Source organism: Mytilus edulis, chromosome 14 (assembly GCF_963676685.1).
Source record: "Mytilus edulis chromosome 14, xbMytEdul2.2, whole genome shotgun sequence".
NCBI lineage: Eukaryota > Metazoa > Mollusca > Bivalvia > Mytilida > Mytilidae > Mytilus > Mytilus edulis.
Genome location: NC_092357.1, coordinates 55,738,457 through 56,017,671, shown reverse-complemented (window position 1 = coordinate 56,017,671; position 279,215 = coordinate 55,738,457). Strand labels below are relative to the sequence as shown.

Genomic DNA, 279,215 nt, shown 5'->3' with positions numbered 1-279,215 from the left:
TTTGTAAGGATTTTTGTTCAGCTTCGGTAGCCAGTACATAGTTGAAACTTTCATTGCATTTGGTTCTGATTGTAAAAAGGTATTTAAAAGTTTGTTTGTTACAGAATGATGTAATTTTCCGAAAAAAAAGGGAGTCAGATGGAATGTTGGTGAATTCATGATTTCGGTTTGCAGAACCTCAATGTAAAATTTACGTATATCAACTGTGTTTATTATTGAATCGATCAAAAAAGAATCGAATGATTTCTTATCAGCATTTGCTCGTTTTATCCATTTAGAACTGTAAGACTTTGATACAGAGTTAATTGTGGAAGATGTTACGACATGCCAATTCGTAATTGACAAGGGTTTATATTTAGGTCCCTTATTGAGGAAGAATTCCAACTCTCGTTTACGAACGATTTTAAATGTATTAATATTGCTACACTTTCATGACGTAAGTGTATTTTCACTAATATTTACTTCTTTACCCCCTTTGCTGTAAACACGTATTCTCTGTAGACTAGTAAACATAACATATAAAATAGAGTTCAATATAAACAAATATACAGGAATTTGTTCGTCAAAATTTGAAGGATTTCATAATTAAGACTGAATAAGGAATTGTGTTACAATCCTCTAATTTATTTTACAGGTATAAAACAGAGCTTGAATAACAGATAATATCTGCCATTGTTTTTTTTCAATAGAAATTAGATCTTTGATACTTGTGTTGTTGGTTCGAAATTTTCTTGGATTGCGATTTATTTTTCGCCCATGAGAACTGTTTTAACGCACACATTTAGAAACTATGTCCAAAATGTTTACATAATCGTTACTTGCTTTATAACCAATTCCAATGCTATTATTAGTATGAACTAGAGGATAGACTGTCTATATTTTGTTTAATCCAATACAAATACAAATAATTTTATTTTGCAATGAGCTACCCAAAGAAGCAGGAATATTTTCCGTGATCGACTTCGAGTTAGATTCCACAGGCTGCTTTTTACATACTTCTAAAGGCTGAACTGCTAAGTATTTAATCTGAAGGTGTTGGTAAATGACACGTTTGTCACAGGGGCGTAGCTAGGCAATTTTAATGTGTACGCAATGCCGGAGAAGGTAGTCATACGGCCGGGGGTCTGGGGGCTGCTTAAGGCCCCCCTAAGCTCTGGGGGTAAATAGTGCAAAATCCTGCATTCTCGCAATTTCCGAGGACCTCACAGAAATCTTACTTTCAGGAGAAACAAGTCAACTTTGGAAATAAATAATCAGAGAAAACAAAGAAACCCGTACTGTTGGGCTTAACAATTTGTTTTTTCTTGTCTTATGTGTAGTGGGTTAAAATGGCTTGATTAGGTATATTTTAGTTGTTACCTAATCATGCTGAACCCACTTTACATTAGAAAATAAACTAATTTCTAAGCCAACACTGTGCAACTTAAATGGTATTTTTCTTATTGAGATAATATATAATTAAAAATTCGAATCAGACACATATCTTTATGTTTTATTTTATGAGTGAACAAGCAGTGTTTTTCAGCTTTTTTTTTTCTCTCAAAGTTAATTCTGAAAAATCAATGTCCATTTCCTTTCTTTTTTCTACTGATGATGTCCAAAACCGTGTCTGTTTTAATTTTTTTTTCTTAGTATATGTTCAAAAGACCGAGTCCAGATAAACGATTCGTTTTCATTGTATATCTCAACTAGGTCTTCACTCTTCTCATGGTACTAAAGAACCGTTCTGCCCGCGTTGCCGTCGAGACCGGCATACATGCAAATACATTAAGTATCTGAAAGATTCCCGGGTATCCTTGGTTTATAACATTTAATGTTTCCTGCAGCTTGTTTGGAATGTTATCAAAATATCCAGTCCATTTTGTTAACCATCTCCGAATTTCGATCTTGAAATTCGTCTTTTGTAACATGGGCATCATCTGCATTTCATTAAAGATTATGTCCCCAACAGCTAAAGTAAGTTGGTCAATGTTTTTTGGGATTAACTTTTGTGCGACATAACGTGACTCTGCTGTCAGAAGTCTTGTATTCAACTCTGCTATCAAATGATCGACGAAAGGAAGATACATGTTCAGTTTCAGTTTCATAAGAATGAATTGATGTCAATGGTCTCTTAAGAATGTCATATTTTATTTCATCAGTTATTTGGAATCTTCAGAAAAGATGTCAGGGTAAGGAGGCATAGAAGACGTGACAATTGCGTTTTGACACCCGGAGGACTCAGCCATTTTAAATTGTGTGTACCAGCAACAGAATCACGATTCTGATTTCGTAAATGAAAAGGGAAGACTAGTTTTCGGAACGGAATATAGCTACAAAGTGATCATTAACATATTTGGGGTTTTTTTTTGTTTTTTTTTATTAACTTCATTACTTTAGTTAAATTCTTACTAGATTTACCATATTTTTATTTTTGTGAGATTTTCGATGTGTACGCAACTGCGTTTTTGCGTACGGGTTGCTACGCGCCTGTTTGAATTAATAGGGCCTTTTAAACGTTAAAGTTTTTTGCGTGGTTTTAGATTATTATCGTCCAAAGTCCCTTACGTACTGCATACGCATCCCAGTTTGTTAATTGTGAGTTAATATATAATACTGTCAATTTTTCAGTTTATAATAGTTTAAATGATATAAGGCAAATATGCGACCATTAAACGTGGACCTTACCGTTGTGTTGGTTGAAAGACGGACATGTTAGTAATTTTTTCGGCATGAAAATGATAGATAAAGGGTAATCATTATTGAAGATGTTAGCGATTGTAGTATTTTTAGATCAGCGACTTTGAAGATTGACACGTGTAAATACATTTACAAGAGTTTAATTTTCCATTATTCGTGACTCGATTTTGTTATCCGTATTTCCAATTGCAAGGAGGAAAGAATGGCATCCAGAATATGAACCAGCACACAGTAATAGAATAGTTAAAATTATAAAACTGTTCAGCGAGAGGCGTCAAATGCTATCCGTCATCAAAAATCCGCCAAATTATTTTAAATAAAAAATGATGTTTGACTAAATAGTGGAAAGCATGCATGAAATCCACTTGTATTTTTGTCCATTTGATGAATTAAGCCTTTTTCAACTGATTTTTATAGTTCGTTCTTATGTAGTACTGTTATACCACTGTCCCAGGTTAGGGGAGGGTTGGGATCCCGCTAACATGTTCAACCCCGCCACATTATTAATAAATGTGCATGTTCCAAGTCAGGAGCCTGTAATTCAGTGGTTGTCGTTTGTTTATATGTTATATATTTGTTTTTCGTTCATTTTTCTATATAAATAAGGCCGTTAGTTTTCTCGTTTGAATTGTTTTACATTGTCTTATCGGGGCCTTTTATAGCTGACTATGCGGTTTGGGCTTTGCTCCTTTGTTGACGGCCGTACGGTGACCTATAGTTGTTAATGTCTGTGTCATTTTGTTCTCTTGTAGACAGTTGTCTCAATGGCAATCATACCACATCTTCTTTTTTATATGATATTTCTGTAATCATTTAGCCTTATTAGGCGTCTATATGTAATATTTAATCTTTGTTTCAAATGATTCATTGGCGAAGTAAGTACTCCCTAGAAATAATTTACTTTTTGGCTACTACTAAAAAAACCTCACACGCATTTTATTGACTATATGGGTGAGTAGCTTTCAAATGTTTGGCTTTTAGCGTTCCTTATGAAGGTAAATCTGGAAAAGCGCTTAGGACGCAAGAAATTATTAAACGTGTTGTTTTCAATTTTTTACATCACTTGGTCGATACCTCTGCTGGTGGACTATTAGTTCCCGAGGGTATCATCAGCTAACTAGTCAGTATTTCGGTAATTACATGATTTAACAAACTTTACTTAAATTGTCCGTTTATAAATTTTGAAATTATTAAGAAACTAAGGTTTCATCTCCCTCAGGCAAAGTTGGCTTTAGATGAATTTGGCTATTTATTTTAGGTATTTTTGACATATAGCTCTTCAACGGTTTCGGCACTTATACATCTTCGGATTTCAAATGTTTGGCTTTGAGCGTTCCTGATGAAGGTAAATCTAGAAAAAGCGCTTCGGACGCAAGAAATTATTAAACGTGTTGTTTTCAATTGTTCATATTTTTAGCAAGCTAAAAAGTAACATTTTAGATAGCATGATATTTTATCATGAATAAAAATCGTCTCTCGGCAAATTTTACTCCAAATGGCATAACAAGACGGTTAAGGTATAAGTCCACCTGCGTGAATCTTACAACCAATGACATTCATATAAGGCTTTCAAGCATTATTTAAATGACGTACGACATTTATATAACATTTTTTGTCTACCTAACTATAAATAAAGGTTACTTTTTTACAGGTGTTCTTCAATGTTTATGTCTAGTAATATTTTAAAACAACACCCATTCCTCTATTTATAGCACGAAATCAAACGTCATTTGAATGAGTTAAATGTTCGAGTCTTATATTATATTGAAATACCAATTTAGCTATTTACATCCTTGACATTAGACTATCAACGTCATTTTGGTATCTGATAAAGAGTTGTCTCATTGGTATTCATACCATACTCTTGTTGGTTACGTTTTATGTTTTCTTAACTGCATTACTGCATTATTGTGTTATGAGCATCGCCAAATATGGCGACTTTCTTTACCTTTCAGATTGAGTCTCCTTTACAAAAAAGCATCGTAATGACAGATTGACTGATACATGTAGTTCAAAATGTAAAAATAGCAACAACAAAACATTAAACCTAATGTATCAGTAAAGGAATATCATACCATTCACCATTGGTGGCTGTTTTTTGTTTATTTGGGAAGACTTTTTATCACTTTTTTTGCCATCCACTGTGCAGAGCAAAATGTCATTGCATATATTAAAGGCATGAATGTATTCTTGAATGAATCAAGTGAGGCAAATAATATAATAAATTACTTCATTACGTACAAAATCTTACTAACTTAAAACCTTCTATTGTAAACATTTCTACCAATTTGTGTAGGTAAATGAAAGTTATCTAATATTCAATTAAGGTTGCACTTTGTAAATACAGCTGTGTCTCAAGCACGCAACTTATTGGGGAGATATTTAATATTCATAGATAATTTGATTTGCTGACATACTGGTTCCCATTTTAGGTTATAATTTTTCACGAAACTTCATAGTAAACTTCATAGTAAAAGTGTCACAGTTTAATTATCACAGGGAATTCATACGGAAATTTAATTGTGGATATTTACAGAAATTCAACCTATAATATACTGTGTAAACATTAAACAATATGTGGATTGATATTGCACAAACCCGTCCTCAAAAATATTAAATAATTGTGGACGTTAGACGACGTCAGTAGTTATATATGTTATATTGACTGAGGACGTAGTCCAAGTGTCAATATAATCTTACAGGTCCATATATGACGTATTAACTGAGTGAAAGTCCTGCATCTATATATTACTTTATGTAAATAATGTATTAAGACGGTCAACGTTTGGTTTTGTATATTCAAGTTGTAAAATTTGCAAGATTTTTAACATGTTATTTATCATATAAACCAATTTCAACTTCATATTTTGTTACATTAGCTTTCTTTTTTCTTAGAATCTGCATTTAACATACAATTCTAGAAATATCCTAATAATCTTGTCATTTTGTCTCCTGCGTCGCAACCTCTATGGTAGTTATGTGTGACTTCATGACGTCATTAATCAAAATTTAGCAAGATTTTTGTTTATATTCACCACTTATATACATATATATATATGAAACATAGCATCAATAAATAAAATCAAGGCTACGTATTCGTATAAACTTTTGAAACACGTGATCGTTATATTTAATTAGAATAGTAGAATGCTACACTCACTATATGTTATGTATATTTATATTCATATACTTTGCTCTATGTAGAGCTTGTCGCTTTGTTTTTTCTTCGAAAATATAATAAAAAGCTTTGATACATTGTAACAGAGCATTTTTTCAAGCTACAAATTATGCTTTCAAGCTGTCAGTTAACTGCGAGTACTCTCAGATCTGTACCTAGTGTATTGTTGTTTTTTGGGATGTAAAAGTGCCCAGTTACGTCCACTTGTATTGTTGTCTATCTGATGAGTAAAGCCTTTCAATTGATTTTTATGGTGAACTGTTACAACACTGTTCCAGGTTCGGGGGAGGGTTGGGATCCCGCTAACATATTTAACCCCGCCACATTCTCTATGTATGTGCCTGTCCGAAGTCAGGAGCCTGTAGTTCAGTTGTTGTCGTTTGTTTATGCGTTACATATTTAGTTTTCTACATAAATTAGGTCGTTAGTTTTCTCGTTTGAATTGTTTTACATTGTCATTTCGGACCTTTTATAGTTGACTCTGTGGTATGGATTTTGCTCAGTGTTGAAGGCCGTATGGTGACATATAGTAGTTAATTTCTGTGTCATATTGGTCTCTTTTGGATAGTTGTCTCATTGGCAATCATACCACATTCTCTTTTTTTTATAAGTTTGCATTAATTTCTCAAGTCAAAATTCGATTTTCTGAATGTAAAGAAATCTTTGTGATAAAACTTTCAAATAAAATATTAGAATACAGATTTATATATATACTTTAAGGAAATAAAATAAGAAATTAGATCGCAATACATGTACTTGTTTCCTTGCTACAAGTATGAATAATACAATATTCATTAACATTTTTCATAACTGTTTTACTATAAATGTTATCTTCCTTTGAAAGAGCGACGAAAGATACCAGAGGGAAATTCAAACTTATAAATCGAACATAAAATAAAAAGTCATGGCTAGAAAAAGAAGAAAACTAAGAGAAAAACAGACAAACAATAGTACACAAAGCACAACATAGAATCAAACACTAAGCAAGACGAAACGCACAAAAAATGGATGTGAGCGCAGGTTTGTCGAAAGTAGGAGCTGATCATGTGCAACATGTTGCACTCATCGTTTTTATTTTGTTAAATTGATTCCAACATAACAAAAATTCTCTTACATGTTTTAGATTTTAACGACAGAAATTTGTTTTTTTGATTTTCGTTCATTTATTTGTACATAATTTATTCAGTTTGTTTTCACGTTTGAATCTTTTTACATTTTCATGTTCGGGCCTTTTGTGAGTTTGACTGTCCCTGTTGTATCTTTCGTTCCTCTTTTATAGATGACTTTGCGTTATCGGCTTTGCTCATTGTTGAACGCCGTACGGTGACCTATAGTTGGTTAATTTCTGTGTCGTTTTGGTCTCTTATGGAGAGTTGTCTAATTAGCAATCAAATCACTTCTACATTTTATAAACAATACAATGATGAATGCAAAAAAAAACCCAAGATAGCGGAAGAATGCTAATCTACCGTAATATCGATTTCAATAAACACTATTGTGAAAAAAAATGATATAATCCATTGTCGTAGTTGAAACAATTACTGACCTCTGCTCCCCACTGTTAGACTATATTTACTTGTTTTATCAGTAGTAATCTTACCTATAGTTGGACAAATTATCAATTGTTGTAAGTGCACATATAACATTACACAAAATACCTCCAGTACTTTAACATGATATAATGGCATGCTCATCCAAATCAAACAGCTAACAATGAAAGAATAAAAAAAACTACTTCCGTCTATTGAGGGAAGAGTTTTAAAATATATGTCTGTTCATAACTTTTTCTGATATTTATATTAACATATTTGTAATACACAGGCAAATTTCACTCACATCAATTTCACGTGAATTTAAATTCATGTGAATCTCACGTGAAATTCACATCAATTTCACCTCAAACGAGCTTATACGTGAAACTCACGTGAAAACAATTTTTGTGAGTTTCGTGTGATTCTTGTGTGAAACTCATGTGATTTTCACATGAAAATCACGTAAAATTTTTCATGTGAAAATGACATGAATTTTTAAAATAGAGTAATTCAAATAACATCTAAATTTTTAAATGTAATTAAAATCATGAAAAATTTCAATTTTTTTTGTTGTAAATTTCACGTGAAATTCATGTAAAAAATTTCACATCAGATTCATGTGAATCTCAATTCACGTGAAATTCACATGAAAATTTTCACATGAGTTTCATGTATAAGCTCGATTGAGGTGAATCTTACGTGAAATTTTTCATGTGAATTTTACGTGAGATTGATGTGAAATTCATGTGAGCAAATTTTGCCTGTGTAGTACTCGTACGAATCTGGTAAATAATTCATGTTTCAGTAATTATAGTTACTACAGGTTTAAATTTAAATGGAATACGCTATTATCATACCTCGTTGATTTTTTAGCTTAATAAGGTGATATATTTATAGAAATTTTTAAAATTCAGAGTTCACTGACGTCAATGGATATTTGAGTTAATGGATTGCTATTTTTAAAGAGCCACATCATTCAAAATTTCCAAAATTTTTATTTCTCATTTCCCTCATGATCCTTCATTTTTAAAACGATTGCAAAAAGTCCGAGGAGAAAATTTACAATAATAACAAAGTTATTAACACAGGTGTGTTTTCGTCGATTTAAATCACCTGGATAAATTTCTCGGTCGGTAAGTTCCGTAAGCTCTCGGCAAAAATACGTCACATCGAGAACAGATAGATACTTCCGGTTATTGAAATCACTTTGTTTACACTGAATCTACGTACAAATATCAAATATATATAAGTTTTTGTATTATTATAATGCCGAGGGGATAATCATTTTTGTAAGTAAATCCACATTTAAATATCTTACATTTAATGATAACTTAAAACTATTTATCATTCTTAACACAGTGAAAGAAGTTAATAAAATAAAGTAACAACTAGTTTTAATTCTGCATTGTAAAACATCCATAGCAACACTACAAATGGCGTCGTCCGTTTTAATATCGAAATGCAGTAAACAAAATATTACATTATTGACCATTAGCATATTTGTTTATAACTTGTGACATTATTTTTTTAGGTTCGTTATGCTCCAAACACAATTTCACCATCTAAATTTTTATCATTTTGATTTTTGTTTGTTTTAAATATTGTCAAAACATTTTATTTGTTAGTCATGACTTAGTGTCCGAATTACTTGATAGTTTAAACCGAGACATATTCATTTCGCAAAAACCGGAAATTTGGTTAATTATTTCCGTAATAGACATTGATACATATCAACTATTGTTTGCAAAATGTCATCCTAGTTTGAAAAGAGTAATCCAGCTCTGATTTATAAAGAGTCGTATTAGTTTATTTGCAAATGTGACTGTAGAAAAATACAAACTTTCATTTTATTATTTATAAACATTTCCTTTTTTAACGGTGAAGGTTATTGTCATGAATATTCAGAAATTATGTTGATTGATATATTTAGATCATGAATTCAATTCCAGCTTGATTGTATGCATTTTTAAAATATGAGGTATAAAAACGTGTAAACAGTTTAGGTTTTAACTCATGTGCACACCGTTATAACGCCAGGTTTGGATGTCGCAAGTCAAACTTAACCACATTTTGAAGTGCAATCATTATATTTAAATGTTTGTATGACCGACACTAGTTTAAAGAATTTATAATAATTAAAACCCAAAACTCTATAGACGCAGTTAAAGCGTGACGAGACCTATCACGAAAAAAAATCTATCGTATATTATTGAACGAGCTTAACGTATCTATCGAGATATGTATACGCAGATATGCGGGTATGTGATTAATGAGATTTATATGCCTATGGAGTTATTTTCTTTCAAAACGATAAGTCATTCTTTCGAAGAATCAACCCATGCGATACTATGTTTCAATTAAATATGCTCCAAGGCATAACATAATTACCATTATTTTCCCTGACAAAAAGTGCACACTATGATTAATTTTTAAAATTAAATTCCTCTAATAGTTTTTCATGCCGATTTGAGAATATTTTTTTTTTAAATTCAATCTATGATAGGTGTGAAAAATCGTTATTGCCCACATTTCTATTTTTAGAAATAAATAACGTAAAGTTTTGTTAATTTATCGCTACAATACTTAACTTGATGGTCTTACGTGTTTAAGGAATGATTTAAAAACATATTATTCTTTTTCATTTTGTATTTCTTTAATTTTGATAATAACGTGTATTCATTTGATATGATAGATTCATTAATCATAGTTTGAAATAGGTCATGCATGAGTAATTTAAAGATAAAAGTTGTAAGTCTGGTAAAATATCCCAGCGACTTATTCAAAGACAGATATAGCGATCCAGCGATCCAATATTATGTCGTTGGCGTCGCAGTCGGCGGCGGCGGCGTCTACAAATATTCATTCTGTGGGATTTGTTTTTGAAATTATATAACTTTCTCAAATTATCCTTGACTTCTACTAAACTTTGACAGAAGCTTTTTGATGATTTTAAGATAGTATCCAGGAGTAAATATTGTAAAATATATTTCCTGTTCATCCGTATTTTTGTATACATTGACTAATACTGTTTGTTAACATAACGTTCGATCTGTTGTTAAAATCTTAAAATTTCAATTATTTTCTTAAACTATCCATTGAACAGACACTTGTTTATGAACAAAACCTAGTATCTTGAAGGAATGTTTGTAAAAATTGATTTCCTGGGTTTTTTTCGTATATGACTTATAAACGGACTTAGTTCTTCTATCAGGTAACATTACAGTCTGCAGTTAAAGTGTTTAAAACATTTATCAGATTCATAAACCATCCTTGATTTTTACTTAACTTCAACAGAAGCTTCTTATCATCAATACTTTTTTAATTTTACATTTTTTCCCCATTTTATTTAGCCTACGACTAACTGAAAAAGTAGGCGCCCACTGGGTTCCATAGAACCTTAACGATTTTTTAAAATCTTAATGTTGGATTGTACGTAGAAAACTGACATTATGAATATTAAACATTATAATATTGGATGCAATGAATAACATTAATTTCTCTAATTTTTGTGCTATTTTCACATTTCCTGACCGGTGTGAGAAGAATATTTCTCTTCAATAGTAAAAAATATGTTCTCGGCAAATGATTGGTTGAAATTTCATTGTGACGTTAAATTTTTTTGTTTTCTTCTGAATTTTCTTATTGTGACGTCATGAAAAAAGGCGACCATGTCTGATGACGTCACATCAAAAGTACACAACTTTCCTCAAATCTTTGAAAAGGAAGGATAAAAAAAATATAAGAGAAACAGATTCCACCACTGTAACTCGTGTATTACGATATTTCTCCAACAGTAAATTTTAATTATTTAAAAAGCTCGGCAAGCCTCGCGCTTTAAATATTCAAATTTAACTGTCTCGAGTGGAGATGAATCGTAATACACTTGTTGCAGTTATGGAATCTATATTTAAATTAAAAGATAATTTCACATGTGAAATAAACGTGGTTATTTCACTCTCTGACGTCATACAACAATACGCGTTGTCAAGACGTCGTTAACGACGGATCAAAACAAATTGTGAATGCGTAGATAAAAGATATAGTTCTATGTTTTACATTTATCTCTTTAAAAAAAGCCATTTACAAAGCAAGCGTAATAAAAAGAATAACGAATTAAAGAATTCAAATATCGAAAAATATTCAACTCGTGACCGAACAACACTGATATTCAGCTCATGCGCTACGCGCATTAGTGAATTAATGTGTTGTTCGGTCATTCGTTGAATATTTTTCTCTATTTGAATTCTTCGATTAGTTATTCTATAATGGTTCTGTGAAATGATTTTCAATGAGTCTTCCAGAGACAAAATAAAGTAGAATCTAGGTATAAATTGTTATAGTGCTTTCAACAATGACTAAACTGTAAAGCAAGTTATTAAAGGCCTAGACAGAACAACATTAGATTCAGGTGACATGAAACAAACGACCAAACGCCATATTCTGCATTGTTCAATACTTATTTCTAACCTTTTTCGGTGGCTTTAAATGGGATAGTCACGAATGATATAAAAAAGTCTTTTTCCTTGCGTCCTTTTTGTTTATGACATCCTAGTATACAACAGATGAAGTAAGAAAAAAAAATAACAATCTGTTTCAAATTTTGTTTATCATGTGCATTTGTTTTTTCTCCTTATCTGTTTATGTTTGCCTATGTTGTTAACCGAATTTTACTTCTTCGAGATGATTGGTGCGTCCGGTTTGTGAACCTTCCATTTCTATTGATCAACAGGAATTTTCCAGTTGATACATTATGCAATATATATTTTTACTTTTCCTTTTACCTTGGTGTTGTCAGGTAATTGTTGACTTATGTGTTTAATTTTGCCCTAAAGTATCTTTCATTTCTCCTTTATTTTATACCACAAATGGAAGTTTTTAACGACATTGACTGGCTATACAGCCCTTGCACAGTCTGTTTATCTTATATATATATATATATATATATAGAGTCTATACGAATCTACCAACCAGTAAACTTAATAGGTATTGGATCATCAAAATTGACAATACTACACAAACAGGAAAAATTATATGAGTCTGAAAGATTGTGTAACAATACCGATAAATAGATGGAAAACAAAACACTAAAAAGTGTTGAATATCATTGTACAAAGATGGAAAAACTGAACAGATGATATAAATTATACAATAATTGCAAATATTTCGGCTCAACAAATGGCCTTCTTCGGTGACAAAAGTTTTAACAATAATGAGATATAATGTATAAGGTGTAAACATAGATCACTAATAATACAGGTAAGTTTTGGTCGATTGATTTTAATCCAAAATCCTGAATATAATAATATAAACACTAGACTGTAAATTTAATTATTTCTTTCTATTTATTCCATCTGGATGGAGGACACCCAGTGTTTTTATCCAAAACCTCTCCCGATTTTCTCTTTGCCTATGTTGCCATGTACAATCCTGTTCGATCACAAGGATCTTCATGTGATCAAAATCTTTCAGATTGTGATCTGGTAACCTGAAATGTTGGCTGACAGGAATATACGGTTTTTTTGTGAGGTCACTCCTGTGGCCATTGAGGCGTTTGTGAAATGGCTGCATAGATTCACCAACATATTGGAGACCACATCTAGGACACTCAAGAACGTAAATCACGTTTGAGCTTTTGCAGTTGACATTGCAGAAGATCTTGTATGTCTTTTCTGTGGTCTTACTGTGAAATGTTGATGAATGCTGCAATTGGTTGCAACATTTGCAGCGCTTATCCCCACAAGGCTGACAATTACCTACAGTATGGTTAGGTTTGGAAAGGTCAGCCTTGTCCGTGCTGACCTTTCCAAACCTAACCATACTGTAGGTAATTGTCAGCCTTGTGGGGATAAGCGCTGCAAATGTTGCAACCAATTGCAGCATTCATCAACATTTCACAGTAAGACCACAGAAAAGACATACAAGATCTTCTGCAATGTCAACTGCAAAAGCTCAAACGTGATTTACGTTCTTGAGTGTCCTAGATGTGGTCTCCAATATGTTGGTGAATCTATGCAGCCATTTCACAAACGCCTCAATGGCCACAGGAGTGACCTCACAAAAAAACCGTATATTCCTGTCAGCCAACATTTCAGGTTACCAGATCACAATCTGAAAGATTTTGATCACATGAAGATCCTTGTGATCGAACAGGATTGTACATGGCAACATAGGCAAAGAGAAAATCGGGAGAGGTTTTGGATAAAAACACTGGGTGTCCTCCATCCAGATGGAATAAATAGAAAGAAATAATTAAATTTACAGTCTAGTGTTTATATTATTATATTCAGGATTTTGGATTAAAATCAATCGACCAAAACTTACCTGTATTATTAGTGATCTATGTTTACACCTTATACATTATATCTCATTATTGTTAAAACTTTTGTCACCGAAGAAGGCCATTTGTTGAGCCGAAATATTTGCAATTATTGTATAATTTATATCATCTGTTCAGTTTTTCCATCTTTGTACAATGATATTCAACACTTTTTAGTGTTTTGTTTTCCATCTATTTATCGGTATTGTTACACAATCTTTCAGACTCATATATATATATATATATATATACGTCTGAGTCAGTGACAACCCTACAACAGATGTATCCATCGGATCGCCATCAATGATGGTGATACATGGCTGTGTACATAATGTATATACAACTCGTCTAAACATCAACCCAACAATGTTAGATCTGTAAATTTGCTTTCGCAAATTTTTGGTTCTTCCCTCGCCGGGAGTCTGTGACTGTATCTTACATTAATTTGTAGGATCCTTTACTATAGATAATTTAGCTGATCTGTAACAATAACATCTTCATGCCTTATATATCATGTACTGTAGTACGCCGCTAGATTAAAACTGACGTGGAAAGGTAACACATGCCCACCGAAAGCTCTTATTTTGAGAGCCCAGGTGGTCGTGTGGTCTAGCGGGACGGCTGCAGTGCAGGCGATTTGGTGTCACGATATCACAGTAGCATGGGTTCGAATCCCGGCGAGGGAAGAACCAAAAATTTGCGAAAGCAAATTTACAGATCTAACATTGTTGGGTTGATGTTTAGACGAGTTGTATATATATATATATATATATATATATATATATAGCAACCAACGACTTAGAGCATCAGATGCTCCTAACTTTGGATACTGACTGGATTCAAAATATAGCGAACCAATGAACTGTAACTATGGTAAAACTGTTAAACAGGCTATTATTACAAATGAATAACGCTGTGAAAGGGTTAGGGTTCGATCTAAAAGATCAAGCAGGTTCAAAAGATAAAGGAACAAAAAAATAAGTTTCTTTCCCAAACTATAATATTACAAAAACAAAACATAATCAAGTGTCAAAACAAAATTGAGAATGGAAAGAATATGTAAAAGAGAAAACAACTCAACCAAAGAATAATAAAAAGCTCGATGCAATCAATTGGTCTTTAACACAGCCAGAAAATTCCGCACTCGAAAGCGGGCTTCCTTTCCCTAAACAGAAAACAGTATTTTTCAGTAAAAGTTGAACGTCATACTGATCTACAAAACATATAAATGAACTAAAATTAAAAATCATACAGAACTAGCTTATCTTGAATAATCTAAACAAGGATAAATTAGAGAAATATTGGTAGCAAAGTATTTACACAATACAACTGATAAGATTTACTTTCCTTCAAATAGTATGCCTCTTTTGTAGTTTAATTAAGCAGACAATGCCATATACCAAACAACAGCAAAACTACTGGCGACTATTGACATTGATTTGTATACATGGAACAGATATATTTCGTCAGTTATTTAAGGAGTGTATAGATTCAACATTTGAGGACTTTATAAACGAACATCAGCATGAAATATACCATTTATTTTCCACAGATCGCTGTTGTCAATGTGACGAGAAAGCGATGCCTAAAAAACGTATAATAGATAAAACACAAATGCTTATTATTTTCAACATAGCTTCCAATCGCCTTGAAAAACATAAAATAAAAAAAAATAGAGAACTTTGTTGTTTGAAGGCAAACAAAAACGTCGATCTAGCAGCATTAGATCTCTCATTTGTTCGATTTTTTCTTTTTAATTTGTGTACCAAATTAGTTTGGAAAATTTATTTACCGGATTGCGAAAAGAGCTTCGAATCATTTATGAATGAAAATGTACACAAGGTTTACCACTTAGCGCACACAAATGTATGCTGTTGTAAGTGTAATTCTGACAGAGATATCCCTAAACAACGAATTACTGAAGATGAGTTTGGAATACTTTTTGAAATAGTGGATACAGCTTGTCAGTCTGAATGTTCATGCCAGTATAAGATAAAAAAAGATATCACATTTTCTTCACTGGTAGATCGACACAATACGTTGTTCACTGAATTAACATGGTGTTTGTGTCTAAATCATCCGCAAAGCATCAGTCATATTCGCAATGCAATTATACATAAATCAGATTTAAGCATCAACGATGATAAATTTAAGGAATTTTGGGATATAACAGAAAACAACATACTTGGCATAGCAAAAGCTTTAGATTTGCATGACGATTATGCTAAGCAACTTCAAGAATTCAAGAAAGAATGCAACAATACCTATTGTGAGACAGCATTAGTAGAATGGTTGAAAAAAAATGAACACGTACGTACAGAATCATATTTTAAAATGTTGTTAATTACTAAGACAATATGTATAACATGATTTGACATGTAGACCAATACCATCCTGACGAATTTAAATAAATATTTTTTTTTCGCACATACATTTTTACGTTTAATATCGATTTCAGAATGACATAGTCTAAGGCATTGAGTCAGCTCAATAGGGACACAAAAGAGCAGAAAACAAATAGTTTTAACTTTCAAAAAGATAGCAAAACCTTATACATTGTTATAAAGAGTCACTGGTGAGTCGTTTGAACAATGAGTCGCGCGTCTAGCGTACACAATTATGAATCTTGTTTTACGTTTCTTTGATGAGGGTTTTTATACATTCTTATGTGTCAACTTTAGTCATTGGTCATTTAACATAAACGTTCCTTGACAATATGGCCAGATCCTTTCTGTGTAAATCTTCTACAGGTTATGGTAATAGTTATGACAGTATTGAATAGAACACTTTCGTTTGTATAGGGTTTTATTTCAGGACTGCAATTTTTCTAAAACATCCTGTAATATGAACTTTTAGGTAACTGAAGATATGCTGCAAACAATTTACAATTCAAAAGGGGAACACAAGATTGGGGCCATTATTGAATGTCTAAACCAATTAACAAGTAGAGGTAATTACGTAGTATCTAATACATACTTTTTTAACACAGGTATATTTAATAATGAATAAGTCTTTCCTCACTGTAAAGAAGAAAAGAACATAACAATTGTCATTACATGATTAGATACTATATTCTTGTTCAATCAAAGTAAATCAAATATAATCTTTTAAACAAAATATTACTTTTATACTATAGTACTGTTCCTTGTTCTTGTTATTTAAATTTCAAGGCTGTGTTGATGACATTGACATTGAAGATAAGTTCCCAGAAATTACCAAAGCTGTACTCAAGAAATATACACCAGAAATCTCATATGAACATCTCAGTGACCAGACATGGGGTAATGGAAATTTGTAATTGTAATTATTGGTAATGCATTACATTTTTCTAAGTTATTGCATGTAATGAGTAATGAATCAATTTTTGCATTACATGTAGTTGTAATCTATTGCATTAATTCAGACAAAAGTTGTATGATTTCATGCGTTACTTTGCATAATTTCGCATTACTTTATTCACATACTATATATCTTTCCCAGATTGTTGATGTTTTAGCTTAAGCAGAATTTAAGATTTCTGGATTAATTAAGAACATAATGATTTGGATTGTGTTCATCTTAATTGAAAAAGCATTACTGTGAAAGTGTTTCATTGTTGTCAAAACATCAATGATAACATTGTCTTGATTAATAAACAGAAAAATGACCATTGTCATATATCACTAATTAGTTTGTTTTACAAACAATGTTTTTACCATTTCAACATTTGGTCACAATCTAAGCTCTATGTTCATTTTTGATAATAAAAGAAATTCTCAGTTAATATTTTTGATTAGAATAAATAAAGCAAATGTATATTTTTAAAAGTGAAGTTGACAGTAGTTAAAATACATACATGTATTAAACTTCATCTCTGTAATTTTTTATAGAGAAAACAGAGTGATGTTTACCTTGAAACCATTATGATTTTAAAAAGTAATAGTTGTATTGAATAAACGTTTTACTCGATACAGTACTTAAATTTAATGTATACGTATCAGTTATTACATATGCCAAATCTTTTGTGAAATGTAAAAACACAAAAATATTGAACTCCGAGGAATATTCAAAAAGTAAAGTCCAAAATCAAAAGGCAAAATCAAAAGTCCAAACGCATCAAACGAATGGATAACATCTGTCATATTCCTGACTTGGTACAGGCATTTTCTAATGTAGAACATTGTGGATTGAACCTGGTTTTAAAGCTAGCTAAACCTCTCACTTGTATGACAGTCGCATCAAATTATTAACACGTTATTAATATGATACCCAACGTCAGTACGCAAAATCTATACTTCAGGACCATTTTGTATTATTTGTGAGGTTGATACGGAATATTTATCAACAAGTTCTTGGTATCTTCCGATGAACTTTTTTTAGAAAAAGGACGAGACGTTCTTTGGCATACCCCTGGTTCATCAACTTTCTGCTCAGACACTGGTGACGTTTTTCAAAGTCTGAATAGTAGCTGCAAGCTCTTGAATATTGTTTTTAAAAATGTTTTTTTTTCTTTTAAAAATAATAACATATACCAATGTAGTGCGTAACTAAATGCATTACCTTGCAAAAAAATGTAATGTAATGCATTACTTTGGGAAATGTATGTAATTGTAATTTAATGCATGTTTTTGTCAAAGTAAATGTGATATAATGCAATACATTGCTATGTAAATACGTATACATCTTTGGCTGTATTGTTGATATCATTTTCTCTTTTTAAAGTATCAATACATATTATGAGTGGTATTTTTAAAAGTTTCTTATTCACAGTACTTGATATAATATAAGATTTAATAAATATGTCATCATTCAAAATCAAGAAAATCCTATTTTGTAACATCTTTTGGGTCGTTGTTGCAGAAATTTATCTAGATATATGATTGCTTACTTTGTAACTTTTGATTTTGGACGTTTCTGGTTAAGGTGGACCCTGAGGTGTATCTCGGATTCCGGTACCTCCTCGCCTTTTGATGATTCGGCTTTGTCCCTTCTTGATTAATGTACATCAGGAAAGCATGTCTTAATGAAATTAATCACGTGTTGTTTTCGTTTGGGCACTTTACCACTTAACCAGCAAACTGGGCATACAATGCTGTTTTTACAGGCATGTCTCTTCTTTTACCCTGCAACATCTTCTCTGTGTTTTGGTTAATTGTGTTTCTTTTTGAATGTCGATTGTTTAAACAAATATGGTGACATAATTCTCATCTTATCTAATTTTCAGAAATACGTTTTATGATACCAATCCCAGTAACAAATACATTGAGAGATTTATGCATTACAGGTATGAAAGAAAAAGAAATATTATGAAAACAAATCTGTATTTGGTTACTTTTTTTAAAGCGGCAAAATGATAAAATTCCCACTATTTTTTTCTCAAAAAACAAAAAAAAATGATTCGATACTGATTTCGTTTAAAATTAAATTAAGTAGTCAAAGCATATACTTCAATAAAGTTTGCATTCATTATACATGCTGGAGGGATATATAAGGATTGTTTCACCAAAGTACATTCACATTTCCTGAGGGGATCGCCTTCCATAGAGAAAAAAACTTCAAATTTCAAACGGCAGAAGGGGATTTATATTTGTATTCCCCAATCTATACTATTATTTACTTTCTGAACATAAAACAATAGTTTCAATATTTTCTTTTGCTTGCCTGTATAATCAAACACAACATACACATTGATAGCAATAACTAAATGAAACGATCTTGAACCCGATATGTATGTTTACAAATTGTTTGTTAAATGAACTTGTATCACTATTTTCGTCCAAAAATTAAATTATTATTTATCTTGTTTTCTATTATGAGCCAGGAATCAATTTATACTGAGGGTGGGAACATTAAGCTTTGTACAGTGTCACATATAGGACATTCCCAGACCAATGAAATTGTTACGCTATCAATATTAACATACAGTACAATTAAATAAATAAAGCATTCAATTTATTGTAGACAGTGTGGACAACGGTTCTAACGAAGGTAAATATGTTAATTAAATATGAGGAAACAAATTGAAAAAAGGAATGAATCAACGGGTTAACAATATCAATGGTATAAATTTAAGTTTGTATATGAGCTACCTTTCAATTGTTAATCGAAGGGGAAAACATCACGTGCAACTTTCTTCAGGAAGACTATCCGTTGATGTAAATAAAAGTTATTTAAAATTTAAAAAAAAACCAATATAAGCAATAACCGTTTAATATGACAAAGTCCTGTTTCAACTGTAAATGAACGAAGGACGAGTTGTGGTAAGTGTTAAATTGCGCACTTGGTTGATATATAACATTACGCGTATTGTGCGATTATTCCACAATCAATACTATTATTTACTTTCTGAACATAAAACACTAGTTTCAATATTTTCTTTTGCTTGCCTGTATAATCAAACACTACATACACATTGATAGCAATAACTAAATGAATTGATCTTGAACCCGATATGTATGTTTACAAATTGTTTGTTAAATGAACTTGTATCACTATTTTCGTCCAAAAATTAAATTATTATTTATCTTGTTTTCTATTATGAGCCAGGAATCATTTAATACTGAGGGTAGGAACATTAGGCTTTGTACAGTGTCACATATAGGACATTCCCAGACCAATGAAATTGTTACGCTATCAATATTAACATACAGTACAATTAAATAAATAAAGCATTCAATTTATTGTAGACAGTGTGGACAACGGTTCTAACGAAGGTAAATATGTTAATTAAATATGAGGAAACAAATTGAAAAGAGGAATGAATCAACGGGTTAACAATATCAATGGTATAAATTTAAGTTTGTATATGAGCTACCTTTCAATTGTTAATCGAAGGGGAAAACATCACGTGCAACTTTCTTCAGAAAGACTTTCGTTGATGTAAATAAAAGTTATTAAAAATATTTAAAAAAAAAACAATATAAGCAATAACCGTTTAATATGACAAAGTCCTGTTTCAACTGTAAATGAACGAAGGACGAGTTGTGGTAAGTGTTAAATTGCCCACTTGGTTGATATATAACATTACGCGTATTGTGCGATATCGTGTTTTTTGGCTTTTTCTGTCTTATAGTTTATATTATCGGTAGTTTCAATATTTTCCTTTTCGCTTAATATTTTTAATGTTTTCATCACTGAAGAGAAATGTATTGTCGAAATCCGGATCTGGTGTACTAAAAAATATTGACACCGTATGTTTGTGGCATAACATCGTGGCCACAAGTTATTTTTTATCTTTTTAGTATTAAATTTATATTAAGATCCATTTTGTTACATCTTGTGATCAATTTTATTTGGCAATCGCCAATGGCAGTCAGCAGGATTAAAGAACATGCATCAGTTGTTCGACCTGTTAGTCAAATGCGTTTTGTTTAAATATACTTTTTCACTTTTGGAAAATGTTGTTTGTGCTATTTTTAAACCCTTCTACAACGAAATTTGTTTAACATGCACACGTATAAAAATTGCGGTTTTTATCCAACGCAATCATAGGTTTGAACGTAGTTTTCAATTTAGACTCGTTTATATTTTTTCGTTTTGGCTTGTATCATATTCTCCCTTCGGTTTATATTATCGGTTCATTCTATATTGACTCTTAAAATTCAAGAGTTTATCTAAAAATGAGGGTACTTTTTCTGATAATGAGAGTTTTTTTTATATGGCCTTGCAAATACCGTTTCGATCTCTAACACCACTGAAGAGACATTTATTGTCGAAATCCGGATCTGGTGTACTAAAAAAATATTGACACCGTATGTTTGTGGCATAACATCGTGGCCACAAGTTAAAAAAAAAAATCTGTTTAGTATTAAATTTATATTAAGATCCATTTTGTTACATCGTGTGATCAATTTTATTTGGCAATCGCCAATGGCAATCAGCAGGGTTAAAGAACATCAGTTGTTTGACTGTTAGTCAAATGCGTTTTGTTTAAATATACTTTTTCACTTTTTTGGTCTTTTGGAAAATGTTGTTTGTGCTATTTTTAGACCCTTCTACAACGAAATTTGTTTTACATACACACGTATAAAAATTGCGGTTTTTATCCAACGTAATCATAGGTTTGAACGTCACAGTAGTTTTCAATTTAGACTCGTTTATATATATATATATAGTCACCCCTTGTAGTCGTTCTACCAATCATATCCCCATAAACCATCTCAATACGTTTAACAATAACTTGTGGGTTTTTTTTTTCAGACGAACCACACGATGAGTTTACATGTGGAAAATGTAAAACGATATTCACTAAATTGGATGAGTATCTTAAACATAGACATGATAAAAAGAAATGTTCTATTATGGTAATTACTACTACAAAATTACAGCCTCAAGTTACTTGAATAATATTTTGGTTGAACAAAGATATGCAATACATTCAAAATGTTAAAAATAAACTGTACAATCGGGTTATGTTTTATACGTGAACTATTTTTAAATCATAGCGTTATTTGTCAATATTAACAGTTTTTACGGGAATAATTGAAATGCAAAACAATCGTTAGCAATTTAAAATATAAAAATTTTGATTTATCCTATTTTGTCTACGACAATAGGGTAAGCGGCAATTGATTGGTTTTTTTTCTTTAATTAAAAAAAACTAAAATGTATGTCAAAATACTATAAATCGATGAAACAAGTGAAAAACAAAATTTATATTCCTGACTTGATACAGACATTTTCCGATAATAAATTTAAGTTTCAGAGAAAGAGCAAAATTTACATTGCTTGTTTCGTTATATTTTTTTATAGAGAGAGAAGAAGGTGACAGAACGCAATCCAAGGAAAAGTAAGATAATTATGAATACTTGTTGTTAAACATGCACATGATGAACATTATAAAGGTGTTGTTCTATATAATGTCATGTTAATTTACCTAACCATTATTTTTGCCATAAATTATTAAATGAAATTTGATGCATACCAAATCGTCAAAAAAATGGAACTATAGGATTATGCCGTTATATGTGTACAGTTTTGTCTTATATGCATGCTTTTCCCGTCTATTTCGAGAATGCTGCGATATTCTGTTTATCGGTATTTTAAAAATCAAATTAATACTGAATAGTTTGAAAAGCTACTGAAAAGTATTAGACTGACCACATGCAAAATGTTTGAACGGTACTAAATATATCACAATGATTTTAGATCCATATTTGATGACGGTTAGATCATATTAGCCAGGAATACGATGGTGCATGTTCTCTTGCCAATGAATAAATACCGATACTTGATGTGAATGGCTTTCTAATATGTTGTTTTAAAGCTACAGAAAACTTATCATTTCAAGTATATTTTGCAGTTACAATTTATGTACGGATAATAAATTTGATTTTTGTATCAGACTGCTTTTGTTGTATTTCAGGACGTTTCTGCCAAATAAAAGTCACTAACGTTGGTAATAAGTGGACAACAGAAGTAAAGAAAAAATTTAAAAGGGAGCCAGACCTGTTCGATACTGAAGATACATGTGTCGATCATATGGAAACAAGTTGTTTGATTGTATGGGCTGAATCTTCTCAATCTGAAGAGGAGATTACAGATAAAGCAGAGAGGTGCATCAAGTTTACAGAAAACATGTTTAAAAAATGTCCTTTAGATTCTTTGGAAATAACCAAAGTAGATGTCACAGTCACGTTTTCTGAATTATTCGAAGGTACCAAACACATCAAAATTTATTTCAGTTCATATTGAGTATGTGTTTTTAAGATTTGTATTATGTTCATAATCAAATGCTAGCTCTTTCAACAACATTACTTAATTAATACTAACATTAGTACTTTTGTAGATTATCATGAAATAATAATTGTAATTTCATCTGTTAAATATTATTTTAGAAAGTTTTAAATATATATTTTTGTGAAAAAAATAATGTTATTCTTAGATATGGACGTATAATTGAAGCTCTTTAATTCTGTCAAGTTGATTGTTTGATTGTCGGTTGCTTAACCTCGACTGGTGTCAAGTTTAAATTGAAATGTGTGAAATAAATATCAAGTTTTTAGGTCGTATTTTCAACTTTTAAATAAGTGATATGAATGAAAAATGTCTTATTTCTAGTTCGAAACGTCAAATTCGAAATACAAAACAAGATCGCAACCAGTCTTTCGTACAATGAAATTCAACTAAGGTTAAGATTTTATATAAAGTGTGTCTTTTTCGGATACGCACCAAATATTTTTACTATAAAGGAACAATAAAGAATAAATAAAAACAGTTGCATGTATATAACCAAATATGAACTCATCAGTCCGTCATGTATCTCAACATGAAGATGGCATTTGTTTTCTATTTGTTCTATTGGTTGATATTGTTGAGCGTTTCATTTTTACGTCACGTTTTTATTTACATAACCTTCATTAATACTATTTCACCTGAACAATTAAATTTAGAATGAAAATGGGAAACGTGTCAGAGAGATACCAACCCAAACAAAGAGCAGAGAACAACCGTAACTACCAATGGGTCTTCAATACAGTGAGAACATTCCGCACCGGAGTCGTGTTTCAGCTGGCCCATAAATATATATATATATGTATGAACTTTGGTTGTGTTTTTTTAATCCTTTACAAAAAAAAAGTTCATGTTCAAGATAAGATTTTTTTTTTAAATGAGAGAGTAATTTGAAAACAAAATCACCTTTTTCATTTTTCAAAAGAATCAGAAAGTGACAACGACGACATTTTAGAATGTGGAGTATGTGGACACAAATGTCACGCTATCAACTCTTTCCTCGTTCATAAAAAGGAATGTGTACGAAATCGAAAAAGACGACGAGAACATGAACAAGACGAGTCAAAGGTATGCATTTCAAATAAATTGTTCAGCAGCTTTCATTCTTTGAAAGATATATACGTACGATTAATGTTTGGTGTTTATTCGCTATCGGATATGATAGTTAATCTTAAACTTTAGGATTTATCTTATATCTTGTTGTTTAAACCATACGTTTCCTGTCGTTTTTGTTAAAACAAAAAAAATTATCGTTGATAACTGTAAACTTTTTGTGCTTGCAAAATTTTACTTGATGATTTAAAGTCCGATGAAAGAAAACATGTGTGTAGCCGTAAATATTTTTTTACTGTAGCAAGTGTCTTGATCTTTCAGTTTTTGGTTTCGTAAAACCGTTGCACTTTAATCAGCAATTGATATCATTAATGTTGTAACGATATTCCATGGTTTGCGTTCCTTCTGTTCATTATTTCTGTGAGAGAGGTCTGTTGCTAACAAGAAAAGTATTGAAGTTGTGAAGTTGATACCATCGATTATTTTACGGACGACTTCGTGATAAAAAAAAAAAGAAGATTAGTATAATTGCCAATTATAGGTCACCGTACGGCCTTGAACAATGAACAAAGCCCATACCGCATTGTAAGCTATATCATCCCGAAATGCCAAAAGTAAAACAATTAAGACGAGAAAAAAATTAATGATTGACCGTCACAAATGACGACGAATATGTCCCAAAAGAGGGACGAAAGATACCAAAGGGACAGTCAAACTCATAAATCTAAAACAAACTGACAATGCCATGGCTCAAAATGAAAAAGACAAACAGAAAAACAATAGTACACATGACACAACATAGAAAACTAAAGAATAAACAACACGAACCCCACCAAATACTAGGGGTGATCTCAGGTGATCCGGAATGGTAAGCAGATCCTGCTCCACATGTGGCACCCGTCGTGTTGCTTATGTGATTACAAATCCGGTAAATAGTCTAATTCGGTAGGTCACATTCATGAAAGGGAAGGGGATTGTAGTTACGACGTAAGGAACATATCCGATATCATTTGTGAAACGGTTATTCCATAACGGTCAACCAACTCGTGATGGCGTCCGTAAAATTTACGAAGGGATGATTTCAACTTCACCATTTGGAAATCTTGGTTTAATAGCTTCCTTGTGAGCAGTAACCCTCTATCAAGAAAATCATGATAGGAAATGCAAGCACGGGAATATCGTATCAATTGGGAGATATATACCCCGTATGCAGGTGCTGCAGGAATGTTGCTACTTAGAAATGGAAAGTTCACAATTGGAAAGCCGAAAATCATCTCTTTTGTCGTAAAGTTTTGTTTTCAACCGACCCTCTTTGTCAATTTCTAGGTGTAAGTCAAGATATGAAACCGACTTAACTGTATCTGTAGTATCATTTATCTCCAATTCGATGGGATAGATGCGTTCCACATAGTCACTATCTTTCTTCCTAAGAAGTTCCTGCATAAAGTCAGCCTCATAATAATAAAGAATCGTCGTTACCCCGATCCATTTCTCGTTTTTCACCGAATATGACCCATCGATAAGACTTGTTTCTGGTTTTGTACCTAGTAGACATGATTTCCTTGTTGGGTGCTACATACGTTTTCAATAATTGATTTACTTATCAGTCGCATTAGTTGGAATGTCCTCTTTGGTACAGTGTACTTCCTTTTTATCCAATGTATCTGTTGAAGATGAATTGCTCGATGAAGAACTATGAATTAACGCAAAATTGAATAAAGTTAACTATAAACACTTACAGGGAGACGACAAATTAGTTCAAAAGAGTAAAAAATTAAAGATTGATGGAATATCACAAGAAGAAGAGAACTTTTTACGAATTGCAGTTTTAATAACAAGGGTTGCAACAGATGCAGTTAGAATTGTATTTGATAGAGAATTTCAAGGGGGTGCATTGAAAGGAACACTAATTGAGGATCCTGAAGCCTTGGATGACTTGAGACGAAAAAGAATCATCCTTCCATTTCAATGGCAAATGATATTTCCTGAATCAGGTAATGTACGAATTATGTTAAAAGGAAAATACTAAGAAGCAAGAGACGAACGAAAGTTTTTTGTAATCATTTAGCACGCAAAGCATCCATATTCATTCACCAATCGTTATGGTGAAAATACACAGGTAGAAGTTTAGTTTCGCATTATGGCCATGGTGAACCTTTTTAATATGAAAGTTTTTGTACAAGAAATTGATTTTTAGGTGGTTGAAAATTGATAGAGCCTTCAGTGGGATAATATGAACATTTACATTGTTTCTAACATGTTTTATAGGCCAGTCTTCTGTTTGACAGTCCATACCGATCAGCACCGCCCATAGGTTCAGAAATTATTGTAGTGTTTTTCAACAAAGATTTGACACTCAATCTTTTAAATTCAATTTTATGGAAAAAAGTGCAAAATTGCATATTTTTTTTTTTTTTACCTCTTGATAGATTAATGTCAATGGTTTTAGGAAATGAAACACTCTAATTGATTGCAATTTTCCTTCGGAGCCAGTTTTGTAGACCTTTTTTAACATTTTCACCCCACCTACCCTTTTGCATTTTTTTGTTTCAAATAAATACAAATTGTTGTCATGAATATGGCGACACAAAAAAGAGATTATTTAACCATTATAAAATTGAGAATGGAAATGGGGAATGTGTCAAAAAGACAACAACCCGACCAAAGAAAAAAACAACAGCAGAAGGTCACCAACAGGTCTTCAATGTACCGAGAAATTCCCGCACCCGGAGGCGTCCTTCAGCTGGCCCCTAAACAAATATATACTAGTTCAGTGATAATGAACGCCATACTAATTTCCAAATTGTACATAAGAAACCAAAATCAAAATAATACAAGACTAACAAAGGTCAGAGGCTCCTGACTTGGGACAGGCGCAAAAATACGGCGGGGTTAAACATGTTTGTGAAATCTCAACCCTCCCCCTATTCCTCTAGCCAATGTAGAAAAGTAAACGCATAACAATACGCACATTAAAATTCAGTTCAAGAGAAGTCTGAGTCTGATGTTAGAAGATGTAACCAAAGAAAATAAACAAAATGACAATAATACATAAATAACAACAGACTACTAGCAGTTAACTGACATGCCAGCTCCAGACTTCAATAAAACTGACTGAAAGATTTCATCATATGAACATCAGGCACAATCCTTCCCGTTAGGGGTTTAGTATCATACCATTATAACATATATGAGAGGAACATAACCCGTGTCATGCCAACAACTGTTTTTTGAATAAATGTGTTTAGTTCCGATGCAAAGACCCTATAAGTGAATCAATATTAACGCCAAAATATGCAATCTGTAATGACCTGACAACAGTATCGTAACTATATCCCTTCTTAATAATTCTATTCAAAGGTTTTGTTAATTTTTGAGGTGAATACTGACACCTTTGTGCTTTATAAAGAATATTTCCATAAAAAATTGGATGTGAAATACCTGAACGTATATGAAGTTTGCATGTTGAGCTATATTTACGAATGATGTCTTTATACCGATGATAAAATTTAGTAAATGTTTTGACTAGTTTGTGATATCGAAAACCCTGGTGTAATAGTTTTTCAGTAATACATAAATTTCTCTCGTTAAAATCTAAAATATTGTTACATACACGAGCGAATCGTACAATCGAAATCAAATCTATAGAAAATTTTCTTTCCCATGAATATACACATGCATACCACAAATATTCGGCCTTAAATGTTAGAAAAGAAGGAAAAAAGGATGTTTAAACATTATGAGTGTCTATTTTAAGTTTTTTTCCTTAACTGTTTATTGCTACCTTATGACATTTGACCAAGCACAGAATTGCTTATTTTTAGCCAATTCATACCACAGATCTGTTGATGTTTAGATTAATGATGCAGTTCTGAGGGAGAAACATATCTTAGTATGATAATATATGTTAGTTTCGTTGTGTATTGTCCTTAGCAACCAATATAGACATTTTGACATAAAGACTTGAATTAATACTTTATTGGCTACCCCTTGGAAAAAATAAACTTTATGAAGAAACATTAATAGGGAACACTTTATTTTTTTTCATGAGAAATAAATCAAATGTATTATTTTAGAAGGTGTAAAGCAATAATTTAGCATAAATTGAGTCTAAATGTGTTCCCGCTGTTATAAATATATTAAGTATTAGCAAAATTTTAACCAAGGCTTTTGTATGCTAATGAACAACCAAATTGGCATTCTATAGCTTTAAAATAGCTTGAATGAGTAAAATTGGCTACCGTAAAGTTTTAAACAAGAAAAGACAAGCATAGACGGTATTGTCTTAGAAATTTGACTGACTTGGCATGGCAAGTTTCATCAAATCTCTTTTTGTTGCATTTATTCCTTAACCAATTAAAAATCTTGAGTAACCAAATAGTGTATATTGTTGATGAATTAACCAATAGGTAAATTTTCATTACAGGTCAGGCATCTTCATATTCCTTGAATTTAAAGATAATGGCTTGCTTGATACAATTCCTACTTACAAGATATATAGATTATTTGTTGCCAACAAATCCAAAAGATGTCAGTATCGAAGCAGATTTGTCCAGAGTTTTATATTATAGAAGAGTGATAGCAGGGTCTACAGACACAAAATTGACAAAAGAAGAAATGGATGAGTATTGGATGGTTATTTCTGGGGTAAAATATGCATGTTTTATACATTTATGAAATTATTTGTATAGAGATTTAAAATGAGAATTTCTACCCAGCTGTATTAATCACCTGATAAAACTAAGTTTCGGAAAGTGTTGAATAACAAAGAAGTAAACCAAGTAAGGCTGATGAATATACTTTAATCGTATATACTTATTAACATTAAACAAATAAGTCAGGAAAATAACAATCATTCAAAGTCATCTTTTATATAAGCTTTTGGATTTCAAATATTTTGGCCACGAGCATCACAGAAGAGAAATATATTGTCGAAATGCGCATCTGGTGCAGGAAAATTGGTACCGTTTATGTTATTAATGTAATTCTGCTTTAATTTCAAGTCCTTTTGATAATTTAAACAAAGGAGTAGGTCCGGTAAAGGCCGATTTTGGCCTCAATATACAAGTTCATGAAATCAAATATTGTAGACACTTTTTAAACACTTAAGTGTCTGTTTCAATTGATTCAATTAGTTTATGTGACAGATTTTAACTGATTAAGTCTTTAAAAACGCTCCTATTCAAGCTTAGATACGAAAAATCTATCAAATATGCCAAACATCGTCACTTTTCAAATTATTTGGCCGCATCCGTGTTCATCCTCAAGTACCCGATATGTGAGCATTGTATTGTCAAAAACAGCCCATATTTATGTAGCAGAATCATTCTACTTTCCAATAAATAGCTCAATGATTACATTTTCACAATTATGTAAAACTGCTATATTTTGGGGTCAAAAAGGAGTCTTACTGAACCAACTCCTTTGGAATAAAACTGCTGATGGTTCGAAGTAAAAACATTCAGTTTTGATTTTTAAGAAGTTTATTTAGAACAAATGTTTATGAAAACCTGGAACCGAAACTTTGTATAAAGGATGTACTTAGGTGAAATCAAATAAATCAAGAACTTTAAATATTTGATATTAGACGGAAGAGCGTGAGTAAAGGATCAAAATAAGCAAAAGATAATGATAGGTCATTGAGCTCATTTTTGAGATATTTGATTATTAAAATATGGAAAGGCTGACCCGTAATTTTACATTAGTTTGATCTTTACTTGGACAAAGACTTGCATTATTTCCTGCAAATTTTGGAAGACATGAAAACGTTTAAAGTTTCATGACGAGTTTAATGTATTTAATGCAGTAATACTTTTATTTTTGCATTTGTACTATTTGGGTCAAAAATCTAAAGAAAATAAATCAAGAATCTGTTTAAATTTAAGGAAATGACCTATTATGAGCTATTAAGTCTTATATGAAAAAGATAAAAGTGAGTTATTAGGCATAATATTTTTACCTTGTATAGTTTGGAAAAACACCAAGGAGTCCGAACATCTAACACACATTTCAAAATCTCACCTAAAAGTTGTTTTGCCTTCATATTTTGATATATACTGCTGTGCTAATGTATACACTTTGAACAAAACAGTGTAATCCACAATCAAATAAAGTATACTGATGCTATAGAGCTAATGGCAATTATTTCTTTTTTACAGGCTATCGTACGGCTAGGAGGTAAAGAATTTCGGCATAAGTGTAACGAGTTGAAAGTCAGCAAATTTAATGATAATTACATTGAAATGTTGACAGAGATAAAAGAAATTGCTAAAAAAGATAGTTCATATCCACAAGGCTTTAAAAGTAAGTGAATGTACATCTTCAGCCAAATGCTATCAAATTTTTGTATTTATTGCAAAAAAAGGATATATACAATTTGCTAACCTCCAATATAATTGAGGCAATCAAATTTATGAATATCAATGATGAAGAAAGTTGAATAGAAGAGCCTTCAATTTAATCTTTTTCTTAGTTCATCAGGTTTTAAATATAGGTAGCAAGGTCGTATTTGTAATCCTTAATTTAAGTTGCTCTTTTGTATACCGTACTTAAGTCAATGTATATGAACAGTGTGATTAATAGAAAAAAACAAACTGTGTATTAATAAAAACAAGTATGTCCCTCAGCGTAAATGTAATCGCATAAAAAACTTACTGATCTTTTTTTTTCCCTTTCTATTGAGTTCAACCTTTAATTATACATGTTACTTAACATGTATGCCATCATAATTTTGTACTTTAACAATATCTGACTGTATTTGTTTACCTCAACTATTTTATCAGTATCCATATTCTATGTTTCTCGCTAAACTGTAGTTTTTAGAGAATAAAGTATCTATCTATTGGACAAAAATCAGTATCAAAAAAATATATTTTCCCAAATTAAGGAATTAATCAGCTGGGGAAAAATATTAAATATTTAATAAGAAATATTTAATATAAAAACAAAATTAAAAGTGAAAATGATTTTCTGAAAAAAAATCGTATTCACTGCATAATAAAAGACCAATAAGCATGTGTGGCCGTAGGTTTTTAACTTAAAAAATATGTTTTATGAAATGGCCACATTGAATTTTTTTTTTTATTTCTTTATCCTAAATATCTCATGTTTGATATAATATAGAATTTTGTAAAAGTGTGCTTTTGTAAAACATAATGAAGCATAGAATTTGATCACGAGTGCTAAAAATTTATATTTATTATAACATTTTTGTACCCTGAATATATGAAATTTGATGCTGTTTGTCCATTTTAATATTTTTATAAAATCTTTAGATTATGTTGCTGTTTCTTAACTTTTCTCAGCATATCTTTAAATAAATAGAATACCGATATCTCCATAATGTATTAAATTAACATAATTAAGTTTCTTAATAATCCTACACGGTGGACGTTAAAAATCATGGCTGAAAAATAAATTTATAGTAAACTTTATAAAAAGAAGAATTGCGTTGATGTTTTTTTTTTAACAACCATCTATCTGATAACAATTACAATATATGTTGATGTCGTAGTACTCTGCATAGTTAAAGATAAAGTAACGCATCATCTTGCGCCTGTACGGTCTACATCCCAATTTTAAAAATAAGACAGAGTCAATTATTATTGTTATACGATGATGACTGATGTACCCATGTGTTGAATATTTTGTTTAACGAATCAATGTAAATAAACGGAGTTTGATGAGACTGTCATTAAAGTGAGAGGGTTAGCGCTATAGAACCAGGGTTAATCCACCATTTTCTACATTTGAAAATGCCTGTACCAAGTCAGGAATATGACAGTTCTCGTCCATTCGTTTTTGATGCGTTTTGTTATTTGATTTTGCCATGTGATTATGGACTTTCCGAATTGATTTTCCTCTAAGTTCAGTATTTTTGTGATTTTACTTTTTAAACAGTAAATGGCTTTATAATTGCTAATCTATTTGTTCATCGTATGCATCCTTCAAGGAATGGATAATGATTTAACATAAATACACATTGTAATTGGATACTTTCCAGTTAATAAGTTTGAAGATCTACGTGTGACTGACGAGTCTTTTTAAATGAAGACAGAGCAATATTACATTTATTTCTACTCTTAAAGAAGAACTAGCTGTCTAATTCATGTTCACTGATTTGAGTCGAATTCTAATATTTGATTTAAAACAATGTAAAATATTAATCCAAATTATAAAAGTCTAAGATGAACGTTTTACAGGGCTCTGGGCTCCATGAAATGCAGCATTGATACGTTCGTATTCTAGTCTAGACACCATCTAATTAACTGTCAAGTTGACTCCCAAAAACCTTCGATGGTCATGTAAGCGATATACACATAGTTATAAATATGATAGAATTCGAAATCGTGCAATTTTTCTAGGTCTGTTCATTTTTTATATATAAATTAAGAATACATCGTTTTTACCTGTATAAGAATGATTTCTTATAAATCGAATCAGTCATTCAAATGATTTACCTGTGTTTCACTTTCAATTTTTACATTCTTTATCTACACCAATGTTTTTTTTCAGCTTATTCTGACAAAATTGACACACACTGGCTACTAAAAGCGAATCATTATTTCCCTATTTTACTTTCATTAATAATTGACCAAAGAAATCATATTTTAGTTTTAAATATATATATCACGTACCAAGTGGCCATTTTTAAATACTTTTTTTTCTTTTTTATAGGACTTCTTGATTATATGTAAGTATATTGTAACTAATTCTTTCCTTTTAGCCAATCTCCAAAAAATAAATTTTTGGTCTGTTTTTAGTTCATTAAAAAAATGGCATTTTATTGTCACTCTTATCTCATGACAAGATAACGTTTTTTCCTACGAAATTAATAAGATTGCTGTGAAACATCATGCTCGAATTTACACATTTCACAGAACAGAATTTTTGGAAATTGGCAGAAAGCAGACCTTTTCACATTATGATTATCAAAAATGGTAATGTTTATGGCCAAAAATATTGAAGAGCAGGTTTTTCTTTTTTTTTAATATCATTAGCATGTAATTTGTTGACAGTTTGATAGCTTCTATATATGTCTAGACAGTTCTATAATTGAGAATACATGTTATATATGATGTCAGCATTTAATTTGATTCGATGGGGTGAACTGAAATGTCTCTAGCATTTCTTATCACATATAGTGAGTCGTCTGTCGATCGTTGGAACCTTTACAAAAATCTAACCGCTAGCTATATATTAGGCAAAATTTATCAAAATATGGACACAATCATTATTGTGGTATTTTATTTTTAAAATGGGTCTGATAAGCAATTCTACGAGCCAAGATGACGAATAAGGCTAGTTATCGGTCGTCTCACTGTCTATATCACTCTGTCCAGCTCTTAATATTATTCCGTATCATGTCTTTGTGACGTCAAATACGTTGACCCGGCCTTAATAACTTTGACCCGGACACATCAGCGACGTCATAATGTTTGAACCGACGTTAATAACTCTGACCCGAACTTATCAAGTCATCTTTTGTGTGCTGGTGAAACAAAGAAAACACTTCTGAAACACGAAAATATAGCCCGATAAATCGATTATCCGATTATCTGCATATTGATATTGTAAAATATTAGCTGCTTGACATTATATGAAGGCTTTTTGATCTCGTTCGCTACGCTCACTCGACAAAAAGCTTCATATTATGTCTCGCAGTTGATATTTTACGATATCAACATGCAGATAACCTGATAATCGGTACAAATAGAACATAGGAGTCATGTACAAGTTGTGTCAACTATTTTAAAAACCGCTATAGATAGAGAAATCTAACAGAACAGTAATGGTCAGATTGTTGAGCTCTATCTACGTGAAACGTGTGTGTTAAACGAATGGTTATATCTATTTCAGCCCTAATAAGACGATTTTTACATCTATTTTATCTCTTTCTGTCTGTTATCTTGAAATCATAGAAGATATTAGAGTCAATCAAAACAGCAACAACTTAAGAAAGACAAAACCTACTAATGGAATAACTATGATTCAATGAGATGAGAGTTATCATCCTTTAATGCCCATTTTACCATTTGTTTGTGTTTTTACCCATTATCTTGACAATTATAAAAGATAGATAGAACTTTTAGATAGCAAAGGATATTAGCAAGATAAGATCTACTGATAAGTTAACTACTAGTATCCGAATTAGTCAGACGACTCCTTGTTGTCTTTTAATGGCAAATTTTACTATTTTGAAGAAACTTTGAGAAAGATAGAAACTTAAAAAGCAAAATATTATTAGCAAAACAGATCTAGAAATAAGTCAGCATTTCCGAAACCGTGTATATGTAAGTATCAACTGTTGCCTAATATGAGTAAGCGCAATGAATAAGGATAAATGTGATACTGTGGTTTAATGAGCCAACATTTGTGATACCTTGAACGATATCAATGTTAATTTACCAGATATGAATTTGTAAATTATTGTTTGGTGATGCTAGTCTTAATGTTTGGTAATCAAAGATAGTGTGCAAATTTTGAAAATCATATCAAACCCCATACATAAGGCATAATCAAACCCTCAAAAGGAATCGGAGCTTTGCACGTATTATATTCCTTAATTTCAAATACTTTCAAATTGTTCATAACAGCGAAATTTATTAAAACAATATTAATTTTCATCACAGTACTAGAAGTACTGGCTACTGGGCTGATGCATGACAGTCTTCCAGCAGAGGTGTCGATCCAGTGGCAGTATTACCATAAATGTCAACAATTCCTATGCTCCAAATGCGCATTTTGACTATTACATAATCTTTCACATTGATAATTGAGGCCGCGATATTTGAATAATCAAAATCAATTACATATGATATGACTCCTCACATAAACGAAGTGTTGACCTTTGTTGCATGTTTTTTTTTATATAATACTACAATTTGTTTTGTACACATTCTTGCAAAATTATCGACATTATCAACATACCTAATATTTGTCAACCTTAATTCAGTGTGGTCTTGGATGATCGAGTTAATTAAGATAAGGGAGTTTTTTTAAGCAATTAAATATTTTACATATTTATATTCCAATCAACATTAATACTATTTTTATACAAGGTTCTACATTGGGCCGAACGAAGCTTCACCAAGAACTGCAACTTTTATTAGCCAGGAAGAAGCAAATTTTTTACTGATTGCACACTTGTTACTGAAAATTGCACCGCATGCTATTAGAATTATATTCGACGAAGAGTTTCATCCTGATGTATTGCAAAGCGAACTAAGGAAGAGATATAACGAATTGAATAAGTTGAGGAGTAACGGATGGTTAAATCCAGCTCAGTGGGACAAACTATTTCCAAAAAGAGGTATATTTAGTAACATTTTACAAACAAACTTTCAAATTGACATTATCTCAAGTAGATATCTTAAATGCCAATTAAAACATGAAATATATCAACTTGATGTTGAGCATTTTATCTGTGAAATTTTTTTTTAACTTAAGATACATTTTTCAGAAAGTATTTCAAAGTTTTTTTAGTGAAAAATATTTTTATTAGCGACTATGGAAGTGATGCACTAATAAGAACTTGCAATTTGGTAATATCTTTGATGTGATATTCCATTTTTTGAAATCATCAAAATGTACACCAAGCTAAATACAATATATTAAATCTGCAAAGGACCAAATAACTGATGAAAATGATTTGGGGAACGAAAATATATATCCTCGCTCACCCTACGGTAAAGAACAGAGTATTCCTTCAAATGACTGTATTGTACACTAAATACTATGTTATATTTCTGGGTGAAGTACTCTACGAAACTTCTTACATCTGTAAGAGGTTTCGTAGAATAATAACATCATTCTTTCTTAATAAGCTGCATAAGACGTTGACATAAACTAAAATGGTCTTTACTTTATTTCATGTCTTAGGTAAACCTAAATCAACTGCTTTTGATTTATCACTGATGATCTTCTTGATTAGAAAATACACAGATATTAAAGTTTCAAACCAATTACCAGTAGCAAAAAAACGTAAAGGTACCGACATATCAACGGTTATGTACTACTGGAAAGAAATAGCCGGAGAACAAGATTGTGTCTTGTCAAATCAAACATTTGAGGAGTACTGGACAGCTATTACTGACGTAAGATTCTTACTTGCATTTTCAAAACAATACTTATATGTTCATCTGTTAATTAAATTAAACTCTTGTTAACAATCTTTTGTTGATCCGTTTAATAATATTATATCTATTTCACATTGGTGATTCCGTACATTGACCTTCAATGGTTTACTTTTTTTTTAAATTGTTATTTGGATGGACAGTTGTCTCATTGGCACTCACACCACATCTTCCTATATCTATAAAGTATATATTATAGATATATTATAACTAAATTCTCTTAATTCATTAGTATCAGTATGATAACAAACAATTATGAACGTAGAAATCCTGGAAATTTTCAGTAATGAAATACAATTAAAGACTAGTCCTTTTGATATAACGAAGATTGTTTTTATTTTCGTCAAAGTGTATAAATATCAACAATTTTGAAGCAATAAGATCATGCTTAAGTCTCAATCAATAATTATCATTACGTCGACCAATGATGTTTGTATATGTTTCTCATCAACTTCTGAATTTGTATTATAACTATAAACGACTGTCATTTATAAAGGCAACAGTAGTATATAGCGTTGTTCGAAATTCATAAATCGATTGGGGAAAAACAAATCCGGGTTACAAACTTAAAATGAGGAAACACATCAAATATAAAAGGAGAACAATGAAACAACTAAAACGCAACACACACAAAAACACTCTATCAGAAAACAACAGTGAAGGTTGAGATAGCAATATTAATTAAAAGTTTGACCCACTATTACTATAGCAGTACCTGCAGCTAATATCAGCGTTTGATTAGGTTTAATGGATTTCCCACTTTTTGAATTTTGTTCGAGTTTGTTATTTTTCATGTTTTTGTTTATATATGATTATTCTCTGTTAAAAGAAATGAGAATCCACCACATTCGTAATTAAATGTTTCCCATATAATTTTTCCTTGATTTAACCATCAATAGCAATCAAAAGCGATATGATGAAATAAAACAATTATCTTCTTTAAATGCCAACATTATTGTGTCGAATGTGGTCTGTAGTGTATGTTACTGACATATTTACTATCTTATTAAATCGCGACAGGCATTGAATAATGTTGGGGTTTTTTTTTCAATACGATCATAAGGAAGCCATTTTTTTGTATATTCTTCTTAAAAAGATTTCTTTTTTATTTGGAAAAAATATAACGACAACATTAGGAATTGTCTGCTATTTGTTTCAGGCTATTGAAAGAATAGGAGGTACAGATTTTGAGAAAAGATGTATAGAATTGAAAAACCAGACACTGAGGCAAAATAACATGGAAATATCAAACGCAGTTGAATATATGTGCACATCACATGTTCCTGCTCTAACAGGAAATAACGTAAGTAAAACAATATTAAATTTTTGGTGAATTTATTTAGCATTGTTTTCTGGAAGAGATTTATCGTGTAAGGACAACTATCTCTAATGTAGTGGCTTACTGGTATATACTTATCATAATTTCTCTGTTGATAATTTAGAAACTGTCAAGAAATTTAGATTGCAACTTCAAGCAAACTTAATCTTGTCAAGGAGTTCTCTTTTAAACCACGTATATTGTATTTTTTTTCTGTTTTTAATTAAATACAATTTTTCTTTCTATAAAGTAGTTAGGGTTTTTTTGACTAATCAATGCCTAATTATTCCGTTTTTTTTCAAATATCTTCATAGTTTTTTTACTTAATGTGTAGAATTATCCCGTTTTTAACTTTCAATGTTACTCTTAACGATAATGAGTAAGAAAACAAAACGATTCTATGTTAACGGAAGTAATAGGCATAATTGACATACGTGTATGCATTCTGCTTGTTTTTTACGACTTTTACAAATGTTTAAAAACACATCAAATCAGAGGAACTTAGTTCTGATAAGACGCACAATTATTTTAAGAAGAAAATAATGTTGTTCGATTTAACAAATGATGATCAGTCTGATTTACTTGCATATAATTCAATTACAACACGAAAATGTAGATCAGACTTTTAAACAAATTAATATATTACATACTCTTACAAATTTGAATATTTTCTTTCTTTGAACTAAATGTACGATATCATCATAACTATTTAGACGCATATGTTGGTATAAAAATGTGTTATGAGTTCCAATGATAGATTTCTCCATTCAAGTCAAAATGTGTAAAAACAAACTATTATAGGTGGACGTACGGTCTTCTACACGGAGCCTTGATTCAAATCGGTCAACAAGATATAAATGGTCCCAAAATTGACTAGTATAAAACAATTTAAAGAGGAAAGCCAACGGTATAATCTATATTAAAAACAGAAAACGAGAAACGAGAAACACTTATGACTGAATAAACAGACGGCAACCACTGAACATCGGTTTCTGAATTAGGGTAGGTGCAAACAAAAGAAGCGGATTCAAACTTTTTAATATTGGCATATCTGCTTTATTTTCTTTTTCAGTAATCCAGGAAGAACCGATATCCATATCGGGGAGATATGATAGACAGATCAAATAGTAATGAACGAAGCGATATAGTGTTGTGTAAAATAGATTTGGTTGGATAACAGACAGTTTGAAAGCTATTGAATTATTGTTATGACTATGACATTTTCTGTTTAAACACAAACATGAACCCGAAAACTTGCAAATGTGTGTGTTATATCTAATGTATATTTGGTAGGCCTACTTTAGTTTACAGCCTGAGTTATATATTTTTTCGACTTCAGCAGGTGATTCGATACTACAATGAAGTATGCAACACACCTTATGTAGAGATATCTTCATCTTGTTATCAAAGAATTATATATTTTAATTTTTAAACCCTTTTTATTAATAAATTTAGTGCTGCTGGCGTGCTTTCCTTTTTTTTATCATCAGTAGGGACTCACAACGAATAATAAAAGTAATAGTTTTGATAACTTGTTCAATACGTAGCCTTCAAGGTTCGACACTACATGTAACTCAATATGATAGAAATACAAACGACATGGAGTATCCATCCATGACATAAAATCAGTAAATGTACAAGAAATAACAACTCATACACAAAACTTTTATTGTTGTTACTCACCTCAATGTGAGGCTTTCAACACGGAGCAAAACAACCTTTCACCTAACTGCAAGTTTAAACGTCTCTAAGCACCAACTTAAAGACAAATCCTTCTATACAGATCTACCAATAATATCTTCTTTATATTTTATTTTTACTTTAGGCTAGGTAAAAGCTTTAAAATAAGCAAATAAAAAAATGGGGTCACCGACCTCGTTTTCGATTTAAAACGCCATCTTTTTCACGGAATTTGGAAATTGGGACTTCTAGACAATAGCAGTGTAATATTTTTTTTAAGTCCGTATCCAATAAAAACTTGTCTGTTTTGTCAACCTAGTTGTTAATACAAACTATTTTAATAATATCACCCTTTACTGAATGGAAAATAATAATGATAAGTCGCTATAATAGTTTTCCCGCCTTTTTTTATTGTGAAATACCTATAAAAAAATAAGTTTAAAAGAAATTGACCAATAATTTCTCCATGAGTCTTCAATAGAATATGCGTTGTTTATATCTAAACAAAATAAGGAAATAAAAAGATGGGGTCACCGTAATGGAAAAAGAGATATTTCAAAAAGGGGTTAACAATTTGAATTGGCGGGAACACATTGCGCCAATTCTAAAAACAACGTCGAAAGACGTTCGGCCGTTTTAGGCTATATTCTCACAAATTAGAGACAACCCAGTTCTCGTTATTTGCTGTTTTGTTGTTTGTTTGTTTTAAACTACGATAAATTCACAGTAATCTACACATGATAGTACTTAGTTTTCAGTCAGTATCACAGACACGTAATATAAATGCGGTGGTTGAAAAACAATGTTGTTCCTTTTTATTTTGATGATAATTACTTAAAATCATTAGAATTCTAAGACTCCGTTTCCAATAACAATAAAGATCGATCATTTTTGAGATCGCCGATCTTTAGTATTGCAAAAATGAGAAAGATCGATCTTCAATCGGACGTAAACATTCCATCCCCAGACGTAGTTTTAAAAGAACGATTTTTTTATGAACCGATTTTTCTTTAAGTGAAAACGCTTTAGATACATCGCGATCGACTTTTCAATCAATCAATCGATATAAAATTCCACGTGTTTTATGTAGATATGAAAATAAATCTGCGCATGGTCAGTTTAAAAATGTTTTCAGTGTTTATTCTCAAATGATTTGACAAAACGTGCCATGGACATAATAAAAATCAAATTAATATATTCGACGTTTTTTGCGTCATTCTTCTGAAAATATATTAATAAAAAAAGAAAATGTGGTATGATTGCAAATAACAAAATGCTCCACAAATGACCAATTGACACTGGAAATTATTAACTATGGGTCACTGTACTGCCTACAACAATGAGCAAATCCCATACCGCATACACAACTATAAAAGGTCCCGAAAGGACAAATGTAACACAATTCAAACTAGAAAATAATAAAAAAAAAAAAAATAATTAATGAAAAACAAATGTGTGACTCTTTTGCAAACAACAACCACTTTAAATTAAATACTCCTGAGTTGAGACAGGACCCGTTACAGCGCTCGACTGATACCGTTACTTATTCGTTCCTTATACGTTGAAACACATTGCACCTATTACGAAACAAATCTTTTAAATTGTTTTCTTGTCTCTGGTGTTAGCTATAGGTTCTTAAAAGTGAAATATACCTATTAGCGCGTGTGTTCCAGTTTTAGCGTTAGACCGATGACCTGCTACTTATTCGCTTACAATATGCTTGTTATAGGTCGCACCTTTTTTGTTCTTGTCTCTGATGCTATAGATTGGTTCTAAGAAATAAAATAACCCTACTCTAAGACGTAAATACTCGTTTCAGTGCTCGACTGATGCCCTGTTACTTACATGTATTCGTTCCATATTCTCTTACTATACGTGTGATATTCGGTGCACCTTTTTAAAACAATATCTTTCCAATTGTATTCATTCAGTATTTTTTTTTTCTGTAGATTACTCATCTTCAAACGAAATGAGCGTTATAAGTAATTTTTTTCTGACAATTCTTTTTTTTTAATTTCTTATGACATGTTAAGCAAATATAATATTAATAAATGCAGAAGCATATGATTATCTAATGAACCAAATATTTCCTTATTCAATTTTTTACGATTTTTTGTCAACGAAATGGTTAGGCTGATTATTTTAGATATGCAATGTATACTAAATATAAACGCACAAGTTCTTTTAAAAAGATCGAAAACGCGAGATGCTCTTCAGAGATCGATTTTATTTCAATTCCGTGCAAGTGTTAACGGGGTCTAATTAACACCATTTCTGTTTTGATCACTCATCCTTAGGCATCTATGAATATCGAAATATTCCGTAATGTTGCTAGAAACTCAGTCTAAGTATACTCATACAGCTGTCATACCGTGAGTATGAATAAAACCTAGTCCGACCTCTTTTCTCAAATCTCCTAATTATTATTTTTTTCCCATATGCATTCCTCTGTAATTCTTCATTCCGACATTTTAACACAGACACGATTATGTTTTTTTAAACAAAAAATGCGCACCTTATACATAAATATCAAACAATCGGGACAAACTCGGAATGGTCATATAAAAAAACCTACAATGTTAGAAGATTATATGTTAACTTCTCTAGATGTACTTTGTTTTACATGTATGCGTCAATAGGTTACTGTTTTGTTGGTGTTTATTTGAAATCTAATTATCATATTCATGTAAAAATGTAAGTGCAGTACACATTCAAAATACGTCAATGCAATTTGCCATATCCATACCTATTGCTAAAGATACAGTGAATTTTGAGGACATGATCAGAAAGATTGATGATTTTCGTACTTTCTTAATGATTTGTAAAATATCGATGTAATTAACAACCTACAAAAGTCTATACATGTAGAAAATTAAGGAAAAAAGTATTATATTATAATTTGATTGGCTCATCTTGTTGTCGAGTATAAAGATTCTATTTCGTTTCTTTACGGTCATTTTTGTGTATTTTTTGTTGTTAGATTGCTGTATAGTTGACTCTCTTTTCATTCTCATATTTTATCCAATTCTGGAACATGTCTATTATTTAAAAACAAAATTCATTTTTTTCTCGGCAAATTAACCTATCAAAACGATTGTCACTCTCTCCATCGGCTCAAAGAGGAATAACTCTAATAAACGTTTCCAGTTCGCGGAAACCGCGACGTCATAAACCACTGACGGCATAGTACTGTTGCGCTTGTATATGCGCATAAACAATAGAGGGATTTGTCTTTAAGCGGAATGCTTTGCAAAAATAATTTAGACAGACTTAGTAAGATGTAACACCAACTTAGTTGACCCTGTCAGAAAGAACATACTGGAATGTAGTACATAAATAAAAACAATATAGTTCCTACGCATAAAGGGCAAATCTTTAACACTATGTAGCCTTTTTTTGGGGTAAATAAAATGTCAGTTAAAGGCGAAAAACTGGTGATCCTTTTAGAACACACAATTCACTTCTAATTTTGAATATAACAACAATATATGAGTGAATTCTAAAATTGGGACTCAAATATAGCCTGTGTCTCAGATATAAAGTTCCTGGTTTGGAGTATCCCAAAATATCGGTTAACATTGTAGTACAGTCTGATGTTTAAATACAGATGATTTTATCCTTATTCCGTAAAACGTTTTGAAGAGAAACATTTAACATGAGTGGAATTGAGGTTCAAGATTGGATGGTGTGCGTCTTATTAAAATATTAGTATACAAACTGGCCTAATCATACGAAAATGATGTCGCACAAATTAGAGAAGTTATCAAAAGAATAAATACACATAACTTTCAGAGTTTATAAGAGTTTTATTATTATTAAAGACTAATATTTACATGTTCTTATATTTATATTTTACTCAAAAAGAAAGTATAATGTACATAAGAATCGCCTTTGTTGTCAGCCTGTCAATACCATCATCTATTTCGTCATTACCATAACACAAATTTGAAAAATCTACTAGAGTGCAATCAGTAAAACTACAAATTAAATATATGGTAATTCAATAAAATTTCCAAAAAAAGACGAGAGATACCAAAAGTGGTAGAAGTAAGGGTCCAACTAAATACTCGTTTGAGTTGCACTATACCTTTCTTCAAACATAGAAAAACAGAAAAAAAAATATGATATCCCCATAAACCTGACATCACATATACATGATATAGACTTGAAAATGTTTATTTAACTACTTTTAAAACAAACAAGTTATGTCTATCTTTCAAAAGGGAAAAGACGGCCACAAATTCGAATTTTGAGCAAATATACAAAGTTTCGACCTCATTTAACTCAAAAAGTAGCACATGAAGGTATATATTTTATTACATATTTTATCTAATCAGGTAAAAAATAGTCTATATGGAAATTTTTATCGAAATGTAAATACGGGATCAAAACTGTATCGCATGCCCTTTATCAACATAAAAAGTAAGCAAATTCATATGTAAGCCTACAAGTAAGTTGGCATGAAAATGGTTGTAAACTGTTACACTGGACGACAATAAATGACTATTGTTTAATGAAAATGTTATATAAAACTGTTAAGTTATGCACAACCTTTCGCGGTATTTTACATAATCTAAATAACCAGATAACTCAATATTCAGTAAAAACAACTGCCTTCAAAATTTCAAACTTTACTGCATGTCGTTCAATTGTACAAAAAAAATGAAATCAAAGGATGAGGATATAGATGAAGTGTAGAAAAATGGAAAAAAGAAAGTATGGAAATATCAATGCAGCATAAAGAATATGTAGGTGCTCAATTATGAAAAGTAGAAAATAAAGATCAAAATATATATAGATAAGGAAAGTCAATCGTAGTAACCCACAGTTCAAAAGTCATGAATAGATAGATAATAATGTTCAAAATAAAGGAAAAAAATACCTGAATAATTGAAGCATTTAAACAAAATAAGGACATCAAACATTGATTGGAGTGTTAATGTTCAATAAGCATATACTAATTCATTCAAATATGTCTGATTATTCGAGGTCAATGATTACAAAGAAAAGGACTGACGTAATTATAATCTTCAAACAAATTCAACTAGTGTCTCAGATTTTATCAAAGATCTGTGTTAAATCAAAATAAGGATATGTTGTATGATTGCCAATGGAAAAAAACCTGGTGACTAAATAATTGGGATGTAAGGAAGCTTTATGTCACTGTATGAAGTGAGTTGAACTTTGTCTGAATCAGTTTTTTATTATGAATTATTCAAAACGCAATTTAGATAGTTTTAGTCGTTTTGAACAATTATTCTAAAATTCGTCTTTCTGATTTAAAACATACGAACAATTTCACATTAAATTTGTAGATGCATCCTTCGTCCATTCATTAGGAAAGTGTGATGATAAATGATAAAACAAGATGGGTCGCTTCTTTGAATAAAAAAGAGAAGAACGTTAAATTTAAGTAAGACTCAGGCCGTTTGCAAGTTTAATTAGATATATTCATCAACCTTGTATTCATTACCAATAAAAAAATATGGAGTAACAATACTGTATTTAAAGCTTTGCAGCTGTCAGTTGGGGTTGACAATTTTTTCCGCCAGCGGATTGAGTTAAACGGATACTTGCGAGAGTCGAATTCAAAAAGAAACATTTTAATTCGTGGTTCACGTTTACCTCCGACATCCACAATGATTGGAATCAAACGGAGAATAATCAATCTACAGTAATCATAAAAGTAATCGGAGTTCGGTATTTTTGTGATGTTACTTTCTTTTTTTAATATGAACTTTTCAAATAATGTATTGCTCATTGTGATTCATTTGAATTTATTATTTCAGAGCGTACATAGGAAAAACAGTGGTTAATAGGGGTAACAATAATAAAAAAAAAGTCAACAGTAATTAATAAAGGCAATAGTAGTTAAAAAGGGAACAGTCGTAAATAAAGGCAATCTTAGTCAAATCAACCAACGTTCTAGCTATGGTATTGGTAGAAAATGATTCAAATGAAACCCTATATGTAAGGGCTACCCGAGATAGGGCGCTGGCGGTAAATAAAAGGATTGCCATTGAAGTTCAAGGGTGTTTTATAGGAAGATGTGTTGCTGCCATCAGGGAAACTGATTGGCAATGTGCAGAAGTTGGAGATTTTATTGCAATGGCATCTAAAGATGTATTAGAGATTATACCGATAGTTGGCAACAAAACATTCTATGTAACAATCAAATCACACAAACCAATTACGTGTGATGCCCTTCCTATTCGAACAAACCGCAATGACATTGTTGACGAAATGTTATTTATTCAAAATGCCCCAAAGGAAAACAAATTGATATATAGAGTCATTATTAAACTTGAATCTGGAAGGAAAGTTGACAATAGTGTGAAAGTTAAGGACTATCCCATTGAAAGGAAAAATAACTATCCTCAAACAGAAATCTGTCCACAATATTCAAGAAAAGGGAATCTTAAACAACAAAATCAATTGCTGGAAAATGTGTACGGTATCATGCAAAAAATGAACCGAAATCAAAAGCGAAAGAATAAAAACTGACAAAGATTACAAAACCTGTCATTAGGTGGGAATCTGAATGAACGAATAAGTGAACATGGTTTATTGTAGTGTTTTTGTCCGAGCGTTATCGATACGGCTTATGTTGACGAATGCCAGATTTTTAAGTCTGGTATCTCTACATGCTCTATTGATCTTCTTTTCTTTCACATGTCTTTGGCATACTAATAATTTTGTTTACAACTCTTCGATGGAATTTCGATAGGTTTTTGTTTCCAAAACTTGTTTGCTGCTTCCACTTTTGCTTTCAATTTAACTGGTTTGATTTCTGCTTTATGATAAATTATTCACGGTTTTCCAATAAAATGTTGACCTTATACTTTATTTATATTAAATTCAAATAAAAATTATCTATGTTGTCAACAGTATTGTTATTTTTGGGCGGAGTATATTATTTACAGAACTGAGGAGGGATCAATCGAATGAAAAAGTGTCATAACTAGTATTCCTGATTTTTACATTTTTGATTTGTTTTATGACAAAGGAGAAGCTTTATAAAAGTACCAGGATTATAATTTAGTACGCCAGACGCGTGTTTCGTCTGCATAAGACTCATCAGTGACGCTCATATCAAAATAGTTATAAAATATAATCCTTGCTTTACGAAAGCTGATGATTTAGTTCTCATTTAATCTGCTAGTTTATATGAAAATAAGAAAATGTAGTATGATTGCTTATGAGACAAATCTCACAATAGACCAAATGACACAAAAATTAACAACTATAAGCAACGTTATGGCCTTCAACAATGAGTGAAAGCCATATTGGTAAGTCAGTTAAAAGAGGCCTCAAATGATAACATTAATTTAAACAAGAAAATTGAGAAAACTAAAGGCCTGATATGAGTGCAAAACATTAAATGAAAAACAAATAAAATGCACAGCAACAAACGACAACCACTGAATTATAGATAATGGCTTGGTAGAGAGACATACCGAATGGGGCGGGGTTAAACTAGCACTAACCTAGAAAAGTTGTGAAGCAGTATAAACTAAGGACAAACTTTAAAAATCAGTTGAAATTTTTTTTAATCATTTGTCGATGCAAATATACGTCTAACCAAAAAACAAAGTGGACGTGGCAGGGTACTTAAACATTTTCATAACAATATTATTAAACACTTAATGATAGCTAGTTTAAAGCAAATAACAAATAATAAAACAATCACGCATCCAAAACTAGTACTTTATAATGGAGATATTTTAGATATCAATCATTTCGAGCCTCTCTCTTGGACTGTTTTGTGTTTCGTGCTTTTTCTTTTGTTCAGTCAAAATTTAACCAAGGGAAATTGAAAACAATCCGTATATTAACGGATCAGGCGACCATACTGGTATCTCAAAAGAGGGACGAAAGGTACCAAAGGGACAGTCATGCAAGTGTAGAGATACCGGTACGTTGTATCGTTGTATCGTTTTTTGTTTCTTCTTATAGTTGATATGTTTTCCTCGGTTTTAGTTTGAGACCCGTTTTTTTTTAACAATCGATTATATTTTGTTCTCTAATATTTGTATTTATTCATTTAACTTTTTTTTATATAAAATGTTAAATATTTATCTATATTATTATGTATGCATGTTTTGCATTATTATGTAACCGTTGTACTTGCATGGTTTTATGAGAAATACACTATCTATTTGTGACTTTGAAACAATGGAATACTACTGTTGCTTTTATTTATCAGCCAACTCGTGATTGTAAACATAACAAAAACAAATGAGGTAGAGTGTGTGAACTTCACTCATTCTTCAAAATAACTATGTTTGAGCAATATTATTGTTAGTGGTGGCACCTGTCAACAAAGTCCGTGTAGTTTTAAAGAGAGACGGAGTACACCTAAGAGCTTTTCAAGCTCATACGTCAGTGCAAATTTTATAACCCCCCCCCCTCCCCTTTCAAAAGAAAGGTATACAAATGACATAAAACACTAAAGACTTAGCAACAGAACACTAGTAAAAACTGGAGAGATCTCAGTTGGTCCGGAATGGAAAACAGGTCCACATCTTACAACAGCATTGTTGTTTGGGTAAACTTACGTACAGACTTGGTAAAAAATTTGATTCGGTGAGTTAACAATCGGCTTGATTACAATTTCAACATATCCATCGTCATCTGTGAAATTGATATTTCACAACACACAAAACATTCGTGATGGTATCCGTAGAATATCTCACTATTCACAACTATAAACCCTTCAGTAAGTTCATTTGGTAGCAAATCTGTCGAATAGAAAGCATGACAGGAAATATAAAGTTTCAAATATCGTATCAAGTATCTCTATGGTACCTTGATATTGCTAAACAGATATAGAAAGTTAAATTTGAGAAGCTGAAATCATGTATTTTGTCTTAAACTTTTCCCCAATCAACACTATTGTCAATTTCAAAATGCATATGAAGGTATGAGGCCTAAATTACTGTATCTGTTGTATCCTTTATTTCAAGTAAGTTCTGATATCAGAGGTCTACATTGTCACCAAACTTGGCATACATACCGAATAACGGGTTATTTTGGATTATTTTCATGGATAGAACAATATCGCCAAAATAAATTCGGCCAAAAAATTAAAAGTGTACGTGCAAAGTAAATGATAAAAGTTTTCCATCCGGCAAAATAATAACCGCCAACATATTTCGTATATCTGATTCAATGAAAATCACGAAATTTTACACCTTTGCCGCTTTACTGTATATGAGAGAACATCATCTGTATAGCGGAACGTGATTTTAAACTGGAGTGCTAGCTTCTTTTAATTTTCTCTTAGAATGTCACCATGAAGTCTTCATAATATGATTAAAAGAAAAAAGTCGGTATATGTAGGAGTGCATTTGGTATAAAGGTAAATGCCGATCGCGTTTCAAAACGAATTCTAACCGTAACAATTATATCATAAATCAAGAAATGTAGCACGAGCGTTACGTATTAACTGAGATATGCAAACGCTATACGATGAAGCGAATGATATGTTACTGCTAAGAAACGGAAAATTAACAATTAGTAAGTTTAAATCATTTTATTTAGCATAGAGATGAGTTTGTTGATGTCCATACGTGTCAATACTTTAATCTCAAGGTTACTAGGATATATGAGAAAAAAGTCAAACAACAAAAAAGTGGAACCTCAAGAAAAATTCAAAACGGAAAGTACCATATCAAGTAGATCAAACGAATGGAAAAGCTGTCATATTCCTGACTGGGTATGCATATATAGAATAAACATGGCTTAAACCTGGTCGACTTTGTGACGTCGACTACGTTGACCCTGCTTTAGAAACTATGACCCATACATATCACTGACGACATAATAAATGAACTGACGTTGGTAAGTTCGACTCGAACCATCTTCCGGTTTACTTGTATTACAAAGAAAACACATGATCCTATCATGTACCCATTGTACTTCATAGCGCTTAGATAATATCAATATCAAACTAATAATTTATATATTTATTTGGCAGCAATACATAAATATGAAGTACACTTTATATAAAAGTTTGAAAAAAGAAATATTGTAACGACCTTTGAAATAAATTGCATGTCGTCAATTTACCAAGAAAAGATCAATAACTTTGATTGCAATGAGAATTTAATAATTGCTATATATTGATTAGTTCAGTCAAACAATTAAACAAGTTAGGTTTGATTATACCGTGTCAAATTGAAATAAGAAAATGATTTTAAATAATACAATCAGAGCAATTATTACATTTGTGTTGAAGATATTATCTAACACATGGTAATAATTTGAAATAAGGAGACATAATATCCACCTGCTAAGTTTAAGCAAAGTATTGGTAAGTTTGATCGAGTATTCATCATCAATGATATTTTATGTTGAATTATTCTAAACATTAAGCTTTTTAAGTTGTGTTTTTTAGACTGCTTCAGACTTGGCCAGGTTCAATATGTTTTCGATTTAATATGTTCGACTATTCAATTTTATTATTTTGTTTAATTTTGGTAAACTATGAATTTTGTTAACTAGTCCAGAAGATATTTTTGTGTGAAGATGTCTTGTTATTACAACTGAGAATTTAGAAATTTCTCATCCGTCTATTTTGAAAAAGTTTAATAACGGTTCAATGATAACTCGAGTGTTCACGCGAACCATGATTGTCTTCGATTGCTTTCTGCAATAGTTCTTTCTTTTTTTTTAATAACGTGATAGAATTTAGTTTGTTGTATCTCCCTTCTGAATTATTTCATATTATGACTTGCCGTGGCACGTACACCTTGATTGTTTTGTTCATTGTTAAAGGAACAATGGTTGAACACATCTTCATTGTGTCTCATCTTATTGTTGTTCATTGGAAATAAACTTACTCCGCTCAGTTGAAACCCTTTTCTCATTAAAAACGTTGGTTTAACACAAGTTATATACTGATGACGGCTTACATATAATTCCTTCATATATTTGAATATCCCTTTCTGGTCAATTGCAAAACCTACGATATACCGTTCAAAAATCGAGGCTTTTATTCTCGCTTTTGTTTTTAAGAATATGAAATGGATGTCATGATTATTCTGAAATGTTACGATACGTAAATTTATTATTTACGTAAGTTATTAATTGAGTATGTTTCAAAATCCTTATACTTATTTTCAGATATACAGCTTGTGATTTGTCATTTAAACAAAAGTCATTATTTCAGTGAGTAAAACTTACCGCCAGATACAGCTATGGTTTTTATTCTAAATCAATCGAAGGAAATTGTGTATGTCAAGGGCATAGGAAATAAGGAACTGACCGTAGGTAAACGTATTGGAATCAAACATGGAGATTGTAGTGCAAGCGAAGGTGTACCTACCGCAAACGAAAATGAATGGCAATGGGCAAAAGATAATGGCTTTACCCAAATTTTGCCCAAGGAAAAAGTAAAGCTTAGACCAGCGTTTGACAAAAAACCACTTCATATAACAATGATAACTAAAACACAAACAATTTGCAATGCCTTTCCTATTCGGGAAAAAGAGCAAGTCATCGTGAAGGACGAAGATGAACTTTTGTGTATTGAAATTGTCAAAGAGAAAGAAAAAGTTTTAGGGAGATACACAATTGAAGTAGAATCAAAAAGGGAATTTGGCAATAGTTCAAAAACTAGAGATGATCAGCTTTACAGAGAAAGACAAATTCAACCGGAGAGAGGACAAAATACCAAACTGCGGCCAAACTATTGGGACGCCAAACGAATGTACCAATTTACCATAGAAACTTGCAACCCTCAAGAACGACAGAAAAAATGGAAATTACATGATTGTAGGAAGAAAAAATCCGATAAGGTCAGGCCAGTTACTAACAATGAGGAATATAATGGTTGTAAGAAGAAAATATTCTATAGGGTCATGCCAGTTACTGGGCATAACGAAACCATTTCACGCATTGGCGTAATTGCAATCAGCGAGCAAAATTCTACAGACTTTATGAGATCCCTGATATCTGAATTAGAGCAAAATCCAGGTATAAATGTGAGGTATTGCGAAATACATCAAGATGATTATAATGAAGAATTCAATTATCATGTTTACACAATTCAACTTAACATCAGAAATTTCGATGTACATCAACGAACATTACGTTGGCCAATAGAAGTTGCCGAATATTATACAATGGATTAACGAAATTATTAAAAACAGCCTTTCAGTTAACAATTTCTAAGTAATGCTTTAACTATATGAAACAAATCATGTTTCCATTAAATACGTTGTACAATAATCAGGATTTTTTTTTCGTATACAGACATACGACACAAAAGCATAAGCCGATAAAGTGCTTTTTTAAACGTCAAAAAAGCGGGGTAACTTGCAAAAGGAAATACAATGCTCAAAAAATAAGTCGAGACCTAGGCCTTTTGTTGACATATTTACCTCAAACGATATTTTTGATTAATTATCAATAAGTGTTTACCTCTTTCGATATTTATTCGACTGTTTTACAAGTGAGAGATTTAGCTAGCTAAGAAAAGGTTTGACTCACCACATATTACATAAGAAAATACCTGTACCAAGTCAGGAATATGACAGATGACAACCATTCGTTTGATGTGTTTGAGCTTTTGAGTTTGACAAATCTGTCTTTCGAAATGTCTAATCTTCACTTTCGACATAAGTATGTTATATTTATGTTTCATCTATCTTGATGCTTATACTGTTATTGGTCCTTCTCCTATATGCAGCTTAGATTTTTTTTTAATATGTACAAAATAGAACGATTATAGTTGTTTTTTTTGGGACTTGTCTTGGCACTTTTGTTTTTAGACATGAAACGGTTCACATATTTGACAAATGTTTGAATTTTCAATTACAAAATCTATTCTAGGATGTCAATGATAACGACTACAACTCAAAACCTCCTGATTGAATATGTGCTATATCTACATTTGTATTAATATAAAAAAAAAAAAGATGTGGTATGATTGCCAATGAGACAACTATCAACAAAAGACAAAAATGACACAGACATTAACAACTATATGTCACCGTACGTCCTGCAAAAATGAGCAAAGCCCATACCGCATAGTCAGCTATAAAAGACCCCAATAAGAAAATGTAAAGCAATTCAAACGAGAAAACTAACGGTTCGCCAAGTTAGTACTGGCGACGTTAACATTGTGAATAACCTTTCTCTGCGAAAGGCCCGAGATATACGTACTATAAAAACAATCGCATAGGCGATTTTTTTTAATGAACGCTTATCCATTGTGACTCTAACTTAATCTATGTTTCTATTGTTCAAAATTAAAGCATTTACTTAATAAAACGGTTATTAAGTAGTCTATATTTTCATGTTGTCATGTTCAACGATGCAATAACAAAGTTCAATATTAACCAGTTAAAAAGTACAAATATAACATAAAATGAAATAAATAGGTGCACATCTTCATAACCTAGAATAAATATTTTTGTAGTATATGTGGTAAGCTCACAATAGTATCAGTACTGCAACTTGTTAAGAGTTGCCGTGAGAAATGTTATGAATTATTGCTCTTCACCTTTAATACACCTTATCGCTATTTGTCCGCCATTGCTGGAAATCACACAGGTTCCCGTAAAATTTTGACGTCATAAAACAAAATGTCTGACGCAACAATGGAAAAGTGATTGTTGTTGACGTCAAAAGTTCAAGCGGACGGGTCAGCCGGGAATAGCGATAAGGTGTATATAAGCTTTGGATTTCAAATATTTTAGCCACGAGCATCACTGAAAAAGACATATATTATCGAAATGCGCATCTGGTGCAGGAAAATTGGTACCATTAATGTTATTTCTACCACTGGTTCGATGCCTCTGCTGATGGACTGTTAGTCCCCGAGGTTATCACCAGATCAGTAGCCAGCACTTTGGTACTGGCATGAAAATACGGATTTTTTTGTGTTATTAAGATTTGCTGTATCAAAATGTTAGAAATTATTATAAATTAAGGAATTTATCTCCCTCATGCAAAGCTCTGATTCCTCTCATGGATTTGGCTATACTTTTTGGATCTTTTGGATTATAGCTCTTCATCTTTTATATAAGCTTTGGGTGTGAAATATTTTGGCCACGAGCATCACTGAAGAGACATGTATTGTCGAAATGTGCATGTGGTGCAGGAAAATCAGTACTGTTAATGTTATCATGCCTTCATCAATTATCTTTTGAATTTAAATATTTTTTTAGAACATTTACATAGTATGCTACCTCCTGGAGAGTTCAACAAAATCGAAATTACAGGATAATTGATTTAAAGTACAAGTATCTACATTTAAATACCTTCAAAATAGATCGTCAAATTACAAACACAAGAGATTTATAACTTTGATTACAGTTAAGTATTAATTATTGATTCATGAAGGTTTCTAAAATGCAAAGGTTGATTCGCGCCAATTATCAATAAGAAAAGAATTTAAATAATTAAAACTTTTATAAATATATACGTTAAGTCTATGCTATTATAATGCATGTTAAAAATTAAAATAAGGAGTGTATTTGGAATAACGACAACTATTCAACTAAGATCAAATTACGTGGATTTTTGTCAACGTATGCAGTAAGTAATTTTGTACTTAATTTTTTATCATAAAATTTAATTTTGAATTTGTAAAAAAATTATATAATTACGGATTTTCAACACCAGGTAAAATGCATTACAAAAATGTAAATTAGCCGGAACAATTGTGAAAATTTTACTTTATCAATGTTAATATAAAACAATGTTGACAACTTACACATGTGGAGCAGTATCTGGTTTCCTTTTTGGAGCACCTGAGATCGTCCCCAATTTATAGTGGAGTTTGTGTTGCTTAATCTTCAGATTTCTAAATTGTGTCTTGTTAACTATTTGTCTGTTTGTCTTTTTCTTTTTAGTAATGGCGTTGTCAGTTTGTTTTCGATCTTTTGAGGTTGGGTGTCCTTCTGGTATATTTCGCCCCTCTTTACTGTCTTGAATCACAGTTAATTCATCCGGTTTATTTTTAAGTGTTTAAATTAATTTCAGTGTAACCTGGCTAATCCGAAACACAGCGCACCAGAAAAAAATGACGGATTAAGCAATGTGTCCAATACTCAGCTTTTTTCCGAATGATAGGCATACTTTGGGACTAGGATAATGTGACGGTTAAAGCAGGAAGTTGGATTACTCAGGTGTTGGAGTAGGCAGGTTACACTGAATTTGTTTTGTTACTTTATTATCGATGTTTTAATGTTGTATTATGAATTCCTATTTCTTAATTTTAGATTTAAATGAATTAACTTGGTTTCAAATTTAAATAGGCCATTCTTTTGTACAGTTGCTAAATTTCACCTACGATACTTTTTAGATTGATCGCATTTGGGTCATTTTTCTATAAATGTCCAGAAACAATAATGGAAAATGGCACTTGTTATCAAATAGTTTGTTTCTATGTATATTAGAGAGTTTTCCTGATGTTTTTTGTTTTCCTCTTATATTTGATGTGTTCCCTCGGATTTTGTTTGTAACCCGGATTTGTTTTCTCTCAATCGATTTATGACCTTTGAACATAGATTAACTGTTGTTGCCTTTATTTACCTTTGACTTTGTATTAATAAAGAGAAAGCAAGGATATAAGTCAGTGAAGTACCAAAAAATCTTTTTATATATACCAGGTTAAATTTTGATTTACGCCAGACTCGCGTTTCGTCTACATAAGACTCATCAGTGACGCTAGAATCCCAAAATGCTATAAAGGCCAAATGTAATACAAAGTTGAAGAGTATTGAAGACCAAAATTCCTAAAAGTTTATCCAAATACAGCGAAGGTAATCTATTCCTGAAGTAGGAAAGCCTTAATATTTCAACTTTTCTCAAGTATGTATCTATTGAATTTCTAATAATATTTTTCTCAAACTTGAGATTCAAGACTACTGCGCGCTTGAATCATCGGTGTAAAAAAAAGGAATTTGATGCCACTGTCATAAAAGTGAGAGGTTTAGCGCTATAAAACCAAGTTCAATCCACCATTTTCTACATTTGAAAATACCTGTACCAAGTCGGAATATGACAGTTGTTGTCTATTCGTTTGATGTGTTTTATTCTTTGATTTTTCCATTTGATTAGGGACTTTTTGAATTTTCCTAGGAGTTCAGTACTTTTGTAATTTTACTTTTTTTGTATAAGTCGGGTAAAGTACGATAAATTATCCGGTATTTTCTAACTATTGAATTTCATCTCATCTGATTGAGAGTTATCTCAGTGACAAATATATCTCATCTTTTTATTTTTACACAAAGCATGCAAATCGTATCATTGGAAACTAGTATAACGTTTGTCAGACTATTTCTCCGGTTATGTGTATTGATGGGAAAAGTGAGTGGTTTCAAAAGACTATAAAATACGAATACACTATATTACCTTTCACCTTTCAACAAATAAAAAATATGCTGCACGGTCCTTCAGGATGTTCGCTACTCTGTTTCAAAATAACAAGCTTAGTGAAGACCATTATAATTTTATTTAGAAATAAAGGAACTAAAAAAAGCAGACACAATTAAGTGTCCGTGTACTTGTTTTGGAGATATTAGCAATTGAAAACTTTGCGGGAAATGATTCTCTCTAGACTTTTCATACATTTAGCATATGGCACAATTTTTCTTTCAAAAACACTACAAAACTAACAAGGATTTCATAAGATTTTCAAATACGGCTTTTTAAACTATCTGTGATATAATTATAGAAAGAAAAGTATGGGTTAGTTAGCAAAGGTTTCTAATGGCACTATATGGATAAAACTAGAGGATTCCGAATATCTGGCGAAAATTCAAAAACAAGAGAGCGAACATCCTCAATATAAACTTTATGATATATTCTTATGTCTTGTAATTTGTACAATATATTTCAGATCATACAACTAGCCGACTGTTATAGCTATGGTATTGGTACAAAATGATTCAAATGGAATCTTATATGTAAAAGCTACTCGACATCAGGACTTGGCAGTTCAAAAACGGGTTGGATTTGAAGTGCACGCGTATGGTGAGGAAAGAGGTGCACATGCAGATAAGGAAACTAAATGGCATTGTGTACCAAATAATGGCTATACCCAAATTGCACCTAAGAGCGAATTACAGTTCAGCCCAGTAGACAATAAAACTATCTATATAACAATAAAAGCGCAAAAACAAGTGATTTGTGATAGCCTTCCTCTTCGGAACAAAAGCGATGTCGTTGTAAAAATTAAAGGTGAATTAGTGTTTGGTCAGAATACCAAAAGGAAGAAAAAAATGATATATAGATACGACATAAAACCAGAATGTAAAACAGAAGCTGACAATGATCTAAAGGTAAAAATTGAAGACATTGAGTGGGAATATAAGAAAATGCAAGCGGAAACCGCACAAATTAGAGAAAAGAGGACAAACAATTGGGAAACAAATCGCATATACGAGTTAATTTTTAAAACTCGCAACTTTCAAAACCGATATGATAATAGGGTATATAATGGTTGTAGTGAGCAAATATGCCATAAGGTGAGGCCAGCTTCCTATTGTAAAGAGAAAACAACACGCATTGGAATAATTGCCATAAGCGACAGAAATTCTGAAGATTTTGTCAGGTCATTGATATTTTTATTAGAACACACTCGTGATATAAATGTTAGATATTTCAAAGTTGAATAGAGATGATTATATCAACAGATTCAAGCTTCATGTTTACGAAATTCAACTCGACATTGGACACTTCGATGTGCTGAAACCTACGAAAATTACATTGGCCAGAGGAAGTTGCTGAATATTATCAGTGGGATTGAAATGACATTCATAACAGTAAAATATCAAGTTCTTTTTCATATTTGAAATTATAGTTAAAAAAAGTACATTTGATGCATTATACAATACATAATATGTTTGTTTTAACCCGCAACATTATTGATGGGCCTGTCCAAAGTCAGGAGCCTGTAGTATAAGGGTTGTCGATTGTTTCTATACATCATATCAGGTTGTCGTCAATTGTGTTGTACATAAGCTTTAAACATAAGTTTAACACCAATTCTTTTTGAAAATTATAGTACCGGGTCAAGAATTTATGATTTTTTACTCGTTCCGGACATTGATAGCGTTTGATTTTGTCAGAATTGTTTTGGGAATTCCCTCTTTTTTAAATAGCTATGGAATTCGGTAGTATTGTTATACTTTTTCCAAACCGTTGTTTTTCTTTCATGAATTGTTTTACATTTATCATTTCATGGCCTTTTGAAGAGGAGAAGCGAAAGATACCAAAGTAGAAAATAAACAGACAACACCATGTTTAAAAACGGGAAAAAGACCAACAGATAATCAGACAAACAACAGTACACAACACATTAAATAACACAGAAAACTAATGACTTAGCAGCACGAACCTAGTCAAAAACAGGGATTATCACAGGTGCTCCGGAAATGTAAGCAGATCCTGCTACACATGCGTTATTACAAACCCGGAAAATATCAGGTATTTTATATTTGGGAAAACGGGACAGAATTGTAATTACATATCAGCGGACATCTGTGAAACAGACATTCCATATCAGTCAGCTAACGTATTTTCTGGTTGTTACGTCGGTAAAATTTACGAAGAGTGATGATTTCAACTTTACCACTTGGAACTCTTCGTGTAATAGCTTCCTAGTGATCAGCAACCCTCTATCAAGAAAATCATGAACGGAAAAACAAACCCAGGAATGTCATATCAAATATAAGATATACAATTCATAGGCAGACGCTGTTGAAATGTTGCAACATAGAATTCGAAGGTTCACAATTGGGATAAAAAAAAAATATCAATATAGTCGTAGCGATTGGTTTTCTATCTCTGAGCTTGTATCTTTCGCTTTCTTCTTCTATTCTATAACTTTAATTCAATGGGTTAATTTCAATAAAGTCACCAAAATTTCTTGGAATAAAATTATCTATTCAGCGTAAATTACGGTAAAAAAAATACTGCTCAATATTTTCTTTTTTTTCCTACGAAGGTCCTTATACAGTAAGACTCATACGATTAAAGTAACAAATCCTTCAGAAGAAAATCATAGTTGGTTTGTAAGGGAATAGCTATTATTTGTTGAAAAAAACATTCTTCAAACGGTACAAATATGTTGTCAATCAAAAAATTAAGCATCTAGATAATGTCAATTTCCGAAGATCTTTAGTAAGCATCAGAATGATACTTTTTAACATAGTACGTGTTATCCCGTCCTAAGACAAGATACTTGCATATGCGTTGGTCTTTCCTTTCTAAAAAACAAAGCAGGACCAACATTTTCTATTTGTCGTTTAATTGGAACCGGCAATACTTGTGTAAAGTGTAGACATTTCAAATTGTTTATATTATTTCAAACAATTATATTATTTCCTGCTAAAGTAGGATCCGACAACACTGATGCTGAATATGTGATGGGCAGGCATGGTTGCGGGGTGAAAAATGAGAATGGTGAACGTGCTATCGATCTCTGTCTTTGTAATAAACTGGTGATAGGAGGGACCATCTTTCCACATAAAAACATCCATAAACTAACATGGAAATCACCTGATGGAAGAACAGTTAACCAGATTGACCACATATTGGTGAACAACAAGTGGCGTAGATCATTAAGAGATGTACGAGTACTCAGGGGTGCAGATGTAAACAGCGATCACTACCTACTGAAAGCTACCATCAAACTAAAACTAAGAAAGGCACATGTTGAAAACCAGAACAGAAAGAGACTAGACACAGCAAGGTTGAAGTCATCAAACGTCAAGAAAGCTTTTTGCTTAGAATTGAAAAATCGGTTTAGTGTGCTAGATAACTCTGATGATGGAGAAGATAGTGTACAAGAAAAATGGGATAACATCAAAGATATTTATGTAAAGACGGCAGAAAAGACAGTTGGTCATAAGACAAAAAAGAACAAAGATTGGTTAACATCGGAAACATGGCAAAACATTGAAGAAAGAAAGATTATAAAACTAAAATCAGTAAATGCAAAATCCAAAAGGTTACAAGATCAACTGCAAGTAACATACAGAGCAAAGGACAAAGAGGTCAAAAGAAGTGCGAGAAAAGATAAAAGACAATATTTGGAGGACCTTGCAAAAGAAGCAGAAAAGGCAGCCATTCTTGGAGAGTTAAGTACAGTTTACAAAATCACCAAACAACTCTGTGGAACATCAAATGCACAGACAGCACATGTAAACGACAAAAATGGCAAAGCATTGAAAACAGAAAGGGAACAAGCAGAAAGGTGGGTCCAACATTTCAAAGAGGTATTAAACTGCCCTGAGCCTGATTTCATAGCTACCCCTGAACCATCAGAAGACGATTTAAACATCAACACAGAACCACCAACTATAGATGAAGTAAGAAATGCCATTAAATCATTGAAGACGGGGAAGGCACCAGGCATCGATTCCATTCACGCAGAGATGTTAAAGGCAGACTTAGAAACATCATCCAAAGTACTCCACAATCTTTTCCTTGTCATCTGGGAAGAAGGGAACATTCCATCAGACTGGAGCAAAGGCCTGATTGTAAAATTACCAAAGAAAGGCAATCTACGCAACTGTGACAACTGGAGAGGGATTACATTACTTTCTGTCCCTAGTAAGGTCTTTTGCAAAATTCTTCTAAAAAGAATTGATAAAATTGTAGATGAAAAGCTTAGAGAAGAACAAGCAGGCTTTAGACGAGGCAGAGGATGCATTGACCAAATTTTCACTCTGAGGAACATCATCGAGCAATGCATTGAAAGGAACACACCACTTTTCATTAATTTCATTGACTTCAAAAAGGCCTTTGACAGTATCCATAGAGAAACTCTTTGGAAAATTGTAAGATCATATGGAATTCCACCTTAGATATTGATGCTAATAAAAGCCTTCTACAACAGCTTTGAATGCAGTGTCATCCTTGATAGCTCTATCTCAGACTCATTTGAAGTAAAATCTGGTGTAAGACAAGGATGTATTATGTCACCAATCTTATTTTTATTGGCCATTGACTGGATACAAAGAAATACAACATCAGATAAGAAAAGGGGTATCCAGTGGACCTTGTTTAACCAGCTAGAAGACCTTGATTTTGCTGATGACATTGCCATATTATCAACAACAAGTGAACACCTCCAAGAGAAGACCAACATACTTACCAACTATGCAAAGCAAACTGGTCTGAATGTCAATACCAAGAAGACCAAGGCAATGTCAATAAACAATAGAAATACAACACCAATAACAATCAATGATCTGCCAGTGGACAGTGTTGACGATTTCACCTACCTATGAAGCATCATAAGCAAAGATAATGGAACAGGGAAGGATATAAAGGCAAGACTATCTAAGGCACGCGCAACATTTGCTAGACTTCATACAATCTGGAAGTCTAACCAGTACAGTTTAAGGACCAAACTGCTAATTTACAACAGCAATGTAAAATCTGTCCTACTGTATGGTTCGGAAACATGGCGTGTTTTAGTGAGTGACCTTCAAAAAGTAGATGCTTTCCATACTAGCTGCCTTAGAAAAATCAACAAAATATTCTGGCCAAATAAGATCAGCAACAAGAGCCTTTTGAAGAAATGCAATGCTAAGAGCATAACAGAAGAAATTAAACAACGAAGATTTAGATGGTTAGGTCATGTACTGAGAATGCCACAACACCGCACACCTAAAACAGCTCTATATTGGACACCACCAGGAAAAAGGCAACCAGGGAGGCCTAGAATCACCTGGCGAAGAACTGTAACAGCAGAATTAGAAGCAATGGGATACACCTGGGGCCAAGCCAAGTACATAGCTAAGGACAGAGAGAAGTGGAGGCAGTTTGTTGTGGCCTTATGTCCCACTTGGGATGAAGAGGATAAGCTAAGCTAAGCTAATATTATTTCAAGACGAAAGAGTCTTAAATTGTATGAACTCTAAAAGATCTTTGGATTTTTTTTAGTCTTCACATCTGATTCACGCCATATAAATGACAGTTTAACAATAACTTTGTTGTTCGGCTATGCTTGCTGATAAACATTATGTAGCTTGTTATGAGATATGGGTTTTACTCAGTGATAAAGGCTGTTCAACGTCATTTTGTGTCTGTTGGAGTGTTGACAAAGGCGATCATATTATATCTTTTCATTTTTATATTTATTTTAATACATACATACGGTAGAGAAGCAAGGCCTGGTATGGTCATGGTTTACAGAACAGACCTATCTTTGTCACATTACGTATTAACAAAATTTACACAAAGATTAAATGTTGCCCTGTGAAACTATTTATCAAATGAATGAAAGTGTTAAAACGGTTCGAATTGTATTAGAATCATATTCAAAACAGTGTAGCTGTGGCCATTGATTGACAACCTTAAATTATCCCATTGACTGGGGCAGATTAGATGAACGTGTGTCTGTAACGACAACTGCTCACTACTTACTTATTATAGAATTTAAACTGTGGGGTCACCAAAGGTTCTTAACGCCTTTAATATTAAAATAGTTCGAAAAATTAATCAGGAATAACTTTATGTTTTGATTTATATTATTGATATAAATCAAAACATCGTGTTATTCCTGATTAGTTTTTCTAATTTCTTTATTTAGGTGTTGAGAACCTTTTGTGACCCTACAGTTTAAGTGCCTTTAACAAGTACATAGTGAGCAGCGGTTGTTACAGACAAATGTTCGCCTAATCTGCCCCAGTCAATGGGATAATTTAAGGTTGTCAATCAATGGCCACAGCTACACTGTTTTGAATATGATTCTATTCATTTATCAAAAGTTATTGGTATACAATTGGTTCGACGTTTAAAAAAAAAAGATGAAAGAGTTACACCGCTTTGTGCGGGATAACATTCTATTCCATACTTGAGATCGAAAATACAAATCGGCAGATAATTTTACTGTATCGAAATTTGCTAATTCGATGGTCTACAGATAGGGACTCAATGGGATTTTTTTCATAAGCAATAAATACAAATAAAGTATATATTATTTGATTGTACCCTGAAGTAGAAATTTAATAAGGCATATTTTTTTTATATTCTTATTTGACCTTTGACCTTATGCATCTGTATGATTTTCATGTAATTGCATTTTTTTCCTGCCATATAACAACCGTAGTCTAATTGAAGATACTTTTTGTACACATAGTCTTGCTGAATTGATGAAAAAAAAATGATATATTTAAAAGAAATATTGACTTTCTAAAAACGCGAAAAGGACGTTGAAATCAGGCATTTGCATATAATTGGACATGTTTATGATAATAAACAGCATTGCTTGAATATATATTAGTCCATGTTTAAGACATGTTTTATGTGTATATATTGTTTATATAGCTGTCTTCAAACAAGAAATTGGATATATCTATACCAATATCCTCTTCACGACATTCGATTATAAAACTAATGACGACCTTCCTTACATGGTACGATCATACAAAATACACATGTTTTTGTCGTTGTTTTTTGTATTCTAAAACTATCCACAGCATTGCTTGAATATATATTAGTCCATGTTTAAGACATGTTTTATGTGTATATATTAAACATAGACGACTTGAAATGTGCATAACTTTCACCAAAATCAAATCTTTAATTAGAAGTAACTCTTTTCATTTTTATTGCATAAATAGTCCATGAATGTTGTGTCGTCATTCTCTTATATTTAATGAGTTTCCCTCGGTTTTGGTTTGTGACCCGGATTTGTTTTTTTTTCTATCGATTTATGAGTTTTGAACATCGATATACTACTGTTGCCTTTAATTTTACCGTTGATTGCTGTTTGTCCTTAGTGTTTTTCGTTTATATCTGTTGCATAAATTAGGTCGTTTTTGTTATTTTTTTTACATTTTGACCATTTCCGCGCATTACACGGCTTTCTTACGGAATGGGTTTGGCACATTTTAAAATGACTTACATAAAACTGCCATTTTTATTGTAAATGATTTTATATACAAAAATGTATCATTGTAGATCATATGGCTTCTTCTTATTTCTATATCAATTCAATATTCAATGCGGAATGAAAAACGTATTATGTGATTGTTTTCTCTTTAACGTGGAATGTGTCTTTCCTAGATTATTCCTTGTTGTAGGGATATTCTCATAAAATCGTATTACGTTAAGAAATAAAACAGAAAAGCTGTTAAAATATTATCCACTTCTTCAATACGACACACAGAAAACAGCGATATCGCAGCAGAATATACTAATTTTGTATATTGTGTTATACCTAATTTACAAATCCAACAATTAACAGATGTTTAAGTCAAACTCTTAATCGTCGTCTATAGAAAATGTATCAGCAAAATAATAGCATGAAACGCATTTATATATATATTAATATTTGCACAAACACATCACCAAAAATGATTTTGAAAGAACAGTTGATTCTATTTAGGTTAACTTTGCTTAAGTTAATTGAAACATATGTTTATATAGCTGTCTTCAAACAAGAAATTGGATATATCTATACCAATATCCTCTTCACGACATTCGATTATAAAACTAATGACGACCTTCCTTACATGGTACAATCATACAAAATACACATGTTTTTTGTTGTTGTTTTTTGTATTCTAAAACTATCCACTTAAAATTTGTCTTTTTGTTTTATTGTTTGTCTTCTAAAACTATCCACTTTAAATCTTGAATCGGGGAAGTATTAAAATAAACCTACTTCAGTGCTCAATCAAACTCCGAAATAAACACTTGAAGCTATATAATATCGATATATTTATTAATGGTTTTCATATCCTACCTATTTATCATATATCAGGAAGACTTAAGCAGATACAGTAAAGGTTAGATTACGAAATATTTTCTGATCACTCCAAATCTGTTCATTTCAAATGATAAATGAAATGAAACATGCAAACATTAAAACATGATTTGATTATAAATAATTACATTACATTTATTTTTCATTAGAATCAGTAATTTTGAATACCTGACATCAATCACGAGGCACTCCAATATCAAATATAATTTCCGTATAAAATAAAACAGCTATGACTGCATATGCTATCAGTGACAATACTAAATAAATCCATTTATAACACCGATAAAAAGCTTTATATAAATCTTAAGTTGATTGTTGTAGCATAGAAATGTGATGAAACAAATTAAATGCCCCTATTTATTTTGTAAAAGCGTTCATCGTGCGCACATTTTTAACAGGAAGCGCAAGATGTGCTTCTGTCATCGCATTTTATACACCAATACAATTATAAAAAGGACGGTAAAAGATAAAGGCATGGCAATTTTGTATAATTAAAACATGCATTTAATAATAACCGTTCAAAACTAATAAAGGTCGTTGATGGATGTCCATTTCAGAGTTTGGATGATTCATGCTGTAGGTTCAATACAAATCTACTAACATCAAGGCACCAGTGTAATTAAGGAGAGGAATGCAACTGTACCTGACTAGAAAAAATACAAAATCTACCAAGCAATTAGGCAATGAATTTGTAATATAGGAATATGAATGTCAGCGCTCAAAAATTATTTCTAATCCGACATCTATCGGAAAGTGTACAAAGCCATGTCATGACAAAACCTCAGATAACTAAAAGAAGAAAACAGCTGTAGGTTTATGTTTCAAAAATGAACCAGTTAAATAATTGACAACTGTTAAATGTATAACTGGATTCTGAATTGTAATAGGCAAATACACAAACGGTGTGTGACAGATGTAAAAAGGTTTGGAGAACGCATACCTACTTCTAATATGATACAATTGTGTAGCAGCACATCATTAGAACCAGCTGTGAATTACAATTGAAAAAGGCTTGATCTACCAGTACGTACACAATCAAACGAGCGCAGTTCGGCAATGAACCCTTTATTAACCGTAATTTGATTACCACAATTCAACATTTCACTTTTTCTGTTTTACAGTTAGACATGTTGAAGTTTTTGTTCAGGCTAAGGGTGACAAAGAAACGAACAAAAATCGGGGTTCAGCGCTAAACTAATGTTCATTTTCAAATTGTATACTCTATGTATAAATAATAAAGCATACAGATAATATGAGTACAACATATGTATTAAAACAAACAATATTACATCAATATGTTTCCCATAGAAAAAAGGGGAACGCAGACTATCTACATGTAATAAGAGGAAAGTATTGATATTACGGTTTCTTTTTTGTTAATACATATCTTTTTGTTAATCCTTATTAATTGTCTAACTATAAAATACAATCGAATGTTTTAGGCATGTAGGAATTACTAGATGAGTCATTTCTTTATTTCAACAATGAATAGTTTGCCTTTAAAAAAGTGGCACTAACTTTTTTTTCAGATAGTTAGTATTGATTCTTGAACTCCAAATACAGATTTTGGATTTATAAGGCCGAATTTTTCATGTATGGCTCAATCATTCTCGGTCTTGGCATTTGTGCTATTTTGACAATGTGGTTGGTGATCTGCATCTTCAATATGAAACGACACCTTTGTCCAAAAAAGCCAATACAAAGGTGTAAATGGTGTAATCGTCTCCAAAACGAACCAGTAAAGCGCCGATCACCTGTAAAAATTCGACAAAACTTCCCATTGAAAGTGGCTTTTAACCTGCCACAACAAGAGAACGCAATAGACAAAAAACAATATTGTGAACCATGGGAAGCAACAAGTAGCGTGTGAATTTCAGAAAATGAAATTGACGATGACTAATCATCACTGTAGTGTAAAATGATGAAACATACGGAATAGTAATGTATGAGCAACACAAGAAGAATTATCTCATAACACATGTCTAAAAATGTAACCGTAAATAACAATTTTTATTCTTTTCCAGTTTTCTGTAATTCTCTTAAATCCACATATTTCACCCAAAATCACCTTTTCCTCAATTATATTAAATGTAGATTTTTAATATGTTGTTAGTACAAGCCTATATTCTAATTTTCACTTTAAAACCCTTGCGTTGCCATAAGTTGCAGGTTGAGTGATTTTAGAGCTAAATTGACTAAGCTATATTACAAGTATCTATATATGTAAAAATTGTCAATAGAATATGATATAACCAACAGGAACCACAAAGATTAGACAAATCAACTATAGGTCAACCTTACCTGATTAATTTATAACCTCAGTCTCTATAACTTTCAGACCGTTGTACATCAACACAATCTTAAATGTATCAACTAATTTGTCATCTAAACTAACATTCCCTACACGATGCAAACAGAAATATGCAGGGTTAACTATGAATAAATAAACGCATCAAATTTTGTATTTACGCCAGACGCACGTTTCGTCTACAAAAGACTCATCAGTAACGCTCGAATCCAAAAAAATCAAAAAGGCCAAATAAAGTACGAAGTTGAAGAGCATTGAGGACCAAAGTTCCTAAAATATTGCCAAATACAGCTAAGGTAATCTATTCCTGAGGTAGAAAAGCCTTAGTATTTCAAAAATTTAAAAGTTTTGTAAACAGTAAATTTAAAAATATGACCGTATCAATGATAATTCATGTCAGCATAGAAGTGCTGACTACTGGACTGGTGATACCCTCGGGGAATTAAAACTCTATGAGTGTTTAAACTCATCATAGATTAAAATGTGTACGCCAAACGCGAGTTTCGTCAACAAAAGACGCATTAGTGACGCTCGAATAAAAAAAGTTAAACAGTTAAAACAAAGTCCGAAGTTGAAGAGAATTGAGAACCCAAAAGCGATACTTCCTGACAAGGTATAGTCACAACGAACACAAATTCAGCCTATTGAAGTGTAGGGCTAATGAAACTTGACTGGTGATTGGTTTAAGGATCCAGCTATCCTTTTGGATATTACGGAGTATCGTACATATTGTTACACATTTGGATATGCTTGTCTTTTAGCTTTAATTTTGCTCCGACTGCGATGCTGTTGCTGGTACAGAGAGTTTGGTAGTTCTGACATTATGAAACTCTGTAGATGGTCATGACTGATATTTCAAGCTAATCATACATTTATGATATGCCGATTATGTATAAAGCAAGTCGATTTAATCGATTTGATACAGTTATTAACATGAGCAGTATTAACATATGAAGTATTTTCATAACCCCTCCCCCTTTCCAACCCACCCATTGGTCTCTTTTTTATTTCAGTCTGTGCTTTTTCTGTTAATAAGGTGTAGATGTTTTTTTCTTTATTCAAATTCCTTTCTAAAGAAACAGTTTAATGAATATGTGTTATAGTAGTCTCAGATATATGCGACTCTTGAAAATATGATTGAATCTGAATATTTTATAGATTAATCTTTAACCTTACATAATGTTGTATTGACAATTGAAATTTTACAATTGGTAAAACATGTCCGTTATATGCAAATATTTTACCTGTGAATAGTTATCAAAGGTATCATCAGTGACGCTCATATCAAAATATTTAGAAAGACAGGTAATTTCAAAAAACATGGGATACGAATTTTAATTTCACAGCTGGGTGACGAATATACACGAATGCTCAGATTATTGTAGTAAATCATTAATAGGGTGCATATGGGGGTTTACAAAATAGAGATCAATTGGCAAAAACTATATAAAGAATAGAGAAAATGAACCAACAAAATAACGAATAGAGAATAATGAGGTGCTAAAATGTAAAGAATACAGAATAATTTGAATAAATGGTGCAAAATCCTGCATTCTGACCCTTTTCTGACACTGAAATTTCGCTCCTGAAAATTCCATTTTTTAAGTTATAAATTTCAAAATATAAAAAAAAAACAAAAAAAATTCAACCGTGCATGATATATGTGTCAAAAAAGTTAACAATCCAACTGGATAGGAAAAACGGAATATGTAAGCTTAAACTGATACTTTCAATTTGTGTTGGACACCTTGCTAGGACAGAAGGGGTCTTGGCATGCTGCTTTGAAATTATAAAAAATGTACAAATAACTTAGAATTGAGTCTCGTGATGTCCTCCTCTAAACATAGAACAAACGACGTTAGAACATTTTCGTTCATCATCATTTCTAAAGACAGTGTTTATAGGGTTAAAAAATACATTCACATAAAGTTCAGCTGCACAAACATATTGTAAATAGCAGGCTAATGTTTCATTATCTGTATAAAAAATAAGAAAGTAAAATAATGATTAACAATTGGACAACGGTATTTTTTTTATTAAATATAAAACCCAATTTCAGGGGGGAAAGTTGGTTTTGGGAAAGAAATGCAGAGTTGGATTTATTTATATGGAAATCCTAGAGGCATTATGTTTTTGGTTTGTGTGTCTGGTCGTCTGTCCCGCTTCAAGTTAAAGGTTTTGTCAATTTAGGTAGTTTTTAATTAAGTTGAAGTCAAATCAACTTGAAACTGATCATATGTTCCCTTTGATATGATATTTTTAATCATAATGAGATTGTGAAATTGATATTTCATAACATTCTACATAAAGATGATGGTATCCATAAAATGTCTACTATATTAACATTAACGGTACCAATTTTTCTGCACCAGATGCGTATTTCGACAAATAATGTCTCTTCAGTGATGCTCGTGGCCAAAATATGTAAAATCCAAAGCTTATATAAAAGATGTAGAGCTATAATCCAAAAGCTCTAAAAAAGTATAGCCAAATCCGTGAAAGGAATCAACGCTTTGCATGAGGGAGATACATTCCTTAATTTATAATATTTTTTAACATTTTGTAACAGCAAATTTAATAACACAAAAAAATCCGTATTTTCATGCCAGTACCGGAGTACTGGCTACTGGGCTGGTGATACCCTCGGGGACTAACAGTCCACCAGCAGAGGCATCGACCCAGTGGTAGTAGTAACATTAACGGTACCAATTTTTCTGCACCAGATGCGCATTTCGACAAATAATGTCTCTTCAGTGATGCTCGTGGCCAAAATATGTAAAATCCAAAGCTTATATAAAAGATGTAGAGCTATAATCCAAAAGTTCCAAAAAAGTATAGCCAAATCCGTGAAAGGAATCAGAGATTTGCATAAGGGAGATACATTCCTTAATTTATAATATTTTTTAACATTTTGTAACAGCAAATTTAATAACACAAAAAAATCCGTATTTTCATGCCAGTACCAGAGTACTGGCTACTGGGCTGGTGATATCCTCGGGGACTAACAGTTCACCAGCAGAGGCATCGACCCAGTGGTAGTAATAACATTAACGGTACCAATTTTTCTGCACCAGATGCGCATTTCGACAAATAATGTCTCTTCAGTGATGCTCGTGGCCAAAATATGTAAAATCCAAAGCTTATATAAAAGATGTAGAGCTGTAATCCAAAAGTTCCAAAAAAGTATAGCCAAATCCGTGAAAGGAATCAGAGCTTTGCATGAGGGAGATACATTTCTTAATTTATAATAGTTTTTAAAATTTTGTAACAGCAAATTTAATAACACAAAAAAATCCGTATTTTCATGCCAGTACCGGAGTACTGGCTACTGGGCTGGTGTTACCCTCGGGGACTAACAGTCCACCAGCAGAGGCATTGACCCAGTGGTAGTAATAACATTAACGGTACCAATTTTTCTGCACCAGATGCGCATTTCAACAAATAATGTCTCTTCAGTGACCTTGTGTCAGTAATAACATTTGGTAGCAATTCTCTTTAAAGTAAATCATGACAGGAAGTACAGACTATCCTAACAAGTATCTCTAAAATACCTTGATATTACTAAAAAGATGCAGAAAATTAAAATTCAGAAGCTGAAATCATTTCTTTTGTCGTTCGTTTTGTTCCCAGTCAAACCGTAGTGTCAATTTCAAAATCAAAGAAGGTAGCAGGTCAAACTTACTGTATCTGTTGTATACTTTATTTCAAGTTAGTTGGGATAAAAGAAATAAAGGTATGTGACTGCTGGGAAACGAGAAATTGACAACTGGAATGTTGAAATAATTTCATTTGTCATTTAATTGGGTTTGGTGATATCCATACTTGACAATATTAAGGAACATTCAAGATATAAGCCAACATCTAATTTTCTGGTTATACTTTAATCCAACGTTGACTACGATATATGAGAAAAAAAATCAAATAACAAAAATACCGAACTCCAAGAAAAATTCAAAGCGGAAAGTCCCATAGAAAAAAGCACAATCAATAGTTCAATAGCACTGTTCGAAATTCATAAATCGATTGAGACGCAAATAAACAATGTACTATAGTACATCACGACAACAGAAACACTGAAGTGAACGAAAACCAAAACAACAATGCAACACACACAGAAACAAACTATACAATAACAATTGCCATTTTCCTGACTTGGTAATGGACATTTTAGACAAAAATCGTGGGTTGAACCTGGTTTTGCGACTAGCTAAACCTCGCGCTTTTACGGAAATGTTTAAAATAACATTACAATGAAAACATTACATGACAAGACTAAAGTAAAAATAAATGCAAGAACATTCAGGACAACGAAACTCACAAATACACATTACAATAGGACATTTCGACATGCTAATAGTTATCAAAGGTACCAGGCTCACAATGTAATACACCATGCGTACTTTCGTCTACACAAGGCTCGCCAGTTACGCTCAGATACAAAAAAATAAAGAAAGCCAAACAATTACACACTTGAAGATGATAGGTGATCCAAAATTCTACAAAGTGGAGCCAAATACGGCTAAGATTATCTTTGTCTGTGATGAGAAAATCCTTATTATTTAAAATAATTCATACTTTTGCAAACAGTAAATTCATAAAAATGACCATATAATTGATGTTTATGTCAACACCGAAATGGTGACTTACTACAAATAAAAAAAAAAACGTAAAATAAAAAACGAAAGCGCATAAAACAGTACAAAATAACCTTGCATTGTCACCTACAGAATAACACTACGCCACAAAATCACGTCACAGGTAAAAGTGACGTCACAATAATTTTCGAAAAGTTTGATATAGTTCAAAATCAGGTTTGTAATTATGGCATTTAATGTTTAATACAACAATTACAATTTAATTAATATAGAATTGTGTTAGCAACCATATAATTAATCGTATTATCTAGCGATGTATGTATTAAAATTTTATAAATAAAACGATAAAGCAAATAAATCGTATAGCTTAAGTTGCCCCAAACTAAAATCTTATAAATGAACTGGCTAATTAATTATCTTTACTTTTACATACGAATAATATATTAAAAAATAAGAACCACACCTACAAATAACAACACATTTAACAATATCCGATCAGAATTAAAAATACAACATCATAACTAAATACATTAATTTTGATAAAGCAAAGTACCCTAACACGTCTTATAGTAATGCGAAATCACACTCGACAAAACATTCAAATTCGGGAATAGGTCACGTTCGGTACTTAAAGGAAAAGACGACGTTAATTGTTAACAACAATCTAAGACCTTGTAAAAATGTCCTTAAATGAAGGCAACAGTAGTATACCGCTGTTCAAAATTCATAAATCGATAGAGAAAAAAAAATCAGGGTTACAAACTAAAGCTGAGAGAAACGGATCAAATATAAGAGAACTACGACACAAAAGAGACACAACACCGAAATGTAACACACACAGAAACGAACTATAATGTAACAAAGGCCGTTTTACTGACTTGGTACAGGGTATTTTATGAAAAAAATGGTGGGTTGAACCTGGTTTTGTGGCATGCCAAACCTCCCGCTTTAATGGCAGTGTTAATAATAACATTAAAATGACAACATTACACGACAGGGTTACAATAAATAAACAGATAAATGGGATAAAATGTAGGACAGAGAAACAAAAGAATAATATCCATCTAAAGGTAACAGGTTAAAAAATATTTTATACGCCAGACGCGCGCTACGTCCACACAAAACTATGCTCAGATGTAAAAAAACGCCATAACAACTACAAAGTTGAAGATTGCCGAGGACCAAAAGTTCAAAAAAGTTGTGAGGCCAGGGTTATCCGCCTAGGAAAACAAATATTTATTATTAAGAATAATACATAGTTTTGCAAACAGTAAATTTTATAAAATGATATACTGTTCGTGATTTGTCATTTATACAAAGTCATTATTTCAGTGGGTAAAACCGCCAGATACAGCTATGGTATTCATTCCCAATGAATTGAAGGAAATTGTATATGTCAAGGTCTTAGGAAATAAGGAGCTGACCGTAGGTAAACGTATTGGAATCACACATGAAGTGTACCTACCGAAAACGAAAATGAATGGCAATGGGCAAAAGATAATGGCTTTACCCAAAAACTAAAGCTTAGACCAGCGGTTGACAAAAAACCAATTCATGTAACCTTGATAACTAAAACACAAACAATTTGCAATGCCTTTCCTATTCGGGAAAAAGAGCAAGTCATAGTGAAGTCTGAAGATGAACTATTGTGTGTTGAAATTGTCGAAGAGAAAGAAAAAGTTTCAGGGAGATACACAATCGGAGTAGAATCAAAAAGGGAAGTTGGCAGCAGTTAAAAAACTAGAGATGATTACCTTTACAGGGAAAGAAAAATTCAACCGGAGAGAGGACAAAATACCAAACTGCGGCTAAATTATTGGGACTACAAACGAATGTACCAATTTACTATAGAAACTTGCAACCCTCAAGAACGATATGCTAACGGGAAATTACATGGTTGTAGGAAGAAAAAATCCGATAAGATCAGGCCAGTTACTGACAATGGGGAATATAATGGTTGTAGGAAGAAAATATTCTATAGGGTCAGGCTAGTTACTGCAGATAACGAAACCATTTCACGCATTGGCATAATTGCAATCAGCGAGCAAAATTCTAAAGACTTTCTGAGATCCCTGATATCTGAATTAGAGCAAAATCACGGTATAAATGTATTTTAAGTTTCTTGTGTACAATTTGGAAATTAGTATGGCGTTCATTATCACTGGACAAGTATATAATTGTTTAGGGGCCAGCTGAAGGACGCCTCCGGGTGCGGGAATTTCTCGCTACATTGAAGACCTGTTGGTGTTGTTTTTTATTTGGTCGGGTTGTTGTCTCTTTGACACATTCCCCATTTCCATTCTCAATTTTAAGGTATTGCGAAATGCATCAAGATGATTATAATGAAGAATTCAATTATCATGTTTACCAAATTCAACTCAACATCAGAAATTTCGATGTGCAGAAACAACGGATATGACATTGGCCAATAGAAGTTGCCGAATATTATACAATGGATTAACAAAAATATTTATAACAACCTTTCAGTTAACTCAATTCTTCATGATGTTTTAACTTTTTTTTTCTTAAATTGCATTCAATAGATTAAAGAATAAAGTGGGTATTTCTTTCGTTTATAGACATACGACACAAATCAGGAATAGGACAGATGATAACCATTCGTTTGATGTGTTTGAGCTTTTGAGTTTGACAAATCTGTCTTTCGAAATGTCTAATCTTCACTTTCGACATAAGTATATTATATTTATGTTACATCTATCTAGATGCTTATACTGTTATTCGTCCTTCTCCTATATACAGCTTAGGTTTTTTTAATATGTACAAAATGGAACGATTATAGTTGTTTTTAGGACTTGTGTAGGCACTTTTGTTTTTAGACATGAAACGGTTCACATATTTGACAAATGTTTAAATTTTCAATAACAAAATCTATTCTAGGATGTCAATACTAACAACTACAACTCAAACCTCCTGATTGCATCTGTGCTATATTTACATTTATATCCATGTAAGTACTGGCGACGTTAACATTGTGAATAACATTTCTCTGCGGAAGGCCCAAGATATATGTATTATAAAAACAATGCATAGGCGATTTTTGAATGAACGCTTATCCTTTGTGACTCTAACTTAATCTATGTTTCTATTGTTCAAAACTAAAGCATTTGCTAAATAGAAAGGTGATTTAAAAGTCTATATATCTTTATGTTGTCATGTTGATCGATGCAATAACATATCAAAGTTCAATATTAATCTGTTCAAAAATACAAATATAACATAAAATGAAACAAAAAGGTGCACATCTTCATAACCTAAAATATATATATAGACTATACTGTAGCATATTGGGTAAGCTTACATAGGTATCAGTACAACACTTGTTTAGGGTTGACGTGAGAAATGGTATGCCTTCATCAATTATCTTTTGAATTTTAATGTTTTATAGAATATTTACATAATATACTACTTTATGAAGCGTTCAATAAAATCCAAATTACAGGCTAATGGATTAAAAAGTACAAATATCTGCATTTAAAGACCTTTCAAATAGATCGCATGTCGTCAAATTACAAAAACAAGAGACTGATAACAGTCAAGTATTATACATTGATTCATGAAGGTTTACAAATACGAAGGTTGATTCGCGACAATTATTAATAAGAAAAGAATTTTAAATAATTAAAACTTTTATAAATATGTACGTTATGTCTATGCTATTATAATGCATGTTAAAAATTAAAATAAGGAGTGTAATTAAAATTACGACAACTACTCAACTAAGATCAAATTACGTGGATTTTAGCCACTTTATGTCAACGTATGCAATAAGTTCGATTTTGTCATTAATCTTTTATCATAGAATTTGATTTTGAATTATTAGAAAAATTACGAATTTTCAACACCAGATAAAATAAGCAATAAATGCAATACAAAAATCTAAATTAGCCGGAACAATTGTAACAATTTCACTTTATCAATATGAATATAAAACAATGTTAACAACTTACGCATGTGTAGCAGGATCTGCTCACCCTTCTGGAGCACCTGCGATTACCCCCAGTTTATAGTGGAGTTTGTGTGGCGTTGGCAGTTTGTTTTCGATCTTTTGAGGTCGGGTGTCCTTCTGGTATATTTCGCCCCTCTTTTACTGTCTTGAATCACAGTTAATTTATCCGGTTTATTTTTAAGTTTTTAAATTAGTTGCAGTGTAACCTGGCTAATCCGACACACAGCGCACCAGAAAAAAAATGACGGATTAGGCAATGTGTCGAATACTCAGCTTTTTTCCGAACGATAGGTATACTTTGGGACTAGGGTAATGTGACAGTTAAAGCAGGAAGTTGGAATACTCAGGTGTTGGAGTAGGCAGGTTACACTGAAATTGTTTTGTTACTTTATTATCGATGTTTCAATCTTGTATGATGGATTCCTATTTCTTAATTTTAGATTTAATTGAATTAAATTGATTTCAACTTTAAATAAGCCATTCTTTTGTACAGTTGCTAAATTTCACCTTCGATACTTTTTAGATTTATCGCATTTGGGCATTTTTCTATAAATGTCCAGAAACAATAATCGAAAATGGTACTTGTTATCAAATAGTTCGTTTCCATGTATATTAGAGGGTTTTCCTGATGTTTGTTGTTTTCCTCTTATATTTGATGTGCTCCCTCGGATTTTGTTTGTAACCCGGATTTGTTTTCTCTCAATCTATTTATGACCTTTGAATATAGGTTTACTATTGTTGCCTTTATTTACCTTTGACTTTGTATTAGTAAAGAGAAAGCAAGGATATAAGTCAGTGAAGTACCAAAATATCACATTATATATACCAGGTTAAATTTTGATTTACCTTTAACTTTGTATTAGTAAAGAGAAAGCAAGGATATAAGTCAGTGAAGTACCAAAATATCACATTATATATACCAGGTTAAATTTTGATTTACCTTTAACTTTGTATTAGTAAAGAGAAAGCAAGGATATAAGTCAGTGAAGTACCAAAAAATCTCATTATATATACCAGGTTAAATTTTGATTTACCTTTAACTTTGTATTAGTAAAGAGAAAGCAAGGATATAAGTCAGTGAAGTACCAAAATATCACATTATATATACCAGGTTAAATTTTGATTTACCTTTAACTTTGTATTAGTAAAGAGAAAGCAAGGATATAAGTCAGTGAAGTACCAAAAAAATCTCATTATATATACCAGGTTAAATTTTGATTTACCTTTAACTTTGTATTAGTAAAGAGAAAGCAATGATATAAGTCAGTGAAGTACCAAAAAATCTCATTATATATACCAGGTTAAATTTTGATTTACCTTTAACTTTGTATTAGTAAAGAGAAAGCAAGGATATAAGTCAGTGAAGTACCAAAATATCACATTATATATACCAGGTTAAATTTTGATTTACCTTTAACTTTGTATTAGTAAAGAGAAAGCAAGGATATAAGTCAGTGAAGTACCAAAATATCACATTATATATACCAGGTTAAATTTTGATTTACCTTTAACTTTGTATTAGTAAAGAGAAAGCAAGGATATAAGTCAGTGAAGTACCAAAATATCACATTATAAATACCAGGTTATATTTTGATTTACCTTTAACTTTGTATTAGTAAAGAGAAAGCAAGGATATAAGTCAGTGAAGTACCAAAAAATCTCATTATATATACCAGGTTAAATTTTGATTTACCTTTAACTTTGTATTAGTAAAGAGAAAGCAAGGATATAAGTCAGTGAAGTACCAAAATATCACATTATATATACCAGGTTAAATTTTGATTTACCTTTAACTTTGTATTAGTAAAGAGAAAGCAAGGATATAAGTCAGTGAAGTACCAAAATATCACATTATATATACCAGGTTAAATTTTGATTTACCTTTAACTTTGTATTAGTAAAGAGAAAGCAAGGATATAAGTCAGTGAAGTACCAAAATATCACATTATATATACCAGGTTATATTTTGATTTACCTTTAACTTTGTATTAGTGAAGAGAAAGCAAGGATATAAGTCAGTGAAGTACCAAAAAATCTCATTATATATACCAGGTTAAATTTTGATTTACCTTTAACTTTGTATTAGAAAAGAGAAAGCAAGGATATAAGTCAGTGAAGTATCAAAAAATCTCATTATATATACCAGGTTAAATTTTGATTTACCTTTAACTTTGTATTAGTAAAGAGAAAGCAAGGATATAAGTCAGTGAAGTACCAAAATATCACATTATATATACCAGGTTAAATTTTGATTTACCTTTAACTTTGTATTAGTAAAGAGAAAGCAAGGATATAAGTCAGTGAAGTACCAAAATATCACACTATATATACCAGGTTAAATTTTGATTTACCTTTAACTTTGTATTAGTAAAGAGAAAGCAAGGATATAAGTCAGTGAAGTACCAAAATATCATATTATATATACCAGGTTAAATTTTGATTTACCTTTAACTTTGTATTAGTAAAGAGAAAGCAAGGATATAAGTCAGTGAAGTACCAAAAAATCTCATTATATATACCAGGTTAAATTTTGATTTACCTTTAACTTTGTATTAGTAAAGAAAAAGCAAGGATATAAGTCAGTGAAGTACCAAAATATCACATTATATATACCAGGTTAAATTTTGATTTACCTTTAACTTTGTATTAGTAAAGAGAAAGCAAGGATATAAGTCAGTGAAGTACCAAAATATCACATTATATATACCAGGTTATATTTTGATTTACCTTTAACTTTGTATTAGTAAAGAGAAAGCAAGGATATAAGTCAGTGAAGTACCAAAATATCACATTATATATACCAGGTTAAATTTTGATTTACCTTTAACTTTGTATTAGTAAAGAGAAAGCAAGGATATAAGTCAGTGAAGTACCAAAATATCACATTATATATACCAGGTTAAATTTTGATTTACCTTTAACTTTGTATTAGTAAAGAGAAAGCAAGGATATAAGTCAGTGAAGTACCAAAATATCACATTATATATACCAGGTTATATTTTGATTTACCTTTAACTTTGTATTAGTAAAGAGAAAGCAAGGATATAAGTCAGTGAAGTACCAAAAAATCTCATTATATATACCAGGTTAAATTTTGATTTACCTTTAACTTTGTATTAGTAAAGAGAAAGCAAGGATATAAGTCAGTGAAGTACCAAAATATCACATTATATATACCAGGTTAAATTTTGATTTACCTTTAACTTTGTATTAGTAAAGAGAAAGCAAGGATATAAGTCAGTGAAGTACCAAAATATCACATTATATATACCAGGTTAAATTTTGATTTACCTTTAACTTTGTATTAGTAAAGAGAAAGCAAGGATATAAGTCAGTGAAGTACCAAAATATCACATTATATATACCAGGTTATATTTTGATTTACCTTTAACTTTGTATTAGTGAAGAGAAAGCAAGGATATAAGTCAGTGAAGTACCAAAAAATCTCATTATATATACCAGGTTAAATTTTGATTTACCTTTAACTTTGTATTAGAAAAGAGAAAGCAAGGATATAAGTCAGTGAAGTATCAAAAAATCTCAATATATATACCAGGTTAAATTTTGATTTACCTTTAACTTTGTATTAGTAAAGAGAAAGCAAGGATATAAGTCAGTGAAGTACCAAAATATCACATTATATATACCAGGTTAAATTTTGATTTATCTTTAACTTTGTATTAGTAAAGAGAAAGCAAGGATATAAGTCAGTGAAGTACCAAAATATCACACTATATATACCAGGTTAAATTTTGATTTACCTTTAACTTTGTATTAGTAAAGAGAAAGCAAGGATATAAGTCAGTGAAGTACCAAAATATCATATTATATATACCAGGTTAAATTTTGATTTACCTTTAACTTTGTATTAGTAAAGAGAAAGCAAGGATATAAGTCAGTGAAGTACCAAAAAATCTCATTATATATACCAGGTTAAATTTTGATTTACCTTTAACTTTGTATTAGTAAAGAGAAAGCAAGGATATAAGTCAGTGAAGTACCAAAATATCACATTATATATACCAGGTTAAATTTTGATTTACCTTTAACTTTGTATTAGTAAAGAGAAAGCAAGGATATAAGTCAGTGAAGTACCAAAATATCACATTATATATACCAGGTTATATTTTGATTTACCTTTAACTTTGTATTAGTAAAGAGAAAGCAAGGATATAAGTCAGTGAAGTACCAAAATATCACATTATATATACCAGGTTAAATTTTGATTTACCTTTAACTTTGTATTAGTAAAGAGAAAGCAAGGATATAAGTCAGTGAAGTACCAAAAAATCTCATTATATATACCAGGTTAAATTTTGATTTACCTTTAACTTTGTATTAATAAAGAGAAAGCAAGGATATAAGTCAGTGAAGTACCAAAAAATCTCATTATATATACCAGGTTAAATTTTGATTTACCTTTAACTTTGTACTAGTAAAGAGAAAGCAAGGATATAAGTCAGTGAAGTACCAAAATATCACATTATATATACCAGGTTAAATTTTGATTTACCTTTAACTTTGTATTAGTAAAGAGAAAGCAAGGATATAAGTCAGTGAAGTACCAAAAAATCTCATTATATATACCAGGTTAAATTTTGATTTACCTTTAACTTTGTATTAGTAAAGAGAAAGCAAGGATATAAGTCAGTGAAGTACCAAAATATCACATTATATATACCAGGTTAAATTTTGATTTACCTTTAACTTTGTATTAGTAAAGAGAAAGCAAGGATATAAGTCAGTGAAGTACCAAAAAATCTCATTATATATACCAGGTTAAATTTTGATTTACCTTTAACTTTGTATTAGTAAAGAGAAAGCAAGGATATAAGTCAGTGAAGTACCAAAAAATCTCATTATATATACCAGGTTAAATTTTGATTTACCTTTAACTTTGTACTAGTAAAGAGAAAGCAAGGATATAAGTCAGTGAAGTACCAAAATATCACATTATATATACCAGGTTAAATTTTGATTTACCTTTAACTTTGTATTAGTAAAGAGAAAGCAAGGATATAAGTCAGTGAAGTACCAAAAAATCTCATTATATATACCAGGTTAAATTTTGATTTACGCCAGACGCGCGTTTAGTCTACATAAGACTCATCAGTGACGCTAGAATCCCAAAATGCTATAAAGGCCAAATGTAATATAAAGTTGAAGAGCATTTAAGACCCAAATTCCTAAAAGTTAATCGAAATACAGCGAAGGTAATTTATTCCTGAAGTAGGAAAGCCTTAATATTTCAACTTTTCTCAAGTATGTATCTATTGAATTTCTAATAATATTTTTCTCAAACTTGAGATTCAAGACTACTGAGCGCTTGAATCATCGGTGTAGAAAAAAACGGAATTTGATGCCACTGTCATAAAAGTGAGAGGATTAGCGCTATAAAACCAAGTTCAATTAACCATTTTCTACATTTGAAAATACCTGTACCAAGTCGGAATATGACAGTTGTTGTCCATTCGTTTGATTATTTTATTCTTTGATTTTTCCATTTGATTAGGAACTTTTTGAATTTTCCTCGGAGGTCAGTACTTTTGTAATTTTACTTTTGTTGTATAGGTGGGGTAAAGTACGATAAATTATCCGGTATTTTCTAACTGTTGAAGAGTTACCTCAGTGACAAATATATCTCATCTTTTTATTTTTACACAAAGCATGCAAATCGTATCATTGGAAACTAGTATAACGTTTGTCAGACTATTTCTCCGGTTATGTGTATTGATGGGAAAAGTGTGTGGTTTCAAAAGATTAAATACGAATACACTATATTACCTTTCACCTTTCAACAAATAAATAATTTGCTGCACAGTCCTTCAGGATGTTCGCTACTCTGTTTCAAAATAACAAGCTTTAGTAAAGACCATTATAATTTTATTTAGAAATAAAGGAACTAAAAAAAGCAGACAAAATTAAGTGTCCGTGTACTTGTTTTGGAGATATTAGCCATTGAAAATTTTGCGGGAAATGATTCTCTCTAGACTTTTCATACATTTAACATATGGCACAACTTTTCTTTCAAAAACACTACAAAACTAACACGGATTTCATAAGATTTTCAAATACGGCTTTTTAAACTATCTGTGAAATAATTATAGAAAGAAAAGTATGGGTCAGTTGGCAAAGGTTTCTAGTGGCACAATATGGATAAAACCAGAGGATTCCGAATATCTGGCGAAAATTCAAAAACCAGGTGAGCGAACATTCTCAATATAAACTTTTATGATATATTCTTATGTCTTGTAATTTATACAATGTATTTCAGATCATACAACTAGCCGACAGTTATAGCTATGGTATTGGTACAAAATGATTCAAATGAAATCTTATATGTAAAGGCTACTCGACATCAGGACTTGGCAGTTCAAAAACGGGTTGGATTTGAAGTGCACGCATATGGTGAGGGAAGAGGTGCACATGCAAATATGGAAACTAAATGGCATTGTGTACCAAATAATGGCTATACCCAAATTGCACCTAAGAGCGAATTGCAGTTCAACCCAGTAGACAATACAACTATCTATATAACAATAAAAGCGCAAAAACAAGTAATTTGTGATAGCCTTCCTCTTCGGAACAAACGCGATGTCGTTGTAAAAGTTATAGGTGAATTAGTGTTTGGTCAGAAAATCAAAAAGAAGAAACAAATGATATATAGATACAACAAAAAACCAGAAAGTAAAAGGGAAGGTGATGATAGTATACAGGCTAAAATTGAAGACATTGAGTGGGAATAAAAGAAAATACAAGTGGAAACCGCAAAAAATGCCGAAAAGAGGCATAAATATAATGGTTGTAGGGAGCAAATATGCCATTAGGTCAGTCAAGCTTCCGAATGTAAAGAGAAAACAACCCGCTTTGGAATAATTGCCATAAGTGAGAGAAATTCTGAAGATTTTGTCAGATCATTGGTATTTGAATTAGAACACAATCGTGATATAAATGTTAGATATTTCAAAGTTGATAGAGATGATTTTATCAACAAATTCAAGCTCCATGTTTACGAAATTTAACTGGATATTTGACATTTTGATGTACAGAACTTAAGAAAATTACATTGCCCAGAAGAAGTTGCTGCATATAATCAGTGGGGATTAAGAAAAATATTCATTACAGTCTATAAGTAAATCAAATATGTATTCATTTCTTAAATTTAAATATGCTTGTTTAAACCTGCAACATCATATTTGCCTGTCTCCAGGGTGATGTCTGGTGCTCCAGTAAAGTAAGCAGATCCTTCAGATCCTGCACAAACATTTGGTACCCCTCACTTTTTTCATTTAAGTACAAACCCGGTTATAAGTTTAATTCGGTAGGTCATATTCGGGGAAAGCATTATAATAACGACGATATTAACAGCTTTCGTCTGTGAAAAGGCTATTCCATAACGGTCAATATGATTTTATAATCTATATAGTGGAAAGTTAATACTGTTAATACTGCTTTTTTTATTCTCTTTTTTCCTAAATTTTTGTATGAAATCTGCTTAATATGAATAAAGGAAAAAATCAACAAAGAGAAGAGAGCACTGGTGGTTCCGACAGTAGTGTCGATTGTTGGTTGAAATACGCAATTGTATGTACTTTAAATGATCTTTGAAATATATTAGTAACCACAGGTGATTCACGGCACTTGTTGAATATGCAGATTTATAATTTACTTTGAAGCCCAAGGTTGTTGTAGCTTGTAAGTTGGTATTGGTTTTGCTCAGTGTTGAAGGCTGTTTGCTGACATACTGTTATGACCTGCAAAACGGTTTCGGTTGGCGAGTTGTCTAATTGGCAATCATACCTTATCTACTAATTTTTGTATTTATTCTACTACAGGCAATCGGTACAGAAGGAATGATTGATATGGTCATGGTTTTATTCAATATATTTAATAGATTATTATTACTGTTCTCTTAATGTCTTCCTTTCTTATTTTAAACAAGAATTTAATTACAAATAAAGGAAACAGTAGTATACCGCTGTTGAATAGTCATATAGCGATGAACAAAACGAGGGTCAGTTAACAATCAAAAAACAAAAAGGAAACACTACAACTGTACGAAGAAAACAACGGCACAACAGCAAAGACTGAACAAAAGCAAACGCCAACATACTTAGAAACGGAATGTCTGATAACATGAGCTTTATTCCTGAACATGACATTGTAAGAAAAATTGGTGGTTTCAATCTAGTTTAATGGCTGGTAAAACCTCCCTTGTATGTATATATCACAATGTTTTCCTAGTTCAATGTTTTTTTATCACTGTGTCATCTTTTGTTTTACATTGTTTTCCGGTTAAAGGTCGTATTTATTTTAAGAGCTACTGTAAATATATAAGCACTTCAACGCAAAGCTAGATGCATGATAAATGTTAGTTTTACGCCGTATTTTATTTTTCTCAAGAAACCATTTTTTTTCATCTTTCTCAAGTAAAACCAAACTTTGAGTTTATTTGTTTTTTTTATCCTGAATGACAATCTTTCGGAAAAGTTTGGTAAAGATCTAATTACAATTTGTGTTGCATTCTAATGCAATAATAAATCATTGCGCATTTCCTTTCTACTGTATTGAAGATAATTTTCATACAACGGAAACTTAAGTGAGTATGGTCTAGTAATGATTAAGATAATTGTACTTCTTTTAGGACAAAGATATCTTTTAAGTTTTGAGTTCTAGTCCTGTTAATATTCTGTACGAGTTTTTTGCCGATTCCCGCCGTGCCCTTTCCTTTGAGGAAAGAAACCGCCCTTTCCAGACGGCCATTATGACGTCGTTGAAACACCGTGAAATTACGGGGAACAATAGACGACGGTAACGTTTGTTATTACCTCCCCTGAAACTGTTCGATATGCCCTTAAGTACTCAAACATCTTTTGAATTACTAATTTATGGCCGCAAATACATGTTTATTCACAATTAAAGAGCTTATTTCCAACATTTACAAAGACCGTGATATTGTTTTTTACAGTCAATGTACAAGCTCCTAATTTTTATAATAAGATGAAGTGGCCTGTCAAAAGGGTTCCCATGGATTATATTTTTCCCTTCACCATTCATAAGCGTCTGGACTAGTAAGCATTGGAACCAATATAAAGCGTGTTACTCATTCACACCCGCCATGGTATAATGCACGTTTTACATGCTGACACATCTTAAAACGCCATCCATGTCACCAACGCAGTTCCTTTTCCAGCAAACGTGTAATCTCCCAATGCCTAGTGCATTTGATAGGTCATGGATAGATATATATCTAAAGTTTTTCCCACTTCCAAATGCAAGCCAAAGTTCGTCTGTCCCTATGTCACGAAATAGCGAAACAGCAATGACAGCAACATCAGTATCGACTGTTCGAGTCATGACTCAGTTAAGACTGTGTTTCACTGCATCAGACACATGCATCTAGATTCTAGTCTCAGCCTCTTCTGAAAATGGTGCTAAACTTGAAACATCATCATGTGCTGGATAACACAGAACAGCCTCAGCATTTGTTACTACAACTATATTTTCCTCAAGATCTATTGAGCAATCTGCTGTGAATGAAAACTAAAAAGTTCTTTCTTATTGTCGTCATCTCTAAAAAAAATACTTCGCCAATTTTGAGGAATTTGTTTTGACCCTGGATTCGCCTGTGTTTTCACTTTCCCCTAAATGTAGCTCTTGTTTCATGTAGCAGCCTGTAAACTACCGGTATTGTCTATGTACGCATTAGAGACTTCATCCACTGTTGTTACCGTTTCAAGGTGTTTCATAACGAGTATGCTAATATGGTATTATGTCCTTACCTTAACAAATACCTTAAAACTGTTAAGGGAGTGGATGAAGACTTGGATGCGTATTGTAGTTGTAGCAACAAATGCTCATGGTATTCTATCTTAGGATTTCAAGTTTAGCACCATGTTCTCATTAAGAGGGTGTCACTAGAATCATGGTGCATGTGTCTGATGCAGTGAGACACGAACTCAAACGAGCCATGATTCGAACAATTGTTACTGATGATGCTGTCATTACTTTTCGCTATTCCGTGACATAGGGTTAGACGAACTATTGATTGTGTTTGGCAGTGCAAAAAGCTTTGAATAAATATCTTTCAATGACCTTTCAAATGCACTAGGCAATGAGTGATCACACAGACTTATTGTGACCCATGTCTTAACCGGTTGTGATACGGTTCTATGTTCGCTTGAAAAGAAAAAAAGACTGCTTGGGAGACATTGGTGGCATTTGAAGATATGACTTCAACATAAGGAATGCTGATTGATCACCCTAAATCACCGGGGTTTAATTGTAAGATCGCACAAACTTATCAGATTAGGTTACACATGGTTAACGAAGCAAGAAAATAACTATTTGCGCAAAAGGAATGGCTAATTGAGGCCATTCCCTGTACTTGGTCTAGTCTTTTCCAGCATGTTAAACGTGCAATATACTAAGGCAGGTATAAGGGGGACAAGCATGGAATTGGCTCTTATGCTACCCAGTCCAGGCGCTTATGGATGGCGAAGAGACAAAGAGGATCACTTTTAAAAAACTATTTCTGAGGCCTCATCATTGTGTCATAAGATTGTACATTATGAATGTAAGAAAGGATGCCGTGATCGTTATTTATGTGCATGTGATGGTGACTGTGAATAAACATCTACAAAACATTACATCGAAGATATGGATTGTGGACTCATCTTTGATATTTTTTACCGGACGTAAGTTTGTATTTAAACATTTACAACAGAATATAATTAATGGTTTTGAGGATAACTTAAAGCCAAAAGTTTAAGGACCAGCACAAAAAAACAAACATTTCTTTACATTTTGAAAAAAGTAGAATTTTTAAGTAAAAATTGTACGCCATTTTACAGGAAGTAAGGGTTTTAAAGACATATGTCTTATACATTGTATCCATTAGAAGCACCAAAGAAAGGTTCCTGTACAATGTAATGATAGTAGCATTACGTTAAAACAAATTTCAATTACCCTCCCTAAAAAGTAAGCTTATTTTAGTACAACATCCGCCATGTTGGATTTTACCGGAAGTAGGGTTTTTGAAGACATCTAATCTATATATTATATCCAAAAGTAGTATAAACAAAGGTTTATACCAAATATTATGATAGTAGCATGATGAGAACACCTTTTCACATACTAGCCATTGATTTTGGGCTGATTTAGGTATGTCCGTCATTTTGGATTTTACCGGAAGTGAGACATTTTTTTTTCAAATACATCCCGATCTGAAAGAAAAAAGTAATAGTTGAGGAAGGTCTTGGCAAATTTTATGCTTGTAGCAGGATGTAAACAATTCGTCTGAAATCTACTTGTAGCCGCTGCACTAATATGTCAATGTTAAAAAAAAATACCGCTAAAATGACAACACTACGTGCCGGAATACAGTACAAACAAACGCAAGATCATATAGCACAGAAAAATACATAAATAACAAATATATTATGGATTCTTTTATTTTCGTAACTCCAATTTTTCGAAGTTATATTTCCTTGGATATTCGATTCCAATGTTATATAGAAATCTGCATACAAACCTGGCCACAGACCACAATTAATTCTATCAGTTCTTTATAACGTTTTGCATCATTAAAAAAATGCACCATGCACTTTTGTCAAATATTTTTTGTGTAATGTATAGTCCTAGTCCAAATATATATCCAAAATTCAGAAAGATTGAACCAATCACTTTTACAAATTTAGCCAATACACATCCATACCCCTATTGAAAAGTCAAGAGATGTTCCGAAAACTGTAAATATAACCTTTTTGCACTTGGCCTTATCACTCATTCCATATCAAAAGCAGTTTAAATACAACATCCAAAAATTTATTTCACCTCTCTTCTTTCATTTGCACCCAAAAAAATCTAAGATATGAGTGAGGAAGGGAAAGAAAAAAAATTAAGGAAAAATATACTCTAATTAAAAGGAACTATATTCGTGGACAACAAAAAGCGGGGTCATTAATTGTGGTCTTGGGCCACCTATAGAAATGTGTCCTTTGTTGAACATTTAATTTCGAATTTCACCAAAACCCATTAAATCAACAAATTTGTTCTAATCCACTATAATAGTAAATCACAACATTACAACAGACACAGTTTAGCTCATCATTTTCTACATAAGAAAATGCCCGACTTAAGTCAGGTACTCATTCGTTTCATGTGTTTGATACTATGCTTTTTCCATTTGATTACGTACTTTCCGTTTGGAATTTTCCTCGGAGCTCGGTAGTTTTGTTATTTTACCATGTTTACTATTTATGCAATTGTGTTGTACGTGTCCTCAAAATCAACAGATTACACATTCGGGAGAAATCCGCGCATATTTGAAATTTTTTCTGTAAAAAGCTTATTATTTTCACAATTTAAATTACAATGAACAAATGTATGATTTTAAAAACAATATATTGTTAACGATTAAGAATTATTAATTTACCTTTATGAGTAATGGAAAATTAAAAAAAATACTAAACTTCAAGGAACGTTCAAATCGACAAGTCCGTTATCAAATTGCAAAATTAAAAGCTCAAACTCTAACTAATGGAAACATCTGTCAAATTTCAAAAAATCCCTCTTAAGTCCAATATGAACTCCAATATAAAAAAAAACCATCTAATCATGAATCTTAGTGTAAAACGTTTCAAATCGTAAAATTCATTTATAATCAAAAAAAAGAAAGAATGCCAGTCCGACATCACAAAAAGATGAAAGAGTTGCGCCGCTTTGTGCAGGAAAACATTTTATTTCTTATTTTATTTTAATATACACAAAATAAAAAAATAATGTGTTAATGTGATTCATGCACTATGACGAGGTCTAACATTCAAAGCATCACTGAACTATACTACTGAAGGTGTCATTATTCGCAATAATACAAATGTGTGGTTGAATAAAACTACCCAAATTGATTTTAAGAAGCGTTTGCAATTGCATTATTTGTATATTGGATTGATAAATGAATTAAAAAAAAAACATAACGAGGAAACATAAAATTGAATTCATGGTTTACCTTCCCTTTAAAAGAAACAATATTATAAAATATGAAGTCACATCATATAGTTTTATCAAAAGTGGCTCAATATAGAGAAATGTTAACATTAACATAGAAAATGAAAATGCTTGATAAAATTTTACAGCATCTACACTGTCACAAAATTGAGCACCTAGTAATAAACATATTTGTATGTATTTCCGTTGAATGTTTACTGGCCAAATCTCAAAAGAAGAAATATAATTTCCCCTATAAGATTCGACTTGACTGTGGATGTTGGTGCGCGTGGTGATGGTTTCTTTTTCCAAAAAAACCTTGACATCTACATTCGATGTTGGCATTACAAACAATACAAAGTGGCCTCCACAAAAAAAGCCCAAAAGTGGTGCTTGTTAGAAGTTGCGTTAAAGCACAGAAAATCAAATACAATCATAATGTAATCAGTCGTATTGTAGGGCGCGGAGTCATGGTCATAGTTATTGTTTTAAGCATGTGCTAAATCCATTTAAGCGTATGTTAAAACTGGTTTAAGCCTAAGCTAAATAAATTTTACCATTAACTAAATTCATTTGTGCATAAGCTTAATTTATTTTAGCATCACCTGAATTAATTTTAGCAAAAGCGAAATTCATTTTACCATTAGCTAAATTCATTTTAGCATAAGCTTAATTCATTTAAGCATAAGCCTAATTCATATAAGCATAAGCTTAACTCATTTAAGTATAAGCTAAAATCAATTAAGCAAATGCTGAAATGTTGACGCGGAATCATGGTCATAAATATTATTAAGAAAAAATGAACCTTTCAAGGGAGGAGAGGAATTTGCTACATCATTTGCAACATATCCATAATCCTTTGTGAGTTAGATATACAACGACTGACAAATAAATGACGATTGACTGTGCCAAGGGAATATAACACTAAATATTTGGTTCATGCGATTAGGATAAGGTTTTCTTAATTATCATTCATGAGTAACGTATTAAACAAAAGACAAAAACAATTGAAGAACACATAAGTATTTCAGGGGCTAAAAGATCGAAGCTCTATAAAAAAAATTAGCTGAAATCCTCTAATGTCGACCGTAACTTGGTTGGTCGAATGAATCACCAGGAAATTAAACTTTCAACAATATCAAAACAAATACTGATACCAAAATGATTATACAAAATTTTATTTCTTTACCACATATAAGTGTAATGATCTGTGCTTTTGCAATCTGATTCTTACCGATTTGATTTTGAATTCAGTCTTCAAATTCAATTATATATTGCACCTTTTTTTAGCGTAACAGAGTTTGTATTTAAAAAAAAAATTGTAATCGAATATTAGAGACAGTTGAACGTACAAAGAGCAACATTACATATGTAGGATAATGAAATCACAAGAAGCAAAGCAAAGAACACGCTAAACAAAAAAAAATACATATTGTAGTACCAATAATATTTTACATATTAGACAAATGAAATGCTTATAAATTATAATGGACAAATTGTAAAGCCAAATAATAAAACTAACGGAACGATGATGTCCCCTTTTTGATTTGGTACTGGCATTTTCCGAGAGAAAAAATGATGAGTTAAACTCGGTTTTATAGCTAGCTATGCCCCCCATATATGCTTATCTGAAACTTTAAAAGTTACCAATACACTTCTGGACCAAGTTGATCATCTCTCGGATAAATAATACCCAGGGTTATATATAACACAGGATTATCTTTTTTTTTAACTGAGGGTTACATTACAAAGGGTTAGGATTCCGTTGTTCAACTTACTTTTGACCCTTAAATTTTCATTGATGTTTATCAAAATAAAAATTATGGACACTTTTTCTGGTTTTAAATAACACGTTTGGTCAATAAATATGATTTTCTTATTAAAAACAATACACTAATAAGAATAAAACGCCGACGTGATAGAAAACCCTTTTTTGTTTGAACAGACGCATTAATCGTAAATTATTTGAATATTTTGATAAATTCATTATCTTACTAAAAAATAATTAATTTTGCTGAATACGTTTGCTTATAGACATAGGAGATGACAGGATAAAAAAAGGTCGATTTTAAAATGCATGATTGGTAGACGTAAACCTCGTTGCAAAATGGGGGAAGTACTCTAAAACGCAATTAATCATTTTTGATCAGTTTTTTTATAACTTATGGTCTTACAAAAAGAGGAATATGTTGTATTAAACATTAAGTGACCTTCCCAATCTAGTACTGAATAGAGAATCGTACTTTCAGACAAAATCATTCCTTGGTTTAAATCTTAACAGAGGTCCGAAGCATAGTTAAATCTGAATTATTTCACTAAGGATTTAACAAAGGGTCAAATTTAACCAAGAGATAAACAACCGGGTCCTGATTGTTAAATCTTATCATATCGTTTTAAGAGCATGTAAATAATTAACTGATATGCATTTTTCCTGCATGAACTGGGACAATTAAAATGTTACTATTAATGATTCCAACGGTGATTACATCCCAGCTCCCTTGTTCTAACAGGGGTGATCTGAGCCGGATAACCCCTACCAGATCACCCCAGTTTGAGTTCCTTTGTTATGCTAGCTTTCCTTTGTTCTGTAAGATTTCGGCGGGCATGTCAAATCCACTATAAAACTTATAATTAATTATACGGAAAAGACTATTTATCAAAATTCACGTAGAAAAAATCAAGTGTATATGCTTGGATTCGAACTCAAGACCTTTAGCATATCAAACCACCACACATACCACTACACAAGGACGACTGGATACGAACTATCAGTAATTTAACATACTTAAAGAAAGCAAGATCGTTTTATAAGTGGGGCGAGTTGACATACCTTTATTCAGTGGGGTTTAAACCTTTTTCGTTAATAAGTGAGTTGTCCGACTGATTGTTCATTTTGATTTTAAACTTTTTCAAAAGTGGGGCGAGTCGGAAAACAAGAGTGGGGAGAGTTGACATTGTTTGATATCTTCTCATCGTGTTCGGGAGTCATAAAGGGTTTACATCATATAGGAATATATGAAGTATATTATAATGGTTGTGTGGAGTTCTAAACTAGATTTTATTAATTGTAAATGGTTTTTCATCTAATCTAAAACAGCTGGGATGTAAAATAGTTATCCCACTCATACTTGGTGTGTCAGTGTTAGATCACCCACTGGACTCCGGCCAACGGGTTGATCTTACACTGACACACCGCGTCCTTGTGGGATAACTATTAAATGCATTACCCATGTTTGCATTGTAATCACTTATTATGGTTTTGAATCATTGCAACATAAAAAAAGAATTAAGATGATTTAACGAGTTCAAACGAGTCGTTTACTTATAAAAACTGTCGGTTTATAAAAACAAATACTTAGTTTCCATACCACTCTAATCGATTTATTATAATATGAAATATTTATAATCTAATGATATGTTGGCGATACAAAGTTCTATCAACGTATAGCAAAGACAAAGTGTTCCTGACAAATTCTGAGAATAAATAATATATATCTACCTTTCGTGTTTAAAAATATCTATTTATTTAATCCACATTCGATTAACGCCATAGATAAACATGAATTGTGACAAACTAGGGTAAAGCATATTGTTTATAGTCCTGTTTATTGTTTATTGTTTATTGTTGACCTGTAAGTTTCGCTTGTATTTTAACATTCAATGGCTAAAACAAACACAATAGTTTTCATCATCCATATTAAAATCATAAGTCACATTTAGAAACGTCCCGATCGATCATCTAAATATAGTTCAGCAATAATAAATAAATGAATAAATACGACAGAAAAAACATGTAAAATCAATTCCTTGTTATAGTGTTCATGTTTCGAGATACAGCAATTTTAAAAACCGACATTAGAAAATAAATTTAAGGATACAAAATATGAAAGTGAAAAAGAAAAATAATACATCATTAATTTTATTTTTCTATCAAAATTGAAATCATACATTTGAAGGATGTACTTAGGTGAGGTTTTGGAATTCGTATCATATGTTCGAACGCCTTGGTGTTTTCCATACGATACAAGGTAAAATATTTTGCCCCGTAACACCAATTTATCTTTTAAGATAAGACTTAATAGCGCATAAAAGGTCATTTGACAAAATTTAAGCAGATTCTTGATTTTCTTTCTTTTGATTTGAGACCCAAATATTATAAATGTAAAGCTAAGGTTAAAGTCCGAGTCAGTCTTTTCCCGTCATATTTTAAAAATCAAATATTTTGAAAAGGAGCTACATGACCTATGAATATTTTTAGCTTATTTGTATCCTTAACGAATACTCTTCGAGCTTATAGTATCAATTTCAAATTCTTGGTTTATCTAATTTCAACCAAGATCACCTAATTACATCCTTAAATGTTGCAATCTAATGTACATTTTTTTAAACATAACATTGCTTGTTACCATGTTTACATATTAAGTTAGCTACACACGTTCATTACACAAGAGGGATGTCTAACGTAGTATTTTAAAAGTTTTATTCATTAACATTATGAAGCAATGTTATAAGTATGTATGTTCGCTTCCTACTTTTAGCGATAATGTGTCCTAACTATACGGCTACAAGAGATATCACCTGCGATTCGACTAACATCTCGCCCGGGTACATTTGCATCTATGACGTCGGTTCTCGGGAGTTTTATTTCAAAAACAACAGCAGTTTTATATCTTTGACTCTCCCAAAATGACTTCGGGCCATCAAAGATGTTTTCCGCAATTTCATCTATTGGTGTTTCTTGACCCTTCCTTGACACATAAGCTCCGTCACCGAACACGGCGTCACCGTTTGCGGCAATTGATGCCTTAATGTAACCAGAAGCAAGTATTCCTTCTGCTCCTTTTATACTAGTATGGTGGTAAACAGTTGTTTCTGATATAGCATGTGCCATTATTGTGACTAATCAATGATACAGTTCTGAAATAGTGTAAAAAGTCACAAACTGAATATTATGGAATAATTTTGAATACAACTGTCTTATTTGTGAACTCTGTATAAGTGAACAAATAATTCAAATTAAATAAATATATAATAATAAATCCATAGAATACATCCTACACTGATTTTATTAAGGAAGTTTATCAATATGAAATCAAATGTTTGAGTCTGACTATATGTTTTGACATATTCATTGAAAATATTAAATGAATAGTACTTAAACCATAGACAGGAGTTGATTTTGCAAGTTATTATGAAAAGATATTCAAAAGTCATGTATAATCGCTAAATGGTACAAAGTATGATACCTATATCAAGGAGTCATCTCATTCGATCATGTTTCTTTAAAAATTTTCAGTTTTGGAGAAGTATCGACTTAAGATTTACATGCATCAATTATGTCATTACTTAATGCTGTAAAACTGTATGTTTATGTCAAAAACTTGAGAATCGATCCAATATGTCATTTTCGAATCAGAATTACCAATTAACCACTTAATATAAAAGAACTTTATATTTTTGTTTACTTGGATAAATGTTAAAAATAATGCACTTTTCCAAATCAAAAAAAACAAACAAGGGGGGATTTTTTAATAGGTTTTTGAGTCATAATTTCTCTCTATGTTTGAACTGTCCTCGTAGACCAATCTCATTTTTGATCATATTTTTTTTTCAATAAAAAAACAAAATGTCTTGTTTGCAGACTTCGGTCTATTTTGGTAGAACATTTATATGTTATAAATTTATGTTTTATTGCACTTTGAATTTATAACAGATAAATATATTCTCATTTATTTTTGTAGGAAAAACGTATATTTCATGGATACTTGATGTTGTTGGTTTGCCAAAGTGTACATATTAGAATATATAATATGTGTACTTGGTTGCAAATTTAAATTTAAAAACAACAAACTGTTTCAATGGCATAAAGTAAATACTTATAAGGTACTTACATACAATGTTTCGTCAAATCAATTTTAAATCATAATGATTTTCGCTTTGTTTGATTTTGGTCTTTTGTGTACCAGATATTGAGATTTTCCAACGTACTAAATTTAAAGCTGTCGATAACCCACTTTTAATAAAACTTATGAAATACTTATAAATGTCAAACAATAAGACAGGTATAAATGTCAAACAATAAGACAGGTATATATATTTACCTCATGCAGCGGCCAACAAAACTTAATTAGCACGATAACTGATTATTAAGAGCAACGATCAGCCTTAAAAGATAATAAAAAGAATTCCCGTTTATTGTGAGATGGCAAATAAAATATTGAAGTGTGTATGTAAGACAAGTATATATCAATTCATTAAAGTTGAAAGTATGAACTGTATTTTGATTACTCATTCCATAATGTAATATGAAAAGAATAAAACTAATTAAAATCTTCAAAAATGATTGCCAATGAGACAACTATCAAACAACTGCTAAAAGACTTGATGTCATAAATATGTCACCACATGAGGTAAGTTTGATTTTGCATGAATCGTTATTAATATGTTATGTTGAACTATTCAAAACACCATTAGGGTTTTCTACCTCATGCAATCATACCATATCTTCTTTTTTATAATAACAGTTGGTATCCATTTGTTTAACGTGTTTAGGCTTTTAATTTTGCCATTTGATTTTAGACTCCGAGGAAAATTTGAAAGGAAAGTCCCTTATCAAGTGGCAAAATTAGAAGCTTAAACACATCAAACGAATGGACAACAACTGTCATATTACTGACTTTGTACAGGCATTTTCCTATGTTGGTATTATAGCTAGCTAGCTAGCTTCAAAACCGGGATAAAGGCTAACCTATTAAAATTAAAACAAAATATAGAATTAAGAATCCCAACATTTAAGAATAAAATATTGATAAGAAATTAACAAAAATGTAACACATAATTTTGTAAGTTTGAAAAACTTTGAAAAACAAAACAAATTAACTGTGATTTAGGGAAGTCAGTTTTCAACATAGTTTTATATTGAGTGTTTTTTTACCACATTTCCGGCTATTTAACATGTTTGTTCTGTATTCATTGTTTATTTTTGCCTTTTTTGAAAATCTGTAATTTTTTAATAATTCAAAATAAAGTTTTATGCACAAAAGAAAAGTACAAAATCAAACTTACTTCATAAATCGGTATATATTTACTAACATCCAATTACACTCCTTTTTTTAAATTCTGAACATGCATTATAATATCATAGATAGAACATATATATGTATGACAGTTATAACTATTTAAAATCTTTTCGTATTTATAATTGGCTCGAATCAACCTTCGTTAGTGTAAATTTTTATGAATCAATAGAATACATGACTGTTATCAAAGTAGTTGATCTCTTGTTTATGTTATTGGACGACATGCAATCTATTTTGAAGGTTTTTAAAAGTTGATATATGTACTGTTTAATCATTTATCCTGTAATTTCAAATTCATTGAACGCTTCATGAGGTAGTATATTATGAAAATATTTCATAAAACATTTGAACTCAAAAGATAAATAGTATCATGGGCATAACATTTCTCATGGCAACTCTTAAATATTTGACATAACGATATTTATGCAAGCTTACCACAGATGCTACAAGATGGTCTTGAGTAATACATTGAAAGTGAGAAAATTGTTGATCTTTTTATTTTAATTAATGCTATATTTGTATTTCTTTTACTGATTTATAAACTCGTCATAGATATCAGGATTAACATTTTGTATTTCCATCAGACGCGCGTTTTGTCTCCAAAAGATTTATCAGTGACGCTTGAATAAAAAAACGTTTCAAAGGCAAAATAAAGTACGAAGTTGAAGAGCAACTGACGACAATAATTTTCTAAAAATAATTGCCAAATACAGCTATGGTAATATATTCCTGAGGTAAAAAATTAAAAGCCTTGGTATATAATTATGAACTTTGTGATTTATTATTGCATCGTTTAGATGATGACATGATTATTTATACTCTTTTACAACACCTTCTTATGATGAAACTGCTCTTATGTTGTAAAGACATTAGACCAACAGCTTAAATTAGAGACACAATGTATACGCGTTCATTCATCAATGTTTATAAAATCGCTTATCCATTGTCTATTATACATATTTACGTCTTCTTTTTACGCGTTGATTCAATTGCATGGAATAATCTCGATTGAATTCATCAGTGTTTTGAAGTTATGTTTCAGATACTTCAGGCCTTTATATATAAGACATTTGGGTGATAAGTGTTATTTACAATATTAACGTCGCCAGTACTTAAGTAAACGTGGCGAGCTGGGCTTTATATCAATGTAAATCAAGCAAATGTACAGTCAGGAGGTTATTTGAAGTCGTCAATATTGAGATCCTAAAAAAGGTGTTTCTAATTGACAATTCAGAACGTTTGGCACAAAAAAAAAAACCAAAAGAGTCTCTACAAATCTGAAAAAAAGATGTATTTTGACTAAGAAAGTTGTAAATAAGATGAGATACATACAAAAACTTCTTTAAAAATACTAGGATGTATGTAGTCTTAGGATCACTATAGTAAAACCATTCAGAAAGAATCTAGATCAATGTAACATGTATATGTCGAAAGGTAAGTTAGGAATATGACAATTGTTATCCATTCGTTTGATGTGTCTGAGCTTTTGATTTTGCCATTTCATTATGAACTTTTCATTTTGAGTTTTTCTCGGAGTTCGATATTTTTGTGATTTTACATTTTGGTATGAAAAAATCTGTCTTTCACAATGTGTAATCTTAAAAAGTTGTGTGATTTTACTTTTTTCATGGATTCGGGACGTTCCATGAAATCCATTCGTTATATCATAGGAAAATGTAATGATAGTTTTCAAATCAGACATATTTCAATTTGCATCGCCTTTTAGAATGTTTAAAATTCTAGTAATTGCATTTGGAAAATATTGTATACCATTTGCCAGATTTTACGATATACTGAAGTAGTATGTATGTTTGAAATGATTAGAAGTACCCGTAATAACAATACATATATGAAATTCTAGGATTTGCTTTCGAAACTAGTTTATATTACCTGCCAGATTTTACATTATACTAAAGTGGTTTGATATTTAAAATGATCAGAACACTACGCATACTTACAATTCGTATTTAAAAAAATATATTTTTTGTTTATATCAAATTTCAGTCTGTTAGTAATAGCAGTGAAAACTGTAGCAAATATTTCGGTTTTATTATGACTGATATGTTGTCGAAATGCATTTCTGGCTTCACATGTTTCCGTAATATTTAATTGCAAATAACCTGCCTTTCGGGTTCTGAGTTTTGTTCGAGTTGCTTTTGCTATAGTTTTTTATATCTTGAGTGAGGTAAAATATTATGTGTTCCTGTGTATTTCTTTGTTTTTTGTTGTTTTTTACCCATAGGCAATTTAACCAAAATTTATATTTTTATGTTTACAAATTATATTGTTTGATAATGATGTAACGCAGGTAAGACCTTATAAGGATATTGATTGTAGGAAAAATGGAGTGAGTTTCTCATGAGAAAAAAAATATCTTTATATCATCTTTCAAATTATTATTATCTAACAAATGAGAAATATGCTGAACAATTAAGAGATAACTGTATTGTATTTGAAGCTTTAAGGACGTCCATCGGTAGTTTTACTGTCGCAAATTTAGTTTACCTGGCGACGCGGAGCGGAGACAGGTAAACGGGTATTTGCGACAGTAAAACTACCGATGGACGTCCGAAAAGCTTCAAATACAATACAGTTATCTCTATTCTAATGCAAAACAAGTTCATAATTAAATTTCAATCATAGTTTCAGTGTAAAATCTTCATTAAAGAAAACTCCGCGAAAAGATGTTATCTTCTTTGGTCCCTACACTACATGACGTCATAGGTATGCTTCCGCCGTCAAACATAAACACCGGGCTTTTTCTGGCTTCTGTGTCGCTTCAGAATGTAATAACCTTTGATAAAAAGAAGATTTTTAGGCGCAACAAGTGAGTTTTTTGTTTATTATTGTAGAAATAACATGTCAATACATTCCGAAATTCAAAATGTCGGCTCCCTTAGTTACAGACAAGGAGATAGAGAATTTTACGCTTGCTGTAATCCAATCAAAACAATTGTTACAAAATAATTGCATTAGAATCCTCATTATAACTTTTTGATTAATCATTTATATTTTGTTATTTATACCATAGATTTCAACACAAACGACTACACCTAACAGCATATCACAGTTTATCCCAGTAGCTGACAATACAACTATCTATATAAAAGCTCAAAAACAAATTATTTGTGATAGCCTTCCTCTTCGGAACAAACTCGATGTCGTTGTAACAATTAAATGTGAATTAGTGTTTGATCAAAATCCCGAAAAGAAGAAACAAATGATGTATAGATACAACATAAACCCACAATTTAAACGGGAAGCTTACAATGATTTAAAGGTAAAAATTAAAGACATTGAGTGGGAATATTAGAATATGCAAGCGGAAACCACACAAAAATCTGAAAACAAGTCACACAATTTGGAAACCGATCGCTTGTTTCAGTTCATATTTAAAACTTTAAACTTTCAAAAGCGATATGATAGTAAGGTGTATTGCCGTTGTAGTGAGCAAATATGCCATAAGGTGAGGCCAGCTTCCTATTGTAAAGAGAAAACAACACGCATTGGAATAATTGCCATAGATGAAAGAAATTCTGAAGATTTTGTCAGACCTTTGGTATTTGAATTAGAACACAATCGTGACATAAATGTTAGATATTTTAAAGTTGATAAAGATGATTATATTAACAGACTCAAGTAGTGCGGTGACTGAAGGAAGATTTTTTTTACTTTAATCTCCCCAACGAACACACACCTATATAATATATCATTCGAAAGAGGAAACCTTGTGCTATAACATTATGCCTGTCGTCAATACTTCATATGGTCACATTTTTTTTTAATTGAGGTCAAAGGTCATATGTACCAATCTGTGAAAATTTTGAACGGTTTCAATTTTGACATTTATTTCTATTTCTAATCTCTACCTCAATACAAACGATACTGTTTTAGCTTTAGAAATGTTTGTTATTATACACAAACATTAATCATAACAATTTTTTTTTATAAAAAATGTCCGTAAACGACGTTTTATAAACAAAACTGCAAAAATCCAGTTTTCAACCCATAAAATGTTTAGAGCACCGTAGCTTTATAAATATTCTCAATTTCAGATTAAAATTAAGAGTCATGAAGGACAGTACTTCCAAATTATTTTTAAAACTATCATATTGGGTGTGGTATCAAAACGAAGCAATAATACACTACAGTCAAATATGACCTTAAATTGATTTTTGCGAATGGTTCTGTTTTTTTCAAAAGAATATTTGTAATGTTGCTTCTGTTCTTCCACAATTATTGCGGCTTTCATAGTATTATCTGCTGTTGTGTATTATTCTCTTGTTCTTGTCTATTACATGATCGTTCTGGTATCTGTAACCCTCCTTTTTTCCTTGGCAACGTACAACAATCTTCAAATGTATTCTATTTAAAAAATAAGATTTGGTATGATTGTTAACGAGACTTTTCTCCAAAAATTACCATCTGACACATTAGTTAATACTTATGTGTCACCGTACTGCCTTCAACAATGATTAAAACCTATACTGCTTGGTCTTCAATTCCCAAAATAACAAATGTATACGAATGATGTAACATCCTTATAAATGAACAAAATAGATTAAGAAAACACACACAAATATAGCATATAGAAAGAAACAAAAACCACTGTATAACAAGCTCAGGACTTGAGACAAACACATACAGAATGTGGCGGGGATTAATTATTTTGGAGGCATGCAAACCCTCCCAGAACTTGAAACATTGTGTACCAGCTAGTGCAACAAGCAACACATTTACGCGTCATCTCCGTCATCTTCATTTTCAGCAAGAACCACAAGACGTGTATTAATATTTTTACACATTTCACTTGCCTGGCATGGACACAGGTCTGTACATGAAAGGTTCTGTTCAAAGCAAACACATTCTTTTGAGCATACAGATTTTCCTTTACAAGTACAAACAAGGTCTTGTAGGAAGTCCGAGGACATTTGTCCCTCGAAAAACACAGGCTTCAAACCATCCTTATCAATCCATCCAAAATTTAACGGAGATCTAATAGGTGGTTTTGGGAGGTGCGATGACATCCATATGCTTGTCTGCAAGGATGCTCGAAGCAAATGTTGTGTAAATGTTGATTCACAGGGGGAAGCTTGGCCAGAGACGCATCTTTAGTTGTCGCTAGTTTTACACGCATTTTATTGAGGTCACTGTGAAGGTTTTTGAATTTACCCTTTTGATCATACAGCATAGCAACAAACTTTCTTGCAACTGAAACAGATTCCTTAACACCACAGTTTGCCAGGTTTACTAAATCGGACACATCACAACACACCTGCTTCAGAACTTTGAAAACCGTTTTTTTACCTATACCAAACATTGCCGATGTGGTGTCACATCCTGAAATTGCATGTACTGCAGGTAAGCATTGACTTACGATGGAATTCAAAGAATTGCATAGTTCATGTATAGGTATAAAACGTCTTGCATCTTTGGTGCTCGTTACAGTTCTTGTTTCAAACCATAGTTCTGTTGTGTCATAGAAGAAAAGTAGTGGACACAAAGAACTATAACATCCGTGTCAGGGGATTTCACTATGATCCTGCCTTTCAAGTTACCACTACCAAACTGCTTATCAGCATAGATTGCTACTGAATATGATGTTAGACTTACCCTGACCCTGTTGTGTTTGTATGACAATTGAGTTCCTATAAAAATCAATGAGTTTAGACTGCAACTTCCAAGTAGAATATTTTAGATTTTAGATTAGAATCAGGAGGAAGGAAAGATCTGTATTTATCAAGTAACGTTGTCATGAGGAATGCTTTTTTCTCCACCATTAAATCATTGTCAATAGCCAATATAAAATTAGTAAAAGCAGTATCGTGATGTGAGATTTCTGCTTCAACGGGTTCAGATTTTTGTATTTTCGTGTTTAGCAAATATTTTGTAATGCAACCAGAATGATAAAGTGCTTGAAGTTTAAAAGATTGATTGGAAATAATTTTAACTTTTAAATCATCGTCATTGCTTTGAGCCACGAATAAAACATTCTTAATACGCTCATCTGATTGAAACTTGCGTAGTTTTCGATCTTTCTTAAAGGTTTTCTTGCAACAAAAAATACAAGAGTTCCAGTCGAACGATTGAATTCTCGAACGCGTACAAACCCCGGAAACTGAGAGGTAACAGTCCGATAATTGTCTGTTGTCATTATATGTCAGACAAGTAGCTTCATCACTCTTAAAGGGGGAACAATTATATTTACTTGTGTAACTTTTGTAGCAGGGCCTATGGTAAACTGCCTGCATTTCTTCAAATGCACAAGTATCAAATGAACCAAATTCATCTAGAACCCTGCTGTACACCTCATCCAATCTTTTATTCATTGCAGAAACAAAAGTCGACTTACCTATACTTGTGAATTGACTCAAACGTTCAGTAGATGGTTTTTGGCATATTAAACAATGCATAAAATTTGACGACTTTCGTCTTTTCTTAGGACTAGAAGGTGCAAGTTTCAACGGACTTGACGAATCGTACATGTCGCGGAATTTTAACTGAAACTATCCGTCAATTATTTAGTTTTTTACAGTAACAATTTTCTAACAAAATATATTTTTGATGTTTTACAACAAAGAAATAGAATATAAACATATACAAACAAACTATGTACTATATACTAGTGCACTTAATTGAAAATATTTGTATATAATAGCGAAAAATGTATCAATTTCATATATCAGTTGAGAATAATTATTGACCATAAGGTTTAATAATACAAAAAACGTGATGGAAGAGATTTGATCAAGTTCCGTGATGAAATTTCAGTTTTTTAGTCTATTCTTTTTCCTTTGATATCTAAAGGCCTTTTCATATTTAGGCTCCGAAATTTTTATCAGTAACTTGTTTTATAAAGTACTTTATGGTTAAAATATTATTGGATAGTTTTCAATACTACTATAAAGAAGAAACTAAAGTTTGTGTCTGAATTTGCAAATAAAATTACCTTAATTTTCAACAGTCAAAATTAAGTAAAATTATTAAATTAAAAGAAAATAAAATACTGAACATAATAGTTCGACATATGATAATAACTTAAGAAAAAAATATATCAATTAAATGTAAACAAATATGTTCAAATTTTCATTTTGAAAAAGGGGGGTTGAAACATTTCAATATACTACTAGTCATTCAAACGACTTTTTAGAAAAATGTGACCATACGAACTTTTGACGACAGGGCAAAAAATACAGAAGATACATTTGTCTTCAAGTTAAGACCATTTTTAGCCGTGTGTTATTCGGGGAGATTAAACTCGCTATCTAGACGACTTTTTACACTTCTGTCACCGCACTAAAGCTCCATGTGTACGAAATTCTACTCGATATTGGACACTTCGATGTGCAGAACCTACGAAAATTACATTGACCAGAAGAAGTTGCGGAATATTATCAGGTGGATTAGAGAAAATATGAATATCAGTTAATCATCCTTGTTTTACAAAGATTAAGAAATATGCATTGAGTACATTATACAATAAAGTATATGCTTGTTTAAACCTGCTACATTATTAGTTACATAGTGGTCTAGTGACCTTATAAGGTATATAAGCTCGAATCCCCATATCGAATTTTCTGATCCCATATATATCGTATTACGTCACTACCACACTAGTAGCAGTAGTAGTAGTAGTAGCAGTAGTAGTATATTATTTATCATAGTGACTTGTGTAATTACAGTAGTGTGTCAATTAACATATGTCAACATAATATATATACATATACATCCGACCCATTAAGTCTATAAGTCATTTATATTAAATATTAAAATTCATATGTAACGAATTTATCTGACCGACTATTGTAACGTGTGATATTTAGATACTATCAAAATGAACAAGTCTTCAATACCGTTAGCATTACTAAAGAAACTGCATATATTGATCATACAAAAACCGATGCCAACAATAACAACTTGTTAGCTTTAACTGTGTTTTATGAATTTATTTCAATCTTCATCATCAATTTTGTCGTCTTTTGCATTGAAGACTTTAAAAAAAAGTTATCAGTGCCGTTTTGTTTTTATAAGAGGGCGTAAACACTACTAACCATGTATTAAAATAAGCCCCGTCTCCCAACTAACCTAATAGGGAATATACACGGTCTCCACGGGGACGCGTTTAACCGATCATATTCCTAGAAATGTTAAGGTGATGAGATAAGATGTATGCCTGTCACTGTGGGAAGCATATACTTCAGTGGTGGTCGATTGTTGAAGTATAGCATACCACATTTTTATCAATTATTTTGTATATTAGCTATAAACATCCTTCTAAAAATGATGGTTCCGGTCATTGATAGTTTTTGAATTTGTCGGCTGTTTTGGAATTCTCTTTTTGAATTTACCACTGAATCGGTATTACTGTTATACTTTTTCCAGACCATTGATTATCTTTTTTCAATTATTTTACATTTGTCATTTCAGGGCTATTTGTACAGGAAATCGAATGATAGCCCAAGGGATATTCATGCCAATAAATAGAAAATAAACTAACAACGCCGGGTCTTAAAAAAACAAAAAGAAAAACAGAAAAACATTAGTATTAGTACACATGACATAACATAGAATAACATAACACTAATAGTTATTTGGTGAAAAAACATCATTTATTTAGCGCAAATTAAAGTTAAACAATACTGTTAACTTCTTTTCTTTTCTCAAGAAAGTCCTGTATACAATTAGCCTCATATAAATTAAGGAACAAATCGTTCAGAAGAGGATCACAGCAGATTTCTATGGGAATACCGATACAGGGTGTTTTTTTTTTAACAAAATACAAGTTATCCCTTCTTAAAACAAAATACTTGTTTCTACGTTTCCTTTATATTAAACAAAGCAGGACCAACTCATTCTATTTGCCGTTTAGATTAGAATGAGGAATACTTGTGTAAAGTGTACACATTTCAAATTTGTGTATAATATTTCAAGTCGAAAGAGTCTTAAATTGTGTGTACTCTAAAAGATCTTTGGCAATTTCAGTCTCCACATCTGATTCACGACAACAAGTTTGAGGATCGGCTTTAATTGCTGATAAAATTTATACAACTTGTTATATGATATAGGTTTTGCCCAGTGTTGAAGGCTGTTCGCTGACCTATTTCTATTTACTTCAACATCATTTTGTATGTTGTGGATAGTTTGCATAGGTAATCATATCATATCGTCTTATTTTTATATATTTGTTTTACTACATGTATAGAACATGTAGAAGCAAGGCCGATAAAGTCATGGTTTACAGAACAAACATATCTTTGTTGAAATACTTATTTACTTTATTTCTGTAAGGAAATTTGATGAGTCAAAAAAGTGAGATGCCATTTTATTTTTCTTTATAAACAAAATGGACACAAAAACTGAATGTAACCCTGTTAAAATATTTATCAAATGAATTAAAGTGTAAAACGGTTAAACAAAGTAGAATCACAAAAATACTGAACTTCTTTGTATTATTTGTATTCATCATGCATAAAGCTATAAAGAATAATATTAATCAAGTATCATAAGTTATAAGTGAAAAGTCGGTTCGACACTATAAAAATAGATGAAAGGGTTACACCGCTTTGTTCGGGAGAACATTATATTGCTTACCTGAGATTGGAATACACACATGTTTAAAATGATTTTTTCGAAGTATAACAATCGAGTTTCACTCACCTTAACGAACGATTTGTTATTTTCCTCTATAATAGAATTTTGTTTTAGAATCAAATTACCATATTAAATTCATATATAACAATGTTGAATATAAACTTACCTCATTCACGTGCACATATATATAAATATCAGACTGTATTGCTATGGAAAGTAAAAATACCAAAGGAACATTCATATTGGTCTGTTTTGTATGGTTCTTATAACAACTTAATTTAAAACCTTTTATGGACTATGAATGAAAATTTTTCAAATCTGAACAATATATGCATTGATATTTAATTGCACACGGTCGATTTCTATCTTCATCATCAAGTGCAATATTTATATAATGTCTACTTTATTGTATTTGATATTTGACACTTTTATTATAAAAGCATATGCTTTCTTTTCATGAGAAGAAATGCATTCGTAGTTTACTTTTCCTTACTTGTAAAATATGAAGTCACATCCTGCGACTTTTTAAAAGTGATTGTATATATAGAGAAATGGCAATAATGATAGTATTCTTGTTTAGTAACGGAACTCCCCTTTAATAGTTGAACACGAAAAGGAAAGCTGATATTAATGATTTTTTTTAACAGAAAGTTAAATTCACATTCCAAATAAGAAAGTTAATTTGGCCAAGTTACAATAATGAAAAGACGAAAATTATAATAACAATTAGATTTTTATGTTACTCAATAGTGTGTTGAATTACATTGTTAAGCATTTTATAATTTCATGGGTGCAATTGTATGAATCGATGTACTGATCAATGTTCCTTTTTATAGGCATTATATAAATATTCTAAATTGTTACTAATGTGCTGAAACAAGTACTAGGTTCAAAAGTAATGTATTGTCGGTTGACAGGTTTATATAAATATAGACTTATGTGCAAGATCAGGGTAAAACTGTGATCAAACATGGAAGTTTAAAATGCAAAACTTGCAGACAATACATGTGATAACCTTTTGTGAATAAATAAATTATTACAATCATTGCTATATCCATACATGCATTATAATAGGATCAAATAAAGAGAAAAAGAAAAAAAAGATAAACTGCACATTATAGTTTGTAAATAATTACTCAACTCGATCAATTAATTGTAGTATTCTGATATCAAGATCAGCCATTTGCAAAAGGTGATCGATAAATTTATTTTAGGCAACTGGGGATTTTAGTTTTTCTGAAAATCCCGTTTTTGGAAAATCAAACACAATTCAAGCTTCGTGTTAAAAGTGATCTAAACTGTGTCAACAAACTTATCCATACAGTTATTAGAGACAATTCAGCATCACTAGGTATGTACAGAAAATATTCCTTTTTTTTTCTTTTATTTTACATAGTTACGTCAATAACACAAATGAAAATGATACATACAACCGAAAATAAGTAACATAATATATGATTGATTGATTTTAGTGTGACTCTGAAACGGGCACAACTGTATAGATTGATACTCTCTTGTGGAGTTTTACCCAAGAATTTAATTTAAAAACCTTTGTTCCTAATCATTTTTTTTTTATTTCCAACCAACTCCTTTGCTGCAACGTAAAACTCTATTTTTCATTATATGCCGTTAATCAAGGACATTAACTAAAACCCATTATATGATTAAAATTTAAAAAAAAAAGCATCTGTCACCGATATTTTGTTACAAAACTGGATATATATTAGTCATATTATTGTTTTAGTGATATTGTTACATTCGTCGTTTATTTCTGCTTCATTTTGCACTTTTGTCATAGAGTCATTAAATTCCTGCTGTTTTTCTCATCACTCTTTTAGTTGAAATTTGTAAACCCCGTTACATTGTTTGTTTATCTTAGACAAGAATGGGTGATACGTTCAAATTTATTAAGTTCAGTTGAATCTGTTATTTTATAATGTAATTTCTACGAATACAAAATGAAAAAAGTATATGTTTCTCATTTTTGGAATTTGACTGATAAATTGTTAGAAATATTAACAAAACGTAATATAACTTCCAACTCCTACATACGACAGAAGAATGTGATAGGTAAATAATGCATGGGCCAGTATAGTGTGTGTTATTCAAGTCTAAAACAGGGTATATACTGTGACGTTGTCGGCTTACAGTTTAATCCCGAGTAAAACACCCACCTCATATGTTCCGCATACGTGAAGGATTTTGTAATTTGCTTTGAAAATATTGTTATCGTGTATGTATTAATTTATGATAATACTTTAAAACATTAAATTTAGGTAATTGAAGTGGTAATTGCGTGATTTTATATAAAATGTATTCTTGACGGATGGACGATATATTTTCCCACTGTGAACCTCTGACATTACTTAATTTTGTATAGCTTTCAACTAATTCACATAGCAACATGTGTTATTGTGGCGTCATTGAGGTTCCAAAAGGGAATAACTACGTTGTATATACCTGGGAGTTTCCTGAATATATACTGACTTGTCTGTTTTTAATCCATATGAATTTTTTTTTATTTTTTTTTTGCATGATTTTGATTCATTTTCTACATAAGAAAATGTCTGTAACAATTCAGGAATATGACAGTTGTTATTTAATTTAATGCATTTGCAACATATCCCCGTGTACTCCAGCAACCAAGCCCACCTCACATACACAAAAAAACGCATTTGTAATATAAGTAAGACAAAAAGTATTTCAAAACGTTATTGAATAACGACTTATGCATATTGTGCAACTGATGTCGTCATAGTTTTGTTTTGATTCCATAAATTCCAAAATGTGACAAATTTTATATGTTTTTAATCTTTGTTTAACAAGAAAATCAACGGTTGTGTCTTATAGGTTATTTTGAGAATACACGTATAGTGTTTACATGTTTAAATTGGATCAATGACCATAACTGAACACTTCTTTGGGGAGTTTATCCCAAACCCCCTGTCTGTAGATGGACTGCTCTATGATTACCGAACTGGTTAAACTCCGCCCAGTCATGTGAAATAAATTAAGTAATAAATAATATCAAATGAAAACTCGATTATTTTTTTTAAGGTGACGCGAAACTGTGTCTAATGGACACTTTTGGTTTTTGAACATATTCCTTCGCATGCTATCATAAATTATTATCTCTTGATATGTGTCAGTGATGTGAAAATTATGAACTATATAATAAATCTAGAATGCACAGATAGAAAAATTTCCATCATATAACCCAACAATGATTTACTCCATTTTGTTATATTTTGGATACAATACAAGCAAAATGGGCCATACATATGATGTCTTTTCCCTGTGAAGACGTCATTTCGAAAATCCAAGATGGCCACCATGATCGGATGATTTATTTTCGTGGCTACCCCTCTGATATGATTACAAACACCTTAAGGCATGTTTTAACAAAGATTCATGCTTGTATCACCATTTGCATGATTTGTGTGGTAAGCTGCTTAACTATAAGCTACCAGAATTCAATTTCGAGTTGAATATTTTTAAATATTTGAAATCTCTTAAAAAAAAATTTTTTTTTTAAATGTATCAAGAAAATATGCAAGCAGCTAATGTTTTTCTTCGTCCTCACTATGTTTTGAGACGGCATCTTGACAACACAAATTGAGGTATGACGTCAGTCGGAGGACATTACAGAAAGACAACATGAACAAATTATCGGTGTTAATTTGACTTTCCCTGTAAACCAATACAAACTATAGCTTTATTTTAGTCGTTGTCTTATCACATTTTGTTTTTAATTCATTACAGCAAGGGTCAAAAACATGGCGAGTAACCCTAACCCTTATAAAACAACTGTTTTCCATCATACTAGTGAAGAGGCAGTAGATGCGATTTATAAATCAGGTCACATTAAGCAATCAGATACTGAAAATGGTGACGCAGTCTTCGGACAAGGAGTATACGCAAACAAGATGGGACCAGAATGTTCAAGAACGAATATTGCAAAAAATAACTATGACGGTAATACAAGTTTTGTACAGGACCAAATAGGCCAAGGCAAAGTTAATGCTGCCATTGAAATACAATATAACAGAGATGAGGTTATAAAAGTAGATGCGGATGGACGGGATGTTTATAAAATCGAAAACGATATTTCTGTCAGCAAAATTGTGAAGGTTCACTATCGTGATAAAGATGACGCATAGAAGTTGCATACTTACCCTGTACGAAATGATCAAAAGGGAATAAAAAGATCGTTCTTGAATTACTGTTTTTCTTCATACTGATAAAGTACATGAACATATCGGTCTCTTCAAAATTGTTCATTGATTTGAGTTATAAAATCTTATGTTAACCTGAATTAAAATTGTTTATTTAAGGAATGACTGTAATAAATCTCTGTCTATGAAGAAATAACATAACAAATGTGGTACATACTGATTAACCCGTGTTATTTTGAATAGACAGAAAAAATATTACAGTCATTCCTCATAATTTAATTCTAAATTCCATTTGTAACCAGAGTAAAATCATCAAATAAACGTTGATGACGTCAAGGTCACATGCCAAGTTCTGTCTATGAGATGATGAACGAAAAATGTCAGCAAATCAGAAGACGCGTTACATCCAAAATTCAATTATTAAGATTAAGAACATACTTACCCCTGCTTGTCAAATGGAAATGTAGTGTCCGTTAACTTTTCATAGTACTTTCCATAAATTATAAGATGCTATGCATGAACTCTTTATAGCGCAATATAGTGAAGGGTAAAATCCGTTGTGGCGATTGTTATAGAAAGAAAAGCAAAAGTAGAAATAATCATGTGTACTGGTTCTCGTCTTATTATTATCAATGAAAATACGATAAATGAATTATCAACACATATTGAGTTGAGTTTTGAATGTTGTAAAAGTTATATAATCTTACATTGAAAGAACAAAGAAAATATGAGTTGAAAGGTTGACAAAGATAAGGATAAAAAAATTATTGACCTTCGTGCTGATCTTTTTCTGCCTTTATTTTTTTGTCATTATTTTTTAGGTTCAAAATATTTGCTAAAATTACAAAACTGTTACAAAAAGTTATTTGAAGGCATAAACCTATGTCATGAGCTGACGGACATTTTCTCTAATTTGACTTAGTTGTAGATGACATCGTATCGATTAGATTATCTGTTTACAGTTTCAAGATAATTCCCAAATACACACAAAAAGTATTTGTTTTGTGTATTATGTTGTGTGTTTGTTCTCAAGTCGTTTTCTGTTCATTGTTGTTTGTTTAGAGTTTGATTGTCACTTTGGTATATTCCGCCTCTATCTGACAAATGAGCGCAACAAATGGACTCGAAAGAACCATTTAGCATGTTAAGTGACGAGTGACTGATATTTAACGAACAGACATTAAGAAGGGATATAGTTACGATACTGCATGTTGTCAGGTCATTAAAGATTGCATATTTTGGCTTTAGTATTGATTCACTGATAGGGTCTTTGCATCGGAACTAAACACATTTTTTTTTTAAACAGTTGTTGGCATGACACGGGTAATATTCCTCTCATACATGTCATGATAGATATAGGAAGATATGGTGTGAGTGCCAATGAGGCTACTCTCCATCCAAATAACAATTTTTAAAAGTAAACCATTATAGGTCAATGTACGGCCTTCAACACGGAGTCTTGACTCACACCGAACAACAAGGGCCCCAAAATTACTAGTGTAAAACCATTCAAACAGTCCAATCTATATATAAAAAACGAGAAACGAGAAACACGTATAAATTACATAAACAAACGACAACTACTGTACATCAGATTCCTGTCTTAGGACAGGTGCAAACATTTGCAGCTGGATTAAATGTTTTAATGGTACAGTACTACCCGTGCATTGTCCTAAGGATGTCGACCATAAAATTTATGGTGGCCATGGTTGACCTGTATGTCGATCATATGGTCACCTTTTGTTTGTTTAATACACTAGGTAATTATCGAATAAAATTTGCTACACATGTAAAATAATTATTATCATAATTCGAGGTTTAAACAATATTTTACAAATGTACTTGTGCATTGACCATGTTGACAGTGTGCAATACTTGTTGTAAATATTATTTATGTAAAAATGCGTTTCAAATGGGTTCGAATATTGGGAGACGGACAAAGCATAAATTAAGAATTAGATGATGAACAGCAATTAAAAACTCTTTTCTTAAAATTTGTGTAGCCTTTAAAAAGGCTGGTGAATATGACATAAGTGTCTGGTAATCTGTCATCTTAATTCGGTAGGATGTGAGCTATCTTTGTCGAAGTAGCGGTTCTTTCAGCTTTGAGTTGAAGTAGTCAATAGATTTCCCAAGAGAGATCTTTGGGAATATCTTTCATGGACGGTCTGCCGTAGCTCGTCCTTAGACAATCATAACTGTGAGAACTTTTTTTATAAAGGTGATCAATAAAACGGTTGCAACATTCCACAGTTAGGTCTGTGGTCCAAAAATCCTCTATCGCAGTTTCTAGGTCTTTTTTTGTCTTTAGGTCTTTTTTGGCTAGTCTTCGTTTTAGCATGTTCCAAACCATTTCAATCGGGTTTAAATCTGGAGACTCTCTGACGGCCAACATTCCCACCAATTTATGTTGTTGCTTTTCATTAAGTTTTTTGACACTATAGAACGATGTTTGGGATCATTGTCTTGTTGGAAACGGTGTCTGTCAGGGTACACATCTTGAATAAACGGTAAAAGTCTTTGTCGAAGAATTTTATCTACAAAAAATTCTGATCGTAGTATCAATAATTAAAAGACGAGTTGTTCCTCGACGACTTATACCTCCCCAAACATGAAGTTTAAATTGAGGATTTGATTGCGGAATTAGTTGTGTGACTTAGTTTCTCAGGCGATAAATTACTACTTTATTATCATGTAGGCTAGCTGGACGGTGCATTCATCTGTAAATATGATGTCTGCAAAATCATCATTGTCTGTTATCAACTGTTGACAGAAAGTGGGCCGTTTCACTTTATTTGCCTTACGAATCATCGGACAATATCGCAGTGCATTGGCGGTGTACCCGGCTCGTGAATAAATATTTGAACAGTAGTTTTTGACAAAACTTACCCTTTACTAACAAGTTCACGCCGAACATCCGTGGCAGTCATTGTACATTGTTTGGCTTATGCTGATCTAACTGTTGAAATGTCACCGTCAAAACTTTACGGAAAGTGATGAAATTGGAGTTCGGATTTTGGCGGTACAGGGACGCTATTTCAAGTCTATGTGAGTGACTTAATTTAAACTTCGGCAATTTGTGATAGAAATTCACGCTACTCGAAAGAAGTTATTTTAAACTATAACTTTACTTTTTCTACTCCTTATTTTATATCTCTGAAACATGTGAAATGGGTAGCAATAAATGTGCCACATACAATAAACATGGTCAAAATGGAATTTTCACATTGTTTTTTTTTTGGCGCCAGTATGTTTTTTCTATAGAAACCAGGGGTTATATTTCTGATTAACGTGTGATATCTCTAGCTGTCAAATGAATACCCGAACACATTCAAAATAATTGAACGGGAAAAAACTAAAGTTGGTCAAAATTCAACAGAAGTTTTAATATTCTTATACATTATTGCGTACATCTTTTATTATGATCTTTTGTTTTCATTTTGCCCTTATATTCTCCAATTCTTTCAATCTTTAATTCTCATTTTATCTTTCTATACATATTGTTGATTTATTTTAATGAATTAAAGATCGTTGTATCGAGATCGTTTCTGCATTGATTTAAATGCATTCAAAATCGAAATCTCCTTTTATCAGGAAAAAGAACAATCGGAAATAACTTCAAAGATTTATTACAGAAGTAACTTTATTTTAATAACTTTCTTTAAAGGAATTTTCTATAATATTCTTCATTAATAATTAATGATTGTATTCAAACACTTCCTCAAATATTTATCATATAATTTATTGCCAGTATAAATAATGTTGAATTTTCTCAAGGATGTTGTTTTAACCGGTATGTTATTTCACGGATCAATTATCAAGCTTGGTGGGCATGCACACATAATGAAGTCAATTGTCTCAAACATTAAATGGACCAATCAATCTTCAGACGAGTTCATATTTTGAAGGACTTCGCTAATTTCTTAAATACAATTTTAGAAGTATCCGTTTTGACCCAATCAAATTTACCCAGCGAAACTACAAGCCAACCTTGCCAATTCAGCTGAGACCCTAATATAAATCAATGCATTTCACTTTCATATTACAATTAAGAACTATTTCAGAAAAATGACTGCCAGAACTATCACCAAGGAATATAGCCATTACTTAGTCAAATGGGGTAGCCAAGACCAGACTGAACTACTAGTATTATTAAATTATAACACATATCATTTTCTTTTCATATGAAACTGTTTCAAAAATTGCTGTTGTTTCAGAAAATAATTTTAGATATTACATTTATAATTCATGCTATGTTTAGAAAAACTTTGATGGCAAGTGTAATAAATGTAATAAGAACTTTATTATCTGATGACACAACAATAATTTTATCATGACTGGATAATTCAATACTGAAAGAAACAACATTCTATTTATACATGTACTTAAGAACAAACATGCATACATTTAAAAAAAACAAAGGTTTAAAAAAAGATTATTATGTATTTCAAAATACGTGTACTCAGCTTTCACCAGCACTGCAACATCATACAAAATTCTTACTTGAAAGCAGTTATGAAAAGAGAAAGAAAAACATACCAACCTGAATAAAATAGATAAAAACAAAGAAAAAAGAAACAAAAGAAACAAAATCAAAACATTAAAAAAAAACAAATTAAAAAGGAACATATACAAAAGTGAATAAAACAAAGAAACAATTCAAACAAAAGAATAAAAAAAGCAAAAGCAAAACATACAAACCTGAATAAAATAAATAAAAACAAATCAATAAGACAAAAATAGAAAAATAAAAGAAAGAAACAAAATCAAAACATTGAAAAAACAATTAAAAAGGAACAGATACAAAAGTGAATGAAACAAAGAAAAATTCAAACAAAAGAAAAAAAGCAGAATCAAAACATAAAAAATAAATGAACAAGTAAAATAAATGAACAAAGATATTTTATTATACAAATTCAAGAATAAGTTACCGGTACAGGTAAATTTTTAGGACACACACAAGTAGAAAACTTCAACCTTGATTGATTTCAACAGGTAACATTAAAATATAAAACATCAGCCTATGTTTTATGACCCCAATAAATGGCCAACATCTCAAGATTGAATACCCCAATAAATGGTCACCAGTTAAAGGGGACCATACAAGAGAGTGGACATAACTAAGAGGAAGTCACAGGCTGTACAGTACCAAGCCTTCTCCTTTTTTCTGAAACAATAGCATAACATCAGAACATGGGAAAAAACACGATAAAATATCAATTGGCAGGCTAAACTCAATCAAAAAACGTAAATTAACACACTATGAACGAATAAATTTGATCTGATACTAAACCCCTAACGGGAGAGATTGTGCTTGATATTCATATGATGAAGACATAATCTTTCAATCAGTTTAATTGAGGTCTGCACTGGAATATCACCTAACTGTTGTTATTTATGTATTATTGTCATTATATTTATTATCTTTTGTTACATCTTCTGACTTCTCTTGAACTGAATTTTAATATGCGTATTGATATGCGTTTGCTTTTCTACATTGGCTAGAAGTATAGGGGAGGGTTGAGATTTTATAAAAATGTTTAATCCCGCCGCAATTTTGCGCCTGTTCCAAGTCAGGATCTCTGGCCTTTGTTAGTCTCGTATGATTTTTAATTTTAGTTTCTTGAGTATAATTCGGAGTTTAGGATGACGTCCATTATCACTGTACTAGTATACATTTTTTAAGGGGCCAGCTGAAGGACGCCTCCGGGTGCGGGAGTTTCTCGCTACATTGAAATCCATCGGTGGCCTTCGGCTGTTGTCTGCTCTATGGTCGGGTTGTTGTCGCTTTGCAGACTCCCCATTTCCTTTCTCAATTTTATAAACAGAAAATCTAATGATCTATTTATTTTCACTTTCTTTTTTTTTCGAAGCCAATTTGTAGCTTAACGAAAGTAAGTTTGCAAGTTTATTACAAATATTACGCTGCTGTTAAACTCGAGGAGAAGTTTTGCTCTATTTACTAAGCAGCGATAAGAAATTTACTGAGCGAATGAGATGATTGGTATTGGCGTAGTGAAGTCCGATTAATACGGTAATCTATAGCTGTTAACTTCCATGTCATTCAGAGAAGAGAGGTGTCTCCTTAACAATTATATCACATCTTCAGTCTATGTATACAAATCATATCGTTTGATAATAATATAACGTAGATAAGACTATTATCTCTAACTATATAGTTTGTGAGAGAAAAAAGGGGGGTTCTTGCATATAAGAAAACTGGAAGGCATTGTGTATTGAATAATTACTATATCGACATTGCATCTAAGAGCTTATTACAGTTTATCCCAGTAGCTGACAATAAATCTATACATATGCCAATAAAAGCGCAAGAACAAGTAATTTGTTATAGTCTTCCTCTTCGGAACAAACGTGATGTCGTTGTAAAAATAATAGGTGAATGAGTGTTTGTTCAGAATCCAAAAGGAAAGAAACAAATAATATACATAAAACTATAGAATGTAAAGGGGAAAATGACAATGATCTAAAGGCCTTAATTAAAGACATTGAGTGGATAAATAAGAGAATGCAAGCTGACAACACAATACCGAGAAGAAGATACACAATCGGAAGCTAATCGAATGCACCAGTTAATCTTTAAACTTGCAACTTTCAAAACCAATATAATAATAGGGTGCATAATGGGTGTGGGAAGGACATATTCCGTAAGTTCAGCTCCGATTCCGAATGTAAAGGGAAACCAACACGCATTGGAATAATTGCCATAAGCTAGAGAAATTCCGAAGATTTTGTCAGATCATTGATATTTGAATTATAATAAACCGATATCTAAATGTTAGATATTTCAAAGTTGATAGAGATGATTATATCAACAGATTCAAGCTCCATGTTTACGATATTCTACTCGACATTGGACAAGTCGATGTGCAGAACCTTTGAAAATACATTGGCCAGAATAATTTGCTGAATATCATCAGTGGAATTAAAGAAAATATTCATAACAGTACTTTGAATTCATATTTGAAATTATACCATGACAAAATGTGCATTTTGATGTGCAGAACCTACGAAAATTGCATTGGTAAGACGCGAAGTTGCTAATTGTTATCAGTAGGATAGTAGAAACATTCATTACAGTAAACAAATTCATATTTGAGTATATTGTATAAAGAATTGTGCACTTGATTCATTAAACAATAAACAAAAGCTTGTTTTAATCCGCAACCTTATGTATATGCGTGTCCCACGCCATGAGATTAGAATGGAATGGTTGTGGTTTGTTGTTTTATATCCAATCAGTACTTATTGTACAATATCCGAATATTGTTAGCGTTTGATTTTGTCAGATTGTTTGAATATCCCTCTGTTTGAATCTGTCATGAGTTTGGTATTATTGTAATTCTTCCTTTTCAGACCGTTGGTTTCCTTTTGAATTGTTTAACATTTGTCATTTCAGTGTCTTTTGTAGAGGAATAGCGAAAGATACAAAAGGGGTATGCATACACATGAGTAGAACATAAACTGACAACCTCATAGCTAAGAAAAGGGGAAAAGACGAACAGAATCAAAAACATAACATAACAGAAAAAAACAAAGACTGAGCAACACGAATCCCACTAAAAACGGGGGTTCTCAGGTGCTCAAAAACGGTAAGGGAACACTGCTCCACATGTAGTACCCGACGTGTTGCTTATTTAAGTACAAACCCTGTAGTAAGTCCTATGTGGGGGAAGGTGACGGGACTGTAATTATTACAATTTGAACATATTCGCGGTCATCTGTAAAATCGATATTCCTTAACGATAAATCAACTCCTTTTGGCGTCCGTAAAATTTACGAAGTGATGATTTCAACTTTACGACTTAGAACTATGGACGTAATATGTTCCTTATCAGCAGCAACCCTCTGTCCAGGGAATCGATATAGGAAATACAAGTGCTTGAATATCGTATCTATTAGAAGATATATACTCCATATGCAAGCTCTGCTTTAATGTTGCAACCTAGAAATGGAAAGTTAACAAATAGGAGAATGACATTTTCTGTTTGGTCGTAACGTTTTGTTTTCAAACGACCCTCATTGTCAATTTCTAGATTAAGTCAAAATATGAGGCAAGATATGAGGCAGACTTAATTGTATCTGTTTATTGATAAGTTCAATGGGATAAGTTCAATATAGTCATCAAATTGTTGAATTATTTGGCGAAGGATCATCATCTATACAGCGGAAAGTAAAGTTAAAATTAACTGCTAACTTCTTTTCTTTCTTCTTAAAAAGGTCATGTATAACGTTAGCTAGGAACAAATCGACCAGAAGAAAATCACAGTTGGTTTTTATGGGAATACCGATTGTTTGTTAAAAATAAACCTCCTTCAAAAGTAACAAATTTGTTGTTAATAAAGAAATCGAGCATTTTATTAAATTGTCATTTTCAGAAAATCAGAAGTACGAATTATCCCTTTCAAAATTGATGTAGCTTCTTATGAGATATGAGTTTTGTTTATTGTTGAAGGTTGTTCGCTGTCCTATGTTTATTACCTTCAACGGCATTGTGTGTCTGGTTGAGAGTTGGCTTTGGCATTTATATCGAAACTTCTCAAGCAAGGCCCGGTATCATAAACGTAGCAGACCAATCTTTGTTAAAATACTTATAGACAGATGTTTAAAATGTCATCTAGTGGGTCAAAAAATTGTGATGACATTTTATTTTTTTATGAACAAAAGACACAAAGATTTTGCCCTGTTAATTTATTTATCAAATGAATGAAGGCGTAAAATGGTTCGAATTGTAATACTAGTAGTCATTTATCATTAGATATTGGTAGACACAAAAAGGTGAAAAAGATACACCGCTTTGTATGAGATAACATTTTATTCCTAACTTGAAATTGATATTCAAAAATGTTTATAAAAACGATGTAAAACAGTTAATAATCACTGAACCGAAGGTGTTAATTTCCTCAATACTAGAATTATGTGTTGGAATCAAACTATCATACTAAATGTATATAAAACAATGTCGGATAGAATTCGATCTTAACCATGTCAAGAACTACATTTACATTTACAATACTTTGATTGATATTAAAATATGAAATGTTTGTGGTCTTTTGTGTATGGTCCTGATAACAACTCAGTTTTGAAACATTCATAGACTATGACTAGAGATTTTTTCAACTCAAGTGTCGAGTCTGGACAATAGATGTATTGATATGTGTTTGCACAATGTCGATTTCTACTACTAGTATAAAGCAAGTGCGTAATTTGTATAATGTATAATTTAGTTATGAATTAGATATTTGATTGTAAAATGGATAACAAAACAAAATTCTTCTCGACGTGGAAACAAAAAAAAAGACACATGGTTTACCTTTCCTTTTAAAGTAACACAATTGTATATACGTAGATAAATGTAGCTTTGTTTAAAGTGGTTGAATATAGAAAACTGTAAGCATTGATACTGAACTGTGCCTCTGTTAGTATGTGAATGCCTTTTCGTCGAATGTTTACTGATCAAATATCTGGAAGATGAAAAAGATTTTCCCATGAAATTTGAAAACAAAAAAGACTTAATTGCGGAAAGTGTGTGTTCGTTTTATTACTTGATCAATGAATGCGTAGTAACTTTATATATTACATAAGATTGTGTAGAGGATTATGGTGGCACAATAGTATTTGCATTCCCGAATTTAGGTTGCTCTTTTGTGTACCCTACCTAAGTCAACAGTATCTGAACAGTGTGATTGGACAAAAAGTACAGTATCAACTGAACACACTATTCCAAACTGAGGGATGAATGAGGTGTAGAAAAATATGAAATTATTTTACAAACAGATGAAAATGATTTTTTGAGAATTTTTGTAAATAAAGGAAACAGTCGTATACCGATGTTCAAACTCATAAATCGATAGAAAAAAAAACAATCCGGGTCATAAACCAAAACCGAGGGGAACGCATTAAGTACAAGAGAATGACGACACAACATTTAAATGTAACACACACAGAAACGAACTAAGCATTAGACAAAATCCGATGAGAATAACAAATATAACATCATTATAATAAACGACCTTAAAGCACTAGATTTTTTAAAATAGCAAAAAAAAAGTGATGGCCATGATACACATTCATATTCATTTCTGAATAGTAAAATGAAAGTACTTCAGTTAACTGTGAACGCAGAATTTTTTTTGCAGTGTTGGAAAGTGGTAAAAATTCTAAAAAGGCTATCAGTATTCCTTATAGACCAGGAAATACTACCGTGCCACCTTATCAGTTACCTTATTTTTAGTAACCATGAGACTGGAAATTTCTAATATCACTTAGATTGTTATTCGAAAAAAAAACCTTTTTTCAAATTCTAACACATTGATTTACATTTAGTAAATAAGTCATTTATTTGCAGTTGTGTGAAAAACAAATCTGTTGATATAACTGTTCTGCCAACGCACCGATGTTAACCAAATAGTATGATTTAAATAAAGAGTTTTCTTTGTCATAAAAAAAAAATACCAACCTACATTATAAAAGTTAACAGAGCATCACAACAAATTTAGGGTAAATCTATAATTAGAACCAATGTTACTGGAAATTTACTATATTTTTAAATTTATTATTCCGAATATATCGTATTTCTAATTTAATAAACAGACTTGAAGTGTAAGGGGATTGAGCTAAATCAGTTAGTAAGTATTTTTTTATTTTACATCTATATGCAGACTACTGAACGCATTTAAGTACTCTTCAACAAACATGACAAACGCAAATGCAAGACCAACCAAATTTTAAAAGAGTCAAATTTCACAAGGAGAACCTATATCTACTCTAAGCAGCAGCAGAGCGCAAAAAAATATAAGCTAACATATAGAAATATAACCATTTTTTTTTAAATATAGCAGTTAGCTGATATATTTCAAATGTAATGTTGGATTCAAAATAACACACAGGTATCTTGAGTTGTTTTCTTTATTGCGTAATTTTCACTGATTATTATGCGGTTACATATTATGCATATCATAATCAACTATTAAGCTCTGAAATAATAATTGTTGTAGTTTGTTTTGATACCAATTACTAGTTTTGTGATTGAAGTTTTAACCCTGATATAAACTTAAAATAGTTTTTTTTAATCAGGTTTATATATTCTTAATTTCTATTATTTGCTCCCGTATGTATACTTTTGCATGCTCCAAAGCTGCATCGCGGGAGTGAAACAAAATAGAAATCATATATGTAAGTTAAGTGTTGGAAATGTATTTGATGTTATAATCTTGACATTAGATGTAATCCTTCGTCCTGAAGCCTAAAGTTTTGAATTTTTTAATAAATAGAAATCTTTGAAACTGAAATCAATTTGCAAAGTATGAATTTATTACAATTTTCATGTTTCTTCTTTAAAATATAACATAGAAAACTCCCGCAAAACGTAGACAAGCACATTTGACAAAGCATTATCAAATCTTAATTTTATTCACATTCAACCACAGAAAAAAACTGGCTTTCACAGATTGTTATCTTATCTCAATACACACAGTTACAAAGGGGGAAATATGTGGAACATAACGCTAGAAAACGAATAACTGTTTATGTATTTTTCATCAGATGGCATCGTATATATTTACCTAGACGAGATTGTTCAAATACGTTCGACACAATACAAATTTTGAAAAAATCTCAGACTTTTCCTGTACATGAATCATGTATATGTTGTTCATAGAGTGATCTGATGTTTTTGTAAGTATGCAAGCATATAAACCACAACATAAAATCATTTAAGTTAGGTTAATGATTTGCTATATTGTTATCAATTTTTGCCTTGTATGTATTTTTACCATCTCTGCTTTCTGAAATTTTCATACCTTTTTTTACAGGTGAAGTTTAATTTCATCGAAACCATGCCACGTAAGAAATCGAACACAACAGTGTACCATCATACTAATAAAACGGGGGCGTGCGCCATTTTGAAATCTGGTCGCATAAAGGCATCGAATGCACGCTTTGGTAAGGGGACCTATGTGACTAAAATGGGTCCACAGCAATCAAAAAATAAGATTGCGAAAAATAACTATGACGGATCACCGAACTATTGGCAATACCATAAAAAGCTCGGAAAAACGGACGTTGCCATGGAATTAAAAATGCCACGGACAAAAATAACTTCTGTAAACGAAACTGGACGGGATGTTTACAAGGTTAAAGGTGATATTTCTACTAAATTTATCCACAAAGTTCACTTTCGCAAAAAAGGTGATCAGAATATGTTTGCTTCTTTATTAAAACCAAAGAGGAAAAAGAAAGACAACCAATTTAGATTAAAATTCTAAAACAATCTGAAATGTGCTTGTATATAAATATGCAATTATATTTTTCACTTTTCTATATCGACTGCAAACAAATTGATTACATGATTATATTTCCGTTGTTAGATTAGTATCATACTTTTGTAATCTTTTATTTTGTATAAATAAATCATGTTAATCTTCTGTAAAATGTATTTTTTATCTAATTTTAGGTTAATTTAATTTTGCAATACCTTCGCCATGGTGGTGTTATGCATATTGGTTTATCTCACGGTTTTTGTCCATTCGTTTGATGTATTTTGGTCATTAAATTTTGCCATGTGATTAGGGACTTCCCGATTGAATTTTCCTTGAAGTTCAGTATTTTTTGTGATTTTCCTTTTGATCAGAATCCATTTCATTTTTAAAAGCATTCATCCTTTATTGAGATAGACTCCCGGGGAGGGTCCACTTCCGTTATACCAGGAGGAATTGGTTAAAAAAATCCAGCTTTAAAACATGAAAAGCATGTGAAAAAATAGGGATATTTATTCACATTATCGTTATTTGTTATATTTCAAATCGGAAGTCTCGCAGTAAATTAACAATACATAAGGAGTCTTAGTCCAAATAATTATGACATCTTGAGTGGATATTTTTATTTAAGGCGTCAATATAAATAAAATATTCTTTCAAAAGAACAAATTTATTTGGACTAAAGGAATCTGCAATTCAGATCTTAGCACCGCGTGTAAAGTTGATCATTATATCGATTTTGGCGGCATGTGGTTCTCGTCCGATCCAGGATTCATTATTAGAGATTATTATGTATCAATTGCGTAACTCAACTTACCACTTTACAATTTTTTTAAAGGTTACATTTACTCGATTCAATACTTTTGATTCTATTTCATAAATTCAGAATCATTAAGGGAACTGGAAAGATCAACAAATGATCTTCATTGGAAAACTGCCGGCTGTAGCATATGACAAGCTTTTCAACGTCAACCTTCATAAAATGAGCACGGTGTCTTTTTATATAAAGATCAAAACAAGAAATTCTATACAAGGAGATAAACACTATCAACTATTAGCCAAACCCTTATTACCAATATTGATATTAAGAATATATGAAATTAGATAAGACCTTCCCACGTTCGAATATCGGTGGCTGTAATACAAAACAAATATCTTTGTGAACGAGAAATTTCAAATATACCGATAACTGTTATACACCATTCAAGTTCTAAATTGTTTTTATGAAACATTCAAATTATAAATATACTCTTCAACATATTAGAGTTACTGGAGTTTTGTTCGCCATGCTCGTGTTTCGTCAACGTAAGAAATATCAGTGATGCTTGGAACAAAAATTTAAAACAAAAAGACCAAATGAAACGCAAAGTTGACCAGAATATTTGGTCATTCTATATATTACCCTTATAAATGTAATTACTTTAAACACTCTTAATTAAACCTTACCAAATCTTTATTCCACAACACACGTTGTTTGGCTAGAAAAATCTCATCAGTGAAAGTTGAATCAGAAATGAAAACCCAGAAATAGAAAGAAAACTGTGAAACAGTGAAGGCAAAAAGTTCGAAAACATGTTGTACCAAATATGCTTATTTGGTCAATATACTGTTTGCCATGAACAGTTGTGAAAATGAGTACTTTAAAATATAGATAGGAAAGATGATACAAAGGGTCATTCAAACATCTTAAGTCTAAAATAAACAGACATATCATGGTAAAACCTGTCAATAAATGAAAACGACGTATGGATAAAGAACATTAACAAAACAACACAAAGGAAACATAAGACTAAGTTACACTCACTCTACCCCAAGTATCAGCTTAAAATTTACAGATCATTCAAGCATCTTATATTTTGAAAAATTTTAAATAATTAAGACTAATTTAAAAAAAAAATGTCTACCTGTTATTGTTGATATAGATATGAAAACATCTGTTTAAAATGAAATTTTGATAAAGACGTTTGGTGAAGTGTAATAGCATGAAATTTAAATAAATACACAAAATGGACACAAATTACAATTGATGGTTTGCTTGTTCGTTTCTGTAGCTATCATGCAAATCAAAAAATAAACGTTTCGAATTGCGTCTTCAACAAAAGATAAAAGAGTTACGTCGCTTTGTTTGCGAAATGCTCGAATCTTTTATTTTGATATGTTAATATATATATAAATACTCTTAGTGGTTGTGACAGGTCGAACATGTATACATCACTTAAACTAAACGAACAATCCGACGGAAGCAGTCCTTTCACCCAATATTAGAAGTTGTGTGGGGAAGTAATTGCATCATTATCATTTCCTTGTTCGTTTTTGTTGAAACAGAATTTTTCATAAAATTATTCAGAATTTATCTTGTTTCAAATAAAGAAATAATTAATATGATGTTTATGCTGTCCAGTTCTACAGTGAAAATAAGTGAGATAAATAAAAAAAAATGTGACCCTAATAGGCTTTCGTATAAATTTCTTTTCCTGTCAAGTTTTTTTTTTTATTTATAACAAGATAGATAATTAGTGTAGAATTCGGTTAATACTGAGATTAAATATAGCAGTTTGCAGACAAAAAATGTAATAATTTTGTGTAAACCAATCAATTGTTTCAAATTTTTTTTTTCATGTCAATAAAACTAATTTATGAAAAAAAAAGAAAAAAAAAGTACACATAACATTATATTCTTATATGGTAAAATAACATTTTCAATTTATTGAATAAGTAGTTTCATATTTTTGATATGAAGAGCGAGCTTCCACGGATTTGGCTATACTTTTTGGACCTTTTGAATTATAGCTCTTCATCTTTTATATAAGCTTTGGATTTCAAATATTTTAGCCACGAGCATCACTGAAGAGACATATATATTGTCGAAATGCTCATCTGGTGCAAGAAAATTGGTACCGTTAATTTTATTACTACCACTGGGTCGATGCCTCTTCTGGTTGACTATTAGTCCCCGAGGGTATCACCGGCCCAGTAGTCAGTACTTCGGTACTGGCATGAAAATACGGATGTTTTGTGTTATTAAAATTTGATGTTAACAAATATTAGAAATCATTATAAATTAAGGAATGTATCTCCCTCATGCAAAGCTCTGATTCCTTTCACGGATTTGGCTATACTTTTTGGACCTTTTGGATTATAGCTTTTCATCTTTTATATAAGCTTTGGATTTCAAATATTTTGGCCACAAGCATCACTGAAGAGACATGTATTGTCGAAATGCGCATCTGGTGCAAGAAAATTGGTACCGTTAATTTTATTCCAACATATAAGTTGTTAGTATCAATGTGACTGGTTGACCAAACAATCAAATTAACATCATTAGATAGATGTGATAGAAACAAAATGTCATCGTACACTCTAAACGTTAACAGAGCGCGAAAGAGAGATGGTGGTTTATTCATTTTTAGAACACGTATTTCTGGAAAATTACAGTATTTTCTAAAAACTGATTTTCGGAAAGTACTGTTTTTTTAAAATCCTAAAAAATAAAGATTTTGATTTCAATGTTGTTTTACATAACACAGTCATTAAGTGCTTTTTCAAATTTCATCTCTGTTAAAAACAAAAAAGGATTAATAGAAAATTCACTCTTAAGCAAATACTAATACTAGGTCGACCAAATAATAAAACTTTGTTTTTAAGGAAATTGGTATGATAGAAAAGAATGTGTCTATTGAGTGTTTTAACTTGTCTATACTATATTTACAGCTTGTTGTTGTGCTATGCGTTGTTCAAAACGTTATTTTAACGACATAGAGTATTGTACAATACAATTCAAATTCATTCAAACCAGAATTCTACATAAATATAAAAAAAGAAGATGTGGTATGATTGCCAATGAGACAACTATCCACAAAAGACCAAAATGACACAGACATTAACAACTATAGGTCACCGTACGGACTTCAACAATGGGCAAAGCCCATACAGCATCTTCAGCTATAAAGGGCTCGATAAGACAATGTTAAACAATTCAAACGAGAAAACTAACGGCCTTATTCATGTTAAAAAAATGAACGAAAAACAAATATGAAACACATAAACAAACGACAAACACTGAATTTACATGCTCCTGACTTTTGAGAGGCACATACATAAATAATGTGGCGGGGTTAAACATGTTAACGATATCCCAACCCTCCCCATACCTGGGACAGTGGTATAAACTTTGTTTAAATGTGTCAGTATAATCATAAAGGTAGATCTTAATTACTTTTTGGTTTTGTTTTCTTCACATTATTGTAATATGTTTTGAGTATTCATTTGAATATTCTGTAAAAATTACAGAGTCTTTATCTTTCTTAAACATTGAGATTTAATATTTGAATTATGTAAATTAAAGTACATGGTAGAAACTTTATATATGGGCGTTTTTAAATAAAAATGAGAATTCTCGTCCTACCCATTTTTACTCGTATTACAATCGGGCGCCCGAATGTAATACGAGTGAAAATGGGTAGGACGAGAATTCTCATTTTTATTGTATATGATTTGTACGAGTGTGTTAACATGTACATTTTTTATAATCAACACATTGTTTGGAACTTCATTTAACAATGAAAATACGTATTATTTTCATCCAGTAAAAATACTGGAGAACAAGTCCCGAAAAGTTGTTGGTTTGGCATTTCATCAAGTCCTGATATCACATAAAGATATGTATCAGATTATTGGAGAACAGAATTTACCAACAACATATATTAATAATTTATGTGTTGTTCTTTTAATTCTGCTTCAAACTATTTAGAATGAATCATGTGATTGATTTAATAAGATAGAACACTGTCAGCTTATACATAGTTTATCGATAGAAACTTTTCAGGTGTTTTTCTTTCAGTAGTTAAAGAATGGGTTTTAAATAAGCAGATATTCTGCAAACTAAGTATAACTTTATGATAACCTATTCTTTAAATCATTTTACTACCTGAAATATAAATATGAAAATATTAAATCCTTTTTGTTTCCGCTTAAGGTAATCCTTTATACAACGACATTCCATTAATACCTTATACGGCGTTCGTTTAATTCTATGTAAAAAGATGTCAAGCAAATCATGGTTATTGATACAATTGAATAGAACACGGCCGACATATCTTTTATTTATAGAACCATGTAATGATTATGTTATTCAGTCGTTAAAGAAGTGGATTCTGTTTAGCACAAACTATGTAAGTATGTCTTTAGGTTATTTAAATTCCATTTATGTATACGTACATTTTAGAACACCACACCAATGTGTGGCCTGAAAGAAAACTTTGCATTAAACATCTAGGCATAGATCTTTAGATTTATTTTCAAAATTGTTCAAATAAATAAATTTTTTGATCTACCAGTAACCTTATGGATTTAATTTTTAAATGTTTATCAATAAAAACAAATCTAAAAATCAAATCCATAAGAACCTTTTTTTATGTTTCCCAATTAGAGTGTTTCATATTAAACAATTATATTGTACCATCAAATATTAGCGACAGTTGAATGTGTAACAAATCAACTAATGCAAAGTAGGTTACAAAAAATAAATTCTGGTTCACAAAGGAAAGCGAAAATCTTATAATAAATGATTTCGTTCATTGTTGGAAAAATTGTAATTATGATATGATATTCTGATACTTACAGACACACAGAAGATTTTAGCAGATTTAAAATGCCAAAGATAGCAGTGTTATTACCGGAAGAAACCAACTATTTGCGAATAGCAAATCTTATGCTTAGAGTTGCTCCACCTGCAGTCAGAGTGCAATTTAATAATGAGTTCCACCCGGATAAGTTACAAGGGACACTTAAGGAACAGCGATTTAAGATCTTAGAGTCATTAAAAGGAAAACGTATCATCAATAAACCTCAGTGGGATAAGTTGTTTCCTAAAACAGGTAGATAGCAACATGTTTGTTTTTTTGGGCAGAAATGTGGGATTTTCTAATCAATCACAACATTTTATATCTTATTACTAAGTATATAATGCGGATTTTACATTAACGTTAAAATGGTTTTTGTTTTTGTTCAATTATCCAATGTTGTTACTCATTTGGTAAAATAAACACATCTAGCAAATAGTAATATTGTAAACCTTGATGGGTGTGTATAAAAGTGGGACAGTCAAACTCAATAATCGAAAATAAACTGACAACGCTTTCGCTAAAAATTAAAAGGCAAACAGACAAATAATAGTCCACAAAACATAGAAAACTAAAGACTAAGCAACCCGAACCCCACTAAAAACTGGGCACATTTGTAAATGTAGCGATTTAGCATTGGAATAAGAAGTGTAAAGCGTAGAAACATCAAACGTCTTGATATCGCTACCATGTTATGTGATTGAATATATGCAGTAGTTCTGTAGAAGTGTCAGGGCTAAATCAACTATCGTAAGATATTTAGAACACAACTGGTAAACGTTTACGGCATATATATTATCAATGTTTAGGATACGTCCCGTACGGACATCAACCCTAATTTTAAAAAGTAGAACGTGATATCCTAACTCCCGCGGTATTTTAAACATTCTTTGGCCCACAAAAGGAAATTATAAAATTTTATTACAATAAAATTGAAAATGAATTAAAATTACTGTCTCTCAAATTCAAAACTCAAACTTATTAGCTTTAGCACTGTCACTTATCGAAAACTCCTTATCTTCTAATTAAATCACAAGGAGTATTTCTCACACAGATACCAGTGAGTCTCCATTTTCTCTGGCTATTCTGACTGCTTCTCGGTTTGGCAATATCCGCCTTGTTGTCACACTTGATTGCCTCTCGTTTTGATCTTGTTTTGATGTCCGTACAAAATTTAAGAGGTCATAACTCTCGACGAACGAAAGTGCTTTAGTTCCAGTTTTGATTCGAATGATAGCAGAAGGAACTAAGTAATCGTTTTCTTGTGTTAGGTTTTCCAATAATTTCCAGTTTTACACATTATACTTCGGTTTTCATCATGAATCTGAACAATATTGCATATTCTGATTATCGTAAAATTGTTTCCCGTTTTCTTGTGCACTCCACGTCAAATATTCGGTTACCCATCGGTTCCATAATTGTTGGATAAAACATTTTCTGTTTATACATGCCTTTTGAACATGTCATTTTCACGAGTATCCATGTACGGTAATGTATTGATCTGACGTCAATAAACAATATGAGCTGAGGTAAGTGCATGATTCAAGATCCTCCGGGTCTAAAGAAACATACGTGAATGGTCGATCATTCAAGGTGGATTATATCTATGTAACGATTGTCTAAAGAGTCTGTAAATTTACAAGAGATCTTCCAAGTATTTTTTTCAATTTCGTTTTCGTCATTCCAATGAGCCGCCCCTACTATCCTTTAAATCATAGGCATGTTAAGGGGAGAAAAGACTAGTCGATTTCAGGTGCTGATAATGTCTATGCTAACTTTTTTTGAATTGCAAAGTTGTTTAATGTTTTCTTTTGTAACAATGTTCGTCTATTCCGACAACCCTGATCTTTTTTTCACAAAAGAGTCAATTTTAAAAAGTCCTGAAGAAATAAAATTTACTATAAAAACAATAAATAAAAATGTTTTGATCAATATCTCGATTTATATATATATATATTGATATGTCTAAAAAAAAATGTAACATCCCCCCTCCACCCCAACCCCGATAAAAGACAAATATGCGGATTTTACGTATTTGATTACAAAATAGGGAAAATCCAGAGAAAGATATTTCAATGCAAAACAAAGTTATTTGTTGATGTTGTAATTTATACAACTTCCTTTTCAAAAATGAAATTGGTCAGTGTGTCCTTTATACCAAAAAAAAATAAAATGTGGAACATCACTAAATTGTACCTACACATTGTACATAACTGCATAATTACGCAGTTTTTTTTAGAGTTAGTTTGGCTCCATCGGTAGCACAGAGAATTGTAAATATTCGATTGCTTTTTAAGAAGGGTTTCAAATCTCACGCGTAATTGTTTTCTTCGTTTTTTGTGAAAAATATTCAATTGTTATGTTAAGTTTCTATCATATTTTTTTTCGGATGTTTATTCAATTTATAGAATCATTATTGATCATTTTGACTATATATCTTTCAAATAGAAAGAATAATGTGTTGCTTATTGTGTGTGTTGCTACTACTATCCATACTCTTGACTTACTTCCTATTCCCGTGTTTACATTTATTATATATAATTATATGCAAGAGTCATTGGCGTCAAACTGAAGGAGGTGCTCGTACATAACAAATAACACGCCTAAGAGAATTAATTGTAAAGTAATTAAGGCCAAACGTTGCGTTTGCGATTTACACATAACAAAAATAAGTCATATCAGAAAACTGTCTAAACCTTGAACAAATACATCTTTGAAAATGGTATTAAATGTAACAAATGCAAACAGCAATTTTATCGCCAATTCACCAATTGTGTAGACACTAGTCCTGACACTGTTACCACCGTCCCTGCATTGGTAGATCTACATAAGCCTTCAGAAAATAAATCAACACCACAGAAGTAATCAATTACACTACCAGTCGTGACTAGGCAAAACGTCAAGAAAATGTACATCTGTATCACGACAAAGGGTCGATTTGGTAAAATGCCAGAAAAGGCCAGATTACATGTGTGTGTACCACAAGGTGTTATAGTACCAACTGATGTAAGATGTTGCCCGGTTCATAACATGTTTAAACTTTAAAAACCGAGATAGAGATGTATAGATATATCAAGATAGAGGAAAACTTCCACTTAAATGCGTCCGATATTATTTATTTTCTTGATATTGAAACAAAGATCGATCTTCAATCATATTAGCTGATCTATATTAGATAATTAGATTATTAAATGTGTTTTGTATTTGCATTTAACCCCCGTTTACTATATTTTTAGTTTAGAGTTAAACAAACAAAGCAATACAATACATGTGCGCTACAAATCAACTTCAAATATTAACACGCTATCTGAAGCAACATGTTTTAATACAAAAATAATTTCGAAACACTATTAGTTGATAATTCATATTTGAATGCTCCTTATGCCCGTTAATAAACAAAATCAATGTTGGTTACAATAAACCAAAAATTTCAATAGGCTTGGCCTTGTTTATTTTAAGGAATATCTTGGTAATGTATGAAAATTGATAATGTGGCGTATTTTCATGTACTATAATTAGCATACATCGGACTATTTAAAAACACGATTAACCTACTTAATCAAATAAAAAAAAATATGGGGAAAATGGCCTACCTCTTTATAACGACTGAAAGATGTATCTCTCTCGTAGAAGCTCAAGTGAATAAACATTTGTAGACTTTATGTATGACATTATCGTTATCCGTTTCTTGTAATGCGCATGTGAAATCTCTCCCTGTAGCTGCAAAAGGGTCATATTCTTGTAGACGAATTTGAGGTAACGCCGTGGGATATCCAAGAACGGAAAGTTTATATGGACTACTATTTTATTCAAATGTCACAATATAGGGCTGTGCAGCATATTTTCAACACTAATATGCCCTGAACTTATAAGAGTTTAAACTTATACTGAAATTCTAGAGTACCCTTACCTTCTTTTTTGGACCTCCTCAGAATTAGAAATTAGGCGCATCCATTTTTTTCTTTAGTGGAACCAGTTCGTTAACAAACTAACAAATGTAACATATCAATGAATATTATATATCTCCCCAAAAGAGGCTTGGTTTGAGAAACAGCTGTATTTACATAGTGCAACCTTGATAAATGTTGTGATCGTTATGTTATATAGAAGGAAATTGTGTGGACTCTGATAAGGGTTTATACTGAATTATTCATTCTCATATGATGTTACTGTCGTCAAGAAATAATCTTAATTGTTTGATTCTCTGTAAACTGTTTCGTGTTTTACTGTTATACACCACAGCGTGATATTGCGTAGTAAAAGCCGTCTCCTGAAAATTTCGAATTGATACCTCAACAGATTTTGATAGTTCACTTGATTTTAATGTTCTAGTGTCCTTAAAATCTTTTTAATTTCCAACTTTATGGTCTGTGTTCTCTTGCTAAGTGTTTTCAAAAGGTTTCGCTAGGTAACTTTTACATATTAATCGGTACCAGTAATATCCCATATGACGTCAACCCTAGATACAAAAGGTTAAACAAGCCGTCGTTACTCCTGCTGTCTCCTCACCAAGAATAATAACTAAAATGAGGCTGTCAGATTGATAACAAACCGGATTTTCCTTTATAGGTCGTATACTGAATAGTTGAGTAAGTATGGACACAACATTTAAGCTTAAAACACCTCTGAATTTGAATTTTGATTGAAGATTTGACACAGGATTGGTTTGTGACCCAAAATGAATGTTGTCAAAGAACTGATAAATTTGAAATTTAAATTTACCTATTATGGTCCAATATCCAAAATATAAGTTTATTGTAAGAATTATTAAATGAAATCCAAAAACTATTTTTTTTTATGAAATACTCATTTTTATTCAAAGGAAAATAATTCAAAATTCATATAATATCTCAAATTCATATAATTACTCAAATTTATTTAATAACAAAAACTAATGATGACTACATTCTATCAAATAAGATAATGACTTTTAATAAAATTTTAAAAAAAAATTATTCTAAGACCCTTTGGACCTCAATTTTGTATTATTTTTATTAATAATTAAAATAAATACAGGTTTAGTTGCGTCATTTATATAACCCTATATATTTTCAATTTATGTTGAAATCCAACAGTCTAATTTTTGTCTCCTATTTGAACCAACTTGAAAACTGGGCTCGAAATAAGTTTTCACAGAATAGCAAACAAACCTTCCACACAATTCGTCACGCAATTTACCAAAGAAAAGAAAATAAATCCATAATTTAATTTATCATTAGCACAATGTCTTTTTAAAATCTATAAAACTTAGTTGTGAAAATATCAGAAAATAAAGAATTCAAAACACAAAATTTAAAAATAAAACAAGCTATATTAAAATCGTAAATTTATCTTTACAGATGAAGTCTCTTCAAATTCCTTTGATTTGATGTTGATGATATGCCTGATACGACACCTGATACCAGTTGATGTAGGAGATTTCTTTCCAGTCGATCCAAAGAATATAAGTTTAGGGGCGGATTTATCAAGGTTGAAATATTATAGAAATCAAGTAGCTCACAGTGAAGCTGGTGTTTTAACAGATAAAACTTTTGAGAACTACTGGAATGATATTACTCAGGTAGTCAATGTTGTCAAAAGTGTTAAATATAATTTTGAAATGGGTTCTCCTCATTAAATGTAAAAATGAATCACTTGCCCAATAGCCGGTTCAATTTTCATTTCCTGTAAATGTACTACATACATAATATTAAGTTGATTGAAACACTAAAACATCCCATGAATAGATTGCTCAGTCGTTTTTGGCACAACTTTATTTTCGAAAATTTGGTTTTGATATTCTTTCAACCTCGAATTCGATTTTGCCTGCAAGTGTCAGTGATGACTCTTCTGCATTTAGAAAAGTTAATTACTTTGAATTATCAAAACCTACTTATTTTCTAAACAAGAAAATGCCTATACCAACTTAGGAATATAACAGTTGTTTACATTGGTTTTAGCTTTTTATTTTGCCATTTTATTAGGGACTTTCCATTTTAAATTTTAAGTCCAATATTTTTGTTAGTTTACTTTTTAATTAATCAAATTGGGTTATTTAATTTGCCAAAACAATCGATCTTAATTTATAAGTTCTAATTTTTAGAAAGTAGAGAATGCTAGTAATTAATTTCTTAGTTATTCATTAAATTTCTGTTTTTGAAATCAATATTAGGAATTACAATTAAGGTTTAATTTATGTTTACGTAATTCTAAGTAACTTCTTTAATTATTTGACATGAATATCAATTATATAGTCATTTTTAAAATTTGCTGTTAAAAAACTTTGAATTTTTCGAAAAACTAAGGATTTTCTTTTCCAAGACATAGATTACCTAAGCTATATTTGGAACTTTGGGTCCCCAATGCTCTTCAACTTTTTACTTGTTTGGCTTTAAAATTATTTCGATGTGAGCTTCACTGATGAATCTTATGAAGACGAAACGCGCGTCTGGATGGCGTATTTAACTATTATTAGTGTCAAGTAATATTGCTTGCCATTATATGTAAAGTTTCTATCGATTCTCTATAAAATCTTAGTGATCCAGGTTATAAAAGTAGTAAATGGAAATAATGTTTGAATATTTATTTATTTGATATAAGTATCTATAAGTTATAAAGAAAGGCAACAGTGGTATACCGCTGTTCAAAACGATAAGAAGCATTTGAAAATTGGAGGCAAATGACAATATTTTTTTTTTTAACATTCAAGTGTAAATTATCCATAAACAGTCTTGCAACTAAGCCCGAGAAATCACATCAAAATGATGTTAGGCTTATCATCTGCACCACTTAAAACAAACACCATAATTACAAATTAAACTGTCACTCCAATTAAAATTTGTTAGATGACAGGAAGCACATGTTATTTTATTCTGATCCACAAGTGGTAATTGTTGCATAAATGGATTAATAGTAAATACACAGCACTGCCTCCGCCTTTTTTGAGAGGTTTTATATAAAAATGACCATCCTTTTTATAACATACTATATAAAAATGCATTTACGTTTGATAACTATATATTGATTTGGGGTATGTATGATCTTCATTTCATATATAAATATGCTATTCAGAATCTATTAAACTATAAATAGTCAATGTTATTATACTAAATTAAACTAATAAATGAATTTATATGAAAGTTCACCTTCAAAATAAGTTCCAAATGCCTCCCCCCTTTTTTCATGGGAAAATATTGGTTAGTTATTTAAGGGGTCACTGATGACTAGAGCGGCCCCTATTAGGTCAATCAGCCCCCCCCCCCCTTTACAAAAAGTTCTGAATCTGCTCCTGACTATTGATGCTGAACGTTATGTTACATGTATATTAAAATTTAGGCCAGAATGGCACACCTCTACCATAAAAATATTGAGGTATCATTTAGTATCAAAGGGATCTATCCCCTAGATGAGAAAAGACCTAATTGTTCTTCTTATATTCTTTTCTTTTTTTTTTCCTTCTTAATATCTTTTGACAATCTATCAATACATGCAATAAGAGGGTGTGGTTGAGCTCTCACAGTATTTTAGTAACAACAAATTAATGAATATGTAATGAACTTAATTAAGCTGTTGAAATTTACCGAAATTTACCATCTTAAAGATTCAAAGCTTAAATATAACATATAAAACTATGAAAAATAATACATTATTCAAAACTCGTGCTTCTTCTTTTTAATATCTGATGAGGTAATGTGTAGATGTAAAACTAAATAAGAATATTTACTTTTTACTTTTGTAATTTCTCAAAATTTACAAGTTTTTGTTTTAAACATTTGTTTTATGTAATATCATCTGTCCCCTAATCAGAAGTGGATGACATATTTATATCGCTAATTAACCATTTTATAATTGAGAGAAGATATGAAATTTTCACTCTGAAGGGCTTAGTTGGAAGACTGTAAACTGAACCCCAAAACATCACCAAATGGTAACAGTGTCAATCTTTTATAAAAAAAATAATGCGTAATCTTAGTTTTCGTTATAATTATTTGCATTTTTTTCTCACAGGCGATTGTAAGACTGGGTGGGGTTGTTTTTCAACAACGGTGTGTCGACTTAAAAGTCAGTAGTCTGGATGACAGTGACAAGGAAATATTAGCAGAGATCAGAAGTATGTACAGAGAATATGATACAGTCCATAAAGGTTTGAGAGGTAGGAGGACAAACTTAGATAAAATGTTTAATAACAATTTCAATTTCTATCATTGTCATTTACTTTTTTTTTTTTTAAACTCATATGTGAAGCTAGAATTTTCCTCGATTAGGTTAACTGAATCTGCTACAGTTTTTATTTATTACTTTTGGTATTGATAAATTCAAATACTAGGTTTATAAAAAGGGACTCAACAGTTTTGGAAGGTCTTACACATATGAGTTATACACAGTTTCAATAAAGGTTTGCTATAATATGGGCACAAAATTCTAATATCAATATATTTAGGGCATCTGATACAATAACAGCAAATGACGTCGATTTATAAGGTCATAATTATAAATTAACTGTTTACAAAACTTTTTTTAACTCAGAGATAGGTAACCTTAGCTGTATTTTATTAAATTTATTAAATATACAAGATGCTGTATTTAGTACTATATGATAAAACAAATAACATCTTCATCGGCTTTACACACAGCTGTTTAGGAAAATTATTTCAATTGGATAACTACTGTAAAGAAAAGCAAAAAATGCCAGATAGTTTTTATGGACATCCTCTTTTTTATTCACCTTTTGTTTATGTTAAAAGAATTACATTATATAGATTGAGGTGAAAGATACCAAAGGAACACTCATTAGTTAATTGAAAAATGACAATGACATGACATTAAAAACGAACAAACGAACAAACGACAAACAGCAAACAACAAACAACAGAACGCTCAACACAACATGGAAAACTAACGACTGAGCAACGCGAGTCCTATCAAAAGCGGGGTGATTCTATGTGCTCTGGAAATGTCAGATTATGCTTCACATGTTGCACCCGTTGTGTTGCTCATTGAAATACAAAACCGGCGATATGTATCATCCATTATTCAATATTCACGAAAACAGAAACGATCAACCAACTCGAGATTATGTCTATGAACTTGGAAATCTTCCTTGTAAGCAGCAACCCTCTATCATGGAAATAATCATTGCAAATGCAAGCTCTGGAAAATTGTTTTTACTTGGAAATGCATTCTTTTTATGTAGCGTTCCTGGAATATTGCTGGAGTCACCACTTATCTAGAGAGAGCATAATATTTATAATGCGGAACGTAAGGTTGAAGGATGCTTGGTTCTACTCATTCTTCCTTAGAATCTCCTGTATGAAATCAGCTTCACATAAATATAGGATCATATTTGGTTCATTGGAATACCGATTGTTTGTTTAAAAACACTTCTCCAAACGTAACAAATATACTGTCAATCAAGAAATCAAGCATATTGATAGTGTCAGTTTAAAAAATTACATACTTGAATCAGAGTGATTTGTTAGCAAAGAAATTTGTACGATATAAGGGAACACATATACTGGAAGGTAGCTTTATAATACAATGACGCCTTCTTAGAAGATACACTATTGATATGTATAAAGACAAGTTGACGATTTAGGGAACACAAGTAATAAAGATTTAAACATATTCCACTCCTTAAATAGTTTATTCTGCACGATATCGGTTTGATTCTTATAGTGGTCTATGTCTATTTTTTACTATAATATTTTAGATCCGGGTGGACACTGGTAATGTTTTTCAAATAATTTTGCTCTTATGATAATGATTTATAATCTTAATTACATTTTAAGAATTTTGTCAAAATTTGAACTAAAATTATGAGTAATTCGAAACAAATAATCCATTGCAGAAACAAATGGAGAGGAAATAGAAGAATGGAAACAAGTTCCAGTAGCAGAAACTAGGGCTGTAAAACGTATAGCAGAACTTATTAAAACTGAAGGTATTGTGGTGGCCATAGGGTCATCGGGCTGTGGCAAATCTACTGCTATTCATCATGCAGCAGTACAGTTATATGACCTGAACGGCTATGACATAATACTGGTGTATGCTCCAGAAGAAATTCGACAATACTATAACTCTGAGTGTAAACAAGTATTTGTTATTGATGATTTATGTGGTAAATCTTCTATTGATATAAGTTTGGTTAATAGCTGGGAAAGATTGTCAAAATACATAAAGAAAATTTTGAAGCGTTCAGAAGTTAAAATTTTGTCTTCGTGTAGAAATTACATCTACCGAGATCGTTTATTTCAAAATCTTAACATTTTGGCGTCCTCTATTTGCGATTTAACATCAAGTTGCAGCTTAACACATGATGAAAGAATACAAATAGCTCATAATTATTTAAGTGCTAGTGATGTAAAATACTTAGAAAAATCAAACTTTCTTGACAAATTCGATTTCTTTCCTTTACTTTGCAAAATGTATCCAAACCAGACTTCTTACAATATTCAAAACTTTTTTTCTAATCCTCACGAGGTTATAAAAGACGACTTGACATTTCTTATGAACACCTTTGATCAGAAAACCATGGCTACCTTGATGCTTTTTATCGCTTACAACAATAGTTTTAACAAAAAGTTGTTGATGCAGACTTCAAGTATAGAACCTATTCTTATAATCATTTCAAGCTACTTCCGTTTACAAACGTTTTTTTCAATTCAAGTTGTTATGTCAGAATTAGATAATCTGACACAGTCGTATGTAAAAAGTAGCGGTAATTCTTATTGCATCAATCATGAAAGTATTTTTGATATTTTGATATTATTTTTTGGTGAATTCAAATTAGATCTAGTATTGAAAATTGCTCACACGTGTATCATACGAGATAGATTTATATTTAAGTCAGTGCCTAAAGAAATCTTAGAACACGATAACACTTTCGATCTTATTCAAATTCCAGAGGAACTAGAACAAACTTATTTTAATCGTTTGTTGAGAGATATAGAGAATGGTTTCATATCAAATGTTTTCTCAAATAAGCAATTAAAGTATGTCAATTTCCGCAGGAAACTTTTGTATTTCGCAGAAAGTGACAAGAGTATTAAAGACATTTTACTTCACCTGTCACAATATGAAATATATGATTTGTTAGTTCTGTCCATTGATCAAGGTTATTTTGACATAGTATCATTACTGTTAACAGTTGGTAAGAAACTCCAATGTATTATGTGTAGCAATCCCCCTGTGTATAGGGCTACAGTAAATGGATATGCCGATATAGTAAAATTATTATTAGATTATAATTTCAATCCTACGATCATAGGGGATGAAGGGAGACCCCTCGAAGTAGCTGTAAAAAAAGGCTTTGGTTTCATAGTGAAGTTGTTGTTAGATCATAACGCTATTTGCTATGTTCAAAATAGTATGACATATTATCTATTCATTGCCGCAAAGAAAGGATATATTGATATGGTTAAGTTGTTGTTAAAGTATTCGACTTCCACATGTCTCATGCATCATATTGTTGATCTTGGAATCCCACTCTGCATCGCCGCAAAGAAAGGACATATCAACATAGTGCAAGTGCTGTTAGAAAATAAAGCTTCTCCAAACTCAATGAATTCGTCTTCCGAAACACCACTTACCCTCGCAACAGCAAAAGGGCATATCGATATTGTTAAGATGTTGTTAGAGTATAAGGCTAACCCAGACATGGGTTATCATGATGTTCAATACGTAAGGCCACTCTTTATTGCCGTAAAGAACGGGGATGTTAGCATAGCAAAAGTGTTGTTAGACAACGGAGCATCTCAAGACTTCACGGATTCGCCTTCCAAAACCCCACTTAGCATTGCAACAGCAGAAAGACATATTGACATAGTTAGGTTGTTGTTAGAGCACATGACTAACATTTACCATAATGATGCCCTTGGATACCCCCTGTGCATCGCTTCAAAAAAAGGGTATATAAATATAGTAAAATTGTTGTTAGACAACAAAGCTTCTCCAAACTTCATGACCCGGTTTTTCAAAACTCCGCTTAGTTTTGCATCAGAAAAAAGATATATTTCTATAGTAAGGATGTTGTTAGAGCATGGGGCTAACTCAGACATCGGTTATTCAGCAGTTTTTGATCAGTACATGACCCAAGCAGATAATATTTATTCCTTTGGAACCTCACCAAATAATAAAAAACGTAACTTTCTCGGTCATCTTTCTCAATTTGCAACTTATCAAGAAGATGATTACGTAAGTCCGCTCTGTATTGCTGCAAAGAACAGTTATATTAACATAGAAAAAATGCTTTTAGACAATCAAGCATCTCTAGATTTCATGAATTCGCTTTACAAAACCCAAAATAGCATCGCAATAGAAAAAGGACATATTGCTAAAGTTATGATATTGTTAGAAGATAAGGCTAAACCAGACATCGGTTATTCTCACGAAGTGGGTAATTCATCAGTTTTGGATCAGTACATAACCCAAGAAGATACTATTTACACTTTTGGAACCTCATCAAATGACAAAAACCGCAACTTTCTAGGGCATTTTTCTCCGTTCGCAACTTATAAAGTAGTTAATTACGTAAGTCCGCTCTGTATTGCCGCAAAGAACGGTGATATTAACATCGCAAAAGTGTTGTTAGAACACGGAGCATCTCAAGACTGCATTGATTTGCCTGCCAAAACCCCACTTAGCATCGCCACAGCAGAAGGACATATTGACATAGTAAAGCTATTGTTAGAGCAAATGTCTAACATTTATCAAAGTGCTGACCTTGGTTATCCCATTTGCATCGCTTCAAATAAAGGGTATATAGATATAGTGAAATTGTTGTTGGACAACAATGCTTCAGCAAACTATATGACTTTGTCTTCAAAAACTCCTCTTAGCCTTGCAACAGCAAAAGGGTATAGTGGTATAGTCAAGATTTTGTTAGAGCATGGAGCTAACGAGGACATTGATTTCCCGAATAATGCAGATTTTTTTTCCGGCTTTGTTACTGTTATAAACACCACAAGATAATAATTAAACTTCTAAAACCTCATCAATATGCAAAACGAAAAATTTCAAGGAATCGTTTTGATTTTGCATCATTCGCAACTTTTCAAAATGTTGAGTAAGTAACCCTTTTTCTGTATTGCTGTTTAGAACGGTGATTTTAACTTAGCGAAATTATTCAATATCACCGCCCGGTATCTTTAAGACCACCAGGTACCCAATCTTTGGAACCCTCGGGGTACCGCCTGTAATTATGTATATAAGGGGATGCGAGAGATCAGAGGGAGAAGATAGATAGTTAGTTAGAAGAGTTTAAGAATAGTTAGAGAACTAGTAGACAGTAATATTGTGTTAGTGAGAATCCGGGTTCGTTCGCGCCCATTCACGTTCGCACCCACTCATGTTCGCCCCCTTTCACTTTCGCACCCTACATGTTCGCACCCAAAGTCCATTCGCACCCTACATGTTCGCGCCCAATTTTAATTGTTTTGTTCAGTAATCATGCAAGTTTTGGCAAGAGTATTCTTGTTGTCATTGTCTTAAAATAAAGTGAGACAGCATTTTTTTTTTTGTGTTGATGAATAAATTTTTAATCATGTTTTGGATAGTGTAAGCTGTTGTTAAAAGAAAATATAATCATTTCTATAAATAAAGTGGGATTCTGTCAACGTTTTATTTTCTGTTGAATAACTCTTAATAATGTTTTGGTTAGTGTATTGCTATAACTTTGTTTCATTGACTTGTTTCAAAACAACTAAGTGAGATTCTGACTACGTTTTTTTTTTTTTTTTGCCACGGTGTGTTGAATAAATTTCATCATGTTTTGGTTATAATAGTGTATTGCTATACATGTATTTTATTGTTTAATTGTTTCAGATCAAACTTACCAAGCTGTCAAAAACAATTATCTTTTGTGTTTTTCATTTAAAATCTTCAATGTTTTACTCATACCAAGCTATATATACATTCAATATTTACACCAAAGCAATTAAAAACAACAATCATGATTTCCAATTATTCAACTGGAATGTGAATTAAAATTGGGCGCGAACGTGTAGAGTGCGAACGGTCCTTGGGTGCGAACGTGCGAGGTGCGAACGTGTAGGGTGCGAAAGTGTATTGGGCGCGAACGGACCTGATACCTGTTAGTGAGATCAGGATTATTGTTCAACTGTTTTATTATGTTAAACTGTCTGTCTGATATCATATATTTAACATATTACATTGTAATTTTAATTGAGACTTTGTGTTATGATTTTTTGTGGCAATTGAACATGGATTTTACGTAATTTACGCTACCTAAAAATAACACATCAACATACAAGAATCCATAAAAAAACCGACAACACTACTGTAGACCTATTGCATATAGTATTAGAAAAAAAGACCAAAACTCAAAAACTAAACTTTGACCACTGAATCATGAAAATGAGGTCAATGTCAGATGGCACCTGCCAGTTGGACATGTACACCTTACAATCCTTCCATAAACCAAAATGATCAAATATACTAGATCTATTGCTTATAGTATCTGAGATTTGGACTTGACCACCAAAAACTTAACCTTGTTCATTTATCCGTGAAATGAGGTCGAGGTCAAATGAAAACTGTTTGGTGGCATGCGGACTTCATAAGGTATGCACATACCAAATATAGTGATCCTATTACTCATAATAAGAGAGTAATAAAAAGTACAAAAAAAACTTGGTTTTTTTTCAGTAGTCACTGAACCATGAAAATGAGGTCTAGGACGATGGTCATGTGGCAGGTGGAAACTTCGTAACATAAGGCATCTATATACAAATAAACTCATCATAGATACCAGGACTAAATTTAGTATATACGCCAAACGCGCGTTTCGTCTACAAAAGACTCATCAGTGACGCTCAAATCCAAAAAAGTTAAAAGGGCCAAATAAAGTATGAAGTTGAAGTGTGAAGCATCCGGTCTTCCACTTTCTAATATATAAAGCTTTTTTAAGAAGTTAGCTAATGTAGTCGCCACATCACTATCCCTATGTTCAGCTTTCTGCAACAACAGCAGGCTAGACAAAAATCATTGTTGTGGTTGGGTTGATGTCATGATTTCTTGTTGGTTTTTTTTGTTGTGTTGATTGTGTGATTTCTTGTTTTGTTGTGATTGTGTTTATGTCATGATTTCTTGTTGTTGTTTTTTTTTTTGCTGTGTTGGTGTCACGATTATTTGTTTTGGTTTTATTGTGTTGTTGTTATGTGATTTCTTGTTTTGTTGCAGTTGTGTTATTGACATCTGATTTCTTCTTTTGTAGGGGTTGAGTAATTGTCATGTAGTCTCTTCTTTAGTTTGAATTCTTCCACTGTCACTATCGGGTTGTTGTCTAAAAACTGGTAAACTAAATGTTTTTGTTGGCTTGACATCCATCCTTGTTCCAAAAAATAAACAATGAAATATGTTTATTCACTTTTATTGTTTGCATTCTTTTCATTTCAATAACAAATAATTTAAAAACAATTTATGTATAAAAATACTATCTGGATTTATACAATTAATGTTTACAAAATAAATAACATACACTAATTACAATGTGGACTTGAGCAACAAAAATATCACAGATAAAAAAGAAAATTATAGAGACAAAAAACCCTTAAAAATGCTCTGGATATATGAATAATAAGGATTTCTATCCTAGGAATAGATAACCTTAGCTGTATTTGACAAAACCTTTCAGAATTAATGGTTATCATACTTTATCAAGCTTTTTAATTTTTATGATTTGACCAATAATCAAATTTTGTATTTAAATCCCATCAAAGGTCTTGGTTATTACCACAATACAGACAACATTGTGATAGTTTACCAAAAACAGATCGAAAAACATTGCTGTAATGTTGTGTGTCTGAATTCGGAAGCATAAATCATTTTATGGAGAAATTCCTCAGAAAAATTAAGTTAAAAGGACTTAAATGCAATTTTAAGACCAATCCTCAAAATATCTACACAGACAATAAAACTTTTACAGTGAACATTAACTATGTTACTATGTTTAAATGCAACCCAAATTTACAAACATGATTATCTCCCCTTGATGAATATAATGGTTCATGTTAACTTTTGCACCAAATATTTCATCTAGAGGCAAAAGATATGTTTTATAATATTAAATGCTATTAATGATTCTAATGTAAAGTAAATTAGGATGGGAATAAATTACTGTAAACCAACTTATTTTTTCCCCGGATACTTTATTTCATGTTTAGCTCTTTCTAGTCAAATTCTCACCTATTTAGTTTTGCAATTTTCTAATTTGCTTGCTGTCATTAGACAAGGAAAGATCAAGTTTCCAATTTTCTGCATTGTTTCTCTTGTGGTGAAAGTCTCAAAAAATAAATCACTCATGAAAATTTCATAGCTCCAGTATTTTTTTGCCAAAAATTTCTTTCATTCTTCTTCTGGAAACAAGTATGAATAAAACTTATCTTTCATATGTTTTACAGTATATCTATAAAGTAGCAGGTTTTTTTTAAAAGACTGATAATTTTGATAGTTTTGTATAAAGTAACTTATAGAGTATGAAATAAGGCAAGCACCTGTTCTAGTTTTTGATATATAATAAAATTAGCAGGAAACAGTTCTCTCTAGATTGCCACCTTTTTCCTTTCAAAAACCTTTTAAAAAAAAATAACAAGGCTTTTTTGCGATTAAAATTTTTTCTAACGAAAAGAAAAGAAAAAAAGGGGTTTGCAGGCAAAAAATGTATCTGCAATATGTGGATAAAAACATAGAGGATTCTGAATATTGGACAAAAAGTCAAAAAGACAATACCAATTATCACAGACTGTTTGACAAAAACATTTCATGGGAGATGCATTCATTTGTACTGAAATTCAGATTTGTGTTTAACCAGAGACCAAAGGATCTCAGGATATGTATACTGAAGAACGCTGTGGTCATTTCAGATTAAGTATATAAACAGAGAACCAATATAAGAACTGTAAATAGTATGCCCTATATTAATCTTATGAATCAAGTTTAAGATTGGGTTTAAATTAAGTAGTCAGTTTATGAAATCATGATTTTCTTTTCACAATTGACTAATCATGATTATGCTTTCACTGCTTATGAATCATGATTATCTTTTAACAGTATACATGGCATGTGTATCATGAATATATTTATGTTATGTTTTTGAAATATGATTATGATTAATGACTACTAACACATTTCTATAATTAAACAAGCATGTTTAGTCAATACATGTATATGTTCTATATAGCACAAAGCTGAGAGTGTCTTCTGCCATAAGTACAATAATTCCCCATATCACAATTTAGCTTCAATCAGACAGACCCACATTGTTGATTTTTAACATAAAGTATTAAAAAGTCTGTCAATCACAAATCATAGCTTGGATCTAGCATCAAATATCAGATGAATGTTTATCACAATATGACCAGAGCACATGTTTTCAATGATCATGATTGTGTTCAATCAAGTTAGTGTTTTCATTCAAAATATTCACTTCCTGAAGACCATGTTTCCTCAACCTTTCTAAAACATTAATATCACATATCTTGTGCAGTTATGATTGTAACTCTCTCATTTCATCCTTTCCTGGTCCCTCTCTCGAAAGCCTGGCATTTTAAACCTTCATTCAAACGTCATTTCAGGTCATGGCTCTTTCTTTACAGGTTTGACTGTATATGAACACTTGCATTCAATGAATCATGATTATGTTTAATAAGAAACATGATTAATCACACCATATGTTTAATCATAATGTTAGGTAAGGCATTTCTTCTTTTTCTCCAAGAGGCAAGATTCAATGTTTGTTGTTTGACTGTTTGTAAAAATGATTTTAATTCTTTCAAATCTTCACCCTGAAAAACAAAGGTTCAAATTCTTATAAATGCAAAACACAAATTTGAATATTCAACGAAATAAGTTTCTGTAATTATTTTTAAAAAAGTTATCATTATTCCTTTTCAAATATTGTTTGTTGTCAAAGAGAAATACGCTTTCTGCTTTATATTATAAGCTAAAATCATGCTGCCATACAAGTCTTCTCTTTTGGAAAGTTTGACATTTTGTTATCCAAATGTCTTATATAGATATAGGAAGATGTGGTATAAGTGCCAATGAGCAACTCTTTATTCAAGTCACAATTTATAAAAGTAAACCGTTATAGGTCAAAGTACAGCCCTCAAGACGGAGCATTGGCTCACACTAAACAGCCAGCTAAAAATAGGTCTAAAAATTCCTAGTGTAAAACAATTCAAACAGGAAAATTAACAGTCTTCTATAGACTACAATATGGGTTACTGGTTGTTGAAGGCTGTAAAGTAATTTGTCATTTTCAATATCCTTATCCTGCTGTCAATAGTCAGATATGTTTAGGTGTCTCATAGTCAATATCTTTTTTTGATAATTATTTAAGGAATGACTGTAATATTTTTTCTGTCAATGAAGAAATAACATCAAAAATGTGGTTCACACTGAACAACCCAAAAATTAAATTATAAAGCAAATCATTTTCATAAATAATTACCTTAAAAACATATGAATCTCGGCTCAAGTCTGAAAGCTCAAAGGCATTTTCTACATCTGGCTCAATGCTAACAACACATCTATTCAATATGAATGGTTCCTGAAATGAAGAAATAAATATAGCATATAAACATAACAAATTTGAAGGAAAAAAATTACAGCAAAAGGGAGATAACTCATTTGTTAATATCATCATTTGGGTGAATTAGAATATTCAACAGAAGTCAACTCTATTAAAATGATTTTACGACTAAAATAAAACTTTTTATTTACATGGATTAAGGAAAATTGATAAATATTATACAGATTGTAAAGACACAATTACAAGTACATGTGTTTAAATGTCATTCTTGTTATGTATGTATGAGCATTATTTTGTGGTTTTTCATAGCATGAACAACAAATGAAAGTATTTAACGACCTTAACTGGCTATACAGCCCTCGCACTGTCGGTGAGCATGAACTATTATATTGTGGACACCATTTGACAATCCTAAAATTTTACAATTTACAAATGAATGTTTTCAAATGTGTTGTTTTTATTTGATTTTGTGTTTTTTTTCTTTGAATCTGGTTATACAAAAAAAAAGGGTTTTTATAGCATCATTTGGTCTTCCCTTTGGTCATACTTCTATGTTTATTTCATCAACAATTCACATGCGGAGCAAGATCTGCTTACGTGTCTGGAGCACATGAGATCACCGACGGTTTTTGGCTGTTTTCATGTTGCTCAGTCTTTAGTTTGAAAACTATTGTTAATTTTTGGAGTTTTTTTCCTTTGTTCAACCACGGCATTGTTTATTTTTCAACTTATGAGTTTGAATGTCCCTTTGGAATCGGTCGCCTGTCTTTTACATCCATATGAAGTCTTACCCTAAATGTTTGGTATTTTCCATTTTTCTCTTTAATAAGCACCACAGCAGCCTGAATAACTTTAGATTTTCTGGCAAACAATAAATTATCTTCGTCATTATCTGTAATGTCTGTGTCACTCTACAAAAAATATTTAAAACAAATTATCAGTATGCACACAATTTTATACAACTGATAAACTGATCATAAAAAAAAAAGTCGGAGTAAGAACCTAAATAATTTTAAAATGCAAACTAACTACTTTCATTGAAAAATTGTTAAAAAAAGACACTTTATAGACTTAAACTAATGTTAAAAAATTTAGGCAGAAACAATGTACTGAAAAAAAAATTGAATGGCTTACCTGGCCAAGAGTTAATAAAACACAATGGACTGTTGAGAATTTCATTGTCTTTAATCGTTTAGCTGCCCATGTTTGGTCTGAAAGTGGTGCCACTTGGAGTCGACTTATTATAATATCACAGACTTCTTTCCTGTTCCATCCTAAGATATCAATGGCAACCTGAAAACATCAAAAATATATTTGTCATTGAAAGATCTTAGTTTGTAAAAAGTCAAGATTATTTTTCTTACATTAGTGATAAAAAATATCTTTGGTTTACTTTTTTTAAAAGATTTTTGGTCAATTTATAGACTAATGCTATCGTTGAGAGTAAGACCTGCCATCACTAGTCTTGAGAAACAGGTATTGGCATCATGCCACATCTTCCTATATCTATAGGCAAAGGCCTGATGCAGGGGAAAAAGAGGTTTATACAGGAAAAAACATAGGGATTAATGAAGCCATAATCTTGGGTATTCACGAATGAAGGAAAAAACATATGAACATATCTACTTTTTGGTCAACTTTCTAGTAAACAATTTGTAGGCCCAAGTACACTATCACATATATACTGTGTACATTTGGATCTACAATATATTTTCAACAACAACAAAACAGAATGGTCTCCATTGGCAACCATACCAACCTCCATATATTTATATTGTACTTAAAATGACAACAGATTGATAAAAATTTTGCTTTCTTATATGAAGTCATTGATGTATTAATTGGTAGTCGCTTTGTCAAATACATAAATTGTGATTTTGTTCTCACCTTATTGACCTCAATCTTTTCAGTGATAGAAATTCTTTGGGACATATTTTCTGAAATCTTTCTCTTTAATTTTACTGTTCCACTGTGCTTTGTTTTCTGAAATAACAAAATAAAGACATATAATTAAAACAAATGTAATATAAATCTGAAATGAAAATTCAGGCACAATATAAAAATAGGAATTTGTACATGGACATCAAAAAGGGAAATAACTCTTGCTAAAATCAAAACCTCAAAAAAAATCAAAAAAAATCAAAATATTTATGATATTAAGAAAACTCCTGTTTGAATTCATATAAAAAATATCTCAATATGAGTTTAAATTATTGCGGTATTAACCCTGTCGCATTTTTCGCAATAATAAATATAATAACGTTGTAATAATTTCTGAATTTACAGTATCATGGCCTATATTTTTCAATTATTTTACTTTAATAGAGGTCAAAATATATTGAAGGCTTAATATACATGTAATCATCTTTTGGCTAATTATTGAGCCATCATATGAAAATAAAGGGAGATAATTCACTAAAATACCATAAATTTCACTTGAACACCAATCTAATCTAACTATGTGATAATTAACAAGTGATTGAAAGTTAAACATATTCAAGGGCAATAACTCAAAGGTGATTTTCCCAAATCATTTGCCTCTAAATTGAGTGATAATTATCATATTTGCATAACTTAATCATACTTGTTAGCGTCCACTTTACAGATACTTAACAATGAGGTGATGGGTCATTTGGTCAGAAAAAAGGTGATGGGATAAAACAAGGACACCTTTGGTCAGTAAAAAAGGGGATGGGATAAAACAAGGACACCTTTGGTCAGTAAAAAGGGGATGGGATAAAACAAGGACACCTTTGGTCAGAAAAAAGGGGATGGGATAAAACAAGGACACCTTGTATCAATATAGATTCTTCCACTGCATTGAGTGAGATACAATATCTATCCACTCAAGACAATTCAATTGTCAAAATTTTAAATGTGAGACTCGCCGAATGTTAAAAATTTTATGGCAAGAGGGAATAAATCTAGTATTACATGAGATTTGGTGGTGGAATCTGTTTTTCTAATAATTTTTCAACAATATGCAGGCAAACTTATGCCTTCTTTTCAAATGATCTTCAAAAAGATGTGTTCTTTCTATGTGACGTCATCAGCCATGGTCAGCTTTTTTATGACGTCACAGTAGGAAATTCAGAGGAATGAAATTGGTATCATATTTGAATTTTTATTCAATGAAGAACTAAGATTAAAAATAAAAACCTTGATTAAAAAAAATTATCAACAGGTCAGAGAAAGGATAAATCATGTAAGAATTAGAGAAATAATAATCTATAATTAGAGAAATAATAATCAATACTTACTGAGTTTATATGGTCTAAAATATCTTCTATCTTTAATTTTGCCTCCATCAAAGAACTTTTATCTGTGTGATCTCCTGATGTAAACTTGTACAGTCTTTCTAATAGTAATGGGTACCTGAAAATATAGATCCAAAATATTAATACACTATGTTCAGATATACCATTGAAAATCCATTATATGCTAAAAGATCAATTCAATTTATAATCTATGGATTCATCTATTTTCGTCAGTACCATATTTTGTGGGTTGAAAAAAAAATCATTGATATTTAATATAATGGTTTTGCCAAAATTTGCACACACAATCCTATAGAAAATTTGAACAATTAAATTCCTTGCTATATTTATATCCATGAAATTCACGAAAATTAGTATTCTACAAATGATTATAAATCCAAACTGATTTTAAATTGTATTTAAAAAACAGATTCTATCAAATATTCATTTTTCATTTTAACTTCCATTCAATATCGCCTGGCTAATTATGGCATTAAAAGTCTGAAATTTGACTTTTTCTGACAGTATGAAATATTTTAGGTAAAACCTAACATTAACCTAATGTGAACTCTTGAACTTAGTGTTTTATAAAGGCCTTTTATCAAAATTGTGATAAATATAATTATATAAATTATTTATTGAAAATGAAACAAAAAACAGGTCAATATACAACAATAACTGTATGTGAAATTTTGACCTCAGGTTGCAAGGTCAAGGATTTAAAAACACAAAAACTGTGATATAAATGTACTTATAACAGAAGAGAACGTGAATGAAAATTAAAAACAACAACAAGAGTCATGTTACTCCTTGACCATGGCGTTTATGTAAAGGACAATTTTTCCACTTCATGACATTTAACTATTGGAATCAACATGTAAACAAAACAAACTGTGAATTTAACAGTATAATCGGCAAACCCATTATTTTCAATACACCTGAATATGAATTTATAAGTAAGTTTCTGATATTGTCATTTTGTTTCAAAAAACATAACAACAAAACTGCTCCACATGAAAGGATCTTATCATTCCCAAATAACAAAAATTAAAAAACTGATTCTTGCAGATATATCAGTAGCTGTGTGGATTCAATTTTATTTGTGGAGGACCAGTTTACATTGATTATATGATTTTAGTAAAAACAAAGAATTTAAATGTTCAAAAAAGTATTAATTTGCAAATGGCTTTTTTGCAAAGAAATTGGCAAAACCAGGAAGTAAAATACAATTTATCCTCAATCCACGAAAGTTGTCCACATGAATTTAAATGAATCCACATTAATTGGCAGTTTTCCTGTAATTTACCTCATTATTCGCTGAACAGGGACCATGAGGAATGAAGTAAGCGGCATCCGTCGTAGGACTGGATTCTCATCTTGTGAAACCTTCAGAAATATCCGTAGCAATTCTTTCTCTCTTTCTAACTGTTCAAGAAGCACTGCAGCTTGGCCCTGCAAATTGAAAATATAAGATAAAAAAATAATAAATGAATTAAGGATGTTCTTAGTTGAAATAAAAGCATCTACAATTTAAAATTGATCCTTAAAGTTTTTTTTTTAACTTTTTATCTTAAATAGAATCATCTTTGTTTTAAAAACTCCATCCCCCACATTTTCAAATAATTACTAATCTGACAGTGTACCAAACTAATTTTGTGATGACATCAGCAATTTCTGGGCTTGATTAGAAAACGACAATCTCACAATTGATGTTGATTACATAAAACAATTGATTCAGCAAAATTAAAGTTGATTCAATACAAATTGGCCAATTGTTAAAAGGCAAGAATGAACCAGATTATTCAAGCTTCCTCATTAACGATAATGAAATGATGTATGGAAATGCAAATGTTACAAATTGAGTATGGTCCTTGAATGAACAACTAAGATCTGTGCTAAATGCCAGTCAATGCTAAATAAATTGTCCCATTTTAAGACCGCTGTTGAAATCATCTACTTTATTTTTGCAATTTCTCGTACAGCTTTTCAAGCTAAAATTGTATGTAGTAGTTAGAGGCATTTTTTTCATTCTGATGAAAAAAATTAAGAAGATGTGAAAATCTCACTTGGTCTTTTGGGTCAGGTGAACTGAAAAAACAACTTAAGGCCTGATTTATGTACAAAACAATAGACAAAAAACAGCAACCATTGAATTACAAATTTGACTTAAATATTTTTCTATAAATTAAACTTACCTGATTTACACAGTAGTTTTCAAAGGCAAGAATCAGAGAAGAGGAATCCAGGAACAAATTACCAATACTCATGGTTCTCAAATTCTAAAATAAAAATTTTCATAGTTCTCAAATTCTGAAAAATACAAATATTCATAGTTCTCAAATTCTGAAAATATAAAATAACTCGTAGTTCTCAAATTCTAAAAATATTACAAAATACTCAATAGTTCTCAAATTCTGAAAAAATAAAAATGCTCATAGTTCTCAAATTCATATGAGAGTCTTTCTACCTCAGTTAAAATCCATCATTTTTTTCAATATATCTTTAATTGTGTATGCTACCCAAAAACCAACTTCGAAAATACATTTACAGCGCATTCCATTGAGTGTGTAACCAAAGGTAATATCTTTGGTTAGCTTGCTTGTTAGCTGAACCGTGAAGTCGTTGTTGGGATAGGTAAACTACCCTACTTTCAGAATAGATCAAACCAACAGAAAACTAATCGATTTGTCTGTTGGACTATGCTACTTCGAAAGGAGGGTAGTATATCTGACCTAATAATGACTTCACGGTTCAGCTAACAAGCAAGCTAACCAAAGATATTACATTTCTCTACACACTCAATGGAATATGCTGTAAATGTTGATTTTTCTTAATCTGTTTTAGAAATCTACACCATATCTCTTTCCATCACAGGTATTAACATTGATTGGTTGAAATTTATTCTGCATTTCATAGTTATTAAACCCAAATATACAAAAAATGTAAAATATTTAAAGGGTTAAATTTTTTAATCTTTTGTTTTTTATAATGTTACATCATATCTGTTTCCACTCACAGGTCCATTAACATTGATAAGTTCAAATCACAAGCATTTTTCTGTACTTTACTTTTCTTAAACCCAAATATGCAATATATATAAATGTAATCAAATTTACCTCATCCCCCTTTTTAACAGCTATATCGACTGCTCCTTGAAGTTTTTTGACAAACTGTGTGTTGACATGGATCAGTTCTTCCAGGTTCAGAAAGATTCCTTCCAAATGTTCTAACGACAGCAACCCGGCAGACTTCATTGGCTTAAAAAAATGCTGCAAAGAAAAGTAAATAAATGATGATGGATGTTTTGATTTCCAGAAGAAGATATATCATTATTAGGCCAATAACTTGTCATTTTAATATAAGCTTTTGTTATAGACATAAGTCTGATGATTATTTTTAAAATAAAAGCTTATGTGTCAACCATAAGTCTGACCTTGAGTTGACCAATCTCTGATCATTTCCTATTTCAAAAATGTGCTTTGAATCAAAATATAATTTCAAAATTAATCAAGTTTTTTTTCTGTTCATTTCAGAATATATTAATACAACTATTGCATTTATGACCATTTAATGAAAAACTTGTTTTAAGATACTTTGAGGGCTATCAGTGGAGGGGGATATCTTATATCCTGTAAGACATATGGAATAAAAATTATTTTAAATTACATTAAGGGGAAGGTATAATTTGCCCTGAAATAATTTTTATTCAAATATTTAACATCTAAAAGTAAATACCTCTTTCAGAATAGCCAGATCTCTACCATAGCTCTCTTCTGTGTCTTTTATTTCTTTTATGATATCCTTCCTCTCGATACTTTTCTTCTCACATTTGGAACAAATCTTTGTTCGGTTGTTATTTTCATAGTTACCACATTCTTTGCAACCAGAGTTTACCTGAAATGAGAATGAATAGAAAACTGTATACCATAATTCTTTGAAACCATAAGATTCCTAAAATAATACTAAAAAAAAAAAGTGAAGCTTATTAAGTCAAAAATGAGAATGGAAATGGGAAACAAAATTGTCAAAGAGACAACAATCTGACCAAAGATCAGAAAACAGCCGAAGGTCACCAATGGTTTTTCAACGCAGAGAGAAAATCCAACATCCAGAGGTGGTTTACAGCTGGCCCCTAAATAAAATTTTTGTACTTATGTTTATTATGTCTGTCACTGCTAGAGCTCAGTAAAGAAAATAGTTCAGCCTTAAAAACCTTGGCAACATATATATAAATATGAAAAATGTGTAATTTTGACAAACATATATGAATTTTCAATGCCATTTTTACACTCAGAGTACATTTTCACTGGAAAAGATTAATACTCTTAGAATGAAATAAGTTAATTTGATACCAAAGGTACAATTAAAACCTTTGCTTGCTCAAAAATAATATAATATTCAATTTCTTCTCTCAAGAGATCAACAAAAAGTCGGGAAAGCTTATGTGTACTTACGAGACAAGATTAATCAATTAGTACAAAGCTTATAGTCAATTACTATAATATTATCATTGGAATAGCTAATGATTTAAGGGGGCTCGTGGGTCTAAATTATTTTTTTTAATTTAATATAGGATTTCGCTATGTTTTTCTATAAATGAACTTTATCTTATACTTAATAGAAAAATGAATATATATGTAATCTTGATATTTATTAGTTTTATTGAGGAGGATTGAGTTTACAAGTACTAGAAAAAGTATTATATAAATGTCTAAATTTTTTAGGTTAAATCTTGTCTTTTATTCTTAAATTAAATAGGTTATAAAAATACAATTATATGAAAATTGACCCAAGCCTTAGCTTTCCTTTTTCCAAATATCTGAGGCATGAAAATAATCAAGAGCATTAAACAAAATAGTTAAATACCAATGTCTTGCATACAGCGACTTTTGTTGCAGGGGAGACAAAAATATATAACACCACAAAAATGTTCCTGCATTCTTTAAATAAGTCAAATTTTTTCATTTTTTCAATCATCTCATGTTTAAAAATAGCCAAGAGCATTGGTGCTCAATTTCGACTAAGTTTTTTAACTTTATTTGGGGGTGAGGGGTTGACCCCTCCAAAAATTGTAGGCCTCTGACAAAAGAACATTACTTACCCCATAGTCTTGTTGATTGCACAGCACCATTTTGACTTTGTTTTTATGTCACTTCAACAGCTATTCAAAGTCAAATAATGATAATTTTCAACAACAAAAACTAGACCACTTTTTAACATCACTTGATTCTTATTGTCAACTAATCACTATATCAAAGAAAACTTTAAGATTTGATAGTCCTTTTCAAATGTATTGTAGTATGTTTTTTTTTTTCTATTTAAAAAGTTTTCATATGTTCCAAAAAAAAATCTCACTCAATTACTTCCAAATATCTAGTTAAATGTCTATTATGTTTTTCTTAATCACAGCAAAGAAGTTGCATGAACAGTTGCAAAATTTATCACTAATTGCAAGTTTGAGACTTTTTCGTTAAAACAATACATCCGATATGTATCTATGCAACTGATACAACTGAAGAAGTGACACTGGTGAATAGATATATAAGCGTTCAGCCAGAAATCAATTAGCACAATCAATTCATAACGACTCGACTCGATGGAAAAATCAATACAGCTTAGAACTTGACATCCTGACATGATGGCTAACATATTAAAGGAGAAATTAAACACATTTCTACACTTCTTTAACATTATTTTTTTCATACATTTTTTTAATTTTTAGAAAATTAACAATATATTCTATTCGATATTTAACAGCTATCTTTAAAAAGATATTAAAGAAAATTCCCAACATAATCATATTGTTACTTAATAACTATATACAAGGATTTATATACATGTAGTAAGAAGGTTCTAACTATACAAATCCTTGCAATGCTATATATTTATTTCACAAAATGAATAAAATGAACAAATATATCATTTTGTAACTTTAAAGTAATATCTGCTAATTCTTTAATCATCATAAATTGGATCTTATACTAAATTGATAGGTTGTTTAGGGTATAACACAACTTTCAGCACTATCAAGCTTAATTACTGATGGTCAGTTTTTATTGGTGGGGGAACTAATAGATAAAGGAAGATGTGGTGTGAGTGCCAATGAGACAACTCTCCACAATTTATAAAAGTAAACCATTATAGGTCAATGAACAACCTTCAACACGGAGCCTTGGCTCACACCGAACAAAAAGCTATAAAGGGCCCCAAAATTACTAGTGTAAAACCATTCAAATGGGAAAACTAATGGCCTAATCTATATAACTAGAGGCTCTAAAGAGCCTGTGTTGCTCACCTTGGTCTTAGTGCATATTAAACAAAGGACACATGACAAAATTGTGTTTTGGTGATGGTGATGTGTTTGTAGATCTTACTTCACTGGACATTCTTGCTGCTTACAATTATCTCCATCTATAATTAATTTGGCCAAGTAACAGTTGAAAATAATTTGTAAAAACTTACAAAATTTTTGAAAATTGTTAAAAAATTACTATAAAGGGCAATAACTCCTTAAAGGGTCTATTAATGATTTTGGTCACGTTGACTTATTTGTAGTTCTTACTTTGCTGTACATTATTGCTGTTCATAGTTTGTCTCTATCTATAAAAATATTCAAGATAATAAAATTTTCTTAAAATTACCAATTCAGGGGCAGCAACCCAACAACCAGTTGTTGGATTGATCTGAAAATTTCAGGGCACATAGATCTTGACCTAATGAACAATTTCCTCAATGGTAGATTTTCTCTAAATGCTTTGGTGTCAGAGATATGAACCAAAAACTGCATTTTACCCTATGTACTATTTTTAGCCATGTCGACCATCTTCGTTCATGGGCAGGGGACAAATTTTTAAAACTAGAAACCCCAATGATGATTGTGGCCAAGTTTGGTTAAATTTGTCCCAGTAGTTTCAGAGGAGAAGATTTTTAAAAGGATTACTAAAATTTTAGAAAAATGGTTAAAAATTAACTATAAAGGGCAATAACTCCTTAAGGGGTCAACTGACAATTTTGGCCATGTTTGGTTAAAATTGGCCCAGTAGTTTCAGAGGAGAAGATTTTTGTAAAAGTTAGCGACAACTGAGGAAAATGGATGATGATGGACGACGGACAACGGATGCCAAGTGATGGGAAAAGCTCACCTGGCCCAAAAATCAAGAAACGAGAAACAAGTATAAATTACATAAACAAACAACAACTACAGTACATCAGATTCCTGACTTAGGACAGGTGCAGCCTGAGTGCCAGGAGAGAACAACCAAACATTACATATCAGATTATTGTTTGTATCCTTTGAATTTTTAAGTCATTTTTATCTATTATCTATACTTTTTGCCCAAAATTAATCTATTCTCCATTCTTTTGTCCATCTTTTCTCTATTCTGAATTTTTTGTCCTATTTTTCTCTGTTCTTTAGTTTTTGACCGATTTTTCTTTATTCTTTTTTTTTACCATATAATTTATCTATCTGTATATTTAACCTGGTATTGGTGATCACTTTTGATTTAGTTACAGTTTCTGTAATACTTTTCAAGATAAGACTTGTAACAGCCAGATAGAGACCTGCTTCGGATTCCAGTTCAACGTGAAAGTAAAACACATGTTAGAAAGAATCATGTAATTAATTTTCCCCATCAGTCTTCAAAGAGATCTTATCACCGTTCAATATCCTTGTCAATACATTCAATTACGTCTTATAAAAGGATAACAGTGCAGGCTAGTTGTCATTGTTGATTTTTTTTTCAATGGGGAATTGGAAATTGCAAGATATTTTTAGGTTAACAGCATTAGGGGAATAGTTTAGTTTAGGTTTTGGTAAATATATTTTTGATTGGTACATTTATTTCTCTGCTTATATATATATAAAATGACTGAATAATTAGTCAACGATTATTTTACAGGGCGATGGATCATGTAATATGATTCTGTACACTACAAAATATAATATATAACGACAGTTAGTCAAAAAGGATAAACATCACCATTAAATAACTATAAAATGAACAAATATTAGATATTTCGGATAACAGATATCCTTCTTGGGTAATATCACGATGTCATATATATATATACATATATTAATTCTAAAACTGCATCGAGAGCTATACAATATTTCTCAACTCAAGACGGTTTGATTATAAAAAAATTAAAATGAGAGCTAGTGAAGAAATATTGTATTGCATAAAATGTGTTGGTAGATCTTGTTTCTGATCTTTAAGCAATATATGCAGACAAACTTCAATCCTCTTTTCCAATTTGATCTGCATAAAGTGTGTTCCTTCTATGCAATTATGTATGCTTTAAACTCTTTCAGGAGGGGGGCTTGTCCTTTAATGTTAAGCTACAAAAAGTTTGTCACTACACTAGTGTTGTTGATTTGATTTTCGGTGATTTAACACCACTTTTAATCACTGCATTTAGGCTATTTTGTGGCAGTCAGTTTTGATTGGTGGAGGAAGTCGGAGTGCCTGGAGAAAACCACCGACCTTTGATAGGAAAACTGACAATCCTAGTCAATTTAGATTGGAGTCAAGTGCATCCACATGAGCGGGATTTGAACTCACAACCTCAGTGTAGTGATTACAGTAGTAACTACCAAGACCACTCCTCTTCCCAGCACCCTACCACTAATGTCAAATGAGCCTTACTTTATTTATTGTCATTATGTCAAATCAATTTTTTGTAGCTCAAACTTTTACGGTCAAATAGAGTAAAATATTTATCGTTATTTTTATAAAGAATATAAAAATATACCAAAAATTTATCGTCATTTTTATAAAAAAAAAAATATATCAAAATTTATCGTCATTTTTATAGAAAAAAAAATATACCAAAAATTTATAGTCATTTTTATAGAAAAAAAAAATACAGAAAATTTATCGTCATTTAAGTCACTGACTGGCTGATTCACAAGTAAACGATCTATTTATAAATCCATAGTGCACATTTATGATAATTGATAATATCAAAAGTTGCATAAAAAACGATAATTATATAACTCATATTTTATGTAACATCAAAGTTAAAGGAAAGACAATGTCACAAAAAGAATTTTAAAACATTGTAAAAAGAGCAACTATAGTAACAGCAGACTGATTTACAACTTTTCAATACACGCTCGACAATAAATTTTCCAATAAAAGTGAAATTTAGTACAAAATTATGAATTTTGCTTACAATATGACAAATTTTACACAATGGTTAACCAAATGAGCTGTCAAATTGAGAAAAATTCAATAAAAACAAAGAATAAAAATATGCTTTTTGAAGCAAATTTCAAACATCTGATAGAATGACACAGATAACTTAATCTTATAAAATACCTATGAATGTCAGAACAGTAGAATGTCTCTTTATAACACTAATGAGTCTCATACCACATTGAACAGTAGATGTCGATCTCCTTTATAATAAACACTTAAAACAAATTTTGGGGCCCTTTATAGCTTGTTGATCGGTGTGAGCCAAGGATCCGTGTTGAAGGCCGTACATTGACCTATATCATGGTTTACTTTTTTAAAATTGTTATTTGGATGGAGAGTTGTCTCATTGGCACTGACACACCACATCTTCCTATAATCAAAAGAATAAAAATATATATGTATATGCTTGATGCAGCAAATTTCAAACCCATGTAAAAGACATGCACATAAATGTGCAAGTAACTTAATTTTATAAAGAATCAAAATTAATCAACAATTGAGACTCAAAAAAAAGATATATACAAATAATTTTTGAGTTTAAGAGACATGGAGACGTAGGGACAGCAATGCTATGGGTTGAATTAACATAGTGAACAATAACTCTATGATTTTTTTTCATTATTTTCACATTTCCCAATTAAGGTGCATGGTACCCAACACCTTCACTAAAATTAATTTGGCTCGTTTAATTTTCGTAAAATTTTGACAAAGTATTTACTTTGACTCTTTGACAAAAATAAAAAAAAATAAAAAAATTTGAACCAACCGTCTAATCAGAAAAATTACACTGGTTATATAGCAGTTTGACAAACACTTATTTTGATCATTGAGAAGCTTAATATTCCCTAAACAACACAACTTATTTAAAACGTTTAGCTGATTTTACAGAGTTGTCTCCCTGTTGTGTATAGGTACCACCTTAACCTATTGTTAAAAAAATTCTTCTGCTCACTAGTGATTCAATAACTCATGCAGGTCTTAGAAAATGATTGGTTGAAATTTAAAAGTAACGTTAACATTTTCTTCATTTCTTCTGCATTTCCTAGTATGAAATCACAAAAAAAGGGCAAATGATGCCTGGGAGTGAGTCTGATGGTGTCCCATATAAAGAACACAACTTTTTTCAAATCTTTGAAAAGAAAGGATAAAAATCATAAGAGAAACAATTCCACCACTATAACTCGTGCATGATTATATTTCTCCATTCTCAACAGTTTATTTTAATTATTTAAACTCACACTTTTGATGATTATAATTGCTTTACTTACACTTCAGATGCAATGATATAATCTATTTATCAACTAAAAGTTGATTATAACTGACAAAAACTTTTAGGATTTTATAAAAGACTGCACATACATGTATTTTTTCAATTTTTCATAAATGCAGGCCAATAACGAAGTCTTGAAATGTGACTTATATCTGGACAATCAGTGCTAATTAAACTAAAATTTCTTATGGAGGTTTGAAAATTTGAACCCACAGTAAAGCATCTTATTTGCAATTTAAATTTAAAGCAAAATTGATCTAAATTATTTTGCAACCTTCTATCTATTCCTGTAATATTAGTTTCACAATACTTTTTTTTCATAACAAAAATAGAAGCATGCATGCATGCACAAATTAAGTCAAACTAAAAACAAACAAATAAGCTTTTCTCAATCTCTTTAGTGTCCAAAAAACACCCAACTCTGTGACAAATACGTCTGCATCATTTGAAATAAATGTTTTCTGCACACCAACAACTGTTTTGTAACATTATGCAACAATTACATCATGTGTTTAATTTTCACATGTCACTGTTCTGCAATCTCTGACACAAAGCATCATGACATTTCACAAAATGTTGATTATCAAATCCTTTAGCTGTCTTATAAATTCTTTTTTCTCTCTCACATGACTGTACTGCAATCTCTGACACAAAATGTTATGACACTTCACAAAATGTTGATTATCAAATTCTCTGTCTTATAAATTAATTATTTTTCCTAAGTTTAAAGTAAGCTCTGAAAATAAAGTAAATCTTACAGCTGAAGATTGAATCATTCAATGGCATTCTTAAAGTTAAAGTTAATTAATTCTTAGCGTACTTTAATAAAACAGAAATTCTTATTACATGCATGTTTGTCAAATTCACATGTTATATGTTTAAAAGTAAAAACTGAATGACGAGAGCTGAAATGAGTGCCACTCTTTGACAAAACCTAAGCTAATCTAAAATTGCTTTTAAATGTCAAAAAACATAAAAAGTGATGAAAGGATTGAATGAAATGTATAATTTGTTAAAATTTTGAGTGAAAACAAATGTAATTACTTACTAAAATCTACATCGCTCAAAAAGATGAATACATGCATGGATAGTAAACTAAACAAGTTGTTAAAATAAGGATACAAAATTGATAGTGACTGCTAGTACATAAAGCCATGATTTCGAAAGCCATTTATAGTGGGTACCAAAGCAGAGTTCATACCAAAGGGTCAAAGCAGAATTCATACCAAAGGGTATCAAACTACTGTGGATTCATGTAATTTTGTGGGTATCATTTTCATGGATTGCTGAAAATTTGCATACTCATGGATATTTGGTTTCGCGGTTTTTATACAATTATATTGAAAATATGTTATTCCTTGATCATTTGAACTTGTGGTTCATCTGTACCCCTGAATCCCACGAAAAATGGTATCCAAGGAAAATCCACAGTTATTTTTTATTGGCCTCTGAACGATAAACAACAGCTTTTATCTTTTCCTGTCAATTTTTCCTTCCATCCATGAAAACGCTAACATGACCTCATAAAAGATACTTTATGACCTTCAGTCCCTGACACGTGTCTGCATGCTTGTCAGCTGACAATATTGTCGTCTGATTTCATTTTTTCCACAATATACATTTTGTTCCTGCATATTGAACCATTCAAAGACATAACTAATTTCTTCTGTGGCCTAACATAGTTATAAAACAGAAATTCTTATGACATCGTTTGACCAATTCACATGTTATATGTTTAAAAGTAAAACTGAATGACGAGAGCTAAAATGAGTGCCACTCTTTGACAAAACCTAAGCTAATCTAAAATTGCTTTTAAATGTCAAAAAACATAAAAAGTGATGAAAGGATTGAATGAAATGTATAATTTGTTAAAATTTTGAGTGAAAATAAATGTAACTTACTAAAATCTACATCGCTCAAAAAGATGAATACATGCATGTCTTTTCCTGTCAATTTTTCTTTCCATCTATTAAAACCCTAACATGACCTCATAAAAGATACTTTATGACCTTCAGTCCCTGACACGTGTCTGCTTGTCAGCTGACAATATTGTCGTCTGATTTCATTTTTCCACAATATACATTTTGTACCTGCATATTGAACCATTCAATGACATATTCTTCTGTGGCCTAACACATTTATCAAAAGTTAATTAATTCTTAGCGTACTTTAATAAAACAGAAATTCTTATGACATCGTTTGACCAATTCACATGTTATATCTTTTAATGTAAAACTGAATGACGAGAGCTGAAATGAGTGCCACTCTTTGACAAAACCTAAGCTAATCTAAAATTGCTTTCAAATGTCAAAAAACATAAAAAGTGATAACAGGATTGATTGAAATGTATAATTTGTTAAAATTTTGAGTGAAAAAAAATGTAACTTGCTAAAATCTACATCGCTCAAAAAGATGAATACATGCATGGATTAAGTAAACTAAACAAGTTGTTAAAATAAGGATACAAAATTGAAAGTGACTGCTAGTACATAAAGCCATGATTTCGAAAGCCATTTATAGTGGGTACCAAAGCAGAGTTCATACCAAAGGGTATCAAACTACTGTGGAATCATGTAATTTTGTGGGTATCATTTTTCGTGGATTGGTGAAAATTTGCATACTCGTGGATATTTGGTTTCATGGTTTTTATACAATTATATTGAAAATATGTTATTCCTTGATCATTTGAATTTGTGGTTCATCTGTACCCCTGAATCCCACGAAAAATGGTATCAAACGAAAATCCAGTTATTTTTTATTGGCCTCTGAAAGATAAACAACAGCTTCTATCTTTTCCTGTCAATTTTTCCTTCTATCCATGAAAACGCTAACATGACCTCATAAAAGATACTTATGACCTTCAGTCCCTGACAGGTGTCTGCTTGTCGGCTGACAATATTGTCGTCTGATTTCATTTTTTCCTCAATATACATTTTGTACCTGAATATTGAACCATTCAAGTTGATTCAATGACATATTCTTCTGTGGCCTAACACATTTATCAAAAGTTAATTAAATCTTGGTGTACTTTAATAAAACAGAAATTCTTATGACATATTGACCAATTCACATGTTATATGTTTTTAATAATGTAAAACTGAATGACGAGAGCTGAAATGAGTGCCACTCCGATCATATAGTCAAGCCCCCATGTTTTTAATTCTTATAGGACAAATACGGCAATTCTTTTGGATCGAAGCATTCTAGGTAAAGGCATTATTTGCCATTCCCATAAATAAACGCACTATTGAATTGACGTAAAAGAAGGGAGTAAACTGAATAAATGGCATATGCTTAAATTATTTATTATGGCATATTTAGATGGATTAGGATGAATCTAATTGATAATTTTATTTATATGTCTTATATGTATAAACAATAAATGGCTTATATAACACATTTTAGCATCGTTTGTTTACCTTTCCTTGCTGTGATGATTTTTGGTTAGACAATCGTGTATTTTCCTGTAAAATGCTTATATTATTACGTCATCTTTCTATGACGTCAGGAAGCTCATTATAAAAAAGCATATGACGCGGGAGTACAATCAGAATAGCCCAAACAATATATTCACATTTTACCACGGGTGTGTACTCAAAGCGTTTGAAGAAAGTCATGTTAGAATATATTACAACAATTAAAAAAATAATGCAACTTTTACTGTGATTGATTGGTGGGTTACCAGGCATTGATGGGAAAACTTAACTGTACTGTATTTATTATCAGTGACTTCCCTTAATAAAGCTTTCAATTTTTATTTTTCAAAATTGTCAATTTCATTCACTTGTTAATTTGAATAACACCCACTAAACTGTCTTTGTCCTATTTTCCAAGTTCAATATTGATGTACGTATTTTCTTTTAATTGTCAATTTCATAAATGTTGCTTATTTGCATTTCAATATTGTCTAAATGAAATTGATTATAGTCAGTACGATTGTTTCCTTGACTTGATTTTCCTTAATAGACAGTTGAACTAAGTCCTTACAGCCGCTGTCTTATGAGTTTGCAACTTGAAATACTGTATTAATTTATTTTATTGGATTCAGGAAAACTTATTTCATGGATTTGGCAAAAATTGCATACATTCCTTAAGAAAATTTGTAATTTTGTTAAACATTTAAATTTGTGGTTTCCAAGTAGCTAATTTTATCAATGTTTATAGTAACTTCTTGACCATGAGCTACCTCTAAATTTTTCAATTTATATTTTTTTAGTTTACACTTTTGACCAAATATTTTTCTTGTTATGCTTAATTATTACATTTTTATTGACAGTTTGAATTTTCATTTCTTATATATATAACATTTTTATTGACAGTTTGAATTTTCATTTCTTATATATATAACATTTTTATTGACAGTTTGAATTTTCATTTCTTATATATATAACATTTTTATTTGAAATTCCCAGACGGGGCATGACCTTCTATTACCACTAAATAAAAATATTAAAAGCACAAAATTTCCTTCCATAAAATTTTTAACTGAAATTTCAGACAACTTTTCCCAACTTAAAAGTGTGATATCTTAACAAGTACACATTCAGCTCTATATCTATTTTATAATTTTAAGTTTAATGATCTTTTAAATCTTAAAATAAAAAAAAATTAGTTAATTCCCTTATCTTTCTGCAAATTACACAATGTACATGTATCCTGCACTTCATGATGGAAAAATTTGATGTCCATGCAGTGGCACATATTTCATGCATTTTTAGGACAAAATATAAGAAAAACGATCTTAAATATTAAATAGTGAGTATGTTTGGCGAACAGGCAGTTAATATTCCACACAATTGAAAACTAAAATGTGATGGGTTGTATATGTTTCTAGAAGATTTAGCACAGTTAGCATGATAAATATAATGTATAAAAAAGTCTTATAAATTGTTGAATATGTAGCAATTTCTAGTCTTTGATGAAAAATCGTGTTATTGAACAACATTAAACTCGTAAAATTAAGATATTTTGGTTGAGGCATAATGAAAAGTTAAACAGCTTTCCATTTTTGCAAGTTTGTTGCTCTTAATTATAATTAAAGTTATATAGTGGAAAAATGACATCAGACAACAACACTGTCAGCTGACAAGCAGACACGTGTCAGGGACTCAAGGTTTTAAGTATCTTTTATGAGATTACCTTAGCGTTTTAATGGATGTGATGGAAAAATTGATAGAATCTTTGGTAAAAAGATAGAAGCTGTAAGCCTGTTGTTTATTTTTTTGAGGACTAAAATAATTTGATATTGTATCCTTTGGTAGGAACTCTGAGGGGGGAAGAACCTTTATCAGGACTCCAGGATGGGGTGTTTTTAAGCTCGGGATTTCAGGATTCAGGAATTCTTTTTTAGAATTTCAGGGGATGTCTGGATTTAAATTCTGGACCTAGGGATTTCATGTTTTTAAGCCCTGAATTTCAGGATCAGGACCCGCCTGACCACCCCTCAACTCTGCTTTGGTACCCACTATAAATAGCTTTAGAAATGGTGGATATATGTACTAGATGTATTCACTATAAATTTTGTATCCTTATTTTAACAATTAGTTTAGTTACTATTTATGCATGCATCCATTCTATCTGAGTGATGAAGATTTAAGCCAGTTGCATTTACTTTCACTAAAAATTTTAACAAATTAAAGAACATTTAATTCAATCCTTTATCAATTTTTAATGTTTTTTACATTTGAAAGCAATTTTAGATTAGCTTAGGTTTTGTAAAGGCGTAATTTTACCACGGGTTGTCCCTTTATGCCGATAGTTTACCCCTCCCTATCGCTCAGGATAAAATATTTGTCATAAAGGGCCCACCTGTGGTAAAATCACAATATATTCAAGCCCCCATGAATTATTTCTTAAATATTTTACTGCATATCTTGAATAAAAGGACATCATTTAGATAATATCTGATAGATAGATATCTTGTGCCATTTTCAATTGGCCAAATAACCCCTAGTTTTCCTAAAAATCCCTGTTATGAAAATTTGAAAAAAAAATTACCAATGTTATTATTGAATATTAATCTAAAAAGAATCATAGTCGAATGTTCAACGGCTTTCATTATTATTGCTATTTTGTGCATTTTTCCTTTGATCATTTTTTGTGATAATTTTTCATAGCAATGCTACTTGCTTGAGATGGAAAATTATCGCTAGAAACTAAGGAGGCATGTAGCGTTGCTAATGAAATTGACATGATATTGACAATGTCGTCATAGGTAAAATAGCGCTAAACAGATTATCATTGGTCATCTCAACTTGATTGCTTTTCTTGTTTTCACGGTACCGATAATCTATAATTATATTATAAATCTCAAACACAAGGACATGAACATTTCATTTTGTTCTGCTTTTTTAGTTTTGTTATTTTAACTATCAATTTATAGGCGTCTTTTAAAAAGCTTGTAATCTTGAAACAGAGATTGGAAACATCCTTAATTATCTGGTGAGGAAAGTTTAGTGCAACCGCACTTATACAACAGTGGTTACGTCAGAATCTATTTTACCATCTCAGAGATTTGTACTTTAAAAAAAAAACTTGATATATAACTATGACATGACTCATTAAATATCTAGTTAGTTTAGGTTTACGACCTATCTCAACTCTTAATTAAAAATAAAAAGAAGAAATTTCAAATTGAAAGTATTATTATAAAATTTCAGTCCAAAATCAGGTTAAATAATGTCCTTCCCCTTTGATAGTAATTGAAATCTTATGTGAAAATAAATTTAATGAGGTTATAAACACAAAAAGGGAAATTAGAAGATAAAAATGTCAATAAAATGGGTATAGAAAAATTAAAACATTTTTATTTCCAATAGCATTACATTTTTTCTGCAACATTTTCACACTAAACTTTACTCCGATGTAAAACTTTTTTTTTTCTTTTACGTGTAGAATTTCATTAATAATTATAGAGGGGGGATAGGAGGGGTCCTGATCCTGACATCCCGGGCTTAAAAACATGAAATCCCGAAATCCCGGACTTAAAAACACGAAATCCTGAGGTCCCAAAATTCGAATAAAGAATTCCTGGATCCCAAAAGGGTCAATCCCGAAATCCCAAGCTTAAAAACACCCGATCCCGGAGTCCCGATAAAGGTCTTATCCCCCCTCATTATAGGATTTTTGTTTAAAAACAAAACAAAACAATGAACCACAGTTGAACTGAAAAATCTGATTCCCAGGAAGAGAAAACTACAAGTCGTGACTCTGATTGAAAACAGATTAGTTATATATATCAATTTCTGTAATCAAAAGAAACCTCACAAATTGATGCCACACTGGTTTGACATTTGTGAAGATTTGACCTTGTAGAGTCTAAATAGTACAAAATATTGCAAAACAAAGAAACTGTGAAAGAATTGATAAACAAACAATTCTATACAAAGTATTATTAATGCTTTTGCTTTTCTCATATAGTACTAGACTAGTCACTAACCTTAGAACTTTAAGTTTATTATAATAATAATAACTGTAAAAATTTTGATTTCAGAATATTTCTTTACAAAAACAAGTAGATGTGGTATATAAAGGCAACAGTAGTATACCAGTGTGCAAAGTCTTCATTCAGTTAAGAGAAAAAAAATCTGGGTTCCAAACTAATTACGAGGGGAACACATCAGCAATAGGTAAAAAACAAAGGAACAATAGGAACACTGAAGTGCAACACAAACAAACACCAATATACATAGAAACAAACTTTTTTTTTTTTTTTTTTTTTTAGATTGTTGGTGTTCCCATTTGAATGGTTTTACACTAGTAATTTTGGGGCCCTTTATAGCTTGTTGTTCGGTGTGAGCCAAGGCTCTGTGTTGAAGGCCGTACATTGACCTATAATGGTTTACTTTTTTAAATTGTTATTTGGATGGAGAGTTGTCTCATTGGCACTCACACCACATCTTCCTATATCTATTTTAATAAACTGTTAATTATTCTGGACTTCTTTCGTACAGGAAATATGAGGGTTAAACCTGATATTGATTACCAATGAGACAACTATAATCCACCAAAGTTCAAATGAAGTGGATGTAAACAACTATATGAAACAGTACCACCTTCAATAATGAGAAAAAATACATACTGTATTGACTAATAAAAATTAATAGCCAACATGATATAATTAAACAATTCACTTGAGAAATTCAAAACTAACAGCCTAATTTATAACAGAACAAATATGAGACATGAACCAATGACAACCAATGATCTTAGTTACTCAGGCTTCTGACTTGGGACACGCATAGCCAGGGGGGTTCAGACTAACCCCCCTTGAAAACAAATAAGCACTGTTAAAGTCAACATTTTGTTCGAAATTGTGACTGTTAAAGTCGAGTTTGTGAGTCCAAATAACCCCCCACCCCCACCCCATGGAAATTCCTGGCTATGGGGCTGCTTGGGACAGGAACATAAACCTGTTGTCTTGTTATTATTAGGCTGTCGCAGTTAGTTCAATTAAATTATCATACCTGTCAACCTGTGATGATGAAAATGCGAAAATGCAGATCATGACCTGCATTGAAGAATCAAATCTCAGGTCATAACGCGTACAAACTTTTTCGAGCTGAATTTCAGTATTTATGGTACATTTTCTTATAATGTATATCAAAGATACCAAAACATCAATGCATGTTCACTTGATTAAGTCATTTTAAATCATATTTATTATTATTTCATTGCACTTTTAAAGATATAATTATTATTTCATATTTTCCTATCAGGTCCAGTTCTTGCAGACCAAACAGTATAGATTTTCTCATTGTTGAAGGCTAAACAGTTGCTAATATTATCTTAAATCTAATCCAGTTAAAGTTTGCCTTATAGTTGTCCCCAAATTTTGTTAGAATTTTTCCGATGGTTTATATATAAATTGTGTCAATGACACACAACATGACGCAATATATAAACCATTGGAAAAATTCTAACAAAATCTGTAACTTATTTTCAAACATAACATTTCTCAGTATATAATTAATGTTTAATAATAGTACAATCCATAAATCTTAAGAAGTTGACGTTTCATCCTTAATGACTCAGATAAACAGAATCCGTACAAAGATAATTTGATTTATGATTGAATTTTCTTCCTTGTTATTCTCTTTCATAAATTGTTTTCTTTTTCAAGAAACGATGAGAAAAGATATCAACTAAACCAATTAATTTTCTAGGACAATCTTGAAATATTTATGTCCAAGTATAACAAGAGGCCTCTGGGAGCAGTAATTCCTTGCTCACCTGGTAAATTATATAAGCTTGATATATTTACTGAGTTGTTTTTGTAATCAATCAAATTTTACAAAAGCAAATAATTCATTTTCAAATATAAAAGTGCCTGCAAGTAAACTCAAGGACTATAACAAAAAATAATTCTTAAGTGACACTTCAATTAAAGTCATATCGTCGCTGGGCTTAAAAAATGTCGTATATGACTTTTTTGGCTAAAAATACTTTTTGACACCAATGGTCTGGGCAGGAGGAAATCTTTGATATCACAAAATAGCATACAGTTAGACCAATCAAAATGTGTGAAATAAGACATATTACAAAATTGCCAATGTCAGTTGTTTGTTAAGTTTGCTTCCAAAATGTTGTATGAAAACTTGAAAATCGTTGTAGAATGGCTTGGGAAAAAAATAATTGTACATTTCTTTATTTCTGTGAAAACAATTTAAGTTCTTGGATAATCCAGAAATGTCAACGTTTTTATTTCACTGCTATTTACAAAAATGTTCAAGTTCACATACGACATTTTGGAAGCATGCATTTTGCCAAAATTTTCAAAGCCTGTATGTGAGAAATTTTTTTCTTGAAAAATTTGTAATTTACAACATTTTAGAAGCCCAGCGACGATATGAAACTTTAAATTAAAAAAAAAGGTTGAATATGTTTTATATAATTTAATTGCCTACAGTTTTACCATAAAACTCTTGTGCCTGAACCAAATCATAAAAGAAGCCCTTATTTTTATCAAAATCTTCAGATATATATAATATGGCTTTTATATCATAAATTCTCTTCTGTTATCTTCATTTACCGATGACTTTTCCATATGCTGTGACCAAAGTACCAATGAGACCTCTCTTTAGTACCTCATAGCTCAATTACAAAGATATTTAAGACCAGTGGAAGATAAAGAAATTTTCTTAAGTGGGGGCCTACTGGCTGCATGCCTATTACAGAGGGAAAGGGAAAAATCTAGTTAAAATAAGACAATATAATTTATCGACAGGTTACTTCAAATGTGGTTTTAAAACATCCTGGTACCAGGTCAAGTTAGAGCAGCCAAAAGAGGTATTTAACTGAGTACCAGGATGTCCTAAAAAGAAAGAACAGAGGATTAAACTGCCAAAAAAAATACAAACTCATCATACCTGTCAACTGTCACTATTTGTGGGGGATTTCCCCCATGGAGGCTCCCAAATGGAAATTTTGAAAGAGTGATTTTGTCCACAATTTGAAGCAAAAGAATTAGTTTTACAATGGCTATAGGCTTGTAAAAGTAAGAAGAAGCAAAAAAACAAGCATTAAAATATATTTGAAGCCCCTTGGAGTTTTTTTAGGACTAATATGAGCCATTTTGCACACAAAACCCCCATGGACATTTTGAAAAGTTGGCAGGTATGACTCGATCATCAAAAGTCAGTAAAATGAAAAGAGTGAAATTGAGAATGGAAATCAGGAATATGTCAAAGAGACAAGAACCCAACCAAAGAATAAATAAACAAAATAGATAGTCTAATGTGCAACGTGTTCACATGTCAAGTTCAAAACAATTATAGTTTTTTCATTCTTTATAACATGTAATTTTCCTCACGTACATGTCATGTGCATCATGTCTCCTCAAGGTCATTAAACTGAGTAAAGGTTAATTTTCCAAATAATAAAAAAACTTTGCTCTTTTTTAAATGGTTCATTCTACAAATCTGGTTTCCACGATCCATTAGCTCATTAAAAATAGCTAGGTGAGCACTCCCATCATTGGTAAATAAGTCATGTGCACATGACGGTTGTCACATGCGAAGGGACTTTACTTTTTATTTCAAAAATGTGATGGTATAATAAATAAGACGGTTTTAAACCTCCCTCTATTTTTTGGTCACATGGCATTGGACTTATAGAATCTAAAAATGATTTTAAACCTCCGTGTAAGATTTGGTCACATGGCATTGGACTTATAGAATCTAAAAATGATTTTATAATTAATACGAACTTTAAAACTAATGCCATCAATATCTCATGTTCTACGTTCTGCATGCTATTACCTGACTTCCAAAGATTTATCAAATAAATAATTTTGCAATTAATTTTCTCTTATTCAATACGCCTATATTTACTTTAAGGTGGCTAAAAATAGATATGTTATTGTTTTGATGAAGAAAAAGATTTATGTTTCCTTATAAGTTTGTGTACGTATCGTGCGCTTTTGTTTTGATGACAAAAAAAACTTATGATTTTCTTTATAAATTTGTTAACTTATAGTGCGCTTTAACTCTAAACATTTCTGTACTAAATATTCTTTCTATATTTGACTTCAGCAATCTTAGATTTGATTTTTGCAAACTGAATTTATTAATCACATCAATACTGCAGCTATTTATAAACATCAAATCATGAAATTCTCTGGGATTTAAAACTAGAGGCTCAGAAGAGCCTACAACTGTCGCTCACCTTGGTCTATGTGCATATTAAACAAAGAACACAGATGGATTCATGACAAAATTGTGTTTTGGTGATGGTGATGTGTTTGTAGATCTTACTTTACTGAACATTCTTGCTACTTACAACAATTTTCTCTATCTATAATAAACTTGGCCCTTTAGTTACAAAGGAAAATATTTTGTAAATATTTACAAAAATTTACCAAATTAATGAAAATTGTTAAAAAGGGCAATAAACTCCTTAAGGGGTCAACTGACCATTTTGGTCAAGTTGACTTATTTTTAGAACTTACTTTGCTAAACATTATTATTGCTGTTTACAGTTTATCTTTATCTATAATAATATTCAAGATAATTAACAAAAACGGCAAAATTTCTTTTAAAAATTACATATTGGGGGCAGCAACCCAACAACCAGTTTTCCAATTCCTCTGAAAATTTCAGGGCGGATAGATATTGAATTGATAAACAATTTTACCAATGTCAGAATGCTCTAAATCCTTTGGTTTCAGAGTAATAAGCCAAAATCTACATTTTACCCCATTGTTCTATTTTTAGCCATGGTGGCCATCTTGGTTGGTTGTCTGGGTCACCAGACACATTTTTTAAACTAAATACCCCAATGATGATTGTCACCAAGTTTTGTTTCATTTGGCCCAGAGTTTCAGAGGAGATGATTTTTGTAAAAGTTAACGACGATGGACGACAACGACGGATGACAATGGACGCTGGACGCAAAGTGATGAGAAAAGCTCACTTGGCCCTTCAGGCCAGGTGAGCTAAAAAGTAAGATGTTGTAGGCACTTGAATTGCTCACAGTAAACAAAACATTAATTTTTGAAAAAGGTTTCAATATAAGCACCAGTACTTGTTTAAAGGACATGAACAGGAACATTTACTTTTAACGACTGATTAAAATTAATCATATGATTAGTTTAATCACAAGTTGAACAACAGACCTCTGGAATGTTTAATTTAACTGGTAAACTAGCTGAGTTTGAGTGAGAAGTAATCAGAAATTAAAAGCCAAGGCAATCAGGTTTGTTAACCAATTCTTAAGTTTGTAACAAAGTCATGTAGTAATTGGGAAATGAATTATTGTAAGACTATCTCCTTAACTTTCAGATGAAAGTTGTGACTTTTCCCATTCAATCGACCTAATTTGTTCTTTTGAACTATATACTTGTGATATTGAGACATTCTGGTACTTGGGGGGAAAAAATATTATTTCAAAAATCTGTAAAATTCAAAAAGTCTTTTTTTTTTTTTTAAGGATGACAGTGAGACTGTAACGCATTAACCTTAAATTTGATTAGGTTTGTCTATTTATTTTCAATCAACCTTTTATAGGTTAGGTTTGTCTATTTATTTTCAATCAACCTTTTATAGGTTATCTTTCTCTTAAATATTATATTTTCATAGTTAAGAAAGACCTATTTAATTCAAAATTGGTCTATAGTGCAGCTAGTGTGTCATGTGATCTGAATAGCATGATCATGTGACCTTAATAACAAAACATTCATCAATCATGTCTCCAACATAACACACTCGCATGTTACTTCAGTCTCGACGTAAATTAAAATTTTCTACGACTTCCTAATTATTTCCATGGACCACCATTGTTGTAATTAAAATTTCTATTAATAGAAGTTTCGAAATTAATATATAAGCTGATTTTTAAAAAGTACTTCCCTTTAAAAGACATTGTCATCTCCATGCATAATTTATTTTTAGGAACACTTATTAGAACTGACAATCACTTTTCAAGGAAGTTTTATAATTAAAAACCAAACTTCTATCTAAATAATTATGTTCTGAAACTAGAACTATACTCCATAAACATGTATATCATTTATAATTGTGACTTATTTTTTGTGACATACAAAAATGAATTATTCTTATTTTGTGTATTTTTCTTTGATCTTTTTATGTGATAATTTTTCACATCATGCTACTATTAAAGCCTACTTGCTTGAGACAGGTAAAATAATGATAAATAGATTAGATTATCATTGGTCTTTTATATTTGGAGGCTGTTTTTCAGCCACATCTTATCTCAGGGATATCATCCTTTAATGAAATCATAGCTGAGAAACATCCTCCACTTTTTGAGAAACCATCAATAATCATAAATACAACTAAATATAGCCATAGATTAAGAAATAATGAATTTGTACCAATTATGCATAGAATTGGATAGAGTGAGCTAATACATAAAAAATATTACCAAAAATATAAACTGGAAACCTGTCTTTAACACAATTCATAAACTGGTAAGTCAGGCATTGTTTCTATAGGTAAACAGATTTCAGAGTCAAAATCCAGGTTAATAACAAAACAATTCTAAGCTGTCGCTATTCTATCTTTTTTTTTATTTAAATGTCATACTGAATTTTAAAACTTACCTTTCGAGGGCTTCTTGGACTATGTGGGCTTCTTGGACTTTTTGGACCACTTCTACCACCACTATCACTAAAGTCACTGTAGAGAAGGCCTCGTCCCAGTAATGAGGTCTCTGTGCCCATATCATTCCCATCAGCGCCTACAAAACTGCTTCCTGTACTAAAGACAGTACTGGTAGGACTGGGCGGGTATTCAGGGCCAATTACTCCGCTATCACTACTGACATCACTCAGGCGATGTTGTTTTTTAAGTTCTTTTTCCCATTCTTGTTCAGAAATGATGGAACTCTAAAATAATAATCAGAAAAGAATTGAATTCATATTTCTCTTTGAAATTCACCCCATAATGTTTTTTTTATTTACAGTAAAACCTGCTTATGAGACAATCTGTATTAAGCAACATCAGACCATTAATGTTAGACCCCACTGTAATTTATCAAATATATAGATTGAACCTGTATTAAAAGACGATCTGTTTTATGAGACCCTTAACTTGTCTCTCAAAACAGGTTTCACTGTATTAATAGGTATGTTCATGATAACTGCATACAAAAAAGATTGTTCTTTCCAGTGCATATTTACTTAATGAAGCTGTTGCACATCCCCAATTTTTACTTCATTTAAAATGAAATTTGTCATTTAGTTTTATTTGAAAATCAGTATGACATTTTGCCATTAAATATGCCAGAACCTTTTTTGGTCCCTTCTGATCATATATATCTCCTACCATTGCAGTATATCAAGACATCCTGGCTTTCAAATGCTAAGATTTTAGCACTCCTGATGAAGGTAAATCCAGAAAAGCTATTTGCATGTATGAAATCTTTAAAGTGTTACTTTCATGACATCATTCAAAACCAAAGCAATGTGTCCAGAAGACACTGCTATCATAATAGGCTTGCAGGGCCTGTAGTTCAGTGGTTGGCATTGGTTCATGTTTGTCATGTCTGTCATATTTTTTTTTCAAATTGTATTGTTATAAACAAGTAGTTACATTTTCAAGTAAATTATCTCGTAATATTCATGTCAGGCCTTTAATACCTGACTTAATGGTTTGGATTTTGCTCATTGTTGTAGGTCCTAAGGTTGGCTATAATTCCTTACATCCATTTAATTTGGACCTGACTTTATGGTATGGTTTCTCATTGTTGTAGTTCCTACTGATGCCTAAAATTGCTTACATCCATTTAATTTAGACTTTGGTAGACAGTTATCTTATTGGCAATCATACTACATCTCCTAATTTTTAAATTGTAAAACAAACATTCTAATTTTATAATTTTATAAGACTAACCTCTTCCTCTTCAACCTCCTCCAAGCTGATTTCATCGGTTTCAAAAATATCATTTTTACTTGAGGACGTAGTCCGAGGTTTACCTTTACAATTATAAAACATAATACATATATAGTTATGTAATGTGCAGTGGATTCCTTATAATTCATAGTATACCAATTATCATGGATACCACTGAAACAAGGAAATCACAGATTTAAATATTAAACAAGAATGTGTCCATAGTAAATGGATGCCCCACTGAAATTGGGATTAAAACTCTAATTTCTCATTAATATTAGAAAGATTATATCATAAAGAACATGTGTACTAAGGTTCAAGTTGATTGGAATTCAACTTCATCAAAAAATACCTTGACCAAAAACTTTAACCTGTCAGAAGCGGGACAGAGGGACGAAGGAACAAACAGTTGCACATACCAGAAAACATAATAAAAAAAACCAGATGTATAGCTATTTCAGTATCAACAGTCCATGTGGATTATGGTAAATTAATATTTCTCTGGGTATAATCACTTAAAAAAACTTATCGTGATAATTGGATATGATGATTTAACATGTAAATTCAGAATGTAGTTTGACAGAAAAAGGTACCCTATGAGACTCTCAATCACTAGATTTTAATACACTTTATTTTGCTGACTTTGTTGTCATATTTTGAATGTAAATTTAAGAAGACAGTTTGACTGAGATGAGTCAACAATGTTTTTTTGTCTCCTTTACTTTTATCTCCAAATAATAAAAACATTTTTTTTTTTTTATCTTTTTCCAGCTTTTCAGTTTAAAATAGTTATAATTTTAGTTTCTTGCGCCAGTGATCAATCACATCGCAATAAATTACCATGCACACTATTTAATCATAATAATAAGCAAAATAGGAACTTGCAAACGTAAAAAGCTATTTAGTTGAAATTAGAGTTGTCTCCCCTTCCATGGCATTCTTTAGCAAATTTCAAGCCATTTATTTAAAGATGATTGTGAAGATTTCATGATTTAAAAGGGAAATTTTAACAAATTAGTAAATCAATGAAATTTGTGTAACTATTTCAATAGTTTAATCTTTTAAAAGTTTATGTAATAGTATACTTGCACTTTTTAATGAGTGTTGACCTGTTAGAAGAAAATTATGAAAATACTTTTTCCATCAACATTGCAATTTAATTGAAATACTTTTGAACAAAGGCACTTGTTTATTCATAAGTCTAAAGTATAATGTATCAAATGAAACTATATTATTTTTAATATCACCAATTTTTTGTATTGCTTGCAAAATATTTGAAATTCCAGCCGAAGGGAGATAACTCTAAGTTTATTTCTATAAAAACTTGTTATATTTGTGGTGTCAAATTCTGAAGATATCAAATAAACATGCATTCTTTCATTTGACATCTGAATCTTAAGATATGGTTCATTTCATTCATGTTGTCATTTTGGTATATCAGAGAATAGGAAATCATTAGACATTTAGATAAATAAAATTATTTAGTAATTGAAAGATTTAGAAAAGAGGGACGAAAGATACCAAAGGGACACTTAAACTCATAAATCTAAAATAAACTGATAACGCCATGACTGAAAATGAAAAAGACAAACAGAAAAACAATAGTACACATGACACAACACAGAAAACTAAAGAATAAACAACAGGAACCCCACCAAAAAATAGGGGTGATTTAGAAGGTATGTCCAATGAAGAAATATGAATTTTCAAAGCTGAAAAAGGTTAAATTCCAACTAAAATTTGGGAAGAGAAGAGTCAAAACTTTATATAATCAGTTGATACACAACAAAAAAATATTCAACTTAAACATTTAGCCAAAAAATAAGACTCACAGCCCAGTAATTTTGCGGTACAATCAATATGTCTGAGATTCTTACTAGATAGTAGCAATGAATCAAGTATGGCTAAAATAAATCAAAATTGTTCAGAAAACTTTTTCTAAAGTACAGTCTGGCAGTGAGTTGAATATGGCTGCTTTATGAAGGATTGTGCAAATGTATATATTAAGACCTCTAGCATGGTAACAAAAGGGGAGTAACTCTTGCTCAAATTATTTTATTTGAAAACCTTTGAACAATCACCAAAGTATTTTAAACTTTTGTGGCTAGCAAAAATTCCCACCTGCTGGTAGATGAGAGGAGCCTGTAAATGGATCACTTTTATAAGGTCTGTCCTTCCGCTCACGTCTTTTCTTTAGAGCATCAGAGGTAGTACTATTACAGACATCAGATGTTGACCTTGTCACTGAACTCTAGAAAGATAAGATGCACAACATAAAATACTCTGGAAAAGGAAAGACAATATATTCATATACAACACAAAAAACTTTGAAATGAAAAATATGAAACAACATTTTTTACTCAAATATTTTGAAAAATAAAACTAAAATTAAATCTTGTTCAAATAAAAAGCCAAAATTTGTTTGTGGTTTTTAATAAATAATTTGTAGGATTCTAATTTATCTGAATTGGTATTCTCTACCAAACACATAATTATTCTCTAAGACTAAGTGAGTAATCATGTGTTTGAGAGATGATAGACCACAGAAAATTAAATTAAAAGAACATGATGTTCAAATAAAAATTTCCCAACCTACAAATTTTTTTTGTGGTATTTAATTAAGGATTAGAATTTTAAAAGACAAATAGATTATAATCCAATTTATATGGTTTCTATATAGTCTGAATACACAGATTAATCACATACTTGTTGACTCAGTAAAGCCAGTCCAAATATTGACTGATATACATGATATATGGTGTTAGGAAATGATTAGCCGAATTGAGCTTTCAACTAATTCTAATGTAAACTTATCTACATGTAGTGATTTCATTTAACTGAGTTTTACGAGTTATATATATGTTATCCTAAGTCATGGTGCGTTCAGGTTTCACTTTCTTTTTTTGTTCTTTTGAAGGTTCAGATAAATTTTTCTATGTAGGTGTGTTTTGGCTTATGTTGTTTTTTGCTATTTTTTTTTTTTTTTTTTTTTTTTTGTCTAATTTTGTTGTGGGTATGGATTTCATTTCATTTTTCTCATTGTAGCTTGGATATATTAAAAAAAACATTAAGATAAAGAATGAACCCTGTTGTCATGGAAATAAAAACAGATACAACATATATGAAGAACTTTTATACTATAAAGCTCTTCTACTCACCTTTGAATCGTCTTCTACTTGAAGATTTTGTTGAGACAGATAATTATCCACTTTGTCAGAAATGCAATCAGTCGGACTAGATTGTTTTTCAGAATAATTTTGCGACACTGAATTGTCATTGACTTTATCTGAACAGTCACTGGAAGAACTGGGAACAGAACTTTCTATAGGTTTGTCTGAATTGTCACTCCACAATTCCACATTCTGAATATCACAAGAGTTGTCTTTTCCTGATGTAATTTTACCAGCAATAACATTGCTTGATAAAATTGGTGAAAACGTGTCCTTCTTTGATATAATATCATTAAATGCATCATTGTTTGATAAAATTGAGTCAAAGGTATTCCGCTGAGAAAGAATAGTATCAAAGCTATTGTTTCTGGGTAAAAACCTTTCAGAGTTATCTTTTCCTGACATTGATTCACAGTTTTCTGTCCCTGAATTTAAAGTACTAGATTCAGAATGAGCTGCCCTTAAATTAGCACTAGGTTCATTACTTTCTGTAGAATCCATGAGATTATCTCCCTTTGAAGAGTTGTTGCTTAGATGTAAATTATTATCTCCCCTAGTAGTAAGATTTTCTGTATTATGCACAGTATTCCCTCCCTTTAAGGGTGTTTCCTGTTCACCAATGTTAAATTTGATCACATGATCACTAGAAAAGTCAAAAGACCCAACAGTTGCAGATGACGGGTTGCTACTGGAGTCGAATGTTGAAGCACTAAATAAGGGACTATATGTTGAAAATGTTTCACAACTTTGTACACTTTTTATTTCCAGAGGCGGAGGTTTAAATTTCATCTTAACCTCTTCCAAAGATTTTCCAGAATGCTTAGCACTATCAACTTTTAATTGAGAGTCTGATTGACTTCGTAAAAATGGCTTCTTTTGTCCCATTTTCCTTTTTCTTGATGCACGTAGAACTACACGCTTTTTGGGCTCGGATATATGCTTAGGTGGTAAGCCATTACCTGATTCATCAGGTGTTTTTGGCAAAATACGTGATTTTTGTGGCTTTTCATGATCTTTCTTAATCTCATTCCTATCGACAAGAATTTTCTGTTGCCTTGGAGATGACACAGGACTAGATGAACTCTTAAACTTAACTGGGATAGGAATTTCACTTCTCCGAGCACTTTTGGATTTTTCCTTTGGAAAATTTGCAGAGTTTTCAGTAACACTTGCATCAGATTTGTCTTCAGTTTCTAGGTCATGCAAAGAATCATTACCACCATTGTTTGAACCTAAAGTCTGATCTTCATGGTTTTGGAAATATTTCTCTTTAATTCTTTGGCATCTTGAATGTGACCTACTTTTTGGTTTCTCATTTTCATATGTTCTATTTTTATCACAGTTTTCACATGAAGTTTGTTCTTCATCATCATATGGTCCTTCTTCAGGAATTTCTTTAAAATGTTTCGACATTTTAAATTCATGAAAACTTGGTATAGCAAATTTCTTTCGATTGCTCGTCCTTTGTTTAGACAAACTACTATCAACAGATGAGCGAAGAATATCATTTTCTTTTTCATTGTCCAAAATATTAGTATTTTCTTTATCTGACCCTTCACCTCTATTGTAATCATATTCACAAACTGTATTACGACGAGTCCGTGTAACGGGTGAATTTTCCCATTCACTTTTCAATTTGTCATCATTAAATGAAAATGTTGAAATTAAATTTGTTTTTTTTTCTTGTGATTGGTCATCATCAAAGTCTAACTGTGACAAATCTAAATTTGATAACGCTTTCTTCATTCCAGCTCCTCGCCCCTGTCTCAATGAAATCTTGTCTATTAAGTTTTCATGTTTTGATAAATATTTCTTGAAAAGATCGCTATTTAGCATAACATCAACACGGGAAGACACTGAAACTCTTGATACACTACTTGGTCGACATGATTCTGGTCGTGGTGGTTTTGATGCTAATGGGGTCCGAAGTCCAGCATCACCTTTAGAATTCACTTTCTTTTTTCGACATAACACAACACTACCACTCTTCGATGTTTTTTCAGAATCACCCGGAATTTTTTCATTTTTAGAATTTTCAGAATTTTTTAGTTCAAATGAAAGAATCTCAGATTCCCCCATAACTATGCTTTTACCTTCATCCTTCAAAACATTTTGTCTTTCTGAATTTGTAAATTCTAAATTCTCCAAATCATTAATTTGAATATCCTTACAATTCTCTTTGGAAGAAGGAATCTTATCTGAATCAGTTTCATTTTTTCCTTTCCCGATGCTATTTTCCATTGCTTGAAGTTCTGATTTTCTAGGTGATGTTTTGGAAAACACGGGTGATCCTGAATCTCTGCTGTCAATGTCATCAATACTCGAGATCGATGTGGTACTCAATCCATGGTCATCATTTCCGCTATCATGGCTCTTTGCCTGGGACTGCTTCTTCTTGAACTTATCCAAATCACTAATATCTAAACCACTATCTCTACGTACAAGCTTTGTTTTGCTAATGCTGTCAAAACCTACATCAAGACCACTGTCTCGTCGGGTTGTATTGATGGGTCCAGCCGTAAACAACAATTCATCCTGTTCTGTTTCCATGACGATGCTTGGTCCATTTCAACTGAAAGTAAAAAATATATTGAATGTTGTAAATAAACTCATCATATATACCAGGATTGAAAATTCATATTTGCGCCAGATGTGCGTTTCATTTACATAAGACTCATCAGTGATGCTCGAATAAAAACATTTTTAAGGCCAAATAAAGTACTAATTATTCTTACTATTCAAAGGGAAATAACTCAAGAAAACAAAGAATTATTTTAGTCTACAGTACAAACACACATTAAACTGTTGAGGTAATTTAGAAATGTAGTAAAGTATAGAACTACTCTCTTTACTGACAGTTTTGTGTCTATCAGAGCTTTTTGAGTCTTCTAAATTAGTTATGCCTTATTTGCCATTTGATTAGGGACTTTCCATTTTGTATTTTCCTTGGAGATAATTATTTTTGTGATTATACTTTTTATATATATGCCCAAGTTGCAATAATAATTTGATAGTTGCTTGCCTAATGTCCAGTGGCAGATATATCATGCTGCAAACATGGGGTATTTTAATTCATGCTTACTTCCAATTCTTTATTACTTTAATACGGGAAACCAAGATTTGTTCATTTCATGGGTATTCACCTGAGGAAGAGACTGAGATTAACAATTAATACTTTTTGAATTTTCCTAAAGAGGTGTAATTCTCATTGAAGAGGGTTCATACCCATTCATTTCATTTAAATTCTAAAACAAATGGTTAAATATGTGTCAAGTAATTATTTCAAAAAAAGCATCTCAACATAAATCCTTGTTTCATTAACCAAACTTATTTATTCTAAATACTGTTTAAAGTCTTCAATTGTCACTTGACAGATATATAACAATTTTAGGTCAGGTTATTCGAAGCCCACCCCCTTAATAATGAATCATTTTGTTACGTTTGACAATACGAAAAACTATTAAATATCGATAGCAATTCAGATAAGTTTATCTGAATTAGATCAAAAAGTCATATTTAAAAGATCGTTATAATGTTTAAATAATTATCAGGTGATGTTCAATTACACGGACGAGTAGTCAAAAGACATCAAATTCAGACTTTGGTTCGGTGTAAAATAATTCATTATTTAAAGTACATTTGATTGTTCTGAAATCATGACCAAAACTGTGCCTTCGTATTTCATATCTGAATGCTGAAATGGATTACTTATATTAACTTAAAAGTACATTTAATTGTTTAAAGATCATAAAATAAGCATTTTTTAGAATAAAATAATTTTTTTTCAGATGTCTGCAGTTTAAAGATCATCAAATTTGTGTCTTTCAGAATGAAATAACAAACTTATTTCGTTGTCTGCTGGCATTGTTCTATATTGAAATAACAATCAAACAAAGATGCTAAAGAGATTGTCATGCAATGTTCTCACACAAATTTATAGACCACTATTTTTTGCCAAATAACTTGTTTTTATTCATATTATAAATAGTTCTATACAAAACATTTCAAATTGAAAATACAACAAGGATTTGTCAAAGAGAAAACCTTGACTATTTTGTACCAAAAATTTATATTTTTCAGATCAAAGAGTTCAGATGTATGAATGGAATAATCATCGACATGATGTTTAACAATTATCCATCCAGTTGCAAATTATATTTTTTTTTGTATAGATAAGGCTGTGACAGGTTTTTCCTAAATGGAATTGTTTTATGCTAGTCATTTTGGGCTCTTTATACATGTAATAAAGATATAGGAAGATGTGGTATGAGTGCCAATGAGAAAACTTTCCATCCAAGTCACAAATTATAATAGTAATCCATTATAAGTCAAGGTATGAGTCACAACTCTGTGTTGAAGGCCTTATACTTTGACTTAAAAATGTTATATTTTCTATGTCATTTGGTCTCTGGTGGAGATCAAGTTTTTATATTGGCCCTCGATCATACCACATCTCTGTGTGGAAGGCGTTACTTTGACCTATAAATATTATCTTCTACATCATTTAGTGATTTTAGTCTCAGATGGAGAGTTTTCATATTGGCACTCGATCATACCACATCTCTGTGTAGAAGGCCTTACTTTGACCTATAAATATTATCTTCTATGTCATTTAGTGATTTTAGTCTCTGGTGGAGAGTTGTTTCATTGGCACTCATTCCACATGTTTTACAACCATTTCTAACTTCTGAAATTAATAGTTAATAATTATTACAATTTCAAATATTATTAGTCAATTATTAAAGTATAAATCAAATCTGTGTGCCTTTCAAAGCCATGAATTAAATACGACCAAGTTTTAAGTTTACAATTAATGTATTAAACACTGCGTCAGTATTAAGCTGTTTTAATACATGCTTCATAGAATTATCGTTTATAAATTACATCTTTAATTGCCAAATAACGAAATATAGATTAAATTTTGTGAAGTAATATATTGAATAAAATTTGACTATAAAAGTTATTTCAGCAGTTCAATAATAAAGTCATAACAAGCCATTAGCATGATTAGTATTGATATTTTCTCAGAATATTATTTTCCACTTATGAGGAATTTCTAAATGTGGTACAAATTTTATCTGCATCAAAAGTTTCAAACTTTAAATGGCCAAATATTAAGATATCATATTTTGGTTGTAACAAATTAAAACGGCATAAATTCATTATACATGTACATGCTATTCATGAGGACCCCATTTTTGGCCAGACCCAGTTCTAAACATGCAGAGAGGCATCAGATTTAAAATTTTAAAGTACCTATTCTGACCAAACCAAAACAAAATAAGGGCATAAGTGTATAATTATATAGTCTTTGATCAAACTTCTTAAAAGTTGGAATTAGATTTTGTATTTACAAATATTTTGGTCTTGAGCATCACTAAGTACTCTGAAGAGACGGAGTCAGTCAAAAATGCAGGAATATTGGTACTAAGTTGAGACAATAGACCTCTGGCTATACAATAATGTCAAGCTCAGTAACAAATCTGCCATCAATACCAAATTTATTCTCTACATATAAACAAAACAAGTAAAGAAATGACATGTCTCAGGCAACACTAAGGAGTTTCTAAAAGGATCTGTATGCAAACAACATGAAAGTCTCTAAAAAGATAAAAATATTTAAACAGCTTTCAATTAACCTTCCTGACTTGAATTGAGTAATGACTATAACATCCAAGGACTCATCAATTATATTATTATCAATCTTTTTTTAGTCTTATGAGTACATGTTAATCTAATGTCCATCTTTTTAAAACCTTGAGTCTCTTGACTGCACTATGAGTTGGCAACATTTGCAATGATATTAAGATAATTTAAATGTCTCATAATGACTTTATTAATTATTAATTGTTTGGGCTTGTCTAAAACAATACATGTTTACTTGTTTAATTCACTCGGTAGCGTCATATTTTGTGTGAAACATTATACTTGTAGACACGGTTCAGAGTTTTTAGACCAAATATTAAGTACAGTATTAAATATCAATTTCCACATGGCTAATTCTACAATATATTTCAGGTAAAACTACATGGTTTCAATTACACAAGAAAAGCGTATTTAAAATTTTGGAAATCCCAAAAAGGGGGGTGTAAAGCAATTATAGTAATGATCATAAAAGCAAAAGCAAAAGCTAAATATTATGATAAAAGCTAAAGCTAAATGTTAAAGTAAAAGCTAAATTGAATGATATAGCAAAAGCTAATTAGCTTGATGTTATAAATAATAAAAGCCGTGAAAGCTAAAGCTAAATGATTTATCAAAAGCAAGAAAAGCTGATGAAGCCATACATACAGTCATAGGACAAAAGTGAGTTCCCACAAAAAAAAAAGTCCTATCATTTCAACTAGAATCGATATTTTTCAAAAAATATTACCATTTTACCTTATGAGTGATTTTTATAAAATAGATACCATAATATGCAGAAATGTCTTAATTGTTCATTTGGCCATTATTTTTTGGGGGGTTTGTTTTCCCTATCTGATGGAACGTTAAACTCAAATGCAAATTTTTTACAATTTTTATTTGGTTAGAATGCACAGCAAATTTTTCCAGAAATAGTTTTCTCGTTTCAGAAAATAAAAATTAGCCTGAATAATATAAAGGCACAATAAACAATTAAACTTTGAACATTTCTTCATCTTATGATATCTATTTCATATAAATCAGTCGTGTAGTTATTCAGAAATATTTTTTGTGCGGGAATTTCTCGCTAAATTGAAGACCTGTTGGTGACCCTCTGCTGTTGTTTTTTATTTGGTCGGGTTGTTGTCTCTTTGACACATTCCCCATTTCCATTCTCAATTTTATTTTGAAAAATTATGATTTTAGTTGAAATGATAGGACATTTTTTGAGTGAGCACTCACTTTTGTCCACTGACTAAAATAATATGATTATTAGCTACATAATAAAAGCTAGCATAACTAGCACAACATAAAATAATTATAATGGATATGACCTAAGCGGGTGAAAATTTTTCAACAGAATCTGCATAAACAGCATTTGATATAGCTAATGAATTTATGAAAATAAAACTTTTCTATTAGTTAAAAAATATTCTAAATCAATGAATTTAACGAATAGAATTTTTTTTTTTCATAAATTCATCAGCTATATCATTCCATGCAACAGTAGCTACTTATTTGAAGGAATAAATTCTTACCATATGTTGATGTTCAAACCCCAAGTGATATCTACAATATTTGAACACTCAAATTTAAATTCAACAAATATCTATAACTATATCTACTATCTTAAATACTGCTAAGTCTATATGTCTTCTATCGAAAGATTTTATTCCTGGAAACTCTGACACTTCATGAAATTTTAAAGCTCAATTATTTTTTCCAAGTATAACTATAACAGATGAATGATTACAGAAAGAAAATGGCATATCACTAAATTTACTCCTTTTAGAGTGGACAACATTATTCCACATGAGGCCAAAAATAATATTAAGATAGTTTGATGTTCAACCTAGTCCTACCTACTTAATTTCTCTGTACACAATTCGTTTTTTGTTGAAAACTGAAAAATTCATCGCTCACTTATTTGTCTTATCGAAAATTGGTATTCAAAGATATATAATGGAATAAACAAATTTCAAAGAATTTAAGCCACAATTGTGGTGTCCTGTTAAATATTCAAGATACTATATAGTTTTACGTCAACTTTAAATTTAATACAGATTTTTATTAGAGTGAAAAGGATCATATTCATAATTGAATGTCGCTAACCGTCTCAAAATTGGTTTTCCTGTGTACCATACAATGGTGTCAAATTTTGTGTAAAACAATATACATGTACTCACATGTATGCATTATTCTTAATTTGACCACACATACAAAATCTCTGCTCCCACACTGAATTATACAATAAATTCAACAGATATATTGATACACATTTTGAACATCTCCAATACAAAGATACCAGGGGATCTTTTAAACAAATTTAGACAATAAAATAGTACTTAATTTATTAATGTGGTCAATTGCTCGGAAATCAGATAAGACAAAATGTAAAGTATACACAATTTAATCTTATAAATGGACTATTACACACTGTTTGTCAAACTTTAAGATATGGAAATCAGATAGCTATATTAAAATCATAAGGAACAATTGTATTAACTTAATAAGGTGTAGAATGATTAATACATCAACTTTAGATGACCCCAATTCTCAGACCTTTTTTTTTTTAAACAATTTTTATTTTCATGATTTTTGGTTTCACACAAAAATCTTAGGTTAAGTTATTTAAATTACAGTTTAAATTTTATCAAAACTTTGATGTTTATAGTCTTCACGATTTTTCAAACAAACCTTCTTGAAAAGAAAATACAATTAAAGAATACTAGAAGATACCAGCAAAATCGCAGTACAATAGAACAAACGTTGAAACTAAGAATTTTGAATTTTTTCAGGGAATACATAGAGTGAGCATGCAACACTGTTCCAAAAAAAAACGGTCACCAAATTTTGACATTTTCTCAAAATTTTGTGTTTTCTGTGGAAAAAAGATTGTATCAGGACAAATTTAGGATGTACAAATATTCCCCACTTTGTGTGGTTTCAGAGCAGTTGCCGCTCAATGAAATCTATCTCTTCCTTTAGTTAAATACGTATAGATTCAGTTGCAATTCAGATTGTAGACTCAGACTATTAAAATCAGACGGTCAAAACCAACTAAAATCCTAACTCTATACTTTAGACACTAGTCCTAAATCTAAAACCTTACCCAGTGAGGAGTAGACTAGACCCTTACCTTAAAACTCAAGGACATAGCTCTAATGTTTAGTTAATAATGTCCAATTTCTTTGGATCAATATCAAAGATTATTCTGCATCTGAAAAGTCAACTATTTTTATAAAAGAATGTCAAAACTGTCAAGTATTTCAAAAACCTCATACAATTATTACTATGTATATACAAATAATTAGTTTTTTAATCTGTCGTACTGAATACTTCTTGGTTATAATTCTAGTATCATATTATCCTATTAGTTATACTAGTAAATAATTATACGTAAATATTTAAAATACGACAAATTCCTTTGAGAGATATATAGACGTTATACAACAATATTTTCATTTTTTAAAAGGATTGAATACCATTTGATAAATTTTATAACTTATTAAGCTCTTTATCTTCCCATCTGATCTGTTCTTTTTAGGAATGGTTAAAGTCCTAAAATTTGTTTGTTTTTATATCTTTTTAAAATTGAGAATGGAAATTGTCAAAGAGACAACAACCTGACTAAAGCAGAAAACAGTCCAAGGCCACAATGGGTCTTCGTCACAGTAAAGAAATCCCACACCCTGAGGAAGGCTTCATCTGGCACCTAAACATAAATGTGTACTCATTCGGGGGATATGAGCATTTTAGTGGTTTACAGATGTGGATCCAGGATTTGTGGATACAGGATTTTGAAACAGGGAGTGGAACAATATGTCAGCATTCATAACAAGAATGTGTCCATAGTACATGGATGCCCCACTCGCACTATCATTTTCTATGTTCAGTGGACTGTGAAATTGGGGTCAAAATTATAATTTGGAATTATAATTAGAAAGATCATATCATAGGGAACATGTGTACTAAGTTTCAAGTTGATGTAACTTTAACTTCATCAAAAACTACCTTGACCAAAAACTTTAACCTGAACTTCGCACTATCATTTTCTATGTTCAGTGGACCATGAAATTGGGGTCAAAACTATAATTTGGCATTAAAATCAGAAAGATCATATCATGGGGAACATGTGTACTAAGTTTCAAGTTGATTGGACTTCAACTTCTTCAAAAACTACCTTGACCAAAAACTTTAACCTGAAGTGAAAGGACGGACGGACGCACAGACGAACGGAGGCACAGACCAGAAAACATAATGCCCCTCTACTATCGTAGGTGGGGCATAAAAATTTATTGGTTCGTTATGGAAGCCCAGTCACCCAGTTCAATGTTAGTATATAATAATAGAACAGAAGCTAGGGATATCCGACATCAGTACATGAACAGCAAAAAACATAAAAAGGAAAGGTTCAGCGCTTTTATTGCTGTTCTTCTTCTTTAATTCAGTGAGGCCTCCAACAGAGAGTCAAATATTTCACCTCACAAAATTAAAGAAGACCCCTAGTATGGGTTTAAGTATTTTTTTCGATATACATGCATGTACCCTGTCTATAAAAATGATTGAAAACGGTCACTGAATTATAACCAAATCATAAGTCACTTTTAAATTAAAAAATACATTTGTGAAAAGGGGAACAACTCTCTCAAAGTGTTTTGTTTTGTTAATTGTGCCTTAAAAAACTGGAATAGGACCCAGTACACTACCATGATTATTCATGGTGGATTCTACAAGAAAGTCTGCATGAGCTGCTAACAGCAAACTCTCATCAAAAGGGGCCAAACTCCCTCCCCCTTCTTATGGAGCTACATATATGGTTGATGCATACACTGTTTACATAGTCCACTCTGAGTGTGGACTATTTTGGAGGTCCCCCTTTTTCAACATTCTGAATCTGCATCGGTCATATATTTGTTTTCAAAATTTATTTTTTGTATCAGATCAAGTTTGGTTTATACTTTAACCTTTAACTTCTTACTCAATATCATCTATTTTTGATAGATATAAGAAGATGTGGTATGAAAGCCAATGAGACAACTCTCCATCCAAGTAACAATTTATAAAAATAAATCATTATAGGTCAAGGTACGGTCTTCAACATGGAGCCTGTGAAGTTGGCTCACATTGAACAGCAAGCTACATTAAGGGCCCCAAAAATTACTACTGTTAAACCATTTAAACGGGAAAACCAACAGTTAAAATGAGCCTTATTTTGCAATCAACATTTAATTTGCACACCTGGGAGACTTTCTAACTTTTATATATTTAAAGCAATTAAACAGCTGATGGCCTACCATAGATGACCTATTTATTTTGATAGTCATCATAATAACGTCATAACAATTTGCAGGTAAAATCAAACTGTATTATTGTAATCGATTAGTGGTAGAAAATTATGAACAATTTGTAAAAAATTGCCAATTAACATGTAATGGTTATAGAAATATAATATACTGCCGATAATTTTGTAATCAAAGCCAGCTCTAAATTGGTTTTCAAGTACATGTATATTGTATACACATGAAAAAAATATCAGCTTTTCATATATCTCTGATGGTACAAACTAAATTTAAGTCTTGAACTCTAGATTAGCACATGCAAAGTTTGGTTATTTGTTAAAACGGCATTTCAAAAGGTGTAGAAATAAGTGGTCCCATACTGGCCCACAACATGCAGATATATAAATGTAATATATCAGTGTTCCAGCTTGGAATGTCAGGGCAGATTAGAGTTGTGTTATATATAAAAAAAAATACATACTACGGTATACATATATAAGTTATTGAACTAATCTCTGTACTGATTAATCTACACTCTAATAGATTTATATGTCATGTGTTGCTAGTTATATGCACTTTTATATAAACAATGTGACCTGCATAATCCGACACACTGGGGGACCAGAAAAAAAATCTCAGATTTAGAAGGGTGTTGGAATACTCTGGTCTTTTTTGGCAAGAATAGGGATATTATGGGACAATGAACTGGTGTATATTAAAGCAGGATGTTGGATTACTCAGGTGTCGGATTAGGCAGGTTACACTGTATAATAATCTAAATATCAGCCCTATAATGTTAGATCTGTAACATAACATAGAACCCTAAGGGGTGGGGGTTGTGGGAAAAATTTGCTTGAATATTTAGGGAATCACTGAAGCATGACTGGAGCAGGCCCCAGTTTAAGGCATTCAGTGAGCTCCAATTTAGGAAAATTTCTGGACCCACCACTGGGAAGGACATACGCCAGACAATTAAGTCTTCAAGGTTTTTATCAAATGTCAGATAAAATGTCAACTATTGACACTTGCAGTTATATGGGCTCTTAGGTCTAAATGTGTTTGGTATTGACTGTTGAAGGTCATTCTTGATAAGGCTTCATTGTATCAATATTATCTGACAATTTATTTTCACAAGATTGTCCAATGAAATTTCAAGTAGATGTTCTTTTTTTAAGATTTCAAAGTCTAAATCTTGTTCTTGGAATCAAATTTAGCACTCTAATCTTTGTCTGAGTAATTTAGATATCTTCTTACTGTTTTGTGGCACATTCATCATGGTATTCGTATTATTAAAAGAAATATCTGACATGAAACATGTTTTTGACACTCAAAATTTCAAAGATTTCTTTATCAAGAAAATGTCAATATTTCCAATAATTTGAACGATCAATACATGATAATTTATCTTTAAATGAGTGTTTTAGTCATTTTAAACCATTTTCTCAACATAGGATTCCTACAAAATTGACAAATGTCCTCGGGTGGAATTTAAGTCCAAACAAAAATTTATGAATTGGCGTTGGATGTGGATCTAAGAAAGGCTTTTCAAAGCACAGGAAAATATGCATAATTGTACAACACAAAACATAACCAAATATTTTAACAGTCTTCACGCTGAGTGGCAGCCCAGGCAGCCTAGGCTTGTAAAATTGCTCTCGGGCCTGTAAAAATCATATCTACAGGCCAACAGAATCTAACTAAAAAAAAATTAAAATTTAACTTTGGGCTGTTTTCAAATGCATTTGAATAGGCCCATATGGTTGGGACTCCCCTTTTGAGGTGTAACACCACTAATTCAGGCCCGGCCAGAAAGCACATACCAGAAAGTAGTACATATTTAACACAAAATAGTTCCTACAAATGAGTGTAACTTTCGAAATATGTAGAATATTTAGGTATTTTTGGATTCAAATGAAAGCTGAAGGACTGGTGATCATTGTAGAACACTCTTGGACTTTTAATTTTGAATATTAAAATAACTGCACCAATTTTTAAAAAGAGGGTACATTTTGTCTGTTTGTCACATCTGAAGTACCTGTTTTGGTACATCTGAAGTTCCAGGAACCAGTTGATGAAATTTGAAAAAAAAGTAGGCAGGACAGGAGTTTTGAGTAAAAAAAAAAGTCAGGATGAGACACTTGCAAAAAAAAAAAGTCAGGACGACAATTTAGTTAAAATAAGTCAGGATAAACTAAAAAAAAAAGACAGGACCGAACAGAGTGAAAAATAAAAAGGCAGGACAGAGATTACAGCTAAAAAAAAAATGCAGGACAAAATTTTTCATCCTAGCCCCCCCCCCCCCCCCCCCCCCTAAAAATCAAATGGTAGCTCCCTTAGCATGAACTTCAAATTTTTTCTCTATTTGTGTGAATGATTAATAATTCTGTCTATGGTCATCGATGCATTTATCAGAGGCTATTTATAAACATTGATGTCTAGCATGTTATGTGCAAGGAACTGATCAATTCCAATAAAATTATCAAAAGTCTTTGGGACACTTGATAATAAGGTAGATCATTTAATGTATAACAAGGTATAACAATGCAAAGGGAAATTTTTCAGTTCTTGAAATTAAGATTTTTTGTGCACATGGCAATTTCATTGGAGACGGGTCCTATAATCCCTCAACTGTTACCATTTGGTTACCCTCAAATACCCTTTCTGCATCAATCAACAACTTTTATTCATGTGATAGCATTCTCAGGTCATATTGACTTACTAATGGGTCAAAGTATTTTGCTAATTATGTACAGGTTACAATCACCTGCCCATGCAGGTGCTGTTTCATATCATAGACCCTTATAATAAATGTGACAATTGACATGATACGATGATACAAGGAGGTCATTTGAAGATCCAGGGGGTGTTCCAGGGATTTGAAACCCTCTTTTTTTCACTCTTTTGAATGGGAACATATGATTGGAACCCCCTTTTTGCATGGCTGGATCCACCTCTGAAGTTTAAAAACACCAGTTTGCTGTCTTAACTCTTATTAAAAAGATATAAAATAGAAGTTGTGATTCTTTCCGTTACCATCACATTTTATAAATAAACAAACCTTATTACTGCATTATTAATCCAAAGTTAATTGAAATCCACATGAAATCTCCACATTCTTTACAAATCCACAGTAATAAATTTCCATTTTAGTAGCAAATCAATTTCAAATTATGTAACTGAAATAAATCCTTCGATCCCAGAAAAAAAGTCTATTTTCTATAAATCCATGCTTTCAAGCTCAGGTGAGATACAAGTATATTACGAAAATCCCAGGTAAAAATTTCAGGTGACAATCTACAAAATAAACATTACAGTTTATATATTGATTATTGGAGAATTAATTATCTAAATTGTTTGAGGCCTTTAGACATAAATTCTTTTGTATTTTTTATAACCTATTGATTAAAAAATAAACAAATGTGTTTTTGACCTGTGGTGTTAAATATACTCGATTACTCTATAATTAGTACACTTATTTCAAAAGAAGGATTTATCTAAACTTAGATTTTTTTCTTATTGATTTAAAAATGTTAATTTCATTCTTATGAAATATACACAATGACATACTCAAAGAATTATATTTTTAAATCTTATTTTTCTTGTGGATAAAGCAATATGCATTAATTAACAGCAATTCGTAATTCAGTGCATAAATAAATCCTTCTAAAAAATTATCTCGTGTATGTTTATTCAATGTGCATAAAAAATACAACAAAATGTTTGGGATTTTTACCTTCTATAAGTTTGAATACACTATTTTGCAAATTTCATGTATGTTTTCATTTTCAGTAATTATACTTATAAATAGTGTGCTAAATGTGCAAGGCAGAAGAACTGTGGTATACTTTTTTCTGTTATTAAAATATAACACCCATTCATGGTTGATCAATTAACATGTTAATTAGGACAATCCAAGGTCAAGTGTAGAAAGTGTAAAAGTTTTTTAAAACTTTATCAAATTTTAAAATTGACATTACATTGACGTGTGAGAGATATTTCTTCTTTCATGTATTTAAATGAACATTGCATTTCTAGATTGTGTAATATATTTTGGGTTTAAAAGAAAAAGAAAAAAGCACATTTTTTAAAAGTTACTTAAAATGAAAATCAACTTTTTATTGACATAAATTCAATAATCATGCAGAATTTAATTTGAAATTAAAAATTCCCCCTTATAAAAAAAACTAATAAAAACTTAAAATATATTACCTGTTACGAATTAATATATAGAATCAATTTTATAAATAAAAATCCGATATTTCTCTTCAAATGAATTTGAAATCAACAATGCATCTAAAATGTTTAATGTCCATGGCATACAAGTTCTCCTTTGATATAGTTAACAAATATTATTTCACCTTTTAAGACTTTGAATCGACACTGCAATTAACATGGTAGTATTATAATACTAAGCACTTGTTTAACAAATTAAGACACGTATTTGAAACCGACACAGCCTATTGAATATCATTTAAAGATTATGATATTTAAAGAATAAAATATCAGACTGTACTTCAGAAGATTAAGCACAAATTAAACAATAGTTCCTTTCACAGATCAATGAAAACTCGGGGATTTAAATATAAGCAACAGGGGCAGATAACCCAAAAGAGGTTCCTTTATATTTTCATTTAATAATGTTCAGAGTTTTTAAAAATTTACTTCAACTGTCATGACCTCAAATGTTTGGGTCTCTTGTCATGCTTATATCTGACTTTACAGTTCAGATTTTTCTCATCATTGAAGGCTTTAAAAAAAGTTATTTTTTTATACCAAGGGACTGGACTGTTTAATATATAATTTGCCCTCGGCCAATATAATCTGAACAGGTCCATATGTAACATATTGACCTCGTCAAAAATCCATAATTGTTAATATTGAACAAGAGGTATATCAACCTCAGACTTCATTTTCAATGGGTACATATATCCTTTTATTGACCTCATACAAAGGCTTTAATTGTATATTGTTGGTCGGGTACCAATTTTCTGTAGTTTTCAAAATTCCATCATATACACAATTTACGTTTTTTCCATAGAGTCAAATTGACTGTTTATCATTCTTAAAACTACAAATTTTAAAAATTATAAAAAACAATTTTCACAAACCACTAAAATTGATACCTATAAGGAAAAGTACTTCTAGAGTATATGTAAAGTACTGATATTGTCAGTGTGGGGTATGTTATCTCAAGGATTAAACTACACTGCATTTTAAAGGTACCAGGAATTTGATGTCTATATGATAAATAAACACTGGGATGTTATAATCGTGTCCTTAATAAATCAATGAAGATCCAATTAAGTATCTATATGAGAAAATAATTTATCTTTAGTTGAAATATTTATATGTAATTGTGGTCCAATTGTAACTAATCATTTATGTATAAGATATTATTAAATTATAAATGTGGTCAAAATATAGTGACCTTAAGCCCCAAAAATACTGTAATTACTCTTATGGCCCCTTTTTTCTCATTTTGGAAACATTTTTAGTATATTGTATATTCCAGAAGTATATGCATATGCAGGGGATGATCAAGCCATTTTTAATAGTGGCCGGGTTACAACCCTGAGTATGCCATGAAAAATTCACATAATAAAAAAAACACCTTTTTTATTTTTTAAACCAGAATGTGTCAAAAGTACATGGATGCCCCATCCTCACTATCATTTTCTATGTTCAGTGGACTGTAAATGGGAAAAAAAACTCTAATTTGGCAATGAAATTAAAAAGATCATATCATAGGGAACATGTGTACCAGGTTTCAAGTTGATTGGACTTCAACTTCATCAAAAACTATGTCGACCAAAAACTTTAACCTGAAGCGGGACAGAGGGACGAAGGAATGGATGGACGGACGGACGCAGAGACCAAAAAACATAATGCCCATAAATGGGGCATAATAAATAGGGCATAAAAAGACCCTATCCCCCCCACCCCCGCCCCTGGATTGACCAATGATATGGAGTGTATCTTCATGTTGATAAGATAATCAAGGTCTTGTATTATATATTCGTATTTCTTGATTACAAAAGGTGATGCAAACAGGGAGGGTAGTGCAAGGACATCAGAAAATTAAGTGCCCTTTTGTTGATGATCAAAAATGATTTCTATTCAAAACACCTAAACATTTTGATTTCTTACCAAGTAGTATAAAACACTGAGAATAAGTATCGCAAGATTCAAGCACAAAAAATTGTGAGAAAAAATGCATAATTATATGGTAATAAACTGTTAGTGCTTTCAGTCATCAGAAAAGAATATATATATATATACTATATAAACCCTAAAGGAATATATATATTTCAGTGTAACCTTCAAAATGCAGTAAAAATTTTGTAAAAAAAAAGTTAAAATTGCTGAATCATGCTTTCAATGAAAACGTTAATTTAACTCATGTAGCTTTTTAATGTTGTTTATTTTTATTTTTGCTTTTTCGGTTTTGTGCTTTTGAATGTACATAATAATATTTCATTTCACTGTTTTTGTTAGCATAATCCACAAATGTAACTTACCACATTCAGAGTTTATATTCTTTGATCTTTTTAATATATATATTTAAAAAAATGATATTTTCTCCTGTTCTAATGACACCTACTCAATATTTCATATCACTTTTAAAGTAGGAGGGAACCACTTACATTTTAACATTTCAAAAATATTTAATTACTTTATACTTCATTAGATTGTGAACAACACCACAAATGAGGGATAACCCCTCAATGAAATGACTATCCCTTTTATGGGAGATACATTTCAAGTTATAAAAATTACTTTTTTATGAAAAAACATTTCTTTAATACTGTAAATTCAGAAATTATTGTATGCATAATTATTATTGCGATTTTTTTCATTTTATGCCTAAACTGCGATTTTAATTTTGCGATATTGAGAAAAAACCTGTTTATTCATACAATTAAAATCAAAATGCGAGTTTAAATTATTGTGATTATAACCCTAACGCATTTTTCGCAATAATAAAAACATTGCAATAATTTCTGAATTTACAGTAGTACAAAAGGTCAAGGTTTATTTGCAAAAACTTTTCCCAAAGAACTATACATCTATCAGGTATTATATTGTCAAAGCCATATGTGACTTTTTGTCCATAAATTTTGTAATATTCATGGACTTTAACATTCTTTATTATTGTAAATAAGTGGACCCCTCTTTCAGTAAAGTTGTTTTAGTTATAAAATTTACCCTTTGTCTGTGGAACAGACCCTCATTGAAGGGATATCTTCATGTAAAATTTCTTATTTGCTACAATTTCAATATCTACCTATATACATGTATATTTATTTGAAAATTATTTTAAATGTCAAGTCCCAATATCAAAAACAACTTAAATAAAATAACTGAACCATATCATAACATAATCATATTATTTATATAATCCTTTAATAGTTTAAATTTTGTTGAAGGTTCATAAAACTAAATTATGTCATAATTAAGAAAATGTTTTCGTAACAATTTGAATTATGGACGATTTCTGTGATCAGCCATTGTTTTCCTTTGTAGAGTTAAAATCTGGTACAGTTTAAAATATGCTTCTAAAATTAAAAAAAATATAAAGTTTCTGACTTGTGTGCTTTTGTATTAATCAAGTCCAGGCCAGATGTTAGAAGGCTTAAATACTGCACATCATGAATGATGCACTCATCCACTGTCAATGAAACAATTTATGTCAGAAGTTGGTTCAGAACATCAAATTGCATATACATGTATTTACTTAAAGTAGCTTTTAGATCCTTATCCGATATTGTGAAAGGCGAACTATTTTAGATTTTAATGCTGCAAGTTTGTTATTCTTTTTACCAGTGCGAACGTGACGAAAGAAGTAATTTATTTTACAACCTTTATTTTTTTTGTCAATCATTGTCATGATCATCATGAGTATTTCTTTGTGCGTTTTGTTTCAATATGCAATGTTTACAGTAGTATATGCATGATGTTCAGGGATCATATTACAACAATGAATGATTCTAATATGTGTTCTGCAAACAAATTTCCCAAACTTTCAAACTGTTTACCATCATTGGGGACCATGGAAAGAGGGGAAAGAAACATGTTTATAGCTCTAATTATGTTTTTCGCATAGAAACAGAAACACATTGATCTGAATCAGGATTTAATGTGAGGGGTTGGGAGCTATCACGGGGGGTCTCAACATGTTTTTTTTTAGTACAGATGTGCAGATGGGATTTCAAAAACACACCCCATTCATTATATATATATTATAGTCTAACTCTTGTGAAATCCTGAACATATTTCATGGCATCAGAACTCATTCATATATATTCCTTGGTTATAACATATTTTTTTTTTACACATTGACATGATTTTAAACGATTAAACAGCATCAATACAAAAATCTTATCGAAAGATGAAAGTTATTGACCCGCCGTGGGAGCTATAGGACCATTTTTTGACAAACAATAATTCATGATTGGGCGTCAACTTTCAACCGTTTCTAACTGTACAGCTTATTTATTACACCTCAAAAGATTGGCTGTATCAGAGACATCTGGCTGTCATAAATGTATTTGTTTAAACTGAAAACAGTATATCAATATATATGTTCCTGGTCAAGTTAAGCTATAATAACTTAGCGTCTCTTCAAGTTGACATATTCAACTTTATTGACTTATCCAGAGACGGATTTAGAGGTTTTTTCAGGAGGTCCCCCCCCCCCCCTCCCCTTTTGTGGGAAAATTATGGTTAATTATATAGGGAATCACTAAAGCATGACTGGATTGGGCCCCTCTTTCGTCGGGCAGTCATTGGGCCCCTTTACGAAATTGCTGGATCTGTCACTGGTATCAAAGACTAGTACATAAAAAAAACGTCCCTTTACAAATATCTTCAACTTGTCAGAATAGAGGGCCCTCATGGGGTTTTTGATTATGTGATTACTTGGCCGTTTTTTTAATGATTATTTGATTATTAAGCCAAATATTTCATGATTATTTGATTACCTAGGACTGTATTTTTAGTTTATGATTATTTGATTACTAAAGATAAGCAAATATTTAATGATTATGTGATTATATTGGCAAAAAAATGGTGATTATGTGATTACTAGGACCCCCCCATGAGGGGCCTCAGAATATTTATGATCATATTGAATGTGGGCAGTATTCATTTTGGAAGAAGAAGAAGATCTGAATATTATCCGGATCATGACATTGTAAACTAATTCACCCATGACACAGCAAAAATCAATTCAAATAATCTACTAATCTACAAAGGACATAGCTTATCTATATAGATATGTACGTTTTTGTAGTATATGTCGTTATATTAGTTTATGGTTGTGTCTTCAAATATGTATCATATTTGTATAAAGATTAAGATTGCATTGTAAACTCGTAAATTTTTGTATATATCGGCTGTTTCCGTAACAAAACTGTCAATTACTGTTTATTTTGAAATAAAAAATTAATGCAATTTACTTTTACCTACTTCAGGTCACAAAAGAATGTTTGTTAAGTACAGTTTTGATGTTTACTGTGCTGCATCTAAAAGGCACAAAAGTCAAGTAAAAATTCACAAGTGGCATATAAATTTGAAACATTTGTATGTGAGTTTGCAATGATAAGAAAATCTGCACTCTTGATAGCACTCAATGGCACAATGATGTTGAATAATAATTTAAAATTTTAACTCTTTTTGGTTCAATTATATCTTTCTGGAATACTAGCCAAACTGATTTTTTGTTAAATATATGTATACTAGAGTAATTTTGTAATTTAGATTGAAAGTGTCATGGAATTGAGTTTACAATTGTAACTAAATTATTGGTATCAAAAGAAAGACCAACTGCAACAGTACATAAAACACAACATATATAGAAAACATAAGACTGTGCAACACAAACCCCACCATAGATGGGGATGATCTCCTGCTACATATGTGCACCCGTTGTGATGCTTATATATATATGTAAGAATAAACACGGTGCTAATACGTCTAATAAGGCGAAAAGAGGATGGGTTTGCGGTTACGACGATTGGAACATATCCGTCGAATATTAAAAAAAAAACAATTATTGATCAATCAGTACAGTGTTTGTAAAGAAAACTATTCTTACCTGTTATATAGTTAACGTTGTATGTGATGTTCCACAAAAGAATAGTTTGAATTGAAAAAAGCCTGATACAATTTATAATAATAACACTTCCCGTGTCCAAATCTTCCTAATGAAAATAACACAATTCGCTAAGTCACACTCGACTCGTCTAGATTACAGATTTGGTTCAAAATTAACAGGGAAAAATTTAAGGTAAACAAAAATATCATTAAATTTCAAACGAATAACACGATAAGCTCTGAAAAATAAGAAAATTTTTGATCAATAGATTAATAAGAGATTACAGGATTACAGGATTAACGCCTGGGCTACTGGTCACATCAAAATATTAATCAACAAATTAAACGTTAATCCGTTTTACTTTGACTGCATACTTTACGCTAAATTGTCAAAATTGGAGGATCGCGAAGGGATTTAATGATAAAGTTGGGAAAAAATACTCAGACGTTCAAAAAGTTGGAAAAAAGCACTCACTCAAATTTTCAGAAAGTGTATTTTTACAGAGAACATTATATCAATCAATCAATCAATCAATCAATCAATCAATCAGTTATACTCAGACGTTCAAAAAGTTGGAAAGAAACACTCACTCACAACTTTCAGAAAGTGTATTTTTACACAGGACATTATATATCAATCAATCAATCAATCAATCAATCAATCAATCAATCAGTTATTCCATCAGTCAATTATTCGTTCATTCATGTTGTGGATCAATGCAATCGGTGAATAAAAATAATGTTTATCAAATTATTGAACCAATGCATGTATATACCATAAACTTATAGTCTTTTGTGCTCGATTTTATCATTTTCTACGCAAAAATATCGTATAATCGTCATTTATCTCTTCTCCCTGTCTGTTATGAAGTAAAAATATGGCAGATAATTTATTGTCGTGTTTTGAGGCCGTAGTTTACCGATTGTCACCTTGTAGTAAACAATAAATAAAGAAGGATGGATACTGAGCACGTGTATAACATGTAGAATAAGATAATAGTTTATTTCAGTGACAGATCCATGCGTATTTTTATTTCATAATTGCGATCACCGGATTTTTACGAGGAGGGTCACGCTAAGGTCACTTTGAATACGGAAAATATGTCGGCGAATTGGTTGCTTCTGCAATTACAAAACTGAAGTAAACTTCTTCTTAATGTGAAATTTTGCTCCACTTGTGTCATCTGTCGTTTTGAGTATAGTAAATTATATATATATTCAATGATATTACAATATAGATGATATTACAGAAAATGATAAATAAATTTTAAAACGGCACTTAGTAGTGTCGTTAATATTAGTTCAAACTTAGTGCTAATAAGTCTAACTCGGATTGTTACAAACGGTCAACAAACTGTTGGTAGCGTCTGTAAAACGTGCAACGTAATAACAACAACTTTACCGCTTACAACCTATGGTTTACTAGCTTTAGGAAGCAACCCCACCCCATAAAAAATTGAAGGAAATGATGACTTAAAGCTGACCAGTCTATTAATATTTTACTCCTAAATAATTCATGTTTAATGGGTTGGGGGGGGGGGGGGGGGGGGTAGAGCTATATCAATTCTAAAGTCTTTGGATTTTAACCGACCAAGAAACGAGCCATTACATAGTTGTTCATTGATATGGACGCTACACTAAATTCTAAAACATGCAAATGAAAAAATGAACAAAATTTAAATAAAACACACAAGACAAACAAAGACTAGAGCCATAATGTGGGATAGGCACAGTAATGATGCGGGGTTAAACATGTTTTATGAGTTCTCAACCCTACGCCTTTATCTCTAGATTATGTGGAATAAACAAGCATGCATGGTTTATAGCAAGAACATACTCTTAAAAAAACGAAAGTAACAATACACCGAGTTATAGAATATCGTTAAAAGCTTATTATTTAATTTGAAATTAGTGTTCAGTATTTGTAAACTACAAGAGTGCACACGCTGAAATGTCTCGCCTTCTTTACTTATCATTGATATCATGTTGATAGACCTAAATATAAAGGTTTGTTACAACTGTCACATAAATTTGAAATTAACCAAAAAACTAAACATTGACCTATGAATCATGAAAATGAGGTCAAGGTCAGATAAACCATGCCAAGCAGACATGTACAATTAACAATGCTTTCATACAACAAATATAGTTGACCTATAATAATTGCTTATAGTTTCAGAAAAACAGACCAAAACACAAAAACTTAACACTGAGCAATGAACCGTGAAAATGAGGTCAATGTCAAATAAAACCTGCGCTACTTACAAATAGATCATAGAATATTTCCATACACAAAATATAGTTGACCTGTTGCATATAGTATTAGAAAGAAAAAAAACTCAAAAACTTAATTTTGACCACTGAATTCCATGAAAAAGAAGACAAGGTCAGATGACATCTGCCCAGCTAGACATGTACACCTTACAATCATTCCATACACCAAATATAGTTACGTAGACCATTTGCATACAGTATAAGAAAAACAGACCAAAACACAAAAACTTAACTATAACCACTGAACCATGAAAATGAGGTCAAGGTTAGATGCCACCAGCCAGTTGGCCATATACAGTCATTCCATACACTGAATATACTAGATCTTTTGCTTATAGTGTTTGAGATATGCACCTGACCACCAAAACTTAATCTTGTTCACTGATCTATGATTTGAGGTCGAGGTCAAGTGAATACTGTCAGACAGTCATAAGGGCACATACCAAAAACAGTTATCCTATTGCTTATAATAAGAGAGAATTTAACATTACAAAAAACCTTAACTTTTTTCAAGTAGTCACTGAACCATGAAAATTAGGTCAAGGACATTGTACATGTGACTGACGGTAACTTCGTAACATGAGGCATCCATGTCTTCTACCCTCTAAAATATAAAGCTTTTAAGAAGTAAGCTAACGCCGCTGCAGCCGTTGGATCACTATCCCTATGTCGAACTTTCTGCAACAAAAGTTGCAGACTCGAAAAAAAAACCTGATACACGACACGAATTTGTATAGACAACCATAAAAATCCCTGTTTACGCTGGGAATGTAGTATATATCTATATATGTTCCTAGTATATACGGCTAAAAAAAGACTATCACTGAATTGACAAAACCAATCATTGTCGATGGCACCTAACCCTCAATAATCAAAAAGAAAAAGAGGGCAACATAGTCTTCAACAATACCTATACAGGTGTCTGTATGCACTATATATGTCAAGCTCTAAATGTGCATCAGTAGTTTCAATGGTATAATTAAACACGTGGTAGATATATTATTATTTGAAAATTGAAAAATAACAAGTCAAAATGAAATATAATTTCAAGGTTATAATTGTACCTATAAAACATTTGTAATATTCTTTTAAACTTTCAGTGAAAATAAGATATTAAAATCCCCCCTCAATAAAAACAAATTTGAATTTGATGTTATCTTTTGACAAAATTATTTGTAGTTTGAAAATTACCGTGAAAATTAAAATGTTAAAAGTAGAATTTAATTACTTAATTGAAATTAAAAACACATTATCAATTGTATCTCAAATAAAATATACTGTGTTGAAATTAAATTCTACCAGTGATTTTTGGACGGAACAAAAGGTATTTCTATTTTAATTTTAGGACAATTTTTAATAAAAAAATATTTAAAAGAGTATCATATGAGGGTCTGGATTGGGTCCCTTATTTCTATATTCTTTACTCTTTTGTAAGTTCATTTAACTCCCTCTTTTGTATTTACCTGGTATTTTGTCCATTATTCGCTACTCTGTATATTTTTGCACCCTATTATTCTCTATTCTTTAGGGGGGTAACCAATTTTTCTCTTTTTCTATTTATTTCGCCCTTTCAATGATTCTGCACTATTTGTCCATTGGTCTATATTCTACAGTCAACCTAAGCAGGTACTTTCTATACTAACGTTAGTATAGAAAGTACCTGACATACGTTACATTATTTTGTTATATTATAATTCTATTTCGTAATAAACAAAACAAAAAAAGGGAATTGGGCTAATATGTTCGGTCCGCAATACCGTAAAAAAGTAACATTATTCTACATTTAAAGATTACAAAACTTATACAGCCATATATACACCTACCGATGATGCGCCATATACTACTAGCAATTGTTTATATAGAGGGGAAATTTCGACAGAAGACTTTACGACAAAAGAGAGTGTGTCCGATGCACACAAAAAAAAGGAACCGTAAAAAATGATAACGACAAAAATTAAAAAACAGTCTTCGTAGATGGGGTTTTCAAAATAGAGAATAATAGGCAAAACCAAGGCAAAATCTACAGAAAATTGGCCCCAAAACTAAAGAATATAGAGAAAAAAAGGCTACAAAAATAAGGTGCCAAAAAATAAAGAAATGCGAAAACGACTTAAATAAAACTTATATTTGAAGGATTTTCAATCCAGACCCACTTATCAAAAGTGCAGAATAATCAGTTCTGATAATCTTAAATTGAAAAAAGCTCCAATGTACAATCTTTATATTTATAATTATGGTATCTTAATCAAGCTTTCAAATCATGTGTTCAACTTTGCTTCGTTATTCTTTCTCGGTTTCACATTTTTCATGTTAGGACCTTTTAAAGCTTACTCTACTGCATGAGTTTTGCTCATTGCATGGTAACCTATAGCTGTTATATCGTTGCTTACATCCATGTCTTTGTACTCTGAAGTTTGTTATATCTCCTTATGTTCTTAATTAGTTTGATTCTAAACTTGGACTAAGGTTAACTGATTGACTCAGTCCTTCAATATATGATATAATCAAAATAACAAAATAGCCGACCTAACTTTCTAATGATGTATAAAAAATCTCAATAAAATACTTTATAAACAGCAAGTAAATAAACGCAGAGACTTGATGTGCTAAATCTTCAAAAATAATACGAAAGTGAATTATTTAACTTTTGTAATAATATTTCAGTTAATGTTTAACACCTTAATCGTAAAATCGTATTGTAGTCATTTTCAATAGAAGAATGAAATTACACGAACTTCAATATTCATAAAAACAAATATTGAGAAACATTTCTATTATGGATATTTAAACTCCAGACGTTCCTGCCGCTGTGTTTTGTTTGTGGAAAAATAAATGTTCACCTAATTAGTTTTGGTCAATATTGAATTTACCCGGCAAGATTATGCCATTTTTATTTTCGTTTTGTTCACGTTTTTTTTTTTCTGGTACAATTTTTTTTTAAATGCGCAACCTTTCAAACTCTATGCTAAAATTAACGACAAAAGTTGTTTTAAATTTTCCTCTTTTGCATGGTCAACGGTGACCACGCGTATCTTCTCAAATCATTAACAATGCCCGTGTCTGTACATTGTAGTTAATCTTAAGTTTAACTGCTTAGCAAGTTAACTATAAAGTTAAACATTTAGTTACTACAAATTACAAATATGACTTACAGGCGCAGATCAGCAAATTTTAAAGAGGGGTTCAAACTCATGCAAGTCACATAAAAAGGGAGTTGTAATCATATGTCCAAATACAATAAAATGCTTCGCTGAGCACAGTATTATACGACAGCAGAGGTTGAACCCTGAACAGGTGGGGGAAATTTGGACACAATATTCAAGCTTGATACTGTCTGAATTTAGATTGTGACATAATATAGGTTTCTGACACAAAACTAATGTCAAGGTCTAAAAAATCTATTGAGCAATACTGTACAATTGAAGATTTCTTCTTGAAACTTTTCAAAAATTTGAAATTTGAAAATTTTGATAAAAAATTAAACCCTTGAAAAAAATAGAACCCCAAACTTTTTGAATTCCCCTTGGAGCAATTACCACAACACTCGATCTCAGCCTTTCCTTTGTAGTATGGAACCTGTAGTACAATTTCAGAGAGATTCATACACTTAAACACAACCCCAAGTAATTGTCTGGAAACTAGAAAAATGTTTTTTGGCCCCCAAATGCAATTCCTGCATGAATAGGGCAAAAAATCTAAAACTCAATCACAGCCTTCTTTTTGTGATATGGAACTTTGTGGTACGAGAGATCCATACGATTTACCCACAAGTTATTGTCCAGAAACTACAGAAATGCTTGTTTGTGTCCCCTTAATTCCTAAACTGTTTACACCATTGACCCCAAATAAATTCAAACCTTTTACTTGTGGTATTTAATATTATGGTACAATTTCAGTGCAATTGAAATACTTATACACAAGTTATTATCCTGAAAGTAGAAACATGCTTGTTTTGGGCCCCTAATACCTAAACTGGTGGGACCATCATCCCAAAATCAATTCCAACCTTCCTTTTGTGGTATTGAATCTTCTTATAAAATTTCAAAAAGATCAATTTACGTAAATTAAAGTTATTGTGCAGAAACCAAATATGTCTTCAGACGACGAGAACAACGACGACATCATACCAGAATGAGGGTAGGAGGGGTCTGATCCCGAAATCCAGAGCTTAAAAACACGAAATCCCGAATTCCCGGGCTTAAAAAACACGAAATCCCGAAATACCGGGCTTAAAAAACACGAAATCCCGAAATACCGGGCTTAAAAAACACGAAATCCTGAGGTCCCGAAATATGAAAAAAGAATTCCAGGATTCCGAAAGGGTCAATCCCGAGCTTAAAAACACCCGATCCCGGAGTCCTGATAAAGATCCTATACCTCCCCTCCCCCCCCTCTTCCCATACCATTATACGATCCCAAATGTTTTTTTACTGTCTATTAATAAGCGTTAGTGGTCAAACAAAAGGTAGACATTCAAACTATTCTATGAACCCGCCATTGACTAAAGCATTTTTCAACTTTTTGAAAGTTTGGCTGTACTTGTAGAAATTACGAGAATGTTGTTTATAATACTAGTAAATACAAAGCTGATCCATGTTAACTTTTTGGTCCTTTCAATACACCGATTATCCGGTAAACATTGTAATGAGATCTTTTTCGGTAAAATCATTAAATTTAGGAGATGTATGATTGCCATTGACCAAAACAAAACAAGGGGATATGAATACTCCTTGTTTTTGAATGGGGATATATGGTTGATATTTCCTTTAAAAAATGCATGGCTAGATCTGTCCTTGTTATAAATTATGCCGTTAATTTTCTAGTTTAAATTGTTTTACATTTTTATAGTCAACTATGCAGTATGAGTATTTCTCATTGTTGAAAGCTTACCTCCACTTCAATTGAACTATGGATGATAGTTGCCTCAGTAACAATCATACCACATCTTACTAGTATTTTTTAAATGAAAGTAAACAGTATCAACAACATAATGTACAGGCATGTCAAAACTATTGGACATCATTGTTGATATTTTCAGTCGTTCAGTCTGTTAATTTCGTTTTTCTACCACCATTTGTCGTGGTAATGAAGTGAGAATTCCCAAACACTTACAGAAACAAGAGTGCAACTTACTTATAAGAGTTAACATCTGAATGAACAAATTATTGGGATCTTGGGTTATCAATGGTACCACTCATATTGTTACAAAAGTAAAATCTCTTTGTTTGATGTCAATTCTTTATTAAGGGGAGGTAAGTCAGACAATACAATAAAGGAATCTTCAGAAAAAAAATAAGTCAGCCCAATTTTTCTTTTGAAGTTCTGAAAGCATCTATGAGTGATATCATCTCATATTTTATTTTAAAATTCTATCATTTAGTTTACCTTCTACTCACCTTTTGATGCTTTTTCTCTGAATAATTGATACAAAATGTGTAATTATTTCACAACCTGCAGCTTTGAAAACAAGCTCTGTGACTTATCATTTATGTTATACTTTTAAGCATATCACAATATAAACAGTCTACAGGAAGACATAACATTCCATCACAGACACATTATTCAGACTCTGAGATGACCAGCCTTACTTTTCCTCTTACTTCTTATGCAGCATGCTTAGCCAAGAAGCAGCAAATACCAATCATATTATCACACCCAATGTGCCAGTGAAAATTGTTATTGGATCTTAAATATCTATCCATTTTCATAATCATTGTATATTGCTTTTGTCGTGAATGGACAGTGATATTTAAATGACTAGCTCATTTTTGTCGAGCCTGCAACTTTTGTTGCAGAAAGCTCGACATAGGGATAGTGATCCGGCGGCGGCGTTAGCTCACTTCTTAAAAGCTTTATATTTTAGAAAGTGGAAGACCTGGATGCTTCATACTTTGTATATAGATGCTTCATGTTACGAAGTTTCCGTCAGTCACATGTCCAATGTCCTTGACCTCATTTTCATGGTTCAGTGACCACTTGAAAAAAAAGTTCAAATTTTTTGTAATGTTGAATTCTCTCTTATAAGTAATAGGATAACTATATTTGATATGTGCGTACCTTGCAAGGTCCTCGTGTCTGTCAGACAGTTTTCACTTGACCTCGACCTCATTTCATGGATCAGTGAACAAGGTTAAGTTTTGGTGGTCAAGTCCATATCTCAGATACTATAAGCAATAGGGCTAGTATATTCGGTGTATGGAAGGACTGTAAGGTGTACATGTCCAACTGGCAGGTGTCATCTGACCTTGACCTCATTTTCATGGTTCAGTGGTTATAGTTAAATTTTTGTGTTTTGGTCTGTTTTTCTCATACCATATGCAATAGGTCTACTATATTTGTTGTATGGAATGATTGTTAAGTGTACATGTCTAGCGGGCAGATGTCATGTGACCTTGACCTCATTTTCATGGTTCAGTGACCACTTGAAAAAAAAGTTCAATTTTTTTGTAATGTTGAATTCTCTCTTATTATAAGTAATAGGATAACTATATTTGATATGTGCGTACCTTGCAAGGTCCTTGTGTCTGTCAGACAGTTTTCACTTGACCTCGACCTCATTTCATGGATCAGTGAACAAGGTTAAGTTTTGGTGGTCAAGTCCATATCTCAGATACTATAAGCAATAGGGCTAGTATATTCGGTGTATGGAAGGACTGTAAGGTGTACATGTCCAACTGGCAGGTGTCATCTGACCTTGACCTCATTTTCATGGTTCAGTGGTTATAGTTAAATTTTTGTGTTTTGGTCTGTTTTTCTCATACCATATTCAATAGGTCTACTATATTTGTTGTATGGAATGATTGTTAAGTGTACATGTCTAGCGGGCAGATGTCATGTGACCTTGACCTCATTTTCATGGTTCAGTGGTCAAAGTTAAGTTTTTGAGTTTTGGTCTTTTTATCTAATGCTATATGCAATAGGTCAACTATATTTGGTGTATGGAAATATTTTATGATCTTTATGTCAGTCGAGCAGGTTTTATTTAACCGTGACCTCATTTTCACGGTTCATTGCACAGTGTTAAGTTTTTGTGTTTTGGTCTATTTTTCTTAAACTATAAGTAATGTGTCAACTATATATGTTGTATAGAAGCATTGTTAGCTGTACCCGTCTTCCTGGCATGGTTCATCTGACCTGGACCTCTTTTTTAAGGTTCATTGGTCTTTGTTTAGTTATCTTGGTTAATGTTAAGTTTATGTGACAGTTGTAATAAAGCTTAGCTTAGGACTATCAACATAATATCAATGATTAGTATAGAAGGCGAGACATTTCAGCGTGTGCACTCTTGTATATTTCTTAGTCTTCAGTCCCAGTCTTACTCTTGCTCTTACTTCTTACGCAGCATGCTTTAATAACCAAGAAGCAACAAATACCAATTTTAAAGTCTTTTGTTTGAGTAGGTTGTAGTTCAGACCAAACGACCTTCAGCACACCAGTTGATCATGCTAACATGAGACCATAGAGTACAAAGTAGTACTGGAAAAAAGTGTGAAGAAAATATCCATTTAACTTATTGAAAATTTAAGGTGTCAGAGAACAGGTCTTTGACTTCTTTTACCTGAGTTTTACTAACAGTGATACTGTGCATTTAATATTGGCAATTTGCTCTGTGCTTTTTATTCCATATTTGCTGGAGGTATAGGGAAGGGTTGAGATCTCACAAAACATATTTTACTCCTCCACAATTGTGGTGCCTGTCCAAAGTTAGGAGTCTATGGCCTTTGTTAATCTTTTGTGGTTTTTTACTTTTGATTCATTTATAAATCTCAGATTTTAGTATGATGTCATTTTAAGTGGAACTAGATTATAACATTTTACATTTATAGCGGAAGCCCAACACTTATTGTTGGATTTTCAAGCTGTATTGAAGGCCAATTGATGTTTCTTTCTCTTTGGTCAGGTTGTTGTCTATTTGACACATTCCCGTTTCCATTCACAATTTATCACTGACAAGTTTCAGAACAATGCAATTACCCTCCTAGAGTGAATCTATAATAATTAACAAATAAATTATCTACTACATATATGATTACAAACATTCTGTCATATGAAACAAAATGATTTATTACATTCGTAAAAAGACAGGCATAGTATGAGAGAGATTTAAAAATGTTTTCTGTACAAATAAATACATGTCAAAGAAATCACATGACATCAAAATGGCTGACATGATACAGCTAAAAACCTCTTTGAAATTGTATGTTTTACATAGCATGTGACAAAATCCATGATGATCTTCTTCATTTCAGAAACCGTGCACCTAAAATTAGAGAATGTTACATATTTATAATTGTACATGCATGTAAATGATGAGTTCAGATTGTTTTTTATTTTATTCTTTTACATGTTCTTTCTCAGAACTTTTGAAGAAGAATAAAATGTACAATGGTTTGTTGACTTCTAGAAGTTCTATAAATAGCTGATCAGTGTAGTCTTTTTCTTTAAATTCTTTTGTCAGCTTTAAAATGCTTTCAAGAAACTTGAAATGTATTTTTTACCACAAGAACTTTGTTTTACATGGACCATTTTACCATGTTTACTCATAGAAATAAAAGTTACAATTTCTGTACTGGAAAAGACTCATTGTGTATATAAATTGCAGTTAAGATAAAGTTCACAAAAGAATACTTATTATGATGAGACAAAAATCTAATAAATAATTGGACAGACTTTACTACATTTGATCTTTGGTCATAGTTGTTTCACTGGCAATCGTACCACATCTTCTCCTTATTTTCATATTGACCATTCTTTTTCATTGTTGAAGGCCGTACGGTGACCTATAGTTGTTAATGTCTGTGTCATTTTGGTCTTTTGTGGATAGTTGTCTCATTGGCAATCATACCATATCTTCTTTTTTATATTTTATCAGAGTTGTTTATCTTTCAAAGAGGAACATATTGGTTGAGTACATAGGGAATCACTGAAGCGTGACTGGAGAGGACTCCTCTTTGGCAGTCAGTAGGCTTATGAAAATTTCTGGATCCGCCATATCATTTAATCTCTATTGGATAGTTGTCTCATCAGCAATCCTATCACATGTTCATATTCTAATAAGTTTCAAGTGGCTTAAACAAGCCTCTGTGGATTTGTCATCAATTTTCTTAGATTGTGTGGATAAGGATGAAGTGTATACATTTTCTACAAAATTGGCAGCATGCCACAATCAAATATAGCCTCAGTAATACAAGTTACACTATATCCACAAAATTGATATCAATGAAAAGTAATGAATCCACACAATACATTGCATATCAAGTTAAAACAAATGTTTACCTTGAGTTGGTCTTCTCTTGCAATGCCTATGATTTTTAAAAAGTCCCTTATATGTGTTCTCTGGTCTCCCTGTAACTGGATAACTTCTCCGTATTCTGGATGTTCAACCACTGTTCCATTGCACGCAAATTCCTAAAATACACAGAAACTTCAAATTGCTAACTTCATACATAATTGCAATAGTTAAGTGATTTTCTTTCTAAAGTATCATAAGTATTATACTTTTAGAGGACAATCTAATTCTTTTCAAGAAAAAATTTGAGTAACAATTTCTGAAATTTGATGTCATAATAACTAAAAAGAAAATATTCAGCAAAAATACCTCAATACTATAATGACTATACAATGTACATGCTAAACTATGGGCTTTGTTCATTGTTGAAGGCCATACACTCATACAGTGACCTATAGTTGTTAAATCTGTGTCATTTTGTGTCTTGTGAAGAGTTGTCTCATTGGCAATCATAACACATCTTTTTTATATATACTGTATAGGTTTTGTATATTACAATGTATTGGGGGCTGTGTAGTAACATGTATTCAGATGGTGTTTGATCTTGTGTGGAAATTTCCTATGGACAACCATACATTGTACTAAATCTACTTAAGGTAGCACAATACAAAGATTTTTTCACCCCCAATCAGACAACTTTAAACTGATGTAATTCCTCTTATCCTTTTTTAAATTTTATAAATGAGGTACCAAAAGAAAGAAGAAAGATTAATCTTTCAAACTGTGATGTCCACACTTGAATGAATTTAGCTTCTTTGTTATTCATAGCATCCCAAAATATTTTATAGATTCTTGTTCAACAAAGTTTGACATCCAAAACGGTTTCTCAGATTTTTCCTATCTTTTAAACCTCCAACGAAGTTTGCAACATCAATTCATAAGACATCACTAAATTTAATTGGGTATAAAATTTGTTCTAATGATGTTTTTGGAAATCTTAGACACAGATTTGGAGGTCAAGCTGCAGTGTTGTACAAGAATCAATTAAATATTTTGAGATGCTATGAACATGATGAATAACAAAGAAGCTAAATTCATTCAAGTGTGGACATCACAACATATCAACTAATTACATAACAAATAATTATGTAATAATTAGGTCATAATGAAATTATCACAGTTTGAAAGATTAATCTTTCTTCTTTCTTTTGGTACCTCATTTATAAAATTTAAAAGAGGATAAAATGAATTACATCAGTTTAAAGTTGTCTGATTGGGAGAAAAAAAATCTTTGTATTGTGCTACCTTAAGTTCATACATGTAAATCAAGATCAGTTCATGTTGGAAACGATAGTGACTTTGACATGAAGAACAGCAATGACAGCCCTGTTTCTTTTCTTGTTGAGTGTTCTTTTGCTGTGCATGCACTGATTTTGTATAATGGATGCATGGGTATATACCCCATGTTCTTTATTTTCTATAGTATTGTATGAATTCTTCAATTCATTTAAAAGCACTAGCAAAAGTCAGATAAAAAACATTGCACATTGCAATAGGTCAGTAGACATGTTTTATATTAGTAGTAAAGTTATGTTCCTTTTAAAATATCATCTTCCAAATTTACATACATCATATATATATTACAATGTATATAAATTATATATAATTTCATTAGTGTGCAAGTGACCCAATATGGAATTAACTGACCCATATGTCTCCTATAAGATCACTTACACACTGTAACTAATAATTTTTTCATCATTCATATTTGAAAACTAGTGCAACAGATCACCTTTTTACAAGCTTTAACAATCTTTTTGAGGTCATAATCTGGAGATATTCCCTGGACGGTGGTCAATGTTTTTCTGCCATTTCTCTGCTGAATACGTATGTGGATTAATCCTTCTTGTACACCAGCTGTCCCATCTTCATCAACCGAAGCATCCTTGAACGGGTCTGTACAATAAATAATGGATCAAATAACTGATGTTTATCATGTTTATCTGACAATAATAGTACAAGGGTTCACATATTTTTATTCATGTTAATGGACTGTATGCATATGTTCCAGGGTCAGGATTCAGCCATTGTATATTGTTGTAATAAGCATTGTGTATAAGTATCATAACAGGCTAACTAAAAAGTTAGAAAACAGAAACAGTATTGTTACTTCCTGTTTCTTGCAGCAGCCGGACATCCCAGCAAAGTTAGTACTACATGTATATACATGTATGACATCAATCATGTAGACTCAGTTAGGCTTTGAAATGAGCAGATACTCATACGATAGCTCTTAAAAATGTGGAACATTTATAATTGGCAACATGTAGAAAACACTGAATAGTATACATGTATTTGTCTGCCATTTATAACTGAACATCAAAAGTTCACGTAAATTTTGACATCACAATATAATATACAACGTCAAATGTTCAAGAGGCCTATATATCCAAAATAGGGAAAATGATCTATGCAAACACTTCTTCTTCTTCTTCTTCCAGGTAAGGAACCGGATTCATTGCTGAATGTTATATTTGTTGTACAGTACATGTAGGTTAATTCATATACATGTACATTGTATTTACAGCCATATGCACTCTAAATCATTGTGTAGAATTCAACTTCTTATCTAAATATACATCATGTGTATGATATATTGTAGTAAAAAAAGTTAGGACATCAAAGCAAAAAATAAAATAGCCTTTTTATTCAGACATCCTAATTATTTGAACTCCTCATCTAGGTATATTGGTGTAGTTTGTGTTTTGGTTAAAACGAGAAGACAGTGTCAATGAAGCATACTGGAGGCACTGCTACCAAGACTGGCTGCAACAAAACGTCAATAGAGGGACGTCAATAGACAATATTTACATGTGCAGCAAGAATGATGCAACGTTCGACTGTCAACAATCGCGTTCGACTGTCAACAATCGCTCATATTGTTCTGCAAAGTTACTTTTCCACAGATATATGAAAATCGTGTTTAAATGATAAAAGGAGAAGTGAACAAATCTTTTCTTATGAGTTTAAATTATATAAGCACTTAGTTGACAGCTGATCGGATCATCATCTTCAGGAGCTTCGACATATATATACAAATAAAAATAGAAACGAGCGAATTTCTTACCAAGGGTCTGACCAAAAGTTGTGCTGATACTTGTCATAAAAACGTTTGAGTTGCAATTGTCAAGAAGAAAACTTAGGTTTTTAACAGATGGTTGTGGATTTGTCACAATTTTCCGTCTTAGATTTGTTTACGATTTTTTACCGGAAGTCAATGAAACCACCGGAAGTAAAACAGATAAGTCTAGATACCAACAAAATAATTTCCGTTTTAATAACACAACGGACAATAAATTATTGAACTAACTAGTGATGTTTAACAAATTTCGTCATTTAAGAGTATTTTTCATTAAGAAAAAAAGTTGCCAAGTTAAGAAAAATTGTGTATGCTTGGAATTGCTTGCATCATCAAATATGTCCTGAAGACTGGAGTTGGTTTCACAAAAAAAATTACGATAAAAATTGATCGAAATCATGAACAGTATATTTACGATCAATCTTAGTTGTAATTTTTTTTTTGCTAAATTGACTCCTGATTCCCCAAAAATAACTTAAATGGTGCCATTTAAGATGTTTTAATCAACCTCTTTCCACTGCTCCAATGATTGACATGAACCTTTTCCCCCATTTTGCTTTTTTTCAATTATTCTATTATTCTAATGAATCAAATAAGAAATACTTACAAAGTTCTTAATTAAACACAATAAAAAAAAATAGAAAGGGAAAAGAATTTTATATGGTTATTCATCAATACAAAGCAAGGCTTTCTACAAGGAGTTAGAAATCTGATGTTCAGTAGATTTCTTTAGCTGCTGTGGTTCATGAGTGCTTCTTGTTTTTCGTCTTTTAATATAGATTAGACAGTTGGTTTTCAGGTTTGAATGGTTTAACACTAGTATTTTTGGGGCCCTTTATAGCTTACTGTTCAGTATACGTATCAGCCAAGGTTCTGTGTTGAAGACCATACTTTGACATATATATAATAGTTTACTTTTACAAACTGTGACTTGGCTTAAAAGTTGTCTCATTAGCACTCATACCACATCTTCTTATATCTTCTTCAGTTTTAACAAACTTCTTGTAAACTGTTTAACTTGCATTTTTTATTTTACTATTTTTTTTAGACCATATCCAGAAATCAACGCCACTTTGGTTATTTGAATATTATACTAAAGAAATCGAATATGTGTCACTGGAATTATATTGAAATAATAGGGAATTTTGAAAAAAATGTCTTTTTAAACTTTAATTTAAGTGATAGACAGGTTGCAGGGACAGAAAATAAATATACACAACAATATACACCATTTAAACAAAACATAATGACTGTTGTTGCAAAAATCAAGGTTCCTGAGCTATTTCAAAAATCAAAGCAGGAGGCTTTTAACATTGCAGAATAAAATACAGGCTTAAATGGCTTAAACGTCAAATTTGCAAACTTCGTGTTGAAAATTGGATAACAAGGTTATTACAAAAACAGGCCTCCAGGATAAAACTTGAAACTTATTAAATGTCTAGAGAATAAGCAAGTCGAAACCTTGTATGTGTAGTCATTGAACTTTAGGTTCCCATGTAAAGTTAAAATGCCCCTTTTTCAAGAAGAAAATACTCACAAAAACACGAAAAATTCACTAAATTCATGTTCATTGTTTGATTTTGACTGCCTGACAATTTTACGGAAATATCAGAGTGATTATTAACAAGGACTCTGTGACAGACAACTTATAATATCCGTGTTTTCAAGATTATAATGATATCAAGCCAGTCCAGTTCAAACTATTATCACGTGGTACAATTCTCATATACATTTATTATGAATATTAATTAGCAAAAGTACTACTAATTTCTGGCTATGCTTTGTGTATTATGAATCCACTTCGTTTTAAAGAAATAAAAAAGTAAATTTCACCTTGGCCATAACTATATGTTATGCATGATTTTCTACCATTAAAATAAAATAATAATCAAAAACACAAAACAATGGGTGTTTATATTTATTTTGTGATCACATGAAACATGACAAGCAGATCACCATGGTAACAGTATCCTTCATAAGGTGAGCAATTACAAACAAAACACAACAAATGATACTCTACAACATTAACTATTTATAAATAGCACTTATGTAACATTGACACGCCACACTGATTTCTTATTCTGAAGATAAGTTTCTGAGAAATTTCGAAGTCAAAGAATTAATTCCCCACATTTAATCACAAAATAAAGTTTTACATTGCATTTATTGTAAAAGGTTGGGATTGGGGATTGATAATTTAATAATTTCTTCATGAAAAATTAAATGTATGAATATTTAAATACAAATAACATATTTACTTATATACAAATTGAACCTTTAATTTTTTTAATTGGGGAGGGCGACCAATAGTTTTTTTGAATTGCTATTGAGAAGAAAAAAATAAATAAGAGTACTCGTCCATGATTCTAGCTTTTTCAATAGTAATGAAAAAATGAAAAAAATTGTCAAATGAATTTGGATTTCGATTTTAAAACACCAAATTGAATTATCTCCCCTCTTAAATGAAGACATTAGAGCAAAACTATCTCCCTTTATTAATTTAGATTAAAACCATTGTTTTTAGTTTTAACTTTTATAAATCTTAAAACGTTTTGTTTATAGAATATTAAAAAAAAAAAAAGAACATTTCAAAGAAGATAATAAAAAAATTCCTTTAAATTTGCAACTTAATGATTTTGTAAAAAAAAATACCAAAGATGACAGCTTGCATCCTGGCTTGCATATATACCAAGTTGGGTATATTCAATTTAACAGATGTTTATAAAAATAACCTTTCCTTGCCTCTTACAAATCTCACCATTAAATCCATGCCCAGTCAAGACAAGTCAATGTAGCAATACAAAAGTGTACAATCACAACACAAAACTGATTACATTTATGTTTTTTTAAGTTAACTTCATTTTTTTTACACAATTCCATGGCACTTTATCAAAAACAAGTATATAAAATATTTATATAACATGTATACATTCATTTCTTACAATATAAAAGTCAACATGCTTGGGATTTATAATTTCCCATCATGCCCTCTAACCTCTAACTGGAAAAGCCTTTCTGTACAGTTGCTACTTTCTATTCTTATATGCAAAGCTTCTGTTTAATAGAATTTTATAAAAATACAAAGGGATAAAAAAAAAAACACATATATTTCGCAAATGAATAAGAAAACCTACTTGTCATGTAGGTACTTTCATGAACAATAAGGTTCGATTTTGAAGAAAAAAACTCTGTTGATGAAGGGTTGAAAACTTTAACAAAAAAAACAAAAAAAAAAACAAAAAAAAAAAGAAATCACTAGGATAACTTACAATTTGAATTATCAGAGCATCTTTAATGCAGAAAACATTAACTGTATATGAAAACAAAACATCAATACATTCAGATCTGCACATGATTCATTTAAATTATTTCAGGAAACATATAAGTGTATAAAATGAGAACAATGACTATCATGTCAGTGCTCTATATTTCATCAAATTACCTCCCTTTGACACTTAAGACCAGTTAAGGCTGTTCAAATATTAAACACATGAGGTCATGGGACACACTTTTGTTAGACTCAAACAACTTTTCAAATGAAATCATTATTTTAATATTCATCTTTTACATAGTTCTAAGGAAAATACAAATACCAACATGAGTACTTCACATTTCCCATACACGGATCAAGTTTTGAACAGTTCAGAGAAAAGAAAAAAAATCAAATGTCTGATCAAGATTGACAACTAGCTGAATATAAAATGATCAGTTATTCAGCTGTCAAGTGAGATACGAGGAGGTAATAACATAAGAGCTGTGCTGGATAAAAGTCAACCTCATGCAAGGATTACAAGAATCTGTTAAACAATTTTTGGTTTGAAAAAAATTCTAAGAAAAGTCTGTAATTGATGAATAATTACGTTGCTTTAAAATCCTTACAACACAGAACAAAATTCATCTTATTATTTTGTATATGAATGTTGCAAAATCAATTAAAGTATTATAAATGCACATGTATACGTACACTTGCATAAAGTTGATTTCTTTCCGATGCAGCTCATATACAATTCTTAAGAGACATAATTCTTTTTTTCTCCCATACATGTAACACAACTAAGGGAGATAACTGGATAAGGTTTTCACTACCTTTCATTCATACAAAATAAATAACATTTATCAACTAAGATACACAATAATGACATTGCAATGACATATGATTGAAACTAATGAAAAAAGCACCATCAATTTATATTACAACGTGTAAAAAATGTTAACTTAAATAATAATAAAAATAAACAATATATAAATAACAAAGCATAACTAAGTACTAATTTGGCACAAAAATTAAATTAACAACTTGTGTTAGATTACCTCCCCTTTTCATCTACTGTTGACAAAAGGGAAGTAATTTGTGATCATAGATATTATTTTGGTGTAAAAACAAATACAAAATGTATTAAAAAATGGAATAATTTTACAATACTTTTCAACAAATCTTTCTTTTTTTATAGAGAAAACTGTTTAAAATGAGAATATGTCTGACAAATCTTTATTAAAACAGAAAACATCCCTTTTTAAGGGGGTTCGCGGGTCTAAATCATTTATATAGGATTTCTCTATATTTTTCTATAAATGAACTTTATCTTATAGTTAATAGAAAATTAAAATAAAAAAGTGGGGTCACCGTTCATTTGCGCTCACAATCTGCCTTCGAAAGAAGCATACATTTTTGTAAAGGTGGTTTAAGTAATAGGAGAAATATAGGTAATATCGAAATAAAAAAAGAAATTTATTACAGAAATCTCTCAAATTTTACAATAATTTAGTTTAAGTACAGCTTATATGGAAATTATATTAAAAAATATATGTCACCGATGAGTTAAAAAAGATATTTCAATTTTAAAGCCAAAAAAGGGCATTTTTCCACCAAAGGGAGATAATTTGGAACTTTTTCAATGATGTACACATTTTAAATGTCATCTGGGGCCAACACGAATTGATTGTTTTGAATGATTTTTGTACCATATGATAAAGTAACAACTACAAAAGGTAATAAATAAAATTTGTAGTGAAAAACAAATGTTTATTTTTTTCTGAAATTTTTATACCCTCGAGCCTCCTTAAAGAGAAAATAGTTAAAAAAAAAAATGAAAATATATGCTCCATTTATATGTTTACCATTAAGCAGTTACTGATTAATATTGCATTGAAAAGATGGCAGAAATTATCCTACAGCTACAAACATGTGTTAACAACTTTGTTGTTTAAAAATCTGGTTAAAAATAGAGAAATCATTTTAACCCTGAAAGCAAAATAACACTTCTGTATACATGTTTTAAGCTCTGAATAATTATACATGAAAATGAAATTTGTAACACAACTATTTTACACTTTTTCTTAAGCATTAGGTTCAGATATTGTTGTCTGTTTTTTTTTAAATGCTTATAGTCCTGAAGTAAAAGAATGTAACAGGATATTAACAAGGTTTTCTCTTTTGTACAGAAATACAGGGCAAAATTGGTTCCTTGAAAAATTTCAGCTCATGAAATATTCAAAGTCAGAACTAAATTTTTTTTTCTCAAGTTTTCATATAGCATGTTTAGTCCAAACAGATGGTTTTGCCATTCTGATAAAACTGTAGCAGAAGTTTTGCTATTCACAGAGATAAGATTGCGGACAAGAAAAATGTGAAATTATATCATCTCAAACAGGTTTAGCCCAAGAAACCACAAATTTAATTATATAAACTTCACGTTAAAATCTCATTTACAGTAGTTTACATTTAGTAGAAAAAAATACTTAAGAGATCATTTGTTTAAAGTTTTTAGCATTGTAAATTAATAGACTGACAGTGGCAATTGTTTAAGATTTACTTTAGCCATTGCAAATTATTCATACTTTTATTGTCAGTCTGCTTCCTCTTTCAAAATTTTTTAATTTAAAAAAAAAATCATGGTGTAAAAGCATTTCCATTATTAGCCTATTTTAGAAGGTAAAACTTAATAAACATTTACTCAAGTCAAACATTCTATTGAAAAGTAACACATTATAAAATACCATTCATAAAATATTTCTCGTTCTCCTAAAAGATAAATAATCTTAAGGACCATAGGAAATTTCCTTGTTTCCACCAAAATGAAAACCATGTCACACCATCTTGAATATTAACTGTTTTGGACATTGTAAGCCTATCACAGCATTTTGGTGATGCTTTGGAAAATACATGTATTACCCAGGGCTCACGCTACCAGGCGACTTGGGCGAAGAAGTCGCCCTCCCGACCGTCACTTCGCTTTCCCCGACCCCCAAAAGCGAAAACAAGTCGCCCTGTTCTTGACGAAAGTCGCTTTCAGTCGCTTCCGTCATCGGACATTTTCAATTTTTACCAAGTTGATGAAACATTAATTTTTTACTGATAATTAAAGAAATTCAGACATAAACTATTCATTATCTTTAGAAAAGAGGTTGAAGCATTGTCTTCGCAGTGTGTATCAGGTTATTTGATAAAAATACAACTTTTTATCACTTCGTGCATTTTCGCAAGTTCCGGTGCTTGTTACTCGAAAACGTACATCAACCTAAATTTCGGCGGCAAAATAAGTTTGTTACTTCATTTAAACGTGATAAAAGTTGCCTCCAGTAAATGTTTAATCCATTTAATGCATTAAAACCGTCATGTTCCTTTCCAAATAACTTGTCAAACATCGTTTATTTTTGTAAATTTTCTTGCATTCGTCCGCCATTGACCGATTTCTAAACTACGAATCTGAACCGGACCAGCTATGACCGAAATCTGTACTTTTACAATAATTACTACGGACGCACAGATGGAACAGCTGACAGAAGAATATTGATCCCAAAGGGAAAAATTACGCATCCCACACGCATTAAGAGACTTATGGTTACATCTAATTGATTGGTGTATATAATTCCCTATATTTTTTATGAATGTTTCAAACTATTGATTAAAGTTGCTTAACTCTGAGACTATTATACTAATATCAATATATTATGGCCCAGCTTAATAACTTTTATATTTTTTTATGAGAAACACTGAATTTCATACACAAGATAATTTTTAATTATATTGTAATTGATATAATTTCTTTACATTTTTTAAAATAATTTTTTTTTTTTTAGTGCTAGATATTTAGTTGGTAGTTTCTCACAAGAACCTTAGTAAAACTTAAACAACTTTTAATTTCAAATGTTACTTTAATTGTAATTTTTGACTCATATGAATTGAACAACATAAAAAGAACATTATTTACATATGGCCCTTTATACTATTGTAAAATCCAAACATTGTAGCGCACCCACGCGAATGAGCACTTCTCTTTCAAATCTCACCACTTCTCCCTATCAGTTTCAAAAAGAGAAGTCACTTCTCCCTATAATTCTGAAGTAGTGTGAGCCCTGATTACCAAGAAAGTATTAGATTCTAAAAAACACAAATTAATCTATGTCACAGCCTGTAAGATATTTTTTTTTTCATTACGGAAAACAGGTGATATGTTTAAAAATCTTTTACAGCAGAATTATGTGTACTACATGCATTCAGTTAATTTACTGGAGAAAATCTCAGTTCTCCTAAACGATTTTTAATCTTTTAAAAATCTGTTTAAATGGGATTCTAAATGATCCTTTTCCTAAATAGATATAAAACCAACTTTAACCGACCATTTTCATCATAAGTTCAATATTTTTGTTTATACTTTGTTGTTTTATGATTTGATTGGCTTATAAAACTATCTTTTGTTTCATTATGATATGTACGTAGTTCACAAAGGGATTAGATTGATTTTTTGGTTCGTTTTGCAAACATGTACACATTCAATTATATTTGCTGTAAAAATCTACAGGACTAGAAAATAATAAAGGCATTGAACCTTTACAATGCCTTATGAAAAAAATTAAAATAGATTTAGAAAAAAACTGTACAATGCCTCATGAAAAACAATTACAAATGAGGTAAAACTATGTTTTCATGGTTTTGACAAACCTTTTATACAATCTAAAGTAGAACAGGCATACTTTGTAGAACATTTAATTTCTTGGTCTTCTTATACACATGAAAATTGTTATCTCTCAAGTAATCTTAGATGAATCTATAGTAGAATTTTATTTAATGGCTGGTTGATAATCTATTCTTCAAGAAACTCTACATAGTACTGAGCTTCTTTCAAGTAATTCTTTATACTGGTAGGAATCGGCAAGGAGTCAATGTGATCCCGTCGAACAATTTGTAGAATCTTAAATCGGCAAGAGTGCTGCAACGACTGCATCTGTTTAAATCTGGACACTGGGTGGAGAAGATGAACTGGCATAGGAGGTGCTCCTGGACCAGAGGGCCTTACAAAGTAAAGAAATTGTCCATTCCGAGAATTCTGGACACATTGTTCTATGAATTGTTTAATGGTTGACTTCCCATGTGTGTCTGGTTGTGACCAAAAGCTGAATTTCCCTAAAATAAAACAAAAAGATATTTATGTAATTCATATTTCTGATGTGACAACATACACATACATGTACTTTTGTTATATGTCATGATTAAATACTAATTATAAACCTCTAAAAAGTTTCATTTTACTATCATCTGATGATTTTTGAGTTACATTTTCCCATTAAATAACTATATGCATCCAGTAGTTTATCTAAGACTTTTTCAGCTAAGCCTTACAAGTTCCAAAAAAAAACTCTTTTATTTTGCCAAGCTCATCTCTGAAAAACAACTTGATTTAACCATAACTGAAAGTGCAATCATGTCTTAGTTCTCTGCTGAAGTTTCTATTTGTGGTCTATTAGTTTTAGGAATGGCTACATATATACAACAAACATTCAGTGAATCTCATTAGTGCAACTATGGATACTGTAAACCCACTAGTTTTTGCAAATTCCGCGAGTAGCAAAATCAATGCGAATATAAATCATCGCGAAACTATGTAAAACGTGGATATTTCCTTATTTAACTACATGAAACAAATTTGAAAATCACAAAACTAAATCGTCGTGAAAAGGGCAAGTAAAGGCTAGACGGGAACTAAAGTATCCACGAAAATAAGTTGAATTACAGTAATTAAAGAATTACCCAACATTTTAACCTACCTTTATGATGTTCAATTCTTGTGTGGTGTACACGACCTTGCATGTTGAAGGACAAACTCAGGATATATCTGTCATCAGAGCTGTCGCGGACTAAGAAAGATCCATCGGGTTTATCTATCAGCTTAATCTCAGCCTCTTCCCAGCTTAATGGACCCCAATACCAACCACACTGTAAATTATAGTAAGAAATACTGATATAACATGGTAAAAAGGTTTGTCTCAAATTATCTGCCTGAGAAAAGTCAATGAATTCACACCATAAATTTTGGCAGGTTTTCAGTTGCTCTGTGTTTAGTTTTCTGGATCTAATTTGTAGACTTTTGTTAATCTTTTTGTCATGTATGATGTTTCTTTTTGTTGTACTTTCCACTTTCTGATTGTCTCATGGTATTAAGTGGCGGATCCAGAAATGTTCATAAACGGGGGCCCGCTGACTGCCTAAGAGGGGGCCTGCTCCAGTCATGCTTCAATGATTCCCTATATAATTAACCTATTTTTCCCCAGAAAAGGGGGAACAGGGGCCCCTGAAAAACCCTCTAAATTGCCTCTGGTATTTTGGTTCTTAATTTAAGTCAAAATTGCAAGGTTTATTTATGCTTTTTAAACCTTCTCAATTACTTTATGTACATGATGTAAGTATAAGGGTGTTTGTGTCATTCAGATGTTTTTTCATTGTATTTGTACCTGTATGCTCTATACATGTATATATATATATATATATTCTTTTCTTCATTATTTTCATGATCATTTAAGGCGAAATTTTATAAATGAGCTGTATCAGATATAATTCAACCTTATGCAATTGCACATATACATGTGTACATTTGTGTACATGTACATGTTACAAATTACTCTTTGATTGATTTTCGAAAACATTCAAATACAAAATAAAAGATTAATTTTGATCTGTTTTATCATGTGTGTATGGTTCACAGTGGCGGATCCAGAACTTTTCCTAAGGGGGGGGGCCCGCTGACTGACCTAAGAGGGGGCCCGCTCCAGTCATGCTTCAATGATTCCCTATATAATCAACCAAATTTTTCCCACAAAAGGGGGGGCCCCGGGCCCCCCAGCCCCCCCCCCTGGATCCGCCTATGGTTCATATACATTGTACATTATAGCAACTTAATTTTGAATATTCAAACAGTTAAAGATTGTGCATACATAATTTTTCAACCAAAATTAGATGTATTGCTATTTATTTGCCTAAGGTCGATTTCTATCTGACCCGGCTGAAATGTAGTTTTTTACATGTTATAAGACTTACATCTTTCAACTGTTGCATACTTTCCATAAAATCTTGTCTGTAGCCTGAAATAGATGGACATTTTGTGTAATTTCACTTTTACTGTAGATCTATCTAAAACATGTAAAGTATCATTAAAAGATAAGTATAGCAGACATTTAAGACCAATTGGTGGCCTTCCTCTGTTGTCTGCTCTTTGGTTTGGTTGTTGTCTCTTTGACTTTATTCCCCCATTTCCATTCTGAATTTCATTTCATAATTGATTGACAATAGCTTTATGCTGCACAAGTGTAAAACGGCAAGAACATTGAAGAACACTAACTGCTATAATTTATTCTGTCTCTCAGTGCCCGATCGATGCCATTAATAGACTATTAGCTATAGATATATGGTCAGTGATAGCATACATATATCATTATGTATGTCATAGACTGCAGTACTAGTGTTTGTTTTCTTTTTCAATCCTTTTTTTACTTTGTCATGGAATTATCTGCCCTTAATCTATATGTATTTTGTGATACCTTTTGAAATATTCATGATTTTATAATTCCATATTTCAGCATAATATGCAGTTTATAAACATGATAAAATGGTTTTACACTGGTAATTTTTGGGGCCCTTTATACAATACAATACTTTATAGCTTGCTGTTCAGTGTGAGCCAAGACTACATGTTGAAGGCCATACCTTGACCTATAATGATTTACTTTTATCAATTGTTATTTGGATGGAGAGTTGTCTCATTGGCACTCATACCACATCTTCCTATATCTTTATAATTTTCATAGTCTTGTACATGTATGTAAAAATTTGGAAAACAACGAAATCAAACCACAAACAAAAAAATTTCACAGTACTTAAAAAACCTTTACCTATTTCTTTCTGTAATCTTGGTACAACTGCTGGTGGTCTACTATCAATGTCTACAGACCTTTGCCTCAATACTGGTGGGCCTGATGGACTTACAGAGTCAACATTTCCATTCTGGTCTCTTTCTGTCACCTCTGCAGTGTTCGTAACAATGGTAACATCAGAATCATTTTTTTGATGATACAACTCAGCTATTGTCATGTGAATAGGTTCTGAATCGTCGTAATAAAAGTCAGGGAGTCTTTGGAGATTAGACATTTGATTTTGTGAACCCTGATCATGACCTTCTGAACTTGTCTCTGCACATGCTCCCTCATTCACTCCATTTGAATCGCTGTCCAAATCATCAGCGAAGGAACTCCGTCTACTCACCAGGCTTTCTAAAATTGCATCTGCATCATCTTCATAGGACATAACATGAATATCACTGAGAACCTCAGACGAGCGAATACTAGAATTATCGTCACTTTCTGCGAATGAACTGACTGAATCTAATGTAGAACTTTTCCTATGATGATTACCAAATGCCCTATATTCAAATCGTGAATCACTAAAATACTGTGTTTGTGAAGTTTCTGGAGTTGGAACAAAATTCTTTTTAGGATTACCTACATTCTCACATTTATCGTAAAAATCACTTTCAAAATCTAAATTTATTTTTTGGCGGATATCTGTACTACCAAAACCTGTTGCCCCTTCAATTAAGCCTTCATTTTGTATGCTTTCATTCCTCAACAAACTGTCTTCACAATAAAGATTCCTTCTAACTGACGCATAACTCTCAAACTCTACAGGTGTTTTACAAATTTCGTTATCGGACAGAGAATTTTGTTCTGATTGATTGTCTTTATCATTATCAATCATTTGAGCACTATTTCCCGTATTATCTACATTATGGTTGTTATAACAACTGTTAAAGTTTTCACTTACTACATTAGCACTATATTTGGACATTTTACCACAATCTGTACATGTATTCTCTAATCCCTCCGATATCCAGCCTAATCTTACTTCCCTTTCCTGAACATCATCAACCTTGTCTATTCTTTTAATCATCTCTACGTCCTTGACCTCTGCGTATCCCTCATCTTCTTCAGATATGTGTAAGATTTCTAATTCCTCCGGAATGCTCTCCCCTTCTGTTGATAATGGTGAGTCAAGAACGATACATTTGACTGTATCACTTGAGCTGATAGAAACAGACAGACTACCACATGTATCTGATATGCAAGATGTACTTTCATTTTCACATTTTGATGAGTCAGCATTTTCACTATTTTCACTTTCAGTAACTGAATCATATTCACTGAAGCCATTTGTATTACATGTATTACGTTTTGAATTTTTATTATCTTCAATAATATTACTATGGCTACAAGGACAATCTTCTCCTGCATTATCTGTTAATGATATAGCACTGTCTTCAATACAGTTTTTCATGTTAGTGACCTTAACAATTGTTAAACCTTGATCTTTGTTTTCTCTAGTTAAGTTCATATCATTCAAGTTTCGACTTTGAATTTCGTCACTGTAGCTCTTTAAAGAATCGGGAGTTTTCAGATCATCATACATGCTATATTTCCTTGCAGGTAGAGGTGGTCCTTCCTCTGGAGACATTGTTTTATTAGGAATATCCACATTATTTTCAAAACATTGTTTATCTGATAATGATAACGTCTGTGACGTTTCCTTTTTTTGAGATCTTTTACGAAATAAAATTTTTGGGTTTGCGTAGAGATCGCCAGTGCCACTATACTTACACAAACAAGTATCAGAATTACAAATTCCATGATTATCATGTGACATGCCTTCCTCATGAATATTCATGTTCTCATTTTTTAACGGACAACTTCCTATTCGAGTTAATATTGGGGAATTTCCACAGATTGTAAAGGGTCTCTGCGACCTTGACATTGACCCGGTCAAATTGATATCACTCACACAAGAAGATGCTTGAAAACAGTCCGGACTTACATCAACCCTTGGACTTGCTATTCCACTGTCTCTGTTTGGATCAAGTCCTATTAGATCATTTGACCTAAAATAATTTTCTGCTGTTCCAGATGACTGAGTTCTCCGATGCTGACTAACCCTCAGGTTACTTTCTCTTTCGAAATTCTCCTCAATGGGGTTATTCGTAGATCTTACCACCATACTTTCAGCCATCTGGTGGAGTTTCATTTTCCGACGAACTTCGTCTAGTGTTTCGTAGCCTGGATCAGGTTCTATAAATATTTCATCCTTTTCCATGATAGTGTTATCCAAATCAATAGCTTCGTCGTCAGCTACTAAAAAATCGTTTTCCACAGTGTTATCTTCCTCAAAGCTACGGTTCATTGATTTATCAAATTCAAATATCCCATTTCCATTTACCATCGGAACGTCTGTCTTATTTCTTTTTTTCTTATTTCCCTGGTTCATAACAGTGATAATCGGTTTCTCTGCAAGTCTCTCTGATTGAGTTCTGGCAATCTCATTTTGTTTATCCCGCTCCGATTTTGACGAATATTCATCACTCCTACGTCTAAAAGAGACGCCTTGTACACTATCATCTTCTGGTATCCCAAACTCGTATCCTTTACTCCGTAACCTAAACCTGTGTCTGAGTCTTCGGAACAGACCACCATTTGAAGCAGGCGATGCTTTGCCTGGGGAGACACCTGGTGGCAAGGTTTGAGATTTTTGTTTATGTTGCTCCATTTCTTATTCTTCAGGTCATTTTAGACAATTCAACTTAACCCTTCATAGGAAAACCTGTGAATAAAAAAAAAAAATCATACCGGTACTACTGCAATTTCCTTGGAAGGAAGATTGTATTTATATCAAATTGCTTGTGAGCACTGAATTGAATAGATTGCTTCATTTTTCAATTTCGTGAATTCAAAATAAGATTTGGAAATTGTAATTACATGTACATTTTTTGTAGCTAGGCAAATTAGAAATTTGTGTTGGTGCAAGGTTGGCAAAAAAAGTGGTCAATACTAGTGACCACGCCAGTGGTAAATACCGGGAAATACTCACTGGGATATACTGGACGATTGAAACTTTGAGTGGTCATTACTATAAAACCACTCTCTAACTGGTCAATTATGATTACTATTTATAATGAAATATAGAAAGTGTTTTAAACAGTTACAAAGCTTTTATTTCTTTTTCAACTAATTCTTATTACAACAAGAATGTGTCCCAAGTACATGGATGCCCCATCCATATTATCATTTTTTGTGTTCAGTAGACCGTGAAAATGGAATCTCTTATTTGGCATTAAAATTAGAAAGATCATATCATCGATCATAGGGAACATGTTTACTAAGTTTCAAGTTGATCAGACTTCAAGAATCCTGGTCTGTTCGCGCCCAATCATGTTTTGCACCAACTCACATTTGCTCCCTTTCACTTTTGCACCCAAAGTGTGTTTGCACCCTACACCTTTGCGCCAAATTTTTATTGTGTTAATGGAGACCCTTTCAGAGGCATATTATACTATATGTCTCTGATGGTTTGTAAAATTTTGAGTTTTGGTAAGTGTTTTGTTATAAATATATTTGTTTTTCTTGTTTCTAAATAAAGTGAGATTCTGACATTTTTTTGTTTCATGGTACACAAAATGTAGATCATGGTAAGTGCATTGCTAAAAATATTTTTTTTTTCATTGTTCCACAAGGAATTAGGATTCTGACAAAGTTTTTTTTTATGTGGTAAATAATTCGTAATCATGTTTTAAAAATAGTGTATTGCTATAAATATTTTTATATAAATACCAATTACTACATAATTAATATTTAAAAATTAATCATCAAATTAATAAAATGAATCTACATAATTCTATTCCGTTTATTTGGAAAAATATATAAAGGTTCAACTGAAATTCAAACTTAAGGCTCTAGAGAGCCTGTGTCGCTCACCTTGGTCTATGTGCATATTAACAGATGGATTCATGACAAAATTGTGTTTTGGTGACAGTGATGTTTGTAGATCTTACTTTACTGAACATTCTTGCTTCTTACAATTTTCTCTATCTATAATAAACTTGGCCCTTTAGATCCAGAGGCAAATATTTTATAAAAATTTACCAGTAATAAAAATTGTTAAAAATTGACTATAAAGGGCAATAACTCCTAAAGGGGTCAACTGACCATTTCAGTCATGATGACTTATTTGTAGATCTTAATTTGCTGAACATTATTGCTGTTTACAGTTTATCTCTATCTATAAAAGTATTCAAGGTAATAACCAAAAACGGCAAAATTTCTATAAAAATTACCAATTGGGGGGCAGCAACCCAACAACTAGTTGTCCAATTCATCTAAAAATGTCAGGGCAGATAGATATTGACTTGATAAACAATATAACCCCTTGTCAGATTTGCTCTAAATGCTTTGGTTTCAGAGTCTTAAGCCAAATTCTACATTTTACCCCTATGTTCTATTTTTAGCCATGGCGGCCATCTTGTTTGGTTGGCTGGGTCACTGGACACAATTTTTGAACTAAATACCCTAGTGATGATTGTGGCCAAGTTTGGTTAAATTGGGAAAAATTTTGAAAAAGTTAACGACGACGGACGACGATGACGGACGTTAAGTGATGGGAAAAGCTCACTTGGCCCTAATTTGGCGCGAATGTGTAGGGTGCAAAGGGACTTCAACAGAACATGTGAGGAGCGAACATGTAGGGTGTGAAAGTGTATTGGGCATGAACGGACCTGATACGGGACTTCAACTTCATCAAAAATTACCGTGACCAAAAAATTTAACCAAAACTTTAACCTGAAACGGGACGGATGGACGAATGGACAAACAGATGAACAAACAGACAGACGGACAGATGAATGGACAAACAGATGAACAAACAGACGGACGCACAGACCAGAAAACATAATGCCCATAAATGGGTCATAATAAAATTTTATACATGTCTCAGACTCTGGGAAATCCAGAGGAAATTTGAGCTTTCAATTTCTTTTAGGTGCTTCTGATATACTCGTGTGTGTACAGTTGAGGTTTTTCATAGTTATTACTTTAAACATCCTTGGAGCAGTTATAAATAAAAAATAATAGAAACAGACTTGTAGTTTGTACGTCAATAATTTACGATGTCTTGTGATCGATTTTCTAGGTAAGTGGTCGAATGGAGGAAATCCGTTTGCGGTTGATTTTGTTTTAGTGTATTCTCACCATTTGAAGTATACTCGAGACAACCGAATGCTGCCTTAGTTATCATTTAAACAGAAAATACATTAAATTCCTTCAAACTCAACAGTTTGCTTTGATTATCAAAAACAGGAAGTGCTAATTTATATTGATCGGGTGATTAAAAAAACTAGATTTACAAACAAAACGATTTCACGGCCAATGGATGTGACTTTATACTGTTAAACCCCAATATATAGCACAGCGAAAAGAAATTTTATTAACCATTTTTAAAAACAAATCATTCACTTAATTCATAATACAGTCAACAACTTTGAATACAGTTAATTAATATCAAAATAATGAAAACCAGTCCTCACACCTAAAACTGACTAAATCTTTGCAAAAAAGCTTCGAAATTTTGAACTCAATTAATATAAACAACGTTTGATATTGCAGTCCGCGCACCTAAGACTTATGAATTCACTTTACTATTATATTATGTAAAACTTTTATTTCATAAAATCTTCGGTTTGTCCCAAATTGGTTTACCATTTTTTTAGAGTTCGTTGTTTAATAATGTTCAAAATTTTATAGCCTGTATTGTGCGATTTATTGTGATATATTGAATACTTATATATTCTGTTTCCAGATGTAATTGACTCTTGTAATTTATAAAACGTGTTTATAAAGTTTTAAACTTGAAGTTTCGAAGCATTGAAAGCATGCAGCGAGACGGAGTCCAGTATTTATTTAAATTTAGTCGGCGCTGGCTTACATCTTTTGATAATGCTTACAGCTATAGTGAAACAATCATATATATTGTGAAAAACATATGACATTAGTTTAATTTCGTGGCCATGTTGGCGATAAAAGGGTGTGTTCGTTCTTGTGTTCCGTTCTTTCATTTCGTTCCATTCGTTAATTCTTTCCGTTCCTTTGCATCGTGGATGCAGGATTAATGGAAGTGCATGGCGAGTTGACAATATGTTATCATCGGTTAGAAAAATTATATAAATCGAGAGAAACAGACCTTTATTTCGTTTTTTTTACATGTTGGTGAAACCCGTTCGTTCGTTCGTTCGTTCGTTCGTTATCTCTTTGACACATTCCCTATTTCTATTCTCAATTTTATTCCACTCTTTCTAGTACAATATATACATATACGACTGTGTTATGTAGTTTTTATTATATGTATCTGCATGTTACCATTACCTGCAAAAACTAAAAGTTTAAATGTTATGTATCAATGGGTTTTTTTTTCATTTTAAACTTTCCTTTTTTATTTCAAAACTTGTTGCTTTTTACAACACTGTTAACGCTTTCTTTTTCCAAGGAAAACTAAATTAAATGTTCTTAACTTTTATCGAGATAATTACTATAAAAAACTACATAAGTTCTCTATTTTGATATATTTTGAAATCATACACATAAAAAAATGAACTGACAATATTATTTCGTCACTTTTTTCAATAAAACTATCCTTCCCAGTAATACGTTTTTTGTGCATGTGTAAATTTTCAAAACTTCCCAAGTCTTTATCGCGGTTGAATTTTTGAACCATTTTGTTGCATTTTGATAAATATACCACTCTTATTATTGATTCACCGTATTTAAGGGCATACGATACAGTTTTGATCACGTATTTACATTTTAATAAAAAAAATCCATATAGACTATTTTTTACCTGATTAAATCAAATATGTAATAAAAAATATACCTTCATGTGCTACTTTTTAAGTAAAATGAGGTCGAAATTTTGTATGTTTGCTCAAAATTCGGATTTGTGGCCGTATTTTCCGTTTCGAAAGAAAGACATAACTTTTTTGTTTTAAAAGATAAACACAAATTGTTTTTTGTTAAATGATTTGTAATTTCTGTATTTTATAAGTATCCTAAAAATTTATACATGATTCAGAAATAACTCATATATATCAAATGTTCATGAATGTAGAAAAAAAACCATAATTTTTTGCTGTATATTTATCAAATTTAAAAAAAAAATGCACTATTTACGTTTTCATGAAAATTGGCACACATAATCATCTCGCGTAATCAAACCAAATGACATTTTAAAAAAGACGGGTCCATGAACTCGTTTTCAAGCTAGTCATATTTATAGATATAGGCAGATGTGGTGTGAGTGCCAATGAGACAACTCTCCATCCAAATAAAAATTTATAAAAGAAAACCATTATAGATATATCATTATAGGTCAATGTACGGCCTTCAACATGGAGCCGTGGCTCACACCGAATAATAATATATAAAGGGCCCCAAAATTACTAGTGTAAAACCATTCTAACGGGAAAACCAACGGTCTAATCTATATAAAGTCTAATTCAAGAGATATTGGACCTACCTCTTTGTGTAGCGTGAATCCAATCAAATAAAACAAGTTGCTTTCTTTAAAAAAAGAAATGCAATCGTAAACCCAAATGCTTGTTTGGCATTATATATATATTAGATAATTGTTTAATAAAGATGTATTGTCTTATATTACTTTTGTTGTGCATAAGAATTAGAAACTGACATTGCCTGTTTAGTGGTTTAAATAATGTAATACCGGCTTCACACATCAACGTATAGATCCGACGTACGTCGGCCGAGGTAAAAAAAATCATGCACGCTACCAAAACGCTAGTAATTTTGATGCATTCAACCTGTCAATCATATCTGTATCGTGTGCACAACGAGCTTAAAGCGTGTATTGGGTGTGCGTAAAGCGTACCTTAGCGTTTCTCCTGGTCTTCCTACATTCCCAACTGCAGGTCTGTCTATATGTGAATGTTTGTCAATAAGTCTGTCACATTCACCCGTCTGTTTACATGTTTACCAGTCCGTCTATGTCCACTGGTTCGTCTACATGTTCACTAGCTTTGAAATAGCTTTCGGTAAGTGCGATTATTTCAGTGATTTGTGTCTATTGTTTTTATGTAAGTGATTGTTGTGCACCGTACCCATAATTTTAGGGACGCGAATTGCAACTGATATTTTACAGTTTTTCTTGCGATGTGTTGTCCTTAAGGTTTGGTTCATTTGGGAGGGTTGGGTTTATGGCCACCACATTGTTTATGTGCCAATGTCCATTCTAAAGCCAGAAACATGTAGTACATGCAGTGGTTGTTGTTCATAATTCATGTCGGTCAAGTTGTTTTCGTAAATTATTTTGTTATCAATAAGGCTGTTTAGTTTTGTTTGATTTTTGTTTTTAAATCTTAATGGTCGGGGCATTTAATAGCCGACTAAATAGTAGGTTTTTTTTTCATTTTTGGAGGCCGCTCGGTGGCCTTTAAAGACTTACTACCACGTCATTGTAACTCTGGTTTGTATTTGTATCATTAGTGCTGGACCATGGTCGATCCTATATGCACCTTTTAGGCAGGCGGGATATTTTTGTAGATCTTGTACAGCTCAAACTAATGTGAGTAGTTCATGTACTTCTATGTCTAGTCTCATGTTGCATGGTTAGAGAGGGTGTAATATCTTCTGTAGGTTTGATGAAGTTTCACCCGTATCGGACTTCTTTTCCTAAATGAAAGCTTTAAGGCGACGAGTATTTTTGTATGCAATGTGCCCTTAACGTGTCTAAAACTTATCTGTAGCGTTTTCAACGCTCGTGTAGCGTGTATATTATGTGCGTGCAGTTTACAGGTACATGTATATACGTTTGACAAACGCTTGAGCTGAATGATTTTTTTTATGTTCCATTAAAATTTTCCTGAAGTAAAAGCGTTCACCAAGCGTATACCTTTGCATTTCGACGTACTTCAAACTTATGGAACGCGTAAATAAAAACGCTTGCGTAAAGTTCCTCTGGTGAGCAACTAAGTTACGCATACGATGATACGGACTTTGTTAATTTTCTTTTTTGACTGATTGTTTTACATTGTCATTTCGGGGCCTTTTATAGCCGACTATGCGGTACGTGCTTTGCCTGTTGTTGAAGGCCGTACGGTGACCCATGATAGTTTGTATTTCTGTGTTATTTTGGTTTCTTGCAGATAGTTGTCTCATTGACACCAAACCCGATATCTTCTTTTTTTATATTCGATATCTTATCGCCGACCTGGTTAAGTCTGCTAAAAATGCATGCATGATTCATTTTTAGGTTATCAATCGTATAAATTAAAGTGGCACATTTAATTCGTTGTTTCATTGCTTGAAGTATCATTTCTTACATCTGCATGGTCAAATGTGTATTTTTTTAAAATAAATTTTAGATTTAGATTTCAGTCACGGTTATTTTTTCCCCCTTCATATTGAATATCTATACTTATCAGTCGCATTTTAATGACGAAAAGGATTCAGAGGTTATTAAAAAAAGTAAATAATGTTGCAATATTTAAACAAAGAAAATAACTTTAAATTTGCAATATTAATGAAAATAAATACGGACATAACTTTCATAATTAATTTTAACGTTATTTTCAATAAACGATTTTTTTTTTAAATCCTCGTTTTTACACCTATTTGAGGCACGTATTTATGATTATATTTCCATGTCCTTGGTCTATCCTAGACGTAAAATTTCAAAAAGTGCTAATACTTTTTTTAAAGATATTATTTTTAATTGTTCTCGTTCAAAATATTTTATTTTTTTCATATTCAATATCTATTTAATTTTATTTTTAATAACCATTTTTTTTTTATTAAAGTTGCAATATTTAACCAAAAAAAAAATAACTGTAATTTAATCATATGCAAGAAAGACTTCCCTTTAATTTCAGTATAAAAAAATAAATAGCTTGCTTTTTACAACATGTACATCTTCACTAAACGTAAAATCTAAAATAAAATGCTACTAAAACTCTTTCTAAAGATTTTATTTTTAATTATTCTCGTTCAGAATATAAAGCGCATTGTTTTTACATGAAATCTTATCTCATATCTAAACACAGCTGGTTACATCGTTTGACTAATTAAAATACTACGCATGTAGGTTAATATTAGCAGCTTGTAATCGTGTGCAAGAAAATATTATATCATAATAAATTTCAGATCATACGTAAAATATCTCTATAGCAACTTCAGATGCTAATGCATATTCAACAGATTTGTAAGCTATTGCGCATGCATTTGAAAGATGGTCATAGCTATTGCGCATGTATTTGAAAGGTGGTCATAGAAAGACCAGAAGTGTTCCGACTAACATCCGGTGTTCCGAAAGACTACATCACTCGTCCAATATATACTGCGTAAACCCTCAGGGGTTTACGCAAACAAACGCCAACTACTGTACATCAGATTCCTGACTTAGGACATGTGCAAACATTTGCAGCGGGATTAAATGTTTTAATGGTACCAAACCTTCCGTCCCTTTTTCTGAAACAATAGCATAACATCACAACATAGAAAAACACACGATAAAATATCAATTGGCAAGCTTAACTCAATCGACAAAAAACGTAAATTAACACACTATGAACGAATAAATTTGATCTGCGATATCTGAATGCAAATGCACAGTTAATAAAATATCAGGGACAAACATTCAAGGCCAAAAAGCAAACAAACAAGTCCAAACAAAGCCATGGCAAGACATGTACACCACTGCAAACTATAAACCCTTCGAAAATAATAAATTTTGAAAACACCGGTTTTAATGACATATACAGGTAAATGAAAAATAACTTTTCTCGTTTTAGGTTTATACTACTATGTGTATACAATTCTTCCAATAATTAGGAATACCAAGAAAGTTCTGTCATATAAATACATAATTTAACACTAGATACAAATTGGGGTGAATATCAACAATAAATCTATACAATTAGAGCTAGCTAAAACTTCCCTGTACAGATTTAAGCAGAATAATCTTGAAGTTCATACATTGTCAAATGTAGTACGAAGAAGTGAAAATTAGAAGATATTCCAAATAATCAAAGCTGGTATATAGACAAGATCCATATTAATATAAACTAACAAAAACGCATTATAAAAAAATAACAACAGGTCGAATTAACAAGAAAATACGATTTGAGAGTACTCACAGTTAGTGGCAGCTAGTTAAAAGCCAAAAACAATTAATAATAAAAAATCATGCATCAGAGATTAATGTTTTTCTGAGTCCGTCTATGACTCTGCTAGAACAGCAGATCATATCTTCTCATTAAAGTCAATCGTAGATAAATATAAGACTAAAAAAAAAAGTTTTTGCAGTATTCATAGATCTGCGAAAGGCCTTTGATATACTGTCTGGAGCCGGGAGGGTTTATTCTACATCCTACTTCAAAACAGACTTCCAGGCAAGCTTTTTAATGTCATCCAATCAATGTATAATGAAAATAAATGCAGAATTAAATTTCAAAATGGTATTAGCCATGCATTTATATCAAATTGCGGAGTACTGAAAACAAGGAGATGTACTTGGCCCCACTTTATTTAATCTTTATATAAATGGCCTTGTAAATGACCTAGATCATGCAAACACTCAACCAATTTTTATAGGAGATGTTAAACTAACATCATTATTATATTCTGATGACATTATTCTATTGTCCGAAACCCAAGAAGGGCTAAATTTGTTCCCTATGGAAACTTGATGTAAACAAACAAAAATCAAAAATTATAATATTCAATTCTAATGGAAAATCTCATTGTAATTATTTTAAAGTAGAAAACGAACATCTTGAGACTTTTAAATCTTATTGTTACCTTGGAATAACTATGAATTGTTCATGAAGTTTAAGTCGTTCAAAAAAATTCTTATTGAAAAGGGAAGAAAGGCTTGGTTAAAAATTAAAATAAACAGTCTCTTTAGATAATTTCTGCAGTATGCTTGGAAAATTATTTGATACTTTAGTTGTTCCTATAAGTCTTTACGGAAGTGAAGTTTGGGGTGTAAGCCAGGGTTGAGTTCAATATCGTAGCAGCTACGTAGCGGCTATGTATAGCTGCTATCAATATTTATGTAACAACTATTATATAGCTTCACGTTCAATAGTGAAAATCTACACACTACGTAGCTGCTACGATATTTCACGCAGCCCAGGTGTTCAAAGATTCAGATCCATTTGAACATTTACATATTAAATTTATTAAAGAAATTTTAGGAGTACAGTGCAAAACAACAAATGTAGCCTGTTTAGCTGAGACAAACAGAACCCCTTTGTACTTTAAAATTCAGCTTTCAGCTATAAAATTTCTAAACCACATTGTGAACTCGCCTAACACTTTAGTCCATAAAATATATAATAATGTAGAGAAAACAAGTAAATGGGTTAACATTGTAAAAGACTGCATGGTTAAATAAATTAGGTTTTGGTCATCTCACTTTAGATACTATAATATTAATTTAAAATATCACATAAATACTATCCAACAAAGAATCTATAATATTAATTTAAAATATCACATAAATACTATCCAACAAAGAATCTTTGACCAGGCTTTTCAAATTATGAATTGTTAGATATCAATAAATGTGAAAAAATAAATTTCTTTTGTCATACTAAAAGAATTAGAAAATGGCCCCCATATGTCAGTAAATTTAAACTAAGTGTCCATTCCCTAGCAATTGAAAGAGGGCGTTATACCAACATTGATAGAAGTAAACGCATTTGCTTATCCTGTAACAGTCAAGAAATTGAGGATGAATACCATTTCTTCTCAATCTGTCCATACTATACATCATTGAGGGATACCTATATACAAAATATTAATAAAAATCTATTAATTTCAATTTTATTAAAATGCAGTCCGCTATAACACTGAAGCATTTGACTGCACTTTTAAATAGCAGTCTACCAGTCATTATTAAAATCACCATAAAGTATATTAATGATTGTTCTTTTTATTGAGAACATCTGTACAACTTGTATTTCTTTTAATATGCAACCTAATTTTTGTTAGGGTTCTTTCTTTGATTGTTCATGAACATTAATAATGTGTTAACTGTTGATATTTATAGCCTTTTTTTCTTCACTGTGAATACCACTGTCACTTTAATATGATTATAATCAATTTAACTATTGTCAGTTTATTGTCTTAATTTTGTATGCCATAACCATTTAATGTAAAGGTGTTTGTGCTAATAAATATTGTCTTGTCTAAATATTGTCTATCGAATAATTTGATTTAATTTTTGGTGTTTTAACGCCACTTTTAAACACCGCTTTTGGGCTATATCATGGCGGCAAGGTTTTTTTGGTGGAGGAAGCCGGAGTGTGCGGAGAAAACCATCCGATTGATAGGATAACTGACAATCCTAGTCAATTAAGATTGGAGTCGAATGCACCCGAACGAGCGGGGTTCGAACTCACAACCTCAGTGTTGACTGGCTAGTGATTACAGTAGTAACTGCTTTTTCTCTTGATTAAATTTTATTCAAATTATCAGGGCCGTAACTACCTATGAGGCAGGGGAGGCAGTTTGCCCTGAATTTTCTACACCAACATTTTTTTTTTGAAGTAAAAATATAAAATATTGACAATATGAATACGAAGAACTTGAATTTATATTATAAACAACACAAGTTAACAGTTTTAACAGTGTTATCATGATACGTGATATGTCTGTCATTTTTCGGATTTTTGATCGAAAGTAAAACCGTTTCAGTATTTGTTTTATTATTTTTTCGTGTGGCCGTCCGTCTGTTATTCGGAATTGAGGGGGTCAGTATTCGTATGAGAACACATATGAAACTTTGCTTTCGATAATTTTGAATAAAAACTTAACTATTCACATTTATTTTGGGGCTCAATTATTTAAGCAGAGGAAGTTCCTTTTGTATTGTGAATCTCTTAAGATATCGGAAATTCGTTACCGGCTGAATCAGCTGTTGGATCCTTTTTTTAAGTTTCCCGATCGTACGAGAACATTATGGTCAATGCCTTAATTAGTAGGTAAACACTCCCATTCGTTGTAGCAGGGACTTTCTATACTAAGTATATACTAGACTAGTATAGAAAGTCCCTGTTTTATGTTATATACATGTCTGTTCAGCTTTCAACAATATTGAAATTCAAGATCCTCGATAAAAAAAAATATCTTGTGTTTTATAATCTTGCTTATATGTTTTTTGAACTTTTCCAGTTTCTAAAAATATATCTTCAAATACAGAAAATACAGATAATAATTGTTTGCATGAAAATTGCTCCAGGGATCCAGCAAAACTGATCTTTCTTAAAGTAAGGAAATCGAAGGAAAACGGGTAATTTTTGCCATATCATTTGAGAAAAAAATCCACGGTCACAATGTATTTACTAATGTTAACAATTATAGGTCAAAGTACAGCCTTCAAGACGGAGCTAGCCTTGGCTCAACCCAAACAGCAATCTCAGCTTGTTTTTGCATACAAGTTGCTTCCAGGTTCAAGCAATACTGATGTTTCTTAAAGTAAGGAAATCGAAGGGAAACGGGTAATTTTTAGCCAATGACTGAGAGAAAAAGATCGGCGGGGGGCTGCGCCCCTACCCCTATCAAAGGGGGCTCAATCGGCGGTCCCCAAACCCCTGCCTCCCCTGAATTCGAACCCTAGTTACGGCCCTGATTATGTACAATAAAAATTCACTCGGCCACCGAGGCCCCTTCTATGTTGAATAATAAAACATGTACTAAAGCGTACTGTTTAAAGGGTGACATCTAACAAAGAACTAAACGATGACAATTGTTTAATTTTAAAGCAGGGTCAAAATGTGATTGCCTGTAGTCAGGAATCTGTAGCTCCGTGGTTGCCATTTGTCAGTAGTTCAGTGGTTCGAGGGTTGATATTTGAATCATTGGCAATCACACCACATCTCCTTTGTAGTATTACACTACATACAGGATGCCGCAGCGCTATGGTCGGCATACACGGATGTTGCATGGTTGAATACTGTTGATCAATAAAACACAAATTAAGGCAATATTCTGGTCGTGATAAGGGCATTGACTCTATATTGTATTCTTTATTTTAGGCTATTTGTTATACTTTATGTTTTACATAGTAATCTCAGTGTAGACGGAACGTGAATTTTGTATTTTAATAAGGGACGAAAGATACCAGAGGGACAGTCAAACTCATAAATCGAAAATAAACTGACAACGTCATGGCTAAAAATGAAAAAGACAAACAGACAAACAATACTACACATGACATAACATAGAAAACTAAAGAATAAGCAACACGAACCCCACCAAAAACTAGGGGTGATCTCAGGTGCTCCGGAAGGGTAAGCAGATTCTGCTCCACATGTGACACCCGTCGTGTTACTTATGTGATAACAAATCCAGTAAATAGTATAATTCGGTAGGTCACATTCATGAAAGGGAAGGGGATTGTAGTTACGACGTAAGGAACATATCCGATATCATTTGTGGAACGGTTAATAAGCATACATGTACATGTATATTAAATTTTTTTGATTATATTTATAACCCTAGCTGATATCTTTGAGTCTTTATAATATTTTAGTTTTTAAAAGAAAACTTATCATTCACTTTTAATGAATTTATTATATTCCGACTTAAAACCTGCTTTCTGTTTCATCTGACCAAGAACTGATACCGCACTCTACGTTATAATAGCCTCGACCATTTAAATGCCATCTAAATTCGTTTCTTCAATGTTTCCTTCGTAATTTGTATTAATCGTATTTGTAGGGAACCTCGTGGTTTGAAGCAGTGTTGTTGATATCTGCAAAATGTTGGTTTTATTTGAAACTGCAGCTGGATATGCAGTTTTTAAGGTAAATATTTTACGAGGGTCTTAATAATAATGCGATGTCAACAATCTGCAAATTAATTTACTCTCTATTTGGCTCCAGTGAAACATGCAAAATTCACCACGTGGTCTGGTCTGCATGCAAAAAAATATACACGTGTTTCTGCATTGCAGTGGGAAAAAAAGCTGTTGTTTGCTTAAAATGAAATAAAACTTTCATCTTTTCAGATTGACATCAATTGAAAGTTTTTTTCTGGACGATTTGACATAAAAATGCTATTGTATGTTGACACATGGACGCAAATTATTTGCTCATAGCATCCACTGGCTCCAGGCACAATCATTTTATAAGATAAATACCTGTATCAAGTATGGATTGTGGCAGTTATAATTTTCACTTAATTCCTAACTTATATATAGTCGGCAGCTTATGGTTTTGTGAGGTTTTTTGGACTCCCCCCATTTTTCAATTTATCTTGAAACATAAAGTTTGGCTCCAGCTCCTGGTCTCCCGACTTGTTTAGATTTACAGTAACCATCTTTAAAAAAGTAAATCATACTACTGCATACATGTTTAACAGAGAACTTGTTGTGATGTTTTTATGTGTACTAATTTTAGCTTCAAGATGAGAAAAAGCTGAGAGAAACAGAAAACTTATTCAAAGAATTTGAGACTCCAGAAAAGGCAACAAAGCTGTAAGAAATATGATTAAGAAATTGAATTAAATGTTTTCACCACAGAATTATAATCAAACCATGCAAACACCAAGAACACATTAAATTTTTCTCCAAGGCAAATTAAAATGTATATGTATGTGTGGTTTTAGACTTCAGTTATCTCACTTACCCTAGTTTAAACTCTCCAAACGCTATGAATTTTTGTTTTGCATTTCTTATTTAGATTAGAAATATCCACTATGTCTAAGTTAGCTGCGGAACCGTAGCTCTTAGGTCCTTATGTTATTTTTTGAATATTTGCGGATCTATGGTCCGCAAATAGTCAAAAAATAACATAAGGACCTAAGAGCTACGGTTCCGCAGCTATGTCTAAGTATGCAAAAATTTCTAAACAGAATGGAACAAAATCAACTAAAAACTTAATGTGACTGTCTATTTACTTTTGAATCAAAAGATAAAGGAGACGGTGAATTTCCGGTAGAAGCATTTATAATCCGAGAAATGGACTCTGTTTTTTTCCCATTTTTTCTAGATTTTGACAACTGAATAAAAAAGCCTGACATTTTTTTTCAGGAATACCTAAACACAAATTATTTAATAAATACACAGAAAATTACCAATTACTAAAAAAAATAGCATAAAATTCCTCTTAACATGCTCAATAAGCTTTACATTTTTCCTAAACAGTGGTTGTATTGTATGTTAATTTTGCATTAATTTTTTTATTTTGATATTATGAAAGCACTTTTGAGATCTAGGTTTCTGATTAGAATCATCACAGTGTTTGTAACACATGTGGTTTTAAATGCAGAAAGAACCTTCATTGTTTCAGTTTCTTCCAATCCCTTTATCAAAAAGTATTGAAAATGTCTGACAATCAAAATATATGTGAAAAAAAGGCAGCAAAGGGGTCAGCAAAAAGTCAGAGTTGTGCTTTTAAATTCAAACCATATTTATTTAAAAAAAAAAAAAAAAATTATGTAGTTTTTCCCTCAGACAACAGTTGAGGTAGTTTTGAAAAAAGACAACAATAAAACTACATTTGCATTTTAAAACGTAAGAAATGGTCATGATTTTTTTCAAAGAAATTGTCGGGTATTTAGGTAGTAAATGAATTAAATCCAAGTTATTCCTCATACTTATAACTTTTTAATTTGAAATTTTCCTCAGTTAAAATTCTCAATGGCCTACTTCGATTCGTCCAACTCGGGTTAATAGAGTCCATTGAGTTTACTCGACTGACAACCGAACACCCTGAGTTTGATTTTTTGAACCTACCCGAGTTAACTCGACATCAACCCTGGGGCGGGGCAGGTTTAGTCGAGTTTCAAGATGGCGTCAATTTGTTGCAACAAATAAAAGTGATACTAATAAACTGGTATTTGACAAAATACAGCCGAAGAATAAGGCTGATGTGGCGAATTTATTATTGCTGCTATTTTGGAATCCACAAATAATTTTAATTTGTTTATCAACTGTCGGTAATGTTATACATCAACAGAAATTGATGATTTTTTCTAAACAATTTTTTTCTCAACCGTTTTTAACGCACTAACAAATCTATTTTGCAAAAGCACACAGGATTAGAACTCTTTTCCTGAAACATAACGTTGTGTTTTTTTGTTATTTTAATACTCAGTTAAAAAGAATTTTTCCCATCCTTTACTCGATGGAAGAGTTTTGACTTCAATTGGTAAAGGTTGCTCACATGCGCATTAGCACTTGTCTTTTAACTCAAGTCATCCCGAGTTGGACGAATCGAAGTAGGCCATTTAGATCAATTTGAAATAATCTTTTATTTTTCATACATATGCATTTTTAGATAAATTTGTCGTCTTCGACCTTGTTATTGTCATGACTAATGTGTAAGAAAAAAAATGTATTTTGAAGGGAATGCATAGGAGGGAAGATCATCTAAATATATTTTTCTTAAATTTCAGATTGAAGCTGAAACACTTCAAGAAATTTAATGACACAACAGAAGCATTGGCATGTTAGTACATGTAGTTAACTTATTATCTAAAGATTTATATATTCTGTCATATACATTTACGGATAGAAACAACAACGTCTACTGGAATTTCATGTATTTCAATTTACCATCATGGAACTAATGCTTGTACTTCAATTGTTTATCATGCATCATGTAAAATTATGCATGATAAATTAAAGTACAAGTCAGCACTCATTTGAAAAACCAGATATTATAAAGGTTAATTTAAGAAACCACTCATATTTTAAAAGTGAACTCTGGAAAATTTGATAATTAGTTCAGTTAATTTAACAAAAAATCAATGGATAACGAGTCACAATTATAAGAATTCTCAGGACCTAGTCAATTACTGCTCACCCCCTAGGGATTTAACCTCTGATCTGAGTTTTACTGGACATTATGTGCTTTGCTCATTATTGAAGGCCCCACAGTGATCTATTTTTGTTATTTTCTGTGCCATTTTGTCTCTTGTTTAGAGAAGTCTCATTGGCAATCATACCACATCTTCTTACTTTTATATTGTGTCAAGTGGAGTAGGAGAATTTATATCGCACTGAAGTATAAACATTAAACTCTACTAAATAAATCAACATTTTAACCCTTCTGCCATAAGTATCATCAGTATTGTGTTACCGGAGGATGGGAAGGACTACGCAAACATGTCTAAGGAACGATATCAAAAGTTCAATGTAGTATAAAAAACTTAATTCATATATTTTTTCACTGACCCCCTATCCCCCCTCTTAACTTATTTTGGGAAAAATTGATTGACCAATAAGGATATAAATAAAATCAATGTCAATTAAACAAAACTTGCAGCAATTTTGACCCTCAAACCCAAAGCTATTTGAATTATGTTTTTTATCCTTCATTGATTTTATATGTTGTCCCTTAACAGCTCAGGGTTACCAATAATTGATTAATTTTCTTATTTTAGCTGCCACTGCCCTTGTGGAAGGTAAAATGAGCAAGGCCTTGAAAAAACTGATGAAAAAATTAGTGGACAAAGAATGCCAGGAAGAGCTGGCCGTAGCTGATGCTAAATTAGGGAGTGCAATAAAGGTATTATAGCTTGTTGTTCGGTGTGAGCTAAGGCTCCGTGTTGAAGGCCGTACTTTAACCTATAATGGTTTACTTTTTAAATTGTTATTTGTATGGAGAGTTGTCTCATTGGCACTCACACCACATCTTCCTATATCTATTGAATTCTGTTAAATATAAGGAATGCACTTTCTAAGTATATGAAAACATTATTTCTCCAAATAATTATAGAATAACTAAGGCCTAAAAAAAAAAGATATGTGTTTCCGGTAACATCATTTTGAAAAATAGGGTCGGTAGGTCGGAATTCTTTTTTTTTTTTTTTTTTTTTTTTTGACATCGTAAATGAAATCCGGAAAATTATCATGTTTTTTCCAAGTCCGGATCCGTAATTAGTTTCAAAAACCGGAAGTGTGCCATTTGCAATGTTTTTGAAGCACCTGCTGTGCAAATTTCTTGGATTTTAACCTATTTGGAATACCTTTTGACATTAATAAAATGTTTTACTGGCTTTCTTTGCAAGAGGAAGCAAGAGAGAAAAAAATATTATGTCATCTATCAGAAGCCTGTGTCAAAAACAGGGTCGGTTGATAAATTTTTTTTTTTTTTTTTTGGAAGATCCAATAAAAAAGTTAGGGTCGGGGCTAAAAAACAGGGTCGGTCGGGTTACCGGAAACACGGATCTTTTTTTTCTCGGCCTAATCGAAGAATTCAAATAGGGAAAAATATTCAACAAGTGACCAAACAACATATTATTTCACAAATGCGCGCAGCCGAAACTTCTAAAATTTAACTGAAATGCTAAAATTGTGTAGATCGGTAATTTAGCATGTGTTAATGATGCTATTACCCAATATCTGTGCATTGTATTGTCAAAAACAGTCCATATTTATGTAGCAGAAGCATTCTACTTACCAATAAATAACTAAGAGTTTACATTTTCACAATTTTGTTAAACTGCTATATTTTGGGGCCAAAAAGGGGTCTTACCAAACCTACTCCTTTCGGGGAAAAAAAAGAATAAATGATGACTTAATCCAGAATCGTCCTAATATAAAGTGACGACAACTATCAAAGCTGATATTCTGTTTATTCTTCTACCCGAACTTCAACTGGGAGTTCTTGGGAGCTGGTAGTGGATGGGGTGTAAGATGATTTTATGTTATTAATAAGATATCAAAGTATGTAATTTTTACCAGCAAATCTAGTAGCATTTATTTTCAGGGAAAATATTTTATTAATATGTTATCTACAAGTACTTGTGAGTCATGAAGATTTGAAAACAACTTCCTATCTTTATAACTTGTTAATTTTTATGAAACTTGTACATGTTGTACACAATGCTTATATCCTCAAAACAGATTATATTTTGAAAGCTGGGTGGCATTCTAGAGTTGTGCCCCTTTACAAATATAAAAAATTATGAATTTCAATTCTGTCAAACAAGGAATGCACTTTCTCAGTATATGAAAGCATATTATTTCTCCAAATAATACCCTTTAAACAAGCATCACAAGTGAAAGTGGGTGTTTTATTAAAACAAATTTTGGGAAAAAACAGAATAAATGATGACTTAATCCAGAATCGTCCTAATATAAAGTGACGACAACTATCAAAGCTGATATTCTGTTTATTCTTCTACCTGAACTTCAACTGGGAGTTCTTGGGAGCTGGTAGTGGATGGGGTGTAAGATGATTTTATGTTATTAATAAGATATCAAAGTATGTATATTTTACCAGCAAATCTAGTAGCATTTATTTTCAGGAAAAACATTATTTATTAATAAGTTTTCTACAAGTACTTGTGAGTCATGAAGATTTGAATACAACTTCCTATCTTTATAACTTGTTAATTTTGAGGAAACTTGTACACAATGCTTATATGCACAAAACACAGATCAAACTTGAATTTGGGTGGCATTCTAGAGTTGTATCTCTTTACAAATGAGGCCCAAAAAAAAAATAGGTGTGTTTCCTGTTGCATGCCCCAAAAAATTAGGGTCGGTAGGTAGGTATTTTTTTTTTTTTTTTTTTTTTTTTTTTTTTACTGGCCTGCTTCGGTTGTTTTTTGTGTATTTTTATAATCAGTTTGTTATTCTTTCAGGTTATTTTCATCAGTTCATTGTATAAAGTATACAAGATATGAATAGTCCATGTTCAGAAGACTTGGCCAGGACTTCCAGCTTATAAAATTTTCAAACTTTTCAGAACTGATATGCCATCTGTACGGGTCAGGCTATAGTCTTACACAGAAAGCCCATCAAAGTCTGTCTCAGCAAAGACCTGTTTTATAATCAGTTTCTTTCTACAAATACCAAATATTAATAACATGATAGAGGGATGGGTGAAAATCTTTGAAATTTTGATTATATACTAGCTGTTTAAAAGAAAATCAATTACAAATTGAGTTTTGGGGCTATATGGTTGAGCAAATATCAGATATTAAAATTAAATTTAATCCTAAATTGAACGTTTGGCTTCCCTCTTGTATTAGAAAAGACTGTCAGAAGTAAATGCCAAAACATTGTAAACTTGTTATACTGTCAATTTTATTCCTATAAAATTCTGAACAAATTATAAACATCGAAACAACCGAAACATTCAAATAATGTGAGGCAAATATTGATAACACACTTTGACTGATGGCCATAGCAGAAGCCATGCCGTTGTTTGACTTCAATCTGTATCACACAAATGCTTACTGTATTAAAATTTTATTTGAAATCAAACGTTTAAAAGATGCCATTCAAAGGCTATACTAAACAAAAACCGTTTCCGGAAAAAAACGAAAAAAATCCGGATTTTTTTTTTTTTTTTTTTTTCCGGGAAAAAAAAGTTAGGGTCGGCGCCAAAAAATTAGGGTCGGTCGGGCGACCGGAAACACACCTATTTTTTTTTTTGGCCTGAATGAAATTTTGAATTTTAAATTTCCATTCTCTAACACAAGTTTGCCTCAACCAAATGTTATGAAACTAATATACTATGCTTATTACCACAAATCTCAGATTAAATTCAAATTGAGGTGTTTCTATGACCATTCTTGAGTTATGTGCCTTTATGAAGTGATATGCAAGCAGGGATATTTTACTGTAATATGTTATGTTGATATTGCAGGAAAAATTCAATTTGAACTGTGTATACAACTCAAATGTCCACGAACTAATGCGAGGAATCCGGTCACAGATGAACAACCTAATCACAGGTCTACCCGAGAAAGAGATGTCCGCCATGGCATTGGGTTTAGCTCACAGGTATAAACAATGTATATAGAGTTTTTGGTAGACTGTGTTTGTTTCGATTTTTCTGCCGGACCCAGGGGCATTATGTTTTTTGGTCTGCATCAGTTCTGTCTGTCCCGCTTCAGGTTAAAGTTTTTGGTCGAGGTAGTTTTTGATGAATTTGAAGTCCAATCAACTTAATAAAACTTTACACACATGTTCCCTATAATATGATGTTTCTAATTTTAATGCCAAATTAAGAGTTTTAATCCCAATTTTATGGTCCACTGAAATGATAGTGCAAGTGGGGCATCAATGTACTGTGGACACATTCTTGTTGTTTCTTATGATATTGGTTGAGTGTAGCAATCCATCTATCATGTCTATATGAATATCCATTACTTTAAGGTCGAGAATGAAAATACAGAATAAATGATGATTTAAGTCAGAATCGTTCTGCATTATTGTGAAGACAACAATTGCACCTGATATTCTGTATATTCTTATATCTGAACCTTGGCTTTGCTATGTTAGGGGTATCCATTTTGATTTGTTGATTTGTACTCATAAGATTTTAACTGTTAAGGTATCTATAGTCTAGAGCCTTCAAATTTTTGTTTCAAATATTTGATGTGTGTGTAAGATTTAAAAGCAAAAGACAGCACATTAGCTCAATAATTTCAGGGTATGGTCAAATCTCTTTCTTCAGAATAAAATTTCCCAGATTTATTTTCAACTTGTATATGCTGTTGCTCTCTGTTTGTGCTTGTTATTAGAATTTAAATAGTGTACAACTCTAATGTCCACAATAATAAACAATTTATATAAAATTTTGTGTTTGTTTCTGTTTTTTGTTACTTGCTATATTGGCAGACTGTATATTGGCAGACTGAAGATATCTCTCTAAATGTCTGGTTTAACCCATCATGTTCAGGTTAGGAATAAAGATACATACATTGCTATGACTCTGGTTTAAAGCCATTAGGTTTAAACCCATTATTTTAAAGTTGGGATTAAATACAGAATAAATGATGATTTAAGTCAGAATCGTTCTGCATTATAATGAAGACAACAATTGCACCTGATATTCTGTATATTCCTATATCTGAACCTTGGCTTTGCAGATTTATGCATTTGAGATTGTTGACTGTTATTCATAAGAGAATGACTCTTAAGTCTTTGGCTAGAATCTCCAGAATTTTGTCTTAGTTGATTTCTGTCATGAATCCAGATGCATACTTGAACCCAGCTTTACCTGAGATGAGATGTCGACCTTGACATTTGGTTCAGCTTACAGATCTAAGAATTTATGTGAAATTTATGAAGGACTTTGTTTGTTTCAGTTATTTTTACTTGTGATATACAAATGAATGTAACTAGACTGCTTTTGGTTTGGATTTGAACCCATTATTTTAAGGTTGGGAATAAATACAGAATAAATGATGATTTAAGTCAGAATCGTTCTGCATTTTAGTGAAGACAACTATTGCACCTGATATTCTGTATATTCCTATATCTTTGGGAAAGCCTCGGAAGTAGGAAGACAATTGACTGTTATTCATAATGCATGTCAATTCTTGAGACACGGACTAAAACCTTCAGATTTCTTTGTCTCAAATAATTAAAAACTTTCTTGATATTAAGGCAAAACACATAAGCTTATGAATAGTAATTATTGAAGAAGTTGTTAGCCTCAGAATGGGCTTTTTAGTCTTAAAATGGTCTTAGATAATAAAATTTAGAATGGAGATGTGGAAAGTGTCAAAGAGATAACAACTCGACCATAGAACAGGCAACAGATAACTTTATATGGTCTATATGTGTGTGTTAACCTCTTTTTGAACTTTTTGGTCTCTTTATGGTCTGGATTGCCTCTATATGGGCTTGTTAACATCTATATGTGGATTTCATTATTACAAAACAGAATTTGGACTGTTTAAACAAACAATTTTATGTTTAGTATTTTTAAGTAACTTTTTTTTGTTTTTTTTTCAGTCTGTCTCGTTACAAATTGAAGTTTAGTCCAGATAAAGTGGACACAATGATTGTACAAGCCATTTGTAAGTAAAAGATATCATTAACAACACAATCATAAAATATATATATACTGATTGTTGTTTGTAAATACCTTATCATGGATTTAGAGTTTATTTGTAAATGCACCTTGTTTGGTAATTGAATGCTATTATATTTTATTCTCCCCTCCTTACTTAGATATGGCAAATGTCTGAACTATAACATGTCTGTGTGTTTTGAAAAAAAAAAAGGAAGGTGTTGTATTATTGCATAGAGACAACTGTCCATCAAATAGCCTTATTATGGCCTGCAAGTATTCTGGCCTTAATATGGCCTGTAACTATGAACTAAAACCCATACTATTATAATGAAATGATTTAACTCCTGATTCATGATAAAAATTATGGCTGTGATAAACCACCAAATGCCATAATACAATTTTTCTGTAAGAAGAGGTTCAATTTTGTTAAATTCTTTAAGTGTCTGGTTGGAACCCATTATATAAATGTCTGGAATTAATATACAGAATAAATGATGATTGAAGTCAGAATCGTTCTGCATTATAATGAAGACAACAATTGCACCTGATATTCTGTATATTGAAATTAAGTATTCATATAATTTTGGGGTGTTATCATATGTATGAGCTCTGTATTGCAGTGCCATTGTTTTAAGTGTATCTGTTAACATTTCAGCATTACTGGACGACCTTGACAAAGAGTTGAATAACTATGTAATGAGATGTAGGGAATGGTATGGATGGCATTTCCCAGAACTTTCAAAAATTGTAACAGACAATCTGGCATATGCTAAAATTGTCAAGAAAATGGGTGAGTTGTGGTTGATATTATCTAGCATATGCTAAAATTGTCAAGAAAATAGGTGACTTCTGATTAATTGTTTACTTATGTATGCAGTAAGTGAGATATTAATTATGGTATAAAATTCCTATAATCTAATCCTATGTAATCATGTTGAGAGTTTTAAGTCCATAAGACAATGACCCACCTTAAAAGTTGGTATAATTTTTGTTTCCATTTTGAAAATTATTTACCAGGCAAGTACTTGAGTATCGCTTGATAAATCCAACGAAAACTTGATTAGTAAATCTTCACCGATTTGACAGCCCTAATATATACAGAATGAGACCAAATCAACAACAAATATTCGAATTATAAACAGTAGATTCAACCATCTTGGTCATTCAGGAGTCCTTCCTTTGATATTAAGTTTTCCAATATAGTATAAAATATGCAGAAAATTTCGGTACAAAATAAGTTTTGTCGATTTAAGTGACAATTCACTGAAATTTCTGTACATACAAAGAAGGTACTAACGAGGGATACTCGTACTTGTTGACAAAAACTGACAGCCACAAAATAGCATAACAGTGTTAAAAGCAGCTTTAATCACCAATCAATCAATCTATTAAATTTGTTTATTTAACAGGGTACAGAACAAATGCTGCTACCACAGACTTCTCCGAGACACTTCCTGAAGAACTGGAACAAGAACTCAAACAAGCCGCTGAAATCTCCATGGGAACAGAAATCTCAGAAGAAGATATTATTAATGTCACATATTTATGTGAACAGGTAAAGTTTTATGTGTTCCTCACAACTAAGGACTTAATATGAAAGTATGGGACTTGAATCAAAATTAAAAATAATTGAAATGAGGTTATTGACAGTGTGAATATTGTGAGTGGTTGACTATCACAATATTGAGAACTGTCAAACTGATATCTGATACATGTATCTGTGTGTATATTTTCCTGATATTGCAAGAATTGCTTTTGCATTTTAGCACTGATAGATGCACACAATTAACAGTAATCAATAGGTATCTCCCCTTGATCAAAGTAGATCTTTGCTGAAATGGTTATAGCTGTCAATGATGGAAAACCTTGGCGACTGACTACAGTGATGTCATTCTACCTATTTCGTCACTACCTCTGAGATAGCTATAGCCATAAGGGGGAGAAATCATAACTTATTGACTATTGATCAAGTGGTTCAGGGGGTAGGGATGTGGCATCCTAAATAGTTTTTTCTGGACATGACCAGTAAATTTTATTTTTATGTCCCCAAGCATGTCTCAAATGACAAATTAAAAACATCAGTAAACAAATCACTGATTTAAACTCTGACATTTAAATTTTAGCTCCATTAGCTTTTTTTTTTTTTAAATTGTTACAAAGATGATAAAAGGTATTTTGATTATGCTCCGAACATATATATAAATTCTTAACAGATTTAGAGAGGAAAAATTAAAAAGAGGACTACATACATAAAATTTCAATATTCCATCTATTAATGTTGCTAGCTGAATTGACGAGGAAAACTATAAGATATTTAGATCCATTAGTTCAAAATGAATAAATATTTAGATCCATTAGTTCAAAATGAATAGATATTTAGATCCATTAGTTCAAAATGAATAGATATTTAAATGAAATACCTGTAAGTTCTAAACATTAAAGGAAGCTACATATAAAACAGTCTAGCTATCAATGATGGAAATCTTTGGCGACTGACTAAAGTGATGTCAAACCATTTTATTTCGTCACTACCTCTGAGATAGCTATAAAAGATGTATGTTATTTTTATAAAGTATCAACGTTTTGTGTTTTCTTCACTGGACACTATATTAACTATTGACATGACCCACGGAAATAGTATACATTAAAAGGGTTTCTGTTCTCTAAATTTATATAACCTCGACCTTCAAAACATTAAAGACAGCTTCTTATAGATCAATCTGGCTATCAATGATGGAAATCTTTGGCGACTGACTACAGTGATGTCAAACCATTCTATTTCGTCACTACCTCTGAGATAGCTATTAAAGATGAAAAAACATAATGTATGTGATTGCTAAAAAGTATCTGCATCTTCACTATGAAATCCTGACTGGACACCATCTAACCATCGCCATGATCCTTCGAATCAGTCCATGAACATTTTACCCTGTTAGAGCTGTAAATATACATGTAAAAAGACCAGTAAAATTTATACCCAAAACTTGTTGCCACAAAACACAGATTAGGTAAGAATTTGAATTGCATTGAATTCAAGGTTCTCAAGTTATGTCCCTATTTAAATGAAAAAAATGCTGAATATATATTGTTTGTTTACAATTGTGGGGCATCTGTGTCCAATAGACAAATTCTTCATTATCTAATGACCTTTTAGATGGACAAACTTGTGCTCATAGTGTGAAAATTGGGGATTTTCATAAAAATCAAGTCACTTCCAAAACTTTTATGTAAATGTTTAACATGAAATTATTTTTTTTTTTGAGTGTTCTGATTTTTATCTTTATTTGTTACAGGTTATAGAAATCACAGATTATAGAGGCCAGTTGTATGATTATATCAAGAACAGAATGTTAGCAGTTGCTCCTAACCTGACGATACTGGTTGGAGAACTTGTAGGGGCTCGTTTGATTGCTCATGCAGGTAAAATTCAAAAAGAGGCTCTTATTTTGATATGTTCTTAGTTCATATAGGAAATTATTTACAGTCAAGAAAAAAATTAAGACCGACAAATTTTCATAAAACCTATCAATGCTTATTAAGGATTAGGTATGTCTCAAAAAAGATAGAATCAATAAATAAATGGCTTGTCAAAATCAGTTTATTAAAAGTAAAAACAATTGCCATGATTACCGAGTAGAATATATAATGTCAGCATGAAATGTTAAGTAGAAAAAGAGATCCACTAATAACATACTACAGAAGTTTTTCTTCGATAATATTCAAACATTCTCTATAAAAGAAAGTATCTAGAAAATTAACTTAATTCTATCTTAGATTTCACACAAGTCCTTGAACCTTTGCTTTGCCTAGTCATGATGCGTAGTAAGTAGCTCTAATCTAAACTGAGCTACCGCTGGTCTTCTTGCAGGCTCATTGCTGAATTTGGCAAAGCATCCTTCATCTACAGTCCAGATTTTAGGGGCAGAAAAAGCCTTGTTTAGGGCCCTGAAAACAAAACATGACACGCCTAAATATGGTCTGATTTATCATGCATCAATGGTTGGACAGAGTACACCAAAGATTAAAGGAAAGGTATGTATTCATGGTTGTACAGTAAACAAATTTTAATGATGTGTACAGGAATAAGAACAAATATGTATAATTTGTTTTGAGTTAATTCAATCTAAAATGATTTTAAAGACTTCTAAAGGGCATAATTTATACTTTATAGCTGTATAAATTGAGTTACTTTGGATTCATTATAACTCCTGTGATACCTATTTTGTTGGTTGAAGATGAACCTCAAATTGAAATTTTGCAATTAGTATGGTTTTCTGTAGACTTATATGTGGAAACCACAAACTTGAATATCCATTTTTAGCAACTAACAATTTATTTAAAGTTTCTTAACTTATTTTGATTTGTTGCTTAAAAGAAAATTAACTATGCTTGAATTTGTTTTTTTTAAAGATCAGAATGGTGAGTTTTGTAATTTAATTGTTTTAGGTATCCAGAATGTTGGCAGCTAAATGTGCTCTAGCAATCCGAGTAGATGCTCTTGGTGAGGAAACTAACACAGAAATGGGTTTGGAAGCCCGAGCTAAATTAGAACAAAGAATGAAAAGACTAGAGGATAAGGTAGGTTTGATTGACGAAAACTGCTCTGGAATTCTCCATTAAAATTGTAAATTGTCAATCTGGTGATTAAAGTGCCTACACCCTGATTTAAGACCTTTGCATATGTTAGCTATGGAATATTTAGAATTTTATATTAGAGAGTCTCCAGTAATCAACAGCTTTCATTGTGCAATAATTAACAGAGAAGATATTTTAGACACCCTGAACCGTCATTTCTTTCTATGTGTGTTTGATTGTTGTTTTATTTCAAAAAGAAAAAAATCCCAACATAGATATTTTATACACCAAAAATCCAAGGACAGAACACATAACATGGGATTAAGTTGTTTTTGTAGTATGTGTGTCTTCCGTTAATATGTTTATGAAAGATAACCACATAAATACTGCATCCCACCTTAAATCTTAACTTTTCAATAGACATTCATCCGAGTACTTGAGTACTGGTGAGTATCATGTAAGTCTCCAAGGATTAAATTTCAGATCTTTTAACATCCCTAATTTAAAGTTTTAAAATGAAAAACTCAACCTAGCTTTTGAACCTATAACTAGTATGTTATAAAGTACATAAAATTGTGTTTTTTTCATTTCAGGCCAGAGGTATAAGTGGTTCAGGGAAAGCACAGGCAAAATGGGAGAAATATGAAAACAAAAGGTTTGTATTTATATGTTTGATACAAGTGAAAAACGGAAGTCTGATTTTAATACTTACTGAAATAAACTGTTATAGTGCATAGACAAAAATTGACACTTTCTGTCAATGTTGATTTTGTCATTTCAACCTCAACATAGTGAGCCCATCATTTATATGTAAAAAGATTTAACTCGTGTTCTCTTATATCTTTCCTTCTGTTTTTATAATGAAAGAAGGGATTTCATTGACAGTATCGCTAGCCTGTAAATTCTGATGTGAGTGTGTTTCTATCCAGGTATACTGGCTTCTCCACCAATATTGCTGGCATGATACAGCCATATGGTGCAAGGCTCATACTACTTCAGAAATGTAGGGAGAAGTGACTTCTCTTTTTGAAACTGATAGGGAGAAGTGGTGAGATTTGAAAGAGAAGTGCTCATTCGCGAGGTGCACTACACTGTTTGGATTTTACTGTAGTATAAACAGTCATTTGTAAATAATGTTCTTTTTATATTGTTCAATTCATATCTGATTATACAATTAAAGTAACATTTCAAATCAAAAATTGTTTATATTTTACTAAAGTCCTTTTGAGAAACTACAAACTAAATATATCTAGCACTACATTTTTTTTATTTTTTTTAAAAAGGTAAAGAAATTATGATATATCAATTACAATTTAATTAAAAACTATCTTGTGTATGAAATTCAGTGTTTCTCATCAAAAGATATATAAAGGTAAGCTGGGCCATAATATATTGATATTAGTGTAATAGTCTAAGAGTTGAGCAACTTTACAACAATCCATATAAATTATAGGGAATTATATACAACAATCAATTAGATGTAACCATTTCAAGTCTTTTAATGCGTGTGGAATGCGTAATTTTTCCTCTTAGGATCAATATTCTTCTGTCAGCTGTTCCATTCGTGCATCAGTTGTAATTTTTGTTTAAAAACGGATTTCGGTCATAGCTGGTCCGTTTTTGATCCGTAGTTGAGAAATCGGTTAATGGCGGACGAATGCAAGAAAATTTACAAAAATAAAGATGTTTGACAAAGTTATTTGGAAAGGATCATGACGTTTTTAATGCAATAAATGGATTAAACATTTACTGGAGGCAACTTTTATCACGTTTAAATGAAGTAACAAACTTATTTTGCAGCTGAAAGTTAGGTTGATGTACGTTTTTTGAGTAACAAACACCGGAATTTACGGAAATGCACGAAGTGATTAAAAGTTGTATTTTTATTAAATAACTTGCTAGAAACTGCAAAAACAAATTTTCAACCTCTTTTCTTAAGATAATGAATTGTTTATGTCTGAATTTCTTTAATTATCATTAAAAAGTTGATGTCTCATCAACTTGGTAAAATTGAAAATGTCAGATGACGGAAGCGACTGAAAGCGAGTATCGTAAACAACAGGGCGACTTGTTTTCGCTTTTGGGGAAAGCGAAGTGAAGGTTGGGAAAGCAACTTCTTCGCCCAAGTAGCGTGAGCCCTGATGATGCATTCTGAAAGTGGTGTCTTACTGGAACAATCAAGTATATAATAAAAGAAAACACCATAATAGAGTAAAGACCCAGGGGACCTTCTTGACATTTTCGACTCAATATATAGCTATGACCACTCATACAGTGTATCAGCAACATGAAAAAATCCACATCAACTGCAATAATGTAGTTGTATTACCCAAAATATGGTAATGAGTTTCTCAGAATGTCATTGTATTTTCAGTGAGGTAAAAACATACAATGTTGGAGCAGATTCCACATTACCCAGAGTTCCAAAGAAAAGGAAGTTTGAGGATGATTCAGATGAAGATGTTAAACCAAAAATTCCCAAAACAGAAGTAATAGGTATGAACATCAGGAAGATTTGTATAGTTAGGGAAATACCTTGATACTACAATTTGAATGAATTGAAAATAGTTCATATTGAATATACATGTAGTTTTTAACCAGATTACATGGAGATACAAATTTTTCTCAAAATCAGATACAGTGAGTTTAGAGATTATTGCAATGTTTTCCTATTGTGAAAATTTCATGATTGTGCATTAAGTCTGGGAACAAATCAGAACTACTCAATCAAGTGTGCAATCTTTGTATCCTTTGGCAGGAAAGAATTATAATAAAAGAAGTAAAAGAAATCTAAATTTTCTAAAATCTGAGAAATTATTTACTTATGTTACATAGGATTTGTGTTTTCTTTAAACATATCTTTGAATCAATGTAGAAAATGATTCTCTTGACCAAAAACTATCAGAAAAATGTTGGCGTCATAGAAATAACAAAGAGAAAAAAAACCCAACAATTATAATAAAAGTATAACGGGCAATAACATACAGATACATCAATTTCACATCAGAATATACTACCAAAAATATTAATCTATTTTGGCTTAACCAAGCTAAGTAAGAGTTCTCTCTTTGTCAAACTTTCCCTTCGTTAAAATTCTGTGTTTTTTTTAAGCTGATTTTTTATGGGTATCTAATTATTTGTCTGATCCAACTGACCTAGACACATCAAGAGTCTGCTGTATTTGAAGATGGCTGGCAGCCCAACTCTCCTTCCTTTTGAGTGAAACATTTGTATTTCACACTTAGGCATATAGTGTTACTAAAGTCTTGTTATTCTGTGATGATCACCCAGTTGTTAAATATTTTTTCCAGTTGATATTGATCTGATTTTGATTTGATTTGTTTGTGATTTGTCATAATTGACCAATTTTTGACAGAACTTAACTCTTGGAAATAAAAACTGTTTCACAAGCAGTGTTTCTTCAGGCCCTTTTAACATCATGGTAATGTGATGCTATATTTCTGAATGTGATGCTATCAGAATTGAGAGTCTTATAGATTTTGTTATGGTTGTAATGCAATAATTTTTATGATGGTATTTCAAATTTCCTTTTTTACCAAATTTATGCTATAAGAAATATTTAGGGAGAACACTGATAAAATAGAATTTTTATAGACTGTTTTTTTTTGTTATAACTGAAGATGTCAAGCAATTTGTTATACATTATTGTTTAAAGATGACTTATTTATCGAATTAATGCTTTTTCATGCCAGTTTATAGGATATCAAACGTCACTCGGAATTTTATTTAAACATTTTGATTGTAATGTGAATGTTTTTATATCTTCACAGATGATGTATCATCAGAGAAAAAGAAAAAGAAGAAGAAGAAAAAGCAAGAAAATGGAGATTTAGATGATACCATGGATACAACCGCTAATACATCACAGGAATTAGGTAATTACATTGAAAGCTATTGAAAAAATCAGCAGCACATCTTAAAGTTTATGGGATGTAGGCTTTAATGCAAAGGGATCAAATTTGTTTTATATTTCTTGGATATGATGAAGATTATTATTTTGTCTATATCATCATCTGATGGAGCTGTTCCATAAAAAAGCATATATTGAGGAGGTGGGAAAAAAACCTCACTATATTTAGACTGTACTTTCTGTTTGTTTTAATGAAATCATTAAATAACTGTTTACACCACAACTTTTAATTAATTGATAAATCTTGCAAGAACATTTTGAAAAAGACATATACAGTAATAATACATGAGGATTCTCTTCATAATTGCACAGAACTGGATATCTTATAATCCCATTTATTCCACTTTCAGATGCCAGTAGTAGTGCTAAGAAAAAGAAGAAGAAGAAAAAGATTAAAGAAGAACCATCCTCAGACTAGTAGACCAGTGACTACATTTTATAAGTCATGTGACTTCATTTGATCAGTCATGTGACTTCATTTTATCATGTGTTCATTTATGTAAAGAAGACAATTTCTCTGAAACCAGTGATCATTTCTTATCATTAGACGTACACTAAATTAGGAAAGTCCATTCCAGTTTATTAGGAAACTCATAGCATAAATACTTCTTTTTCTTTTGGCTTTGAGGACAAAGGACTTTTTTTTAATGTACTGAGTATATAATTGATAAAGGGCATTATCTGAAGTTTCTTATCTTTAATATAGTCAGCAGTAGTGTGTTGACATGAATTATCACTAAAATAGTAATATCTGATACAGATTTTTTAATTTTTCAAAAAACAAGCTTTTGAATCCCACACTTTGTGTAATTTTTGGATCATGTTTTTTTATTTAGTATAATCATGATTCACCTAACAAACAAATAAACTAAGATATGATAGTTCAGCAATGAAAAGGGAAAAAGGTTGTTAAGTATGCATTTATTTGTTGAAAATCAGTCATTTGTTAAGTACTATAGAAAATTAAACTGTTTTATATATAATAGAATATTGTGTTTTTTGTCTTTTAAATTGATAACTTTTTGTATTGTAAAAACAAGAGTGACACAAAATCATAATCCATTCTGTTCTTCCTTGTATCATGGCAAGTATGAATCTAGACTCTGCAATTTTGGTCTATTATATGAGGGTTCTTCGATATGCTGAACATGTACTTAGATTTTGAATATTGAACCATAATAGGTAGCTGTCCAATTTAATTTTTTTGATTTCTTGGACCACATTCTTTCTGTGTCAACTTTTTAATCCAAATTCAGAGATGTATCAAGCTTGAATGTGTCCATACTTGCCCAAACTGTTCAGGGTTCAACTTTGTGGTTGAATCAAGCTGTGCCCTGCAGAGCATCTGGTTACAATGGACAGTGGCTGTGACAGCCTCACCACTATTTGTTTAAAGCTTTATATTTCAGAAGTTAGAAGATCTAGGGGCCTCATACTTTGTTCAGATACCTTATGTTATGAAGAGGTTCCATCTATCTTATGTTCATTGTCCTTGACCACTTATATTAAAGTAATGGGATGACTAAATTTGGTATATGGGATCCTTGAAACATCTACATATTTGTAGGATAGGTTCCACCTGATCTCAACCTTATTCAATGGATCAGTGATCAGTCTGTTTCCTAGATACTATAATCAATAGATCATCTGTATATGGAGTGCTGATAAGCTTAGTCTGACTGACCAGTTTCATCTGAAGTAGACCTCAATTTCATGTTTCGTGTATCACCAGCCCAGTAGTCAGCACTTCGGTGTTGACATGAATATCAATTATATGGTCATTTTTATAAATTTTCTGTTTACAAAACTTTGAATTTTTCGAAAAACTGAGGATTTTCTTACCCCAGGAGTAGATAACCTTAGCTGTATTTGGCACAACTTTTTGGAATTTTGGATCCTCAATGCTCTTCAACTTTGTATTTATTCAGCTTTTTAACTATTTTGATGTGAGCGTCACTGATGAGTCTTATGTACATGAAACGCGTGTCTGGCGTATAAAATTATAATCCTGGTACTTATGATAACTATTGACAATGTTGAGTTTTTGTTTATTGGTCTTTATCTCACATACTTAAATCTATAGGACCACTATATTTGGTGCAAAGAAAAATTTTAATGTGAATTTGTCATTCTGGAATGGTTCATCTTAACCGGACCGAATTTTCATAGAACATTGATAGTTTTAGATATATATGATACTTAAAGAAAAACATTTTTACTACATGTACAAAAACATTAATTCAATGATTAGTTAAACATGCAAGACATTTCAGCGTGAACGCTCTGGTCTACCTTGTGGTTAGTATACTATTGTTTGTCTTTTTCTAGTTGACCATGGTTTCAGTTTATTGTTGACTTGTGTGTTGTTATGCTCAAATGTATTTTCACCTCTCCAAACAAAGTGAACAATAATACCAAAATTATTCTGCTCCCCTTAAAAATCAAATGGTCAAACCCTTACAGTGTATCAGTTTGCTTGAGGTTGTATAACTTGTTTTTGTTTTCATGTGGGTCAATTAATCAATAATACCTTTATTCATCCTTTTAATTCAACAAAATAAAAGGAAGACCAAGTATCCAGTTTAATTATAAATAAGAAGATCTGGTATGAGTCCAATGTGACTACTCTTAATCCAAGTCGCAATGTGTTAAAAGTAAACCATGTCTGGAGCCGACTACATTCCAAACCACATACTCAAAGTATGTACTGAACAACGAGCACCAATCCTGCAAATTATAATGCATTATGCTCGCTCGACACATGTGAACTATCAAAAGACTGGAGAGATGCAAATATATCAATAAGGAGATGAACATCTTGCAGAGAACTATATACCTGTATCTTTACATTTAACATACGTCACCTGCAAAATTCTAGAACAAATTATATGCTGGCACATCCTCAAATATCTGGAGAAAAACAAAATCCTAACCAACCTAAATTATGGATTTAGATCAGGATATTCATGCGAAACAACTCATCACTATCATCAATGGCTTCCTACAAGAGCATGACCAGCTGGGACATCAGATGGACGTAGCAATACTAAAAGCCCGTCAAAGCCTTTGATACACAAGAACCACAGAACAAACAACACCAATAAGGAATCAAAGGAAACACGCAGATATGGTTATCAAACTTTTTGACCTCCACAGAGAAACACTAGTTGACTCTGGGCAGTGTGGGTACATCAGAGCACCGTCTTGGGTTCAATCCTGTTCTTTTGTCACATGAATTACCTGCTAGTCCGTGTTACATCTTCAGTCAGACTCTTCGCAGACGATCGCTATTACACAGGACAATTAAGAACGATCAAGACCAACATGTACTGCAATCAGATTTGGAACAACTTGAAATATGGGCCAACAAATGGGCGATGCAATCCAACGCCAGGAAATGCTATGTGTTATGCTTCAACAAAAAAAACCAGACAAATTTAACACGTTAAATAAACACATCGTACAAGAGGTACAAGTCAACCTTTACCTAGGACTCCAAATATCCAACGACCTGAAATAGAGAATCCACATTATCAACATTAGCAAAAAGCTAGGAGGAATTAAGGGAATGTACTGGAAGCATGTAGAAAGGCAGCATACATAACAAATTATGCCTCGTAAGATAAACAATGGAATATGGCGCAACCATGTAGAACCCATATATGAAAGGGGGAAATTACAAATTAAAAACGATAAACAACAGAGGCCTCATCATTCATCAATAGGAACTACAAGAGTCGCGAAACCGGATCCATAACCAAAATGAGACGTCAGCTTGAAATTGAGACGCTAGAAAAAAAAACACCAGAGAAACAGTTTTAATTCACCAAATCATAGTATGTCTCGTCCTGTTGCGTACGTCACATCGGGTAAAAAAAATTAGTCCCTTGATTTTGACAGTATAAAATATTTTGGAAACTTGAGGTTACATGGTTACTAAAGCTTGATAACACTTTACTCATTCAAAGTATTTCCTTATTTAAAACAAAGAAAAATTCTGCACAAATTTCTGAAAAGTAGAAATTTAACAAAGACTAATAGTGGAAATAGATGGTGGAATTAAACCTGAACCACCTCATCAAACGATAACCACTGAACCGCCAATTCATGACATAGGATAGATACAAACAAATGCAGTATGTTTCTATATTTACAATTGCTTTATGACGTTTATTGTTCACCAAGCAAATAATAATTAGTTCAAAGTTTTGTGGGTTCGATACATATTCAAATGTTTAGTGAAAGAAAATGTTCCAATTCAATCAAACATTGGCATTAAAGAGGGAGGTTTGGCATGCCACACAACCAGGTTCAACCCACCATTTTTGTCTTTAAAAAATGTCCTGTACAAAGTCAGGAATATGGCCAATGTTATATTATTATATAGTTCGTTTCTGTGTGTGTTACATCTTAACGTTGTGTTTCCGTTGTGTCGTTTGCTTTCTATTATATTGTCAAATTGAGTTCGAATTCACATTACTATAAGACGTGTCACGGTACTTTTCTATCCCAAATTCATGTATTTGGTTTTGATGTTATATTTGTTATTCCATCGGATTTTGTCTAATGCTTAGTCCGTTTCTGTGTGTGTTACATTTTAATGTTGTGTCATTGTTCTCTTATATTTAATGCGTATCCCTCAGTTTTAGTTTGTTACCCCGATTTTGTTTTTGTCCATCGATTTACGAGTTTTGAACAGCGGTATACTACTGTTGCCTTTATTTATTCAGCATATGCTCAAATTACTTTCTGAGATTCTCAATAGCGTTTGAGAAAACATCTGAATTGTTTCAGTAAAAAATGTTTCCATATTGTTAACCAAATCCGAATTGACTCAGGGGATTCGAATACACATTTGTATTAAGTGGTCCTTTGCTATATCATAGAATGTTTAAAATGGACAATTTCGTAGTTAGGTTTGCCCGGTCGATTGCTTGAGGGACAATACAAACAATATTATATTATTGAACGTCAACTACATATTATTAGTATGATAGTTTATAATTTCACACCCTTAGTTCTAACGACTGTTTTATAAAGAATCCTATGCTCTCTACCTCTTATTTTTATCGATGGACAGATAATACATTTCATTTTAACTTCATGATTAACATACATATATCTTTTTTTTTTTTTTATTATAACACAATATGTACAATGATATATGTAAACTCATCAAATACACTAGACTCAACATTAGGTACGTATAACGCGCGTTTCTTCCACACGACTCAACAGGGACGTTGGAATAAAACTGTCAAACGTCAAATAAGAACTGACGATCAATAATTCTGAAATCCTTTTTATTTTTGTAGTGACTCGATCACCGACATTGATATATGGCAGAACTTACGCATGTCTGCTACACGAACATATAAACACTATACTCCTTTGTTTTCAGACTGTTTATCTATATTCAGTGTACGTGTTACTGTTTAAAATTTTTGTCATTTCTTGATGCATAATGGTCCATAATATTTACTCTTCTCCATCAAGTTTTAATCAGTCAAACATGTTGAACGCAATACTGCAAATTCATGACAATTCGTCTCTTAAACATGCAATGTTCAAGAAAACAACAGCTAGTATACACAAGAGTGTACACGCTGAAATGTCTTGCCTTTTTTTTTCTACTAATCATTGATATTATGTCGATAGTCCTAAATATAAAGCTGTATTACAACTGTCATATGAACTTTACATTAACCAAGAAAACCAATCATTGACCAATGAACCATAAAAATTAAGTCAAGGTTGAATGAACCATGCCAGGCAGACATATACAGCTTACAATTCTTCCATACAACAGATATAGGTGATCTATTGCTTACAGTTTAAGAAAAACAGACCAAAACACAAAAACTTAACATTGAGCAATGAACCGTGAAAATGGGGTCCAGGTCAAAAAAAATACTGAGCGACTGACATAGAGATCATAAAACACTAGTACTTCCATACACCAAATATAGTTTACCTATTACATATAGTATTCGAAAAAAACAAACTTTGCCCGTTGAACTATGAATATGAGGTCAAGGTCAGATGCCACCTGCCAGCTAGCTATATGCACCTTACAATCATTCCATACACGAAATATGGTAGACCTTTTGCATACAGTATAAAAAACAGACAAAAACACAAAATCTTAACTGTAACCACTGAACCATGAAAATTAGGTCACGGTCAGATGACACCAGCCAGTTGGACATGTAAACCTTACAGTCATTCCATACACCGAATATATTGGACCTATTGCTTATAGTATCTGAGATATGGACTTGACCACCAAAACTTAACCGTGTTCACTAATCCATGAAATGAAGTCGATGTCAAGTGGAAACTGTCTGACGGGCATTAGGACCTTGCAAGGTACGCACATACCAAATATAGTTATCCTATTACTAATAATAAGAGAGAATTTAATTTTACAAAATATCTTAACTTTTATTTAAAGTAGTCCCTTAACCATGACAGAACTTGGACATCTAACTGAAGGAAACTTCGTAACATAATGCATCTATATACAAAGTATGGGGCATTCAGGTCTTCCACCGTCTAAAATATAAACAAAAACCGAGGTATTGTCCATTTGACTTCTATATATTTGCAGAAAAAAATTCTTAAAAATTCATTTTTACAAAACAAAAACAACATACATGTGCTTTTAATGTTTGCACATGCATGTTGTTTTTGTTTTGTTTAGAAAGCCGTTACACTACTTATACTTACTCCATCAGGTAATCAACACTTCAAAAAATAAAATTAAGATAGAGACATAATGGGATTTTTTTTTAAATATTGACCCCAAATTATGAAATTAATAGTCAGAGTTCGTATATACCATATATTAACATACATCAAGGAAAAAATTATTAATTCATAAAAATGAATTTTTAAGAATTTTTTTCTGCAAATATATAGAAGTCATGGACAATACAATAAGATTTGTCTCAATTTGATCTTATTGCATCACGTTTGAATATAATTCGTTGTTAAGTTACTTTAACTCATTTATTATATACATCATTTTGTACATGACAATATAACAATATAATTTAAAAGACCGTTATTTACAAATAAGAAATTCCTATTGACTATTGGATCCAATAATACTTACCATAATTTTATCTACATCAGAATATTTTAAATGTTATTAACATTTAAATATTAGCAGACAATGTAAGTGTTTCAAGTCGTTTCCTCGAGGTTATACCCGTCACACTTTAGAAGGTATATATATGTTGTGTTTAAAAATAGACATCACTTTCACATAATTTGAAAAATAAACCTGAGATAAAAATAGATGCCGTTCCTAAAAATACGCTAGATGGGGCTGTCATACTTTATTGATAAGCACATGGTTACATAAAGAGACAAAATGTAAAATGGTGGAAATATGAAGAATTTACTTACAATACTTCTAGAGAATACTTGTTTTGATGACTACTTCAAACATTGTCATAGCGTGTTTGCAACAAATACTAATGACACGAGGAAGTCAAGAAACAGGAAGTGATGTATTTTTGGTCAGTTTTGATGTACTGTGGTTCTTTAAATTTGAGTATAGCAAGAGTTAGACCTTAAGAGGAGTAGGATATTTTCAAATAAGCAACTTTGTGCAATGTACCTATCGACAAACAACATGCATTACATACAAAAATAAAACAGGTAAGTGATCGTAACATGTACAGTAGATATATGATTGAACTTGTTAAACCATGCTCAACATAACGGAGAGGTGGTATATTCATTTTTAACTGTATTCTTAAATTGTTTATTCATATAGACCCTTTATGTATATTTTCCTTATTTTACCTGTTGTGGTCTATCCTTTTTCTTTACCATTTCTTCACTTACTTTTTTCATCATGTTTCTCTATTCAGTAAACCCAATCCAGACCTAGATCCTCGAGCCTAGATCATGCATAACTTTACACAAAACGTTTCAAATGTTATTATTTTATCACTACAAACCGTTAAAAGTGGGAAAATTACCTAAATCTATGATCGACTGTTCTGAATTTACTTTTGAATTCTTAATTCTACAAGCAAAACTTTATTATCGTACATTTTTTAGACATTATACATTATTTTATTATATCAATCACGGGTCCTTGTCGGACAAGATACAAAAAACATCATGATACAATGATTATATAAACATTAGTGAAATACACAAATAATAAATTGATAATATGAGCAATGTAGGATATAATTATAGTAAGAGGCATTGAATGTAATGAGGCCTAATTAATATTTAAAAAATTGTTTATAAAGTTAATTAATAGGGAAACAAAAAAAGAGTAAAAATAGAACCAGGAATCTAGTATCTCATTCTGCTGTAGTTCTCCTCATGACCACCTGTACACAGCAGTGAGGGACTTTTACATCACAACAATGCAAAGGTCATCAAGTACAAATTACTATATAACAACTATATCCATGTTTCTTGATTACAAACAATATGATATTCATACATCTATCTTTTTAACTGAGGAAACCTTAGTCAACACGTATAAAAAGCACTGAAATTGTTTTACCTTACACCAGAAATAGATATATATTCTTTAATATTATAATTTAACAACATCAGGAATAACATAGGAAGTGTCGTAAGCTGTACAGAACACTTAAAGAATGTCGGAGGCTATCAGAGGGAGTATAATGACGTAAATCCGTCCATAATACATTTTATTTCAAAATCACGCAAGTAAATACAATCAAAATACTTTAAATTAATATTTTTTAGTGAAATTAAAAATCATTACTTTAAGTTACACAAAACATATTTTTTAACCGCAAATAACAAAATCCTTCACGTATGTGGATAATATCAGGTTGAATGGTTTTCACTTTATATGTTGTAAATAGTTATCAAAGGTACCAGGATTATAATTTAGTACGCCAGACGCCCGTTTCGTCTACATAAGACTCATCAGTGACGCTCATATCAAAATATTTATAAAGCCAAACAAGAACAAAGTTGAAGAGCATTGAGGATCCAAAATTCCAAAAAGTTGTGCCAAATACGTCTAAAGTAATCTATGCCTTGGATAAGAAAATCCTTAGTTTTTCAAAAATTCAAGGTTTGGTTAACAGGAATTTATAAAAATGACCACCTTATTGATATTCATGTCAACACCGAAGTGTTGACTACTGGGCTGGTGATACCCTCGGGGACGAAACGTCCACCAGCAATGGCATCGACCCAGTGGTGTAAATAGTTATTAAAGGTACCAGGATTATAATTTAGTACGCCAGACGCCCGTTTCGTCTACATAAGACTCATCAGTGACGCTCATATCAAAATATTTATAAATCCAAACAAGAACAAAGTTGAAGAGCATTGAGGATCCAAAATTCCAAAAAGTTGTGCCAAATACGTCTAAAGTAATCTATGCCTTGGATAAGAAAATCCTTAGTTTTTCAAAAATTCAAGGTTTGGTTAACAGGAAATTTATAAAAATGACCACCTTATTGATATTCATGTCAACACCGAAGTGTTGACTACTGGGCTGGTGATACCTTCGGGGACGAAACGTCCACCAGCAGTGGCATCGACCCAGTGGTGTAAATAGTTATCAAAGGTACCAGGATTATAATTTAGTACGCCAGACGCGCGTTTCGTCTGGGCTGGTGATACCCTCGGGGACGAAACGTCCACCAGCAGTGGCATTGACCCAGTGGTGTAAATAGTTATCAAAGGTACCAGGATTATAATTTAGTACGCCAGACGCGCGTTTCGTCAACATAAGACTCATCAGTGACGCTCATATGAAAATATCTATAAAGCCAAACAAGTACAAAGTTGAAGAGCATTGAGGATCCAAAATTCCAAAAAGTTGTGCCAAATACGTCTAAGGTAATCTATGCCTGAGATAAGAAAATCCTTAGTTTTTCAAAAATTCAAGGTTTGGTTAACAGGAAATTTATGAAAATGACCACATTATTGATATTCATGTCAACACCGAAGTGTTGACTACTGGGCTGGTGATACCCTCGGGGACGAAACGTCCATCAGCAGTGGCCTCGACCCAGTGGTGTAAATAGTTATCAAAGGTACCAGGATTATAATTTAGTACGCCAGACGCCCGTTTCGTCTACATAAGACTCATCAGTGACGCTCATATCAAAATATTTATAAAGCCAAACAAGTACAAAGTTGAAGAGCATTGAGGATCCAAAATTCCAATGAGTTGTGCCAAATACGTCTTAGGTAATCTATGCCTGGGATAAGAAAATCCTTAGTTTTTCAAAAATGGTGTAAATAGTTATCAAAGGTACAATGTACCAGGATTATAATTTAGTACGCGTAAGAAATATTCAAACAAACATCCGAACAGTTAACATTAAATCTAAAAACATACATTTTTCTGTCTTTCGCAACATTTTAGGAATAGGGGGCCAAAAAGGGCCCAACATAAGCATTTTCTTGGTTTTCGCACTATAACTTTAGTTTTAGTTAATAGAAATCTATGAAATTTTGACACTAGGTTTATGACCACAGAAGAAAGGTTGGGATTGATTTTGGGAGTTTTGGTTTCAACAGTTTAGGAATAAGGGGCCAAAAAAGGGCCCAAATAAGCATTATTCTTGGTTTTCGCACAATAACTTTAGTTTAGGTAAATAAAAATCAATAAAATTTAAAGACAATGCATATGGTTATGACCACAAAAGGAAGGTTGGTATTGATTTTGGGAGTTAAGGTCCCAACAGTTTTGGAATTAGGAGCCAAAAAGGGACCCAAATAAGCATTTCTCTTGGTTTTCGCACCATAACGTTAGTATAAGTAAATAGAAATCTATGAAATTTAAACACAAGGTTAATGACCATAAAAGGAAGGTTGATATTGATTTTGGGAGTTTTGGTCCCAACAGTTTAGGAATTAAGGGCCCAAAGGGTCAAAAATTAAACTTTGTTTGATTTCATCAAAATTGAATAATTAGGGTACTTTGATATGCCGAATCTAACTGTGTATGTAGATTCTCAACTTTTGGTCCCGTTTTCATATTGGTCTACATTAAGGTCCAAAGGGTCCAAAATTAAACTTAGTTTGATTTTAACAAAAATGAAATCTTGGGGTTCTTTGATATGCTGAATCCAAACATGTACTTAGATTTTTTATTATGGGCCCAGTTTTCAAGTTGGTCCAAATCAGGATCTAAAATTATTATATTAAGTATTGTGCAATAGCAAGTCTTTTCAATTGCAAAGTATTGCGCAATGGCAAGAAATATCTAATTGCACAATATTGTGAAATAGCATTTTTTTTTATTAATTAGAGTTATCTTTCTTTGTCCAGAATAGTAAGCAAGAAAGATCTTATTGCACAATATTGTGCAATAGCAAGAATTTTTTTAATTAGAGTTATCTTTCTTTGTCCAGAATCAACTTAAATCTTTGTTATATACAATATACAATGTATGTTCACTTTTTACTACCAACTGATAAATTAAAATAATCTTTACAATTCAGTGATAACAAGCAGTTTTTGATACATCTTAATATTTTATGATGTATGTAAATGAGTAGTTATTGTTGCAAACTCCATTAGAAATTTTAATTGAGATTAGTTTTGGAATAAGGGAAACGGGGATGTGATTAAAAAAATTGGGTTAAATTTTCTCATTTGAAATTTCACAAATAAAAAGAAAATTTCTTCAAACATTTTTTGAGAGGATTAATATTCAACAGCATAGTGACTTGCTCTAAGAGAAAACAAAAATTTTAAGTTCATTAGAACACATTCATTCTGTGTCAGAAACCTATGCTGTGTCAACTATTTTAAAATCACAATCCAAATTTAGAGCTGAATCCAGCTCGAATGTTGTGTCCATACTTGCTCCAACCGTTCAGGGTTCAACCTCTGCGGTCGTATAAAGCTACACCCTGCGGAGCATCTGGTTTATAAATTGTTATTTGGATGGAGAGTTGTCTCATTTGCACTCATACCACATCTTTCTATATCTATATACTATGTGCATATTAAACTAAGCACATCCATTGGTGCATCAAGTGTTGCAGGTTACTGCCATAATAAGGAGAGAATTTTTGCCTAAAAAAAATTGTATCCCTCTATAGAAGGATTATTTCTCTATAAAGGTAAACGCATCATATAGAGAGTTGTTCCCAACCTGTTCAAAGATATATATAAAAGCTACAAAAACATGATTATTAACTTTTCTAAATCAAAGTATGAAATAATAGAATGTTCTCAAGTAATCAACGTTGTTAATTCATGGATAATGAATAATGTTTCAATTAGAAATATCGCAAATAAACTAAAATAAGCATAAATCAACCAAGCGCATACAACTACAATTCAATGCACAGACCCTAAATAAGGAAATGGCTGACACTTTCATAGCAAAATATCAGCCTCAAGTACGAAAAACAGATAGATCTACCTGTGAACAATACACCTTATCGCTATTTGTCCGCCTTTACTGGACACCACACAGGTTCCCGCAAAATTTTGACGTCATAAAACAAAATATCTTACGCCACAATGGAAAAGTGTCAAAAAATCTAGCCGCCGTGATTAGCGATAAGGTGTAGACGAACTTTATGAGAACCTTTTATAATTAAAATATAAACACATCTTTCATTGCATAAACATTTCTTGATTATGCCTATCATTTGGCACAATAACACTATACTTCAATTTGAAATGATGATACACAAATTTTAAATAAAATTTGCATTTGCAAAACTTCGGATACAAATATAAAATGTATTTATATGTTCATATATTTTTTGTTTGTTCTTTCAGTATTTTATCAAATGCGTTTTTATGCTCTATTTATGGGCATTACGTTTTCTGGTCTGTTCGTGTTTCGTCTGTCCCGTTCGTGTGTCCCGTTCGTGTGTCCCGTTCCAGGATAAAGTTTTTGGTCGAGGTTGTTTAGTGTTGGAATCTATGATGACTTTATTTTGATGAAGTTGAAGACAATCAACTTTTAACTTAGTGCATATGTTCCAAATGATATGATAGAAAATAATAGTGCGGATGGGGCACCCGTGTTCTTAGGACACATTCTTGTTATACATAGTATTATTCAAAATCATTATGAATATTGACTATCTCCAAATATTCCTGTTCACAAAACTGAGACACAACATCACCTGTCGATCAGTCATTTATCAATAGTGAAGAACTTACTAAAATGTAGTGAACAGTTTTACTGTACACTTATTACGAGAATAAAGTAAATCATATATTAAATACATTTTTAATAATATTTGGAAAAAAGTAAAACTATATCATAAATATGATTTGAGAAAATATATTCAATTTTTTATTACTTTAAACAATGCAGTTCATCAATATACATAAATTCTAGTAATATCTTCTCATTTTTCTATTTTTCTATAATTTCATTTTGGATGTAACGTGTCTTCTGACTGGCTGGCGTTGTTTTGTTTATCAGCTCATAGACATAGTTTTATCATGTGATCGTGACGTTTGTTTCATGGTTTACTCCGGTTTAAAATGGAATTTTAAATTAAATTATCAGAAATGACTGTAATATATTTTCTGTTTATACGAAATAACATCAAATATGTGGTGCACACTTTAAAATAACTCGCTTGGCAGATTATTCCGTTTGCGCCACATGTTTGATGTTATTCCTTCATAAACATAAAAGATATTACAGTCATTCCTTAAATAATAAAACTATCTAAAGATGTATTGTCATTTCTCATAGTATAATTAAGTTGTTAGTCTCGGATTATATGACTTGACTGATTCATATACATATGCACATAAAATTTTATCCAACATGAAGTTATGAATACAAAAAGCACATATATGATATAGAAACAACAACATATTTGCAACATGATAAATGATAAAAAGCAGAGACCAATACATACAAAAGCACTATAAGAAAACAAATAACATTAAGTAACAATATTTGATCTGATTGACCACGCAGATTTTATGTAGTAACAGTTTCTTAATATGTAAAACAGACGTTATTCTAAATAAATACTTAATTAAATAATGTTAGGCAAAGAACAACAGGATTTTGACAAACATTTATGTCTAATTGATTTTTTTGTTAGGCATATTAATAAAAAAGAGGTATTCGTTTTCAACACACTGCATACCACATATTATTTGCATAAACGTAATTCTCTAGCCATGTCAGTATACCTGTATGTTTCAATGTTCAGCTTTAGTGAACCACTACGCAATTTAGTTAAAAAGCTTGAATTATAACAGTAATCTTAATAAAAGTAACATATATCTTTGAGGAAAATGTTATTTAATTTTTCAGAATAATGGCAGAATCGATAAAACAGTCACAAGAAACTAATAAAACAATATCATCTGAAGAAATACATTTCCTACGAATAGCAAACTTGCTTATCACGATTGCCCCATCTGCAGTCAGAGTTAAATTTGACAAAGAATTTCACCCAGACGTACTGCAGAAAACACTACATCAGGAAAGATTTAAGATGTTGGAGTCTTTAAAAAAGCGAAATATTTTAACCCAAATACAATGGGACTTAATGTTTCCTAAATCAGGTATGTATACGATGTATTTGGTTTCTGTTGCATTACATGTATAACAAGGATATGCAGAACGATATTGTGTTAATGTTATATTAATATTTCTACAAGTCAAAATATCACTCAAGTGTTTGTACATATTTTATCATATAAAACTGTATTATAGATAGATAGAAAACAATCATAAGTTTACATGATCAACATAAAAATGAAGTTCAGAAATTGTACTTAAAATGTAAAAGTATCCGCAAAAAGTAAAATTACAAAAATACCGAACTCAGAGGAAAATCCAATCGGAAAATCCATAATCAAATGACAAAACACATAAAAAACGAATGGACAAGAACTGTCATATTCCTCACTTGGTACAGGCATAATTTAAAGACACAATTTACTCTAGACATTTTGTCTATAGAAGGCTGATATGTTGACTTTGAATTTATCGTTCTATATAGTAGTAAAAGTGATTTTGCATAGAAAACATGCACAAATAATCAAATAATGCACTTATTTTGCAATTCTTTTGGTTGATAACTTTTATTACTGTAAAAGAGTAGACATCAATTACATCATCTCAATCACCGACTTAAAACACTATTACCGCGTCAAATTCTGAGTTGATTGCATACTTGGCTTGCAGTCAATGTACATCTGATAAGTCTTTTGACGGTGTTTGGGGCTTCTATATCGTGATAAACATTTTTACTGCAATTGAAATATTTAAAGACGCTAAAAATGATACGAGGAGATACTTTTACTACATTGAATAGCTGTTTGTGTTTTCATTTTCTATGAGAAAGAGTCTCACGGGATCAGCGAACACACAGAACTTTTGTTTTCTTTCTTTAAGGAACAACTTCATCTTCAACCTTTGACCTAACATTAATGATAAGTCTGATAAGACATCTGACACCTATACCAGTAGGGGATATTCTACCTCTGACGACAGACATAAGTGAAGGTGCAGATCTTTCAAGATTAAAATACTATAGGAACAAAATTTCGCACAGTGACACTGGTACCTTATCAGCTACAGATTTCCATCAATGGTGGACAGATATTTCGGAGGTATGTTATGTAACGACGACTAAAATACTAAACAATCAATCAAAAGAACTCTGTTTCATGTACTAATACAATGATTGAAATTAATACGTTGATACAAATTAGCAGTAGTCATATATAACAGGCACTAAAATAAAATGAAAAACGAGAAAAGATACGTCTTAACTTATGTAAAAAAAAAATGATAAACGAAAACAATAATGTTACATGGTAACAAACGACAACCACCGAATTACAGGCACCTGACTTAGGTAAATAGAAAAATAATGTCAAATAATAACAACAAGAAAAAAGAACAAAAGACAACAACCCGTGAGCCTAAAAAAACCAGTTGAAACGCCACAAAAGAAAAAAGAAAACTCCAGACCCCCCCCCAAAAAAAAAAAAAACAACAAAAAAAAAAAACAAAAAAAAACGTCTAGAAGACAAGCCACAATAGCAAAAACAATATAAGGATTGAAGATTACTGAACATTTCTTTATTAAGTTGATCTTTCTAATCGACGATCGACAACAGAATTAGAACTGTAGCATAGAAGTTTGCGCGACAAAACATACGCACATAACCACGCATATGTACTTGTAGCACAAACACTTGAAAGTTTAACTTAAAATATAAGAAAGATACATTCTACATTTCATGATGGACATAAACATAATGATTAATCAAATCGGACAGACGAAGGTTTCGTTCACACAAGCAAGGTCTTGAATCAGAACAGTTCTAAGGCATAATAGTTTTAAAAGTTAAAAAGGATTGCAAACAAAATATCCCAAAATAGGGATATATAACAACTTAAGTATTTTAACGATTATCTAGGTTTTATTTTACATATCAATGTGTTTCTTTAGGTCAGCAAATCAATGCTGACAATTAGTTTGTTGATGCTCTTACATTATTGTGGTATTGCCCCATGTATTATGATAACTCAAAGATCATGCAGATCATCATCAAGTTCAGCAAACACGCTAACAAAATACATTGTAAGTTTATCATATAAAGACCCTTCTAAACTGAGAAATAATTCATGGAAGCCGTAGATTGTTAGAAATTTATACATGGCCTGGGCCGTGATATTCGGATTTTATCCTGACCGTTAGCGAGAGATAAAATTTACGAATATCACGGCCGATGCCATGTGTAAATTTCCAACAATCAATCGCTTCCATGAATTATTTCGATTCTATACGGTATTTTTCTCGTGTCTGTATTGCAGATCGACTACTGAGCTGATAACCTGAGAGGTAATCAAGTTAATATCAAGAATAATTACTGCAATAGTCAAATGAAAAAAAATAAAATATGTTGCAATGTCAATGCAATGAAATGTGTTCGTTTATTGAATGATTTTTACAGGCAATTCAAAGACTAAGTAAGGATCGGTTTAAACAGACTTGCAATGACCTAAAATATGCCAAACTGGATCAGAATGATAAAGAAATACCAATTGAGATCAGGAACATTGCAAAGACTAACGACTCTATCACAAAAGGTGTACAAAGTAAGCATGTTTTCTTCTTATTTCAGTTGAATAGGAACGAAATTGGAACTAAATAAGTTTATATCTCTGTTTTCATATTTTGATATCATAATTTTCTTATCAAAATGTTTGGTTCAGATCCCCGGCGTTCGTTTTTTTTTTTATGTAAGTTATGTATTAAAAATGGCACTATTCTGCAACGCAGACATTTTCTAGCCGAGTTTCAATCGAAATTTGTCGAATAAAATAAATTCACCCCGATTTAGACATATATGGATTTTTTTCAACTAACAAGTGGCATATCTTTGATCTAAAACATGTTAAACACGTAAATAAAGTCTTGTATGTGAATTAAACGATTATATAAAATCGTTGTGTGTTCATGATTTGTCTAAGCCTTGATTCGCATACATGGTGGATAATAAATGCCTTGCAGGAGATTCTCACTCTGTCGATGCACCCTGTTTACTCCGTGCACACATGTCGTATCCGCAACACTTTTATATTTAGAATTTAAGGTGATGTGGTTTGAATTGAAGACATTAAGACAACTATTCAACACTTTACTTACATAACAAATCATTTCAGATTTTGATAATCGGTAAATTATCATTGGCCCATTAGCATCTGGTTCAAATTGCAATTAAAACAGATTTAAAAAAGTATACAATTGTATTCACTCAGATCCTTTCTTATCACTTTATAAAACATAACATTCACTGAAGTCTATAAAAACTTTCCTCAGGACAAATGAATATCTATATATATCATTATTGAATGGTGGATTGTTAGTGGTCACGGGTACTTTCATGTACCTTTAACTATCAGGTCGACTTGCAATTCTAGTCAAGTAAGTTTGAAGCCGAATAAACCATGCCATGAATGTGTTTAGAACCCGCAACAACAGTGCTGACAGACTGGTGGTAAATATAGATGAACTATTTAGATCATCAACAAAAATTATGATTTTAATTATATAAACAAATTAAAGAAAGCTTGAAACATATAAATAAATACTTTTTAGACAGTATCCATGCTTGCTTATTTTTTTGTAAGAATCAAACACTTTTTAACCAACAGAACTTCATGAGATGCGAATACAAAAATGGGAAAGCGAAAAGATAGTGGAAACACGAGCTATAAAAGAATTGATTCATTTGATGACATACAAAAATATCGTCTTGGTAAAAGGGACATTTGGCTGTGGGAAATCTTCTGCTCTTCATTATGTTGCTTTACAGTTCCATCATGCCAAAGCATACGATATAATTCCAGTGTGTAATCCAGAAGAAATCAAACAGTATTTTAATCCGGACTGTAAACAGGTGTTTGTTATTGATGATGCATGTGGAACATATAGCATCGATATTTATAAGGTAAATCGATGGATTGATATCTCAAACGATATTTTATCAATGGTTTTAAGCAGTGACATAAAACTTATAGCATCATGTCGTACTCACATTAGTCAAGATCGGTCATTTAAGAGGATTGAAATTCTATCGGAAGTGAAATGTGACATGATATCAGAGAAACTATGTTTAACAGAAAAAGAGAGAATGTTAATTGGAAATATATTTCTATCTCACAATGATTTGCAAGTGCTTAAAACATCAAATGAAAATTTAATTACAAAGTACTTTTTCTTCCCGCTTCTTTGTAATCAATATCAAAAACAAAAATCATTAGATATTGTTAAGTTTTTTTCAAACCCGGATGAAGTAATACGAACTGAATTAGTTGAGTTATTAAATGCTCATGATCAGAAAACAATTGCAACATTAATAGTATTCATTGTATATAACAATCGTGTACATAAAACGGTATTAACTAAATTCTCAGGAATAAAGATTTTCCTGGAGGACATTTCTGATCATCTACAATTGCAATCATCGTTTTCAATTCAAGTTCTCAAGTCCGAGATACACAATCTTAAAAAGACGTATGTTCAGAAACACGGAGAGACCTACCGTATTGACAATGAAAAAGTATTTGACATATTAGTGGCTTTTTGCGGTGAAAAAAAATTTGACCTCATTCTTGACATTGCTGATGCAGATATCATTCGTGATCGTTTTCTGTTGAAAGTTATGACAAAAACTATTGAAAATGTATCATTACAAGATGTCATCCATGTCGATGAAAAGAACGAAAGAAAATATTTTGACCGATTGTTAAAAGATATTGAAAATGGTTTTATCGAAAAGGTCTTTTCAAATCGAAACTTAAATAGCAGCTTTGTTCGTAAACAGTTTGCAGAATACATTAAAGGGAAAGTAGATTTAAAAAAAGTTTTAACTCATTTGCCACAACAAAAACTATATTCACTGTTGTTATCAATGCTACACCAAGGTTATAGTGAATTGGTTCCCATGTTGCTTACAAAAGACATCAATTATAATCTTACTAACTGGAATGGTGATACACCACTGTATACAGCATCATATAAAGGATATACCAACATTGTAAAATTACTTTTAGAAAATAATGCCAATCCAAATATCTCAACTTGGATATGTGAAAAGCCACAAAACAACGTTAAACTGAAATATCAGCATAACTTTGATAATAACAGTAAACGACACCATTCCGACCGAGATGAAGTTGAAAGTCCTAATTGGGCAACTTTACGTAAAAGAAAGTGTTCTTTAGACGGACTGTTTGATGTGAGTGGGTTTCAAATACCTCATCATGTCATCAGACGATACCAAGTGACATCACTTTATATAGCTTCAAAGGAGGGCTACTTCGATATTGTAAGGCTATTGCTAGAATATAAAGCTGACCCTAATGTCATTTGTGATTCGGACAAGGTTAGTCCATTGATTGTTTCATCTCGAAAAGGTTATACATGTATAGTGAAATGGCTTTTGTTGTACAGAGGTGATCCTAATAGAACTTCCTGTGATGCGTCTGAAACTACTCCATTGTATGAAGCTTCATCGGAGGGTCATACTGACATAGTAAAATTACTATTAAACCATAATGCTGATCATAATAGGAGTTGTACTTGGAAAGAAGACACTGCCATGGATAGGGCAGTGTGCAATAATCGTATAGGTGTAGTTGAAGAACTATTAAAGCATAAGGTTGATTGTACTATATCAAAAGGAGACATAAAAATACCACTGTTTGTCGCTGTAGAAAACAATTCTAAGGAAATCATAGATTTGATGTTAAATTTAAGTTCAGATGTTCACATTCGAGATAAATTCAACACAATGCGTCTATATTTAGCATCAAAAAGCGGTGACTTAAGAACAGTTCAAGAACTTTTGAACCAAAACGTTGACCCTGGAAATGAATACAGTATATCGTTCTTGTATATCGCTTCCTATGAAGGGCATGTGAATATTGTTAGGTTATTATTGGACAAGAACATTGATACCAATATTGTAAATAAGGAAAATGAATCCGTCCTTTATACAGCCGTAAGTAGAGGTCATACTGATATTGTAAAACAATTGTTAGAACACGACTGTAATCCTAATACTTGCAATATTGACAATGACTCACCACTCCATATAACGACACGTTTGGGACATACGAAGATTGTTGAAATATTGTTAATTAACAAAGGATATCTAAATGTTAATAACAACGAACACCACACACCACTTATCATTGCGACAACACTCGGTCGCGTTCAAATTGCAAATTTATTATTAGAATATAACTGTGATGTAAATAAAAGTAACAGTAATAATCATGATAATGAAACCCCACTTTACGTAGCATCTTGTAGAGGCGACATAGCAATTGCAAAATTATTATTAAATAAAAATTGCGACCCATTGATCACATTCCTGCCTTGGTACAAGCACTTCCTTATGTAGAAAATGGTGCATTCATGAAATAAGTTGCTTTAATTTATGATTTACTAGACTAGTGAATATGTAATTATAGGACCCTAATTATATTCCTCACAGGTTCGACGGATTTTTTTATGGTTGTTGTTTCCCATTATATATAAACAAATAAATGTCTCAAAAAGGATCTCTATAACCTATCAAAAGTTTTAGCTGATTTGTTCCTTTACTAATGCTCTTTTGTCTTAAACTATCAGTTTTAGATTCTTGATTTTTTTTCAATTTCACCTAGGTACATCCTACAACATTTGTAAATCTTTTGTTTCTCACAGCGGTTTTTATTTTCCTTTTGACTCAGACATAAGAGTTTCCACGCTCAGGCAAGAAAACCAATCTTGATATGTTAAAAAGAAGATGTGGTATGAGTGCCAATGATACAACTCTCAATGTCAGTTTATATTATCACTATTTTTATTGTGATAAAATATTCAACTATGTTGTAATGTAAATTTATCTTCATATCTATATTTATGTGTTTGTGTAACACCGT

General features: G+C 31.5%; 9 protein-coding genes, 2 long non-coding RNA genes and 2 other non-coding genes across 15 annotated transcripts; 10 read left to right on the top strand and 3 right to left on the bottom strand.

The window, feature by feature from the left end:
- Window positions 1-16,861: 16,861 nt before the first annotated feature.
- LOC139503509 (uncharacterized) lies at window positions 16,862-19,672 on the top strand. The gene is made up of 3 exons (XR_011659118.1): window positions 16,862-16,986; window positions 18,909-18,968; window positions 19,646-19,672. It is a non-coding gene; the product is annotated as an uncharacterized lncRNA (long non-coding RNA).
- Window positions 19,673-20,221: 549 nt separating this feature from the next.
- LOC139504318 (uncharacterized) lies at window positions 20,222-39,383 on the top strand. The gene is made up of 14 exons (XM_071294386.1): window positions 20,222-20,249; window positions 21,884-21,987; window positions 22,436-22,472; window positions 23,049-23,339; window positions 24,342-24,484; window positions 26,211-26,463; window positions 28,896-29,116; window positions 30,628-30,772; window positions 33,146-33,161; window positions 35,530-35,780; window positions 36,350-36,564; window positions 37,763-37,906; window positions 38,994-39,014; window positions 39,068-39,383. The coding sequence occupies exons 1-13, from the start codon at window positions 20,222-20,224 to the stop codon at window positions 38,994-38,996; spliced, it is 1,851 nt and encodes a 616-aa protein (XP_071150487.1). The 3' UTR covers window positions 38,997-39,014; window positions 39,068-39,383.
- A 4,404-nt stretch (window positions 39,384-43,787) lies between these two features.
- LOC139503551 (uncharacterized) lies at window positions 43,788-229,833 on the bottom strand. 2 transcript variants are annotated; one of them, XR_011659128.1, is made up of 6 exons: window positions 229,697-229,833; window positions 224,525-227,276; window positions 223,674-223,717; window positions 222,407-222,575; window positions 221,184-221,765; window positions 43,788-44,006 (listed from the first exon to the last, which is right to left on the bottom strand). XR_011659128.1 is itself a non-coding variant. In XM_071293350.1 (5 exons), exons 2-5 carry the CDS (start codon window positions 227,220-227,222, stop codon window positions 221,446-221,448), a joined length of 3,231 nt encoding a protein of 1,076 aa, XP_071149451.1. In that variant the 5' UTR covers window positions 227,223-227,276; window positions 229,697-229,830; the 3' UTR covers window positions 221,004-221,445. The 2 variants fall into 2 exon arrangements, 1 of the variants encoding a protein (XP_071149451.1); XM_071293350.1 differs by lacking the exon at window positions 43,788-44,006 and having other exon boundaries at window positions 221,004-221,765; window positions 229,697-229,830.
- On the top strand, window positions 49,786-51,835 carry LOC139502563 (uncharacterized). The gene is made up of 2 exons (XM_071292063.1): window positions 49,786-49,916; window positions 50,775-51,835. Exon 2 carries the CDS (start codon window positions 50,803-50,805, stop codon window positions 51,736-51,738), a length of 936 nt encoding a protein of 311 aa, XP_071148164.1. The 5' UTR covers window positions 49,786-49,916; window positions 50,775-50,802; the 3' UTR covers window positions 51,739-51,835.
- Window positions 54,057-57,471, top strand: LOC139502562 (uncharacterized). The gene is made up of 2 exons (XR_011658883.1): window positions 54,057-54,148; window positions 56,457-57,471. It is a non-coding gene; the product is annotated as an uncharacterized lncRNA (long non-coding RNA).
- Window positions 126,949-132,863, top strand: LOC139503727 (uncharacterized). Its single transcript, XM_071293573.1, has 2 exons — window positions 126,949-127,196; window positions 132,281-132,863. The coding sequence occupies exons 1-2, from the start codon at window positions 126,971-126,973 to the stop codon at window positions 132,556-132,558; spliced, it is 504 nt and encodes a 167-aa protein (XP_071149674.1). The 5' UTR covers window positions 126,949-126,970; the 3' UTR covers window positions 132,559-132,863.
- On the top strand, window positions 134,909-139,889 carry LOC139504317 (ankyrin-1-like). The gene is made up of 2 exons (XM_071294385.1): window positions 134,909-135,072; window positions 136,768-139,889. Exons 1-2 carry the CDS (start codon window positions 135,033-135,035, stop codon window positions 139,887-139,889), a joined length of 3,162 nt encoding a protein of 1,053 aa, XP_071150486.1. The 5' UTR covers window positions 134,909-135,032.
- LOC139503725 (uncharacterized) lies at window positions 142,292-193,120 on the bottom strand. 2 transcript variants are annotated; one of them, XM_071293571.1, is made up of 17 exons: window positions 192,834-193,120; window positions 191,683-191,918; window positions 184,881-184,911; window positions 177,709-180,292; window positions 176,672-176,801; window positions 174,551-174,633; window positions 173,260-173,544; window positions 152,463-152,621; window positions 151,844-151,996; window positions 150,923-151,006; window positions 150,034-150,179; window positions 148,731-148,845; window positions 147,358-147,453; window positions 146,605-146,763; window positions 146,262-146,381; window positions 145,390-145,488; window positions 142,292-144,721 (listed from the first exon to the last, which is right to left on the bottom strand). In XM_071293571.1, exons 4-17 carry the CDS (start codon window positions 180,268-180,270, stop codon window positions 144,599-144,601), a joined length of 4,314 nt encoding a protein of 1,437 aa, XP_071149672.1. In that variant the 5' UTR covers window positions 180,271-180,292; window positions 184,881-184,911; window positions 191,683-191,918; window positions 192,834-193,120; the 3' UTR covers window positions 142,292-144,598. The 2 variants fall into 2 exon arrangements, with proteins under 2 accessions (XP_071149672.1, XP_071149673.1); XM_071293572.1 differs by lacking the exons at window positions 184,881-184,911; window positions 192,834-193,120 and having other exon boundaries at window positions 191,683-191,864.
- Window positions 209,018-213,516, bottom strand: LOC139504501 (eukaryotic translation initiation factor eIF1-like). The gene is made up of 4 exons (XM_071294607.1): window positions 213,350-213,516; window positions 212,015-212,178; window positions 210,270-210,401; window positions 209,018-209,253 (listed from the first exon to the last, which is right to left on the bottom strand). Exons 1-4 carry the CDS (start codon window positions 213,384-213,386, stop codon window positions 209,239-209,241), a joined length of 348 nt encoding a protein of 115 aa, XP_071150708.1. The 5' UTR covers window positions 213,387-213,516; the 3' UTR covers window positions 209,018-209,238.
- Window positions 229,834-240,163: 10,330 nt separating the features above from the next.
- Window positions 240,164-258,776, top strand: LOC139503597 (nucleolar protein 58-like). Its single transcript, XM_071293406.1, has 15 exons — window positions 240,164-240,321; window positions 240,916-240,992; window positions 242,915-242,967; window positions 243,905-244,029; window positions 247,123-247,259; window positions 249,222-249,286; window positions 249,938-250,072; window positions 250,692-250,837; window positions 252,576-252,702; window positions 253,151-253,314; window positions 253,729-253,860; window positions 254,451-254,512; window positions 256,232-256,353; window positions 257,649-257,753; window positions 258,139-258,776. The coding sequence occupies exons 1-15, from the start codon at window positions 240,277-240,279 to the stop codon at window positions 258,204-258,206; spliced, it is 1,563 nt and encodes a 520-aa protein (XP_071149507.1). The 5' UTR covers window positions 240,164-240,276; the 3' UTR covers window positions 258,207-258,776.
- LOC139504535 (small nucleolar RNA SNORD70) lies at window positions 251,123-251,212 on the top strand. Its single transcript, XR_011659254.1, has one exon. It is a non-coding gene; the product is annotated as a small nucleolar RNA SNORD70 (small nucleolar RNA).
- Window positions 251,744-251,832, top strand: LOC139504536 (small nucleolar RNA SNORD70). The gene has a single exon (XR_011659255.1). It is a non-coding gene; the product is annotated as a small nucleolar RNA SNORD70 (small nucleolar RNA).
- A 13,300-nt stretch (window positions 258,777-272,076) lies between the features above and the next one.
- Window positions 272,077-278,692, top strand: LOC139504316 (uncharacterized). The gene is made up of 4 exons (XM_071294383.1): window positions 272,077-272,326; window positions 273,162-273,379; window positions 274,733-274,877; window positions 275,937-278,692. Exons 1-4 carry the CDS (start codon window positions 272,077-272,079, stop codon window positions 278,690-278,692), a joined length of 3,369 nt encoding a protein of 1,122 aa, XP_071150484.1.
- The last annotated feature ends 523 nt before the right edge of the window (window positions 278,693-279,215 follow it).

What these genes read in the sequence shown, in the direction of transcription:
- LOC139504501 (XM_071294607.1), bottom strand. Translation starts at nt 213,386, where the DNA reads ATGACAAGTATCAGCACAACTTTTGGTCAGACCCTTG. An exon ending in AACTTTTGGTCAGACCCTTG is followed by an intron (nt 212,179 to 213,349) that starts GTAAGAAATTCG and finishes TTTATTGTACAG; the next exon opens with ACCCGTTCAAGGATGCTTCG. An exon ending in TTGTTAAAGCTTGTAAAAAG is followed by an intron (nt 210,402 to 212,014) that starts GTGATCTGTTGC and finishes TGTGTATTTTAG; the next exon opens with GAATTTGCGTGCAATGGAAC.
- LOC139504316 (XM_071294383.1), top strand. Translation starts at nt 272,077, where the DNA reads ATGGCAGAATCGATAAAACAGTCACAAGAAACTAATAAAACAATATCA. An exon ending in GGTGGACAGATATTTCGGAG is followed by an intron (nt 273,380 to 274,732) that starts GTATGTTATGTA and finishes TGATTTTTACAG; the next exon opens with GCAATTCAAAGACTAAGTAA. An exon ending in TATCACAAAAGGTGTACAAA is followed by an intron (nt 274,878 to 275,936) that starts GTAAGCATGTTT and finishes TTTAACCAACAG; the next exon opens with AACTTCATGAGATGCGAATA.
- LOC139503725 (XM_071293571.1), bottom strand. Translation starts at nt 180,270, where the DNA reads ATGGAAACAGAACAGGATGAATTGTTGTTTACGGCTGGACCCATCAAT. An exon ending in AGGAGGTTGAAGAGGAAGAG is followed by an intron (nt 173,545 to 174,550) that starts GTTAGTCTTATA and finishes TTATTATTTTAG; the next exon opens with AGTTCCATCATTTCTGAACA. An exon ending in AAAAGATTGAGGTCAATAAG is followed by an intron (nt 146,764 to 147,357) that starts GTGAGAACAAAA and finishes TGATGTTTTCAG; the next exon opens with GTTGCCATTGATATCTTAGG.
- LOC139502563 (XM_071292063.1), top strand. Translation starts at nt 50,803, where the DNA reads ATGGTTTTTATTCTAAATCAATCGAAGGAAATTGTGTATGTCAAGGGC.
- LOC139503727 (XM_071293573.1), top strand. Translation starts at nt 126,971, where the DNA reads ATGCCAAAGATAGCAGTGTTATTACCGGAAGAAACCAACTATTTGCGA. An exon ending in TAAGTTGTTTCCTAAAACAG is followed by an intron (nt 127,197 to 132,280) that starts GTAGATAGCAAC and finishes TTATCTTTACAG; the next exon opens with ATGAAGTCTCTTCAAATTCC.
- LOC139503597 (XM_071293406.1), top strand. Translation starts at nt 240,277, where the DNA reads ATGTTGGTTTTATTTGAAACTGCAGCTGGATATGCAGTTTTTAAG. An exon ending in CACCAAAGATTAAAGGAAAG is followed by an intron (nt 253,315 to 253,728) that starts GTATGTATTCAT and finishes TAATTGTTTTAG; the next exon opens with GTATCCAGAATGTTGGCAGC. An exon ending in TGAAAAGACTAGAGGATAAG is followed by an intron (nt 253,861 to 254,450) that starts GTAGGTTTGATT and finishes TTTTCATTTCAG; the next exon opens with GCCAGAGGTATAAGTGGTTC.
- LOC139503551 (XM_071293350.1), bottom strand. Translation starts at nt 227,222, where the DNA reads ATGGAGCAACATAAACAAAAATCTCAAACCTTGCCACCAGGTGTCTCC. An exon ending in AAGATTACAGAAAGAAATAG is followed by an intron (nt 223,718 to 224,524) that starts GTAAAGGTTTTT and finishes CATCTATTTCAG; the next exon opens with GCTACAGACAAGATTTTATG. An exon ending in GTATGCAACAGTTGAAAGAT is followed by an intron (nt 222,576 to 223,673) that starts GTAAGTCTTATA and finishes TATAATTTACAG; the next exon opens with TGTGGTTGGTATTGGGGTCC.
- LOC139504318 (XM_071294386.1), top strand. Translation starts at nt 20,222, where the DNA reads ATGAGCCAGGAATCATTTAATACTGAGG. An exon ending in AGAACGCAATCCAAGGAAAA is followed by an intron (nt 22,473 to 23,048) that starts GTAAGATAATTA and finishes GTTGTATTTCAG; the next exon opens with GACGTTTCTGCCAAATAAAA. An exon ending in ATTGGATGGTTATTTCTGGG is followed by an intron (nt 29,117 to 30,627) that starts GTAAAATATGCA and finishes TCTTTTTTACAG; the next exon opens with GCTATCGTACGGCTAGGAGG.
- LOC139504317 (XM_071294385.1), top strand. Translation starts at nt 135,033, where the DNA reads ATGTACAGAGAATATGATACAGTCCATAAAGGTTTGAGAG. An exon ending in AGTCCATAAAGGTTTGAGAG is followed by an intron (nt 135,073 to 136,767) that starts GTAGGAGGACAA and finishes AATCCATTGCAG; the next exon opens with AAACAAATGGAGAGGAAATA.